Source organism: Oncorhynchus tshawytscha, linkage group LG10 (assembly GCF_018296145.1).
Source record: "Oncorhynchus tshawytscha isolate Ot180627B linkage group LG10, Otsh_v2.0, whole genome shotgun sequence".
Taxonomy (NCBI): Eukaryota; Metazoa; Chordata; class Actinopteri; order Salmoniformes; family Salmonidae; genus Oncorhynchus; species Oncorhynchus tshawytscha.
The window spans coordinates 64,049,937-64,313,320 of NC_056438.1; the positions used below are offsets into that span (position 1 = coordinate 64,049,937).

Sequence of the window (263,384 nt, forward strand, 5' to 3'; positions counted from 1 at the left end):
ATGCTGTAATAGAAATAAGGCTATGCTCTTAAAAAAAATCCTCCCTCATCTTAAACGGCACTGACCGCCACTGGTGTGACATTACATGCATTTGACTTAGTTACAGTCATGGGACATCATGGTGTGGTTACACAAACATGTTTCTCAGAGCCATATTCTGCACCTTATTTGAATCTCAATGACTCACCTTGACAGTTTCTGGATCTAGGTCTCCATTGCAGCTGTCAAAGTATTTCTTTAGATCCTGTGGTTGTAAGAGTCAAGTTAAATCACTGCACCCCAGCAAAAAGAAAATCAGACATCAAATCAAACAAGTGAATCACTGGGGAGAAAACTTTTATCTTGTGGGAGGGCACTTCTACTTTAAATTGGTTTTGGTAAATTGTCATAGCTAAAGCAACAAACTCCTCTTCATACAAAAACGGCATTCACATACATCTGGCAGCACTCACCTGATCACAAAATTCAAACACCAATGTTAACTTCTTGTCACTGTGCAGAACATCATGCAATCTAGGAAAAGCAAAATTAAATGTGAATTAAACTCTCTGCATAGCTAGATATTTAATATAATGCTAGAAATTACACTGTTGAAAAGTTATTTACTAGTCACTTAAATTCTGATTCGGGAAGATGTATGCCATACAATAGTTGGACATGGCTAATTTATGCATTTTCAGAATTTGACAAATTTCACATCAGACATACCTCACAATGTTTTTATGCTTCAGTTCTTTCAGGAGGCAAATTTCTCGCAGGGCAGAACTTGGGACCCCCTACAAGAAACCAGCAAGCAAATTGAGCCGTCAACAATATGCCATAACCTTAGCAAACTAACCAGTTGACTAGCTTTAGCATAGCTATACTTGTAGTCTCAATAATTCCTACCTCATCGTCGTCGTCCAATCTCACTCTTTTTAAAGCCACGATTTCATGCGTTTCTCTATTTTTTGCTTTGAAAACAGTTCCATATGTGCCTGCAGAAAGAAATCACAAATTTTACTAGATGGCTAGCTAGCTTGGCTGAATGGGTTATGTTAGCTTGCTTAGCTACATTGCTAGCTAACTTGCCCATGACTGGAATAATGACACGCTAGCTAGCTCAACTTTAATTAAATTAACGGACTAAAATTTCATTGTGGCTTAATCTTGCTGCTAGGTAGGAAAGACATTGTCAAATTAGCTAAATATTATCAAACGTGTGTAACATATCAATGTCAATGACTTGTCATTCAAAATCGCTAGCTGGCTAACGTTAGCGATCTAGCAATGCTAACAGAAAACAACATTATTAGATAACATTAGAGATTATCTGGGAAAGACACAGGCACACTTACCCTCTCCAATCTTCTCAAGTTTTTCATACTTCTGCATATTTTGTCAATAAAGCTAGCCTTTAGCTAGCTAATAGTAGTGGAATGCAGCCCCAGTGGAAATGTTGTTAACGAACGTTCGCTAGCTACAATGTTGCTGCTACACCGGCATCCAAAGCGGTCAAATTATGAACTGCAACATGCGGGTGAATCACCACCCATTCCCTCAGTGAAACAGCATTCATGTGGATAATGAACCTGAAATGACTGTCAATCTTAGAAATATTTACAAAAAATGTAACATCTCTAATGTTACCTTCTAACGAAATCCTCAGACATTGGTCCAATTAGACAGCCTGTAGGCGTACAATCTTGTTAAATATGTTAATAGTTTAGCTAGAACCACCATCTTCACACAGTATAATCTATTTTACACAATGATTATCGCACGCACGCACACACACACACGGGAAACATGTTTACATTGCCTAAGTAAGTGAAATAGATAATAAAGAAAAGTAAAATAAACAATCAAAAATTAACAGTAGACATTACACTCACAAGTTTCAAAGGAATAGGCACATTTAAAATGTCACATTATGAATATGTACATAGTTAAAATGATGTGCAAATAGTTAAAGTACAAAAAGGAAAATAAATAAACATAAATATGAGTTATATTTACAATGCTGTTTGTTCTCCACGGGTTGCCTTTTTCTTGTGGCAACAGGTCACACATCTTGCTGCTGTTATGGCACACTGTGCAATTTCACTCAATAGATATGGGAGTTTATCAAAATTTGATTTGTTTTGGTATTCCTTGTGGGTCTGTGTAATCAGAGGGAAATATGTGTATCTAATTTGGCAGGAGGTTAGGAAGGGCAGCTCAGTTTCTACCTCATTTTTTGGGTTGTGTACATATAGCTGGTTTTCATCAACACCACAGGCCTTTTTGGGGTGGAGGGTTTGTATTTTGTCCTGTAGTTCATTCAATGTAATTGGAGAATCCAGTGGGTTCTGGTAGTCTTTAATAGCTGATTCTAAGATTTGTAATTGATCATGTATATGTTTTTGCTGTTTGTTCTTTGTTATAGAGCCAAAAAGATTGGAGAAGTGGTTTATCCATCTCTATTTTGGATAGATAAGTCTTCATGTTGTTGTTTGTTTAGTGTGTTTACATTTTCCCAGAAGTCGTTAGATTCCTTCCATCTATAGCATTCCTTAATATTGTGCAGTACCTTTAGGCTGACACATCATGATTGAGTATTGCTCTGTTCAAATAGACTGTGATTTTGCTTTGATCTGATAAGGGTGTTAGGGGACTGACTGTGAACACTCTGAGAGACTCTGGGTTGAGGTCAGAGATAAAGTAATCTAAAGTACTACTGCCAAGGGATGAGCTGTACCTACCATAGGAGTCTCCTCGAAGACTACCATTTACTATGTACAGACCCAGCGTGTGACAGAGCTGCAGGAGTTGTGACATGCTTTTATTGGTTGTTTTGTCATGGTTGTGTCTAGGGGGGAATATTTGTGAGGGAATACTGTCACCTCCAAGTAGGTGTTTGTCCCGCTGTGTGTTGAGAGTGTCAGGTTCTTGTCCAGTTCTGGCATTTAAGTCGACACAGACTAGTACATGTCCCTGGGCCTGGAAATGGTTGATCTCCTCCTCTAGGATGGAGAAGCTGTCATTGTTAAAGTATGGGGATTATATTAGGGGGATATACAGTGCATTTGGAAAGTATTCAGAACCCTTCACTTTTTCCACAGTTTGTTACGTTACAGCTTCATAACAAAAAAAAGAATCCTCTCCAATCTACACACAATACCCCATAATGACAAAGTGAAAACAGATTTTTTTAAATGTTTGCAAATGTATAAAAAATAAATAAACATATTTACATAAGTATTCAGACCCTTTGCTATGAGACTTGAAATTGAGCTCAGGTGCACCCTGTTTCTATTGATCATCTTTGTGATGTTTCTACAACTTAATTGAAGTCCACATGTGGTAAATTCAATTGATTGGATTTGATTTGAAAAGGCACACATCTGTCTATAAAAGGTCGCACAGTTGACAGTGCATTTCAGAGCAAAAACCAAGCCATGAGGTTGAAGGAATTTTCCGTAGAGCTCCGAGACAAAATTGTGTCGAGGCACAGATCTTGGGAAGGGTACCAAAATATGTTTGCAGCATTGAAGGTCCCCAAGAACAGTGGCCTCCATCATTCTTAAATTGAAAAAGTTTGGAACCACCAAGACTCTTCCTAGAGCTGGTCGCCCAGCCTAACTGAGCAATGAGGGAGGGGTGTCTTGGTCAGTGAGGTGACCAGGAACCTGATGGTCACCCTAACAGAGCTCCAAAGTTCCTCTGTGGAGATGGGTGAACCATCTCTGTAGCACTCCACCAATCAGGCCTTTATGGTAGAGTGGCCAGACGGAAGCCACTCCTCAGTAAAAGGCACATGACAGGTCTCTTGGAGTTTGCCAAAAGGCACCTAAAGGACTCTGGCCATGAGAAACAAGATTCTCTGGTCAAATTAAACCACGATTGAACTCTTTGGCTTGACTGCAAAGCGTCACGCCTGGAGGAAACCTGGCACCATCCCTACGGTGAAGCATGGTGGTGGCAGCATCATGCTGTGGGGATGTTTTTCAGTGTAAGGGACTGGGAGACTAGTCAGGATTGCTGGGAAGATGAATGGGACGAAGTACAGAGAGATCCTTGATGAAAACCTCCTCCAGAGCACTCAGGCCCTCGGACTGGGATGAAGGTTCACCTACCAACAGGACAACGACACTAAGCACACAGCCAAGACAACACAGGAGTGGCTTCAGGACAAGTCTCTGAATGTCCTTGAAGGGCCCAGCGAGAGCCCAATCTAACATCTCTGGAGAAACCTGAAAATAGCTGTGCTATTGGGAGAATGGGAGAAACTCCCCAAATACAGGTGTGCCAAGCTTGTAGCATCATACCCAAGAAGACTCGAGGCTGTAATCGCTGCCAAAGGTGCTTCAACAAAGTACTGAGTAAAGGGTCTGAATCCTTATGTAAATGGTTTATAATACATTTTTAAAATCATCCTCCTCATCTTAAATGGCACAGACCACCACTGATCTACCGGTGGGTTAAAAGTCAGCCTTAGTTGGTTCTGTTTTTTCTCCTGCAGAAATTCCAGTTGAAAAACTAGGGATGGTTGGAAGAATTTGTCACACTTATTCCCTCTTGATTCCAGAAAATCTGTTTTCACTTTGTCATTATGGGGTATTGTGTGTGGACGAGGGAAAAAATATTTTATCCATTTTAGAAGTAGTCTATAAGGTAACAAAATGTGTAAAAGGTAAAGGGGTCTTGTGACGGCCCTCCCAGTCTGTCTGCCGTATTCTCTCTTTGTTCTTGTTTCCTTATGAGGGTCGTCAGCTACAGCTACATTATCTCTACGTTGTCTCCCTTTTGTTCCGGGCTTTGAGCCGGTTCGTGACAAGTGGGGGCTCATCCGGGATATTTGAACGTATTGATTTGGGAGACCGTGGAGGTACGTTTTTGGTTTGCATATTTTGTTTGAGGTAGATAGATCCAGTATTGGTTGCCTTTGTTGTTTGGTTTGTGTGCTGCGTTGGAGAGAGATAATGGTTAATTTCCAGGCCCTTCCTAGCCTGGAAACTTGTTCTACTTTCTGTTGGGACATCAGTCTGAGGAGACGAGTAATCGGCTGTGTACCTCGGTGGGAGATTTGGGTAGGGTAGTGGAACTTGCTACCCGGAGCTATAGCCTTTTCCCCCTGATAGGCTTAGCGACGTGTTTCAATTTTGGATATGTTGGGCATGGTTAAAAGTGTTTGCTATTTTTGTGTGGTGTCTGTGGACTGAGCAGTTGTCTCGGGGGCACATCCGTGGCTTGGTGGAATTTGCCAGCATGCTGGGAGTTCTATTTCCTTACCAGCGGGCTACAGTGCGCAAATACCCACGCAAATCTGCACGAAGACTAGGGTTGAGTTATTATAAGTTTTGGGGAAGCTCCGTATCTCATCTCTCTTCTGTGGTGCTCAGGGTGATTGTCATTTCGCTGGTTGTGGTCTGATGTGCTCAGCAGAGGGGTTGAGCAAGATTATTTACTTATGACTATGGTGTCTCATGTAGACAAGTTCATTCGCTTTCCATCAGAGGAACTGTTAGACTTATGTACTAAAGAACAGCTGTTGAAGATCGCTGAACACTACAATGTTGAATGATTGAAATTAGTGAAATTCTGTTACGTTGGGAAGTGACTATGAATCGTTGGGAGTTGTTGTAAAAATTAAGAAGGACCCTGATGTTCTTTTCGTTGGAGTTTGTAGCTGTTGTGGTCTTTTGTGCCAAGTTCCTGTCTGTTCCCTCCTGGTCTTGTGTTCTTCTTTCCTCTTAAACATTGCTTCCTATGCGCAAAGGTTGCTGAGGTCTGGGGAGGAGGTTGGCTGGGGCAGGTGGAGGTGTGAACACATAACCCCTCATCAATTTGGACGCAGAGGCTGTGCCGTTGTTCCGGGGCACTTGTTGGTCCCCGGTTTAATGGGGGGGGAATGTGACGACCTTCCCACTCTGTCTGCCGTATTCTCTCTTTGTTCTTGTTTCCTTATTAGGATGCGGGTGGGCGGAGTTGGGAGGGTCGTCAGCTACATGGGAAACACCTGAGCCCGGTGTGTCCCAGGATAAATAGACCTCTTCCACATTCATGGAAGAGACTCTCTCCATGCAGACACCTTTATAGATTTTGTTGTGTTTCTTGGTGGTTTTTTGGTTGTTTGCTTTAGCATCTTTCAACACCCTGCATTATCACATGCATACAAAACACTAACTTACACTACTGATTACACACACCATTGTATATTATACTTAGTTACTTATTTAATAAATATATATTTTGTTACTCCTTATCTCCACGTTGTCTCCCTTTTGTTCCGGGCTTTGAGCCGGTTCGTGACAGTCTGAATACTTTCCGAATGCACTGTAGGTAGCACACAAGGACATTTTTCTGTTTCTAGCCAGATGTATAATGTTCCTGTTTTGACTAATTTAATAGTGGGTTAGGTCTGCTCTGTACCAAATTAGCATTCTCTCGCTCTCTCTGAAAACAGATTAGTGGATGAATAGAATTTAATGATTAAAAGTATTGCAAAATGTACAGACACAGGACAGGGCCAAGTAACCCTGCTAAAACCACATTCACATCCTGTACAGTTAGTATTCTCTTCCTATAAACACATGATAAACACTTGCAATTTCAGCAGCCTTACTTGGGCCACAAAATATAATTCAATTGGTCCAACCATACATTTGGCTTTAAAAAAAAATGGAATTGGACCATTAAACTAAATCAACTTTACACCAACAAAACAAGTGATAATACCTATGCATCTTTTTCATTTCTTATGAAAAGGCTGTCCCTAGTTCATGATATAGGCCTACAGTTCTGTGCCATATCAAAGTAGTGTTCACTTCTCTCCCTCTGATCTCTGCCTGCGTATCAGGTCAGCATACAGCCCTCCTTTGCTCAGCAATTCCGTGTGAGTTCCAGCCTAGGAAGAGACAAGACAAAAACTATACAACCAAGCATTTGTAGTTAAATTGACATACATCATTACGTGTTGTGATGCTCTTTAAAAAACTTTACGATTATTACTTTAATGACAAGAAAACATGTCTGGAAAAAAACACCAATGGGACAGAGGACAATAGACATCCCTCTCTTCCTTCAGTGCTTTAGCCGCTCCCTCACCTCTACAATGCGTCCATTGCTCATGACACAGATGAGGTCTGCCCTCTGGATGGTGCTGAGTCTGTGGGCGATGATGAGCACAGTGCGTCCTGTGGTGGCCCGGTCCAGAGCCTCTTGCACCACCCGCTCTGACTCTGCGTCCAGTGCACTGGTGGCCTCGTCCAGGACCAGGATGCTGGGGTTCTTGATCAGGGCGCGGGCAATGGCAATACGCTGCTTCTGGCCCCCTGACATAGTCACTCCTCGCTCACCTGTGTGTCCACAGAGGTACAATATTCAGTAAAAGCACTTATTGTAATGCAATTAGTACTACTTATGTTAAAAAGTATTTAAGTACATTTGATTTGAATATGTGTGTCTGGGATTTATTAGAGTGGTATAGACTAGTAATAAATCAGAGGATGTTAGAACTGGGCCATTCACAAAAAAATATGTTTTTTTTCTCAAATATGTGCTGTCACTTACCAACCACAGTGTTGTATCCATCTGGAAAGCCTGTGATAAAGCGGTGGGCGTTGGCCTGCTTGGCAGCATTGATGACCTCAGCATCAGTGGCCTCCGGCTTTCCAAAGCGAATGTTCTCCATCACGGAGGAGCCAAACAGCACAGGCTCCTACACGCAGGGGTGGGTTCTGAATTGTTAATAACAAAGTAACATTGCTATCACTGTTATTATGGCAAAAATCACACAAGAAGGCTGTTTCTTACGGAGGACAATAACCAAATCTGAAGCAGTTCTGAAAGAAGATCCTAGAACATCCTTATGCACTAGAAAACAGAATGATTATTCTAGAACATTTACCTGATTGATAAATCCAATGACTTGTCCTCTGAGCCAGGATGGATCCAGTGTCCGGATATCCAGACCATCCAACATGATCACACCACTGCTGGGGTCATAGAAACGCTCTAACAAGGAGGCCACTGTGGACTTCCCTGCAGTGCAGGAGAACCATAACTGACACATCATTTTCATAAATATTTCATTATGTTTATGTAATCAGACTAATTGAGAACTTGTATCCATGGGAACGCATGGAACATTACCTCCTCCGGACTCTCCAACGATTGCGACAGTCTTACAGGGGGGGATGATGAGGTTGAAGTTCTTTAGGATCCGTTGGCCAGGTCTCGTTGGGTAACTGTGGAAAAACAAATACAAAAAATGTCACTTACTGATATATATCATTTGTATGGGTTTGTGTGTCTTTTTGTTAATTATGTCTTTCTGATGTGGTCATGCCTGAAAGTAATGTTCATGAAGTCCACCCGTCCTGTCAGAGATTTGTAAGGAATGCGGCCTCCTCCCGAAAGTGGAATGGTAGGCTCCAAAGACAGGTACTCAAAAACACGGGCCCCAGAGCTGAGGCCTCTGACCATCTGCAAAACATGGTAGGTTCTAATTTCTTATTGCCATATCAACTGATCACCTTGTGAAACCTGAAACTCTACATTGATAGCAATGCATTTCTGACTTCTTCTATACGTCAAGTCTTTACTCACTTGGCCAAACAGGATAGAGATGCTGGCCAAAGACCTAAGAAAAATAACCGAAGGAAAGGTCAAATCCAATTTGTTATTCACCTAACGTTCATTGAACACTTCCATTTGATAATGCAAGCATTTGGCACGTTACAGTGTGAGAGATTAGCTTAAGTGTAATCTTTGCTAACAACAAATATTTTACCTCTGCACCGTCTGTGAAGCCACCAGGAAAGACATGAGGTCACCTGGAGACATTTCATCACCTGCCATCAATGACCCACCAGCAAAGATGGTGCCTAAAACAATGCCTGCAAGAAAAGGAACCATGTAACAGATAAGCAATGGCATACTTAAATAAATAGCAAGTTCAATCCACTATTCATGATAAAAGGAACTCACAGTTCAGGACGATATTTGACATTCCTTGGAAAACAGCTATCCCTGAGCCTAGAGATTCATTCATCTCGCATGATTTGTCCACTTCCCAGGCATATAACCTGCAAAACACAGACAAATAGTTACATTCTTTCACACAATCCCTCTAATAAGGGGTGAAATTAGGAATGCTTTGAAAGACAATTGTGACTTTATTATAAGGCAGGTCTGATAATATTGTCTGATCTGGACTATAATAGACTGTCACTCACTGCATCTCTCGCTCCTCCATGGCGAAGGCTTTCACTGTCCTCACATTGCCAAGGGCCTCGTCTGCCACCCCTGTTGCTTTCGACACCTACACACCCACAACAATACACATGCTGTATATCAGTCTAGACACAGACAGACACCAATGCTCAGCACACACCATTCTCCATGCTGTAGTTCTGATAAACTCAGTAGAATGCTTTCTCAGTTGACACTTTTATCTATTTCTCTAATGTGTTTCAGATAGTGAATGAGTCAGAATGAGTGAAGATGTCACCTGTTCCTGAGCCAATCGGGACAGCCTGCGAAGGAATGAGCCAATCAGAGCTCCTGCCCCCACCAGACAGGGAAGTATCACCACTGTCATACCAGTGAGTTTAGGGGAGATGACATAGAGGGACACGAAACAGCCAACCGTCTGTGTTACACTCCGCAGGCCCTGTAGATATGAGTAATTGAGGCAATATCATTAGATTTCGATCTTGTGAACTGTCTCTAGATGGGAGCAACAGCTAATTAATAAATTATACTGAAAAGTTATGGCAATATGTAATAGGTTAGTGCATAGGGAACCACAATGGAAATAAGCTTTATTGTGTTTTTATCCTAGATAATTTTGAATGCATGTTGTCTTTGGCTGGAGCAGCCTACTACTTTTAATTATCCAATAAATTCATATGTACGCAGCCATACCTGAGAGACGACCAGTTTGAAGGAAGACTTGAACTCCTGAATATCAGCAGTCAAACGGTTCACCAGCATGCCAGTTTTGTTGGAATCAAAGAAGGCTACATCTTGCCTGAAACAAAAATGCCAAGTCTTATGTTAGCAAGAGTAAAAGTTGGACAGTGGATAGCAGGTCTAGCGACATCTAGTCAGTCACTCTTGGAACTGGTCTATTCTACCTCTTGTTGCTTTCAATATATATTACTGCAACTGGGTGTATACCTGAGTAAAGATTGGAAAAGAGTCTTTCTCATATCTGCTGCTACTCGCTCCCCTACCCTGGAAAGCAGGATGATGTAACCAGTCGTGAGCAGACCCTGAAGCCAGGAAAGAGATTTCATGACCATATTGTTTTTCTATGTATTCCACAGAAGTAGATTTTTCAATCTACATTTAAATTAAATCATTGACAATGACTTTTTTGACAAACAACTTACTTGGAGACCATACAATCCCAGCAACTTCAGAGCAGGTCCCCTCATCTCTCTCATGTAATTCCCAGTATGTTCTCTCATGTAGCGTGCCACTATGTTCACCAGATCGCCCAACATCAGGGGAATTTGAATATTCAAGATGGCAGCACCAAAAGCAAGCTGCAAAAAAAAACATGATTGGTCTGAAATATCTCAGCATTCCAATACAATTAAAACACCACTGGAGTTTAGCCAACATGTTACTGTCTAAACAGTAGATTGTCCAGTAGTGTTAAGTTATGTTGCTCACCACAACAGCACCAAGAAGGGCAAAAAGCTGGGGTTTGACAAACTCCCACAGGATATGCCAGTCGAACTCAGGCTCAGTTTCTTTGGCTTGAAGTTCTAGTAGAACATTGTTATTCACATCTGCCTGGCAATATGCTACACCACCAAGTACTCGAGCAGAGATGGTGAGAACCACTGGCCCCAAGATGAACTTCAGGGCCCCCCCTGGTGGTTTTGACATCCAGCAGGCATATTGGCGAACTGCTGCTTGAGCCAGACCCCAGATACGCCCAGCAGCATTACTTGGCTGTCCAGAGGAGTTGCCTGCATTGGCCAATTGTGTTGTGTATAGCCGTGATCTGAAACGAAAACAAAACAAACAAACAATATAACAAGCTGTACTGTTTGTAGTGTGATCTGTATTATACAAGTTTGAGAGACATGGACAACATGAGCTTAACAACTAATAATAACTATGTGGTGGGCTTTTCACTCAATGTATTGTTAAAATTGTGACAAAAAAAGTTACAAAAGGCATGACACTTCTGGACGGTCTATTCCATTAAAATCACTTTACTGAACAACACTACTTACAACTTTGGGACAGAGCTGAACTAATATTGTTTTCATAAGGAATCATATTAGCTAGTGCAAAGTCTAAGGTCTGTAACGATAGTAGCTGTCTGATCAGCTGACTACCGGCATTAGCCAACTAGAACGTTGTCCTACCGTGGCTGTCTCCATAAACCTTGTGTTCTATTCAAATGCGAGTAGAGGGGGCGCAACGGTGCAGTTGTGCTGACTCTATTACAAAGTAAGTGAAACATATTTAGACGTGTTCACGGAAATCTAACAAAATTCAAAGAATCTGAGCGCTTAACTCAGAAGGGTACAAGGAACAACATGTAGGCTGCCATGTTGACACTATCCCAGAATGCATCTCATTGGCACAGTAAATGGGATCATGTTTAATGTCAATAACAAAACACGCATTTTGATCGCTAAAAACAATGTTAAAAGGCTACAACATGAATCTTTATTCATTATCATTGGCAAGGATTATCTCTGTCATTGGGAAAAAGAAGAAGAAAAAAAGACACTCCTCTCGCGGAAGTGACGATCGTGAAAATTAAGTGACGTCAAATTGTGTTTTGTTGACATATGTTTGTGAAAGACAAAACAGTGGAAGCCCACGAATGATCTCTAGCTATTTAGCTGGCCAGCTACTGTTAGTTAGGTTGTTAGCAACCATTAATATCTATTAGTTAAATATATAATATTGGTTATTCCAATAGCTCGACAAATAACGTTGAAGTCCAGGCCATTTGAATTTAGAATTCTGCGAATGGACCGTGAAGGGAACAATAACGTTAATAGCAGTACATCAAGGCAAGGATAAACGAGTAACGTTAACTGACTGGCAAGCAAGAAAATAAGCTGATCGAGGTAAGAACAGTTAGCTACCTTGCTAGATAGTTAGCTACTTGGTAGTTTGTTGCTGCCTTTGTTGGTGTTAGGTAACGTTAACCATTCAACGTCACATTGTAATGCTACGTATCTAACTAACGTTAACTAGCATAATAGCTACAGTAGCAAGCTGTCCCCAGCTGTCTGATTTCGCTTTAGCGAATGTTAGCTAACTAACGTTAGTTATCTGTAAAATGACTGGTTGGTTGTTGACAACAAGTAACCAACATAACACAATATTTAGTCAATCTAACTAACGTTAGCTATGTAACGTTATGCCTATTTCTGTTAGCTAGCCAACGTTACCTGTCACACTGTCGTGAACACGACTGCTAGCTAAAGTTAGCACGTTAGATTCCAAGAAAGGCAAGAATGCATAGAAAACCAAATAGACCAGATATTTTAAATCTAACGTTACACTTACTTGGTTATCTAACTCTCCAGTTGAATGTTGTTGACAGCTCATCTTGCTGTGAATTGTCTCACACAGCTGATATCATCTATGTAGTGTGTGTTCACTGTGTCTGACACTCGTCGTTGATGAATGCTGCTCTTTCCAATCCACACCACAATAACACTGTGTGTGTTCCCAACTTGCCTACTGGAGGAGGAACAGTGGAGAATGTGAAGGACTATGGCGAACTTTGAAGCTTACCAGGAGTACCAGCGGATTGATGACTTTGAGGAGGACTCACCTCCCGGGGAGGAGGACCTATTAGTGCATGTGCCAGAGGGCCTGAGTGGTACTGTACTGGTTATATTATAACGTAATATATATTGTTCTATCAGGGATAGACATAAAGGCTATGTTATGGTATAATATGATTTGGTGTGATAATGTGATTCCTTGTAATGCATGACACAGTACTACTATTTCCTATAAGCCCAGGCTGTAGATTCACTGAAAGTTGTTGTTTTCTTCAAATCATACCTGATTACTACTGTTATTGCTGTTTTGTTGAACAAAAGTAATGGTTTCATGAAGTCTCAATGTTACTTTTATTCCCACCCCTAATTTGCAGACTCATGGCACCATATCAAGAATCTGGACAACTTCTTTACAAGAATATCCTTTTAAGACATGTGTGTGATAAACATGTTTCTCTGGCAATATACAGTACCAGTCAAAAGTTTGGACACCTACTCATTCAAGGGTTTTTCTTTGTTTCAAAAATGTTTTATGTTGTAGAATAATAGTGAAGAGATCAAAACTATGAAATGACACATGGAATACTGTAGTAAACAAAAAAGTGCTAAACAAATCCAAATATATTTTAGATTCTTCAAAGTAGCCACCCTTTACTTTGATGACAGCTTTGCACACTCTTGGTATTCTCTAAGCCTGCTTCACCTGGAATGCTTTTCCAACGGTCTTGAAGGAGTTCCCACATACTTGTTGGCTGCTTTTCCTTCACTCTGCAGTCCAACTCATCCCAAACCATCTTAGTTGGGTTGAGGTCAGGTGATTGTGGAGGCCAGGTCATCTGATGCAGTGTAACAGTTTAGCTTCCATCCCTCTCCTTGCACCTACCTGGGCTCGAACCAGGGACCCTCTGCACACATCGACAACAGCCACCCTCAAAGCATCATTACCCATCGCTCCACAAAAGCCGCGGCCCTTGCGAAGCAAGGGGAACAACTACTTCAAGGTCTCAGTGCGAGTGACGTCACCGATTGAAACGCTATTAGCGCACTCCCTGCTAACTAGCTAGCCATTTCACATCGGTTACAGCAGCACTCCATCAATCTCCTTCTTGGTCAAATAGCCCTTACACAGCGTGAATATGTATTGGGTCATTGTCCTGTTGAAAAACAAATGATAGTCCTACTATGTGTAAACCAGATGGGATGGTGTATCGCAGCAGAATGCTGTGGTAGCCATGCTGGTTACGTGTGCCTTGAATTCTAAATAAGTTACAGACAGTGTCACCTGCAAAGCACCATCACACCTCCTCGTCCATGCTTCACGGTGGTAACCACACATGTGGAGATCGTCCGTTCACCTACTCTGCATCTCACAAAGACATGGCGGTTGCAACCAAAATTCTCAAATTTGGACTCATCAGACCAAAGGACAGATTTCCAACGGTCTAATGTCCATTGCTTGTGTTTCTTGGCCCAAGCAAGTCTCTTCTTCTTATTGGTGTCCTTTAGTAGTGGTTTCTTCACAGCAATTCGACCATGAAGGCCTGATTCATGCAGTCTCCTCTGAACAGCTGATGTTGAGATGTGTCTGTTACTTGAACTTTGTCAAGCATTTATTTGGGCTGCAATTTCGGAGGCTGGTAACTCTAATGAAATGATCTTCCGCAGCAGAGGTAACTCTGGGTGTTCCTTTCCTGTGGCGGTCCTCATGAGAGCCAGTTTCACAGTGCTTGATGGTTTTTGCGACTGCACTTGAGAAACTTTCAAAGTTCTTGACATACCTTCGTGTCTTAAAGTAATGATGGACTGTCATGTCTCTTTGCTTATTTGAGCTGTTCTTGCCATAATATGGACTTGGTCTTTTACCAAATAGGGCTATCTTCTGTATACCACCCCTACCTTGTCACAATACAACTGATTGGCTCAAACCCATTAAGAAGGAAAGAAATTCCACAAACTAACTTTTAACAAGGCACAGCTGTTAATTGAAACACATTCCAGGTGACTACCTCATGAAGCTGGTTGAGAGAATGCCAAGAGTGCAAGCTGTCATCAAGTCAAAGGGTACTTTGAAGAATCTTAAATATAAAATATATTTAGAATTTTTTGGTTACTACATGATTCCATATATGTTAAGTCATAGTTTTGATGTCTTCACTATTATTCTACAATGTAGAATAGTCAAATTAAAGAAAAACCCTTGAATGAGTAGGTGTATCCAAAGTTTTGACTGGTATTGTGTATTGTAGCTTATTGTTATGTAAATAAGCATTACTTTCAGTATGATGTTTAAAATTGCAGCTTTATCATGTCTGTTATCATTATTATCACCTAACAATCTAATTTAGGAAGGAGCCATTTTAAACACCGCTTTGACATGAATATGATTCTGACAGTACGGTGTGGCTGTAAATAAATGCAACTCGTGATGCACAGTGACTTTAAATAAGAGACTTGCCTCAGGAGAACGACTTTCAATGATGTGTGGCCTTCCAGAACGTCCTCTGTACTTTAATGATATTGATGCCATACTGGTTCACTTTACGTTGCTTTGTTGTGGTTTTGTTTCTCTGTAATGGATGTATTAAGTCTACATAAAAAAACCTACATCACGGTTGTTATTTGATTAGCCATCAACGATTACTTCAAGAGTGGTTGATTTGTAGGCTATGACAACAACAAAAAACACTCGACTCTGTTTTCCTTAACTCAAATTTCCACATCTATCAGTTTCATCAGAAAAATGGCTTTGCTTGTATGATGTTATCAGAGTTCTTTGAACTTTTGTAAGTATATCCATTTATTTACCAACCTTATGTTAATCTAAGATTGTTTAAACTTTTAAGACAATATTCAAAGTTTATATTGGCTAATGTTTAACCCCAACATCTCAAACTCCTTATTGCAGTCAGTTCCTGTTTGTGGTCACTTTCACAACATTCCTCTTCAACTGTGTGGAGTATGATATACTGTTTGCCAACCGGGCAGTGAACCACACAGGACCTGGCCAGAACCCCCTGGACAGGAACAAGGTCTCTCTGCCTGATGCCATCCTACCAAGCCAGCAGTGCACTGAGAGGTAGGTCAATCAGCATTGGCTTAATAGATGGATTGGTAGCCTATATAGGCATGGATGGCTATAATAATATGTAGTTGAGGTAGAAATAGTTGTCCTTGTTGCCAGTTCAGGTTTATTGTTTTTGTTCATGATCCCTCAGAAACACATCTGAGTGCTTGACAGCATAGATAAATTGGGTGGTTTTCTTACCACTACAATGCCTCTCCCCCATGTGACCTACTTGTTATGTGTATTTACTGACATGTATGTGTAACTGATAGATGCCCACACACACTACTTGTTAATGTTTTTACATGTATGTCAATTGTAAAGTATTTTGTGTGTAATGTCTTATTCGTTATATGTCGGACCTCAGTAAGACTAGCTGTCACTAATGGGGATCCCAAAATCACTGCTAATGCCAGAATGTAAATCCTTCTTCATGACATTGGGTATTTTATTCTCTTGTGACTAGACAGAATTATACCAGGGTATATACGTCTCAGAGCCTGCAGAACTTCATCAGGCCTGAAAAGGGGATTTCCAGCTAAATGTAATGATGACCAGTAATTCTGAGGCTAATGTTTGCTTATTGGGTTGTGTCAGATGAGGTTTTACTGTAAGACATGCTCACATTCATAGAGATACACTGTGGAGCGCAGAGCTCTGGCCTACTTTCACATTGCCTGTGGGTTATACTTCCACTCAGAACATTATGATGAAGAAATCATTTTCTTGTTTATCAGAGATGCTAATTGCGATATGAGCTCTTTTGAGTGGTGAAGTCTTATCATTGTCATTTTCTATTATCTAATTGGAAGTTGACATTAATTGAATTAATTTGGAGTGCTATTGGCATGTAAGTCTAATTGTGTTCAATGGACTGAGGGAGGGCTGCTGTTTTAATTAAATTTGATCCAAAGATATTTTAGTTAGCCTTGTGTGCTGTGAACTAGGTGAACCCTTGTGTTGAAGAGCTTAGTTAGTTAGACCTACCGAGCAAAGGCTTTGGTAGTCATGACTTCTCTGTCAAAGACAAATCTGAAATATGAATTAAGTTCCCTGCAACTACATTTGAATGGTTTATTTCAAAATACTAAATCATCCGCATAGCCTCGGCCTGAAACTTGGAAACACGAGGCAAGTTGCAACACCGTCAGCCTGTAGTTGATGACAGGTTCTTGAAGCAGGTTATTTGTGTATCAGTGCACTGTGTTCAGAGTAATACCAGGGAAAACAATGTAATGGATAGCCCCTACATGGTAAGTCTCACACAGGGACAGCTCATTGAGTAGCTGAAAGGAGTCACTCTTGAGGTCTGGGCAGGCAGGCTGTGGACCCCATGACACACCCAAGCTCTGCTGCTAGACCCAGTCCCCTCCACCACAGCCACATTTCTTTCCAATATGGATAAACAAGCTTTCCTGTTTTCATATCATTAATCTGGTTCTGCACATAAACACAATCTTAGGCTGCCCCGAATCCCTTCTCTAAGAACCCTCCATGACTGAATGGGTGTTTAGACGGAAGATGATGACACACCACTGCTAGGAATTCTAATCGAGGAACAGCATGTCCCATCATTTAAAACCACAGACTTTGCCTGCTCTCCCATCCTCCCCCTAACTCCTCTCTATTTTGAATTGGTCTGGAAATGACACACAAATTCGAAAGTAGCCTAACTTTGTCACGTTGTTTGTTTTAGTTTTTTAAACTTCCAAATTAAACTCCTGAATGTATGTTTATGTTCATTGTTCATTCTCCTGAATATGTTTACCAGGGTGGTTACCTAGATCAGGGGTTCCCAAACTTCCAGCATTAGGGAACACCCCCCCGCCACTAATGATGCACTAATGAACAACATACATTACACTATAAGGTTGGTTCAGGTCACCTGTGAGGAGTCTTAAACTAACAGATTTATTAGGCTCCTTTACTCTCATTTGTAGATAGTTAGTTATGGTCATACATCAATGGTGCAAATAAATAATTTTGACCTTCTATGCATGGCCTGCATCATCATCCAAAGGGGTACAGTAGTAGGTGCCAGGTGCACCTGTTTGACTGTGTCAAGAACTGCAACGCTGCTGGGTTTTTCACGCTCAACAGTTTCCCTTGTGTATCAGGAATGGTCCATCACCCAAAGGACATCAAGCCAACTTGACACAACTGTGAGAAGCATTGGAGTCAACATGGGCCAGCATCCCTGTGGGACGCTTTCAACACCTTGTAGAGTCCACGCCTCGACGAATTGAGGCTGTTCTGAGGGCAAAAGAAGGGTGCAACTCAATATTAGGAAGGTGTTCCTAATGTTTTATACCCTCTATACACATGCATTTTTCATTCATTGAAATGAACCTTTAATGTCAAACAGAGATTAAAAATATGAATTATTTCATCCCTTTTTTTCCCCAGGATCCAGGAGAACAGTTGGATCATCTTCCTGCTCATCATGGCGACCATCTTCTGGGTCTACCGGATGATCAAGGTCTTCTGCAACATCCTCAGCTACTGGGAGATACGCCAGTTCTACATCAAAGCACTGAAGATCAGCATGGTAAGGCTTTTTTTATGTCCACTGGACATAAGGGGTTTCAGTGACCAGGAATAACACATTAAGGGATAATTTACCCTATTTTACGTTTGAGCCTAGAGTCTCATGAAACAGTGGTATGCTGATTTTTCAGACCATTTTAGCTTACTGTAGTTGTCAGTTTTCTTGGAATCCATTGGTTTCAAAAGATATAAAGAAAAATGTTTGTTATACCCACCCAGCTTACCTGCAAGTAGGTGTCCCTCATATCAGGGTACAAAGTCTGAACACCTTTGACCTCTCCCCTTTCCAGGACGAGCTGTGTAACTTCACATGGCAGGAGGTCCAGGACCGTCTGATCAGCCTGCAGCGGGAGCAGCAGATGTGTATCCACAAGAAGGAGCTAACTGAGCTGGACATCTACCACCGCATCCTGCGATTCAAGAACTACATGGTGGCCATGGTCAATAAGTCACTGTTACCTGTACAGCTTCAGCTCCCCCTTCTGGGAAACCTGGTGTTCCTCACCCAGGGCCTCAAGTACAACTTTGAGCTGATTCTCTTCTGGGGTCCGGGGTCGCTGTTCCAGAACAAATGGAACCTGCACCCCAAGTACAAGCGAGCAGGGAACCGTCTGGAGCTGGCCCAGCAGCTGAGCCGGGTCATTCTTCTACTAGGCGTGGCCAATCTGCTCCTCTGCCCCTTCATCCTGGTGTGGCAGGTGCTCTACGCCTTCTTCAGCTACACCGAGATCATCAGGAGGGAGCCAGGGAGTCTGGGAGCACGCCGCTGGTCTATGTTCGGCCGCCTCTACCTGCGCCACTTCAATGAGCTGGACCACGAGCTGCACGGCAGGCTAGGCCGCGGCTACAAGCCCATCTCCAAGTACATGAACTCGTTCACCTCGCCGCTCCTCACCGTGCTGGCCAAGAACGTGGCGTTCTTCTCTGGCTCGGTGCTGGCCGTGCTCATCGCACTGACCGTGTATGATGAGGATGTCTTGACCGTGCAGCACATCCTGACCGCCATCACCGTGCTGGGAGTGGTTATCACCATCACCAGGTAAGCCAGGGGACAGGGGGAATGGTGACCTGTCGGGATGATCTTGCAGTGATTTGAGGCTGTGTATCATTTGAAAAATGCGTTCCTTACCCCTTCCCATTGCAGAGTTGGTATGCAACACCTCCACCTTGATTCCACCATATTGTTGTCACCCCACCAGTTCTAACAGACAGTAATGAGCGAGGGAGCAGAAGGAAACGTCTTTGTTAGAGAATATTTCAGCCTATGTTAAACCCCCAGACATACCAGTCTGTCCATAATCCATATAATATGTTGTGTGAAATAGAGAGATGATGTCTGTGAATATGCCCTCCTCCTAGGTCCTTCATCCCAGACGAACACATGGTGTGGTGCCCGGAGCAGCTGCTGCAGTGTGTGCTTGCTCACATCCACTACATGCCAGACCACTGGAGGGGCAACGCCAACAAGAGCGAGACCCGGGACGAGGTGGCACAGCTGTTCCAGTACAAAGCGGTGGGTGAGAAGGGCCAGACAGTAAATAGAGACTGCTCATTGGCTGCAGCTTAGATAGAATGGAACTACTGAACTATTCAGAGTGTTCAAAACAGTAGGAACACCTTCCTAATATTAAGTTGCACCCCTTTTGCCCCCTTTTGCCCTCATCCTCAATTCGTCGAGGCATGGACTACAAGATGTCGAAAGCATTCCACAGGGATGCTGGCCCATGTTGACTCCAATGCTTCCCACTATTGTCAAGTTGGCTGGATGTCCTTTGGGTGATGGACCATTTTTGATTCACACGGGAAACTGTTGAGCGTGAAAAACCCAGCAGCATTAAAGTTCTTTACACAAACAGGTGCCTGGAACCTACTACCATACACTGTTCAAAAGCACTTAAATCTTTTGTCTTACCCATTCACCTTCTGAATGGCACTAATACACAATCCATGTCTCAATGCTTAAAAATCCTTCTTTAACCTGTCTCCTCCCCTTCATATACACTGATTGAAGTGGACTTAACAAGTGACATCTATAAGGAATCATAGCTTTCACCTGGATTCAGCTGGTCAGTGTATGACTTTATGACATACGATCTGAAATTGAAATGCTCTTGTAACTAGGGCTGTTGCGGTGGCCGTATTACCGCCACACTGGTAGTCATGAGACATGAAGGCAGTCAAATTCCTCATGACCGTTTAGTCACGGTAATTAGGCTTCTCCAAGCTCTGATTCTGCTGCTGGTCATTAGTAGCCTACCAAACTTGGTAACTGTCACTCTGACATCAATGCAAATGTAATCAAAAATCGAATCAAACACTTTGTGAGAGCTCATATTGTGCAATATTTCTATAGGCTATGCAATTGTGGAAGAAAACAGTGATGGCCGCTAATAAAAATAGGAGGATCCTATTAGCTTTCTATAAGCCTACTATATTTCTCAACTTTCCTAATATTAAGCTCATTGCTTCTCTTTAAAACTGGAATATAGCCTACCTGGCTGGCATGAAAATGAACCATGGGAAAAAGCATCCTCCATTCGCTATTTAAGTACGTAGATGACATGTCTTTTTCCCCGCTGCCCCCGTTTCGATACAGGTGCATGATAATGGTCTCTTCTAAATCAAAACAAATGTCACCTATATATTATTTGTATACACTACTGGTCAACCGTTTTAGAACACCCACTCATTCAAGGGTTTTTCTTTGCTTTTTACTATTTTCTATTTTGTAGAATAATTGTGAAGACATCAAAACTATGAAATAACACATGTAGTAATCAAAAAAAGTGTTAAACAAATCAAAATATATTTAATATTTGAGATTCCTTTAGCCACCCTTTGCCTTTGACAACTTTGCACACTTGGCATTCTCTCAACCAGCTTCACCTGGAATGCTTTTCCAACAGTCTTGAAGGTGTTCCCACATATGCTGAGCACTTGTTGGCTGCTTTTCCTTCACTCTGAAGTCCCACTCATCCCAAACCATTTCAATTTGGTTGAGGTCGGGTGATTGTGGAGGCCAGGTCATCTGATGCAGCACTCCATCATTCTTCTTCTTGGTAAAATAGCCTTTAGACAGCCTGGAGGTGTATTGGGTCATGGTCCCGTTGAAAAACAAATGATAGTCCCACTAAGCCCAAACCAGATGGGATGGTGTATCGCTGCAGAATGCTGTGGTAGCCGTGCTGGTTAACTGCCTTGAATGCTAAATAAATCAGACAGTGTCACCAGCAAAGCACCACCACACCGTAACACCTCCTCCTCCATGCTTTACAGTGAGAAATATACATGCAGAGATTGTCCACCTACTCTGTGTCTCTCAAAGACACGGCGGTTGGAACCAACATTCTCAAATTTGGCCCAAGCAAGTCTCTTTTTATTATTGGTGTCCTTAAGTAGTGGTTTCTTTGCAGCAATTTGACCATGAAGGCCTGATTCACACAGTCTCCTCTGAACAGTTTATGTTGAGATATCTGTTTTTATTTAACCTTTATTTAACTAGGCAAGTCCTGTCTTCTAAATGAACTAGTGTAGCCCATAGCCATTTGGCATAGCCACATCAGGACCTAACTTTTTATTATTATTTAAACTTTATTTAACCAGGAAGGGCTCATTGAGATTTAAAAATCTATTTTTCAAGAGCGTCCTGGCCAAGATAGGCAGCACCAAGTCATTACAAAAATTACAGACAAACAACATGAAAATCTACAAGTAATCTAGTAAAAACCATAGAATTCACAAGAGTATATCAAAATCAAAAACAGCAGTATTGAGGATAAGTTTCAATTGACACAATGTATGTTGAACAGTATAAAAAGCAGTTTGCAAGTTCTGGAAAGCTTTTGTAAGAGATGAGGCACAACAGTAAATAACAGTATCATCAGCATAAAAATGAAGTTGCGCATTTTGGACATTTTTGTCCAAATAATTTATATAAATAGTGAATAAGAGAGGACCAAGTACAGAGCCTTGGGGCACACCATTAAAGACCGACAATTTAACAGACATAAGCCCATCAAATTAAGTGCACTGAGTTTCATCAGACAGATAGTTAGCAAACCATGCAACTGCATGCTCTGAAAGACCTACACTCGACAATCTCTGCCTTAGTATAGCATGATCAATCATCAAAGCCTTAGAGAGATCAATAAAAAGTGAGACACAGTGCTGCTTTTTGTCAATGGCTTCAGTGATATCATTTAATACCTTCATGGCTGCTTTAATTGTGCTATGCTTCTTCCTGAAGCCCAATTGGTACATTGATAAAATAGAGTTAGTAAATAAAAACTCTTTTAGCTGTTCACTCACAAGGGTTTCAAATATTTTCACCAGGGGTGACAGCTTTGAGATTGGCCTATAATTATTTAAAAGAGTTGGATCTCCCCCTTTTAAAAGTGGTAGGACAAATGCTGATTTCCAGATTTTCGGAAGTTCATTACATTCCAGGGTTAGATTGAACAGTTATGTAAGTGGTTCAGCTATGAAATCAGCTGCCAGATTTCTCTTACGAATAAAATGTGGGTTTGTCTTCGGAACCTTAGTATTTCTAATAGAAACAACAGCACAATGGTCACTTAAACCATTACAAAAAACACCAACCGCAGAATATTTATGTGGAACATTTGTCAATATCAAGTCAATAAGGGTAGATTTATCTGGGCATTTAAGATTTGGGCGAGTGATTGAGTTAATCAACTGGGTAAGATTCATAGAATTACAAAACATTTTTAAATCATCAGACACCGGCTTTAACCAACACCAGTTGAGATCACCAATCAAGATCATTTCACTGCAAAGAAGTTTAGACGTAAGGTGCGTCAAACAAGAAAATGCATCACCGAGAGCAGAGGGGGGTCTATAACAGCCAATCACAGTTATAGAGAGCAGAGGGGGTCTATAACAGCCAATCACAGTTATAGAGAGCAGAGGGGGGTCTATAACAGCCCATCACGGTTATAGAGAGCAGAGGAGGGTCTATAACAGCCAATCACAGTTATAGAGAGCAGAGTGGGGTCTATAACAGCCAATCACAGTTATAGAGAGCAGAGGAGGGTCTATAACAGCCAATCACAGTTATAGAGAGCAGAGGAGGGTCTATAACAGCCAATCACAGTTATAGAGAGCAGAGGGGGGTCTATAACAGCCAATCACAGTTATAGAGAGACCCTTTGAAACCTCAATATTCAAAGCAAGAAAGTCCAACTGTTTACAAATAGTTTCAGACTTTGCCACACTTACATGGAATTTAGATGTTACATATATAGCCACACCCTCACCTTTCTTAACCCGATCAGTGCAATAAACATTGTAACCACTTATACAAATATCCTTATCAAAAACAGACTTGCTGAGCCAGGTTACAGAAAACACAATTACATCAGCATCAGTTGATTTAGCCCAAATCCTAACCCCATCAATTTTTGACAACAGGCTGCGTACATTTAAATGAAAAATACCAAAACCAGATCTTGATTTAAAATCAGAGGGGGTTTGGAGACATTGCATATCAGGGCCAGGGTTAGGTTGCACGTTACCTGATATCAACAAAAGAAGAATAACTAGGCACCTGTTTAATAACCTTGCACGGCTCTTTTTTAAGAGACCTAATCCAAGTGAATTCTACAAGGGAGTTTCCAGACAATACAAAACAGTCATTTAAAACCATTAGACTTTGGTAGTGACACAAATTCGTACTGTTCACATCATGCCACAAATACATAGGCACTTGGACGAGTGGACTGAGTGAAAAAGAGCGAGTTCCTGCAGACAAAATGTCTAATGGACAGGAGAGCACATTGTCAGATGTACTCACCCAGCGACAATGTTCGTTTTCTCCAGAGTTCAGTAAAGTCAGTGCACAAAGCAATACCACGAAAATTGTCATTTTCTCTGACAAATGTAAAAAATAGAGGCCAACAAAGGTAAGTGGAGAGAGGGACAGCGTGTATGTATGAGTCTGAATGTGAGTGTTTGCGCATGTGAGTAGATTGGGTGTTGAGGTCGATTGAGAGAACGGGTTGGGGATTGTTGAGCTGCCACTGACATCCAGGCGAAGAGCAAAAAGGATCAGCTTGGACGAGACACTCCGCGGATGAAGGAGGAACTCAGGCCAGCCAGAGATAGGGTTACTTTGGTTAACTTCAAGTAATGAAGTGCCAAGTTGAGGAGGACCTGTGATCTTTACACCAGCAAAAACAAAAACACACATGTAAGGGTTTGCTCAAGATTTGATCAATGCCTAAACAAGTGCTTTAATTGTATTAACTTATTCTTGTACACTCCAATTCATATGACCTCACCATAATATTGTATGTCACTTTCCACACAGGAACTAATTCATCTTATGCCACTTTAATCATTTGTTTGGGAGACACAATGGAAAGTATTCAGACTTGATCAAAGTGCTTAACTTTACTCGCAACTCTCTCATTAACAATCAGTGAATGACATAGGCTATGTAAAAAATTCAAGTTAAGGGTGCAGATCTCAAGTCTGAATAGCGCCAAATCCTCATTCAGTATTGTCTGTCTTTGTGTCTGTGTGTGTCTGTTTAGCTGTTTATCCTGGAGGAGCTGCTGAGCCCCATCGTCACGCCCTTCATTCTCATCTTCCTCCTGAGGAACAAGTCCCTGGACATCATCGACTTCTTCAGGAACTTCACTGTGGAGGTAGTTGGGGTCGGAGACATCTGCTCCTTCGCACAGATGGACATCCGTCGTCATGGAAACCCTCTGGTTAGTGCCTGTAATTTAGGGTATGGGAAAGGGACTTTGATATGGAAAGTATTGTCATTACTTTGTTGAAATGAAGATTCTCACTGCTGATTTTAGGTCAGTGATCACCAGGTCATCATTATTGCATCAGAAATTAATGTGAATGCGTCCTCTCCTGATATTAGTCACTTATGCATAGTTATTATTATTATAATTTTTTTGTTATTTACCCTCTTTTTCTCCATAATTCCGTTATATCCAATTGCCATCCAATTACTATCTTGTCTCATCACTGCAACTCCCCAACGGGATCAAGAGAGGCGAAGGTCGAGTTATGCTTCCTTCAAAACATGACCCGCCAAGCTGCACTTCTTAACACCCGCTCGCTTAACCCAGAAGCCAGCTACACCAATGTGTCAAAGGAAACACCTTTTAACTGACGACTGAAGTAAAACTGCAGGTTCCCGGCACGCAGTCACTCGAGTGCAATGAGCCAAGTAAAGCCCAACGGCCAAACCCTCCCCTAACCCGGACGACGCTGGGCCAGTTGTGCACCGTCCTATGGGAGTCCCGATCACGGCCGGTTGTGACACAACCTGGAATGGAACCCCAGGCTATAGTGATGCTACAACACTGCGATGCAAAGGCTTAGACCGCTGCACCACTCGGGAGGCCGCATAGTTAATTTTTTTCAATATTGCTTTGTTCCAGTGAGTAATTGTCACACGTTGTCTGTTTCAGTGGATGTCTGAGGGCCAGACGGAGGCGTCTGTGTACCAGCAGGCTGAGAACGGCAAGACTGAGCTGTCTCTGATGCACTTCACCATCAAGAACCCCCGTTGGCAGCCCCCCCAGGAGAGCTCAGTGTTCATCAGCCACCTGAAGGAGAAGGTGCACCAGGATGCCCAGGGAGGACCCCCCACCCAGCTGCTGCTCTCTGAGGCCCCGCTCTGCTCCTCACTGCTCTCCAACGGGTCCGGCAATGAAGTTAGTAACTACAGTAACTCCCCACTACACCCACATCCTCATCCAGCTAATTCATTGTCAGTCACAGTTAGTACACAGGTAGATGTTTGCCTCAACACTATAACGGCAACCAGACTCTGCTAGTCATTCAACTGTTTCATCCAACAATGATGTCAATGTATTGCAATTTGTCTAAGGTTTGTTATTGGATTACAGTATGTTGAGTTATATCTTGACAATTTGCTTGTATACTGCCCTCTGGGTTATGTTCTCCTGTCCAGCCTGACAACCTATTGGCAAGTGTCCTGGCCCACCCTGTGCTGACCGCGTCAGGCCTACCAGGCCGAGACCGCCGCTTCGTTCCTCCCAGCACGGCTGCCTCTGCCGCCGCCAGCGTCCTGGCCTCGCTATCCAGCTCCCACTCTCAGCTCCCCCACGCCAGCCGCTCCCGCTCGCATGTCCATCTGCCTTCCACCCACCCCGACAGCACCATGTACTGCAGTGACCGCACCATCATCGACAGGTAGGTAGACTGACACCATGCTCTGCAAACACACACTGCAAACACAACACTGTTGTCTAGGTTCATCCATAATGCAAAAGTGTTGATTGATTTGATACAGTACCTGCTTGTCGAAGGTGCATTATTGATTGAATATGAGGTTAGTTCATAGTCTGTGAATTAAGTGATGTACTTAGATGTTTTTTTTAGACTTGCTGATAATAGCTTGTTTTTATTTCCTCAGCATGTCAGGGAGTGATTCTCGAATGAAGAGCACTACATTGCTATCAGAGTTTGCCTCGGCTGAGATGAGTCTCCATGCTATTTACATGCATGAGGTAGGTAACCTCGAAGAGGTGGCCTCAGGGTCCTTCTTTTCATTTACCTTTCTACACGCACAGTGTGTGTGACGTGTGTTCCACTCTGTCCTTAGGTCCACCAACAGAGCTCACTCCCCCACCAGAGGACATTCGGCCAGTGGCAGAACCCAGTGCCAATGAGAGAGCTAAGCAGCAACGCTGGTACGAAACAGTCATTCATCTGTTTTTACTTACATAAGATCTTGGCTAACGTCAGATGGAGCGTGTTTGGTAGTTGATAGTTTTTAGCTTATGACATCCAGTTGTCCAACTGTCTATGCTCCGACCCTCTATCTACGCAATCAGGTTCTCAGACGCACAGCGTCCACACAGCAGTCAGCCTGTCTAATATGCCCAGCCCGCTGCGTCTGGGAGGCTGGACGGAGGAAGAGGAGGGGGATGCAGAGGAAGAGGAAATCCTCAACAGTGGGTCGACTCCTAAACAGGACTCTAGGAGTAGCTATTGAAGTGCCTTAAATAAATGGGTTTGTTCCATCACATCTCTATTTCCTACACACGGACACTCCTCCATAATCTATAGGCTAATATTGTCAGAAAATGATCTTTTATCTAGTACTACTCTTTTTGCTTTTCTTAAATGTGCAATATGTAGAAATAGCCCTGCCTTTTCCTGTTTTCTAAAATTCTAAAATGTTTGCCAGATTTCAGTTTGTGACATCAAGCAAATATAGAGAATTGTTGTACCATCTAAACCACTGTGAAATATCTTTATAGCCAAAAATATTTAATATCTTTATAGCCAAAAATATTTAATATCTTTATAGCCAAAAATATTTAATATCTTTATAGCCAAAAATATGAAATGGCTTTATAACCAAAAATATTTAATATCTTTATAACCAAAAATATTTTTCAGCTGTTTGAAGCTGATGTACAAATCTGAAAGTAAAAGAAGCAAAAATTAAACTTGTGGAGGGGAAACAGAAATATTGCACATATAATGGATATACTGCTTATCAGACTTGCTATCAATGACTAAAATGTCTGTCTGAAAACAGTCGGGTCATACACAATTACATTATGGCCCTTTAAAAAAAATATATCCCACAAGAGATGTGTGGCTGACTGTCTTTTCTCTTCTTTTGCAGTGTTTACACTTTCCTTTCTGGATGAACATTGTGGCCTTAGATGATCTTTTTGGAGTATAGGATAGATAGGACCTTTATGACGTCACACAGCACAGGCAGCTGGGGAACTCATTGGATAACCACTGTCTCCATGCCTCTCCTCCTATCACATCAGGAGGTTTTGTCGTCAGGGAAACCAACTGTATGTCTTCCGTCCCTCTCCATGTCATATTTTGTTATAGAATGTATTTACATCGCTCATAGAGGTGTGTGTGTGCGCTTTGGGACTCTGGGAAAGAGTGGCATGCACAGCTAGGACACTTGCAAGGCAGGTTTGAGCATGGTACGCAGCAAAACCTGTCACACTTTTTGTTGCATATTCATGTTTTTTTATATATATATATATATATATATATATATATAAGTTTGATTTGTGCATTTGGGAGGTTTACAATATGGGTCTGGGTTCACTTTCTCATGGTGGAAATGGTGTCTTTCCTGGTGCTGAAGAGACTATGGAGTGAAGGTGTATCATACTAGCTGCCTGACCATTTTCACTATATGAGGAAAGTTAAGTGCAAAATTCTACATTGGCATATTTGGCCCTTACTTATTGCTTGACATTTGTAAATACACTTTAGCGTCTTACCTCTATATGAATATTTAAGTTTTGTTGTTTTTAGTCCTTGGGGCAGTTTTAATCCTTGGGGAAGATGGAAAAGTACTGAAAACAGTGACATGAAGCAGGCTGCAACTATACTACTGCTACTACAGATAGGACCCCACTAGAAAATATGACAAAAGCCTACAGATGCGCTAGATTAATTAACCACAATTGTAAACAGGATAAAATCTCATTAAAAGCTGCTGTCTGATTTAAATGGGCCTAATATTATTCTCTTTCTTTAAAATCCTGGGTGACTCTAAGACAGGATTCAACATATAATAACTTGATTATTTTGTATCAAAGTATCTTCCATGTACAGTCTCCACTGGCAACAGGGGTGTTATACTTGACAAAGGTACATACATCAAGATTACATATTTGCAGAGGCAGTAACTACATTGTTGTGGGTAGGTATGAGAATAAGCTATGGAGGGTTGCATATTATGTACAGTAAATCAAGAAGTGTTGTTGTATACATTGATTTTGCATGTACTGCTCAACATTTTGTTTACAAAACACTTTCCCCTATGTACACACAATTGAACTTTATTATTATTTTGCAGTTACAGCAATCAGATCTTGAGGGTTAAACCTGTTGGTTTTCTGTTCTACCTGATAGTTAATTGCACTCACTTGGTGTTCACGGTCTAAATTAGTCCCTGATTAGAGGGTACAATGAAAAAATGCAGTGGAACTAACTTTGAAATCCAGAGTTGAGATTGAGGGTTATAGAGGATGATGTGAGCTGGCCAATCAGCGGTCTACTCACATTAATATTTTTAATGACCGGTATACACCCACACCATTCTGTTGTTGGGGTATGCCCACACCATTCTGTTGTTGGGGTATGCCCACACCATTCCAACACAGAATAGCATTCTTTTTATAAAAATAATGTTACATTCTTCATTCAAAAACTGTGGAAGGAAGACAACTATTTCACTCATATTGTAATTCATATATGTCATATTTCATAGAAATCTGGTAACTGGACAGTTACTTTAATATATTTCATTTAGTATTTATTGTTGAAAAATAATCTTTATAGTAAATACATTCATACCAAATATGATTGGGATCTAATGTTAATAACGGAATGTCTTAACAGAAATCTTGAAGGCACCCATGTAAATCTAACTTGTTTTCCTTAATGTATGTCTCATACAACATTGAACAAAACTGATTTAAAAAATATATATTTTTGTTGAATTGCCTTTGACAAAACATATTTGGATATGCAACTTTGAAATGAAACAATCCTTCATGTTGCTGGTTTCATCAGTACAGTGCAACTCAAAGGAGAGCAAACTTGTCTGCATGTAAATGCTGAATGTAACCCAGCCATCATCCCTAGAAATACGTGGCATGATGTATCATTGGTACTGTAGCCAGAACAGTTTATTGAAACATTACACTAAAGCTCCATTACTGCTACTGTATCCATGTCCCACTGATACAATAACCTAGTCCACACCTATATGTATATCTCTGTATCCTCCAACATTTTAGTCATTTAGCAGCTGTTCTTATCCAGAGCGACTTACAGTAGTGAGTGTATACATGTTTGTTTTGGTCCCCCGGTGGGAATCAAACCCACAACCCTGGCATTGCAAGCACCATGCTCTACCAACTGAACCAAACAGGACCACTATTGTAAGACTAGAGAGTATATGTGTTTGACGACTTTTTCCCTTCATTTAGTTTTTTTCATTTGTGTTTTGAAGTGGTGTGGATGTAGACATCAACCTAACTATGCTAAGCTAACGTTGACTCAAAAGTTTTGCACTGATTGAAAATAAAAATTATATTGATAGAGACCTGCATCAAACTATATTTTCGATCAAGCCGAGGTCTCAAAGGAACAGTGAGTGGAACTCCCTTCCTGAATGGCCTCTCTCACTATATATAATAACCATATGTAGGATTGTTATCATCCATACCGTGGGCCTATCACAGACCTGGTTGTTGTTACCTCTGGTCAGCAAAAGTTCACCAATTAGTGGGGAATGTCTGTCAATGTTTTAAGTAACATTATAGGCCTAGTCAATGCCACATATGGTATTGCTGTTGGTGTTCCATTTGTTTTACTGATGTAATGAGTTTTAGGGGAGACGTGGTAGTTCATGAGTCTTGCCAGTTTCCATAGCTAGATTGCACTGCCTCTCCCTATCTTTTTTTTATTTGATTATTTTGCTTTATTTTGAGCAGTGCCTTAGGGTTAGCTTTAGTTCATATTAGAAACCATTGAAACTGTCAGAGCTCATTTTACTTTGTATTTTAGCAGCACATAATGTACAGTATTTCTTTTGGCAGGATTGTCATGTTTTGGCACCAAGTATACAGTGGGACTTGTATTCTAATATTGTTGATGAGTCCTGAGTAACATGAACTACAACAGACTGATATTTGACATCAAAGTAGTCAAATCACTTTCACCTGATGACAGAATTAATCTGATCAAAGTGTTTCGTTCTGTACTGTCTGCCTCCCCAGTCCAAAAGAATCAGTTGGGGAGGGGAAATGTTCTATACCCTTTTCATTTATGTTGAATTATTATTGAATTCCATCCTTGAGGCTCCCCATTCAATATCATTGCTTCTTATCCACTACAAACCAGTCCCCCCCCCCAAAAAAACATGTTGACTGGTACAAGGTGCTACGTTTTCATATTCTTAGTGTTGAATAGATTTTGAGCCATCTATTCTTTGTTGCTTAGGTTTGTTCTTTTTGTTTGTTTTGTTTAATTTAAGAAACACTAGCTGAGAATGAACAATGCCAAAATAACTTGTTTTCAGCAAAGCTTTATCATACACATTGTATTTGTTTTCTGTAACTGAATAGGCAAAGGAATTCTTATTGTGTGTATTTAATCATTGAAGTGTGTCCCAAGATCTAATGTACTTGATTTGAAATAAAACATGTAATATACATTCTGTTCTATGCATTTCTAGAGTTTCCTTGGCAATGTTTGCATTGGAACAAACTTTTCAAATACTGTAGTATTCCTGAACTGCCATGAAACATTTAATAAATAATGCATTGCCCAGCCATTCTCTTTTAAAAAATGTATTTTGCAGTTTATTAGTGTGATAAACAAACTGGACATAACTAGTAATAATTAACATTCAACAATTGGCATATAAGAATATGTGTATCAACAATTTTTAATTAAAACTAATTGCAAACAATTCAGAAGGTAAGAAAACAAAGTTATTGGCAGCATTTTAGAAAAAGAGCTAAATAAAAGTTGTTCAACCACCATAACTTGAAGTTCTTATTAAGTTTCTTTAACAGATCGGAGGAGTCATGGAGGTGCGATGGAGACACTTCTAGGGAGAAGAACTCTGCTGCCCCCCCCTGGAACCTTTGCTGCCCACCTTTAACCCTCAATTACTGCTTCTTATCCGAATCTTCTGTTGCAATCATGAAAAATATGATTAAAATGTGTATAAATATAATTAGATAATTACAAGAAGTGCATGTTCACTTCATCAAGAAACATGAACTTCAAACAAATAATTAACATATTGCATTTTTTGTCACTCACTTCATTGTTGTGTCTTATAAACTTCCAGTGCTCAGTAGCATCCCACTGGGCACACACTGGTTGTTTCCATGTCATTTCAATGAAATTATGTTGAACCAACGTGGAATAGATATTGAATTTATGTCTGTGCCCAATGGGCCACTTGCATAGCATGATATCCTACACAGACACTTTAGACAGGTTGTGTGATTTGTTTTGTTTGGGTGTCGTCAGATACAGTTCAGGGAAATAAATATTCAAACTTTCAATTTTTTTTTTTTTTTTTATACTCTTTTTACTCTCTTTTTTCTTATACTTCTTTTACTTTTTATACTGCAAGTGGCAGTCTAACCAAAAGGGTTATCTTTAAGGATTTCTGAGTATTTTACAGTACAGTATTTTAAGCTACACTTGAAGCACCTGTATTTGGGGATATTCTCCCATTCTTCTCTGTAGCTCCTCTCAAGCTCTGTCTCAGGTTGGATGAGGAGCGTTTCTGCGCAGCTATTTTCAGGTCTCTCCAGAGATGTTCGATTGGGTTCAAGTCCGGGCTCTGGCTGGGAAACTCAAGGACATTCAGAGACTTGTCCTGAAGCCACTCCTGCGTTATCTTGGCTGTGTGCTTAAGGATCTCTATTCACTTTTCTCCATTCATCTTTGCCTTGATCCTGACTAGTCTCCCAGTCCCTGCTGCTGAAAAACATCCCCACAGCATGATTCTGCCACCAACATGCTTCACCGTAGGGATGGTGCCAGGTTTCCTCCTGACGTGACATTCAAGCCAAAGAGTTCAATCTTGGTTTCATCAGACCAGAGAATCTTGTTTCTCATTGTCTGAGAGTGCTTTAGGTGCCTTTTAGCAAACTCCAAGTGGGCTGTCATGTGCCTTTTCGTGAGGAGTGGCTTCTGTCTGGCCACTCTACGATAAACATCTGATTGGTGGAGTGCTGCAGAAATGGTTGTCCTTCTGGAAGGTTCTAACATCTCCACAGAGGAAATCTAGAGCTCTGTCAGAGTGACCATCGGGTACTTCGTCACCTCCCTGGCAAGGCCCTTCTCTGCGATTGCTCAGTTTGGTGGGGGGGCCAGCTCTAGGAAGAGTCTTGGTGGTTCCAAACTTCTTCCATTTATGAATGATGGAGGCCACTGTGTTCTTGGGGACCTTCAATGCTGCAGAAATGTTTTGGTACTCTTCCCCAGATCTCTGGCTCGAAACAATCCTGTCTACGGAAAATTCCTTCGACCTCATGGCTTGGATTTTGCTCTGACATGCACTGTCAACTGTGGGACCTTTCCAAATGATGTCCAATCAATTGAATTTACCACAGGTGGACTCCAATCAAGTTGTAGAAACATCTCAAGAATGATCAATGGAAACAGGATGCACCTGACTTCAATTTCGAGTTTCATAGCAAAGGGATTGAATACTTACCAAACCACAATACCCCATAATGACAAATGTAAAAAAAATATTTAAAAAAATGTTAGCAAATTTATAAAAATAAAAAACGGCAATGCCTTATTTACATAAAATAAGGCATTGCCGTTTTTTATTTTTTATAAATTTTCTAACTTTTTTTTATTTTTTACATTTGTCATTATGGGGTATTGTGTGTAGAAAAGGGCTGTAATGTAACAAAATGTGGAAAAGTCATGGGGTCTGAATACTTTCCGAAGGCACTGTATGTCTGCCATTCAGAAGGTGAATGGGCAAGGCAAAAGATTTAAGTGCCTTTGAACAGGTTATGGTAGTAGGTGCCAGGCACACCGGATTTAGTGTTTCAAGAACTGCAACACTTTCCCGAGTGTATCAAGAATGGTCCACCACCCAAAGGACATCCAGCCAACTTAACACAACTGAGAGAAGCATTGGAGTCAACACGCACCAGCGACTCCTGTGGCGGGCCGGGCACAGTGTACGCTAACCAAGGTTGCCAGGTGCACTGTGTTTCTTCCGACACATTGGTGCGGCTGGCTTCTGGGTTGGATGCCCGCTGTGTTAAGAAGCAGTGCGGCTTGGTTGGGTTGTGTATCGGAGTACGCATGACTTTGTAGTAGTAGTAATGGTAGTAGTAGTAGTAGTAATGGTGGTAGTAGTAGTAGTAGTGGTGGTGGTGGTGGTAGTAGTAGTAGTAATGGTAGTAGTAGTAGTAGTAGTAATGGTGGTAGTAGTAGTAGTGGTAGTAGTAGTAGTAGTTGTGGTAGTAGTAGTAGTAGTAGTAGTAATGGTAGTAGTAGTAGTAATGGTAGTAGTAGTAGTAGTGGTGGTAGTAGTAGTAGTAGTGGTGGTAGTGGTCGTAGTAGTAGTAGTAGTGGTAATGGTAGTAGTAGTTGTAGTAATGGTAGTAGTAGTAGTAGTGGTGGTGGTGGTAGTAGTAATGGTAGTAGTAGTAGTAGTAGTAGTAGTAGTAGTGGGGGTAGTAGTAGTAGTGGTGGTAGTGGTAGTGGTAGTAGTAGTAGTGGTAGTGGTAGTAGTTGTTGTTGTTTATTGATCCCAACATGGATAATTGATTTATCACCACAAGCATACACAATACACAATGTACAGAGACCCGGACAAGGGTCAATAACAATAGTCTTATTGACAACAATGAAGACAACCTGGTCTGTCTTGTGAACAAGCACAATTTATTCCAAGCATTTGATAATCCAAAGAATACAGGCAAACAATACCCCATTCAGGCAGAATATGTTCTATTAAAGCCCCCATACAGTCTTGTAATGTTATTTTTAAATCATCACTGTATGTCTAATAAATCACTGTGTGTTAATTTAATGAAAATAACTACAAAATATATGTTTAATCATTTATTTCCCTGAGCCTCCTTTGGCCCTTGAAATGCTCAGTCTGATCATGTGGGCATTATGAAAATGTGAAAATATTTACATACACACTGAATGGCTGATAGTATAGTCTAGAGCCCACCCCTTTACCCAGATGAACAGTTATTGGTCTATTATAATCAGATCACATTAAGAAATCATGATGTCTACAAAAAAGCTTTCTTAGTGTCCAACAAGCTTTCTCTGCCCTTAATCTTGTTCTGAACATCTCCAAATCAAAGGTCATGTGGTTTGGTAAGAAGAATGCCCCTCTCCCCACCGGTGTGATTACTACCACTGAGGGTTTAAGAGCTTGAGGTAGTCAAATCATACAAGTACTTGGGAGTATGGCTAGTATGGTACACTGTCCTTCTCTGAGCACATATCAAAGCAGCAGGCTAAGGTTAAATCTAGACTTGGTTTCCTCTGTCGTAATCGCTCCTCTTTCACCTCAGCTGCCAATCTAACCCTGATTCAGATGACCACCCTACCCATGTGTAGCCGATGTGAAATGGCTAGCTAATTAGCGCTAGTGGCGTTACAATCGGTGACGTCACTTGCTCTGAGACCTTGAAGTAGTGGTTCCCCTTGCTCTGCAAGGGCTGCGGCTTTTGTGGAGCGATGGGTAACGATGCTTCAAGGGTGACTGTTGATGTGTGCAGAGCGTCCCTGGTTCGCGCCCAGGTCGGGGCGAGGGGACGGGCGTAAAGTCTATACTGTTACACATGCTAGATTACAGAGACATAATTTATAGATCACAGGTAAGGGTGCTCTTGAGCGGCTAGATGTTCTTTACCATTCGGCCATCAGATTTGCCACCAATGATCCTTATAGGACACATCACTGCACTCTATACTCCTCTGTAAACTGGTCATCTCTGTATACCTGTCGCAAGACACACTGGTTGATGCTTATTTATAAAACCCTCTTAGGCCTCACTCCCCCCTTTCTGAGATATCTACTGCAGCCCTCATCCTCCACATACAACATGGTTCTGCCAGTCACATTCTGTTAAAGGTCCCTAAAGCACACAAGTCCCTGGGTTGCTCCTCTTTTCAGTTTGCTGAAGCTAGCGACTGGAACGAGCTGCAAAAAACACTCAAACTGGAGAGTTTTATTCCATCTCTTCATTTATAGACTCAATCATGGATACCCTTACTGACAGTTGTGGCATCTTTGTGGGATGTATAGTTGTATCTACCTTCTACCTGCCCATTGTGCTGTTGTCTGTGCCCAATAAAGTAGGCCTTTTGGTATGCCGTCATTGTAAATAAGAATTTGTTCTAACTGATTTGCCTACTTTCTAAATAAAGGTTATATAAAAAATGTCAGCCAAAAGTTCCATCCCACCTGAACAGCCTGAAATTCAGCTCTTACGAAAAAGGGCATTATCATCATTTTCACAATTTCACAGTGTTAGCTCAACCTCGTAGTGCGGAAATCTTTTTCTTTTTTTACTGCACTGCCCACTTCAGAAGATATCTTACTTATTAAGTCATAGATACAAATTAACTGCAATGAACTGTTTCTCAAATATATAAACATATATACTGAACCACCAAGCACCATTGTAAAATGATCTCCGTGTCGCATTGCACAAGCAACATGCCTCCATCCACTGGGGTGCATGGCTTACTAACCAGGACAATCGGTTGCAAGACCAATAACTATTAAATGTACAGTGTTATCGTGTAAGGTACACATTCTGTTTGTATTTTTAACTGGTCTGACCTTCCATTTACTTTCTCTCATATCTATCCCACCTCTCTCTATCAGGTTTGAATCATGAAAAGGCATGTTATGGCTACGATTATTTCTTATCATCTAATGTCGCCATTTTCAAGCATACAGCCCACACAACCCAACTGTTCTTCACTCCAATGTGGGCACAAGAAGGCATCTGGAAATTGGTGATGGAAAGTTTTAAGGTCAAGAGACCAACCTGTCATGTTGCTTTAATACTGATCAGACCAGTGTGGAAGTGTCCTTAATATTTGTATGCACTGCAGATTAACTTTGCATAATGTACCCCGCCGTCATGTATTGCACTGTTATATTCACGTAGCCTGTGAACCATTTAGTAAAACTATAGGCAGGATATGAATTAATGCAAATACTGCCATAGCCTTGCGAGAGAGAATATACTGTATATCTACATCTGAAACTGCTAACAAACTCTTTCTTTTTATCTCTCTGTATACCCCATGTTTCACAGATGTCAGATGATATTACATGTAACAGACAAAAACACCTAATAGGATAATAATTGAGAAACCTCTTTCTTACAAGCGTTTTCAATGATCTGGGGCCGGCAAGCCCAAGCAGGGCCTGAACCAGCACTGGCATCACTGATGATCAGGCAGAAGAGCTACAGCGCCGTGCCGGTCTTCAGCATCCAGAACACCCTCCTCACCATGCCCACCAACAGGCACAGGACGATGGACAGCACCAATCAACCAGAGCTAGGAGAGCCCACTGGCCTACCGAGTGTGAAGTGGGATCCTTCCGGCGCCGACAGAGATGGCCGCCTCGCTTCGCGTTCCTAGGAAACTATGCAGTTTTTGTTTTTTTTACGTGTTATTTCTTACACTAGTACCCCAGGTCATCTTAGGTTTCATTACATACAGCCGAGAAGAACTACTGAATATAAGATCAGCGTCAACTCACCATCAGTACGACCAAGAATATGTTTTTCGCGATGCGGATCCTGTGTTCTGCCTTACAACCAGTGTAACGGAGTGGATCACATGCAGCGACCAAAAAAAAAAACGACTCAGAAAAAGAGGGAAACGAAGCGGTCTTCTGGTCAGACTCCGGAGACGGGCACATCGTGCACTACTCCCTAGCATTCTTCTTGCCAATGTCCAGTCTCTTGACAACAAGGTTGATGAAATCCGAGCAAGGGTAGCATTCCAGAGGGACATCAGAGACTGTAACGTTCTCTGCTTCACGGAAACATGGCTAAGTGGAGAGACGCAATCCGAAGCGGTGCAGCCAGCGGGTTTCTCCGCCGACAGAAACAAACATCTTTCTGGTAAGAAGAGGGGCGGGGGCGTATGCCTTATGGCCAACGTGACATGGTGTGATGAAAGAAACATACAGGAACTCAAATCCTTCTGTTCACCTGATTTAGAATTCCTCACAATCAAATGTAGACCGCATTATCTACAAGAGAATTCTCTTCGATTATAATCACAGCCGTATATATCCCCCCCCAAGCAGACACATCGATGGCTCTGAACGAACTTTATTTAACTCTCTGCAAACTGGAAACGATTTATCCGGAGGCTGCATTCATTGTAGCTGGGGATTTTAACAAGGCTAATCTGAAAACAAGACTCCCTAAATTTTATCAGCATATCGATTGCGCAACCAGGGGTGGAAAGACCCTGGATCATTGTTACTCTAACTTCCGCGACGCATATAAGGCCCTGCCCCGCCCCCCTTTCGGAAAAGCTGACCACGACTCCATTTTGTTGATCCCTGCCTACAGACAGAAACTAAAACAAGAAGCTCCCACGCTGAGGTCTGTCCAACGCTGGTCTGACCAAGCTGACTCCACACTCCAAGACTGCTTCCATCATGTGGACTGGGAGATGTTTCGTATTGCGTCAGACAACAACATTGACGAATACGCTGATACGGTGTGCGAGTTCATTAGAACGTGTGTTGAAGATGTCGTTCCCATAGCAACGATTAAAACATTCCCTAACCAGAAACCGTGGATTGATGGCAGCATTCGTGTGAAACTGAAGGCACGAACCACTGCTTTTAATCAGGGCAAGGTGTCTGGTAACATGACTGAATACAAACAGTGCAGCTATTCCCTCCGCAAGGCTATCAAACAAGCTAAGCGCCAGTACAGAGACAAAGTAGAATCTCAATTCAACGGCTCAGACACAAGAGGCATGTGGCAGGGTCTACAGTCAATCACGGACTACAGGAAGAAACCCAGCCCAGTCACGGACCAGGATGTCTTGCTCCCAGGCAGACTAAATAACTTTTTTGCCCGCTTTGAGGACAATACAGTGCCACTGACACGGCCTGCAACGGAAACATGCGGTCTCTCCTTCACTGCAGCCGAAGTGAGTAAGACATTTAAACGTGTCAACCCTCGCAAGGCTGCAGGCCCAGACGGCATCCCCAGCCGCGCCCTCAGAGCATGCGCAGACCAGCTGGCCGGTGTGTTTACGGACATATTCAATCAATCCCTATACCAGTCTGCTGTTCCCACATGCTTCAAGACGGCCACCATTGTTCCTGTTCCCAAGAAAGCTAAGGTAACTGAGCTAAACGACTACCGCCCCATAGCACTCACATCCGTCATCATGAAGTGCTTTGAGAGACTAGTCAAGGACCATATCACCTCCACCCTACCTGACACCCTTGACCCACTCCAATTTGCTTACCGCCCAAATAGGTCCACAGACGATGCAATCTCAACCACACTGCACACTGCCCTAACCCATCTGGACAAGAGGAATACCAATGTGAGAATGCTGTTCATCGACTACAGCTCGGCATTCAACACCATAGTACCCTCCAAGCTCGTCATCAAGCTCGAGACCCTGGGTCTCGACCCCGCCCTGTGCAACTGGGTACTGGACTTCCTGACGGGCCGCCCCCAGGTGGTGAGGGTAGGCAACAACATCTCCTCCCCGCTGATCCTCAACACTGGGGCCCCACAAGGGTGCGTTCTGAGCCCTCTCCTGTACTCCCTGTTCACCCACGACTGCGTGGCCATGCACGCCTCCAACTCAATCATCAAGTTTGCGGACGACACAACAGTGGTAGGCTTGATTACCAACAACGACGAGACGGCCTACAGGGAGGAGGTGAGGGCCCTCGGAGTGTGGTGTCAGGAAAATAACCTCACACTCAACGTCAACAAAACTAAGGAGATGATTGTGGACTTCAGGAAACAGCAGAGGGAACACCCCCCCATTCACATCGATGGAACAGTAGTGGAGAGGGTAGCAAGTTTTAAGTTCCTCGGCATACACATCACAGACAAACTGAATTGGTCCACTCACACAGACAGCATCGTGAGGAAGGCGCAGCAGCGCCTCTTCAACCTTAGGAGGCTGAAGAAATTCGGCCTGTCACCAAAAGCACTCACAAACTTCTACAGATGCACAATCGAGAGCATCCTGGCGGGCGGTATCACCGCCTGGTATGGCAACTGCACCGCCCTCAACCGTAAGGCTCTCCAGAGGGTAGTGAGGTCTGCACAACGCATCACCGGGGGCAAACTACCTGCCCTCCAGGACACCTACACCACCCGATGCTACAGGAAGGCCATAAAGATCATCAAGGACATCAACCACCCGAGCCACTGCCTGTTCACCCCGCTGTCATCCAGAAGGCGAGGTCAGTACAGGTGCATCAAAGCTGGGACCGAGAGACTGAAAAACAGCTTCTATCTCAAGGCCATCAGACTGTTAAACAGCCACCACTAACATTGAGTGGCTACTGCCAACACACTGTCAATGACACTGACTCTACTCCAGCCACTTTAATCATGGGAATTGATGGGAAATGATGTAAATATATCACTAGCCACTTTAAACAATGCTACCTTATATAATGTTACTTACCCTACATTATTCATCTCATATGCATACGTTGATACTGTACTCTATATCATCGACTGCATCCTTATGTAATACATGTACCACTAGCCACTTTAACTATGCCACTTGGTTTACATACTTATCTCATATGTATATACTGTACTCGATATCATCTACTGTATCTTGCCTATGCTGCTCTGTACCATCACTCATTCATATATCCTTATGTACATATTCTTTATCCCCTTACACTGTGTATAAGACAGTAGTTTTTTTGGAATTGTTAGTTAGATTACTTGTTCGTTATTACTGCATTGTCGGAACTAGAAGCACAAGCATTTCGCTACACTCGCATTAACATCTGCTAACCATGTGTATGTGACAAATAAAAATTGATTTGATTTGATTTTGATTTGATTTGATTTGAAGTGAGGAACGGCTGGTGAAATGGAGAGAGAGGGAAGAGAGATTGAGAGGGGGCAGGGAGGAGAAAGAGAGGGGAGAAAGTGAGAGAGAAGAGAGAGGGGAGAGGGGGTAGTGAGAGAGAGTTTAACTGAATTCTAAATATGACTTGTGCAACTTTTGTGACTGTAGTTTTTCTTCAGAGGGCATGGTTGGCCTTGCTGCCCCTGTGCCTTACTGCAGAGCGTCTCCTGCAGGGAGAAGCTTAACCTTACAGTAACCTCAGACTGGTCCACATCCTCTGTATTCAACTGGGATCAGAGAAAAAAAACACAGTATTTATTGTCAATTCTTTCAATGGTCACCCCCAACCATTGAGTATATTTCTTTTTCATGAAAATGTGTACATGTTGTTACATATTAAACAGACAATTATTGCTTGACTTGAATGAAAGAAAACTATTTAACAAACCATGACATGTAAACGCTGTTGTGCCGTTCAGTACTGTGTAAATAAGAGGAGGGAAACTTTCATACTGTCAGAATACTCAGTCTCGACCTCCAGCTGGTTCAGAAACGACCGAAAGCCTGCTCTTCCACAGGAAGCAGCTGATTTGAAGCAGCTGTGATGAAGTCTTCATACCTAGTCTGGGTCTGACCTCTGACCAGCAGGCAGGCCACATTGAGCAAGAGGAGAGATCTCACCAAAGCCTTCATCTTCATGTCTGATTCCTACCTTGAGATCCACTTCTGTTTTATAGTCTGTCTTGTGTTTATAGGAAACCCCAGTAATAAGCAATTTTGGGAAACCACGTCCCTTTTGTCAAACCACTGCCTGCGGGGTAATCCCTGTTTACTGTCTGTGCCAGAAAGGTAAACGTACAAAGCAACGTGATGGCTCAGGCAGCATTCTCAACTTGTTTTCTTTTCCCAGCCTGGCCAATCAGAGATAGGCCAGGCTGGTTTACCAGACACATAAAGTCCTGGACTGAAAAGTATTTTGTATTAAGATTTTTTGTCCAGGACTAGGCTTCATCTGCATCTGGAAAGGGGGTCTTACATGTTTCAACAAAGCCAAAATTGTCTGCCAAATAGATCAATCAGAGCATTGACCCTTTATATATATATATACATATATAATAACCTGTAACTGAACCCACAAATGCTGATGCTCCAGATACTCAACTAGTCTAAAGAAGGACAGTTTTATTGCTTCTTTAACAATGTCTACACTGTATTTCTGATCAATTTGATGTTATTTTAATGGACTAAAAATGTGCTTTAATTTTAAAAACAAGGACATTTCTAAGTGACCCCAAACTTTTGAACAGTAGTGTATATATACAGTCATGGCCAAAGGTTTGAGAATGACACAAATGTTCATTTTCACAATGTCTGCTGCCTCAGTTTGTATGATGGCAATTTGCATATTCTCCAGAATGTTATGAAGAGTGATCAGATGAATTGCAATGAACTGCAAAGTCCCTCTTTGCCATGCAAATGAACTGAATTCCCCAAAAACATTTCCACTGCATTTCAGCCCTGCCACAAAAGGATCAGCTGACATCATGTCAGTGATTCTCTCGTTAACACAGGTGTGAGTGTTGATGAGGACAAGGCTGGAGATCACTCTGTCATGCTGATTGAGTTTGAATAACAGACTGGAAGCTTCAAAGGGAGGGTGGTGCTTGGAATCATTGTTCTTCCTCTGTCAACCATGGTTACCTGCAAGGAAACATGTGCCGTCATCATTGCTTTGCACAAAAAGGGCTTCAGGCAAGGATATTGCTGCCAGTAAGATTGCACCTAAATCAACCATTTATCGGATCATCAAGAACTTCAAGGAGAGCAGTTCAATTGTTGTGAAGAAGGCTTCAGGGCACCTAAGAAAGTCCAGCAAGCGCCAGTACCGTCTCTTAAAGTTGATTCAGCTGCGGGATCGGGGCACCAACAGTACAGAGCTTGCTTAGGAATGCCAGCATGCAGGTGTGAGTACATCTGCACGCACAGTGAGGCGAAGACTTTTGAAGGATGGCCTGGTGTCAAGAAGAGCAGCAAAGAAGCCACTTCTCTCCAGGAAGAGCATCAGGGACAGACTGATATTCTGCAAAAGGTACAGGGATTGGACTGCTGAGGACTGGGGTAAAGTCATTTTTTGGGACATCCGGAAAAAAGCTTGTCCGGAGAAGACAAGGTGAGCGCTACCATCAGTCCTGTGTCATGCCAACAGTAAAGCATCCTGAGACCATTCATGTGTGGGGTTGCTTCTCAGCCAAGGGAGTGGGCTCACTTACAATTTTGTCTAAGAACACAGCCATGAATAAAGAATGGTACCAACACATCCTCCGAGAGCAACTTCTCCCAACCATCCAGGAACAGTTTGGCCATGGAGTCTTTTCCTGCAATGTTTGACAAGGTTAAGGAACACATCTAGAGGAATTTTGGACCATTCCTCTATGCAGATCCTTTCAAGATCCTTCACATTCTTGGGTTTGCACTTATCAACTGCTCTCTTTAACTCAGCTCTCAGGTTTTCTATTGGATTGAGGTCCGGCGACTGAGATGGCCATGGCAGAACATTGATTTTGTTGTCGCAGATCCATTTCTGTGTGGATCTTGAGGTATGTTTTGGGTCATTATCTTGTTGGAAAGTTCATATACGGCCAAGTCCCAGCCTTCTGGCAGAGGATTGTCAGACAAAATTGCCTGATACTTGGTGGAATTCATTATGCCATCAATCTTAACCAGTGCCCCTGGACCTCTGGAATTAAAACAGCCCCAAAACATTACTGGCCCACTACCATATTTCACCATGAGCATGAGGTGCCTCTCCTTGTATGCATCTCTGTTTCGATGCTAATCATGCCAATGTTTCAATTTTGGTCTCATCTGACCAGAGCACCTTCTTCCAGTCATAATTTAAATTACGTTTTGCAAACTCCAAGCACTTGCGTCTATGTCTTGGGGTCAGAAAGGGCTTTCTTCTGGCAACCCTTCCAAAGAGCCTTTGGTTGTGGATGTGGTGTCTGAGGGTGCTTTTTGAAACCTGGTGACCCCAAGATACCACCAAGGCCTGCAATTATTTTACAGTGATTCTTGGGGGTTTTGTTGCTTCTCTCACAATCGTCCTCCCTATCCCGGGGGACAAAATGCATTTGCGTCCTCTACTTGTGAGGGTTTCAACTGTTCCATATCTTTGGATTCAAAAAAATAATTGCCCTGACAGTGCTCAGTGGTATATTCAATCATTTGTGGATCTTCTTGTTGCCATTAACAGATTTTTACGAAGGTCTATGATCATCTGTCTCTTTTGAACTACCAGTTTTTTTTCTTTTCTTCATGGTGTTGGAAGACGAAGGAATATTGCATGTTATTGCAACAGAGAAATTATCTTTTTTTTAAAGAACAATAAACAAAAAAAACATAGAGCTCTCAAAAACTTCCTAAACTGCCATGAAATTACATATTTTACACACAGTGTCTTTTGAAAACTTATTTTGCAGTTTATTAGTGCAGTAATCATGAACTGGAAATAATTTTCCCTAGTTAAAATTCAAAGATTGGCATGTAAGATTAGGTACATTATTACAAACAATGATAGCTACAAAATACAAAACAATTCCTAATGTAGACAAAAGAGTTACCAGAAGCATTTTTTTAAAGAAGCTCAAGGTTGCATGTTCACCCATTAACCACAACTTTGAGTGCTTTTGAAGTTTCTTTGATTGGTGAGATATCTTGCAGTTATCCAAAGGGTGTGTTGTGCTGTTCTATGCAGTGAGAGTTCCAACATGGTTTACTCCGCTAGCTCCAGCAATGGCGGAGCCAACCCCAGGACGAGAGCCACTCCCAGGACGACCTCTCCAACCCCCCTTGGAATCTTTTCTACCCATCTTAGAGCTCCTAGAGCCTCCGTTGTCCTTGCCTCTTCTTGTCCGAATCTTCTGCTGTAATCATTAAAAATATGAATTTAAACTTTTAAAACGGAAAAAGCAGAACCTTTTTGACCAGACTAATCGGAAAAAGTTATTATTTCAAGAGATGCATGTTTCCACATTCATGAAATTCATAAACTGCTAAGCATTTAATGCACTTTCACATTTTTTTTTATTGCAGATCAACTGTTCTGACACTGTTAGGCTACCTTTAGCATTGCGTCCTAACTAATATAGGTAGGGAGATGTTGAGAAATAACTTACAACTTCTGCCTCCATGTATTCACAAGAAATGTCAGACCGGTCAGTGTTGAGGGTGTTGCCAGTCTCCAGAATCGGATGTCTGACCTCCATGCTGCACATCATTCGTTTCTATAGAGGAAGGAGTCATTGACAATTAGCCATTTGCCAATCTCAGCTTATTATTGGTCATTTATTGCGTCCCATGACTATTATTTCACACAATACTGTAAAATCCAATTGTTCTTACCCCATTTTTCTTCAGAGGGCATGGTTGGCCTCGCTGCCCCTGTGCCTTACTGCAGAGCGTCTCCTGCAGGGGAAGCTCAACCTTACAGACACCTCAGACTGGTCCACATCCTCTGTATTCAACTGGGATCAGAGAGAAAACACAGTATTGTCAATTATTTCAATGGTCACCCCCCCATTGAATCTATTTCTTTTCCATGTAAAAGTATCGTTGTTGCATATTAAACAGACAAATATCGCTTAACTTGACTGGAATAAAACTATTTAACAAACCATGACACATAAACATTGTTGTGCCCCTCAGCACTGTGTAAATAAGAGGAGGGAAACGTTCATACTGTCAGTCTCACTGTCTCAATACTCACAGTCTCGACTTCCAGCTGGTTCAGAAGCGGATGGAAAGCCTGCTCTTTCACAGGAAGCAGCTGATTTGAAGCAGCTGTGATGATGTCTTCATACCTGGTCTCAGTCTGGGTCTGACCTCTGACCAGCAGGTTAGCCACAGCGAGCAAGAGGAGAGATCTCACCAGAGCCTTCATCTTCATGTCTGATTCCTGCTCTGAGAACCACCTCTGTTTTATAGTCTGTCTTGTTCTTATAGGAAAACCTAGGGTTGAGCAATCCAGGCTTTTGGGAAACCACTGCCTGCAGGTAGTCATGCTTCTTCCAGGACTAGGTTTGGACTAGTAAAACTCATTCAACTCATTCATTCATTCAGCCTCATTTACTACCTTTAAAAAAATAGCTGATACTGTATGTTTGACTTGCTTAAACAAATGTGGTTTCTAATGACAATTGAGATGTAAAAACTATGGCATAAGGGGACGACAAGCGGATAAGAGGCAATCAGTAATTTTGATTAGGACGGACGTAACGTTAGTCAATATAACTATTTGTTCAGCAACAGAATTCAGAACATGGGCCGTTCTTACAGTATTATCCCTGTACACCAAGTTAGAACCGTATAATAAATAAAGGGGGCATATAAGCAGATAACGAAAGCTCTTACAATATTAGATGATTACATTTCTCTAAAACAGGTTATAGGCTACCTTAGAACAGTCAGAACAGTAGGCGAAATTAAGATGGGTAAATAGACCAAATTATTAGGGTGAGACAAATGCACTACTAACATCTTACTACACAATATACACTTAGTATTGCTTTCTTAGCTACAGTATACATATCTTCCTGGCATATTACATCATTTACGAAGCTGAATACATTACATTGTTTTCCTCAAATTGTTGTGCTCGGCTCACTTGAACAGGAAGGTAATGCGGCGGTCCTCCAAGTTAACAGTTGTTTTGATCATCATGCTTCATTGACAGCATGGCCAATTTTGAATGTTTATCATTTTAAACTTGGAAAAGAGCCCGTTAATCCCAGATTTGTGTCCACACAGCCACTGTCACTGATTCCATCCAAACCACTCGTTGAATTATTTGTGATTTCCAACTTGTTGTGTAATGTTTATGTCTAACCGCCGATGAGCACCGATACGTTTTATTTATAATTTCTCTTCATTATTTCTATTCATATGACAAGGATTACAAAGGATTTGCCAGTAGATTGTAAACTTGATTCAAGATGATGACTGCTAGCTAAGATTTTGAAGGTATGATGTTGACATGAACAGTCCAGTCAAATCTGCTGTACATATGTGATTTTACATCATTTTATCTGTGAACAATGACCATGGGCCTTCTTGGATGGGCACGTCTATGGCAGCAACCGAAGAGCTAGCATTTTCAATGTCTCCTCTTACACTTGGCAGTGACGTGAAGTCCCCATGAGTGACAGAACACTGAGCCAATCATGGCGCAACGCTCCGTACTTTCTGCTGGTTTGCCACACCACCACAAAAAGCACTGAGCTAGGCTGAAACACCTGCATTTTGGAGATGCCTTACTCAAGAAAACAGAAAAGAGACCATGTTTGTATGCTGCTTTATTATGTCAATGAAATATATATTTTTTTACATTGTTGGCATACTGATATGTGACACGTATTAATGCCAAAATAACATGCAAAACAGGCAAATGTCTGGCTAAAAATGTGGGGCTCTGCCCCAACCTGCCCTGAATGACAGGTCACTGCTCTTAACTCAATCTGTGTCCTGGAAACCATCCCGACATGTTTCAGCAAAGCCTAAACTGTCGGCCTCACAGAACAACAGAGAAATTATATTTTTTAAAGAACAATAAACACAAAAACATAGAGCTCTCAAAAACTTCCTAAACTGCCATGAAATTACATATTTTACACACAGTGTCTTTTGAAAACTTATTTAGCAGTTTATTAGTGCAGTAAACATGAACTGGGAATAATTTTCCGTAGTTAAAATTCAAAGATTGGCATGTAAGATTAGGTACATTATTACAAACAATGATAGCTACAAAATACAAAACAATTCATAATGTAGACAAAAGAGTTACCAGAAGCATTTTTTTAAAGAAGCTCAAGGTTTCATGTTCACCCATTAACCACAACTTTGAGTGCTTTTGAAGTTTCTTTGATTGGTGAGATATCTTGTAGTTATCCAAAGGGTGTGTTGTGCTGTTCTATGCAGTGAGAGTTCCAACATGGTTTCCTCCGCTAGCTCCAGCAATGCCGGAGCCAACCCCAGGACGAGAGCGACTCCCAGGACGACCTCTCCAACCCCACATCTTAGAGCCCCTAGAGCCTCCGCTGTCCTTGCCTCTTCTTGTCCGAATCTTCTGCTGTAATCATTAAAAATATGAATTTAAACTTTTAAAAAGGAAAAAGCAGAACCTTTTTGACCAGACTAATCGGAAAAAGTTATTATTTCAAGAGATGCATATTTTCACATTCATGAAATTCATAAACTGCTAAGCATTTAATGCACTTTACCATCTGCATTTTTTTTATTGCAGATCAACTGTTCTGACACTGTTAGGCTACCTTTACCATTGCGTCCTAACTAATATAGGTAGGGAGATGTTGAGAAATAACTTACAACTTCTGCCTCCACATATTCACAAGAAATGTCAGACCGGTCAGTGTTGAGGGTATTGCCAGTCTCCAGAATCGGATGTCTGACCTCCATGCTGCACATCATTCGTTTCTATAGAGGAAGGAGTCATTGACAATTAGCCATTTTCCAATCTCAGCTTATTATTGGTCGTTTCTTGCGTCCCATGACTATTATTTCACGCAATACTGTAAAATCCAATTGTTCTTACCCCATTTTTCTTCAGAAGGCATGGTTGGCCTCGCTGCCCCTGTGCCTTACTGCAGAGCGTCTCCTGCAGGGGGAAGCTCAACCTTACAGACACCTCAGACTGGTCCACATCCTCTGTATTCAACTGGGATCAGAGAGAAAACACAGTATTGTCAATTATTTCAATGGTCACTCCCCCCTCCCCTGTAAATGTGTACATGTTGTTGCATATTAAACAGACAAATATCGCTTAACTTGACTGGAATAAAACTATTTAACAAACCATGACACATAAACATTGTTGTGCCCCTCAGAACTGTGTAAATAAGAGGAGGGAAACGTTCATACTGTCAGTCTCACTGTCTCAATACTCACAGTCTCGACTTCCAGCTGGTTCAGAAGCGGATGGAAAGCCTGCTCTTTCACAGGAAGCAGCTGATTTGAAGCAGCTGTGATGATATCTTCATACCTGGTCTCAGTCTGGGTCTGACCTCTGACCAGCAGGTTAGCCACAGCGAGCAAGAGGAGAGATCTCACCAGAGCCTTCATCTTCATGTCTGATTCCTACTCTGAGAACCACATCTGTTTTATAGTCTGTCTTGTTCTTATAGGAAAACCTAGGGTTGAGCAATCCAGGCTTTTGGGAAACCACTGCCTGCAGGTAGTCATGCTTCTTCCAGGACTAGGTTTGGACTAGTAAAACTCATTCAACTCATTCATTCATTCATTCAGCCTCATTTACTACCTTTAAAAAAATAGCTGATACTGTATGTTTGACTTGCTTAAACAAATGTGGTTTCTAATGACAATTGAGATGTAAAAACTATGGCATAAGGGGACGACAAGCGGATAAGAGGCAATCAGTAATTTTGATTAGGACGGACGTAACGTTAGTCAATATAACTATTTGTTCAGCAACAGAATTCAGAACATGGGCCGTTCTTACAGTATTATCCCTATACACCAAGTTAGAACCGTATAATAAATAAAGGGGGCATATAAGCAGATAATGAAAGCTCTTACAATATTAGATGATTACATTTCTCTAAAACAGGTTATAGGCTACCTTAGAACAGTCAGAACAGTAGGCGAAATTAAGATGGGTAAATAGACCAAATTATTAGGGTGAGACAAATGCGCTACTAACATCTTACTACACAACATACACTTAGTATTGCTTTCTTAGCTACAGTATACATATCTTCCTGGCATATTACATCATTTACGAAGCTGAATACATTACATTGTTTTCCTCAAATTGTTGTGCTCGGCTCACTTGAACAGGAAGGTAATGCGGCGGTCCTCCAAGTTAACAGTTGTTTTGATCATCATGCTTCATTGACAGCATGGCCAATTTTGAATGTTTATCATTTTAAACTTGGAAAAGAGCCCGTTAATCCCAGATTTGTGTCCACACAGCCACTGTCACTGATTCCATCCAAACCACTCGTTGAATTATTTATGATTTCCAACTTGTTGTGTAATGTTTATGTCTAACCGCCGATGAGCACCGATACGTTTTATTTATCATTTCTCTTCATTATTTCTATTCATATGACAAGGATTACAAAGGATTTGCCAGTAGATTGTCAACTTGATTCATGATGATGACTGCTAGCTAAGATTTTGAAGGTATGATGTTGACATGAACAGTCCAGTCAAATCTGCTGTACATATGTGATTTTACATCATTTTATCTGTGAACAATGACCATGGGCCTTCTTGGATGGGCACGTCTATGGCAGCAACCGAAGAGCTAGCATTTTCAATGTCTCCTCTTACACTTGGCAGTGACGTGAAGTCCCCATGAGTGACAGAACACTGAGCCAATCATGGCGCAACGCTCCGTACTTTCTGCTGGTTTGCCACACCACCACAAAAAGCACTGAGCTAGGCTGAAACACCTGCATTTTGGAGATGCCTTACTCAAGAAAACAGAAAAGAGACCATGTTTGTATGCTGCTTTATTATGTCAATGAAATATATATTTTTTTACATTGTTGGCATACTGATATGTGACACGTATTAATGCCAAAATAACATGCAAAACAGGCAAATGTCTGGCTAAAAATGTGGGGCTCTGCCCCAACCTGCCCTGAATGACAGGTCACTGCTCTTAACTCAATCTGTGTCCTGGAAACCATCCCGACATGTTTCAGCAAAGCCTAAACTGTCGGCCTCACAGAACAACAGAGAAATTATATTTTTTTAAAGAACAATAAACACAAAAACATAGAGCTCTCAAAAACTTCCTAAACTGCCATGAAATTACATATTTTACACACAGTGTCTTTTGAAAACCTATTTAGCAGTTTATTAGTGCAGTAAACATGAATTGGGAATAATTTTCCGTAGTTAAAATTCAAAGATTGGCATGTAAGATTAGGTACATTATTACAAACAATGATAGCTACAAAATACAAAACAATTCATAATGTAGACAAAAGAGTTACCAGAAGCATTTTTTTAAAGAAGCTCAAGGTTGCATGTTCACCCATTAACCACAACTTTGAGTGCTTTTGAAGTTTCTTTGATTGGTGAGATATCTTGCAGTTATCCAAAGGGTGTGTTGTGCTGTTCTATGCAGTGAGAGTTCCAACATGGTTTACTCCGCTAGCTCCAGCAATGGCGGAGCCAACCCCAGGACGAGAGCCACTCCCAGGACGACCTCTCCAACCCCCCTTGGAATCTTTTCTACCCATCTTAGAGCTCCTAGAGCCTCCGTTGTCCTTGCCTCTTCTTGTCCGAATCTTCTGCTGTAATCATTAAAAATATGAATTTAAACTTTTAAAACGGAAAAAGCAGAACCTTTTTGACCAGACTAATCGGAAAAAGTTATTATTTCAAGAGATGCATGTTTCCACATTCATGAAATTCATAAACTGCTAAGCATTTAATGCACTTTCACATTTTTTTTTTTATTGCAGATCAACTGTTCTGACACTGTTAGGCTACCTTTAGCATTGCGTCCTAACTAATATAGGTAGGGAGATGTTGAGAAATAACTTACAACTTCTGCCTCCATGTATTCACAAGAAATGTCAGACCGGTCAGTGTTGAGGGTGTTGCCAGTCTCCAGAATCGGATGTCTGACCTCCATGCTGCACATCATTCGTTTCTATAGAGGAAGGAGTCATTGACAATTAGCCATTTGCCAATCTCAGCTTATTATTGGTCATTTATTGCGTCCCATGACTATTATTTCACACAATACTGTAAAATCCAATTGTTCTTACCCCATTTTTCTTCAGAGGGCATGGTTGGCCTCGCTGCCCCTGTGCCTTACTGCAGAGCGTCTCCTGCAGGGGGAAGCTCAACCTTACAGACACCTCAGACTGGTCCACATCCTCTGTATTCAACTGGGATCAGAGAGAAAACACAGTATTGTCAATTATTTCAATGGTCACCCCCCATTGAATCTATTTCTTTTCCATGTAAAAGTATCGTTGTTGCATATTAAACAGACAAATATCGCTTAACTTGACTGGAATAAAACTATTTAACAAACCATGACACATAAACATTGTTGTGCCCCTCAGCACTGTGTAAATAAGAGGAGGGAAACGTTCATACTGTCAGTCTCACTGTCTCAATACTCACAGTCTCGACTTCCAGCTGGTTCAGAAGCGGATGGAAAGCCTGCTCTTTCACAGGAAGCAGCTGATTTGAAGCAGCTGTGATGATGTCTTCATACCTGGTCTCAGTCTGGGTCTGACCTCTGACCAGCAGGTTAGCCACAGCGAGCAAGAGGAGAGATCTCACCAGAGCCTTCATCTTCATGTCTGATTCCTGCTCTGAGAACCACCTCTGTTTTATAGTCTGTCTTGTTCTTATAGGAAAACCTAGGGTTGAGCAATCCAGGCTTTTGGGAAACCACTGCCTGCAGGTAGTCATGCTTCTTCCAGGACTAGGTTTGGACTAGTAAAACTCATTCAACTCATTCATTCATTCAGCCTCATTTACTACCTTTAAAAAAATAGCTGATACTGTATGTTTGACTTGCTTAAACAAATGTGGTTTCTAATGACAATTGAGATGTAAAAACTATGGCATAAGGGGACGACAAGCGGATAAGAGGCAATCAGTAATTTTGATTAGGACGGACGTAACGTTAGTCAATATAACTATTTGTTCAGCAACAGAATTCAGAACATGGGCCGTTCTTACAGTATTATCCCTGTACACCAAGTTAGAACCGTATAATAAATAAAGGGGGCATATAAGCAGATAACGAAAGCTCTTACAATATTAGATGATTACATTTCTCTAAAACAGGTTATAGGCTACCTTAGAACAGTCAGAACAGTAGGCGAAATTAAGATGGGTAAATAGACCAAATTATTAGGGTGAGACAAATGCACTACTAACATCTTACTACACAATATACACTTAGTATTGCTTTCTTAGCTACAGTATACATATCTTCCTGGCATATTACATCATTTACGAAGCTGAATACATTACATTGTTTTCCTCAAATTGTTGTGCTCGGCTCACTTGAACAGGAAGGTAATGCGGCGGTCCTCCAAGTTAACAGTTGTTTTGATCATCATGCTTCATTGACAGCATGGCCAATTTTGAATGTTTATCATTTTAAACTTGGAAAAGAGCCCGTTAATCCCAGATTTGTGTCCACACAGCCACTGTCACTGATTCCATCCAAACCACTCGTTGAATTATTTGTGATTTCCAACTTGTTGTGTAATGTTTATGTCTAACCGCCGATGAGCACCGATACGTTTTATTTATAATTTCTCTTCATTATTTCTATTCATATGACAAGGATTACAAAGGATTTGCCAGTAGATTGTCAACTTGATTCATGATGATGACTGCTAGCTAAGATTTTGAAGGTATGATGTTGACATGAACAGTCCAGTCAAATCTGCTGTACATATGTGATTTTACATCATTTTATCTGTGAACAATGACCATGGGCCTTCTTGGATGGGCACGTCTATGGCAGCAACCGAAGAGCTAGCATTTTCAATGTCTCCTCTTACACTTGGCAGTGACGTGAAGTCCCCATGAGTGACAGAACACTGAGCCAATCATGGCGCAACGCTCCGTACTTTCTGCTGGTTTGCCACACCACCACAAAAAGCACTGAGCTAGGCTGAAACACCTGCATTTTGGAGATGCCTTACTCAAGAAAACAGAAAAGAGACCATGTTTGTATGCTGCTTTATTATGTCAATGAAATATATATTTTTTTACATTGTTGGCATACTGATATGTGACACGTATTAATGCCAAAATAACATGCAAAACAGGCAAATGTCTGGCTAAAAATGTGGGGCTCTGCCCCAACCTGCCCTGAATGACAGGTCACTGCTCTTAACTCAATCTGTGTCCTGGAAACCATCCCGACATGTTTCAGCAAAGCCTAAACTGTCGGCCTCACAGAACAACAGAGAAATTATATTTTTTTAAAGAACAATAAACACAAAAACATAGAGCTCTCAAAAACTTCCTAAACTGCCATGAAATTACATATTTTACACACAGTGTCTTTTGAAAACTTATTTAGCAGTTTATTAGTGCAGTAAACATGAATTGGGAATAATTTTCCGTAGTTAAAATTCAAAGATTGGCATGTAAGATTAGGTACATTATTACAAACAATGATAGCTACAAAATACAAAACAATTCATAATGTAGACAAAAGAGTTACCAGAAGCATTTTTTTAAAGAAGCTCAAGGTTGCATGTTCACCCATTAACCACAACTTTGAGTGCTTTTGAAGTTTCTTTGATTGGTGAGATATCTTGCAGTTATCCAAAGGGTGTGTTGTGCTGTTCTATGCAGTGAGAGTTCCAACATGGTTTACTCCGCTAGCTCCAGCAATGGCGGAGCCAACCCCAGGACGAGAGCCACTCCCAGGACGACCTCTCCAACCCCCCTTGGAATCTTTTCTACCCATCTTAGAGCTCCTAGAGCCTCCGTTGTCCTTGCCTCTTCTTGTCCGAATCTTCTGCTGTAATCATTAAAAATATGAATTTAAACTTTTAAAACGGAAAAAGCAGAACCTTTTTGACCAGACTAATCGGAAAAAGTTATTATTTCAAGAGATGCATGTTTCACATTCATGAAATTCATAAACTGCTAAGCATTTAATGCACTTTCATCATTTTTTTATTGCAGATCAACTGTTCTGACACTGTTAGGCTACCTTTAGCATTGCGTCCTAACTAATATAGGTAGGGAGATGTTGAGAAATAACTTACAACTTCTGCCTCCATGTATTCACAAGAAATGTCAGACCGGTCAGTGTTGAGGGTGTTGCCAGTCTCCAGAATCGGATGTCTGACCTCCATGCTGCACATCATTCGTTTCTATAGAGGAAGGAGTCATTGACAATTAGCCATTTGCCAATCTCAGCTTATTATTGGTCATTTATTGCGTCCCATGACTATTATTTCACACAATACTGTAAAATCCAATTGTTCTTACCCCATTTTTCTTCAGAGGGCATGGTTGGCCTCGCTGCCCCTGTGCCTTACTGCAGAGCGTCTCCTGCAGGGGGAAGCTCAACCTTACAGACACCTCAGACTGGTCCACATCCTCTGTATTCAACTGGGATCAGAGAGAAAACACAGTATTGTCAATTATTTCAATGGTCACCCCCCCCCATTGAATCTATTTCTTTTCCATGTAAAAGTATCGTTGTTGCATATTAAACAGACAAATATCGCTTAACTTGACTGGAATAAAACTATTTAACAAACCATGACACATAAACATTGTTGTGCCCCTCAGCACTGTGTAAATAAGAGGAGGGAAACGTTCATACTGTCAGTCTCACTGTCTCAATACTCACAGTCTCGACTTCCAGCTGGTTCAGAAGCGGATGGAAAGCCTGCTCTTTCACAGGAAGCAGCTGATTTGAAGCAGCTGTGATGATGTCTTCATACCTGGTCTCAGTCTGGGTCTGACCTCTGACCAGCAGGTTAGCCACAGCGAGCAAGAGGAGAGATCTCACCAGAGCCTTCATCTTCATGTCTGATTCCTGCTCTGAGAACCACCTCTGTTTTATAGTCTGTCTTGTTCTTATAGGAAAACCTAGGGTTGAGCAATCCAGGCTTTTGGGAAACCACTGCCTGCAGGTAGTCATGCTTCTTCCAGGACTAGGTTTGGACTAGTAAAACTCATTCAACTCATTCATTCATTCAGCCTCATTTACTACCTTTAAAAAAATAGCTGATACTGTATGTTTGACTTGCTTAAACAAATGTGGTTTCTAATGACAATTGAGATGTAAAAACTATGGCATAAGGGGACGACAAGCGGATAAGAGGCAATCAGTAATTTTGATTAGGACGGACGTAACGTTAGTCAATATAACTATTTGTTCAGCAACAGAATTCAGAACATGGGCCGTTCTTACAGTATTATCCCTGTACACCAAGTTAGAACCGTATAATAAATAAAGGGGGCATATAAGCAGATAACGAAAGCTCTTACAATATTAGATGATTACATTTCTCTAAAACAGGTTATAGGCTACCTTAGAACAGTCAGAACAGTAGGCGAAATTAAGATGGGTAAATAGACCAAATTATTAGGGTGAGACAAATGCACTACTAACATCTTACTACACAATATACACTTAGTATTGCTTTCTTAGCTACAGTATACATATCTTCCTGGCATATTACATCATTTACGAAGCTGAATACATTACATTGTTTTCCTCAAATTGTTGTGCTCGGCTCACTTGAACAGGAAGGTAATGCGGCGGTCCTCCAAGTTAACAGTTGTTTTGATCATCATGCTTCATTGACAGCATGGCCAATTTTGAATGTTTATCATTTTAAACTTGGAAAAGAGCCCGTTAATCCCAGATTTGTGTCCACACAGCCACTGTCACTGATTCCATCCAAACCACTCGTTGAATTATTTGTGATTTCCAACTTGTTGTGTAATGTTTATGTCTAACCGCCGATGAGCACCGATACGTTTTATTTATAATTTCTCTTCATTATTTCTATTCATATGACAAGGATTACAAAGGATTTGCCAGTAGATTGTCAACTTGATTCATGATGATGACTGCTAGCTAAGATTTTGAAGGTATGATGTTGACATGAACAGTCCAGTCAAATCTGCTGTACATATGTGATTTTACATCATTTTATCTGTGAACAATGACCATGGGCCTTCTTGGATGGGCACGTCTATGGCAGCAACCGAAGAGCTAGCATTTTCAATGTCTCCTCTTACACTTGGCAGTGACGTGAAGTCCCCATGAGTGACAGAACACTGAGCCAATCATGGCGCAACGCTCCGTACTTTCTGCTGGTTTGCCACACCACCACAAAAAGCACTGAGCTAGGCTGAAACACCTGCATTTTGGAGATGCCTTACTCAAGAAAACAGAAAAGAGACCATGTTTGTATGCTGCTTTATTATGTCAATGAAATATATATTTTTTTACATTGTTGGCATACTGATATGTGACACGTATTAATGCCAAAATAACATGCAAAACAGGCAAATGTCTGGCTAAAAATGTGGGGCTCTGCCCCAACCTGCCCTGAATGACAGGTCACTGCTCTTAACTCAATCTGTGTCCTGAAACCATCCCGACATGTTTCAGCAAAGCCTAAACTGTCGGCCTCACAGAACAACAGAGAAATTATATTTTTTAAAGAACAATAAACACAAAAACATAGAGCTCTCAAAAACTTCCTAAACTGCCATGAAATTACATATTTTACACACAGTGTCTTTTGAAAACTTATTTAGCAGTTTATTAGTGCAGTAAACATGAATTGGGAATAATTTTCCGTAGTTAAAATTCAAAGATTGGCATGTAAGATTAGGTACATTATTACAAACAATGATAGCTACAAAATACAAAACAATTCATAATGTAGACAAAAGAGTTACCAGAAGCATTTTTTTAAAGAAGCTCAAGGTTGCATGTTCACCCATTAACCACAACTTTGAGTGCTTTTGAAGTTTCTTTGATTGGTGAGATATCTTGCAGTTATCCAAAGGGTGTGTTGTGCTGTTCTATGCAGTGAGAGTTCCAACATGGTTTACTCCGCTAGCTCCAGCAATGGCGGAGCCAACCCCAGGACGAGAGCCACTCCCAGGACGACCTCTCCAACCCCCCTTGGAATCTTTTCTACCCATCTTAGAGCTCCTAGAGCCTCCGTTGTCCTTGCCTCTTCTTGTCCGAATCTTCTGCTGTAATCATTAAAAATATGAATTTAAACTTTTAAAACGGAAAAAGCAGAACCTTTTTGACCAGACTAATCGGAAAAAGTTATTATTTCAAGAGATGCATGTTTCCACATTCATGAAATTCATAAACTGCTAAGCATTTAATGCACTTTCACATTTTTTTTTTTATTGCAGATCAACTGTTCTGACACTGTTAGGCTACCTTTAGCATTGCGTCCTAACTAATATAGGTAGGGAGATGTTGAGAAATAACTTACAACTTCTGCCTCCATGTATTCACAAGAAATGTCAGACCGGTCAGTGTTGAGGGTGTTGCCAGTCTCCAGAATCGGATGTCTGACCTCCATGCTGCACATCATTCGTTTCTATAGAGGAAGGAGTCATTGACAATTAGCCATTTGCCAATCTCAGCTTATTATTGGTCATTTATTGCGTCCCATGACTATTATTTCACACAATACTGTAAAATCCAATTGTTCTTACCCCATTTTTCTTCAGAGGGCATGGTTGGCCTCGCTGCCCCTGTGCCTTACTGCAGAGCGTCTCCTGCAGGGGGAAGCTCAACCTTACAGACACCTCAGACTGGTCCACATCCTCTGTATTCAACTGGGATCAGAGAGAAAACACAGTATTGTCAATTATTTCAATGGTCACCCCCCATTGAAAATGTAAAAGTATGTTGTTGCATATTAAACAGACAAATATCGCTTAACTTGACTGGAATAAAACTATTTAACAAACCATGACACATAAACATTGTTGTGCCCCTCAGCACTGTGTAAATAAGAGGAGGGAAACGTTCATACTGTCAGTCTCACTGTCTCAATACTCACAGTCTCGACTTCCAGCTGGTTCAGAAGCGGATGGAAAGCCTGCTCTTTCACAGGAAGCAGCTGATTTGAAGCAGCTGTGATGATGTCTTCATACCTGGTCTCAGTCTGGGTCTGACCTCTGACCAGCAGGTTAGCCACAGCGAGCAAGAGGAGAGATCTCACCAGAGCCTTCATCTTCATGTCTGATTCCTACTCTGAGAACCACATCTGTTTTATAGTCTGTCTTGTTCTTATAGGAAAACCTAGGGTTGAGCAATCCAGGCTTTTGGGAAACCACTGCCTGCAGGTAGTCATGCTTCTTCCAGGACTAGGTTTGGACTAGTAAAACTCATTCAACTCATTCATTCATTCAGCCTCATTTACTACCTTTAAAAAAATAGCTGATACTGTATGTTTGACTTGCTTAAACAAATGTGGTTTCTAATGACAATTGAGATGTAAAAACTATGGCATAAGGGGACGACAAGCGGATAAGAGGCAATCAGTAATTTTGATTAGGACGGACGTAACGTTAGTCAATATAACTATTTGTTCAGCAACAGAATTCAGAACATGGGCCGTTCTTACAGTATTATCCCTGTACACCAAGTTAGAACCGTATAATAAATAAAGGGGGCATATAAGCAGATAATGAAAGCTCTTACAATATTAGATGATTACATTTCTCTAAAACAGGTTATAGGCTACCTTAGAACAGTCAGAACAGTAGGCGAAATTAAGATGGGTAAATAGACCAAATTATTAGGGTGAGACAAATGCACTACTAACATCTTACTACACAATATACACTTAGTATTGCTTTCTTAGCTACAGTATACATATCTTCCTGGCATATTACATCATTTACGAAGCTGAATACATTACATTGTTTTCCTCAAATTGTTGTGCTCGGCTCACTTGAACAGGAAGGTAATGCGGCGGTCCTCCAAGTTAACAGTTGTTTTGATCATCATGCTTCATTGACAGCATGGCCAATTTTGAATGTTTATCATTTTAAACTTGGAAAAGAGCCCGTTAATCCCAGATTTGTGTCCACACAGCCACTGTCACTGATTCCATCCAAACCACTCGTTGAATTATTTGATTTCCAACTTGTTGTGTAATGTTTATGTCTAACCGCCGATGAGCACCGATACGTTTTATTTATAATTTCTCTTCATTATTTCTATTCATATGACAAGGATTACAAAGGATTTGCCAGTAGATTGTCAACTTGATTCATGATGATGACTGCTAGCTAAGATTTTGAAGGTATGATGTTGACATGAACAGTCCAGTCAAATCTGCTGTACATATGTGATTTTACATCATTTTATCTGTGAACAATGACCATGGGCCTTCTTGGATGGGCACGTCTATGGCAGCAACCGAAGAGCTAGCATTTTCAATGTCTCCTCTTACACTTGGCAGTGACGTGAAGTCCCCATGAGTGACAGAACACTGAGCCAATCATGGCGCAACGCTCCGTACTTTCTGCTGGTTTGCCACACCACCACAAAAGCACTGAGCTAGGCTGAAACACCTGCATTTTGGAGATGCCTTACTCAAGAAAACAGAAAAGAGACCATGTTTGTATGCTGCTTTATTATGTCAATGAAATATATATTTTTACATTGTTGGCATACTGATATGTGACACGTATTAATGCCAAAATAACATGCAAAACAGGCAAATGTCTGGCTAAAAATGTGGGGCTCTGCCCCAACCTGCCCTGAATGACAGGTCACTGCTCTTAACTCAATCTGTGTCCTGGAAACCATCCCGACATGTTTCAGCAAAGCCTAAACTGTCGGCCTCACAGAACAACAGAGAAATTATATTTTTTTAAAGAACAATAAACACAAAAACATAGAGCTCTCAAAAACTTCCTAAACTGCCATGAAATTACATATTTTACACACAGTGTCTTTTGAAAACTTATTTAGCAGTTTATTAGTGCAGTAAACATGAACTGGGAATAATTTTCCGTAGTTAAAATTCAAAGATTGGCATGTAAGATTAGGTACATTATTACAAACAATGATAGCTACAAAATACAAAACAATTCATAATGTAGACAAAAGAGTTACCAGAAGCATTTTTTTTAAAGAAGCTCAAGGTTTCATGTTCACCCATTAACCACAACTTTGAGTGCTTTTGAAGTTTCTTTGATTGGTGAGATATCTTGTAGTTATCCAAAGGGTGTGTTGTGCTGTTCTATGCAGTGAGAGTTCCAACATGGTTTCCTCCGCTAGCTCCAGCAATGCCGGAGCCAACCCCAGGACGAGAGCGACTCCCAGGACGACCTCTCCAACCCCACATCTTAGAGCCCCTAGAGCCTCCGCTGTCCTTGCCTCTTCTTGTCCGAATCTTCTGCTGTAATCATTAAAAATATGAATTTAAACTTTTAAAAAGGAAAAAGCAGAACCTTTTTGACCAGACTAATCGGAAAAAGTTATTATTTCAAGAGATGCATATTTTCACATTCATGAAATTCATAAACTGCTAAGCATTTAATGCACTTTACCATCTGCATTTTTTAAATTGCAGATCAACTGTTCTGACACTGTTAGGCTACCTTTAGCATTGCGTCCTAACTAATATAGGTAGGGAGATGTTGAGAAATAACTTACAACTTCTGCCTCCACGTATTCACAAGAAATGTCAGACCGGTCAGTGTTGAGGGTATTGCCAGTCTCCAGAATCGGATGTCTGACCTCCATGCTGCACATCATTCGTTTCTATAGAGGAAGGAGTCATTGACAATTAGCCATTTTCCAATCTCAGCTTATTATTGGTCGTTTCTTGCGTCCCATGACTATTATTTCACACAATACTGTAAAATCTAATTGTTCTTACCCCATTTTTCTTCAGAAGGCATGGTTGGCCTCGCTGCCCCTGTGCCTTACTGCAGAGCGTCTCCTGCAGGGGGAAGCTCAACCTTACAGACACCTCAGACTGGTCCACATCCTCTGTATTCAACTGGGATCAGAGAGAAAACACAGTATTGTCAATTATTTCAATGGTCACCCCCCCCCCTGTAAATGTGTACATGTTGTTGCATATTAAACAGACAAATATCGCTTAACTTGACTGGAATAAAACTATTTAACAAACCATGACACATAAACATTGTTGTGCCCCTCAGCACTGTGTAAATAAGAGGAGGGAAACGTTCATACTGTCAGTCTCACTGTCTCAATACTCACAGTCTCGACTTCCAGCTGGTTCAGAAGCGGATGGAAAGCCTGCTCTTTCACAGGAAGCAGCTGATTTGAAGCAGCTGTGATGATATCTTCATACCTGGTCTCAGTCTGGGTCTGACCTCTGACCAGCAGGTTAGCCACAGCGAGCAAGAGGAGAGATCTCACCAGAGCCTTCATCTTCATGTCTGATTCCTACTCTGAGAACCACATCTGTTTTATAGTCTGTCTTATTCTTATAGGAAAACCTAGGGTTGAGCAATCCAGGCTTTTGGGAAACCACTGCCTGCAGGTAGTCATGCTTCTTCCAGGACTAGGTTTGGACTAGTAAAACTCATTCAACTCATTCATTCATTCAGCCTCATTTACTACCTTTAAAAAAATAGCTGATACTGTATGTTTGACTTGCTTAAACAAATGTGGTTTCTAATGACAATTGAGATGTAAAAACTATGGCATAAGGGGACGACAAGCGGATAAGAGGCAATCAGTAATTTTGATTAGGACGGACGTAACGTTAGTCAATATAACTATTTGTTCAGTAACAGAATTCAGAACATGGGCCGTTCTTACAGTATTATCCCTGTACACCAAGTTAGAACCGTATAATAAATAAAGGGGGCATATAAGCAGATAATGAAAGCTCTTACAATATTAGATGATTACATTTCTCTAAAACAGGTTATAGGCTACCTTAGAACAGTCAGAACAGTAGGCGAAATTAAGATGGGTAAATAGACCAAAATATTAGGGTGAGACAAATGCGCTACTAACATCTTACTACACAACATACACTTAGTATTGCTTTCTTAGCTACAGTATACATATCTTCCTGGCATATTACATCATTTACGAAGCTGAATACATTACATTGTTTTCCTCAAATTGTTGTGCTCGGCTCACTTGAACAGGAAGGTAATGCGGCGGTCCTCCAAGTTAACAGTTGTTTTGATCATCATGCTTCATTGACAGCATGGCCAATTTTGAATGTTTATCATTTTAAACTTGGAAAAGAGCCCGTTAATCCCAGATTTGTGTCCACACAGCCACTGTCACTGATTCCATCCAAACCACTCGTTGAATTATTTGTGATTTCCAACTTGTTGTGTAATGTTTATGTCTAACCGCCGATGAGCACCGATACGTTTTATTTATAATTTCTCTTCATTATTTCTATTCATATGACAAGGATTACAAAGGATTTGCCAGTAGATTGTCAACTTGATTCATGATGATGACTGCTAGCTAAGATTTTGAAGGTATGATGTTGACATGAACAGTCCAGTCAAATCTGCTGTACATATGTGATTTTACATCATTTTATCTGTGAACAATGACCATGGGCCTTCTTGGATGGGCACGTCTATGGCAGCAACCGAAGAGCTAGCATTTTCAATGTCTCCTCTTACACTTGGCAGTGACGTGAAGTCCCCATGAGTGACAGAACACTGAGCCAATCATGGCGCAACGCTCCGTACCTTCTGCTGGTTTGCCACACCACCACAAAAAGCACTGAGCTAGGCTGAAACACCTGCATTTTGGAGATGCCTTACTCAAGAAAACAGAAAAGAGACCATGTTTGTATGCTGCTTTATTATGTCAATGAAATATATATTTTTTTACATTGTTGGCATACTGATATGTGACACGTATTAATGCCAAAATAACATGCAAAACAGGCAAATGTCTGGCTAAAAATGTGGGGCTCTGCCCCAACCTGCCCTGAATGACAGGTCACTGCTCTTAACTCAATCTGTGTCCTGGAAACCATCCCGACATGTTTCAGCAAAGCCTAAACTGTCGGCCTCACAGAACAACAGAGAAATTATATTTTTTAAAGAACAATAAACACAAAAACATAGAGCTCTCAAAAACTTCCTAAACTGCCATGAAATTACATATTTTACACACAGTGTCTTTTGAAAACTTATTTAGCAGTTTATTAGTGCAGTAAACATGAACTGGGAATAATTTTCCGTAGTTAAAATTCAAAGATTGGCATGTAAGATTAGGTACATTATTACAAACAATGATAGCTACAAAATACAAAACAATTCATAATGTAGACAAAAGAGTTACCAGAAGCATTTTTTTAAAAGAAGCTCAAGGTTTCATGTTCACCCATTAACCACAACTTTGAGTGCATTTGAAGTTTCTTTGATTGGTGAGATATCTTGTAGTTATCCAAAGGGTGTGTTGTGCTGTTCTATGCAGTGAGAGTTCCAACATGGTTTCCTCCGCTAGCTCCAGCAATGCCGGAGCCAACCCCAGGACGAGAGCGACTCCCAGGACGACCTCTCCAACCCCACATCTTAGAGCCCCTAGAGCCTCCGCTGTCCTTGCCTCTTCTTGTCCGAATCTTCTGCTGTAATCATTAAAAATATGAATTTAAACTTTTAAAAAGGAAAAAGCAGAACCTTTTTGACCAGACTAATCGGAAAAAGTTATTATTTCAAGAGATGCATATTTTCACATTCATGAAATTCATAAACTGCTAAGCATTTTATGCACTTTACCATCTGCATTTTTTTTATTGCAGATCAACTGTTCTGACACTGTTAGGCTACCTTTAGCATTGCGTCCTAACTAATATAGGTAGGGAGATGTTGAGAAATAACTTACAACTTCTGCCTCCACGTATTCACAAGAAATGTCAGACCGGTCAGTGTTGAGGGTATTGCCAGTCTCCAGAATCGGATGTCTGACCTCCATGCTGCACATCATTCGTTTCTATAGAGGAAGGAGTCATTGACAATTAGCCATTTTCCAATCTCAGCTTATTATTGGTCGTTTCTTGCGTCCCATGACTATTATTTCACACAATACTGTAAAATCCAATTGTTCTTACCCCATTTTTCTTCAGAAGGCATGGTTGGCCTCGCTGCCCCTGTGCCTTACTGCAGAGCGTCTCCTGCAGGGGGAAGCTCAACCTTACAGACACCTCAGACTGGTCCACATCCTCTGTATTCAACTGGGATCAGAGAGAAAACACAGTATTGTCAATTATTTCAATGGTCACCCCCCTGTAAATGTGTACATGTTGTTGCATATTAAACAGACAAATATCGCTTAACTTGACTGGAATAAAACTATTTAACAAACCATGACACAAACATTGTTGTGCCCCTCAGCACTGTGTAAATAAGAGGAGGGAAACGTTCATACTGTCAGTCTCACTGTCTCAATACTCACAGTCTCGACTTCCAGCTGGTTCAGAAGCGGATGGAAAGCCTGCTCTTTCACAGGAAGCAGCTGATTTGAAGCAGCTGTGATGATATCTTCATACCTGGTCTCAGTCTGGGTCTGACCTCTGACCAGCAGGTTAGCCACAGCGAGCAAGAGGAGAGATCTCACCAGAGCCTTCATCTTCATGTCTGATTCCTACTCTGAGAACCACATCTGTTTTATAGTCTGTCTTGTTCTTATAGGAAAACCTAGGGTTGAGCAATCCAGGCTTTTGGGAAACCACTGCCTGCAGGTAGTCATGCTTCTTCCAGGACTAGGTTTGGACTAGTAAAACTCATTCAACTCATTCATTCATTCAGCCTCATTTACTACCAAATCTGTGTCTACGAAAATGGCTCTACATGTTGTCTGCCAATTAGATCAGTCAGACCATTGGCCCCTTTGCAGTATATTGCTAAATTAGATACATATTTTAGTTTAAACAGCGTAATGAACAATTATTCTAATTCTAATCATGTTTGTTAAGATGATGTATGTTTTGTATTCTACTTTATACATGCTAAAACAGTCATTCATTATGGGCTAGACTATGATGATCTGTAATGTCTACTACACTTGTACAGTGCCTTCAGAAAGTATTCATACCATTTGACTTATTTCACATTTTGTTGTGTTACAGCCTAAATTCAAAATGGATTAAATTGATTTTTTTTCACACCCATCAACACAAATGACCCTATAATGACAAAGTGAAAACACGTTTTTTGACATTTTAGCAAATGTATTGAAAATGAAAGATCACATTTCATAAGGATTCACACCCCTGAGTCAATACATGTTAGAATCACTTTTCTGGGTAAGTCTTTAAGAGATTTGCCCACCTGGATTGTACAATATTTGTTCTGACCAACTGGCAAGTGGCTTCGCTGAAATGTTCAACCTCTCTCTGACTGAGTCTGTAACACCAACATGTTTCAAGCAAACCACTATAGTCCGTGTGCCCAAGAACACTAAGGTAACCTGCCTAAATGACTAGCCTATCGACCCGTAGCACTCACGTCTGCAGCCATGAAGTGCTTTGAAAGGCTGTTCATGGCTCACATTAACACCATTATCCCAGAAACCCTAGACTCACTCCAATTAGCATACCGCCCAAACAGATCCTCAGATGATGCAATCTCTATTGCACTCAACACTGCCCTTTCCCACCTGGACAAAAGCAACTACTATGTGAGAAAGCTATTCATTGACTACAGCTCAGCGTTCAACAATATAGTGCCCTCAAAGATCATCACTTAGCTAAGGACCCGGGGACTTAACACCTCCTTCTGCAACTGGATCCTGGACTTCCTGACGGGCCGCCCCCAGGTGGTGAGGGTGGTACTGTAGGTAACAACACATCTGCCACGTTGATCAACACATCTGCCACATCTGCCACCTCAGGGGTGCGTGCTCAGTCCCTTCATGTAAGACTCCAAGACCATCATCAAGTTTGCCGATAACACAACAGTGGTAGGCCTGATCACCGACAACGATGAGACAGCCTATAGGGAGGAGGTCAGAGACCTGGCCGTGTGGTGCCAGGACAACAACCTCTCCCTCAACGTGATCAAGACAATGAAGATGATTGTGGACTACAGGAAAAGGAGGACCGAGCACGTCCCCATTCTCATCGACGGGGCTGTAGTGGAGCAGGTTGAGAACTTCAAGTTCCTTGGTGTCCACATCACCAACAAACTATCATGGTCCAAACACACCAAGACAGTCGTGAAGAGGGCACGACAAAACCTATTCCCCCTCAGGAGATTGAAAAGATTTGCCATGGGTCCTCAGATCCTAAGAAGGTTCTACAGCTGCACCATCCTGACTGTTTGCATCACAGCCTGGTATGGAAACTGCTCGGACTCTGAACGCAAGGCACTACAGAGGGTAGTGCGTACGGCCCAGTACATCACTGGGGCCAAGTTTCCTGCCATCCAGGACCTCCACACCAGGCAGTGTCAGAGAAAGGCCCTAAACATTGTCAAAGACTCCAGCCACCCTAGTTATAGACTGTTCTCTCTGCTACCGCACGGCAAGCGGTACCGGAGCGCCAAGTCTAGGTCCAAAATGCTTAACAGCTTCTTCCCCCAAGCCTTAAAACTCCTGAACAGCTTATCAAATGGCTACCCAGACCCCTCTTTTATGCTGCTGCTACTCATTGTTTATTTTTATGCATAGTCACTTTAACTCTCCCTCCATGTACATATTACCTCAATTACCTCGACTAACCGGTGCCACCGTACATTGACTCTGTACCGGTCCCTCTGTATATTGCCTCAGCAATATACAGCAGATCATTGACATATGGAGGTTAGTGTTCTTTAGTGACGTATGCTTCTGAAGGTGCTGGCCAAGTAGCAGTAGGAAAGCTTAGCCAGGAAAAAAAGTGTTGTGAAACGTCTCATGACTCATGTTCCCCCGTCACTCAAAATGTGTGTTGCAACTCGCTTAGAACCTTTTATTTCCCAATCTGACTGCCACTATGTCAAGGCACTGTCAAATGTAAACACATATCAGAAAACTTTACAGCTACACAAAACGTTCCGTTTCTAGATCTAGTATATCTGTATGCTAGATGTTATTGATTTGCATCATTTTGAATTGAAGAGGTGAAGAACATTAGGCTACCGATCTACTGTATGTTTTCCTTGTGGGTTGGTAATGTGGGGCAATTTAATACTCAGTTTCAATGGCATGCATTTTAAATGGTTATATATCAGTATGTGGGCAGTTATTACAATGCAGTCTACTGTTCATAACAGTAGGCCTATACTATATGCATATGTTGATACCTTTACTTTGACTGTATAGATGAACAATTATATCCCAAGATCAAAAAGATTTTCAGATTTGCACATTATTGTCACCCATGATGTAACTGTATCAAGTCTGCTCTCAATTGTAGATTCACCGCAGTATACACAGTAGTAATAATAATAACAATTATATTTATTGGGAAATATACATATAGTGCTTTTCAAGGACTCAATGTCACTTAAACTAGTTCTTTATTGCATAGACTATATTTTGCTAGCTCACCGAGTAATACTGTCTCATTCTCGCCATCTCCTGGACATGCTGTGAAACCTCTTCTCTTGTTATCTTCCCAAAAACATGTGCATGTCTGAGTCACCAACATCATACACACTTGACTGTAGACGGCAGAGGTCACGTGAAAGACCGAAAGAGGGTTGGATCCTCTGCAGCAAAGGCTTTTCAACCGCTTTATCTATTTGGATATTTTTTTGTTTTTTCATGTTTGAATACAAAATACATTTACATTGCCAGACATTTAATTTTCACACACCTTCCTATTATGTTTCAATTTACATGAACACATATATAGAAGTGTCACTACAAATCAACTTGAATCGAGTTCAGTACTGCTGTAGTGTTGTTGTTGTAGTACTGTCTGGAGATGAGTCACACTAAAGTAGCTTCTCTATGTTTGTCTATAGCAGCTGCTGTAAGAATCTCTTCATTTACACAGATGTACATGTGCAGCACTGTAAAGGCACAAATGGCACCTCAGTTGCTGTAGGAGTAGTGACCGCTTGCTGTTAATGTCTTTTGGGTGTTTACTGAGGGGTGTGGAAAAGATTTACAACTCGCCTCTAGACCAGCTGGTTTTTTCAGCATGCTCTGATAATATTCTCACTCGCAACAACTCAAGATGGACTGTGAAAATTCACATGCACCTATAAAACACACACACACACACACACACACACACACACACACACACACACACACACACACACACACACACACACACACACACACACACACACACACACACACACACACACACACACACACACACGTAGACAGTAAAACACATACAACAACAAAAAAACACACATATGATGAATGTAATGCTCAGTTATAATAATGTAATTAAAATGTACCACAACACATATGTTGTTTATGGTTTTCGCATAACTACAGTAAATTGTATGTATGACATTGAGCACTAAGTTTGAATGTTACAATATGAAGCTATGCACAAAGCTGGAGACATTGGAACTTGACATGCCAATACCAAGTATGGAAATTCTCTTTTGACATTGTGTCCATCATGACATTGAAGTGTCGGTCTCATTGATCAAAAATAGTACAAACATAAATAGATAGCAAAACATGGCTACATGTATTACTGTACATGTGATAAACTGCCTGTAATTCTAAAAGCAGATACAGTACAACTATGTATTTAGTTTATGTGATCCTCTATCCAATTTGCCTATCCTCTATCAGGTACAGTATAAGCATGAAAAATTATACACCTTGCCTTGTCACAAACATAATATTATTAGTCTTTCCATTGTTTGTCAAAAGCATGACTGTCAGTCTACAATTAATTAATTAATTAGTCTCTAGGACTCCAATTATTTTAGCCCAGGACATACAGTAACTCAGTAAAGACATGAAGTCTGAATTCAAGTCGTCCGTGGCAATAGAGACTTAGTAATGTTAGGATTACCCTCCGCTAGAGTTTCAGAGTTTAAATAAGAGCCATCGGAGGCCTGCTGTTGTCAGTCACACAGTAAGCTAAGCAGAGCAGAGGGGGAAAGCCCAGTGAGAGGACTAGGACCATGATATGGCTTGAAAGCAAACAGTCAGGCAGGGGCTGCATCAGCTTTGCACTACCTCTACTTTATTCCTATAATAAACCATATTTCATTCAGATTGCAACTGAAGTAGACCATGCTTTGAACCAGAGCCATATAAGCTCATATGGTTCTGCTTTGAACTGTTTGCCCAGTGGTGTAGTGCACTTTCGTGGTACCCCCGCAAGGTTCCAGCAAAATTGTATAGCTAATCTTATGCTATTTTACACATTATTCCATGAGGCTCAGAGAAAATATTGCTGTTAGAGCTAATTTCCTGTATATAAAAAAAAGATAAGTCATTGCCCATAACATGATATGCTATCTGGGGAGTGGGGAGCCCCCCCCCCCTGATATTTAATAGCTTATTCATAGGTTGCACCTCTGTCACTAATTGAGTAGAATGCTCAGTCGGGCATAAGTCCAAAACGAACCTACTTCCATCCAATGTGATGCAGTTTGTTCTGTAGTCCCATAATAGGAGGGATGGTTTCTATATTGATTGTCTTTGAATTGCTCTGTTGATTGATTTGAATGAACTTTGGTAAACAGAGACATAAGAACACAAAGCTGTATGCTGTCCGTGATGGCAAATTCAGAGCAATGCCATGGTAAGAAATGTGACTGTTCCTGGTGCAAATACAATGTCCTATCCCATCCTATCTAGCCCTATGCCCTCTCTAAATCATGGCATTGAATGCGTTAGCAGGATTCTCTCTCTTCACAACTGGCTACGTGATTATTACAGCTCAATGGGTGTAACTTTTGTTGACAATTTCGCTACCTTTTGGAAACAAAACATGTTTATAAGGAGGATGGGATCCACCCAAATCATTTGCGTTCCTGGATCCTTTCACAGCATCATAAGGCTGCATTGAGACAATGATCAATGACCCAAGCCCAGCTCAGCTAATCCCTACCATTGTGTTGCTGAGTTTTTATAATGCTTCAGCAAATGTACATTATCCCAGGAGTGTTGGTAGACACAATGTAAGTAACCTAATGTATGTCCCTCTAACTGCCCTGAATACCTCTGCTGATCCTACAGCAATTGTATGCAGTAATCATGCGCCTATGAACCCGGGCTATACTGTTAGCACTGAGGCGGTGTGCCCTAGTAGGAAGTCCACTGTGTGCAGCTCAGCCTGCACTAACATAAATAGCATGAGCATGTCTACTGCTGCTAAGCTTTCCAGTAAAACTATGAAAACAATCAAATATCACAGAAAAGTTCTAAAAATAGCCCACTTTAACATATGTAGCTTAGGAAACAAGGTTCATCAAATGAATAACTTGCTACAGTAGTAACAGATGACATTCATATTCTGACAATCTCTGAAACTCATTTAGATAATACCTTTGATGAAACGGTGGTAGCAACACATGGTTATAACATCTACAGAAAAGACAGAAATGCCCATGCTGGAGGTGTTGCTGTTTATATTCAGAACCACATTCTTGTGAAGCTTAGAGAGGATCTCATGTTAAATACTGTGGAAGAAATATGGGTAAAGGTTCATCTGCCTCACTTAAAGCCCATTCGAGTGGGATGTTGCTATAGACCACCAAGTGCTAACAGTCAGTATCTGGATAACGTGTGAAATGCTTTATAATGTATATGATATCAACAGAGAGGTATATTTTCTGGGTGATTTAAATATTGACTGATTTTCATCAAGCTGCCCACTTAAAAAAAAGCTTCAAACTGTAACCAGTGCCTGCAACCTGGTTCAGGCTATCAGTCAACCTACCAGGGTAGTTACAAACAGCACAGGAATGAAATCATAACCATGTATTGATCACATCTTTACTAATGCTGCAGAAATGAGCTTGAAAGCTGTATCCAGATCCATTGGATGTAGTGATCACAATATAGTAGCCATATCGAGGAAAATCAATGTTCCAAAGGCTGGGCCTAATATAGTGTATAAGAGAAAGTGTGTGCCCTTTGGCCTGGAGGGAAGCAAAAGTCATTTTGCTACCTAAGAATAGGAAATCCCCCTTTACTGGCTCAAATCGCCTGTTACCAACCTTTAGTAAACCTTTGGGAAAAAATGTGTCCGACCAGATATTATGCTATTTTACTGTAAACAAATTGACAATAGACTTTCAGCATGCTTATAGGAAAGGACATTCAACAAGCACAGAACTTACACAAATGACCAATGATTGACTGAGAGAAATTGATGCTAAAAAGATTGTAGGGGCTATTTTGTTAGACTTTAGCAATGCTTTTGACGTTATGATTGTAGTCTGCTGTTGTGGCTAGGGCTGTGGCGGTCAAGAAATTTCGCCAGCTGTTATTGTCAAGTAAATAACTGCCGGTCTCATGGTAATTGACCGTTAATTAACATAAACACATTAATTTTAAGAAGTTATTTGGCTACTTTAGTTGTGACACTAACCTTATCAATACATATAGGCCTATGGGCTAGCCTACATGAGGTGTGCGACTATGATTTTCTTGCCTTACTGTACACAAACTTGGCATCATTCACAACTTAAGTGATAATATATAATTCACAAGTGATAGGATAATATTGTCCCCCATCACACTATTATTGATTTAATCTTGTCTTTATATATACCAAATAAATAACATAAAGCTGTCATCAAGGCAAAGGATGGCTATTTTGAAGAATCTCAAATATAAAATATATTTTGATTTGTTTAACACTTTTTGGGTTACTACATGATTCCATATGTGTTATTTCATAGTTTTGATGTCTTCACTATTATTCTACAATATAGAAAATAGTAAAAATGAATAAAAACCCTTGAATGAGCAGCTGTGTCCAAAACGTTGACTGGTACTGTATGTGTGAAATTAGTTTGGTTTAGAATGGACCATTATGATGCATCTGTCGGAATAGGGGGGAAAATACATGTAATCTATGCACTTAAATAGAGAATGGAGGACACTTTTCCCATGGTTCATTTTCATGCCAGCCACGTAGGCTATACTCCTGTTGTAAAGGAAATAAGTGTGCTTAATATTAGGAAAGTTGAGAAGAAAATATAATAGGCCTAGCCTATAGAAATCTAAAATTACAATTGGCTCATAACAGGGCAGCAGGGCTGGCCCTTAAATGTACACGGAGAGCTAACATTAATGATGTGCATGTCAATCTCTCATAGCTCAAAGTGAAGGAGAGGTTGACTTCATCACAACTCATTTTTGTAAGAAGTGTTGACAAACTACAAGCACACAGCTCAGACACAGATGCAAACCCCACAAAACATTCCACCAGAGGTCTCTTCACAATCCCCAAGTCCAAAACAGACTATGGGAGGTACACAGTACTACACAGAGCCATAACTACATGGGACTCTATTCCACATCAGGTAACTGTTGCAAGCTGTAGAATCAGATTTAAATAACTGATAAAAATATACCTTATGGAACAGCGTGGTCTGTGAAGAGATACAAATACAGGTACATAAAAACCAGCTTCATGAGGTAGTCACGTGGAATGCATTTAAATTAAAGGTGTGCCTTATTAAAAGTTAATTTGTGGAATTTCTTTACTTAATGCATTTGACCCAATCAGTTGTGATGTGACAAGGTGGGGAGGTATATAGAAGATAGACCTATTTAGTAAAAGACCAAGTCCATAATATGGCAAGAACAGCTCAAATAAGCAAAGAGAAACAACAGACCATTATTATTTTAAGTCAGTCAATACGGAACAATTCAAGAGCGTTGAAAGTTTCTTCAAGTGCTGTCGCAAAAACCATCAAGCACTATGATGAAACTGGCTCTCCTGAGGACCGCCACAGGAATGGAAGACCCAGAGTTACCTCTGCTGCAAAGGGTAAGTTCATCAGAGTTACCAGCCTCAGAAATATCTGCCCAAATAAATGCTTCACTGAGTTCAAGTAACAGACACATCTCAAAATCAACAGAGGAGACTGAGGAGACTGTGTGAATCAGGCCTTCATAGTCAAATTGCTGCAAAGAAACCACTACTAAAGGACACCAATTAGAAGAAGAGACTTGCCAAGAATCATGAGCAATGGACATTAGACCGGTGGAAATTTGTCCTTTGGACTGGAATTAACATTGGAGATTTTTGGTTCCAACCGCTGTGTCTTCGTGAGACACTGTGTGGGTGAACAGATGATCTCTGCATGTGTATTTCCCACCGTAAAGCATGGAGGATGGGGTGTTATGGTGTGGGGGTGCTTTGCTGGTGACACTGTCTGTGATTTATTTAGAATTCAAGGCACACTTAACCAGCATGGCTACCACAGCATTCTGCAGCGAAACGCCATCCCATCTGGTTTGGGCTTAGTGGGACTATCATTTGTTTTTCAACAGGACAATGACCCATCACACCTCCAGGTTGTGTAAGGGCTATTTGACCAAGAAGGAGAGTGATAGAGTGCTGAGCTGGCCTCCACAATCACCAGACCTCAACCCAATTGTGGTAGTTTGGGATGAATTGGACTGCGGAGTGAAGGAAAAGCAGCCAACAAGTGCTCAGCATATGTGGGAACTCCTTCAAGACTGTTGGAAAATAATTCCAGGTGAAGCTGATTGAGAGAATGCCAAGAGTGTGCAAAGCTGTCATCAAGGCAAAGGGTGGCTATTTGAAGAATCTCAAATATAAAATATATTTTGATTGGTTTAACACTTTCTTTGGTTACTACATGATTCCATATGTGTTATTTCATAGTTTTGATGTCTTCACTATTATTCTACAATGTAGAAACTAGTAAAAACAAATAAAAACCTTGAATGAGTAGGTGTTATAAAACTTTTTACCGGTATTGTAAATTGTGGTATTGTTGTATGGTGGGTTTTTTTGTGTTGTGGATAAGTAGTGGTATAGCGATGTTATGTGATTTACTGTTTAATTGTTTGCTTAATTGTAATGTAAGTGCCTTGATGTGCTTAGACCCCAGGAAGAGTTGCTGCTGCCTTGGCAGAAGCTAATCTGCATCCATAATAAAATACAAAAAAATACTAATACAAATGTTTGATGGCCCTCATATGCACAATTTTGAATCTGTTGTTATGGGGTAGGCTAGTCAAGGTAGATAAGCTATACCAGCCTGTCCAGCCCCCTGCTCCAGCACCCAGGCTATATCTACAGTAAATGACAAGTCTATTTTGGGAAGGAGGCTGCACCATAATAGGAACGTCAGCTACTTGGCATCATGAGGTACCAATGAAGAAAAAAGAAACACGCGTAGTCAAACACCCACTGCAGGAGACTGGGGGATGTTATACTGCCCTGGATACAAATCATCATTGTAGGAATATTGACCAAACATAAATTTGTTGAATCTCAACGGCAAAGATTGCATCATCTTTCGGACTGTAAAACTTTGTTAAAGTTTTCGTCCACATGTTTCAGTGCTTGTTTTAACAGAGAGTGTCTGAAGACTCAAGGTGAGAAAATTATTGCTGAAATTGAATTAACCCAGTTCCCAGTTGAAATAGTCTAAATGTAAATTCAATTTGCAATAACTGAACAACATAAATGGTAATTTAATCAGGCCTAATTAATGTAGGCCTATTTTTAAATGTCGAGTTTCTTATTTTTAGACAAATCATCTTTATTAGTGTGCTGTTCTATGTTTGTGGTGACAGTTTTACACGGTCTAAAACCTATGTTTTTATAACTTATATGTTGAATTGCAATGAGTAACTTATAGGTCAAAGAAGACCATATCTAAAATGTTTTTTTGCCGACTATCTACAGTATATCAAACCATCTACATAAAACATGTATGATCTATTTGTATAATTGTATTGGTACATTTATCAAGCAATATCGAATAACGAAGCTTTTCCTTCTCTTGCGGGTTCCCTACCAAACAGCTGAACTCTCTTTGCTACTACAAATGGCAATGGACAGAGACACGGCCTGACAGCTGAGGTTATTTTTGGGACAGGCAGCTCAGGGGAGGGAGGTGACAAAGATGGCAAATGTCACCCTTTCATATAGAATATTTTCTGTATTTAACCGGGTTAAAACAGCATTTATGGTAATCTGACGGTGCGCTGATCAGTTTGGGTAGGCTACCGGCCTAATAAACCACCTGCTCCCCTCTGGATACGCCTTTTTAGCAAGTGTGTGGGTGGGATTTGATCTTGATATGGGTCTGGTTGATGTCATATGCGACCGTGCTTCTCAAGTCTGGTCCTGCAGACTCAAATAATGAATTAATAAAGAATGTGCACCCCTGTGGGTTCCCAGGACCAGAATTGAAGAACAGTTACGCCTATGGTACCAACTAATCTAAATATTCCACTTCAGTAGGCTAGTATTGTTTTAAGTGTAACAAATAGGCAGAAACCTATGAAATATGCACTTCTCACCCAAAAACCTACTGTCGGCTATTATTTGGAAAGAATGAGGAGGATTGTTTTTCTATGCATCCCTCTGTCACTCTAGAATCTGCCTCCCTCTTGGTTAGCTCTGATGATTATTTATCATCAGTTGGACATTTTTTGCTAGAATATGATCCATTTTATGGTTGTTACTTGTAATCTTGTTAGCCTACTCTGTATCACGGTGTTTTAGTTGGAAATCTGTCCTGGGTAGGCAAATGTGCTGTACAAAACAATAAAACTGCAGATTGTTACATTTGAATGGGACAATTTTATGTTCGACCTTCATAGAGACATTATATACAATAAGTCAGTATTCTGTATTGTTTATGTAAATGTAAACAGATGAAGGCTGAGTGATTTGCTCTATAAATGTTTTAACTACTGAGATATCATTGTTATCTGTCCTCAATGCATATCTTACATTTTGGAAAATATGTTTTGTTGACTTCCATTGCAGACAGACATCACTAAAAATATCTAGGCCATAAGTGAGACATGTTAACACATTCCTCCAAGTTCCTGTGAAAACAATCTTAGTTTACAGCAAACATTTAACTCTACAATGGCCCACCCAAACACAGTGTGAACCTATGTGTGAACAAGGTTTTCCAAACTTTAGTCATTACTTGCTGATGTAGAGTTGTTACATTATTATGTCAGGCATGAGAAGGATGAGACACTAGAGGCTGTGTAGTGTCATGCAAGTTTGACATTCCAGTTCAAGAGGCAAGTGATTTAAATGATTGACAATAAGATTAGAAGGATATCTCATAGATTTGGTTGCCTTTCCTATGCACTTCTTGATATAGCCCAGTATTCTTGATTATTCTATTCTCTCAAAGGTGTGTTTCAATTCTAAATGACACTATTTCCTTGGTACACTAGGAACTAGTAATGGACCAGAACCTGTTTGGAGGGGCCCCCAGGTTTCTCACGCGGCCCAAGGCTTTCGCAGTGTGCGTGGGAAAGGATGCCACCTTGAGCTGCACCATCGTGGGCAATCCCACCCCACTGATTACCTGGGAAAAGGAGAAGCTACGTCTGACCTCTGGGGGCCGCTTCAAGATGGTGGATGATGGTGACGTCTACCGCCTCACCATCTACGATCTAACCCTGGAGGACAGCGGCCAGTACATGTGCCGGGCCAAAAACAATGTTGGGGAAGCATATGCATGTGTAACCCTTCACGTAGGCCTTCCACAGGAGATGGTGGAGAGGGCCCCCGTCTTCATGGTCAAGCCTACCTCCGCACGCGTAGGCCTGGGGGGCGATGTGGTCTTCCACTGCCGGGTTGCGGCTTACCCAGAGCCCAAATTTGACTGGGAGAAGGACGGGCGTTACCTGGCCGAGACGAACCGCATCAAGGTGACATCGGACAGTGACAGCAGCTCTCTGAGGATCCAGAGCGTGCGCAGTCTGGACAGCGGCACATACACTTGCCGTGCCCAGAATTCGGTAGGCCGCTCTAACTCCGCAGCCACCTTGCTTGTAGACACCCAGGACTCCCATCACCTGGGCAAGGACAAGAGCACCTCCCTCCTCTCCCACCTGCAGAAGCGTAAAGAAGGGATCTCTATCTACTGCACCACCGAGACCAGCAGCTCCACTTACAACTCCACCACCACCTCCTCGACCGCCACCACTATGGTCACAGACGGGCTGGGCCTTCTGGGTCTAGACCACAGCAGCGCAGCACTGGTCAGTCATCTGCCCAAAGGCGTCTTCACCCGCACCTGCACAGTGACTGAAGGCAAGCACGCCAAACTCAGCTGCTTCGTGACAGGGCACCCCAAGCCTCACATCATCTGGAGGAAGGATGGGGGGAACATTGGCGAGGGACGCAGACAGATCATGTATGAGGACCAGGCAGAGAACTTCATCCTCAAGATCCTGTACTGCAAACAGAGGGACAATGGTCTGTACACCTGTAATGCCTCCAATATGGCTGGACACACCTACAGCGCCGTGCTGGTGATAGTTAAAGGTAAGCAAAAAAATATAGAAAAATCACAAATGGTTGGTATTTCAAGAGCGATGTTTGATTGGAATATAAATTATGTAGAATAGTGCATTTACTCCATCAATTATTATTTTAATTTGAGAGTGCATCACATCTAAGTCTTCTAAAAATAAAATGTTTAGCATTAGTTTTTCCATATTCTGCCATTACCATACTCCCAAGTCTAGTTCATCACTCGGCTGTTGAGGATAAAGGGCGGGTAGTTTTCTTTAACGTTTCCATAACGAAGCAAAGGGATTCATGTGTATTTAAGGGACATGACAATGCTTGTCATGTGGGGAGATGACCTTAGATTAATTCTCTCTCATTGCTCTATATGAATTGCTGATAATCGACTAGTATATAACATATATAGCATTTGTTTAAATATAGCTCAAATGTCTCTGCAATGCAGGCCTGCATAACAGTGGAGTTTGTCATTCTTGTGATGTTGAGGTCCCCCTGTACACGGGCTTATGTATGTGAAAGCATTGATTTCAAAGAGTGTTTAAAGGCCCAATGCAGCCATTTTTACATTTTTTACATTGACATTTTAGTTATTTAGCAGACACTCTTATCCAGAGCAACTTACAGCAGTGAGTGGATACATTCCCCCCCATACTGAGCTCATTATCAAATAATTTCTGTGCGACAGTTAAGTACCATATTGTGATTGTTCTCAATTAAAATGTTCATAAAGAAACAAAAATAGCTTCTTAGCAAAGAGCAATTACTCCAGAAATAATTTTACTAGGACTGTCTGAGTGGTCTGAGTGGAGAGGTTAAAAAAAAAAAAAAGAGCTGTTATTCACCGCATGTTGATGTCTCCATGGCAACACTCCATTCCACCAAAACAGGCTGAAATTTCAGGCGGTCTTTACAAACAGCTTTTACACTAAAAGAACATTATCAACAATTGTACAATTAACAGTATTATTACAATTTCATTGTGTGGAAATATACTGTATGTAAAACACAGGAAAATCACATGGTCCTGCACTGGGCCTTTAAACATGATAGTGCAAGGAATCTGAAGAGGTTAACCGAGGGTGTGCTGTCCTTGAGATATCGGATAATGTCATACAGTCATGCTCTTACAGAAATTAGTCTCTATCCACACGAAAATAATTAACCAAAGTGAGCTAAAACGTTCACCTGAGCACAGTTTTACTTTGCCCCAACATAGACTTAAACTGTGCAACTAAGTGGTGGAATGCTGGCAGCGAAATGAAGGGGGAGTGTCATGTTTCATCTATTTTCTGCTAGTGATGAGTAGTTCACAGTTGCAATGATGGCCATTAGGTGCCAGAGCTAGGGTGATTTTCCATGAGCAACTCCTGATTTGCAAGAAGCCTGGAACATGGAGATTTATCAATGGCGGTTGTTAATCTCGGTCTCAATTTGACAGCGAGTGCAGTGCCCATGGCAGTGATTTTGGTTGTATCTGGTCATACTGTAATTGACACCAGATAATGGATTCTTGAGAGGCTTTGCAAGCGAGAGGGACTGTATCCCTCCACCCTTTATGTACCAGATTTTTTATCAACACCAGATCATTTGATGACCCTCTGGTGTACAATAAGAACCTCTAGGAAATGTCATAATTGAAACATACTCAGTAGTCACAGTCCCAGCCAAACATTCAAAACACACATTCAAATGTTATATGGAAAGATGATACCAGCACATGAACACTAAACTAAAATGTAAGTGAATATGGTTTAGCCTCTGTTCCTTCTCAACTGTTTTCAAAGAGCATAAGTCAATATTTAACCTTTTACTGCAGTGGGCTAAACAAGGGTCACACAGTATGTCTTGGTAGCCTTAAACAAATTTACTTTGAAACACAAGTCTACACCTCACACACATGGTTATGGTCTTAAAACAAAGAAGACACCTGTACCAGGTCAGATATGGAGTTGAAATGCATTCCATTTTGAGTTTGCATCCCAATATTAGACTTGATACTGTATATATCGTATAAGACTGATATATAACAAAACAGTTTGACATTGAAACACCTGATTTTCGGGTGGGTTTTTGAAACAATGTTAATTAATTAAGAAATAATGAAAAATATGAATAACATTCCACCCATGAGGCAACTATGTCATTTGACTGTGCTGCCTATTTTGAAATAATGAATAAATAGAGCTGATTATTCTGAGTGCTGATGTCTTGTTCTAAACTTGTCCAAATGGAAATGCAGTACATAATAATAGCCCTGTAAGTAGCCTTGTAAGCTCATTCCATAATAAAGTAAACAGACAGTTAAATCGTAGAGAACTAAAGCATTCTCGAAATGGAATGTTTCCTTTTGTTGCTGAAAATGGAACAGCACTTGTCTATGTAATCTGCTTTCTAAGGACTGTAAATTTGAGTTTTATTTGATGGAAATACTCTGGGATGTATTGGAGCTCATAGAAATCAGTCCTGTAGAATGTGTGTGTATCACATGAGGTGGACACATGACAAAATGCTGGCTTGGACTGGTCCAACCTTGGGTTGTTGATGGAGTACAGCTGAAATACATAAGTGATTGAAACTTTAGTACTGTACAAGTACTTTAAAGGTTGAATCAGTGAAATGACGTTGCCACAGGCAGCACCGGAGATATTGAGATGAGCGAGAGTCACACACAGTATCTGCCTATGTGCACAGATTCGCTTTGTGCTGTGTACAGTGTGGTAGCCAGGGCACCAAAACAGTAGAGAAGTTGAGTCTCGCGCTTCAATGCTCTTAGTTGTTGCTGTTTACTTTCTGCTGAGAACGTTTCAAAGTAAGATATATTCATTTAATTACAGGAGTCACTCACCTTTTTAAAAATGTTCTGCAATCTTCCAATGTCAGAGCCCAAGGCAGGGTATGGCATATTCAAATAAATACATCCATTGTATCTGCAAAACAGAAAGAGATTGACTTTATGAGCAATTGATTTACACATCCACCAATTTCCATAATTTCACTCACCTTCTGACAATTATTCTGTGTTCTTTCAATGATCCTCAGAGCCCAAGGTTCCGTTCAGGAGGAAGCTGCAGGATGTGGAGGTCCAGGAGAAGATGACGGCCACGCTGCTGTGTGAGGTGCCCATCTCCACAACCCAGGCCAGCTGGTTCATGGAGGAGACGCGACTGGAGGACTGCTCCAAGTACCGAATGGAGGAGGAGGGCACCATGCGGCGCCTCACCATCCACAACGTCACCACCAATGATGATGCCGTCTACATCTGCGAGATGAAGGAGGGGAGCCGCACCGTGGCCGAGCTCACTGTGCTGGGTACGAGAGCCATTTTCTTGTATCTATACAAATATTATGCAACATTATCAACATTGAGATTGTTCCTACATCATACTTTGATGGAAAATATATCAGACAGAAGGTTACAATGAAATGTTGTGCAGTTTCATCATGTAATAGGCATTACTGCCTATTACTGTCAAAATACTGTCAAAATATACTGTCAAAGTACTGTCAAAATATACTGTCAAAATGCAGTGTCAAAATATGTCAAAATATACAGTCAAAAAACTGTCAAAACATTTAATGATGCAAAGGGAGTCTCCAATTTCCTTTCTGACCTTTCAAGGGGGCAATAACCTTGGTATTCAGTTTACACAGAGTTAGTGCTGCAGCGTTGTAGACTACACTTGCCATTTGTTGACCCTTGTACTTGTCACTCACAGGCAACATCACTAAGAAGCTGCCCAGGAGGACTGTAGTGCCAGTGAGTGATACAGTGATCTTCTGCGTTGAGCTGGAGCACCCCTGTTCTGACGCCTACTGGACACGCAATGCAGAGCGTCTGAAGCCGGACACACGCATAATAATTGCGTGCACCCTCAGGCAGTACACTTTAACCATCAGCCACTGCCAAGCTGACGACTCAGGAGAGGTGGCCTTCATGGCTGGAGACTGCAAGACCTCCACAAGATTCTCTGTCACAGGTGAGCTACAAACATAGACCTACATGCATAGCACAGACTCTAAAGCCCTTTTCCTGTCACAACATCAAATTAGGAAATCCTACGTTTAAATTCCATTTTGATTAATCTGATCACAAAGGTTAACTATATTTATTTTATTTCACCTTTATTTAACCAGGTAGGCTAGTTGAGAACAAGTTCTCATTTACAACTGCGATAACCAAGATAAAGCAAAGCAGTTCGACACATACAACAACACAGAGTTACACATGGAATAAACAAACATACAGTCAATAATACAGTAGAAGATGAAAAAAGTCTATATACATTGTGTGCAAATGAGGTAGGATAAGGGAGGTAAGGCAATAAATAGGCCATGGTGGCGAAGTAATTACAATATAGCAATTAAACACTGGAATTGTAGATGTCCAGAAGATGAATGTGCAAGTAGAGATAATGGGGTGCAAAGGAGCAAGATAAATAAATAAATACAGTATGGGGATGAGGTAGATGGATGGAATAATTACAGATGGGCTATGTACATGTGCAGTGATCTGTGAGTTGCTCTGATCTGTGAGCTGCTCTCTCCACTGAAGCTGGAGATAAGAGTCTCCAGCTTCAGTGATTATTGCAGTTCATTCCAGTCATTAGCAGCAGAGAACTGGAAGGAGAGACGGTCAAAGGAGGAATTGGCTTTGGGGGTGACCAGTGAGATATACCTGCTAGCAAAGACTTGTAGATGACCTGGAGCCAGCGGGTTTGGCGATGACTAAGAAGCGAGGGCCAGCCAACGAGAGTGTACAGGTTGCAGTGGTGGGTAGTATATGGGGCTTTTATTTTTTATTTTTTTTATTTCACCTTTATTTAACCAGATAGGCTAGTTGAGAACAAGTTCTCATTTGCAACTGCGATCTGGCCAAGATAAAGCATAGCAGTGTGAACAGACAACACAGAGTTACACATGGAGTAAACAATTAACAAGTCAATAACACAGTAGAAAAAAAGGGGAGTCTATATACATTGTGTGCAAAAGGCATGAGGAGGTAGGCGAATAATTACAATTTTGCAGATTAACACTGGAGTGATAAATGATCAGATGGTCATGTACAGGTAGAGATATTGGTGTGCAAAAGAGCAGAAAAGTAAATAAATAAAAACAGTATGGGGATGAGGTAGGTAAAAATGGGTGGGCTATTTACCGATAGATTATGTACAGCTGCAGCGATCGGTTAGCTGCTCAGATAGCAGATGTTTGAAGTTGGTGAGGGAGATAAAAGTCTCAGTCAGTTTTACGAGGGTATGTTTGACAGCATGAGTGAAGGATGCTTTGCTGCTGAATAGGAAGCCGATTCTAGATTTAATTTTGGATTGGAGATGTTTAATGTGAGTCTGGAAGGAGAGTTTACAGTCTAACCAGACACATAGGTATTTGTAGTTGTCCACATATTCTAAGTCAGAACCGTTCAGAGTAGTGATGCTAGATGGGCGGGCAGGTGCGGGCAGCGAGCGGTTGAAGAGCATGCATTTAGTTTTACTTGCATTTAAGAGCAGTTGGAGGCCATGGAAGGAGAGTTGTATGGCATTGAAGCTCGTCTGGAGGCTAGTGTCCAAAGAAGGGCCAGAAGTATACAGAATGGTGTCGTCTGCGTATAGGTGGATCAGAGAATCACCAGCAGCAAGAGCGACATCATTGATGTATACAGAGAAGAGAGTCGGCCAAATAATTGAACCCTATGGCACCCCCATAGAGACTGCCAGAGGTCCGGACAACAGGCCCTCCGATTTGACACTCTGAACTCTATCAGAGGAGTAGTTGGTGAACCAGGCGAGGCAATCATTTGAGAAACCAAGGCTGTTGAGTCTGCCGATAAGAATGTGATGATTGACAGAGTCGAAATCCTTAGCCAGGTCGATGAGTACGGCTGCACAGTATTGTCTCTTATCGATGGCGGTTATGATATCGTTTAGGACCTTGAGCGTGGCTGAGGTGCAACCATGACCAGCTCGGAAACCAGACTGCACAGCGAAGAAGGTACGGTGGTATTCGAAATGGTAATCAGTTTGTTAACTTGGCTTTCGAAGACCTTAGAAAGGCAGGGTAGGATAGATATAGGTCTGCAGCAGTTTGGGTCTAGAGTGTCTCCCCCTTTGAAGAGGGGGAAGACCGTGGCTGCTTTCCAATCTTTGGGAATCTCAGACAATACGAAAGAGAGGTTGAACCGGCTAGTAATAGGGGTTGCAACAATTTTGGCAGATCATTTTAGAAAGAGAGGGTCCAGATTGTCTAGCCCATCTGATTTGTAGGGGTCTATATTTTGCAGCTCTTTCAGAACATCAGCTATCTGGATTTGTTCTATATATCTGCAGATACATCATATCACTGACTTTTCTCAGGATTTATCATACATACGTGAGCCATTTCAAACTGTACCTCCCTACCTCTCAGCTGCCAGAAAGCATCCTCCTGATCCCCCCATCGATGTGGTGGTGCGCAACAAGACAGACTCATCCATCACCCTCCACTGGTCCCCCCCAGACAGTGACCGCCCTGTGCCCATCAAGGGGTACATGGTAGAGAGGAGGAAGGTGGGTGCCCAGACCTGGCAGAGGTGCAATGGCATGGAGATCAGCCCATTTACTGAGATCACGATCCAGAACTTCACAGAGGAGGCCAGCTACCAGTTCCGCATTTCTGCAGTCAACAACTATGGCCAGAGCCAATACCTGGAGGTGCCCGGGACCTTCTACCTTGGTGAGACAGACAAACATCTTCTTACTCCTTAATACTTGGTTTTATTGAAGAAGAAACTAATGGCAGTCTAGGAATACTCCTGGAGATGTATGAGGTAGACAATAAGAATGTGGGTCTGCACCAAGGCTTTTAGGTAGAAGATGACTTGTACGTAAGAGTAAAATAACTAAGTACACTCTTAGAAAAAAGGTGCTATCGAGAGCCTAATAGGGTTCTTCGGCTGTCCCCATAAGAGACCCTTTGAATTACCCATTTTGGTTCCAGGTAGAACCATTTTGGTTCCAGGTAGAAGTTTTGAGGTTCCATGTAGAACCCTTTCCACAGAGGGTTCTACATAGAACCCAAAAGGTTTCTACCTGGAACCAAAAAGGGTTCTACCAGGACCCTAAAATGGTTCTCCTATTGGGACAGCAGAATAAACTTTTTGGAACTTTTCAACGGGTACTCACAATCAAACCGTAATAAGAAAAAATATATAAAAACACCAGCATGCTACTTTTGTAATACTGATGTGATTCAACCATTTCTTACAGAACCCAGTGCAGAGGTGAAAACAGGCCTGATGAACAGCACAGCCATCTCAGGTGAGGAGGCCTCACTCTCCGTGGATCTGTCTGCCGTGTGCTCTGGCTTCTGGTCTATCAACGGACGCCTCCTGCGTAGTGGTGGTGACTACCTCATCACCCGCCAAAAGACCATGCACACGCTGATGATCCGGACGGTCTTGATGGAGATGAACGGAGCCGTGGTCAAATTTGTGGGCGGTGGCTCTGAGAGCACTTGTATACTCAAAGTGAAGGGTAAGAACTGGAATAGGTAGCAATGCCAAGAATAAGAACTGTGGTTGAATATGCATATCTTCATTAGCATGATGCTTTGAGTTGCCTGTATAAATCAAATCAAATAAAACATGCTTTGTAAACAACAGGTGTAATAAAAGTAATAATAAATACACAATGAGTATAAAGGCTATACATACATAATCAAAAAAATGTATTACCTAGAACCGAAAAGGGTTCTTTGGCTGTCCCCATAGGAGAAGAACCCTTTGTTGAACCCTTTTTGGTACTACTGTAGGTAGAACCCTTTTGATTCCAGATAGAACCCTTTTGGGTTCCATGTAGAACCCTTTCCTCTCTTTCTTATTGATTTATTAACTAATTTACCCCATGGTGATGTCACCAGGCAGACCAAAACTCCATCCCACCAAAACAGGATGAAATTCTAGACTTTCTTTACAAGTAGCTTTTACACTAAAAGGGCGTTATACTCATTTTCACAATTTCACACTATTATGCCAACCTCATAGTGCTGTACAAGCAGTTAGGAACCTCATCTGGTAGCTGTTCTGTTGGTAGACAGTCACCATCCTTCCATTGGAAGTTCCCATACAACAACTACAATTCAATACTCTGTAATAAGCATAGCCCCAGTAGCTTATGTGAAACCTCTATTTACAGCTCCACCTATCCGGTTCACCAGTAAGTCTGCTCACACTGAGGTGGTGACCTGCAGCGCCCAGTCCTCCGCCCAGCTGACCACAGAGGTGTCTGATTACCATGCCCAGGTGTGTAGTGGTCCTTTTGTAGCTCAGTTGGTAGCGCATGGCGCTTGTCACACCGGGGTAGTGGGTTTGATTCCCAGGACCAGCCATGCATAAAATGTATGCATGACTGTAAATCACTTTGGATAAAAGTGTTTGCTAAATGGCATATATTTTCGAATGGCATATAATATATAAAGTCCAGATGACTGAATTAATTAATGAACCCTGTTAGTGTTAGGAGTAGTGTTATAAATACAAAAATACTTAAGACTTTCTCTTTTGAATTGTTCAGATTCAATTCACTGTGTAAATCACTGTGTAATGCTGTCTCTTAGGCGGATTGTGCATTTCAATGTTTCCTCCGACTCTGTAGGTGGTCTGGATGAAGAATGGACGGGAGCTGAAGATGGGCAAGAAGTATGAGTGCATAACCACTGACCACAAGAGGATCCTGATGGTGCACAATGTCACTGAAGAGGACACGGGAATCTATGAGTGTGTCCTAAACGAAGACAGAATGTCCCTGAAGCTTTCTCTAAAAGGTACAACAGGACAGCGGAAATATCAAGTATAAAGACTCAACTCCTGTAGTAATCTATCATGCTAGAAATAAGAAACCACTCCAATGTCTACAACATATTAATAACTTGTTGACACCTGGTGGAAAGTGGAAACCTGATCCCTCAGATTCCCATATAATTGTAATACAATAACAGAAATAGCTACATTTTGTACAGCTTCACTGAAAACCCGTTTTGTACTTTATCTTTATTTTTTACATATGACAGATGTTGTTACACTCGAAATCCAGTAGGTTAGTCTGACCCCGGATCTTAAACTGACACGGCGTATGAAGTGCAACCTCTAACCTACATTGCCTACAGAAAGCCCCTCTCACACCACGTGACACACAGGGACAGACTGGACTGTGACAGCTAACACCAGGTGGTAGTGAGTCGTCTAGCATGGGAAAGAGCTCTCTGTCATCATGTAATAAAGTCCAATGTGTCACTGGTACCGTCCCCAATCCTCCAACCACGCACAGGCAGACACCCACCTATCATATGATGGTGTATGAAATGTAGCTGTTTGGTTATAAAAGCATAATCAAATATTTGTAAAGCGAATAAATCATCATAGATGATTCTGTTAGTACATATTTTTTTGTCATATTCAATTCCACATGGGCCTTTGTTAACATTTAATTATAACCTTAAGGTATTAATAGATTTCCACCACAACTCTATAAACTAAAAAAGCAGACAAATCATGTTTTTGTTCTTGATGACAAATCCATCCATGTTTCTCTTCCAGATGAAGCAAAATTCCTGAACAAGCCCAGGGGTCCCATGGGGGTGGCACCTGCCCTCAGTGGGCACCTTGAGTTGAACTGTGAGGTATCGTCTGCCAGCGGGGTGGTGGTGTGGAGGAAGGATCAGACAGTGGTCATTGAGGACCAAAGAACTACCATTATCTCCAAAGGGACACAGAGGAGACTAGTCATCAAGAACGCCAAGAAGAGTGACGAGGGACACTACTCCTGCGAGACAGCGGAAGACAAAGTCACATTCCAGGTCAAGATAAAAGGTAAGAGAGAGAAGGAATGTCTGTAGAGCACACCGGACAAACAATATCATTGTATTCAGCTTGTAGAATACCTAGTCATATGTATTTTTTTAAATGTTTAAGCTAGAAAATCTAGTGTCCCCTCAGAATCCCAGACTGCCCATACAAATACTGTTCCTGTTTTGAGTGTTCAACCCCCCAGAAAAGGTTTCTGATTTTACTTAGCCATTCCATGACTGTTCCCTCAGAAGTTCAACTGGCTGCCTTCACCAACAAGGACTCTGTACAGAAGGAAGTGAGAGCTACTCTCTCCCAGAAAGCCACTCTGAGCTGTGAGGTTGCAGATACCAAGACAGAGGTGAAATGGTACAAGGACGGCAAACAGATCATTGCAAGTAAAACTGTCTCCATGGAGACAAAGGGCAAGAGTCGTCTGTTGGTAGTAGACAAAATGGAGAAAAAGGATGCTGGAGAGTACACCTGTGAAGCTAGAACAGAGAAGCTGGTCTTTAAAATACATGTGTCAGGTAAGCCAAATATTGAGTTACTGTCTATTGTCTACTTTTGAACGAGGTTGCTGGAGTGGTTGTCCATGTGCCAGTCTTGCAAATTTGAAGCGTTTTCCCCCTTAGTCCTTGGTGATGGTTTGAACAATGTACAACATTTGAATTTCTTCAGCTCTGCTCATTATGTTAGAAATGTATGGTTGTTTTGTTAGTTTCAATGTGTTCTAATTGAGACCTAAAAATGTTGGAGGTTATCAGATAAAATATTGTTTGGAGATATGGGCTTCAAAGCTGTTTCATTGGATGATTTTCTTTCATGGCTTCTGAGGACACCTCAATGATGCGATGTGTCTGCCTCTGCTATATTAGTGCTGTAGCTGGCTGACTATGGCTGTTATGTATGTCAATGCTACCCATGTCTGTCCAGTGTCGAAAAATTATTCCTGTTTTCATTATTTGACCCCTACTATGCCCCTCCATGATTGTTCCCTCAGAAGCCCAACAGGCTGCCTTCACCAACAAGGACTCTGTACAGAAGGAGGTGAAAGCTACTCTCTCCCGGAAAGCCACTCTGAGCTGTGATGTGTCAGATTCCAAGACTGAGGTGAAATGGTACAAGGATGGCAAACTGCTGACTTCCTGTAAGAGAGTCTCCATGGAGACAAAGGGCAAGACTCGTCAGCTGGTGATAGAGAAGGTGGAGAAGAAGGATGCTGGAGAGTACACCTGTGAGGTTGGAGCAGAAAAACTGGTCTATGAGATACAGGTGACAGGTAAGGAGGATATCGACTTGCTGTCTTGTCTCCTTTCTGCACGATTGCTTGAATGGTTGTCTGTCTGCTCTTCACATTAATGAGGAATTGGACCTTGCATGTTACAGGCACCAGCATTCCGCCACCCCACCTCCAAGCACTCTGAGCTCTTCAGCCTAATATCTATTGCTTCTAATATTGTTATGTAGCCCAGCTCATTGTCTTTTTTCAATTATATGTGACATTTGAATTGTCCATTTTCTTTATTCTTCCACATATTCCTTGTTAATATGTATTCACTCCTTTTTCGCCAGTCTCTAATCAACTATCTGCTTGCACCTGTTGCGCCTGTTACGCACAGCAGGTGTGTCTTCTTAAGTACGTCTTCCTAATTTGTTTGTACATTACTGATGATAAGGCCGAAACGTATGCTCCTTTTTCGTTTATTAACTTTGTGCTTTTTGTATTCTTTTGAGCGTAGATTAAATTAAGCATATTATTTTTGCACATCGGCCTCCTTGGGTTATTCCTTTTCATGGTTTTGAGTGCCAGTACCTTTTGAACTACATGTTTTTTTTCTCCTACACACCGGCTGCCTTCCATTGTAGCCTGACTGCAAACCCTCATACTAGCTTTCTGCTCTACACATTGGACATGTTTATCTTAGGAGAAAATAACTATTAAATATTTACCTCTCCCCTCGGATGCTTTGGCAAGTGTACTGTTGAATTACATTTAGCTTTTGTCTCAGTAAGAAACAAATGCCTAGTTTTTTGTCATACTGATAAAGCTGAGATCTTAGGTTTAGTTGATTCCATCAGACAAGGGGCTATGTTTGAGGCTTCAACGTTGTTTCCTTGCTTGATTTGGCTCTGGTTGTTTTGCTTTGTGGCTTATGGGGACGTCTCACTGGTCTCTGTCCCTTTTGTGGCTGTGTGTCTATTCCCATTCTAAATTTGAACTGCTAATGGTTGATCTACAGAGGCCCAGGCTGCCTTCTCCAATAAGGACTCTGTACAGAGAGAGGTGAGAGCTGCTCTCTCCCAGAAAGCCACTCTGAGCTGTGAGGTGTCTGATACCAAGACTGAGGTGAAATGGTACAAGGATGGCAAACTTCTGACTTCCAGTAAGACAGTCTCCATGGAGACAAAGGGCAAGACTCGTCAGCTGGTGATAGAGAAGGTGGAGAAGAAGGATGCTGGAGAGTACATCTGTGAGGTTGGAGCAGAGAAACTGGTCTTTAAGATACATGTGACAGGTATGGAGGATATATTGGATTTACTGTCTGTCTATTGTTTGCTCTGGGGCATATAGTGGGACGAATGGTTGTCTATATGCCTGTCCTACAAATATTTCTTTGATAAAACTTGTCTTTGACAAAGGTTGTTTCATTTGTCGAGTTGTCTTCCCAAGTTGACATCTCCTACAATCTGTGTTGCTGCTCTAGCTTATATTACATCTGAAAAGTCTGTTTCTGTGTTGCTGCTCTAGCTTATATTACATCTGAAAAGTCTGTTTCTGTGTTGCTGCTCTAGCTTATATTACATCTGAAAAGTCTGTTTCTGTGTTGCTGCTCTAGCTGTTTCTGTGTTGCTGCTCTATTATATTACATCTGAAAAGTCTGTTTCTGTGTTGCTGCTCTAGCTTATATTACATCTGAAAAGTCTGTTTCTGTGTTGCTGCTCTAGCTTATATTACATCTGAAAAGTCTGTTTCTGTGTTGCTGCTCTAGCTTATATTACATCTGAAAAGTCTGTTTCTGTGTTGCTGCTCTAGCTTATATTACATCTGAAAAGTCTGTTTCTGTGTTGCTGCTCTAGCTTATATTACATCTGAAAAGTCTGTTTCTGTGTTGCTGCTCTAGCTTATATTACATCTGAATAGTCTGTTTCTGTGTTTGTTGCGCAGTTTGTTTGTCTCCGTACCATGTTAGAATTGCTGACAGTTAACTCTCGGTGTCATTCTGGAGACAATTCTTCCCGTGTCTGTACAGGACAGTAAGTGGTGTGTTCTGTGTTTGGTGCTGATACTGTTTGACCCTAAATTAAGTATTTCTGCCATTGTGCCCCTCCATGACTGTTCCATCAGAAGCCCAACAGGCTGCCTTCACCAATAAGGACTCTATACAGAAGGAGGTGAAAGCTACTCTCTCCCAGAAAGCCACTCTGAGCTGTGAGGTATCAGATACCAAGACAGAGGTGAAATGGTACAAAAATGGCAAACTGCTTACTTCCAGTAAGACGGTCTCCATGGAGACAAAGGGCAAGACTCGTCAGCTGGTGATAGAGAAGGTGGAGAAGAAGGATGCTGGAGAGTACACCTGTGAGGTTGGAGCAGAGAAACTGGTCTATAAGATACAGGTGACAGGTATGCAGGAGTTGTTTTTTTAGTTAGGAGCCCTCTGTGATGTGATTTAGGGTTTGGTTGCTTGAATGGCTGTCCGTTTGTCTGTCCTATTAATTAAAATTGTATTCTCCTTATTTAAAGATAATCGTAAGAGATTTTCTTAAGTCCGAGAATGGGACATACACAGTTACATTTTTAGTTCTGTTTTTTAACTTACAGCTATTTAGTTATTTTCTAAGTGTAATTGGTAACGTTGCCTTAGCATTTGTGAGTTCTATCTTGCAAAAAAATAGGTTTAATTGGTTGTTTTGATTGCGCACAGCATTGTCCTTTGAACATTTTGTCTCGATTCACAGATGTTTCTCATGGGGATATCTGAGTGCTCTGTTTCCCAGTTTGTTGTGTCTGTCTCCACGCCACATTGGAATTTCAGATGGTTGACTTTGTCCAATAACTCCCGTATTTGTCCAGTCTAGAGATATGGTTCCTGTTTTCATGTGATATTGAGGTTTCTCATTTCCATCATATCCCTCAATTGTTCCTCCTTTAGAAATGAAGGCTGCTTTCTCCAATAAGGACTTTGTACAGCAGGAAGTGAAAGCTACTCTCTCGCAGAAAGCCACTCTGAGCTGTGAGCTGTTAGATACCAAGACAGATGTGAAATGGTACAAATATGGCAAGCTACTGACTTGCACTAAGACAGTCCACATGTTGTCAATGAGCAAAGCTTGTTAGCTTGTGATAGAAAATGTGTAGAAAAAGGATGCTGGAGAGTACAGCTGTGAGGCTGGAGCAGAGAAGTTGGTCTTTAAGATACAGCTGGCTCTATTATTGTTTCTCAGGAGGCTTTGGAGGCTGAACAGTTGTCAATGTACAGTGGGGAGAACAAGTATTTGATACACTGCCGATTTTGCAGGTTTTTCCTACTTACAAAGCATGTAGAGGTCTGTCATTTTTATCATAGGTACACTTCAACTGTGAGAGTCGGAATCTAAAACAAAAATCCAGAAAATCACATTGTATGATTTTTAAGTAATTCATTTGCATTTTATTGCATGATATAAGTATTTTATCACCTACCAACAAGTAGGAATTCCGGCTCTCACAGACCTGTTAGTTTTTCTTTAAGAAGCCCTCCTGTTCTCCACTCATTACCTGTATTAACTGCACCTGTTTGAACACGTTACATGTACAAAATACACCTGTCCACACACTCAATCAAACAGACTGCAACCTCTCCACAGTGGCCAAGACCAGAGAGCTGTGTAAGGACATCAGGGATAAAATTGTAGACCTGCACAGGGCTGGGATGGGCTACAGGACAATAGGCAAGCAGCTTTGTGAGAAGGCAACAACTGTTGGCGCAATTATTAGAAAATGGAAGAAGTTCAACATGACGGTCAATCACCCTCGGTCTGGGGCTCCATGCAAGATCTCACCTCGTGGGGCATCAATGATCATGAGGAAGATGAGTGATCAGCCCAGAACTACACGGCAGGACCTGGTCAATGACCTGAAGAGAGCTGGGACCACAGTCTCAAAGAAAACCATTAGTAACACACTACGCCGTCATGGATTAAAATCCTGCAGTGCACGCAAGGTCCCCCTGCTCAAGCCAGCGCATGTCCAGGCCCGTCTGAAGTTTGCCAATGACCATCTGGATGATCCAGAGGAGGAATGGGAGAAGGTCATGTGGTCTGATGAGACAAAAATAGAGCTTTTTGGTCTAAACTCCACTCGCAGTGTTTGGAGGAAGAAGAAGGATGAGTACAACCCCACGAACACCATCCCAACCGTGAAGCATGGAGGTGGAAACATCATTCTTTGGGGATGCTTTTCTGCAAAGGGGACAGGACGACTGCACCGTATTGAGGGGAGAAGGGATGGGGCCATGTATCGCGAGATCTTGGCCAACAACCTCCTTCCCTCAGTAAGAGCATTGAAGATGGGTCGTGGCTGGGTCTTCCAGCATGACAACGACCCGAAACACACAGCCAGGGCAACTAAGGAGTGGCTCCGTAAGAAGCATCTCAAGGGCCTGGAGTGGCCTAGCCAGTCTCCAGACCTGAACCCAATAGAAAATCTTTGGAGGGAGCTGAAAGTCTATATTGCCCAGCGACAGCCCCGAAACCTGAAGGATCTGGAGAAGGTCTGTATGGAGGAGTGGGCCAAAATCCCTGCTGCAGTGTGTGCAAACCTGGTCAAGAACTACAGGAAACGTATGATATCTGTAATTGCAAACAAAGGTTTCTGTATCAAATATTAAGTCCTGCTTTTCTGACGTATCAAATACTTATGTCATGTAATAAAATGCAAATGAATTACTTAAAAATCATACAATGTGATTTTCTGGATTTTTGTTTTAGATTCCGTCTCTCACAGTTGAAGTGTACCTATGATAAAAATTACAGACCTCTACATGCTTTGTAAGTAGGAAAACCTGCAAAATCGGCAGAGTATCAAATACTTGTTCTCCCCACTGTATATGTTCTCTACATTGTCTACAAATGTTTTCCATAATAGAAAGAGATGTTTAGTGTTGTCTTTTTTTATTGTTTTGCTAATGTCTGAATTGTCCGTTACCCTGTTTGTTGCATTGTCTTGTCTGAGTCTTACTACTTTATAAATGCAGATGGTTGATTTATCTAGCATTTGTATTGCTTATGTCCCCTAATGTCTGTTGTGTGTAAGATATGGTTTGGTTGTTGGGATTGTTTGACCTTGAATGTTATGTTTCTGGTACTATCATGCACCTCCATAATTGTTCCCTCAGAAACTCAAGCAGCTTTCACCAATAAGGACTCTGTACAGAAGGAGGTGAAAGCTACTCTCTCCCAGAAAGCCACTCTGAGCTGTGAGGTATCTGACACCAAGACTGAGGTGAAATGGTACAAGGATGGCAAACTGCTGACTTCCAGTAAGACAGTCTCCATGGAGACAAAGGGCAAGACTCGTCAGCTGGTGATAGAGAAGGTGGAGAAGAAGGATGCTGGACAGTACACCTGTGAGGTTGGAGCAGAGAAGCTGGTCTTTAAGCTACTGGTGACAGGTATGGGACGATTTCAAAGCTGGCTGTCCATTGATGTTTCTCTCAAGGTTTTGGAGGCTGGATGGTTGTCAATGTACTGTGTCTGTGTTCTACGTTGTCTACAATTTTCTTCTCCCAAGGAAAGACATGTTATACTGTTGTTTGTTTTGATGGTTTTGTTAGTGTGGAAGTCTGAATTGTATGTTCTTCTCTGTCTCATAATGCTTTAGAAATGCAGTTTTTTTTTACTTACTCTGACAATATCGCTTGATTTCCCTTTTGTATGTCATGTGCAAGATATCCAAAGGGTTTCTGATTTGGTGTTGTGATTGTTTGACCCTGAATGAAGGGTTTCTGGTTTTACCATACCCTTCAATGATCCCCATTCAGAGGCCCAGGCTGCTTTCTCCAATAAGGACTCTGTACAGAAGGAGGTGAAAGCTACTCTCTCCCAGAAAGCCACTCTGAGCTGTGATGTGTCAGATACCAAGACTGAGGTGAAATGGTACAAGGATGACAAACTGCTGACTTCCAGTAAGACAGTCTCCATGGAGACAAAGGGCAAGACTCGTCAGCTGGTGATAGAGAAGGTGGAGAAGAAGGATGCTGGAGAGTACACCTGTGAGGTTGGAGCAGAGAAACTGGTCTTTAAGATACAGGTGACAGGTATGGAGGATATGAAAGCTGGCTGTCCATTGATGTTTCTCTTAAGGCTTTGTAGGCTGAATGGTCCCAAACCAGATGATGTTTTGTATACTCAAGTCAATGGCCTCTGAATGTATTGCCCATTTTGTTTTGGTAGATGTCTATCTCTTGGTTGCATATTTGTGTCTAAAACTATATTTCAATAGCTGGTAATTGACTTACTAGTCTAGCCATTGTATTGATCAGCACCTCCCAGTCTCATGTCTGTCCAGTGTAGAGATGTGCTTCCTGTTTGTTTTGTGTTCAGCCCTGAATGAAGGGGTTCTAATTCCACTGTGGCATGTCATCATTTCTCCTTCAGAGATTCAATCAGCTTTCACCAACAAGGAGTCTGTAAAGAAGGAGGTGAAAGCTACTCTCTCCCAGAAAGCCACTCTGAGCTGTGATGTGTCAGATACCAAGACTGAGGTGAAATGGTACAAGGATGGCAAACTGCTGACTTCCAGTAAGACAGTCTCCATGGAGACAAAGGGTAAGACTCGTCAGCTGGTGATAGAGAAGGTGGAGAAGAAGGATGCTGGACAGTACACCTGTGAGGTTGGAGCAGAGAAGCTGGCCTTTAAGATACAGGTGACAGGTATGATGTCATTGACTCATTCAACCGTATTTGTTATACCCAGCACTATCATCACTATGCTAACATGTCATATTTTTTACTCTAGAATCCTCTGCCAAGTTTAAGAAGACTGCCGTAAAGGATATATGCAGTGTTCAAGCAAGTGAGAAGATTGTTTTGACCACTGAGCTGACTTCGGAGAGTGCCAGTGTTAAGTGGTTCAGAGATGGAGTAGAGTTGAAGGAAGGCACTAAATATGAGATGAAGAGAGAGGGACATTCTCGTACCCTGATTGTGAAGTCCACCGAAATCAAAGACAGTGGCACCTACTCTTGCCACACTGATGATGACAAGCTTGAGTTCAAAGTTCAAGTCAAACGTTAGTTAGCAATTCATTCATCAGAACAATTGATTGGCGTGTACAGTCAATACTGACATAAGAGCATGCATATAAAATGTAGTTAATTAAGTTCTATCCATGTTTCCTCTCAGATACACCGCTGAAGTTTGTGGTGCAGTTGCAGCCTGTAGCCACAGAGCTAGGTGTTACGCTGACCCTGACCTGTGAACTGAACCAAGCCTCAGGGGACGTACTCTGGCGCCACAACAGTCGTGAGGTCAAACCCGGTGGCAGGTTCTGTGTCAGCGCTGACAGTGCCAAGCGGGTCCTTACCATAACAGGAATGACCAAAGAGGATGAGGGAGAGTACATCTGCGAATGCAAAGATGATAAGACCTCAGCCAAGGTCTCCACCAATGGTAGCTGAGGCTTTACTTTCATTAGATTTAACACTTGGTCACTCATTACTGCAGCATATAGTTACAGACATAAACAACATAGTTAAAGACATATACATCATAGTTACAGACATATACAACACAGTTACAGACATATACAACACAGTTACAGACCTGTACAACATAGTTACAGACAGGTACAACATAGTTACAGACTTGTACCAGAAAGTTACAGACATGGACTACATAGTTAGAGACATATACAACACAATTACAGACATATACAACACAGTTACAGACCTGTACAACATAGTTACAGACATGTACAACATAGTTACAGACTTGTACCAGAAAGTTACAGACATGTACTACATAGGTACAGACATATAAAACATGGTTACAGACATAAACAACATAGTTAAAGGCATGTACTACATAGTTACAGACATATACAACACAGTTACAGACATATACAACATAGCTACATACATACACAACATAGGTACAGACATATACAACATGGTTACAGACATAAACAACATAGTTACAGGCATGTACAACATAGTTACAGACATATACAACATAGTTACAGACCTGACCTGTACAGCATAGTTACAAACAAATACAACATAGTTAAATACATATACAACACAGTTACATACATATACAACATAGTTACAGACATATACAACACAGTTACAGACATATACAACATAGCTACATACATACACAACATAGGTACAGACATATACAACATGGTTACAGACATAAACAACATAGTTACAGGCATGTACAACATAGTTACAGACATATACAACATAGTTACAGACCTGACCTGTACAGCATAGTTACAAACAAATACAACATAGTTAAATACATATACAACACAGTTACATACATATACAACATAGTTACAGACATATACAAAATAGTTACATGCCTGTACAACATAGTTACAGACATAGTCAACATTATTACAGACATATACAACATAGTTACACACATATACAACATAGATACAGACAAATACAACGTAGTTACAGACAAATACAGTACAGTTACAGACATATACAACATAGTTACATCCATATACAGAATAGTTACATGCCTGTACAACATAGTTACAGACATAGTCAACATAATTACAGACATATACAACATAGTTACAGACATATACAACATAGTTACATGCCTGTACAACATAGTTACAGACATAGTCAACATAATTACAGACATATACAACATAGTTACAGACCTGTAAAACATAGTTACAGACATATACAACATAGTTACAAACATATACAACATAGTTACAGACACATACAACATAGTTACATGCCTGTACAACATAGTTACAGACATAGTCAACATAATTACAGACATATACAACATAGTTACAGACATATACAACATAGTTACAGACGAATACAACATAGTTACAGGCATATACAACATAGTTACAGACACATACAACATAGTTACAGACATATACAACATAGTTACAAACATATACAACATAGTTACAGACACATACAACATAGTTACATGCCTGTACAACATAGTTACAGACATAGTCAACATAATTACAGACATATACAACATAGTTACAGACATATACAACATAGTTACAGACGAATACAACATAGTTACAGGCATATACAACATAGTTACAGACACATACAACATAGTTACAGACATATACAACATAGTTACAGACATATACAACATAGTTACAGACCTGTACAACATAGTTACAGACATATACAATGTAGTTACAGACATGTACAATATAGTTACAGACATATATAGCATAGTTATATATATATATATATATATAACATAGTTACAGACATGAGTATCATAGTTACGGACATATACAACATAGTTACAGACATAGTCAACATAATTACAGACATATACAACATAGTTACATGCCTGTACAACATAGTTACAGACATAGTCAACATAATTACAGACATATACAACATAGTTACAGATATATACAACATAGTTACAGACATATACAACATAGTTACAGACACATACAACATAGTTACAGACCTGTAAAACATAGTTACAGACAAATACAACATAGTTACAGACGTATACAACATAGTTCCAGACCTGTACAACATAGTTACAGACAAATACAACATAGTTACAGACATATACAACATAGTTCCAGACCTGTACAACATAGTTCCAGTCATATACAACATAGTTACAGACATTTATAACATAGTTACAGACATATGCAACATAGTTACAGACATATGCAACATAGTTACAGACATATGCAACATAGTTACAGACATATACAACATAGTTACAGACATATGCAACATAGTTACAGACATATACAACATAGTTACAGACATATACAACATAGTTACAGACATATGCAACATAGTTACAGACATGTACAACATAGTTACAGACGTATACAACATAGTTACAGACATATACAACATAGTTACAGACATATACAACATAGTTACAGACGTATACAACATAGTTACAGACATATACAACATAGTTACAGACCTGTACAACATAGTTACAGACATATGCAACATAGTTACAGACATATGCAACATAGTTACAGACATATACAACATAGTTACAGACATATACAACACAGTTACAGACCTGTACAACATAGTTACAGACAGGTACAACATAGTTACAGACTTGTACCAGAAAGTTACAGACATGGACTACATAGTTAGAGACATATACAACACAGTTACAGACATATACAACACAGTTACAGACCTGTACAACATAGTTACAGACATGTACAACATAGTTACAGACTTGTACCAGAAAGTTACAGACATGTACTACATAGGTACAGACATATAAAACATGGTTACAGACATAAACAACATAGTTACAGGCATGTACTACATAGTTACAGACATATACAACATAGTTACAGACCTGACCTGTACAGCATAGTTACAAACAAATACAACATAGTTAAATACATATACAACACAGTTACATACATATACAACATAGTTACAGACATATACAAAATAGTTACATAACTGTACAACATAGTTACAGACATAGTCAACATTATTACAGACATATACAACATAGTTACACACATATACAACATAGTTACAGACAAATACAACGTAGTTACAGACAAATACAGTACAGTTACAGACATATACAACATAGTTACATCCATATACAGAATAGTTACATGCCTGTACAACATAGTTACAGACATAGTCAACATAATTACAGACATATACAACATAGTTACAGACATATACAACATAGTTACATGCCTGTACAACATAGTTACAGACATAGTCAACATAATTACAAACATATACAACATAGTTACAGACACATAAAACATAGTTACATGCCTGTACAACATAGTTACAGACATAGTCAACATAATTACAGACATATACAACATAGTTACAGACATATACAACATAGTTACAGACGAATACAACATAGTTACAGGCATATACAACATAGTTACAGACACATACAACATAGTTACAGACATATACAACATAGTTACAGACATATGCAACATAGTTACAGACCTGTAAAACATAGTTACAGACATATACAACGTAGTTACAGACATGTACAATATAGTTACAGACATATATAGCATAGTTATATATATATATATAACATAGTTACAGACATGAGTATCATAGTTACGGACATATACAACATAGTTACAGACATAGTCAACATAATTACAGACATATACAACATAGTTACATGCCTGTACAACATAGTTACAGACATAGTCAACATAATTACAGACATATACAACATAGTTACAGATATATACAACATAGTTACAGACATATACAACATAGTTACAGACACATACAACATAGTTACAGACCTGTAAAACATAGTTCCAGTCATATACAACATAGTTACAGACATTTATAACATAGTTACAGACATATGCAACATAGTTACAGACATATGCAACATAGTTACAGACATATGCAACATAGTTACAGACATATACAACATAGTTACAGACATATGCAACATAGTTACAGACATATACAACATAGTTACAGACATATACAACATAGTTACAGACATATGCAACATAGTTACAGACATGTACAACATAGTTACAGACGTATACAACATAGTTACAGACATATACAACATAGTTACAGACGTATACAACATAGTTACAGACGTATACAACATAGTTACAGACATATACAACATAGTTACAGACATATACAACATAGTTACAGACCTGTACAACATAGTTACAGACATACGCAACATAGTTACAGACATATGCAACATAGTTACAGACATATACAACATAGTTACAGACGTATACAACATAGTTACAGACATATACAACATAGTTACAGACACATACAACATAGTTACAGACCTGTAAAACATAGTTACAGACAAATACAACATAGTTACAGACACATACAACATAGTTACAGACCTGTAAAACATAGTTACAGACAAATACAACATAGTTACAGACATATACAACATAGTTCCAGACCTGTACAACATAGTTACAGACATATGCAACATAGTTACAGACATATGCAACATAGTTACAGACATATACAACATAGTTACAGACGTATACAACATAGTTACAGACAAATACAACATAGTTACAGACATATACAACATAGTTCCAGACCTGTACAACATAGTTCCAGACATATACAACATAGTTACAGACATTTATAACATAGTTACAGACATATGCAACATAGTTACAGACATATGCAACATAGTTACAGACATATACAACATAGTTACAGACATATGCAACATAGTTACAGACATGTACAACATAGTTACAGACGTATACAACATAGTTACAGACATATACAACATAGTTACTGACATATACAACATAGTTACAGACGTATACAACATAGTTACAGACATATACAACATAGTTACAGACATATACAACATAGTTACAGACCTGTACAACATAGTTACAGACATATGCAACATAGTTACAGACATATGCAACATAGTTACAGACATATACAACATAGTTACAGACGTATACAACATAGTTACAGACATATACAACATAGTTACAGACACATACAACATAGTTACAGACCTGTAAAACATAGTTACAGACAAATACAACATAGTTACAGACATATACAACATAGTTCCAGACCTGTACAACATAGTTACAGACATATGCAACATAGTTACAGATATATGCAACATAGTTACAGACATATACAACATAGTTACAGACATATGCAACATAGTTACAGACCTGTAAAACATAGTTACAGACATATACAACATAGTTACAAACATATACAACATAGTTACAGACACATACAACATAGTTACATGCCTGTACAACATAGTTACAGACATATGCAACATAGTTACAGACATGTACAACATAGTTACAGACGTATACAACATAGTTACAGACATATACAACATAGTTACAGACATATACAACATAGTTACAGACGTATACAACATAGTTACAGACATATACAACATAGTTACAGACCTGTACAACATAGTTACAGACATATGCAACATAGTTACAGACATATGCAACATAGTTACAGACATATACAACATAGTTACAGACATATACAACACAGTTACAGACCTGTACAACATAGTTACAGACAGGTACAACATAGTTACAGACTTGTACCAGAAAGTTACAGACATGGACTACATAGTTAGAGACATATACAACACAGTTACAGACATATACAACACAGTTACAGACCTGTACAACATAGTTACAGACATGTACAACATAGTTACAGACTTGTACCAGAAAGTTACAGACATGTACTACATAGGTACAGACATATAAAACATGGTTACAGACATAAACAACATAGTTACAGGCATGTACTACATAGTTACAGACATATACAACATAGTTACAGACCTGACCTGTACAGCATAGTTACAAACAAATACAACATAGTTAAATACATATACAACACAGTTACATACATATACAACATAGTTACAGACATATACAAAATAGTTACATAACTGTACAACATAGTTACAGACATAGTCAACATTATTACAGACATATACAACATAGTTACACACATATACAACATAGTTACAGACAAATACAACGTAGTTACAGACAAATACAGTACAGTTACAGACATATACAACATAGTTACATCCATATACAGAATAGTTACATGCCTGTACAACATAGTTACAGACATAGTCAACATAATTACAGACATATACAACATAGTTACAGACATATACAACATAGTTACATGCCTGTACAACATAGTTACAGACATAGTCAACATAATTACAAACATATACAACATAGTTACAGACACATAAAACATAGTTACATGCCTGTACAACATAGTTACAGACATAGTCAACATAATTACAGACATATACAACATAGTTACAGACATATACAACATAGTTACAGACAATACAACATAGTTACAGGCATATACAACATAGTTACAGACACATACAACATAGTTACAGACATATACAACATAGTTACAGACATATGCAACATAGTTACAGACCTGTAAAACATAGTTACAGACATATACAACGTAGTTACAGACATGTACAATATAGTTACAGACATATATAGCATAGTTATATATATATATATAACATAGTTACAGACATGAGTATCATAGTTACGGACATATACAACATAGTTACAGACATAGTCAACATAATTACAGACATATACAACATAGTTACATGCCTGTACAACATAGTTACAGACATAGTCAACATAATTACAGACATATACAACATAGTTACAGATATATACAACATAGTTACAGACATATACAACATAGTTACAGACACATACAACATAGTTACAGACCTGTAAAACATAGTTCCAGTCATATACAACATAGTTACAGACATTTATAACATAGTTACAGACATATGCAACATAGTTACAGACATATGCAACATAGTTACAGACATATGCAACATAGTTACAGACATATACAACATAGTTACAGACATATGCAACATAGTTACAGACATATACAACATAGTTACAGACATATACAACATAGTTACAGACATATGCAACATAGTTACAGACATGTACAACATAGTTACAGACGTATACAACATAGTTACAGACATATACAACATAGTTACAGACGTATACAACATAGTTACAGACGTATACAACATAGTTACAGACATATACAACATAGTTACAGACATATACAACATAGTTACAGACCTGTACAACATAGTTACAGACATACGCAACATAGTTACAGACATATGCAACATAGTTACAGACATATACAACATAGTTACAGACGTATACAACATAGTTACAGACATATACAACATAGTTACAGACACATACAACATAGTTACAGACCTGTAAAACATAGTTACAGACAAATACAACATAGTTACAGACACATACAACATAGTTACAGACCTGTAAAACATAGTTACAGACAAATACAACATAGTTACAGACATATACAACATAGTTCCAGACCTGTACAACATAGTTACAGACATATGCAACATAGTTACAGACATATGCAACATAGTTACAGACATATACAACATAGTTACAGACGTATACAACACAGTTACAGACAAATACAACATAGTTACAGACATATACAACATAGTTCCAGACCTGTACAACATAGTTCCAGACATATACAACATAGTTACAGACATTTATAACATAGTTACAGACATATGCAACATAGTTACAGACATATGCAACATAGTTACAGACATATACAACATAGTTACAGACATATGCAACATAGTTACAGACATGTACAACATAGTTACAGACGATACAACATAGTTACAGACATATACAACATAGTTACTGACATATACAACATAGTTACAGACGTATACAACATAGTTACAGACATATACAACATAGTTACAGACATATACAACATAGTTACAGACCTGTACAACATAGTTACAGACATATGCAACATAGTTACAGACATATGCAACATAGTTACAGACATATACAACATAGTTACAGACGTATACAACATAGTTACAGACATATACAACATAGTTACAGACACATACAACATAGTTACAGACCTGTAAAACATAGTTACAGACAAATACAACATAGTTACAGACATATACAACATAGTTCCAGACCTGTACAACATAGTTACAGACATATGCAACATAGTTACAGATATATGCAACATAGTTACAGACATATACAACATAGTTACAGACATATGCAACATAGTTACAGACGTATACAACATAGTTACAGACACATACAACATAGTTACAGACACATACAACATAGTTACAGACCTGTACAACATAGTTACAGACATATGCAACATAGTTACAGACATATACAACATAGTTACAGACACATACAACATAGTTACAGACACATACAACATAGTTACAGACATATGCAACATAGTTACAGACATATGCAACATAGTTACAGACATATACAACATAGTTACAGACATATACAACATAGTTACAGACATATACAACATAGTTACAGACATATACAACATAGTTACAGACATATACAACATAGTTACAGACATATACAACGTAGTTACAGACATGTACAATATAGTTACAGACATATATAGCATCGTTAGAGATATATATATATAACATAGTTACAGACATGAGTATCATAGTTACAGACATATACAACATAGTTACAGACATATACAATATAGTGACAGTCATATACAACATAGTTACAGACATATACAATATAGTTACAGTCATATACAACATAGTTACAGACATATACAACATAGTTACCGACATATACAACATAGTTACAGACATATACAACATAGTTACAGACATATCGTCAAACATACTAGATATTAACCCATGTATTTCAATATTAACTCATTTTCTTTGTGCCTGAGTCTAATTAAGTGTCTCCAGATAATCTTTTCCATTATGAACTTTTCAGCCCCCAGACTGGTGAATCTGACTTCCAAGCTGAGCAGCATCGTTGCAGTGGAAGGGAAAGATGTCATCTTCAAGTGTAGTGTCACCCCAGCAGACGTCAAAGTAAAATGGTTCCGCAACAACGTGCCAATCACTGCTGGGCCCAAGTATAAGATTGAGCACAGGGCCACCAGCCACTCCCTCACCATCACGTCAGTCAGTCAGGAGGATGCTGGGGAGATCAGCATGGCAGCTGAGGGCAAAACCTGCAGCGCTACCCTCCAAGTGCAACGTAAGAACCAACCTCTATTCACTTTAACACTTACTGTATGACATAATATCTGAGCTAATTTCCAGTGGATATACTTCTGTTCTGTATTATCATCAGATTGTTTTGATTGACTGATACACAATTATAGCCATTGTTTACAAAAATGTATAAGCCTTTTAAGCATTTTAGCTTAGAAGGGCTACAGTTATCACGAAGGAGTTGTAATATCTGTGTTTTCTTTGTACCCTGACAGTGGAGCCGGTGATGTTCAAGAAAAAGCTGCAGAACGTGACAACGGTAGAGGATCAGAAGGGAGTGAAGCTGGAGGTGGAGCTTAGTAGACCCTCTAAAGAGGTCAGGTGGATGAAGAACAGCGTGGTGCTGCAGCCCGGAGGCAACATGGACATCAGGGTGGATGGGGCCAAGCAGACCCTGGTCTTCAAGAGTGTAACTACCGCTGACCGCGGCTACTACTCCTGTGAAACTCTTGATGACAAGACCCAGGCCAAACTCACGGTGGATGGTAAGTACATTTATATTTTAGTCATTTAGCAGACGTTCTTATCCTGAGTGACTTACAGTAGAAATGAGGGTTAAGTGCCTTGTTCAAAGGGACATCGACAGAATTTTCACCTAGTCAGCTCGGTGATTCGATCCAGCGACCTTTCGGTTACTGACCCAACACTCTTAAGCACTAGACTACCTACCGCCCAAGTAAGAGTATGTCCCATTTACAGATGCTGTAGTTTTATGATCATGTATAAATAGCGATCTAGTGATCTCAGTTGTGCAGTTTGTACATTTGATCTCCACACAGATGTTTATTTTGTTATATATATATTTTTGTACCTTTTTTAACTCGGCAAGTCAGTTAAGAAAAAAATCTTTTACAAAATTTACAATGACAGCCTACCCCGGACAAACCCTAACCCGGACGATGCTGGGCCAATTGTGCGCCGGTTGTGATACAGCCTGGAATTGAACCGGGGTCTGTAGTGACGCCTCTAGCACTGAGATGCAAGCCTTAGACCGCTGCGCCACTCTGTAGCCCCAGACTCTTTATATCTACAGCGATGATTCTTTATAACCTAAACATTTAGCATATTCCAACACACCTAAATATTCCCTCTATCTGTATTTCACAGTGCAGAAGATTGAGGTGGTGAAGGGCCTGCAGGCCGAGGTCAAGGCCAATGAGAAGGAGACAGTGACCCTGGAGGTGGAGCTCAGTCAAGCTGACGTGGAGGGTTCCTGGACCAGGAGCGGAGCCAAGCTCAAGGCAGGGTCCAATTGTCGCATCACGGCCCTTGGAAAGAAGCATGCCCTTACACTGTCCCAACTCAAGATGGAGGACGCAGGAACGATTGTCTTCCAAGCGGAAGGGGTCAAGTCTTCTGGCAAGCTCATTGTTGCAGGTACGTTATCTCAATTGTTGTCCAACATTAAGCTATTCATCAAGTTGAATGTAATTTGAAGTGGCACCTCTTATTTAAATACTGTACCTTTTTGCATTGGGGCTCATACAGAACCTGCTGCCATGATCTCTAGGCCCATGGAGGATGTCAAAGCTCCAGAGAAGGAGAAGGCAACACTTGAGTGTGAGGTGTCCAGAACCAATTCTGAGGTCAAGTGGTTCAAGGTGTGAAAACATATTCTAGTGGTAAATCATAGAACTCGAACATCCAGTCATGCAAAACGAGAAAATGTTCAATGTCAGCAATTTACTTTGCATAATTGTGTATACAAAGTGAAGTAATCATTTGTACTAAAATATCACTGTTCCCTAGGGTGATACGGAACTAAAACCAGGAAAGAACTTTGGCATCCACTCCCAGGGTCGCACACGTAGCCTCCTCATCCATAAATGTTCCAAAGAGGATGAGGGCACATACGTTTGTCGAACGTCTGACGACAATACATCAGCCAAACTCACTGTACATGGTATGAGTCCCTACACGTTATTCTTATGATACAACATGATACATGGTATATTATGCAATCCAATGATAATGATCGTATAATACAATACAATGATGATTGTATAGGCTTGTCAATGATAGATGTACTTACAGGTTGGTAAAATAGTCTCAATTTTAAATAATAGGCATCCTTCTTACCAGATATATAGCTATGAATAAATGGAAAAGAATGGCCCTATTCCATTCAGCATTAGATGTGTTGAAGGCTCTCTGATGTCTCTTTTAATGGTCTCTTGTGATTCTCCCCCAAAGCCCGAGACATTAAGATAGTGAAGAAGCTGGAGGATGTGGAGGTGATGGAGAAGGAGAGTGCGTCATTCATGTGTGAGATCTCTCACGATGAAGTGGCCTGCCAGTGGTTCAAAGGTGACACCAAACTCAAAGTCGGTGACAACATCAAGATGAGACAAGAGGGTGAGGAGGATACACACATTTAGAATTATTTCCAAGTATATGTTTAGATGTCCATTTTAGCAATAGACTCTCATATATTATATTTTAGTAAGAGACACTCATATATTTTAGTAATAGACACTCATACATTTTATTAATAGACACTCATACATTTTATTAATAGGAACCTATTCATTTTAGTAATAGACACTCATATATTTTAGTAATAGACACTCATACATTTTATTAATAGACACTCATATATTTTAGTAATAGACACTCATATATTTTAGTAATAGACACTCATATATTTTAGTAATAGACACTCATACATTTTATTAATAGACACTCATACATTTTATTAATAGACACTCATATATTTTAGAAATAGACACTCATACATTTTAGTGATAGACACTCATACATTTTAGTAAAAGACACTCATACATTTTAGTAATAGACACTCATACATTTTAGTAAAAGACACTCATACATTTTAGTAGTAGACACTCATGCATCAGCTTTTGAATTATTAGCCATCATTGATTAATTAGGTCTAATGTACTATTTCTGTGTTTTACCATTCTGTACTGTTCTTATAAGTTGCCCTCTTTCAATTAAAGGTAAAATCTATGTGCTGCTGATTAAATCGGTGACACCAGAAGACGTGGCGGAGATTAAATTCACAGCTGAAAAGGCCTCTTCAACGGCCAAACTGACAGTGAAAGGTAAAGAAACAAAGTCCATTTCCAGCATGCATTCCTCATAGAATGCTATATACGGCACAATATGCCATATGATAGAATACCTTTGTTAAATTAATGATGTTCAGGTCATCACAATATACACAACAAATCCACAGAATTCACTAACACTTATTAAACATACCAATGGTGAATTCAGTGCTCTAACCATAACTAAAATCTAGTTGGTCTGTCCTCTGTGTCCTCAGAGTTATTGTCCTGGGGTTTATTTTGGTTCAGCAGCCAGATGTCTGTGGGGATTGCATCTTTTATTCTGAAATGTTGGTGTTTTGTATCCCTGGCCAGAGGGCAAGATGACCCCTAAGAATATGTAGAGGTTGTGAGTTGTTTCCCTGGAAATCCATGGTGCAGTCTTTTCTTGATATACCGTTGTTTTACATCCTCTGGAAACCTGAACCACGGGACCCAGATCCTAGGGTGACCTGACCACCCTCGGGAGCTTGCTCTCATGTTGCTTATGGAGATCCCTCTGTACCAGGCCAGGAGTGAAAAGGTCATGCAGTGACTATCCGAGCCCCTCAAGACGTTGGAGTAGATGGAGGACAGCACAGGAGAAATCCCTGTTCCTTGGGATAGCCCGTGGAAATGAATTGCACAGGGAGATGTTTTCTTTGGCTTACTGACCCCTATTGAGGAGAAAGTCAATGACCCACTTAATTAGACTTAAGTCCACTTTGAGATCCTGTAGATTGGGACAAAGTTGGTACAAAAAATATATTTGAAGAAAATTTTATTTGAGGGAAAATGTATTTACGATGACTGTGATATTTGGTTGTCTCATCTAGCTATCTAAAGATAGCTGTAAGTAAACTGTAAGTAAATCTGGATAAGAGCGTGTGCTAAATGACTCAAATGTCAAATGTAAAAATATAAGTCTGTCCAAATGTGTGTAGGCTGCTGATGCATCAGGGCGATTATTATAACGTTTTACTCCAATGAAGGATTGGACATATTTCAGAGCTCCTTGAAGTTATTTCAAGATTTTTCCTATGATGAGATTCAGGGGACATGGCTCTTTTAGTGTTTCCATCTCAATTTAGGGAGTTTGCTGTTCTGTAAAAAAGGCAGTAAAAAAAGCCAGTGCTGTAAAGTACAGTTGCGGCCAAAGGTTTTGAGAATGACACAAATATTAATTTTCACAAAGTCTGCTGACTCAGTTTGTATGATGGCAATTTGCATGTACTCCAGAATGTTATGAAGAGTGATCAGATGAATTGCAATTAATTGCAAAGTCCCTCTTTGCCATGCAAATGAACTGAATCCCCAAAAAACATTTCCACTGCATTTCAGCCCTGCCACAAAAGGACCAGCTGACATCATGTCAGTGATTCTCTCGTTAACACAGGTGTGAGTGTTGATGAGGACAAGGCTGGAGATCACTCTGTCATGCTGATTAAGTTCGAATAACAGACTGGAAGCTTCAAAAAGAGGGTGGTGCTTGGAATCATTGTTCTTCCTCTGTCAACCATGGTTACCTGCAAGGAAACATGTGCCGTCATCATTGCCTTGCACAAAAAGGGCTTCACAGGCAAGGATATTGCTGCCAGTAAGATTGCACCTAAATCAACCATTTATTGGATCATCAAGAACTTCAAAGAGAGCGGTTCAATTGTTGTGAAGAAGGCTTCAGGGCACCTAAGAAAGTCCAGCAAGCGCCAGGACTGTCTCCTAAAGTTGATTCAGCTGCGGGATCGGGCCACCACCAGTACAGAGCTTGCTCAGGAATGGCAGCAGGCAGGTGTGAGTACATCTGCACGCACAGTGAGGCGAAGACTTTTGGAGGATGGCCTAGTGTCAAGAAGGGCAGCAAAGAAGCCACTTCTCTCCAGGAAAAACATCAGGGACAAACTGATATTCTGCAAAAGGTACAGGGATTGGACTGCTGAGGACTGGGGTAAAGTCATTTTCTCTGATAAATACTCTTTCCGATTGTTTGAGGCATCCGGAAAAAAGCTTATCCGGTGAAGACAAGGTGAGCGCTACCATCAGTCCTGTGTCATGCCAACAGTAAAGCATCCTGAGACCATTCATGTGTGGGGTTGCTTCTCAGCCAAGGGAGTGGGCTCACTAACAATTTTGCCTTAGAACACAGCCATGAATAAAGAATGGTACCAACACATCCTCCCAACCATCCAGGAACAGTTTGTTGACGAACAATGCCTTTTCCAGCATGATGGAACACCTTGCCATAAGGCAAAAGTGATAACTAAGTGGCTCGGGGAACAAAACATCGATATTTTGGGTCCATGGCCAGGAAAATCCACAGACCTTAATCCCATTGAGAACTTGTGGTCAATCCTCAAGAGGCGGGTGGACAAACAAAAACCCACAAATTCTGCCAAACTCCAAGCATTGATTATGCAAGAATGGGCAGCCATCAGTTAAGATGTGGCCCAGAAGTTAATTGACAGCATGCCAGGGTGGATTGCAGAGGTCTTGAAAAAGAAGGGTTAACACTGCAAAAATTGACTCTTTGCATCAACTTCATGTTATTGTCAATAAAAGCCTTTGATACTTATGAAATGCTTGTAATTATACTTCAGTATTCCATAGTAACATCTGACAAATTTTTCTAAAGACACTGAGGCAGCAGACTTTGTGAAAATTAATGTTTGTGTCATTCTCAAAACTTTTGCCCATGACTGTACTTACGTAAAACTACTTTAGTTTTTTGGGGTACCGGTACTTTACTTTTTAATTTATATTTTTGACTACTTTTACTTCACTACATTCTTAAATAATAATGAATAATGGTCTGGGGCTGTTTTTCATGGTTCGGGCTAGGCCCCTTAGTTCCATTGAAGGGCCATTTTACAATGACATTCTAGACAATTCTGTGCTTCCAACTTTGTGGCAACAGTTTGGGGAAGGCCCTTTCCTGATTCAGCATGAAAATGCCCCCGTGCACAAAGCGAGGTCCACACAGAAATGGTTTGTTGAGATTGGCGTGGAAGAACTTGACTGGCCTGCACAGAGCCCTGACCTTAACCCCATCGAAGACCTTTGGGATGAATTGGAATTGGTATGCAGACTGCGAGCCAGGCCTAATCACCCAACATCAGTGCCCGACCTCACTAATGCTCTTGTGGCTGAAAGGAAGTCCCCTCAGCAATGTTCCAACATCTAGTGGAAAGCCTTCCCAGAAGAGTGAAGGCTGATATAGCAGTAAAGGAGGGACCATCTCCATATTAATGCCCATGATTTTGGAATGAGATGTTTGGTTAGCAGGTGTCCACAAACGTTTTGTCTTGTAGTGTATGCTGGAAGCAACTGTACAGTAAATAGATCAGATATGCTTACGAAGGGTTTCTGCATAGGCTTATAGGCTTCTTTGGTATTGCCATGGCCCATCAAGTACTTTCTTTTCTTTGTAGACTGTATTATTTTAGTGCTGCTTACAGCTTTGATGTATGATAGAGTTCTTATATGCTACTGTGGAACTGCTTAGTATGGCTTCCTTGTATTGATACGGTTGTTATTGTTACTGTAGAGCTCCCTGTCCAGTTTGTGAAGAAGCTCAGGGATAAGTTAGCCATGCATACACACCATGGGTTCCTGGAATGTCAAATGTCTCGGGCAAGCGCCAAGGTCAAGTGGTACAAGAACAAGAAGGAGACCAAGCCCAGCAAGAAGCACGAGATTAGCAGCAAGAGTATATACCGCAAACTCACTATCAATGACGTGGGCTCGGATGACGAGGATAATTACACCTGCAACGCCATCGTCGACAAGACATCCTGTAAACTTGTTGTGGAAGGTAACGGGATGAAAATCAGGACATTGTCTATTGTAAACTTCTAGGAATTTTCTTTAAAGTGTATTTTTATAAAGGTTGATGTGACTTTAAAAAAATACACTTTCAATCTCTTTTAGCACGTATGATTACTTCAGGACACAGGATTACCCGTCAGTGAGTGAATTAATGGAAATAGCACTCTTATAATATCCCTGAAGAGTGTAATTAAGAGTGCTTCTGTCTCAAGTTAGACCTATACTCTCGGTATCTATGGTCCCTCTAGAGCAGGCCATCAGCATCGTACGGGAGCTAAGTGCAGTGGATGTGACCGAGCCCTTTGCTGCCTTCTTTGAGGTGGAGATAAACATCAACTCAGTCAAGCACCCCAAGTGGATCCTGAATGGTGTGGCCATGCAGGACATTGCTGACTTGGAGAAGGAGGGCTCCATGCACCGTCTCACCTTCAAGAAGACCAAGGCCTCCATGACAGGACCTGTCCAGTTCAGTGCTGGCAAGAGCAAGAGCAAGTCTGTGGCCCAGGTCACTGTCAAAGGTCAGAGGCTTCTCCTCACACAGAGCACCATATTCCCAGTGGGTATAACTGGCTGAAATGACGTTGTTACAACTAGATTACAATCAAAACTGGGTTAGGACCATGTTACATGACTTGCCTATGATCAGAGCTGTTTGCACGTCTTATTGTCTCGACTACAGAGCGCCCTCTTGAGGTTGTAGAGCCCATTAAGGATGTGACAACCAAAGAGAAGGGCTCAGCCACGCTGAGCTCCAAGTTCTCCACCGCACCCAAAGAGGTGAGCTGTTCCAAAGGCCAAACCCTCCTGGCGACATCAGACAAGTACAGCCTGAAACAGGACGCTGTGCGGGCTAAGCGGACCATACAGAAGCTGACTGAGGAAGACACTGGGGAGTACCGCTGTCAGTCGACTGCTGCCGAGACCAAAGCCACTCTCACTGTAGAGTGTATGTTTTGTATTGGTTTTTGGTGTTGATTTGACTTCAATGCTATTTGCTTTGCTGATGATTCCATCCTCTTAATTTAAACCAAATCCATGGTACAATGATGATGTGTGCTGTGGTTTATCGCAGTTCGGAAAGTGATCACCAAGCACCTGGCGGACACTGAGGTAGATGAGGACAGTGATGCAGTGTTCACCTGTGAGATCAACTACGCTGATGAGGAGGTGCATTGGCTGCTCAATGACAAAGTACCCTTCTCAAACGAAGTCAACACCATCACTCAGGTGGTCAAAATGCACACGCTCACACTCAAGAACCTTGCACCTGAGGAAAGGGGCACCATCACCTTCAAGGTCAGGGAGGTCAAGGAGGCTGTGACCCTAAAGGTCAAAGGTAAGGACTCGTGACCTAGTCTGATTCCAAGTCAAAATATTGTAGTGTAGAAGTGGGACTAAAGAATATGTTAAACGTCTTTGACTGGTGGATGTGGGGATGCTCTCCATTTGGATTCCTCCAGAAAAGCGTGCAGTGTTCCTCAAGTCTCTGGATGACGTGGTAGGAGAAGTGAAAGGTATGATCACCCTGATGTGTGAGGCATCCAAGCCCAGGGCCCCCCCCCCTCCTGGAGGAAAGATGGTACGGTCCTGACCGCTGGGCCTAAGTACGTCAAAGCCGGGGTCTGATCATCAAAGCCGTTACCAAGGAAGACGCATGTGATTACAGATGTGACCTGGGAACTGAGCTTTCCATGTCAAAGGTCACTGTGAGAGGTGTGTTTGACGAAGCAGCATAACTTGCAAACAAATGAGTATAGTGCGCTGAAGCCTCTACAGCAATTTTGTCATCAGGTCCTTGAAACAAAGATCCTCCCCCCACCCTTTACGTAGACCTGAGCACAGGTATCACCAAGCAGTTGAAGTCTGTGGAGGCGATGGAGGGAGAGACATGTAGCTTTCAGTGTATTCTATCATGGGAGAGCACTGACGAGTGTGCCTGGACCTTGAATGGCCAGACTGTGGCAAATGGAGGACGCTTCCAGGTCTCCAGTACAAGTTGCAAACACATGCTGGTTATCAAGGATGTGACACCAGCCGATACTGGTGAGTTGGTTTTCAACATCAAGAACCTGAAATCCAAGACTACCCTAGCTGTTGAAGGTCAGACATCTGTACCAGTTGAGGCTCTAACATCAATCTGCAGGGCTTTTAGCATTCATTGTTTTGAAACGTCGATCAACTGATCCCTGAGGTTATCATTTTAAATTGGATATGTAGACCATTGGGAGAAATTAATAAAATTAACCAATTTCTGAGCTTGTTTCTGGAAAGGGAATTGAGCCATCCTCAGAATTAAAACAAAGGTAATATAAATGTCCTTTATTTCAGGCAAAGCCCAATCTGTGTCACGGGAGCTGCAGAGCGTCAGCGTTGTCTCGGGAGAGGATGCTGTGTTTACCTGTGAGGTCACACAGACCAGCACCACCGTCCAGTGGGCCAAGGATGGGAAGGACATCAGGAAGAGTGAGAAGTATAACATCAGCAAAGAGGAGAGGGTCATGAAGTTGACTGTCCGCAGCGTCACTGTCCAGGACTCTGGAGAATATAGTTGTGAGGTCATCGGAGGAGCCACTACCAAGGCCAAGCTGGTGATCAAAGGTAAGTCTGACAAGTTCCTTTCACAGACACCTTCAGTTGTTTAACGGTTCTTGTTTACTGGATATTCAGGTATCATTGACCGTGAACTACCACTTTTCAACTATGACTCCTTTTTAATGCTAAATAACACTAAATAATAGCGCTGCCTCTCCTACCTCAATGCCTTCTGCTGTGCTCCTACCGGAATGTCCCTTTCCTCAGAGCCAGTCCACAAGTTCACCAAGGAGCTGAAGGACAGTGAGGCAGAAGAAAAGGGTTCAGTGACCCTACAGTGTGAGACGGCCCAGCCTGCCTCCAAGGCCACCTGGTCCAAGAGAGGCATAGAGCTGAAGGCCGGGGGACGCTGCGAGATGACCCAAAAGGAGACCGTTCTCACACTTACCATTAAACAGCTGGAGGAGAAAGACAGCGGAACTTACACCTGTGACGTGGGCACCGCCAAGATGACGGCTAAGGTGACAGTCAAAGGTAAGACCTTGGCCTATATATGTGTCTTTGTCTGAAATTATGGTGTTGCACATTAATATGTTCATAACTTTTTTATTTAGTAATTACACCAGCTGTAAATGAAATAGCTTTGCTGACGTGCTGACTGCTGTGCATTGCAGGGCACAGAGCTTTGAATTCATGTTGAGAATTTGGATTCTTTCCTGAAAATGTTTTGTGAGTGATGTGATTGACCTCTGCCAACGTTTAAAGGTCAGAACTTGAATATTACTTGAGGTCATATGAGTCATAGTTTGGTTGGGGTGTGTCAGAGCTGACATTGTGACATCTAGTAAGATTGACTCCCCTGCTTGTCTTCTTGAGCAGACATGCCGATTATTACAACATTCATACGATGCAACAGTATTGACTGAGCGTAATTCATGTCCCTTTGCTTTGCTTCATTTTTAAACATTTGGGAGATCATTCCTTCTTACTGTCTATTCCCATGCTGGTTGGTGGACAAGAAATACATTATGCTCAGAGCAGCATTTGACCTGGATGTGTTCCATCCAGGTCAGACAGTGCTCATAGTAGAGTCACCCCAGGACGTTGAGTGTTTTGAGGGGGACTCTGCCATGTTTAGGTGCCTTGTAAGCCCGCCTGACCTGACCCATCAGGTGCGGTGGTGTCTAGACCAAACCCCTGCAGCCCATCCCCCTCAAAGAGATCCAGGTACCTCAGGGGGTTTCCACTCCCTCACCATGAGGGAGCTGACCCCTATGGATTCAGGCGCAATCTCTGTGGTGGTTGGGGATAAGAGAGTGTACGCTTCGCTAATGATCAAAGGTAACTCCCATGGCCGGGTCCATGGTTCAAATTATATGTGAGCTAGAGGGGGCTGGGAACCCTCATAACAATCCACCTCTCCCCCATAATACTGTATCTATATCTATTATAGGTCTACAGCTCCAGTAGATAACAGAGATGGAAGTGCATCACTGCATTTGCCCTCTTTTTCAGTTTCTCTGAAAAGGAAATGATACTTGCTTGACTTTTAACGTTCATCTAGACTCGTCGTTGCAGTGTGCATTGTGAAATTCACAATTTATCAAATTTCATAAGTGACCACCGCTGGTGTCTTCGATCTCAGTCAACCATTCTGTATCGGCCTGCGTTGGTCTTGTTAAAACTTCTTTGGGATAGGGGGCAGTATTTTCACATCCAGGTGAAAAGCATGTCCAAAGTAAACTGTCTGCTACTCAGGCCCAGAAGCTAAGATATGCATATTATTAGTAGATCTGGATGGGAAACACTCTGAAGTTTCTAAAACTGTTTGAATCATGTCTGTGAGTATAACAGAACTTATTTGGTGGGTGAAACCCCGAGGACAAACCATTCAGATTTTTTTTTTTGAGGTCAGTCTCTTTTCAATGAGTTTTCATTGGGAATCCAGATTTCTAAGGGAGTTTCTTGCAGTTCCTATTGCTTCCACTGGATGTCAACAGTCTTTGGGAATTGGTTGAGGTTTTTCCTTTGAGAAATGAAGAAGTAGCACTGTTCAGAACGAGGGTAGAGAGAAGTGTACTCTTTGATACAGGCGCCTGACCTGAAAAGCACGCTCCACTTTTTTTTCCTCCGGTATTGAACACAGTTAATTCCGTCTTAAATTTGATCGATTATTTACGTTAAAAAATACCTAAAGTTGTATTAGGAAAGTCGTTTGAAATGTTTGGACAAAGCTTACAGGTAACTTATGAGACATTTTGTAGCCAATTTGTGCGAGTTAGAACCTGTGTTTTTCTGGATCAAACGCTCCAAATAAATTGACATTTTGGATATATATCGACTGAATTAATCGAACAAAAGGACCCTTTGTGATGTTTATGGGACATATTGGAGTGCCAACAGAAGAAGCTCGTCAAAGGTAAGGCATGAATTATATCTTTATTTCTGCATTTTGTGTCGCGCCTGGAGGGTTGAAATATGATTGTCTGTGTTTGTTTGCTGGGGTGCTGTCCTCAGATAATAGCATCATTTGCTTTTGCCATAAAGCCTTTTTGAAATCTGACACGTTGGCTGGATTTACAACAAGTGTAGCTTTAATTTGGTGTATTGCATGTGTGATTTCATGAAAGTTAAATTTTTATAGTATTTTATTTGAATTTGGCGCTCTGCACTAGCGTCCCACATATCCCAGAGAGGTTTTAATCATACTCTCGTCTTTGGGTCTCCAATCCTCATGGGAAGTGCATGATGTATTTGAATCCATGATGCAGGTAAAAGAATAAAGACCGAAAGATTTGATTCTTAAAGGATGCATACTTGATGAATAGAGGCATCCCTGATCCGTAGATTCTTAGTTGTCCAGTTTATTTGCTCACTCTACCTAGACAGTTAACAAATGTCTATGTAAAAAAAATATATACAGTACAATACCAGTCAAAAGTTTCGACACACCTACTCATTTAAAGTTTTTCTTTATTTGTACTATTTTCTATATTGTATAATAATAGTGAAGACATCAAAACTATAATATAACACATATGGAATCATGATGTAACCAAAAAAAAGTGTTGAACAAATCAAAATATATTTTATATTTGATATTCTTCAAAGTAGCTACCCTTTGCCTTGATGACAGATTTACAAACTCTTGGCATTATCTCAACCAGCTTCATGAGGTAGTCACCTGGAATGCATTTCAATTAACAGGTGTGCCTTGTTCATTTGTGGAATTTCTTTACTTCTTAATGCAATTGAGCCAGTCAGTTGTGATATGACAAGGAAGGGGTAGTATACAGAAGATAGACCTATTTGGTAAAAGACCAAGTCCATATTATGGCAAGAACAGCTTATTTTTTTACCATGTAGGCTCAGTTTTACTTCAAAGGTTTGGACAATGTTTCTATTGTGTCTTGGAAAATACTGCAGGGTCATGAACTAAGACATTATTCCTATCTTGAAACTATTCTGAATATTGTTCATGTACAGATGTGTGCCTCAATGCAAAGTTATGCTGCATAAGTGATACAAAAGCTCCACAAATGTATTTCTCTGTATGCTGCTGATCCTTTGTGCACTTTGGAAGGATTTCATTTTGTGGTGGTGACCAGTTGTGAACACCATGTTCATTCCATGTACTGGTTTGATAACTATCTTCAGTTAACAAGTCATCTGTTTCATTGAACAACCCAATCATTGGAATCATATTTAGGTTCCAAAGGACAGCAATAAAAGCATCGGAATCATTGTCCACTACCCATTCTTCTCCACAATATTGATTCTTATGCCCTTCAATTACAACTGAAGATTGCAAAGAAAATGATTTAGCCTACTTTTTAATGAAGTTGGGCATGTTCGTCTTTTTCCAGCCTTGCCTGCCAACTTTAAACAGAAGCTGAAGAACCAGCAGGCCACGGAAGGAGAGAATGCTACTCTCTGCTGTGTGTTAGCCAAACCTGGAGCCAAGGTTCAGTGGAAGAAAGGCACTGAGAATCTCAAAGCTGGAAACAAATATGAGATTAAGCAAAAAGATGCCTGCTGTGAGCTTCAGATAAAACATCTGAAGGTTGAAGACAGTGGAGAGTACTCCTGTGAGTGTGGAGATCAGAGGACCACAGCGACTATAAATGTCAATGGTATGGGTACATGTTCTTGGTCAATGGGAATGTTGGGGAGATCTTGTTTACAAGGAGTCAGTCAGTCTTAATTGATATGTGTAAGTTCATGTGTTGGAAGCAAAAATGTGTGTAGTTAGTGGACTGTATATACAGAATAATTTCATATTTAAATCAATTGTTTGTCAGCGTTACCTGTGACCTTCAAACACAAACTGGCGAGCCAGGAGGCTGAGGAAGGGGGCAGTGTTACCCTGCACTGTGAGCTCTCTAAACCTGGAGTCCATGTAGAATGGAGAAAGGGAACACAGGTGCTGAAGTCTGGAGAAAAGTACCAGATGAAGCAGAAAGAATCTGTGAGTGAACTCCTGATCAGCAAAGTAGTACCCGAGGACAGTGGAGACTACAGCTGTGTGTGTGGAGAACAGAAGACTACAGCCAGTCTCAAGATTAAGGGTAGGGGGCAGATTGGTGTCATTAAATAGCTACTTTATGTTCCGCTGAAGATGTTCTGTAATGTCTTTGTCACTGTCGTTATCAAAGTTTCAAGTGTGATTCAGCAGAATATTTTAAAGAAGTTGGTTTGGTATAACGGCTATGATTTGTGTTGAGTTGGCGTAGTTGTCAACTTGGCTTTGATGAATTTTGTACATTTAATGATTCATTGTCAGCAGGAAGTTCTGAATTGTCTGAAAATCTAGTGCTTAAGCTGAGAAATGTTCCCATTTTAGTATTACTCTCTCAATGTCTCATCTGTCTCTGTGTCTCATCTGTCTCTGTGTCTCATCTGTCTGTGTCTCATCTGTCTCTGTGTCTCATCTGTCTGTGTCTCATCTGTCTCTGTGTCTCATCTGTCTCTGTGTCTCATCTTTCTCTGTCTTATTTGTCTCTGTGTCTTAACTGTCTCTGTGTCTCATCTGTCTCTGTGTCTTATTTGTCTCTGTGTCTTAACTGTCTCTGTGTCTCATCTGTCTCTCTGTCTTATTTGTCTCTGTGTCTTAACTGTCTCTGTGTCTTATTTGTCTCTGTGTCTTAACTGTCTCTGTGTCTCATCTGTCTCTGTGTCTTATTTGTCTCTGTGTCTTAACTGTCTCTGTGTCTCATCTGTCTCTCTGTCTTATTTGTCTCTGTGTCTTAACTGTCTCTGTGTCTCATCTGTCTCTGTGTCTTATCTGTCTCTGTGTCTTAACTGTCTCTGTGTCTCATCTTTCTCTGTCTTATTTGTCTCTGCCTCACCTGTCTCTGTGTCTTGTCTGTCTATGTGTCTTATCTGTCTCTGTGTCTTAACTGTCACTGTCCAGCTTGATCTTTGTAGTCTGTCTGTCTTCATTGTGTTGATTATCATGTTGTTAGTCTTTGTGTGCTGGTGATCATTCTGTCTCTGTTTCTGTGTTTGGTTTCATTATTCAAGTATCTGCTTTCTGAACTGTGCCATTCTCATGATTTTAGAGGATGAACTCATGTCTGATTGCCTCATATCAGTGGTTATTGTGTTTCAGTGTATTTTATATGGTTTAATTTGAATCCACAGCCCAACCTGTTACATTCAAACACAAACTGGCGAGCCAGAAGGCTGAGGAAGGGGGCAGTGTTACCCTGCATTGTGAGCTCTCTAAACCTGGAGTCCATGTAGAATGGAGAAAGGGAACACAGGTGCTGAAGTCTGGAGAAAAGTACCAGATGAAGCAGAAAGAATCTGTGAGTGAGCTCCTGATCAGCAAAGTAGTACCTGAGGACAGTGGAGACTACAGCTGTGTGTGTGGAGAACAGAAGACTACAGCCAGTCTCAAGATTAAGGGTAGGGGGCAGATTGGTGTCATTAAATAGCTACTTTATGTTCCGCTGAAGATGTTCTGTAATGTCTTTGTCACTGTCGTTATCAAAGTTTCAAGTGTGATTCAGCAGAATATTTTAAAGAAGTTGGTTTGGTATAACGGCTCTGATTTGTATTGAGTTGGCGTAGTTGTCAACTTGGCTTTGATGAATTTTGTACATTTAATGATTCATTGTCAGCAGGAAGTTCTGAATTGTCTGAAAATCTAGTGCTTAAGCTGAGAAATGTTCCCATTTTAGTATTACTCTCTCAATGTCTCATCTGTCTCTGTGTCTCATCTGTCTCTGTGCCTCATCTGTCTGTGTCTTATCTGTCTCTGTGTCTCATTTGACTGTGTCTTATCTGTATCTGTCTTAACTGTCTCTGTGTCTCATCTTTCTCTGTCTTATTTGTTTCTGTGTCTCATCTGTCTCTGTCTTATCTTTCTCTGTCTTATTTGTCTCTGTGTCTTATTTGTCTCTGTGTCTCATCTGTCTCTGTGTCTCATCTTTCTCTGTCTTATTTGTCTCTGTGTCTCATCTGTCTGTGTCTTATCTGTCTCTGTGTCTTATCTGTCTCTGTGTCTAATCTGTCTCTGTGTCTCATCTGTCTCTGTGTCTTTATTGACTCTGTGTCTCATCTGTCTCTGTGTCTTATCTGTCTCTGTGTCTTAACTGTCTCTGTCCAGCTTGATCTTTGTAGTCTGTCTGTCTTCATTGTGTTGATTATCATGTTGTTAGTCTTTGTGTGCTGGTGATCATTCTGTCTCTGTTTCTGTGTTTGGTTTCATTATTCAAGTATCTGCTTTCTGAACTGTGCCATTCTCATGATTTTAGAGGATGAACTCATGTCTGATTGCCTCATATCAGTGGTTATTGTTTTTCAGTATATTTTATATGGTTTCATCTGAATCCCCAGCCCAACCTGTGACCTTCAAACACAAGCTGGAGAGCCAGAAGGCTGAGGAAGGGGGCAGTGTTACCCTGCACTGTGAGCTCTCTAAATCTGGAGTCCATGTAGAATGGAGGAAGGGAACACAAGTGCTGAAGTCTGGAGAAAAGTACCAGATGAAGCAGAAAGAATCTGTGAGTGAACTCCTGATCAGCAAAGTAGTACCCGAGGACAGTGGAGACTACAGCTGTGTGTGTGGAGAACAGAAGACTACAGCCAGTCTCAAGATTAAGGGTAGGGGGACGATCTATGTTATAACTATTTACAGTACTGTATAGTTGTTGTGTTCTTCCGACGTTCTGATCAATTGTAGGTAATATTTCAAATGGAATTTCAGTGCATTGTCAAGCAGATTACTTTTGGTTTTAAATATATCTGTATTCTGTAATTGTCAATTATGACGTCCATTTGTTGGTTAACTTCATCATGTTTTGTGAAATGCCATGTTATGTCTGTCTCTCTGTGTTTTGTCTTTGTGTCTAAGGATACTTTGCTTCAGTGTTACGTCAGTGTATCGTTGTTTATATCGCTTTGATTCAAGGAGTTATATTGTTGTTTATGTAAATGTTTTAGTACTGTTTAGTTCCATTTATTGCTTTGAGTGTGTTCCATTGACTATGTGAGGATGACTTTAGTTTTTGGTTGTTAACTGTCGTCATTCGTAACTAAACCATGAATGACTTTCAGCCCAACCTGTGACCTTCAAATATAAACTGCAGAGGCAGGAGGCTGAGGAAGGGGGCAGTGTTACCCTGCACTGTGAGCTCTCTAAACCTGGAGTCCATGTAGAATGGAGAAAGGGAACACAGGTGCTGAAGTCTGGAGAAAAGTACCAGATGAAGCAGAAAGAATCTGTGAGTGAGCTCCTGATCAGCAAAGTAGTACCCGAGGACAGTGGAGACTACAGCTGTGTGTGTGGAGAACAGAAGACTACAGCCAGTCTCAAGATTAAGGGTAGGAGAGAGATAATACATTTAGATGTGCCTTTGTCACTAAATATGTTTGGTAAAACTATATTTGGATGGTCCGGATTTTCTATCTGTAGATGTGCTACAGATGGTCATTCTATCAACAAACTATATGTTGATAAGAAACTGCTTTCCAAGGTTACAGTTAGGGTTAGGGTTATCAAAAGCCTCTGACGCAGGAGACCAAACTGGGTCACGGTAGGAAGGGGAGCGTATATGGAGAACAGTTTTTCTGTCTGCTTTAACTTGTCATCTGCGCAGTTTGTCCTGCTTCTTGGTCCTGTTGATGATGTCGGTGATGATGCTGATAGTATTCGTTGTCCTTTTACAGTCAGTGCATATGTCGCTGTACTTGAAGTTTCTTGTGGTTTGCTTGTGCCACTGTTTGTTGTGCTTAGAAAGGAAATTGAGCTGGCATCTTTGTCTCTGTATTCTGTTTGCAGTCAGTCCACATGTTCGGAAGGCTTTGTCTCATTGCTTCTGGTGTTCACAGTTATCATGTATTTATTTGAGACTTGTGTGGTATATCCTTTGTTGGCAGTTTGTATGATACGTCCCTCTGTTGGCTGTTTTTCTGTTATGGTCAGTCTTGTCATAAAAGGTTTGGTTATGAGGTTTTCTATTCTAAGTTGCATGTTTTACGGCAGCTCTGAAGTATTCAGCTCCTCCAGTAACTCCCAAACAGGAGGAGCCCCAGAAGGAGAAGGCCAAAAAGGAAGAAGGTAGGGAAGGACAAGGAGAGTAACAGTTTGGTTTACTGCTTGATTCTCTGTCTTTATGGTATGTCTATAGTGTCTATGTCTTGGCTGAATGTGGTGTGCAACATCCTAAATTGTCGGAAAATCAGAAAATGTTGGTGTAAATTTGTGGTTAAATTAGGACAGTACAAATATACAAAGGGTGGCTCACCATTAAAGCTTGTTAAGGAGGAAAAGTATGCCTTTGCAGCCTGAATGGGGGATGCTTTATGTATGAGCCGGTCCACGGGGAACACAAGTGTATTACCTAGGTCAGTGCTCTCCGGGATCCTTGGAACATCCCTACACCATTGAAGATGAAATTGAAAATGGTTAAGGTAAGGTTTAAGGTTAGGGTTAGGTAAGGGTTATGGTTATGGTTAAGGCTAGGGGTTAGGGTTTAGGGTTTAGGTTTAGGATAGGGATGTCCCGAGGATTCTGGTTAGCACTGACCATTCTCATTAGCCAGATGTAGTTTGTTGTTAATCTGTCAAGAAGTAACCCTTAACCAGGTTGCAACTATGTTTTGTATGTGTATGTAAACCTTGTCTGTGCACAATTGTCACCTTAGCTTTGAGCAGCCTGACGTTGTTTTGGATTCTCTGCTTCCCTTTGAGGGCATGCTTTTGTGAGCATACTCAGCTCAGAGTTGGATCTAAAGTGAAATGTTTAAACCCCCAGCTCCTCCAGTCACTCACAAACAACAGGAGACCCAGAAGCAGCAGGAGACCAAAGAGGCCCAGAAAGAGACAGTAGAAAGGAAGACAGTAGTCGAAGCCCATGGTAGGAAAAGAGAAGATATGTTCTCTGTTAAGCTCATTCTGGAAGTTGTAGAATATTGAGGTATTCTGATTTCTGCTATATCTGTGAAGCCTGCTGTTCCTGCCGGCCCTAAACCAGAGCCCCAGAAGGAGACCGTAGAAAAGAATACAGTAGATAACATTTCTGGTTACTTGTTGAAGTAAAGTTAAAGAATGTTTAGTTATTATGGTGTTTTGTCATAGTCTCGGAGCCAGCGACCCCTATTGCTCCTGCCACCCCCAAAACGGATCCCCAGAAGGAGACATTAGAGAAGAAGACCGTAGTAGAAGCCTCTGGTAGGAAAGATGAACTATCTGTTGTCTGTCACAGCAATTTAAAAAATCAATTGTATTCTGGTGTTGCTGTATGTAATTATGTTGTTTTATCTGGTCAATAGTTTCAGTCAGATAGGCCAACAAGCAGTAGTTCATCTGTTCCTTTGTGGCTTTAGCACTGTGTGACTCATTTTTGGGGTCTGTGTTTCAACTTGTGATCCTCTCAGTATTATCTTACTTGACACAAATATGTAATAATGTAGTAATGTAATACTATTATGTTTTTGCTTGGTTTTCCCTCAGTTTTAATGGCAGTGTGTGTCTGTTATAAAGATGTTTAGTTATATGACGTAATATGAATTCATGTTCATGCTGTCACGCGTGTTATTGAGTTTTCTGCTTTCTTGACAACTGATGAAGTTCAGTTATACACTGATTGTCCAAAACATTAAGGACACCTGCTCTTTCCATGACATAGACTGACCAGGTGAATCGAGGTGAAAGCTATGATCCCTTATTGATGTCACCTGTTAAATCCACTTCAATCAGTGTAGATGAAGGGAAGGAGACAGGTTGAAGAGATTTTTAAGCCTTGCGACAACTGAGCATGTTTTGTGTCTGTGTGCCATTCAGAGGGTGAATGGGCAAGACAACATATGGAAATGACTTAGAACGGGTTGTGGTAGTAGGTACCAGGAGCACCGGTTTGAGTGTTTCAACAACTACAACGCTGCCTGTTTTTTTAACTCTCAACAGTTTCTCTTGTGTATCAAGAATGGTCCACCACCTAAAAGACATCCAGTCAACTTGACACAACTGTGGGAAGCATTGGAGTCAACATGGGCCAGTATCCCTGTGGGACGCTTTCGATACCTTGTAGAGTCCACGCCTCGACGAATTGAGGTTGTTCTGAGGGCAAAAGGGGTCCAACTCAATATTAGGAAGGTGTTCCTAATGTTTTTTCTACTCAGTGTTTTCTGGTAGTCATCTTGATGTTTTGTCATAGTCTCTAAGCCTGTTGTAGAAAAGAAGATCGTAGAAGCCCCTGGTAGGAAAGATGAGCTATCTGTTGTCTTTTCAACTCATACCTGTGGGTAGTCGGTCACATCAATTCAAATACGGCTGCTCTTTGGCCTATCTGTTCAACTTCAAGCAAACATCATTCGTGGCTTTAGTATTTTGTGGCAAATTTTGGGGGTGATTATAGTCATTTTGGTGTTTTGTTATAGCCTTTAAGCCTGCTGCTCCTGCCACCCCCAAACCGGAGCTCCAGAAGGAGGAGACCGTAGAAAATAAGACTGTTGCAGACACTCAGGGTGGGTACTTTTTGTTTTGGGACTGCTGCTCTTTGGTCAGTTTGTTCAAGCGAACGTCATTTATGGCTTTAGCATTGTATGGCTAATTTTGGGGTTTCTGCTTCACCTTGTGATCCTGTTAGTGTGTCCTGTAAGCTTCTTCTGTTTAGTCTTAGCCTACATTGCAAGTGAAGGACAATGTATTGGCAGTCTGTGTCACTGTCTGTTTCTCTCTTTGAAGACTGTTGCATGACGTTGGGAATTCATGTTCATGCTTTTGGTTGAGCTTTCTGCTTACTAGACAGACAATGAAGTTAAATTATATACGGGTAGTTATTTCGGTGTTTTGCTACAGCCAAGAAGCCTGCTGCTCCTGCCGCCCTCAAACTGGAGCCACAGGAGGAGACAGTAGAAAATAAGTCAGTAGTAGAGAAGATCAACTATCTTTTGCCTGTTAAGCTCATACCTTTGGCAAGTCTGTCATATCAATTTAAATACTACTGCTCTTTATCCGTTCAATTGGACATAATTTGTGGCTTTCACATTGTGTGGCACATTTTTGGGTCTCTGCTTTATCTTGTGTGGTCCTTATTAGTCTGTGTCATGTATGATGGTTGCCCTTCACTCAAAGGGATGTAATGGCAGTTTGTCTGTTTAAATACTTTTTGTTGTATGACATTGGGAAGTTAAATCATATACCGGCTTTGATGTTTTGTCATAGCCGTGAAGCCTCCTGCCGCCCCCAAACTGGAACCCGGGAAGGAGACAGTAGAGATGAAGACAGTAGTAGGAGCCTCTGGTAGGAAAATATGAGCTGGCTGTTGTCTGTTGAGCTCCTACCTGTGCATTGTCTGTCACATCATACTGTGTTTCTCAATGTAGACTCAGAAAGCTTGGATCTTTGCTCTTGATTCAAGTTGTACTGTATGTGGTGAACAGTGTAGATATATTCTTTCTGAAGGCAAGTTGTGTCACATAGTCTTTCTGTAGCCCTTCAGCTAGCTTCCCTTATCTTGTGGCTTCGGCTGGTTTGTCAGGCTGTTCTCTTAAGAGGTGTTGAGGATCTTATCAAGTGTATTACTGTACCACAGTAGAGAAACCTCCAGTTCCTGCAGTCACCCTTAAACTAGAGCCTCAGAAGCAAGAGACCAAAGAGAGAGGAGATTCGTTTGTCATTCTTAAGTTCAGTACATTGGTCATTGTTTGTATGAAGGGATTAAAAAGAATTGACTTTGGACATGGTTTGCTTCCATCAGGTTTGCATGTGCATTTTTTGAAATGCAAAAGTTATTCATCTTGTACTTTAGGCTATCTGATATAGTTCCTGTCCTTTTCATCCTTTCCTCGACGAAGTACATTCTTTAATGACAATATATTCAGTAGATTTTGCTACAAGTATTGTTTTGTCTGCATACTTTGCCATGCTTCTAAATGGTAGTGGAAAGGAAGTAGGCTACAATGATGGTTGCCATTTGAATGGGTAAGATTTGAAGCTCCGTGGACATTGGGCTTTGTTTGCTTCCGTCTGGTTCGCTTAGGTGCACAATTTTAAAGTTGATGTTATAATGAAGATATATTCAACAGATTGTTCATGTTTGTACTGTAGTTGTGGAGACACCAGTTTCTCCAGTCCAGCCAAAACCAGAGACTGAAAAGGAGGAGAAGACAGTGGTAGAAGCCCATGGTGGGAAAAGAGGAGCTTTCTTTTGAAGTCTATTCTTGTATAATGCTGCCATGGAGCTTGCAGTTGTAATGTATTACAAGTCTCCTTGCCCTTAAATGGGGATCTACTATAGGTCTTAACTTGGTTGTCTTTTGTTGACCTTGCTGGAGTCTCCTTGATGTAGATTCCTTGTTGTAGTTGGATCATAATATTCCAGGTGTATTCTGCGTACAAAATATTGAATTTAGGCAGAGACCAGGATTGTTCATGCAGTCCTGTACATAACCTTGGTTATGTGTAAACCCAGAGTAGTTCAAATCTCACTTTCAATGTGGTGGTGGGTCACACACTCAAATATTTGTTTAAACTGCTGGCCTGGACGGATGGACACCAACCAGAGAAGAGTGCCTACATTAATGGTCATTGAAAGTGTTTACCACACGTAGAGACACCATCTCAGTGGGATCGTTTTCTAGATGCTAACACCATATGGATTTGCAATCTCTTTTTGAGGCATTGTGACAGTGGATGAAGATATTTTTAACCCTTTATTTCTTAGCTCTTCCAGCCACATTCAAACACGATCTTGAGAGCCAGGAGGTTGAGGAGGGGGGCAGTGTTACCCTGCACTGTGAGCTCTCTAAACCTGGGCTCCCTGTAGAATGGAAGAAGGGAACACAGGTTATAAAGTCTGGAGAAAAGTACCAGATGAAGCAGGAAGATTGCAGTGTGAAACTGCAAATCTGTGATTTGAAACCTGAAGACACAGGAAACTACCACTGCAGCACTGGAGACCTAGAGAGCTCAGCATACCTGAAAGTCAATGGTAGGATGATGACCTTTTCACTGCAGCCCAATTCTTCACTAGCACAGAAAATATCACCTTGATTTATGATAAATTGATCTGAAGCACCACATGTATTAACTGAAATGCAATAAATAGTTAGTAAAAATAGGTGATCCAACAAAACAGTTGGAATAATGCCTACCATTTATTATGTAAGTGTAGGCTTATAATTAATATTTTGCGATTTTGATTTGTCAGCTCTCCCAGTCATATTCACCAAAGATCTGCAGAGCCAGGAGGCTGAGGAAGGGGGCAGTGTTACCCTGCATTGTGAGCTCTCTAAACCTGGAGTCCCTGTAGAATGGACGAAGGGGGAGGTGGGTCTCTGCCCCTGTGCCAAGTATGAAATCGTCCAGGAAGGACACAGCGCCAGACTAGTCATCCACAGCTTAGACCCTGAAGACTCAGGCAGCTATACTTGTGACAGTGGCGACCGGAAAACCACAGCAAACCTTTCTGTGAAGGGTAGGCTGAAAGAAAACTCTTATGGTTTTAGCTGTGTATGCTGTCGGGAAAGAAAATCAAACTTTCCCACGTTTTATACATATTTTGTGGTTTGGAGACACAATTCTGCCCTCTAAAAGTTTCTCTATCTCACCTCTCCCAACCTACATCGTTCCTACCCCCCCTCTTGCTTTCCACAGCCCTGCCTGTTTACTTCAAAACCCGACTACAGAATCTAGAGTGGGACGCAGGTGAGATCGCCATCCTCCGCTGTGAGATCACAAATCCTGGGGCCAGCGTTGTTTGGAGCCGGGGCGACAGGGTCTTGGAGTCTAACAACAAGTATCAGCTGAAACAGGAAGGTGCCATAGTGAAGCTTATCATCTATAACCTACAAGGGGCTGACTCTGGGGAGTATATCTGTGACACGGGTTACCAGAAGACCTCATCCATGCTCACTGTACAGGGTAGGGGACAAGATGAACGTCTGCTACTGTCTTCTGACATTCTTTTCAACCACTCTCTCTCTCTGCACACCTCTTGAATCATGGCACCTCTCTTTTAATTCACTCTATCCCTACCACCGCTTTCCACCCTGAGTCTCACAAGACTAATATCACGCAAGGCTTTAGAGGACCAAAGGCCTAAAGAGCACAGAAGTAAAGCTTGTTGGGATCTTCATCCATTTCCTGATTCACCTACTGCTTCCTATGTCTTTCATATCCTTCACACACCTTCCTCTGCACTTCTACCTTCATAACCATTCCACCCGAGTGCTCTGCTGTTAAGGACAATGATCTGTCTCACACTTCCACTTCTTCTGTCTTGACAGGAGCAACCTTATGTCTTGACAGTTGTCTCTGTATTGTAATTGTATTGAGTGTGTATGGTTAGGTGCCTTTTTCTGTTGTAATCTAACCATGTACACCCATATAGACACTAGTGCTCCCTTAGAGTGAGATTCGCATCTAAGCAGTAACACATAACTGGCTTTTTAAAACAGAGCTGGAGGTGACCATAGTGAAGGTCTTGAACAGCTGCTCGGTGCGCGAGGGGGAGGACGTTCACTTTGAGTGCCATCTGTCCCACGAGGATGCCAAGGAGGTCCAGTGGAAGCTTGCGGATGTCCCTCTGCAGAACAATGAAATGAATCTGATCCGCAGCCAAGGCAAGGTGCACAGCCTCACCCTCAGGGGGGTCACCCAGGCCGACTCGGCCACAGTCGCTTTCACCGTGGGCCACCATACCTCCACCGCCAGCCTGACCGTCAGAGGTAAGGGGTGCATATGCATAGTCCAAGGTTAGGAGTATACAGTATATAGTCATATACTGTACATAGTCTGAGGTAAGAGATACATCTGCTGGTAATCAGCCCCAACCTTCTCCCATTGTACCCCTATACCAGGATTCATTCTGTCCATTCCAAATCCGTTTTATACCCCGAACGTCCAAGGTAAAGGGTACATATACTGTATAGTCTGAGGTAAGGGGTTATATAATATATGTATGATGCTAATCACTGACTTTTACTAGACCTAACCCTTTTCCATTGTACCGCAATACTTGGAGCCATTCTGTCCATTCTTTCATAGATTCTTCATGTCTTTTATCTTCTCTTATCAATAATAGATCTCTCAATTCATGTTCATCTTGTTGTGGAGATCGATTATTATAGCAGTGCATGCCATTGGTAGGCCACTTGTTAATTTCTCTCACATTACAACATAGCAAGAAACAAGAAATCCCCCCATTTTTGTCATTTGCTATTTGAAACCTGCAGTGGTTAATGTCTGTTCAGCAAATGCTTTTAAATGTTGTTGTTAAATGTTGAATGTTTCCTTTCAAGATATTGGATGTCCGTCCCGTCCGTGTCCACTCCCTAAACCAGGTAATGTCTCCATTAATTTTAACCTGGTCTGTATCTATCTTGCTGTGTCCCCCCAGGGGCCCCTGTGGTGTTCAAGAAGGAGCTGGAGAGCCAGGAAGCAGTTGAGGGGGGCAGTGTCTCCCTGACCTGTGAGATCAGTGTTGAGGGCAAGGTGACATGGAGAAGGGGCTCCGTGCTCCTCACCCAGGGGGAGAAGTATTCCATGGAGCACACAGGTTCTACCTATATCCTGATGGTTCACAAGCTGAAGGTCGAGGATGCTGGAGAGTACACCTGTGATACTGGGGATAAGCAGAGCACGGCCACCCTGAAAGTCAAAGGTAATGGAGCGTCTGTATTCACATCGGTCTCTCGTTTGCTGTGACTCTACATTATCGTCTGCTTTCATTCAGTGTGCCAACGGACTAAGAACTTCCATCTTAATGCCAAGGCAGCAGCAACTCTTCCTGGGGTCCAACAGAATTAAGGCAGTTATACAATTCTAAAAACATAACAATACATCCACAAAAGATTTCACAACACATTAAGTGTGTACCCTCAGGCCACTACTCTACTACCACATATCTACAACACAAAATCCATGTGTATGTACAGTGCATTCGGGAAAGTATTCAGACCCTTTGCCTTTTCCACATTTTGCTATGTTACAGCCTTATTCTAAAAACTATTACATTACATTTTTCCTCATCAATCTACACACAATAACACAGAATGACAAATCAAAACAGATTTTTAGAAAATGTTCAAATTTATAACAATAAATATCAGATTTACATACTAGTACTTTGTTGAAGCACCTTTGGCAACGATTACAGCCTTGAGTCTTCTTGGGTGTGACGCTACAAGCTTTGCACACCTATATTTGGGGAGTTTCTTCCATTCTTCTCTGCATATCCTCTCAAGCTCTGCGTCACTGCACAGGTATTTTCAGGTCTTTCCAGAGTTGCCCGGGTTCTGAATGGGCCACTCAAGGACATTCAGAGACTTGTTCCCGAAGCCACTCCTGTGTTGTCTTGGTTGTGTGCTTAGGTTCGTTGTCTTGTTAGAAGGTGAACCTTCACCCCAGTCTGAGGTCCTGAGTGCTCTGGAGCAGGTTTTCATCAAGGATCTCTGTGTACTTTGCTAAATTCATCTTTCCCTCGATCCTGACTAGTCTTCCAGTCCCTACTGCTGAAAAACATCTCCACAGCATGATGCTGCCACCACCATGCTTGACCGTGGGGATGGTGCCAGGTTTCCTCCAGACGTGATGCTTGGCATTCAGGCCAAAGAGTTCAATCTTGGTTTCATCAGACAAGAGAATCTTATTTCTCATGGTCAGAGTCGTTTAGGTGCCTTTTGGCAAACTCTGAGTGTGCTGTCATGTGCCTTTTACTGAGGAGTGGCTTCCGTCTGGGCACACTACCATAAAGGGCTGATAGGTGTAGTGCTGCAGAGATGGTTGTCCTTCTGGAAGGTTCTCCCATCTCCACGGAAGAATTCTGGAGCTCTGTCAGAGTGACCATCAGGGTCTTGGTCACCTCCCTGACCAAGGCCCTTGGGTTTTGCTCTGACATACACTGTAAACTGTGGGACCTTATATAGACAGGTGTGTGCCTTTCCAAATCATGTCCAATCAATTGAATTTATCACAGGTGTACAATCAAGTTGCAGAAACATCTCAAGGATGATCAATGTAAACAGGATGCACCTGAGCTCAATTTCTAGTCTCATAGCAAAGGGTCTGAATACTTATGTAAATATGGTATTTATGTTTTTATTTTTAATACATTTGCAAAAATGTATGAAAACCTGTTTTCACTTTGTCATTATGGGGTATTGTGTGCAGATTTATATAAAACAAATATAATAATTATCCAATTTAGAACAAGGCTGGAACATAACAAAATGTGGAAAAAGTCAAGGGGTCTGAATACTTTCCGACTGCACTGTCTAGTGCGTATGTTATCATGTGTGTGTATGCATGTGTCTGTGCCTGTGTGTGTCTCTTCACAGTCCCCGCTGTTCCATAAGGTGTATTTTGATCATTTAAAAAAAATCTAATTCTACTGCTTGCATCAGTTACTTGATGTGGTATAGAGTTCCATGTAGTCATAGCTCTATGTAGTCGTGGCTCTACAGCAACCAGTTTTAGAGGTATAATCTGTGAGTAAAGCATAGTTGTCGAGTTAACAATAAAATGTTTGTTGATCATGAAATGTAGGTTTCATTAATCAATGTGTGTTTTTATGTTTGAACCACAGTCTATTTGCCATGTTGGGGACTACTGCATGTTGGTTTTGTTTTCATAATCAGACCTATATTAAGCTATTGTGTCAGAGATCACTTCTTGCATATACATATGTCTACAGTACCTTCCTAGTCATTACGTAGGAAGTGAAAGTGTGTTTTGCATAATATTGTACTCTTTCGATGAGAAGGCCTAAACATTGAGTTGGCAGAAAGAGTTTCACTAATATCCATGGTGTCTCCCGGAGTGCAAGTGTCCATCCTCTATAGAACTCACTTTTAAATCGGGATACCAATGTTGGTGCTCTAATGTTGAGTGTTTCACCTGAATGAATCCCCTGGGAAACCTTGACCCCAGGATCCTTTAAATCTCTCACTCCCCCATCGTCACATTCATTCACCTCCAGAGTCTGTACGCATCACTCGGGAGCTGCACGACATCACAGTGACCACTGGGCAGGATGCTGTCTTTGCGTGTGAGTTGTCCCAGGAGGGCGTAACCAATGGAGAGTGGTGGCTAGGGGATAACCTCCTCCAAAACAACGACCTGAACCAGATGACCTTCCAGGGCCGGGTGCACCGGCTGACACTGCAGATGGTCACCACTGATGAGTCAGGGGACGTGGCATTTGTGGTGGGCGAAGAGAAGACCGTCGCATGCCTACTGGTGGAAGAGAAGCCCAAAGGTAATGGAGATGTTAACGGAGATGTTAAAGATGGCCATCTAGTCCTCACCCCTCTCCATCTATATCTTCCATCAAACAGCATTGGAACAACCTCTGTTCATCTGCTGTGCACCATCATCCATTCCATTCTAACCTTTCTGTAAACGTGTGTTGGCCATCCTCCTGGCTTTTCTTTTTATAGCATCTTTGTCTTTAAAGATACTATGAAATGAAGTTGACAACAAGATGGTTGTCAGTGACATAAACATGTCACTTTGCTAACTTCAGTATCAATTTGAATATCAATTGAGTGATTCACGCCTAATGGACATAGTCTTTATGGTTAGCATTGGCGGCATTGTAGACCTGTGGAAAAAGAGCCACTTTAAACACTGCCCATAGAAATACCATACAAGTTTGACATGCATGACATCTGACACTCAAAGTGCATTACACTGTATGTACTTAGCTTGGGATTTCCCATATCTACAGTCTTAATCCTAGAGAAGCCTCATGACACAGTGGCCTTGGAGGGTGAGACAGTCACACTGTCCTGCACCGTCTCCGACCCCACGGCCACTATCAACTGGAGCAGGAATGATGTTGACATCAAAGCAGGCCTCAAGTACGACCTGCGGAAGAATGCAGCTCTCATGCAGCTCCGTATCCACAACCTGGAGATGGAGGACTCTGGAACTTACTGCTGTGATACCGGGGATGCACAGTGCACCGTCACATTGACTGTGGAAGGTAAAGAATGATGCTGCCACTTGAAAAGTTTGGACCCTCTACACTGCATCTAATGGGTACTAGAAAATAGTCTCCTAAAATTTAAGGCTCAGGATGAGTTCCCCCACAATACTGTTCTTAACTTGCTTGCCTTCTACAAACTATCAGGCACCCAGTCTTCCGTCAACATACAACAGAGCCATCTTACGCCCCTGTCCACCATGCCACCATCGTCTACACATCTTCTATTGTCCTACACTGATGTCATGTCTCCTACTTCCACCAGGTGCCCCAGCATTCTTCCAGAAGGAGCTGAAGAACAAGGAAGCCAAGGAAGGCGATGATATCACTCTGCGCTGTGAGCTCTCCAAGGCGTGCACTCAAGTGGAGTGGAGGAAGGGAGGCATGGTCCTCCAGGCTGGTAAGAAGTATGAGATGAGGCAGGAGGGCTGCGTTCAGGAGCTCTGCATTCGTAACCTGGAGCCAGAGGACAATGGCTACTACACCTGCGATGCTGGAGACCAGCTCACCACGGCGTCGGTGGCAGTACAAGGTATCATGTCACAACTACACCATCTGTCCCTGAAAGGGTTCATTTCTGTATTGTTCATTTCTCTAGGATCAAGGAATGAATTCCTAACAGTTTATGATACACTTGTTGAAACCACAAAGGCTATTGTATGTTTTTCAGCAAGTTAAAGATGATCAGTTATAGGATGTAATTGTAAATTAAAAAGATGTAAGATTTATTTGTTTACATAGACAGTTTCCAGTCTTGATTGAAAACAGATGGTTAACATTTAGTTGAACAAAATGTGTATTGTATCATGGAACATAGGGAATAAATAACCCAATGAAGTGAACAAGGATTTTTGCCCTCTTAAAGTCAAAGTTTAAATGAGAAATGAGACCAGGTCAAGGTCGAAGTAATCTTTATTATCCCATAGGCTGGCATTGTGAGTGTTAGAGGTGAGTTGTGTGACTGTGAGTGGCAGTAGCTGAGTGTCTGACTGTATCTCCACTACTCTGCAGAGGCAGAAGTCCTCATAGTGTGTGGTCTAAAGAGCACCGATGTCTTTTTGGGCGAGTGGGCCACCTTCTCCTGCCAGCTGTCCCGCGGTGTGAGGCCCGGGGAGGTGCAGTGGTGGCTGGACGGGACCCTTCTCCAGGACAGCCCCTCCAGCGAGATAGGGCTGAGCCAGGGCCACGTCCACACCCTCACCCTAAAGGACCTGGCCCCGGATGCCTCGGGCACCGTCACGTTCAAAGCCTGCAGCCTGGTGTCCTACGCCAAGCTCTTAGTTAAAGGTATCAAGGAGGAGGAACTAGAGGGATTGAGAGGAGGAGGAGAGTGACTTCTAAAGTTCCAGCTGTGTTCTCCAGACCTTGCAGCATCAATGCTAATAATACTCAACATACATACAGTGGGGCAAAATAGTATTTAGTCAGCCACCAGTTGTGCAAGTTCTGCCACTTAAAAAGATGAGAGAGGCCTGTAATTTTCATCTTAGGTACACTTCAACTATGGCAGACAAACTGAGAAAAAAAATCCAGAAAATCACATTGTAGGATTTTTAATGAATTTATTTGCAAATTATGGTGGAAAATAAGTATTTGGTCAATAACAAAAGTTTATCTCAATACTTTGTTATATACCCTTTGTTGGCAATGACAGAGGTCAAACGTTTTCTGTAAGTCTTCACAAGGTTGTCACACACTGTTGCTGGTATTTTGGCCCATTCCTCCATGCAGATCTCCTCTAGAGCAGTGATGTTTTGGGGCTGTTGCTGGGCAACACAGACTTTCAACTCCCTCCAAAGATTTTCTATGGGGTTGAGACCTGGAGACTGGCTAGGCCACTCCAGGACCTTGAAATGCTTCTTACGAAGCCACTCCTTCGTTGCCCAGGCGGTGTGTTTGGGATCATTGTCATGCTGAAAGACCCAGCCACGTTTCATCTTCAATGCCCTTGCTGATGGAAGGAGGTTTTCACTCAAAATCTCACGATACATGGCCCCATTCATTCTTTCCTTTACACGGATCAGTCATCCTGGTCCCTTTGCAGAAAAACAGCCCCAAAGCATGATGTTTCCACCCCCATGCTTCACAGTAGGTATGGTGTTCTTTGGATGCAACTCAGCATTCTTTGTCCTCCAAACACGATGAGTTGAGTTTTTACCAAAAAGTTCTATTTTCGTTTCATCTGACCATATGACATTCTCCCAATCTTCTTCTGGATCATCCAAATGCTCTCTATCAAACTTCAGAAGGGCCTGGACATGTACTGGCTTAAGCAGGGGGACACGTCTGGCACTGCAGGATTGAGTCCCTGGCGGCATAGTATGTTACTGATGGTAGGCTTTGTTACTCTGGTCCCAGCTCTCTGCAGGTCATTCACTAGGTCCCCCCGTGTGGTTCTGGGATTTTTGCTCACCGTTCTTGTGATCATTTTGACCCCACGGGGTGAGATCTTGCGTGGAGCCCCAGATCAAGGGAGATTATCAGTGGTCTTGTATGTCTTCCATTTCCTAATAATTGCTCCCACAGTTGATTTCTTCAAACCAAGCTGCTTACCTATTGCAGATTCAGTCTTGCCAGCCTGGTGCAGGTCTACAATTTTGTTTCTGGTGTCCTTTGACAGCTCTTTTTTTTATCTCATTTTGTCTGTCATAGTTGAAGTGTACCTCTGATGATAATTACTACAGGCCTCTCTCATCTTTTTAATTGGGAGAACTTACACAATTGGTGGCTGACTAAATACTTTTTTAGACATAATAGATTAGACATAATATTCAATTATGGTATTTATCTCCAAGTGACCACCAGAGCATTTTCACCACATGGAGAGTAGACTACTATTTGCACACTTACTGTCCAAGGCTAATGTTAATCTTGACAGTATTATGCCAGTGTCCTCAAGAGTTCAAAGCTCCCTGATTCAGTAGTGGGAATGACTAGTTCAGTAGCTAAGGTCTTTTTGTGCCTCATCCATGCATGCTTCCATGCATGAGCATACATTTGAGTCATTTCACTAATAGTTAGAATGAGAGTTTTCATGATGCATGCTTTTGATAAGACCAAAACATACAAGATGGTGCAGCAGTAGAGGATTTTTCCACCAGTTTCTTAGTAATATGGAGCAAGAACAATGTTATCCAATGAGGATTCACACCCATAGTTCCATTGTGTATCTATATTTTTAGCTAATAATGGCAAATGGTACCTAACAGTTGTGGTTTACAGAATATCTAGTTGTAATAGATTAGGACTGGCGGACATATTTTGATGATTAAAGGTGGAATATGCAGAAATTGCACCGCCATTCCTGGTTGCAAAAATGTGAATAGTTCGCCTAATTTCAGTTTGTGTGTAGAGAATCATTGTACCATCCAAAACGCTTTGAAATACATTTTCAATAACCAAAAATAATATGTTTGAAGCTGGTTTACAAAACCGAAAGTAAAAAATGCAAAAACTAAACTTAAGAACGGTAAGAATAGAAATAGCGCACATACAACAGATATACCACTTCTTAGACTTGCTTTCAATGAGAATGACAGATCTATAACTCACATTTATACGTAAATTTGCTCGAGTCACCCAAAAATGAACATATTGCAGCTTCAAGTATCGTTCTAGGAATCATCCACTCTAATCTTATCCAACAATTATAGAAATAAATCATATCTGCCTACTGTAGTGTATTCACATTGAAATAGATTGCATATTATGTAATCTATTTTGTGGCAGTATGTGGGATGTATGATTGCTGATAGTAAGTGATGTGTGCACACAGGTAGTGATTAAGAAATCATGTGTGCACTGTGTATTTTATGAACTTAGTTTTGATGCAGTTCAATTGGTACAGTGGGACAGATTTTACCTGTAAACAAGCTTTGCTGTTGTTGTATGTCAACCTATATAATCATCAGTAGCTGGAAATTACAGTGTAGGGCAGTACTGCTCCACCCATCCACCCTGGCCTGCCACTTTCCCTTACTTACTCTCACTCTTCGCTTCACCTCCACCCTGCACTGCACCGCCCCTAGCCTGCAAGCACTGAAACTCTCTAACCCTTCCTACCTCTGCCCTGTCAGTCTGGCATATCTATCCACCCACTGGCATATCTCCCCTTTCTCATTGGTTGGTTAGTGGGCAGTAGTTGTGTCTAACTCCCCCTGCCTCTTGAGGAGATTGGGCTTTTCACTCCCCCTTCAGTTTGGAGTAACAAAAACATCTGTCACAGATAAGTAGACATTCACATACTGTATCTAAGTGCATATTTGGCCACGGAGTGCTGCATCCATAAGATATACTGTTAATCAAGGCAACTCTAAGGGCTTGCCACAGCAGCACACAATGCATACCAAAATACTAAGCCACCTCTGATACCACCAACAACTCAAAACATGTATCAAATTTCCCCCTTGGGGAACAATAAATTTAACTCAATTCAAAGTAATATACATCAAAATACTCCAAGGTGTACTGGGGTGTTTATAAAGCCCAGGTATTGTTCTTTGGCATGCCGAGAGAGTGCATGTCAGTCATGATGACCTTGTCATATGACCCCTGCCCCCACTCTCAGACCCCACAGTAGAGGTGGTGAGCGAGATGCAGGACCTGCGGGTTGCTGAGGGCAAGCCGGCTGAGTTCATCTGCCAGTACTCCCGGCCGGTCCAGGCCCAGTGGAAGAGAGATGGTCGGCCATTGCAGCCTGACGGCCAGAGGGTGGTAGTGGAGCAGGACTGGACCGTGGCTCGCTTGTACATTAGACACGTGTCCACTGAGGACAGGGGGAGATACTCCTGTGAGGCAGAGGGGACCTGTGTGGTTGCCTTACTGGAGGTGGAAGGTGAGCTTCTCTCCATTTGGAAAGAGCACCTTGCTATTCTACCCTTCCACTGAACTTGTAAAAATGTTCGTTGTTGTTTTCAATTATGAACAGCAGATAGCGATTTAAAGTAGGTATTTTTTATCCTTTAATTTATACCATCTTTCCCCCCACCCCTCTTTAGCAGGCAAGGCTAAATGATAAATGTACATGACTTCTAAACCATGAGACCTGATCAGGAAAAACTCTGATCAAATAGGGCCCTTGTTTCTCATGGTCAGGTCACATGCACAGGAAAAACTCATGGCCCTAATGTGAAAATGGGGCAAAAGCATTGTAAGAAAACAAAGCATTGTAAGACAAAGCATTTTAAGACTCACCAAAGACTGCATTGACGTCCCTGGCAGGTAATTTCATGCATTGTGTGTATGTGTGTGAGTGTCCAGCAGTTTTAGCAGGTTTTCATTGTGAGGTTCCGATTGAATAGCAGCAAGTGTCAAGCATAAAAAATCCACTTGACCTACAGGCCACCGTGAACCTGAAAACCCCACAAAATCTTGTCTTATGACACATTCTCCCCTCTCAGTCAAAGCTATTATTTTACAGTAAAATGCCCTCTCCCTGCTCCCCTCTCCACCCATACAGCCAAACCCATTGAAATCCTACAAGGCTTAGAGAACATGGACACCATTGACGGCGGGGAGGCCCTATTCGAGTGCTCTATCTCTCGTTGCGAGATCAAAGACTGCCACTGGCTGATTGGGGGAAAGCCGGTGAAGGAGTCGCCCACCACGGAGATCGTGTCCTTCGAAAATGGACGCCGCCACCTCTTGCTGCTCAAGGATCTGCATGTTGGAGACAGCTGCAAAGTTACTTTCCAAGCCGGCACCGCAACAACCTCCGCCATGCTCAACGTCAAAGGTGTGTCACCCCAATTAATGTCCAACTTTCAGTATGTTTGTTTGTCAATTAGTCACCCCAGTTAATATCCCCTTATGTTTGTTAGTTCCTGTTTTTTTGGAAGCGTAAGTCTTAGGCCTGGTCTACTGGTGGAAATAACATACTACAGATGAAAATTAGGAAAATCTGCCTGCAATTGCTATAGGAACCGATACTAGCATTCGTTTCTGTATATGTAACAGTATTGTGAGTCTTGAGTTTGTTAGGCATTATATGACATGGATTTTGTGTGAGTAGGCTGGCAGCTGGATGTGGTGAGTGGTCTGGAGGATAAGGTAGCTGTGGTGGGAGAGACTCTAGAGTTCAGCTGCATGCTGACTGAGCCTGTCCCTGAGGCGGAGGTAGCCTGGTACTCTAACGGAGCCGAGCTAAAGGCTGATGACACCTGGGGCATGAGGGCTGACGGCTGCTCCTACCACCTGGTGCTTAGACAGGCACCAGCCATGCCACCACAGGAGATCACCTTCGCTGCCAGGGACGCCATCTCCATGGCCAAGCTCACCATCATCAGTAAGTGTCTAAACAGCCATTTTGGAATCAATAATAGAAGCGTTCTCCAGGGAAGTGATTCTCAATTCTGTTAGATCCATTCATCTCACTTTCTCCTATTCTCTGGTGTTGTGGTCTACATTCAGAACCACATTCCTGTTCATGTTAAATACTGTTGAAGTTATATAGCTACAGGTTAATCTGCCTCACCTAAAGCCCATTCTGGTGGGAAGCTCCTATAGACCACCAAGTGCTAACATCAGTATCTGGATAACGTGTGAAATGCTTGATAATGTATGTGATATCAACAGAGGTAGATTTTCTGTGTAATTTAAATATTGACTGGCTTTCATCAAGCTACCCACTTAAGAAAACGTTTCAAACTGTAACCAGTGCCTGCAACCTGGTTCAGGTTATCAGTCAACCTACCAGGGTAGTTACAAATAGCACTGGGTTGAAATCATCAACATGTATTGTTGATATCTTTACTAATACTGCAGAAATGAGCTTGAAGGCAGTGTCCAAATCGATCAGATGTAGTGATCACAATTTAGTAGCCATGTCTAGGAAAACCAAAGTTCCAAATGCTGGGCCTAATATAGTATATAAGAGGTCATACAAGTTTTGTAGTGATTCTCATGTGGATTATGTAAAGAATATTTGCTGGTCTGTGGTTTGTAATAAAGAGTAACCAGACGCTGCACCTGACACTTATGACATTTCTTATTCCAGTTACTAATAAGCATGCACCCATTAAGAACATGACTGTAAAAACTGTTAAATCCCTGTTGATTGATGAGGAATTTAAGAATTGTATGGTAGAGAGTGATGAAGCAAAAGTTATGGCAAATAAGTCAGCAGAACTGAATGGCAAATGTACTGCAAATTAAGAAATCATGTGACGAAAACTGAATAAAAAGAAGAATAAACTATACTATAAAACAAAGATGAATGATAGTAAAAAGCTTTGGAGCAACTTAAAACCTCTTTGGGCTGAGATCCCGCTAACGGGATCGATATGACAACAGCCAGTGAAAGTGCAGCCAAATTCAAAACAACAGAAATCCCATAATTAAAATTCCTCAAACATACAAATATTTTACACCATTTTAAAGATACACTTCTTGTTAATCCCACCACAGTGTCCGATTCCAAAAATGCTTTACGATGAAAGCAAACCAAACGTTTATGTTAGGTGAGTGCTTAGTCACAGAAAAACAGCAATTTTTCCAGCCAAAGAGAGGAGTCACAAAAAGCAGAAATAGAGATAAATTAATCACTAACCTTTGATGATATTCATCAGATGACACTCATAGGACTTCATGGTACACAATACATGTATGTTTTGTTCGATAAAGTTAATATTTATATAAAAAACCTCAGTATACATTGGCGCGTTATGTTTAGTAGTTCCAAAACATCCGGTGATTTTGCAGAGAGCCACATCAATTTACAGAAATACTCATAATAAACATTGATAAAAGATACAACTATTATGGAATTATAGATACACTTCTCTGCAACCGCTGTGTCAGATTTCAAAAAGCATTACCGAAAAAGCACACCATGCAATAATCTGAGTACAGTGATCAGAAACCAAAACAACCCAAACAGATATCCACCATGTTGTGTAGTCAACAGAAGTCAGAAATAGCATTATAAATATTAACTTACCGTTGATGATCTTCATCAGAATGCACTCCCAGGAATCCCAGTTCCACAACAAATGTTTGTTTTGTTCGATAATATCCATAATTTATGTCCAAATACCTCCTTTTCATGGCGCGCGATCACTAGGAGCAGACAAAGTCAAAAAGTTCTGTTACAGTCCGTAGAAACATGTCAAACGATGTATAGAATCAATCTTTAGGATGTTTTTAACATAAATCTTCAATAATGTGTTGTGACGTTGTATTAGAAAATGTGACGACTGTTGCTCATCGAATGATTACAAGTTTCTAATTACGTGATTAACTGAATCAAGCAATTATTAACTCATTAACCTGGGGCACCATGGGAAAACTAGCTTTTATTGAGTTTCTATTTCCCAAATTAACTCAAAGAATATCAGAATATCGATTTTACAACCGTCGCTAATTAACCAGTTTCCTCTACTAATCTCGTTCTGAACGTCGTATAGCCCATGAATCTGCATGGACCCCGGTCCCACCAATGAATTCGTACCACACCAATCTTCGTTGAATATTTATTTACTAAAAAGCTAAAATGATGATAAAAGATACACATAGACAAAACACATTATAGGCTATTGATTAGAACTTAGTATAACGGGCCAACACACTATGGAGAGTGTTACCCACAATGGGAATTTCAAAAGGGGGAAAAAAGAAAGTACACGAGAAATATACATTTGGGTGAATTTGTCAGCTATGCTATTCTAACCCTAGCCTTGCCCCAAACTGCCGCTCTTATGGGTCAGAATATAATGATGTAATTACGTGGGGATGATCGCCGAGAATTCTCTGCGTGGACCGTTCCGCTGTTCGATGACGCACTTCTCCTGCGCAGCTCCCTGCTCGTCCTCTCGATGTCAATGTCTTTTTTGGCTTAGGAGTCTGTTCCCTCACCCTTTTCTCTGGAAGGGGTCTTCTGAGGACAGACAGCTCTGTAGCTCAGAGCTCACAGCATAGGAATGAAACCCTTTAGATACCACGATTCGATGGGAGATGGAGGCTAGGTGGTTCGACTTGAATTCACCCGCTTAGACAATCCTTAGTTCTGGGTTCGTTGACTTTTTTAGACCTTGTTGCAGCTGGGGTCACGTAGTCCTGCTGTAAATTCTATACTCACAGGTTTTATACCCTTGGGTCAGAAGTGGGCGTAGCCGCCTTTAGGGCGATTTTCTGGGCATACCAAGTTCATGAGGCAAGGTCCAGATTTTACTCAAATCCAATTTTAGACAACTAACTTAACATTTCATCTCCCCCAAAACATTCCCTTTGATTTGGACATTTTCCACACAACATACAATGTATAAACATCAAACGTATACTAGGAAAACTCTTCATGTTGCAATGTTTTTGTAATAACGTCATCTATTAACCTTTAATAACAAAACAAAAATGACATACATTTTCATATTCCATCTATCGTCAAGACCACCATTGTGGCTGACGAAAACCATTGTTCCAAATAGTTAATGTTTAATGTTCTGAGGCTGGTTCTCCATAGTAACAGGACAAAGGAATTTGTCTGTGGCCTGAGATTTACCAGGGGCGTGAGGGTCCATAAAACCCCCCACATCTTCAGACCCCTAGATCTCTCCTCCTCTGTTGGGGTTGAGAGATAATCTGTAGGGTTGTGGTCTCCTGTAACCTGACCTGATCACGACAGTCATGATAACTCAAGATAACTCTCACATGAACTCTCGTGGCCAGCTCGTGACTCTCTGGCAGACCTCTGACTCATTCCCCTCTCATTCGCCCCCACTTAACAGTAGAAGCATCAAACAAGGTTCTAAAGACTGTTGACATCTAATGGAAGCCGTAGGAAGTGCAATTTGGCCCCATAGACACTGTGCATTCGATAGGGAAGGAGTTGAAAAACTACAAACCTCAGATTTCCCACTTCCTAGTTGGGTTTTGTCTCAGGTTTTTGCCTGCCATATGAGTTCTGTTATACTCACAGACATCATTCAAACAGTTTTAGAAACTCCAGAGTGTTTCCTATCCAAAACTGCTAATAATTTGCATATATTAGCAACTGGGCCTGAGTAGCAGACAGTTTACTCTTGGCACCTTTTTCATCCAAGCTACTCAATACTGCCCCCAGCCATAACAAGTTAAATTATATTTTTGGCAAAAAAGCAAACTCAGCTCCATCATTCATCGAATCAGATGGCTCATTCATCACAAAACCCACTGATATTGCCAACTACATTAATTATTCTTTTCATTGGCAAGATTACCAAACTAAGGCATGACATGCCAGCAATAAACACTGACACTACACATCCATGTATTCTGTCCTAATTATGAAAGACAAGCATTGTAATTTAGAATTCGGTAAAGTGAGTGTGGAAGATGTGAAAAAATTATTGACAATGACAAGCTACCGGGGTCTGGATGAAAAATAACGGACAATATTGCCACTCCTATTTGCCATATCTTCAATTCAAGCCTACTAGAAAGTGTGTGCCCTCAGGCCTGGTGGAAAACAAAAGTCATTCTGCTGCCTAAGAATAGTAATGCCCTCTTTACTGGCTGAAATAGCCGACCAATCAGCCTGTTATCAACCCTTAGTAAACTTATGTAAAAAAATATATTTGACCAGATTACAATGCTGTTTTACAGTAAACAAATTTACAACAGACTTTAAGCACGCTTATAGGGAAGGACAGTCAACAAGCACAGCACTTACACAAATGACTGATTGGCTGAGAGAAATTGATGATAAAATATTGTGGGGGCTGTTAGATTTCAGTGCGGCTTTTGGCATTATTGATCACAGTCTACTGCTGGAAAAACATATGTGTTATGGCTTTACATGCCCTGTTATCTTGTGGATCAAGAGTTGTCTAACAGAGAACAGAGGGTTTTCTTTAACATAATCCAGGTAAAATTTGGAATTCTTCAGGGAAACTGTCTAGGCCCCTTACTATTTTTCTATCTTGATGAACGACAAGCCAGTGTGTCTATGTAGAGTTGAAGTCGGAAGTTTACATACACTTAAGTTGGAGTCATTTAAAACTCGTTCTTCAACCACTCCACAAATTTCTTGTTAACAAACTATAGTTTTGGCAAGTCAGTTAGGACACCTATTTTGTGCATGACACAATTAATTTTTCCAACAACTGTTTACAGACGGATTATTTCACTTATAATTCATACACTAAGTTGACTGCGCCTTTAAACAACTTGGGAAATTCCAGAAAAAGATGTCATGGCTTTAGAACAGTGGTTCTTAACCTGGGTTCGATCGAACCCCAGGGGTTCAGTGAGTCAGTCTCAGGGTTCGGCGGAGGTCAAGACACACATCCGACTCATATGATTAGTGATGACACGCCCCGCTTGGCCATCATTGGCTGCAGGTGATCACGCTACATCGCTTGGCCTATCTGTGCTGCAGGGAATTTGGTGCGCTCAGTAGTCGACTTGTGACTGTCGTGATGGTACGTCTTGTGGTTTCTTTCTTAATATTTTAATCCCTTCATACTTACTATTTCGAGCATTAAAAGAAAGTGGTCGGACGAATATGTATAATATGGATTCACATGTATAACGGAACGTGATGGGAGTCAGCGTCCTAACTGCATGATTTGCAATGCCAAGTTGAGCAATTCTAGTCTAGCACCAGCAAAACTAAGAGAACACTTCCTTAAGCTGCATGGAGATGGAAAATACAAGAACACAACGCTCGCTGAATTCGAGGTGAAGAGAGCCAGATTTGATGAAAAGGCTACTCTGCCTGTTCTCGGCTTTGTACCCATCAACAAACGGATCCTCACAGCATCATACGAAGTTGCTTACCTGATCGCAAAGCAGGGCAAACCATACACCATTGGTGAAACACTCATAAAACCAGCTGTGTTGAAGATGGCGAATATCATGCTGGGAAAAGAGGCTGAAGTTAAGTTATCCCAAATTCCTCTTTCAAATGACACCAACAGAGACAGAATAGAGGACATGAGCAAAGACATCTTGGCTCAAGTAGTTGCAGATCTGATTTCAAGCCCGGCAAAATTCAGCCTTCAACTCGACGAGACCACAGACGTTTCCAATCTAAGCCAGCTTGCTTTATTCGTGCTCTATGTGAATGACGCCGTGATAAAGGAAGATTTTTTTATTTTGTAAGCCTCAACAACTAAGGCAGCCGATGTGAAGAAACTTGTGGATGACTTCTTTAAAGACAACAAACTTTCGTGGGATATGGTTTCTGCAGTTTGTTCGGACGGAGCTCCAGTCATGCTGGGAAGAAAGTCTGGTTTTGGTAAAAATTGTAGTGGAATGTGTGAACTATGTGCGAACTAGTGCTCTGAGGCACTGCATCTTCAGTGAGCTGTGTAAAGAAATGGGCTCTGAATTCGAGGTACTTCTGTACCATTCTAACATTCGGTGGTTATCCCGGGGACAAGTGCTGAATCGTGTTTTTGCCGTGCGTGTGGAATTAGCACTGTTTTTGCAAGAGCACCAACATTGTCATGCAGCAGATTGCTTCAAAAATTCTGAGTTCATTCTCATTTTAGTGTACATGGCTGATATCTTCGCAGCTCTGAATCATCTCAATCAAAAGATGCAGGGTGGTGGAGTCAACATCATCGAAGCGGAGAACAACCTGAAGGCTTTTCAAAAAAAGCTACCGTTATGGAAACGACGAACAGAGAACGATAACTTCGCAAACTTTCCCCTGCTGGATGACTGTGTAAGTAAGATCGAAGATGTATCTGGAATCTGAGACATTTCTGTACCCGCAAAACTGAAGCAAGCAATTGCCACACATTTAGATGAGCTTGCAAAGTCTCTCGACGGAGACTTCCCTACAAGAGAGTCATATCCAGCATGGGTGAGACAGCCGTTCACGTTTAGTGTTGAGACAACAGATGAATTTAATGATGAATACCTCGATGAAATCATTGAAATTCAGCAGAGTCAGGTTCAACAGCAACTCTTCAGAACAACAATGCTTTCAATGTTTTGGTGTCAACAAATGGTAACGTACCCTGTTATTGCTAAGAAAGCTACGGAGATTTTCATACCGTTTGTTACAACATATCTTTGCGAGCAATCCTTTTCGAGGATGCTGGACATAAAAACGAAGAAAAGGAACAGACTTTGTTGTGAAAATGACATGAGAGTGGCACTTGCCAAGGTGAAGTCGCGCATTTCTGAACTTATCATATTTCTGAAATATCATATTTTATTTTTCCAATTAAGAAGGGTTCGGTGAATGCGCATATGAAACTGGTGGGGTTCAATACCTCCAACAAGGTTAAGAACCACTGATCTAGAAGCTTCTGAAAGGCTAAATGACATCATTTGTGTGTACCTGTGGATGTATTTCAAGGCCAACCTTCAAACTCTGACCACTGTTCAGTCGTGTTGTCCGGTACAAAGAGGGACTTAGGGAAATTACAATGCAAGCTGTAGAATCCCAATTATTATTTTTTATACACCTTATGGAACAGCGGGGACTGTGAAGAGACACACAGGTACAGAGACACACATACACATACAAACAATAGCACTCTACAAGCGCACATTGAAATAACGTTGTATGGTGTTATTATACATTTTGTATTGTAGATATGTAGCGGTGTGCTAATGCTATATGATCTTTTGTTTGTGTAATATAAGTGCCTTGGCAGCAGCTAATGGGGATCCCTAATAATTACAAATACAAATTCCTCTCTCTTCAAACCCACCATTGACCCACTCTCCTTTTATAGCTGTTCCCGACCCCCCGGAGGACCCAGAGCTGGTCAGTAAGAGTAAGCAGGCGGTGACCCTGTCTTGGTTCACACCCCTCAGCGACGGAGGCAGCCCTATTTTGGGCTACAGGGTGGAGATGAGGCTGGCGGACAGTGTCCTCTGGCTGCCGTGCCATGCAGAGCCTGTGTGTAACACAGAGTTCTCTGTGGATAACCTCATCCCAGGGAGCGGCTACAGGTTCAGGGTGGCAGCCATCAACAGAGCTGGGACAGGAGAACCTGTCCAGCTGCCTCAGAGTGTTCAGCTGGGTGAGTTGGCTATTTGATGAGTTCACACCTGAGCCAAACATAGATATCTCTATATGGCTCTGTCTCAAGCCCAGCATGTTGAACAACCTAATTATAACCTAGTCCTAGATCATGTATGTGTTAGTTACACCATTTAAAACCTAGGAGAGTCTAATACATTTCCCATTGGCATGAATTGTATCTGTAGTGTCCCATCTATTGGAAAAAATATAACTCAATCAACAACCAATCAATCAATCAACGAACAGTCAATCAATCATTTTGGTCCATAGAGGCTCCAGTGACAGTGACCCAACAGTTGGCCTGTCCAGACCTGCAGGAGGGTAAGATGGCCCGTGTGGCGTGTGACCTCTCTGCTGAGGGCAGCTCGGTCACCTGGCTCAAAGACAACAAGGAGCTGGAGTATGGGGTCAAATACCAGGTCACCACAGAGGGCAAGACACAAGTGCTGCTGATCAAAGACTTTGTGTCTGCTGACCAGGGTGTGTACACCTGTGTGGCCTCAGACGAGGCAGAAAGCTCCCTTAATCTCAACCTACCAAAAGGTACACATGCCCAAACAAACCAGAATATTATACCATGTAATTTTAATTTTGCTTTTTTTATTCATTTATTATGAAACTCTTGTAAGCCATTCTCCTCAAGCCAAACTGGAAGCTTGGTGGAGATGTGTTTGTTATTTGAGGGTAAATTAAGGTAAGTTCATCTGCTAGTTCTAGCAATCAATCAAATGTATTTATAAAGCCCTTCTTATATCAGCTGATGTCACAAAGTGCTGTACAGAAAACCCCAACCAGCAAGCAATGCAGGTGAAAAAGCACGGTGACTAGGTAAAACTCCCTAGAAAGGCCAGAACCTAGGAAGAGAGGAACCAGGCTATGAGGGGTGGCCAGTCCTCTTCTGGCTGTGCCGGATGTAGATTATAATTATTATCAGCTAGTAATGGTGTGAGGTGAGCTCCTTCTTTCAAAGTATACATGAACACACTACTCCTATCAGAAAATAATTTAATCCCATGGGTAATTGCCACTACATGATCAACATAGTTCTTATAAATGTAGTGTGTGTTGGGGCTGCTATATTGTAGAGATGTCCATTTGCTGCACATAACATTCCATTGTGTCCTGGTTGTAGGTGGAGATGGGGTTCAGTTGGAGGAGGGGGCCCAGCCCAGCCTGCCTCCTGAGGCTGCCTCCGAGGGTGACGTCCATGCACTGTGGGAGGACCTGGCCAAGAAACGTCGCATGAGCCGAGAGCCCACCCTTGACTCCATCTCTGAGCTGCCTGATGAGGAGGACAAGGAGCCCAAGACACCCAAGGGACCAGTCAAGGAGAAGAAAGCCCCGGAGAAGGAGAAGGTGGGGGTGAAAGCCCTAGAGAATGAGAAAGTGGATGTGAAAGCCCCGGAGAAACAAAAGGTGAAAGAAAAGGAAAAGGTTGTAGAGCATGTCATCATCCCTAAGAAGAAGGTGTTGGAGCCAAACTTGTACACCAGCTCTGAGGACGAATCCAGGCCTCCAACACTGGTTTCCTACCTGAAGAAGAGCAGCAAGTCCTCCCTCTCTGTGTGTGACCAGACAGATTCCATCTCCACTGAGAAGTTCTACGCACAGTTCAAGTTGAAAGAGGCGACCACAGTCCAACAGACTTCAGTCCAACAGACCTCATCTTCAGTACAGCAGATCACAGCACAGACCACGGACATCACGGAGGTCGTTGATGAGGAGGACGGAGAAATGGGGCTGCTGGATGCTGCTGTAAAGATCCAGGCTGCCTTCAAGGGGTACAAAGCCCGCAAGGACATGCGTCCAGTCTTCAAGGACGTCTTCAAGGACCAGACCAAGGAACCCAATGGCACCATCCACCTGGAGTGTGTGGCGGAGGGCAAGCCAGAGAAGGTGCGCTGGCTGAAGGATGGCGAGCACCTGGCGGACGGCAAGCACCACCACATTGACATCTACAACGATGGCACCTGCTCTCTGGTCATCACCGCCATAACCACCAAGGACACGGGTGTCTACACCTGTGAGGTCACCAACAAGTTCGGGGTGACCACCCACAGTGGCAAGGTGACGGTGGGCTCGGCGCGGGAGGCATCTGGAAGGAGGCCCCTGACCATGGGCTACAGTGCCGACAGCGAGGCGGAGAGCTCGTCGGCAGAAAGCGAGATGGACGAGTCTCTGAGGCAGGCTAGCAAACGTCTTCGCCGCCTCCTCCGCACACGCCTGCCGGCCACATCGGAGGAGGAGTCGTTCGTCAGCTGTGATGATGAGGCTGAGCTGCAGGCCCCCGACCCCAAATCGTACCGCGAGGACGAGCGATACATCTACATCCGCTTTGACAAGCGGTCTGAGGCCCAGGTGGCGTCTCAGCGCTTCAAGGAGATGTTCACGGCCCAGGGGGTCCCTGTGGAGACCACCATCCAGGAGGCTGGACCTCTCAAAGTGGAGCTGCGCATCATGAAGATGGGATACACTCAAGATGGCTCTGCAACACCCACACAGGAGAAGCAGCTGCCTGTGTTCATGACAGGAGCCCCCGGTATGAAAACCAGAGAGTATATTTCTCTGTATGCCTTGCTGCAATTAAGTTTGATGCTGAGATTATACCATATAATTAAATGGGTATTTAATGTATCTCTATCGGTTATACTAAGTCATTTTGTCTACCATTCTATTTAGTAATCAGAATTAACCAGTTAAATCACAAAAAGACTAATGCCTTTGACATTGAAGTAATGTCATTTATTTTGCTTGAATAATATAAATACATGTTTCAATGTGTTTAAATTCCAAACATTAACAGGAGCCTTTGCTTGTTAGCTAAGACGTTACGTGTGTACTTGCTAAATAAATTGTCAAATTGTTCTCATCCAGGCTTTCATCTTGCTTTTCATGGTGTATTGTGTGTTCCATGTGGTTATACTACATTACCTTTTCTGTCTTCGTGTGTGACCTAATGTTCATTTTCTCTTGCCCAAACAGTTTGTCTTTCAGTCATATCAGTGTGTGTCTTCATTGGTATGTTTGTTTTGATGTAGTGGCATGTGTCCTCAGTTATGTCCCAAACATTTGTTTGTTTGTCTTTGCTGTAATTTAATGGTTGCTTCAATTTCTTTTTATCCACTTCTTTCCAGTATTGACACTATATATCCATACTATCGTTCTATTCACACTTACCCTCCATTTCTCCTCATGCTGTTCTGCCCTGCCGTAGTCCTCAGTTTTAAATATGTTTGTCTTTGCTCTCCTTGACCTACTCTGTTCTAGTATTGATACAATCCTTTCCATCCAATAATCCTCATGTTGCACTGCCTGCCTTTACACCCGTTTATATCTGTGCTTGTTTTGTACTGTAAAAGCTAATTATAAAAAAAAGTAGATATAGATAATCCTGGTCAGTAATAATTACACATGGAATACCAGTGAAATGAATCCCCTGCATAATGAATAAAAGCTCCTAATTTATTGTGTGCCTAACTGATTGTCCCGGTCTCTCCCCCAGCGGCCCCAGTCTTCCTGACTGAACTCCAGAGCCAGGACGTGCCAGACGGTTACCCGGTCAGCTTTGACTGCGTGGTGATTGGGAAGCCTCCACCCAGTGTGCGTTGGTTCAAGGATGGTAAGCTGCTGGAGGAGAACGACCACTACATGATCAACGAGGACCAGGAGGGCTGCCACCAGCTCATCATCACCACCGTGCTGCCCTCTGACATGGGCGTCTACCGCTGTATGGCTGAGAACACCAGTGGCATCGCTGCCACCAAGGCTGAGCTCAGGGTCGACAGTGAGTACAGAACATATAATATTGATTGGTAGGTTGGTTATTTTGTTTGTTATTTTGTTAGTTATGTTGTTATTGTCGTTGGTTCTTTTGGTTATTTCGTTGTTTATTTAGTTGATTATTTGGGTATTTAGTTGGTTGGTTGACTGTATGCATAGGATATCCTCATCCATGTTATTTTGAGAGTAATTGTGTAATGCATCTCTCTTTCCTCAGTGTCTTGCAGCTCAGACTACGATACTGCAGCTGATGCCACTGAGACCGGCTCCTATATCAGTGCCAAGGGCTACATGTCTAGGTGAATGAGACAACTCAGAGTTTACAAGCCCTTTGACTTTGAATACAACCTTCTTTACAATGGAATCCTGATTCCTAATGGTACCTAAAATGTTTCTCTGGTCATGTTACTACTTTACTGACAGCTTTACTTTCTTCCTATCCTCTCCCCTCAGGGAAACGGAAGCCTTTGAGTCTGTGGTAGAGGATGAGCAGATGCCACAAGTACTGGATGAGCTCCATGATGTGCACGTCAGCCCAGGCTCACCCATCGCTAAGATGCAGCTGAAAGTCAAAGGTCGGTTTGTGGGTTACTCTCCACCTCCTCTGCATTAATCAAACCCTGCTAGACTAAGTTGTCTCTGCTCAGTTCCTTCAGAGGTCGATAACTTAAATAGAGAAGAATTAACTAGAGTCATGTGTACCTAGATCTGGTAAAAAAGCCAAGTAAACACTAAAATCTAATTTTATTTGTCACATGCACCAAAATGCTTACTTACAAGCCCTTAATCAACAACGCAGTTCAAGAAATAGAGTTAAGAAAATATTTACTAAAAAAACGAAGTAAAAAATACAATAAAATCTAAAAGTAACTCAAGGATATTAGATAATGAGGCTAAATACAGGGGGTACCGGTACCGAGTCAATGTGCGGGGGTACAGGTTAGTCAAGGTAATTTGTAAATAGGTAATTTGTAAATAGACTATGCATAGATAATAAACAGTAAGTAGCAGCAGTGTAAAAACTACTGCCCCCAGGGCAGGTAAGTCGGAGGCAATTTATTTTTTCTGCCCCCAGGGTCAATAACTAAGTGAGTTGCTTACTCTTTGTTGATATTTCCCAGGGTTCCCTAGTCCAAGGGTGTACTGGTTCAAGGACGGCCACCCGCTGCGTTCCTCAGACAGGATCCTGCTGCTGGACAAGCGAGATACCCACAGCCTGGAAGTCCTGGAGGTGAAGAGGGAGGACACAGGAGAGTACTCTGCCTACATCAGCAACGCTGCTGGAACAGCATACTCCTCTGCTAGGCTGCTGGTTCTGGGTAGGTCTACTCATGACTGAAAGATTTATATTGAGAGGGATTCCTGTCTTCTACTTAGGATGATGTATTTAGTCTGCATTATGATATGTGTGTTATTGTATACTCAACATAACATTCTTGTTTTTACTAATGAATTTATTGGTTACTCTCTCAACAGGTCCAGGAGAGCTCACGCCTGTAGAGAAGCACGGTATTTAATTATGATTTTATAATATTCATTGATTAATTAATTTATTCATTCATTACTGCTTGCACTGTTGCCTATAGCATGTCACATTGTTCTGAATTTTGAGCTACGTAATGATGATGCTTTTCTATACCCATGTTTTACTTCCTAGATCCCAAGGTGCCTCTGGTGCCGCCCCGCTTCCTGGAGAGGTTCAGCAACAGGAAGGTGAAACAGGGAGCCAGCGTCACCATGTCTGTCAGAGTGGAAGGTATCTATCAACAACACTGAACTCATATATAATGATGGTATATTTAAGCAATAAGGCACGTGGAGGAGTTGTACAGTATATGGCCAATATACCACGGCTAAGGGCTGTTCTTATGCACATCACAACGCGGAGTGCCTGGATACAGCCCTTAGCCGTGGTATATTTTGGGCATATACCACAAATCCCCAAGGTGCCTTATTACTATTATAAACTGATTTGAGCAGTAAATGTTTTGTCATACCCGTGGTATAACACTGCTGTCAGCCGATTCTCATTTAGGGCTCAAACCACCCGGTTTATAAAACGTGTTATAAACTTGGTCATTTGTGTCATGCCTAAGAACTGCCTTTAGTTGTGATATATTGGCCATATACCACACACCCTCGGTCCTTATTTATTAATTATAATATATGTGTACGTTTTTGTTTTGTAGTGTGACGCTAAGCTAGAGAAACAACAACTTCAACCTGTAGTAACAGTAACAGTACAGTATATCTCTCAACCTTGGCTGAGAGTTGACCAAGTCAGAGGAGCAGACCCAGAATCAGTAACGTGTCCTATGAGTGATACACTTCCATAAAATATATTGTCATTTATCATACAGACACGCATGCGAGTCCACAGGCTACTGTTTGATAAGACTATTCATCATACACCATGTGAATTCCCAAGTCCCACTATCTATATGTCTGCTCTCCAAGGTTCTCCCACCCCAATGGTGACGTGGTTGAAAGAGGAATCTGCTGAGGACGTGTTGTGGATCAAGCCAGACACTAAGGGCTACAAGGTGGCCAGCTCAGGGCGCCAACACAGTCTCATCCTGATGGATGTGGGCTCTAAGCATGCAGGCACATACACCTGCATCGCCACCAACAGGGCCGGACAGTCCATTTGCACTGCCCAATTTGAAGTGGAGGATGGTGAGAAACTGAACGATATACTGTACTTGGTTTGTTATTTGGTTCCCCATTAGCTGTTACAATAGCAACATTTCTTGAGTCCACAATACATATTAGAGAAACAGCAAAACATACTGACACATGCTTTTCTAATCATACATAATATAAATGAATGTAGTATATGCGTGGCAGACAGCAAGCTCTAATGTGAAACATTCCTAATGTATGATCTGCTTTCTGTTGTAGCACCACGACCAAAGGAAGAGACCACAATCCCTCTGGGGATTACTATCAGCCCTCCAGACGACGATGTTGGTAGAGGAAAAATGCAGTATCTAGGTGAAGTTGGAACAGAAGAGTTCCTTATGAAGCTCACCTCCCAGATCACGGAAATGGTATCTGCCAAGATCAGCCAAGGTGAGTGAAAATGTGTCATGGGCTGTTCCATCAAAGGTCCAAAATAGGGCACAGTTAGAACATTTTCTTATTTGATTTAAAGAAATGTTCTTCCACTCTGTTGATTTAAGATCAAGTAAATACACTTTGTGATTTGATGCAAATTTATTTCGATTTTACATGTAACTTATAATGACTTCTGGAATAGGTTAAAGTAATGTAATAATAATATCTGGTAAATGGGGATATAATGGTCAAATACATCCTGATGTATTTTACAGTCTGTGCTTTTATTGCAGGCTAAAACATTTGAATCTGCTTGTCTATGCTAATACAGAAAAGGTTATTATAGTGTTTTAATAGCATAATAAAATATATATGTATATGTCTCTAATATTGCCATTGATCAAGTCTAAATTCAAATTGTATATATACATGACCTTTGTAATGCTGTCATAAACACTATAAGCTATCTGTCATAACACTTCATCACAGTTTATGTAATGTTATGACAAGTTACTCTCATCCCACATGCAGTACATCAGGCAAAGGGCCAACTAACACACCAGTGTTTGTGGGATACAGCTACACCGCTGCGACTGTGGATATGTCAGTTACTAATAGAGCTTCATGTAGGCTTTAAGAATGAACGGCTCAAAGAAAATGTCATGCACATTGCCTCTTGCTGCTCGCCATTTTCTTTATGTTCATATAATTAAGTATGCTTTGATCTCTTTCTTCTCACTCACTAATACTTGTTCTGCTTGTGTTTTGAGCAATGTGTGGATTCCTACACCTTGTCCTCCCCTACGACCGACAGATATGGATTGTCATTGCTTCATTTCATCATCCTTCAGCCCTCCATCCATTAATTCACTTACATGCACTCATCCAATCGTTAATTTGTTATTCAGACAGCACACAGAACCATCAAGTGCTCCAGTGGATGAAATCATGGCCCAAAGCCTCCAGTATGTATCCACAGTACATAAAGATCTCAGCTACTCTCACTAAAAACCAGACATCCTTTACACAAGTTAGTGAGTCTCCTCTTATGTTATATGTCCTCCTCTCTGCATCTGTCTCTAGCTGTCTGACTTGGATTGGATTGACTGAATTTAAAAGAGGAGTACTACTTGACATGAAACTACTTGTCAGAAAATGACATCCCTCTGTTCGTGTTGCACGACAGTAAGAATATCTTGGCTATCACCGGCGATGATGACTTGTGGAGATGACATTAACATACAGTATTTCACCGTTCAAGACACATTTAAACATTTTGAAACAAAATGGTCAAAATTCCATTGTATAGTGGGGGACAAAACTGTCATTAAATCAGTTCCATTATTCTGCTGCCATTTCAGTATAACAAAGAATATATATACCTGGTCAAACATTTCTCCCGTTATGTTTTTGTGCTCCATGATATTTATTTGATGCATTAGTAGAAGTTGTGTCTTGGCAAAGCAGTGATTACCTGAGCACATGATTCAAATGGCTTTGAAGTGATACTCCGGATAGCATATAGCTGGAATACATGCCTGCACTCAGACATGTATGGACACAACTTAAGACACCACGTCTTATTTGTACAGTATCTTTCTTATGCATGCATCTAGTGTTCTAACTAGTTTGTAATAGTGAAAACTATTTAATCAAATAACTTGTGCAGTAGCAGCAAAACTGTTGATGGCACTAATGTGTAGTTTAGCTAACCTTCTGAGGAATCTTGATAATTAATTGTGCTATGCCAGTGATAATATTCATTTTACGGGTCAACAAGCCAAAGCTACACATTCCAGGTGGTCTGTGGATGTTTCAGTGGCCAATTTCACCTTTCTGTGAATGTGTGTACAGTATTATTAGGCCTATGTGCAGGTAACTGCCAAAATAAAGGAAACACTTGTGTAAATGAAGGATACTATTGACACTTAATGTAGGTGTTTCCTTTATTTTGGCAGTTACCTGTATATACTGTGATATGTTGAGGTGTGTGTGTGTGTGTGTGTGTGTGTGTGTGTGTGTGTGTGTGTGTGTATTGTATGCTCTCCTGGCTGTCTCCCTCTGAACCCCTCCCCCTTGCTGACCCAGCCTCACTACGTGTCCCGGGAGGCGATAGTGATGACGAGACCAAGACACCCTCCGCCTCACCACACCACGGTCGCTCTCGCCCCGGCTCCATTCTCGCTGACTCCTCCTCTGAGTCTGACGACCCTGATGCCAGGGGAGAGGTATGGAACTATATAAAAGGATCTGTCATTCTTGTTCTTTGTTTGGAACACCTCAGTATCACATCACTCATACTGGGTCCTCTCTAATGACTCTGAATTTTTTTCTCTTACACTTTTGACTGGATTTGCAGACTACTTACTTGACTTATTCCTTTCAGCTCCTAATGCAGAAAAGGGCATCAACTGGCCTGCATCACCAGCAAACCCAGTTCTGGGCAAATCTCTTATAAATACAATTATTATTTTTCATCCAAGTCACTCTAACCGTTAGCTGTCTTATCGGCTGCTATCTGAATAGACAATCGGGCAATTTATTTATTTATTTGTATTATTATTATGTTTTCTTCTTGGGCCTCTATAACTATATGTATTGTTTTTATTTTTGTTGTTGTTGTGTGATTTGGATTAATCCCCTCTACCACACGGAACCACACTAATCTACTGACGGAACGCAAGAGGTGGCTAATAACAGACCTCCATCCTATGCTAGCTTGCTACCGATGGCCCGGCTAGCTGTCTAAATCGCCGTGACCCCCAACCAACCTCTCCACTCACCGGACCCTTTTGATCACTCGACTAAGCATGCCTCTCCTTAATGTCAATATGCCTTGTCCATTGCTGTTCTGGTTAGTGTTTATTGGCTTATTTCACTGTAGAGCCTCTAGTCCTGCTCACTATATCTTATCCAACCTATTAGTTCCACCACCCACACATGCAATGACATCTCCTGGTTTCAAATATGTTTCTAGAGACAATATCTCTCTCTTCATCACTCAATACCTAGGTTTACCTCCACTGTATTCACATCCTACCATACCTTTGTCTGTACATTATACCTTGATGCTATTTTATCGCCCCCATAAACCTCCTTTTACTCTCTGTTCCAGACGTTCTAGACGACCAATTCTTATTGCTTTTAGCCGCACCCTTATTCTACTCCTCCTATGTTCCTCTGGCGATGTAGAGGTGAATCCAGGCCCTGCAGTGCCTAGCTCCACTCCTATTCCCCAGGCGTCTCTTTTGACGACTTCTGTAACCGTAATAGCCTTGGTTTCATGCATGTTAACATTAGAAGCCTCCTCCCTAAGTTTGTTCTATTCACTGCTTTAGCACACTCTGCCAACCCGGATGTTCTAGCTGTGTCTGAATCCTGGCTTAGGAAGACCCTCAAAAATTCTGAAATTTTAATTCCACACTACAACATTTTCAGACAAGATAGAACTGCCAAAGGGGGCGGTGTTGCAATCTACTGCAAAGATAGCCTGCAGAGTTCTGTCCTCCTATCCAGGTCTGTACCCAAACAATTTGAACTTCTACTTTTAAAAATCCACCTCTCTAAAAACAAGTCTCACACCGTTTCCGCCTGCTATAGACCACCCTCTGCCCCCAGCTGTGCTCTGGACACCATATGTGAACTGATTGCCCCCCATCTATCTTCAGAGCTCGTGCTGCTAGGTGACCTAAACTGGAACATGCTTAACACCCCAGCCATCCTACAATCTAAACTTGATGCCCTCACTCTCACACAAATTATCAATGAACCTACCAGGTACCTCCCCAAAGCCTTAAACACGGGCACCCTCATAGATATCATCCTAACCAACTTGCCCTCTAAATACACCTCTGCTGTCTTCAACCAAGATCTCAGCGATCACTGCCTCATTGCCTGCATCCGTAATGGGTCAGCGGTCAAACAACCTCCACTCATCACTGTAAAACGCTCCCTGAAACACTTCAGCGAGCAGGCCTTTCTAATCAACCTGGCCGGGGTATCCTGGAAGGATATTGATCTCATCCCGTCAGTAGAGGATGCCTGGATATTTTTTTTAAATGCCTTCCTAACAATCTTAAATAAACATGCCCCATTCAATAAATTTAGAACCAGGAACAGATATAGCCCTTGGTTCTCCCCAGACCTGACTGCCCTTAACCAACACAAAAACATCATATGGCGTTCTGCATTAGCATCGAACAGCCCACGTGATATGCAGCTGTTCAGGGAAGCTAGAAACCATTATACACAGGCAGTTAGAAAAGCCAAGGCTAGCTTTTTCAAGCAGAAATTTGATTCCTGCAACACTAACTCAAAAAAGTTCTGGGACACTGTAAAGTCCATGGAGAATAAGAACACCTCCTCCCAGCTGCCCACTGCACTGAAGATAGGAAGCACTGTCACCACTGATAAATCCACCATAATTGAGAATTTCAATAAGCATTTTTCTACGGCTGGCCATGCTTTCCACCTTGCTACTCCTACCCCGGTCAACAGCACTGCACCCCCAACAGCAACTCGCCCAAGCCTTCCCCATTTCTCCTTCTCCCAAATCCGTTCAGCTGATGTTCTGAAAGAGCTGCAAAATCTGGACCCCTACAAATCAGCCGGGCTAGACAATCTGGACCCTTTCTTTCTAAAATTATCTGCCAAAATTGTTGCCACCCCTATTACTAGCCTGTTCAACCTCTCTTTCGTGTCGTCTGAGATTCCCAAAGATTGGAAAGCAGCTGCGGTCATCCCCCTCTTCAAAGGGGGGGACACTCTTGACCCAAACTGCTACAGACCTATATCTATCCTACCATGCCTTTCTAAGGTCTTCGAAAGCCAAGTCAACAAACAGATTACCGACCATTTCGAATCTCACCATACCTTCTCTGCTATGCAATCTGGTTTCAGAGCTGGTCATGGGTGCACCTCAGCCACACTCAAGGTCCTAAACGATATCTTAACCGCCATCGATAAGAAACATTACTGTGCAGCCGTAATCATTGATCTGGCCAAGGCTTTCGACTCTGTCAATCACCACATCCTCATCGGCAGACTCGACAGCCTTGGTTTCTCAAATGATTGCCTCGCCTGGTTCACCAACTACTTCTCTGATAGAGTTCAGTGTGTCAAATCAGAGGGTCTGCTGTCCGGACCTCTGGCAGTCTCTATGGGGGTGCCACAGGGTTCAATTCTTGGACCGACTCTCTTCTCTGTATACATCAATGAGGTCGCTCTTGCTGCTGGTGAGTCTCTGATCCACCTCTACGCAGACGACACCATTCTGTATACTTCTGGCCCTTGGTTAGACTGTAAACTCTCCTTCCAGACCCATATCAAACATCTCCAATCCAAAGTTAAATCTAGAATTGGCTTCCTATTTCGCAACAAAGCATCCTTCACTCATGCTGCCAAACATACCCTTGTAAAACTGACCATCCTACCAATCCTCGACTTTGGCGATGTCATTTACAAAATAGCCTCCAATACCCTACTCAACAAATTGGATGCGGTCTATCACAGTGCAATCCGTTTTGTCACCAAAGCCCCATATACTACCCACCATTGCGACCTGTACGCTCTCGTTGGCTGGCCCTCGCTTCATACTCGTCACCAAACCCACTGGCTCCATGTCATCTACAAGACCCTGCTAGGTAAAGTCCCCCCTTATCTCAGCTCGCTGGTCACCATAGCATCTCCCACCTGTAGCACACGCTCCAGCAGGTATATCTCTCTAGTCACCCCCAAAACCAATTCTTTCTTTGGCCGCCTCTCCTTCCAGTTCTCTGCTGCCAATGACTGGAACAAACTACAAAAATCTCTGAAACTGGAAACACTTATCTCCCTCACTAGCTTTAAGCACCAACTGTCAGAGCAGCTCACAGATTACTGCACCTGTACATAGCCCACCTATAATTTAGCCCAAACAACTACCTCTTTCCCTACTGTATTTAATTAATTTATTTATTTTGCTCCTTTGCACCCCATTATTTTTATTTCTACTTTGCACATTCTTCCATTGCAAAACTACCATTCCAGTGTTTTACTTGCTATATTGTATTTACTTTGCCACCATGGCCTTTTTTGCCTTTACCTCCCTTCTCACCTCATTTGCTCCCATCGTATATAGACTTGTTTATACTGTATTATTGACTGTATGTTTGTTTTACTCCATGTGTAACTCTGTGTCGTTGTATCTGTCGAACTGCTTTGCTTTATCTTGGCCAGGTCGCAATTGTAAATGAGAACTTGTTCTCAACTTGCCTACCTGGTTAAATAAAGGTGAAATAAAATAAAATAAATAAAAATAAACTCTGCAAATGTAAGCTCTTATAGACAAGACTTTGTCTGATGTTCGACTCCTTCTACAGATGTTTGACATCTATGTGGCTACGGCTGACTACAACCCCACCATCCCCAACAAAGATACCATTTCCCTGAAGGAGGGCCAGTATGTTGAGGTTCTGGACTCGGCACATCCACTCAAATGGCTGGTCCGGACCAAACCCACAAAAACCACCCCATCCCGACAAGGCTGGGTCTCACCTGCCTACCTGGATAAAAAACTCAAGGTGTGTTTGAAGATTCAAGTAATTGCTTTAGCACCAATACATGTACATCGAACTCTACTCTCTTGATCCTATTTTAGTTAAATGTTATTGGGTTATTAATGTTACATTAAACCTTTGTGTTCTAGCTGTCTGATGTTGCTGGTGACATCACAGAGGGAGGTGGAGAAGAGGTCTCAGAAGGAGAGTACAAGAAGAGACTACTGTGAGTCGAGAGCTTCTAGAACATCTCACACTCTCTTCTATTAGGGCCAAAACTTAAACTGAGATCAGACTGCCATGCAACTCAATCAAGATGATTTGTGTGAAATCAATGCAGTTGCAGGTGCTTCTACACCTGCATTGCTTGCTGTTTGGGGTTTTAGGCTGGGTTCCTGTACAGCACTTTGTAACATCAGCTGATATAAGAAGGGCTTTACAAATACATTTGATTTGATTCGAGAATGAATGTAAAAAAACAACAAGAAGATAGTTAGGATTCGGCTCTGCATGCACAAGCAAGAAACACCACCACACTCAACGACACCCCATAGTAACCACAATGCTCTGTCATCCTCAGCCAACTGATTCAAGACATGATCAACAGCGAGGCAGAGTTTGTCAAAGAGATGGACTTCTTCACCTCCCACCACATCAAGCAAGTAGAGAGCCCTGACACCCCATCTGACATCACCAGCCAGAAGGAGGCCATATTCAGGAACATCAAGGAGATCAAGGCCTTCCATAGCCAGTAAGTACCACTGACTGTTTTTTTGGCCCGTCTTCAAACAAACTTCAACTTTTAAGGATTAATGAAGCTTTCATAAACCCTTTATAAGGCTTGTATGTATGCTTCAGAAATGACCTAACTGGTTCTATTGCATTGATGTTTTGTCATTATATAATACCATACCATTACAAAACATTAGGAACACCTGCTCTTTCCCATAACATAGACTGACCAGGTGAATCCACCTGAAAGCTATGATCCCTTATTGATGTCACTTGTTAAATACACTTCAATCAGTGTAGATGAAGGGGTTATTTTGAGACAATTGAGACATTTGAGACATAAGCATTGAGACAATTGAGACATGGATTGTGTATGTGTGCCATTCAGAAGGTGAATGGGCAAGGCAAAATATTTGAGCGCCTTTGAACAGGGTATGGTAGTAGGTGCCAGGCACACTGGTTTAAGTGTATCAAGAACTGCAATGCTGCTGGGTTTTTCACACTCAACAGTTTCCCGTGTGTCTCAAAAATGATCCACCACCCAAAGGACATTCAGCCAACTTGACACAACTGTGGGAAGCATTGAGTCAACATGGGCCAGCATCCCTGTGGAACGCTTTTGACACCTTGTAGAGTCCATGCATCAACGAATTGAGGCTGTTCTGAGGGCAAAAGGGGGTACAACTGAATATTAGGAAGGTGTTTGTAATGTTTTGTACACTCTGTATATACCACTTATAAACTGGGTAGTTTGGGTTCTGGATGCTGATTGGATGTCTTAGGTTCTAAATAAACACAGTAAAAAAACTCAGACTCTTATTAAAGCTCAAACCAAGTTTATTCACCCACTGGGTCATACAGCTGCATAAGACAAATCACATCCACACAAGCACTAGTATTTAATCCTTTCTCCTATGCTGAGCCCCTCCTTACACATCTGAACAGCCAATACACCTCTGTTACTATGCAGAAGATTAGTGATGTATGTTCTTCCCCACTTCTTCTAACCTGACCTCTGCCCAAATTCCTCACTCCTCCCCAACTCTCTGTCATGAGACTGTCTCTTCTCCTCCCATAGGATCCCTAATGTCTGACAATAACATATCCTGGTAGAATGTAAACATTCTACATCCCCCTCTCTCCTCCAGTCACATGAAAAATGATATTTAATGTTTTCAAGTCTAAAAGTCAGAACCCAACAGATGAAACAGCATTCCAGCTGTGAGTATATCAGACAATATACCACAGGTATTACATAAAATTACACTAAACAAAAATATAAACGCAACATGTAAAGTGTTGGTTCCATGTTTCATGAGCTGAAATAAAAGATCCCCAAAAATGTTCACACACACAAAAACATTATTTCTCTCAAACTTTGTGCACACATTTGTTTACATCCCTGTTAGTGAGAATTTCTCATTTGCCAAGATAATCCATCCACCTGACAGGTGTGGCATATTAATAGGCTGATTAAGCATACTGTAATGTCATGTAATATTTCTAATTGTATATAACTGCCTTCATTTTGCTGGACCCCAGGAAGTGTAGCTGCTGCATTGGCAGCAGCTAATGGGGATCCTTAATAAATACAATTTACACAAGTGCACCATTGTGCTGGGCACAATAAAAGGCCACACAACACAATGCCACAGATGTTTTGAGGTGGTGTGCAATTGGCATGCTGACTGCAGGAATGTCCACCAGAGCTATTTCCAGAGATTTGAATATTAATTTCTCTACCATAAGCCGTCGCCAACGTCATTTTAGAGAATTTGGCAGTATGTCCAACATGCCTCACAACTGCAAATCACATGTATAGCATTGTGTGGGTGAGCGGTTTGCTGATTCAACATTGTGAACAGAGTGCCCCATGGTGATGGTGAGGTTATGGTATGGGCAGGCATAAGCTACGGACCACAAGCACAATTGCATTTTATCAATGACAATTTGAATGCACATCAATACCATGACGAGATCCTGAGGCCCATTTTCGTACCATTCATCCACCGCCATCACTTTATGTTTCAGCATAATAAGGCATGGCCTCATGTCACAAGGATTTGTACACATTTCCTGGAAGTTGAAAATGTCCCAGTTCTACCATGGCATGCATACTCACCAGACATGTCACCTATTGAGCATGTTTGGGATGCTCGGGATTTGACGTGTGTGACAGCGTGTTCCAGTTCCCGCCAAAATCCAGCAAGTTCGCAGAGCCATTGAAGAGGAGTGAGACAACATTCCACAGGCCACAATCAACAGCCTGATAAACTCTATACGAAGGAGATGTGTGGCGTGCATGAGAAAAATGGTGGTCACACCAGATACTGACTGGTTTTCTGATCCACCGCCCCTACCTTTTTTTTAAGGTACCAGTGACCAACAAACAAATATCTGTAGTCCCAGTTATGTATAAATACATAGATTAGGGCCTATTTCAATTGATTCATTTCCTTATGTGAACTGTAATTCAGTAAAATCTTTGAAATTGTTGCATATTGCATTTATATTTTTGTTCAGTATATATTTTACTGTTCTATTTATCTTGATAACCGGTTTGTAAAAGCAATAAGTCACCTCTGTTGTTTGCGTCATGCCTAAGGTTTGCGTAAGAACAACCCATAGCCATGATATATTGGCCATTATAAACTGGGTGGTTTGAGCCCTGAGTGCTGATTGGCTGACAGCCATGGTATATCAGACGGTATACCATGGGTATGATAAAACCTTTATTTTTATTACTCTAATTACGTTGGTAACCAGTTTATAATAGCAATAAGGCACCTCTGGGGTTTGAGGTACTTTGCCAATATACCACAGCTAAGGGCTGTGTCCAGGCACTCTGTTTTGCATTGTGAGAATGAACAGTCCTTAGCCTTGGTATATTGGCCATATACCACACCCCCTCGGGCCTTATTGCTTAATAAACATATCACACCACCTCTGGGTTTATTGCTTAAATATACTGGTAACATTTCTACTGGTTACATTTCTCACAAAGCAGCTGAATGAATTGACCCCATAATGTGTCATGTGCAGGTCCATGCTCCCTAAGTTGAGCCACTGCGACACTGATGACGACGTGGCCATGCGCTTCCTGAGGAGTGGCGAGGGCTTTGAGAAGTACCTCCAGTACCTCGTAGGCCAGCAAAAGGCAGAGGCCGCTATCAGTGACAAGACCGTACACCGCTTCTTCAAGGTAAGTGAACCCTTCACAAATACTGTTAGCACAAGTGGTCATTAATGTGTAAGTCTTGTCATCTTAGTGACTATGTAAGGCTAGTAATGGCCATGTTTCTAAACCCTGTTGTCTTTGTCACAGGAATACACAGACAAAGAACAGGCCAGTGCCGACCCTGCTGAAGGTCCTGTACTGAGCATCAACGCCTACCTACAGAAACCTCTGGACAGAATCCAGAAGTACAAGGCCTTGCTCAAGGTGAGAGTTTAACACTGTAAATTGGGTATTCTTTGTTCTTGTTCACACATTAGGAATTAATGCACCAGAGCCTAAATTGTCATACGTTTTTATGTTATATAATCTTGTTTAAATATTAGTGTAATTATTATTATCTTAAATCGTTGTGCCCATTTCTGTGACTGTAGGAGCTGATCAGGAACAAGGCCAGGAACGGTCAGAACTGCTGCCTGCTGGAGGAGGCCTATGCCATGGTTTCATCACTGCCTCAGCGTTCAGAGAACACACACCACGTCTCCATGATAGAGAACTACCCTGCCACTCTGGATGTATTGGGGGAGCCCATCAGACAGGTGAATAACCAAAATCCATTTGCTTCCATTTGGTGGCTAGTGAATACGACCATATTCTTGAGGATTTTCAACTAATGTTGTTTCCGTAGCCTATGTGACGGTGTTGTGTTTTGTGACAGGGTCCCTTCATGGTGTGGGAGGGTGCACCTGGGGTAAGGTCCTCCTCCAGAGGTCACCATCGACATGCGTTCCTCTTCAAAAACTATGTCATCATCTGCAAATCCAAGAGAGACACCAACACAGACACCCAGGGCTACGTCTTTAAGAACATGATGAAGGTAAGACTCTCTTCATTGCTCTTTCTAAAAACTCCACATGTAACTCAGCATGTCTATCCACTGAAACAAGTCACCAAAGAATTAGTCAACTCTAAACACCAGACAATTCCAATCTGTTGTTCAGGGTTGGCATAGAATAGATAGATTGCTGCTGGAGAGAATATATCATCAATGTCACACTTCCTATGACATAAAAATCATTTCCTAACAGATAAATAAATAAAGTGAATCATAGTCTTGAGGATAACTACTGTTTCTCTGTCTGTCTCCCTCCCTAGCTGAACAACATAGATGTGAATGAGACAGTGGAGGGTGATGACCGGGCCTTTGAGATCTGGCACGAGCGTGAGGACTCTGTCAGGAAGTACACGCTTCAGGCTCGCACCGTCATCATCAAGAACTCCTGGCTGCGAGACCTCAGGGAACTGCAGCAGCGCTACACCATGCCTGCCTGGAGTGAGTCTGACACACATATATTCACTCAGATCCACCAGACAAACAGAGACAAGTTTGACATAGCATATTGTGATCTAACCTTTACTATCAAACAAGTACTTTTTACATACTATGAAATTGCATACTATAATTTAATCTGTAATTGCATAAAATGTGTCATCTCTCCACTCAGGATTGATTGATGTGTAAATACATCCCTCTATCTGTCCAGGTATGCCTGACTTTGATGAGCTTCTGGCTGACTGCACAGCGGAGCTGAGACAGACGGTGAAACTGGCCTGCAAGGTTACTGGAGTACCCAAACCTGTGGTCACCTGGTACAAGGGTATGAGACACACCATCGAGAGCGCTGTGCGAAACGCAATAGCTGTGCGAAACGCAATAGCTGTGCATACAGTGCATGTTTGTTTTTATCTACATAGCCCATACCCTGTTAATGTTTTTGAGGTAGAAACACCTCCTATTTTAAAACTGTTTCCTCCTCTGATGACAGACGGGCGGGCAGTGGAGGCCGACCCTCACCACATCATCATCGAGGATCCTGACGGTTCCTGCACCCTGATCCTGGACAACATGACGGCTGATGACTCTGGACAGTACATGTGCTTCGCCACTAGCACAGCAGGCAACGCCAGCACCCTGGGAAAGATCACTGTCCAAGGTCAGTCTCTATTACAGAGGGGAAATGACACCAACATTAGGCTTGAACTGTGAAAGTGAACAGTGCACACCCAGACCCTACTCATATGAATCATTGACATACAATGAGTGTCCAAAACATTAGGAACACCTGCTCTTTCCATGACATAGACTGACCAGTTGAATCCAGGTGAAAGCTATGATCCCTTATTGATGTCACTTGTTAAATCCACTTCAATCAAATCAGTGTAGATGAGGGGGAGGAGACAGGATAAAGAATGATTTTTAAGCCTTGAGACATGGATTGTTTGCCATTCAGATGGTGATTTAGGCTCCTTTGAACGGCTTATGGTAGTAGGTGCCAGGCACACCGGTTTGAGTGTGTCAAGAACTGCAATGCTGCTGGGTTTTTCATGCTCAGCAGTTTTCCGTGTGTATCAAGAATGGTCCACAACCCAAAGGACATCCAGTCAACTTGACACGACTGTGAGAGGCATTGGAGTCAACATGGGCCAGTATCCCTGTGGAATGCTTTCAATACCTTGTAGGGTCCACACCCCGATAAATCGAGGCTGTTCTGAGGGCAAAAGGGGTCCAACTCAATATTAGGATGGAGTTCCTAATGTTTTGTACACTCAGTGTACATGTCAAAAGTAAAAGTGATTGATACTTTGCTTTGGGAAAAATCTACAATTCCAAGAATCTAAATTGTCTGGGAGGAATGTTGATCTTATAAAAAAATAAGCCTGTTTTCAAGAGTAACAATTGTGTGTTTTAGTGCCTCCTCGTTTCGTGAACAAGATGAGGAATGCTGTCTTAATCGTTGGTGAGGATGCTCAGTTTTCCTGCACCATCCAGAGCGCCCCCAGCCCCAAGATCAGGTACACTACACCACACCTGTCTCCTAGGCTTTTTAAACTGACAATTTTTTAGTGACAGTGGACTGTGCCATTTGCTTCTTCCTACTGTGCTCATTATGCTGCCCATTCTTAATAATTAATATACTGTATAAGCTAATAAATAAGTATGTGTAAGGTAATTCATATTATCTCAAAATGTCATTTCATGCGTGTCCCTGAACAGATGGTTCAAGGAGGGCAGGCTGCTGACTGACCAGGAGAAGTATCAGACCTACACTGAGTCCCGTAGTGGAGTCCTGGTGCTGGTCATTAAAGGCCCTACGGAGAGAGACCTGGGACACTACGAGTGTGAGGTAGGCCTTTAATTCACCACCCCTCAGCTAAAAAAAAATAGGGCCGGTTTCCCAGCCAAATAAAGCCTAGTACAAGACTGAAATGTACTTTCAATATAGATTCTTAATCCAGGACTGGCCTAATATGGGTCCAGGAAACCATTCCATACAGTTGTAAAACACTGGACTGCAAAGCACCTCGCGTGAATAGCTGCTGCTGTATCACGTGTGAATGATCAATACAAAAGAAAAATGAGAGATACAGTAGTAGTAACATGTAACAGTAGTTACATTATTTGGATGCTCGACATCCTTCAAAGAGTATTGTTTTCATGAGACATTACATTGATAAGATGAAGCCATTGTTTCAGTAAGCCTAATGTATTCTCCTCCCTGCCCATCCCAGTTGTCTAACCGACTGGGCAGTGCTAAATGTGCAGTTGATCTGTGCCTTCCTTCTGCTGTGGCTAGAAGAGGAGAGCAGGCGATCACCATCGAAGGTAGGAATATTCCCATTCATGCACATACCGTTGTGCATTAGTTTCATAATTGACCTCTTTTACCAGGTTTTCAAAGGAAAAGATGAACCATCAGTTCATCAACAATTTAGATGATGTACTCTTTTTGTCTTGACATTAGCTATCAATTTATCTGACTAACTCCATAAGCCCTGTCCTGCTTTCCTTCTAGTCACTGAGCAGGAGACTAAAACACCAAAGAAAACCATCATCATGTAAGTGTGACCAGGTTATGATACAGACTATAAGAAGCATGCATTCTTGTGTGTGTCCTCCTTAGGCCTCTGCATGCATGGCCAGGCAGTATTTCAATCCTGAGTGTAAGAGGGGCTCACTCAACGCCAAATATAACTTCCAAGGAGCCGGCATTTGGAATGGTTCCATAAGGGAATGGTTGTTAATATGTTTTTTTGTCTGCACATTTTCCTTAACTCATGTACCATTGCATGACATGTTTGTATGAGTAGACAGGACTCCACTTTGTGTGTGTGTGCGCGCGTGTCCGTGTGCATGTACACGCTAATTAACACCTTTTGTATGTAGTCTTATTGTGAAAACAGCATGCCCTCATGTTGTTCTCTCTCTTTCTGCTGTCTCTCTCATACCTTCTGTTCTGTTCCTGGCATACAATACACTCTTAGAAAAAATGGTTCTAACTGGAACCAAAAATGATCCTTCTTTGGGTTCTCCTATGAGGACAGCCAAAGAACCCATTTAGGTCTGTCCCTCTTTCACACCCTCTGTGCTGTGTCCCCTTACAGAGAGGAGACCATAACTACGGTGGTGAAGAACACCCGTATGAAGCGTCGCGGCATGTCTCCATCTGGGTTCAACCTCTCCGAAACCAACACCCCAGATCTCCCCACCACCCCCACCGGCACGGCCAGGCAGAGGAGGCAGGTTTCGGCCAGCAGGAAGACCACCATCCCCACCCTGTACGTCACGGAGCCCGAGGGGGGTGCTGGGGCCCGGGCCGCAGAGAACAGGTGGGTGGAGGTAGAGGAAATCATTGAGTACAAGGTGAACAAGTCGCCCAGGCTATCCAGGAGAAGAGGGGTCTCCCCAGCTGGGTCGGAGCGAGCGAACACCCCCTCCTTCACCCGGCCACGGAGGTCCCCGAACCCCAACACCAACAATTCCAACAACAAGCTGGTAGAGCTGCAGAACTGCTCCGAGCTGGAGGGGGCTCATCCTATAGCCTGGGATGATGATGAGGATGAGAACATGGCTGGGTCCGAGGTTGCCCCTGGACTCAGTGGAGAGGCCTGCGAGGTCTCCGCTGTTCTAATCCCTAACGACCATGAACATGATGAGGCCTGGCTAGAGGAGCAGAAAGAGGCCTTTGTCACAGAACCGGATGATGATGATGATAACATGGAACCTCCCAGGAAGCTGGAGCCTAAGACCCTGACCCAGGCTGGTCGCGTTCTCACCCTGGAGGACTTGGAGGACTATGTTCCCAGGGAGGGGGAGAGCTACAGCTCCTCCAACACCAGGTCCTCCCCTGCCGAGAGACCCTGTGAGGTCTCTGTGCTTCAGAGGGAGATTGGGGGCTCTGTCGTGGGCCAGCCAGTGCTGCTCAATGTGGGGAGGCCTGTGGTGGTGCCCAGGGGGAGGCGCAGCCCTGGCTTCTTCAGCCGATTTAGAGAGTACCTCTCAGGCAGCATGTTCTCCCTGGCTGCCCCCCACCACCACCACCCCAGCGGAGACCAGTCTAGAAGGGAGAGAGAGATTCCCATCCAGGTCAGCCAAGCCAAGCAAGAGGTCAAGCCTGCATACTGCTCTGAGGTGCAGAGAGTGGAGGGAGGGCAGCAGAGATACAAAACCAAAGTCTACACGTCAGTGGGCAAGCCAGTCACTCTTCAGATTAGCCAGAACCCATATCAAAACCAATAACCTAGTGTGTGAAAATCAGTTGCTTGATCAGAACCAAGCTGATTTTTGTTAATTGGTGATACGTACAATAGCCGTTTTAGTCTTAAATGGGAACATTACTACTTAAGTGTTAAAAAGCATATTCTAACCTTGCATTTTCTTGCAAATGGGAGGATCATTCCATTTTGAAGCAACCCATCTGAAAGTCAAATGCAGACACAGGAAGTCAGTTGTTTTGGTCAGACAAAGTCGTTTTTAAGGGACAAAACATCAAAAGGGGGTTGGATATGTTGTTTAGGCTAAATGATTTCCAAACGCCATTGTATACTCTCCAGGCTTCAATGTATTGTTGCCTTGCTTGCCACATATTTGATTATTTGATGTACAGAGAAATATAGAATAATTGCAAGTCTTGCAACATGGACTGACACCGTTTGAAAGTTTTAAAAATCCATCTGCTTTACCCTCAGGTGACAGCTGTTTTGAATGTCAACATCTTGATGTTAAACTTCTGTTCTGTAGGAGAACATCAGTACAGTACTATATTTCTCTCTGTGTGTTGTCTCTGAAGTTTAATGAACAAGGAATATCCACCTTGACTTGTAGCATATCAGTTTGTAAATAGGCTAACTAACTCCTGTGAAAGGAAAAAAATGTGTCTCGACAGTAACTTACCAAACCAATGATTTCAGCAACGAAATTGCTAGAAGTACAAAAGAAGTCTAAAAGAGCATTGATTACAGACGTTGCTGGATTGTGTGAAACATTGACGATGTTCTTTCAAATGCAGCCACGGTCTGCTTGAGAATACAAGAAAGCCAGATTAAAGACTGATACATGGATCATTGAGTTGTACTTCAGATTGGGCTGTCCTGTCCTATGGAGAAGTCTAGAATTTTCTAAGCGTTTCTAGATGGGCAGTTACATGTTGTGCAGTGCTGATGCTTTTACATGAACTGTATATCACTCACTTGTGGTGTGGACTGTGGAATGATGTAGGTCTATGATTGTGTTATACAGGTCTCGTATAAAGGGTCTCTGTTTACTTTAGGTCATATACATCCAAAACATAGACCTACATAGGATATTTCATTTTGAACTGGGTCATTTGTTTTATAGAAAGGCACTTCATTATCAGTTTATTGAGAGCATTAAAGAGTAGATTGAACTCAGATAATTAAGTATTTGTGATTACTTTAAGGTCAAATGTAATGAATTATATTTAGAAAAGTGGCAGCATGTTATGTATTAGCTTTTTGAAAGCTGATTTGCGTGTTTATCTGATTGACATAATTGAATTAACACAATGAGTCCCACTGTAACGCCGGTGCGTTTTGGACTTCTGGGTAGAACCATTGGATTTGTCTTTTTTCTGCATCCGTAGATGCCAACCATTAGTCTGTGTAATTAACGGGGGCTGAGCTAGAGCTGTGTTTGTGAGACAAGGGCGGATCCCAATGGGGCCCTGGACTGGGTCTTTTTACAAAAACCTATGTAGTCTGAATGATTTGAGCTACAAACTATTCAAAGATATTTATGAAAAGGTGAGACTCTCACGAACACATGCATGTAACTATGACGCTCAACACCTACACAAGAGTCATTAGAAGGTAAGGGGTTGTTCTACATAGAAGATCATAGGAAATCCCAGGACATAGTGTCTATAATAAGCTCACATAGTGGCTGTCACAAAATCTAAACAGTTGTCATTTACCAGTGAGCATACAATTTCTGTACTTACAGCATTCATATCAATTAATTTGATCAGGATTTTGCTTTGGCAGATTAAAAACTTTTTTATTGACATTTGTCAATTAAACTCATGAATGCAACTGTTTTATGTCAAATAGTTTTGTGTTCTACTTGTAGCCCTGGTTGTCCTGAAAAGAACACTCCCTTGTGAGGCTAAATATCAGGGCTAGAGATGCCCTTATAATAAATTAAAGTCAGATACATTAAAAGAAGATTTTTGCTGGGGTCGCGGGACTGATAGGGTTAATATTAATCTTGTCACAATCAGTTCAGGTGGGAGTTACATAGTTAGTAGTGAGCCATTGTACACTGGATTTATTCACTTTGTTGCAATATATTGTTTTAAAAAGTTAATTACCACTTTCCAAAGTAAGAGTGATGTTTTGTTTTTATGTTATTTTAAACGTCTTGTAAAAGCATTGAATGTTTAACTTTGTAAGAAATTCAACATAAATCACATAGGTTTTGACTGCCTGCACATGTTTAGTTAAGAGAATGAATAGTTAATGGATTTTTGGGAGGGTACTCCCAAGTGTTTAATACACCAAAACAATTAAATTGCAACTGATGAACTGATCAGCCTGTTGTTTTATTCACTCTTGGTGAATGTGTGGGTTGGTTGGTAATTCAATCACCGAATGTAAATGCTTGTGCTTTGTCTTCCTCTCATCTATCCTCTTCAATTACATTGAATCTTTCACATATAAAAGTCTAGGCCTAAGAAATACTAGTCAGAATTGAGAGTCAACAATGGTAGCTCGAACCATTGATTATATATTTCAGGTAAGGTGCTTGGACTTCAACCATACTGGTCAGCAAATCACTGACCGTTTTCAGTCAAGTTAACAGGATCACTATGCTTAAAAAAATAAAAAGATATCCAGGCAAAACATTTTTATTAATTTACTTGACTACACTTGTAAAATACATCAAATGTTACTAGAAATACATATTATTAAACAAGGACTCGATGAAGGCTGGGTAAATTGTCAATATTTGGCCAAAGATGACACATTCAAAGCAGTGGTATAACATTTGCACCATTAAAAAGCTGTTCAGAGTGAAAAAGTTAAATAAATATATTTCAATAAGTAATTTGTGCAAAGGAAGGAATGTTTTGTTCAAAGGGAGATCAAATACAGAGGACAAGAAGCTATGGAGTTTAAGAGTCATGGGCCAGAGTATGTCATATTAGTTACCAATGAACTGAATTTGGGTTCTGAATGGAAAACATGTTAAACGACAAACTTAAACTAAATAAGTGCAGCCTTTTTAGAAGGCTGCCTTGAACAAAGAGGTTTTGTGGAATTCAATGTAACCAGTTTCAAGTAAAGCAAATGCTCTGTGTGCTTGGTTCTAAGCTTTTCTATATTCTCCTGAGGACAGAGCCAATAGTTGCTCCATTTATTTCATATTCAATCTCTTTAATTCTCACAAACATTTCCTTTCCAAAAAAAGGCCAACTGAATATCATTATAATATAGGTGAGATTGTAAAATAATAAACATACAATACAAATGTTTTACACCATTACAATACAACTGTCAAAACAACAACATGTATTAGGGGTTAGACTACATCACCGTGAGTTGTGGGCTCCAGAAGTGTAACTTTGTTATACAGAGGTTAACATCATGATTGTAAATCCTAAATGGCAATCCTTTGTTTTATGAGTGAATGAATATTGTACTTTATCATAATTGTATCAGTATGGTAAAACAGGGAAACTTCAAACATATCTTTTCACACACAAGATGACTAGGATCATTAGCAAACAGCAGCGAGGCTACAGTAAGTTCCTGAGATCAGCTGTAATACGTATGGTGCTTCCGTGTGACTATCTTAGAGCCAGAGTTAGCCTGTGCTTAGCTAGTGCCCAAGCACCTGGCCTTGTGATTGTTTGTTAGCTGCCCTATGTTGAGGACTGAGTCAAGACCGGGAGGGGGACAAGTCAAGACCAGAAAAATGCGAGTGTGGAACTGATAGCATTTTAGGAACATGAAATCTTATTAAAAATGTGTTCATATACACACCCCCCAAAAAATCTGACAAGCAACCACTATGGTCATTTTCACGTTTTTTGGGGAATTACGTATACTAAGGCATTTGTGAAAATTCCATAGCAATATAGAGTGGGAAAGCAGCCGTGTGTTTAGACAATTAAGACACTGCAGTAAATAAAACCATAAATTAAACAGAATAAAAACATCTGTCTTGTCCAGGATCGGAGTCTACACAGACCGGTGCGCTATAGCCAATCAGAGCCACAGTAGGCCTTTAAACAAATGAGCCATTTGCCAGAATGAATTTTTGAACACGGTTGTTCAAGTTCTTGCTAGCTAACCAAATGATACCTGCATCTCTAGCTGTGTATAGCCACCAAAAAACGATGAGGGGGAAAAGTCAGTCAGTCAACAGCTAGTTAGTGTAGCTATCTAGCTAACGTTAGGCTCAGGTTTTTTAGCTTGCTACATATTGTGTTTTACAAAAAGTGCACTCTCATTAATGAGTGTGCTGGTATTATGGTTGCTGTCCTTTCAGAATCACAAACATGTGACACACCGAAAGCCTATAGGTTCACCACTGTACTAACCTGTCACACACTGAAGACCTATAGGTTCACCACTGTACTAACCTGCAACACACTGAAGGTCTATAGGTTCACCACTGAGAAAACATGTTTACTAGATATAAAAGCTGTTAAGGTATTTATGTTTCAAGAAAGGAGTGTATATATTTGGCCTGGAGAAGCAGTTGTATGCTCTGACTGAATGGAAGCTGGTAATTAGGAGTTTTTTTACTCTGCTGATCTCGGCTGGTCCCAGACTGAGACAAGACCGAGACACTCAATGTGGTCTCGAAGTACTACAACACTGCCATTAGTGGGAATGAGTCTTGTTATTATGGCCTTTGTTGTTGAAGAGCAGAGAGAACATAGTTAATGCTTTGGGGGTATAATACTACTAAATGGGCAGAAGAGAAGAAAAAAATGGCAGAAACTCCTGTATGCAGTAAACATAGAAGAAAAACATATTAGGGACCATCTCAGTCACAGGTTAACCATTAATGGAGTGTTTTTCTTTGTGGACAAAAATAAATAAAACTGTGCCAAATGAGTAAATAAAGCTAAATAGTCCACTTCTACTTACAGTTTTTATCATCTTAATACCTACCTATATCCTCCCAATATGTAAAAACATAGGCTAGATCTTAGTGCACACTCAAAAGTCTAGGTGCAAGGGATGTTGTCTGGAGTTCCTTCCCACACCAGTATCTGACAAAAAGTTCAGGATTGGAATAGAGGGGCTGACATTTTGTAAGGAGTGGCCAGGATGGCTGGGATGGATGTCATGCTTCTCGTCGCTTAAGAGGACAAGTTGGTTTTCTGGACTTTTTTGATTTCCTTAAGAAAGAAAGTAGGTTTGAGGATGACATTTTGGAGATGGTGAAAATCAACACTGACAAAGATCGATTAAGGATTTAGCAATACACATTATGTGACTAATTGGTTTTCAACAAGTTAAATGGTGCGTATGGTCCAGTCCATCATACCTAGCTATGTCATGTCGATACCAACTGACCTCAATAAGAGTGTCTTTCAACTTCCCATAGGCATCGTCAAGACTGTCATTGACAATGACAACGTCAAATATGCCAGGATCTTTGCCTGAAAGATAGGGGAAACAGTTTTAGACCATTTTTAAACATTTCATTTATAAACATACAACTCTGTTTTAGCCCAAAGTCTCTCCAGAATCAGACTCACTTATCACCATGTCCACCTGGGCAGCATGCAATCGTTTCTGGAGGCTGTCCTCTGACTCTGTCTCTCGGTCTCTTAAACGTTTCTCCTACAATTACAAGTGACAGAAGAAGATTAATTAAGTCATGGGGGTTTATCTTCAGATCACAATCCCAGACTGAGTTATGATAGGTTTATAACCACATTACATGTTTATAAACAACATTCAGTATGGTATATCAAGTCTCTCAAAGTAAAATGAGACAAAAATGGCCCTGGTAAACAGTTTTATAATGCTGCCCGTCTCTCACCAGGATGCTCATGGACGGGGGTTGGATGAAGATGTAGATGGGGTTGAGGTCTGTCGTCTTGACCGCCCTAACGCCCTGCATGTCGATGTCCAGGACGCAGATCAGGTTCTTGTCCTTGACGTCCTGCACGGAGGCCCTGCTTGTCCCGTACATGTTCCCAGAAAACACTGCGCTCTCAATGAACTCCCCTTTGTCGATGCTGGCCTGCATATACTCCCTTGTAACATAATGGTAATCTGTAACACAACAACAGTTGCATGTTAAAAGGTTGCTTGTTGAAACCAATAGGACACAGCGGACAGCATAGGTGGTTGAAGCGAATTAAAGAGATGCAGCGGGAGGAATTGGAGCAAGATCATCCATCCTGGGAGTTTATAAACCCTACCTACCTTTACCATTCTCTTCACCAGGACGAGGGCTCCTTGTTGTGTCTGACGGATGAGAGCACACAATTAGATATCTTATTTCTGTAACTGACAATTCGCTGACATTATACAAAGTTAACATGGGACTGGAGCAGAGCACACTTACGTGAGACGCTGAAGCCAAAGATGCCCTCGTACTCCTTGAGCAGCTTCTTGAGCAGCGTGCTCTTCCCAGCCCCCGACGGGCCACTCAGCACCACTGGCCTGGGTCCTGCCATAGCTGGGGGAGAGAGAAAGAGACAGAGGGTTAGAGGAGATGAAAACACACACACACACACCACAGGGTGTGGTGGTTAACCAAACGGAAAGATCAATTTACACAAATGGTTGGAACTGGTGTCATGAGGAGAAACAGACAGATTAAAAACATACCTAGGCCTATCCTTTACTCACATGAAACTGGTACAATCTCAAGTAGCCTATATTGAAAAAGATCAGACAGGTGGTGTAGTATAGGCTGGTACTACCACACTGATCTCATGAGCTTACATAAATGGTTTACCTGTAGTACAAGGCTAGGTGTAATATGAGTCCAGGTGTAATATGAGGCCGGGTGTAATATGAGGCCGGGTGTAATATGAGGCCGGGTGTAATATGAGGCCAGGTGTAATATGAGGCCAGGTGTAAAGAATACACTATAGGGATGAATACGAAATGGACCTAATGAACCAAGCATCCCATAAAACATGGAACAAACAGATTAATTGCCTTTTGAAAAAAAAAACATTTCAGAAGGTGATTTTGTAGTAAACATCCTAAGCAATCAGAACAGGTTCCAACAAGACTAGCAGGACCAACACACTAGAGCAGTTATTAAGTCCCATTAGGCCGTTACCACGGCACCATCTACTAATTGGAGTGCCTCAAATTACCCTGCTGCTTCTGATTGCAAGGCATAAGTGCTTTCAGTACACTGTCTGCAATTACTTTTTTTTTTTACCATAAAATACATTTGAAAAGACTAAAACCAGTATGATCCTAGGCTAAATGTTTAATTGTTTCATATGATGTAGCCTAGGCTATTTTTGAATGTGTTGTCCAATTTAGACATACCCAGCAAATATTCCACTAATAGGTCTAGGCCTAAACTGAGTACAATCTGAAAGAGGAACAGCCACATACCGTGGAGTTATTTGATTTTCAATTTAGCTTGTGTACTAAAAACCATCAGCCGAGTCAACACAGCCGGGTCAACTACAGAGATAATGACAGTGATAATAGCAATGACACACTATTTTGGAATTAGTCAAACAAATCAGCTTTACAATCATTTTTTTTCTGACCTATCCTGTTCCAGAATTATCTTTATCTTTAGTTGTTAGCCATATAGGCTAGATCATATTATTAGGCTAAAGTCCCTCTTCCGCCTTACCTTCAGTCACTTTCAGTAGACGTGCGAGTGAGGGAGAGCAGCAGGATGTGGGAGGACTGGATTGGCAAGTGAATGAGCAGCACTATTATATACTGGAGCCGGGTGTGTCAGTCTATGTGGTGTCTGTGTGGGCACAGACTCAGCACTGTACAAACATAGGAAAGTAAATCGCTGCTCCCTCCAATCACCGCTCAGTAAGTTACACAGTAGCCTAAACCCTGCCCAGCAGCTCGTGACATAGCCTAGATATTGATATTGTCTCTTCAATCCACAAAATAGCATTGCACCTTAAACGACCATGTCATTTATATATTGCTAGCCTACACTGTTTTAGGCTACTAAAAGTAATGTATCAGTGGGTTTGGTTAGATGTCCAAAAATAAGAAAATCCATGCGAATGACGTGTCATACTTTACTTAAGTGGTGCCACCTCCTCATAAATCTACAGATGCTAATTTAAAGGAACTAGAGTTGTCTGCAAAAAAAAGGAGTTAGTTATAATAGCCATGTAGTCTATGATCCCATATAAGCTCATTTCCATTTTAGAAAATGGATTCTCTCTTGTAATAGGCTAATCAGACCTGAGCTCACCCCCTGCAAAAAAGATAGGAAAAACCTCAGTGCGTGTAGCCTGACAGCTGCAGGTGACAGAAGCATTCATTCTCTGCCGCCTCTTGAATGTTTAAACCACAAACAAATTCACAGCTCCTTTCCAAGTCAGAATCAGTCATGGGTTTGACGCTGGGATGCAGAGGGTCAGACTGTTGTCACAAAAACATGTGGACAGAAAAACAGACTATAAGAGTGGTTTAGGCTACATCCAGTCAAATAAGAAACCACTTCTCGCAAGGTTCAGATCTAACTTTCTCTTCCTTACAGTCAGAATACCAGAAAGAAATGGTACAATTCAAGAGAAGGTGACAAGTTAGCCTGTACAGCAAATATTCAAAACAATTGGGTCTACAATGACACCATACATAGGGAAATCTTATAGGCTTGGCCTAACATCTAAAGGCACCACTTTTCAAACGTGACAGAAAAATTGGCTATAGGCTACATCTACACAGGCAGCCCAATTCTGAAATTGTTTCCACTACTTGGCCTTTTGCCCAATCACATCAGATCTTTTCCCATCAGATATTTTTTGGGATCTGATAGGTCAAAGGACAAATTAGTGAAAAAAAATATCAGAATTGGGCTGCCTGTGTAAACAAAGCACGTGTTACAGAAAACGAGGTGCATGTGAGCCAACTGCAGGCACAGGATAAGGCTAATTGAAATGGTTACAGGAAACATTGTTCTGCATGCCATTACAGATGTTGCATTCAGTTTACTTTAGGTCAACCCTTATATATGCTTTCCACAGCATGTGATCGATCTTTGCCAGACAGTGACCAACCTTTCATCATGTGAATTCAGTTGGCTCCTAATTTCATTAGGCTGTTACTGATTAGTATGTTTTCTAATCAGCTGCAGCCTGCGATAACAAAGTGCTCAGTCAGGTAAGATACACTACATGTCCAAAAGTATGTGGACACCTGTTTGTTGAACATGTCATTCCAAAATCATGGGCATTAATATGGAGTTGCTATAACAGCCTCCGGTCTTCTGGGAAGGCTTTCCACTAGATGTTGGAATATTGCTGCAGGGATTTCAGCCACAACAGCATTAGTGAGGTTGAGCACTGACGTTGGGCTATTAGGCCTGGCTCGCAGTCAGCATTCCAATTCATCCCAAAAAGTTTTTGATGGGGTTGAGATCAGGGCTCTGTGCAGGCCAGTCAAGTTCTTCCACACCGATCTTGACAAACCATTTCTGTATGGACTTTGCTTTGTGCATGGGAGTATTGTCATGCTGAAAGAGGAAAGGGCCTTCACCAAACTGTTGCCGCAAAGTTGGAAGCACAGCACTCTCCAGTCCCGTTCTGTGAGCTTCTGTGGCATATCACTTCGCAGCTGAGCAATTGTTGCTCCTAGATATTTCCACTTCCCAATAACAGCACTTACAGTTGACCAGGCAGCTCTAGCAGGGCATACGTTTGACAAACTGACTTGTTGGAAACGTGGCATCCTATGACAGTGTCACGTTGAAAGTCACTGAGCTCTTCAGTAAGGTCATTCTACTGCCAATGTTTGTCTATGGAGATGGCATGGCTTTGTGCTCGATTTTATAGAACCTATCAGCAACCATGCTCTGAATGCATGTGTGGGTATGGATGTGGGTAAACAGACAATCAAGCTACTACGGCCCCCCCATGATGAGTTCAGATTTTTTGTGGCTGCCACCCCATCAAAGTTGCCTATCCCCGATCTAAAGCATATTGCATGAGAAGGTTCTTACCTAAAAAGGTCTTCCATCCCTATTCTATGCGGTTCAAATTAGGCCAGAAAATGTTTTCCCATTCAACAGTAAGAAGGCAAAAGCTGGCAAACCAGATCCAATCTGTACTAACAATCAGTTTTCCTTTTCTCCCCATATTGTCCCCTATAATAACTCATAGCTTTCTAGAAACATCCAAGTTGATAAGATATCAGGCCATAATAGAGCAATGTACTTGATAACTAATTTAGGCACCACTTACTGCTATAGCCTAAATCTAGCAGGTTAGCTGTGTGGGAGAGGATAGATGATGATTATGTAAACAAGACATTTCAACTTCAACACAAATGGACAGTGAATTAGACAGCTCGGTCTTTCCTACTAGGTGGTGCCTATTGGAGCTCATACTTTTTGGGGAAAAGCATATCTTTTTTTGTATTCTATCAGAAAAAAGGACATGTTTGACTTTCAGAAAAACATGTTGGTCAAGCTCAGGCACTTTAAAAAATGCTGGGGTGTATTTTCCAACCTGTTAGCTGCATAATCCTAAATGGTGGAATTTAACAGGTTGGGAATGTGGAGCCTAAATTAGCCATAGCTCTGTGAGTGAGCAAGATTGAGCTAGTATAATGGTGAACATTTGAGCACGATTTTAAAAACAGATAAAACAGTGTTTATATTTATTTAGCTTTGCACCATTGTTTTCCCACCAAATAAATTATGACACTTCCTGAATGAATGTGGTGTCATTTTAGGAAGGTCTTGTTTCTTAAACGGAGATTAACAACAAATTAACAGGGTGGAAAGTGATATCAGAAAATCTTAAATAAAATCATAAATACAATAATTATTAAAAAACGTTATTGATGAGACAATTTAACTAGGACTATAAAAGAACTAAAATATTTATTATTTTATAGTTTATATTTCTCGTGGAAATTGATGAATAACACCCGGCGACATGGCAAAAACGCCTACATCCACTGAACAAGTGTTCAAAAATCATAACATTTCCTCTCAAGAGACATATTTTTGAGGTAAAAGACACCCGACCTTATATTTAAAGTATTTTGGAATCCACATGTTACAGTAAATAAGAAGTGATATTTCCTGGGGACAGAATAATGCCTTGACACGGATTGACCAATGCGTATGGCCTGGCCTGTGACAGACTGGCTCGCTTCAGTGATGATAAAGAAAAACAGCAGGCTATTGAGAAATAGTTCATAGACTAGCGGTCAAAATAATATATGATCATCCTACCTGAGAAGAGCCTGGATAAATACCTTGTATACATCTACAATGACTGCGGTTCAATATCTCAATAATGTCTCCAAGGCGTCATTTCCGTACTTATTGTGTGGTCTTTCTCCCTTTTCTGTCTACATTCCGCGTGAAGGCCATTATATAGATGGTGTTTCGACGTCATCTTCACGAGCCAAATAAACGAGAGTACATCGTTCAAATACCAGTGTGTATACACGTCCTCAACAGAGTACATTCAAAAAGGAAACGCTGTCGTATTTTTGTGAGCGTTTAAACTCCGCACGCGATACATAGACCTTTTGAAAATCTACATCCAACCCAGAAATAATATAATTACTTCATATAAGCATTTTACAGGGGTTGCAGATTCAGTATTACGAACTGCGCGTAATGAACGCCCCCAGCTAAAACGAGCTATTTGCGTGCAGATGATCGGCGCACAAACACGCGAGACAGAATAGTTAGCAACGGTGTGGTTTTCGTTCTTGGTTTTTCACTTGTTTAGCTAGCTAACTCAGTTTATTCGAAACACGGAAAAGGTTACTATACATGCTTCTAACCATCGCTTACTATATCATCGTAAGCGGACGTGGGAGAGAAAAGCCAGAAGGAAACTCCCCGGATGGACAACGAGAGGGCCTAACGTGTAAACAAAGCTTTCATCGTCTTTATTCAACGCTAAAATAATGTTTGGTGCTTCAAGATCTGGGGGTGTAAGGGGGGGGCAAGACCAATTCAACTGGGATGACGTGAAAGGCGATAAACACAGGGAAAACTACCTCGGTAAGTGGAGAAAAATGGGCATCAACCCATCGTCGCCAATGACCTTTGTCTACTGTAATTAACGATTCGCTTCTTTGCGAAGACAGCAGGGCGACTATCCAACTAATAATTCGGTCAAATGTTTCTAGTTAGTAACTAGCTAACTACTTTCTAGATGAAACTAGATACAGTATGTAACTACTTAGCAAGTTATAATAATCGACAATGTAGTTAGCTAACGGTAGTTTCCGCAATAAAGCAATGGGTTGTTAGCCTGTACTCATTTATTCTCGAGTGCCACGTTCTTACCTTTTTCCGAAGTGTAGTCAGTCCCTCATTAATGTTGCATTGCTTGTCAACAACTCAGGTTGACTGCCTGGAATATACTTATTTTTTAACCCAGCTAGCTATGTTGGAATGGTGAATTTTGAGATGGAAACAAGCGCAAACAATTGACTGTGCTGCCAAGGAGAGCGGCCACGCACACTCGACTGCGGCTGGTCAGGGAATGCAATTATGCTAGTCTGCGCATATACATGGCTTGCTGTATTATATACATGATGTTATCCAAATTAATACACTGGTCACGAACGATAACTATTTCTCAAAGATTGTACACTGTGCAGCCAGGAGGAGAGGGGTGTGTATTCAACATTGATTGTAGAATAATAGTTATGGCAATCACTTCTTTATGTAACTTTATTGCCTAAGCCATGTCTCTGATTTGGACATGCGTGCATTTGGAGTATATTTATATCCCTGCTATTGTTTCAACCCCAGGGAACTCTCTTATGGCACCAGTGGGGCGATGGCAGAAAGGCAAAGATCTGACGTGGTATACCAAAGACAAAAAAGGTGGTGTCAAGCCTATGTCAAGAGAAGAGGAGCTTGCTGCTGTGAAGACAGCAGAGCAAGAGGCACTGCTGGCTGCCCTGTAAGTGGAACATCACACAGAAACGACTACCTTACAGAAATATTAGAGTAAAATGTCAAACTAATGTCTTATTCATCATTTTCAGAGGCCACAAGAATATAAAGAGACAACCATCTGGCCTGACCAAAGAGGTACTTTTTTTGACTCATTTGTATTATGTGCTTTTTGTTTACACAAGTTCTAGTATGTTTTGGATTATAATCATGTCTTAATTTGATAGTATCACAACTGCATTAGACCAGGGAAGATGACATTTAGTTTTATTTAAATCTCATTTATTTAGATTTTTTTATTTTTAGCATTTGTCACCATGATTTAACGTAACTAGCCTAGTCATATTTTATCATACATCTTAAGGATGAATACGGGATTGCTTTTGTAATGCCGATTCCAATGTGTCCAACAGGACCTTGCAGATGTGTGCAGGAGGGAGGATGCGGAAGCTGAGGACAGAGATGTGGACAGAGTTTCTGGCCTTGGAAGCTCCGGGTAACTGACTGAACTGTTTGCAAAAGTGGTTGTTGCACAAATTCTGTTTTTAAAGCTGGGTTGATACTGTAGGAGACTTCTCACCAACAAGATTTTTAAAAATATACTTAATTTAGTAGACCCTCTTATCCAGTGCGACTTATAGGCGCAATTAGGTTCAAGTGCATTGCTTGGGGATTCGAACCAGCAACCTTTTGATTACTGGCCGATGCTCTTTAACTGTGAGATTTTTTTTTCTCCCACGTCTTCTAACCATTCTCTCAGGTCGCTCTTCACTCGTTTAGACTTTTTTTTTAGCAGCATATATGGGTCCATGACCGAGTATCCCCTTGATATTCAAGTGGAAGAAACAGTGGAAACATTAAGGATTGGAGTGTACTAGTTGAGTAACTAGGAGTATGTTTTCTGTCACCAGTGCAACGTCACGGAAAATGGTGTTCTCCCAACAGGAGAAGGAAGCTGCCAAAATAGGCTTGTCAGTCTTCACAGTAAGTTTGTTTACGCTCTTTGAGTAAAACATCCTCACGCAAAGGTGAGCCATCTAAAATAATACACAACTCGGTGTAGGTGTGTTAATCTATTTGTGTTAGCTACATATTTTTCAAACATGATTGATACCGCTTGGGAATTGATTCTGTAATAGTCATGTTACATGATTATGATCATAATGGAGAGCATTGTTTTCACAGCACCATAAAACAGAAGGGAAGTCTGGAAACCAGGAAGCCTCTGCCAGAAAAACATCTGCGAACACAGAGAAACAGGATGTGGATCAAAGGTAGTGTGTTATTGATCAGTGTGTTGACAATCAAATATCTGAGGTAAATTTCTTCAGATTACTGTCTCAAAAAAACCCTCAAAAGACTTGCCTGTTATACTTTCCCATCATTGACACGATAGCAGCAAAAAGAAGGAAAAGAAGCGCAAAAAGAAGAAAAGGCAGAGAAGAGACTCTTCATCCTCCGATTCAGAAGATGACAAAAGGTTAGCGTGTTGTTTCTCCCTTTTACACCTGTAGGTCACTTGTATGTCATGTTCACTTTGCCTTCCCCTTTTTAAATGATCAAATCACAAGAAAACAGAACACCAATGTCCAATAATGTTACAAGTGGCGCAGCGACCTAAGGCACTGTATCTCGGTGGAAAACCAGGCTGTATCACATCCGGCTGTGATTGGGACTCCCATAGGGCGGCGCACAATTGGCCCAGCATCGTCCGGGGTAGGCCGTCATTGTAAATAAGAATTTGTTCATAACTGATTTGCCTAGTTAAATAAAGGTACAATTTTAAAACGGCTTATTTGCTTTAGCACTAGAGGGTGCTAAATCACCGTTGGCGAGGTGGAGAGCTGGTCTTTGGTTCCATCTCAAAAGATGGGTTTTTGCCAACCTGCAAATGTTCTGTCAACAATTAGACTTTGTATGCTTGGTAGAAACATAGAACAGGTTGTACCCTTACTAGGGACGTGTCAGTTAATGTGTCCAGCTGCTGTATTCTGTGGTAATACAAGACTGATTAAAACAAAAACAAAAAAGCAGGCTTGGGATGTTTAGCAACAGGAACAGATAGTCTTAGTTAAAATAAGGTGTAGGGTTGATTTTTGAACTGTGTGAATGCATCATCCAGCCCATGTCATGCTTATCTTGTTTGGGGGGTGGCCTTATTTACTATTCTCCTATGGAACCCAGATAGTTATCCTTTTATAGATGAGGAAATGGTTTGTATCATAACATTCAGTGTATTCCTAATGTATCTTCCTCAGCTTACTTTGACCCCTGCCTATTAGTCTCAATCATTGATTGTGTGTTTCTTTACTCCTCAGGCGCAGAAAGGACCACCGTCATCATAATCCATCATGCCTCAGTCAGACTGGAGCCAGACCCCATGACAGCCATTCAAAGGGGGGACCAAAGGGTGAACGCCACCCACTCTCCTCTCAACGACGCCAGCAGAGGCATGACACACACTCCTCCCACAGGGAGTCCCCCGTCCACCGCCCCCGTGCCAGCCACAAGGCAGCCCATGCTGCTCTGACACAAAGCCACAGGCGGCGCCATGACACAGACTCTGACGATTAATACCCCCCCACTCAATCAGACACATTGACGGAGAGGAGTGCTCTAGCCCACAGCAGAGCAGCTTGACTGATCTATGGACTGTCCTCATGTACTTCTGGACTGGACTCAAGGGCTGTGGTTGAGAACAGTAGGTCAATCTGTTTGGCTACTCCTCAAACCACTAGCAGGCTTGTGGCCTTATTTGAACTGACTAGTTTTTATTTGTGTTGAATTTTGAATTGTTAAATTTGTTTCTATTGGTATTTTATTTTTCTGAAACAGCTCAAATGTATTTTATGATCTGTGTCTAGCTACCAAAATTGAAGGACACTATTCCTGCAATTGAATCAGGGACTACCGAAAGCAAGTTAAGTGCATGTGTTCTTGGTGCTGATAATAAGTTAGTCAATACAAACTATTGCTGTCCAAGACATTAAATCCGGCGTGACACTTGCCCATTAAAACATGTATTTAAATGTGTGCCAACACCTAAATGTTACCGAGTCTCCTCTTTGGTTTGTCAGTCTTGTCATCAGTTGAGAATATTCACTTCTCTCCATCCCACTGTGCCTCATACTACTCAGCATTTTTGCTCCTTTTCCTCTATCAAGCAATAACTCCTTTGCCCCATCACTCTTTTCTGTTCTAGGTTCAGTTGCCTGCCTCCCTGGCTGGGGTAAGATACAATGCACTCCAGTGGTCATAATGGAGTGTAGTGTTTGTATTTGCCTTAAATCAGGTCTGAAAGGGGGCATTCTACTGGCTGGCACCTGATGGTGAACTAAAAAGAGCAAGACATTCACAAAGGAGAGTGCAAAGAAGAAAAAGTGGTCTTTTATATGGCAGAGTACCATTAGGACTGCCACGCACAAACCAAGCTGATGGACAAAGTTACGCTGTAAGGGACTTGAGACTCCTGCCCCCTCCTTCCACGACCACCATACTTCTGCCATGTTTTATAGGCTTGGCTGCATTAACCAGCAGTCTAATCAACCTGAAAGAACATCCTAAATTGCTCCCCAATTATTGTCACCGCCCATCCCTGGCGCAGACCAAATGTAACAGACAGGCCCAGCTGTAGCCATTTGTAACTTATTCAACACCTGCTTTGGGTGGTTAGTTGGCTGCCATCACCTTGGACCAACCCACTCTCTTAGTCCAAGTCATGGGTGGAGAGTAGTTGGGTGTGATTGCAGATTTGGGACAAGAGAAGGGAGGAGGCTGTCTGACCAAAGCACAGGCTAAGTCCATTTTTAGATTAGGATTAGGTGTCATTTTGAATTCATAATGGGGAAAGAGGCTTGATTAACTCCTACTCATGGGGCAGTGTGGGTTTCTAACCTGGAAGTTATTAACAATAAATGTGTAAATGGTAAAATGTACAATATTTGAATGAGGGCAGATTCAAGATATGTTGCCTTTCTTGCTGTTGATCAATAATGTTCAGCCGTGTGAGTCCAAGGAGGAGATAGAGGTTAACGGTGCAATGTCAGTATGATCAAATCCAATAACTTAAAAGAGAATTACATGAAAAATAACAGAACATGTAAACAGTCTCTAATCACTTTAATTACAGTGCTTTTCTCCAAAAATTTAAAGCTGAAATAACTTTACATTAAAAAAAAAAAGTTTAGACAAAGTTCTGCTAAAGAGATTAACGTTTCAACAAAAGGTTCAGGCAATCAGTTTTAATCCAATGCCTTGCTTTAAAAGAAAGACTAAGAAATGTCCATAGCACTGGTGGAATAACACCCAGAACCTTTTGATAAGAAGCACAAAAGGTTTAATGGAACAGCATGTTTCTTTGACATGAGGACAAAAGTATCCCCCAGAACTTAGCCAAGGACAACATGAGCTACAAAGGACAAAAAAATACTAGTGCCCACTAAGTAAAAAACATGGAGTTCATACATTTCATATTGCCACTGACATTGATGCATGCCTTGTTCCATAACTATTAATATACTTTAATCATTCCCAATAAAAAGGGATGAAAACAAGGTCTTCAGGTCATGATGGAGGACATCAGAATTTAGAATACAACTGCTTTTGTCATATCAGAGCATCATACAGCATATACCTTGAGTGCAGAGGTAAACAACCGGGTGTCTGCGATGGGGGTTCAATGTTATGAGTATCGCTAGCAACAGACTAAACACATTTTGAATGACATACCTACAGTAGAAAAGAGGAAAATATCTTATTTCTCATGTCAACTTTATTTCTCCACTCCTAATATTGAACAAATTACACTCACTGGAGTATCTGACATTGGCTTTGAAAAATAGGCTACCAGTGTGGTAAGTGCTACTGGCTGCTGGTAAGTGTTCTTGACTTGGACATACATTTTTGCCAACCCATGGATAGCAAGCTAAACAGTTGCGCTTAGCGAAAGTGTTTGCAGTTACCTTTCTAGCTAATAGGCTATGTTAGAGTTTACACTTCCTCTTCCAATTATAAATGTGGGGAGGTCAAACTAATGAAAAAACATTTACCAAATCTATTCATCTCAAAATGTTTTGATTACTTCGCCTTGACATTCACCTGATAAGACATGAGGAAAAAAATGTTTTGGCTAACATAATGGGAGTCCCTGGTTCAGTGGTTTGCCTGGGAGGGGGTCCCTGGGAAAGATAAGGTTGAAGACCCCTGAGTTACAAGGTTGTTGTGGCGCTAAGTCATTGTGATGGTGATGTTGAGGACCTCAAGGTATCCCAACCCTTGAGCACCTGCAGCTGACAAGAGTAATGACAATGCTTATGTAGACAAAAATGTTTAACAATCAATTAGCTAGTCCCGCTGACAATCAATGTGTTCGAGATATTAGATTCTGCACAGAACATGGATTATAGCAAATGGATAGGCAGGAATTCTGCTTCTCTAGGCATTGTGAAAATCTGTTGATTTGCACAGAATCTGTGTATCTTAAACATGCATTTGTCCAACATACAGACCACAGCATGCACTTTTTTTGCTATTAAATTCAGGCTCACTGTGACAAAGGCAGTACAAAGGATTACTAACCTGAGCCACTTTCATACATCATAATGCTGACCAGACAGTACCTCTGTCCATCACAAAGCAGATGAATGATGAGATTCATGGAGGAACATAGTTACTCTGCATGGCAGCCACTTCTCAATGAAAGCCAACATGATCTGACACACAACAAAAGCTGGTAAGTGTCGACAAGAGTTTGACTTTGAAGCCCACTAACCTCTGTTTTAGGCTTCATCTCAATAATACGCTCTTCAGTGTTTTGCTAAATGGTATTTTGGGGGAGCAGGATATTGTAGCCGTCAGAGATGTTAAACCATAATTGTTGCAAGTAGTACATCTGTATGTATGCTTAATTCAGGAGAAACACTCCTTTCAGTAAAAATTACCAGCACTTATGTAAAAAAAGTCAATAAACATAGGGTCCCACCAATTATTTTTTGCCTCCCTTTTCTATTTACTAGACATGCATGTCTGCCCAAGGGTCAAGAGGAGGAAATAACCAAGGTAGATTTTTAAGTCTGCAATAAGCTGCCTCTTAAACCCCTCACCATCCAAAACAAGACTATTTACATTAAATAAGAAACCCAGACAGCTTTCCATGATTGGGTTATTATCCTCCCTTGCCCATATGGTGTATTGTTGTAACGAGAGATGAGAAATGAGGGCAGCTTTCCAGTAGGTACTTTTGACAAAAGTAACTTAATTTTCAACATCAGAAGAGTACAAAGCAAAGATAGAGAAGATACAGTGTTACACTTTTCACACTACTGAGCCGAGCCAAACTGAGCCGAGCAGAGCTGTACTGCGCCAGCAGGGCTGTACTGCGCCAGCCTGGTAACTCTTCTACCACACAGTTGCTAGAACCATGTAGGAAAGGACGTGAAAGAAAATCATCTGAGCCACCGTAGGGTTTGAGTCAGCACAATAGAGTGAAAAGGGTATATGTGAGTTGAGGAGGACAGTGGATTATGATGATTAGGCCTATTTCTGGTTTTTTAATTGATTAGACAACCAATCCAGTCCTTCATAGAGACCGTCTCCGCTGGTGGCACAGGTGGCCTGGATGTACCAGTTTCTATGGCGGAGGGAGTGCAGTCCCAACTTGTCTGTGAGTTCGGCCGCATTCATAGCATTTGGGAGGTCCTGAAAAGAGAAGTTCTCCCATAATGAGACAAAAGCCAAGCCAGGGAAGGACATTCAAAGTATATAACAGGTGTATTGTCCTTTATTTTATTAATACAACAAAAACAAGTCGGAGGCTTTTTGCTTTCACACAATGGACAGGTGGAAAATGTAGGAGTACCTGTTTGTTAGCGAATACTAATAAGACTGCCTCTCGTAGTTCATCCTCTGCCAACATTCTCATCAGTTCTTCGCGGGCTTCGTTCACTCGCTCTCTGTCATTGCTGTCCACAACGAAGATGAGACCTGAAACACACCAAAATAAAAACATTTTGAGTCAACATCTTGGTCCTCCTTTGACAGGAGTAAAATAACTTGCTGTCAGCACATCTTACCCTGTGTGTTCTGGAAATAGTGACGCCACAACGGTCTAATTTTGTCTTGACCACCGACATCCCACACTGTAAAACTTATGTTCTTGTACTCGACTGTCTCAACATTAAAACCTGAATTGAAGAAAGAAGACATTAATAACCCGCACAATCTATTTGATGCAAGTGAACATGTCCAGGGGGAAATTGTGTTGTTCCTAATTCTATATTTTTAAATAGTCTCAACATTACACAAAATATGATATTCATACAAACTGGGCTGACAACACTTGGGCCTACATGCCACCACCAGTGCTACTACTTACCTATAGTTGGAATGGTAGTTACAATTTCTCCAAGTTTGAGTTTGTACAGGATTGTTGTTTTACCAGCAGCATCGAGACCCACCATCAGGATCCTCATCTCTTTCTTGCCAAATGCTTTAAAGAGGCTTGCAAATAAATTCCCCATAGTGAAAGACGGATTCAACTTTGGCAGTAGGAATACTAGAAGAGAACAAGAGGAACCCAGTTTTGTAACCGTCAGTGTGTAGTTGTGCGCTGCCAAATACAGGTTTACCCATCTTATAAACTGAGTTGTTTAATATACCTAGCATATCAACTTTCTGCCAACTATGTTAGTTGATTAGCTAGCAATATAACTAAAAACAAGAAGCTAGTTAACTAACCATATAGTGCGCGTCAATGCTTAGGTAGCTGCTAGCTAACGTTACACAAATCATTTCATAAACTAATCAGTTGAATAAATGAAGATAACAACCATCGCGTTGAAAACTGTCTTGCAGTGAAAGACAAATGGCTATTACGTTAGCTATATCGAAAAGACCACTATAAGTTAGCTCTCTAATAGATAACTGACTGTTTTGCTAGCTTTAGCAAGCGGCGCCAAGCTAGCCTAACCAGCCATCTGGCAAGTTTTTTAGAGACCTTTTTAACTAGCTAGACCCCAGGAAATGAGACCCCTTTACGTTATATAGCTAAGCAGCTAAATACAATGTATGTGACGATTATCATATTCAAACAACATCAAGCGTAAAAATGACAGTTTTCTGCTTACAGTTGTTTTCAATTCTTTCCTCTTTAAGGCGTTTCCTTCCTCAAGATGTCGGGTTATTATTTGGCCACGTCAGAGCTTCCAGAACGACTTCCGTGAAACAGAGCGCTTGGTATGTCGCGCCCTATGGGCTGGAGGCGAATGACACTCATTTTCAAAATTTTGTGCTGCTAAAACATGAGTTTGCTTATTGCAGGTGCGTGAGAATAATTATTCGATTGTATGAAAATAAAAAACCCACACACTGCTTTTTCTTAAATAATTTTAGTTTGAGGAATGCCAAAAGCATGGCCAGAAAGGTAAACTTATAGGGAAAGACAACATTTCAAGGGTTGTGATATATTGTATTGAATATGATCTCCAATCATTTTTTGGAGTTTTACCATTTGATGTGCCATTCTATAAATATTTAGATTTTTTGGATAAAGTTCAAGGTGGGCACCATTTTGAAAACAGAATTCAGTCAACTTGATCTACTCTCTTCCTGTACAGCATAGTGAAAGCTACTGAAGAGTGCTCTACTGGCAAACAGTGTTTTCATTATCTTTTTAATCAAATTGTATTAGTCACAAGCACTGAATACAACTGGTGTAGACTTTACCATGAAATGCTTGCTTACGAACCTTTCCCAATGATGCAGTTTTAAAAAAGTATGACAAATAAAATACCAACACAAGAAATCAAATCAAATAAACAAAAATTGAACTATATATAGGGAGTACCAGTGCCAGATCAATGTGCAGATGTACAAGGTATTTGAGGTAGATATGTACATGAAGGCAGGGTAAAGTGACTAGGCATCAGAATATCTAATATATAATATATAAAATAAAGAACAGAGTAGCAGCATCAAATGATGAGTGCAAAAGTGTGTGAGTGTGTATGTGTCGGTATGCGTGTGTGTTGTGTGTGTGTGCGTATGTGCGTATGTAGTGTATGTGAATGTGTGTGGGTTTTATGTAGGAGTGTCAATGTAGTGTGTGTGAGTGTGTCTATTGTGAGTATACTGAGCCTTCCTCTGACACCGCCTGATATAGAGGTCCTGGATGGCAGGGAGGTCAGCCCCATTGATGTACTGGTCAGTCCACACCACACTCTGTATCGCTTTGCAGTCAAGGGTGATGCATTTACCATACCATGCGCTGATGCAGCCAGTCAAGATGCTCTCAATGGTGCAGCTGTTGAATTTTTTGAGGATCCAAATATTTTCCTGAGGGGGAAGAAGCACTGCCGTGTCCTCTTCATGACTGTGCAGATGTGTGTGGACCATGATAAGTCCTTAGTGATGTGGACACCAAGGACCTTGAAGAGCTCGACCCATCAAGAAGTCTAGGATCCAGTTGCAGAGGGAGGGGTTCAGTCCCTGGGTCCCTACCTTGGTGATGAGTTTGCAGGGAACTATGGTGTTGAGCTGTAGTCTATGAATAGTATTCTCACATAATTATTTCCCTTCTTGTCCAGGTGGGAGATTGTCCAGGTGGGAGATAATTTACTATGACATAATTCATTATTTCTGCCATAGACTTCAGGAGACTACAGGTCTTCAAAGGACTTCACTAAAGGCCAGATGCAGGGCCCACAAGATCCAGACCAAAGCTAAAAAGACCCAGCTCCTCTTTCTCCACACCTAGCACAATGGAAGCATTTCGCTACACTCGCATTAACATCTGCTAACCATGTGTGTGTGACAAATAAAATTTGATTTGATTTGATTTTGATTTGGAAGACCATCAGTTTGTGGAAAAAAATCAAGAGTGCATGTGGTAAACTGCCTTGTTTTATTCAAACTCACTAAGGACCAACATTTCCATTATAGGCCATTTCAAACCCTCCTTTATTCCTTGACAGCTTAGCAACAGGGCAGATTGAGTTACAACACTGAAATGTTTGATAAGGTATGAACAAGATTCTGTATCTCTAACCAGGACCTGTGACACTGTTTGAAAAACATTACGGTCATAGCAAACCCATGAACATGAATCCAATCCAATGTTTTCATCATCAGACTTATGGACATTGGTTGTCCTAGTTCTACTCTAGTGTAGAAATAATAATATAAGTCAAGGGGTGGTGGTGCTGCTGTCACTACAAAACATCCTTGTTTCTTTCTGTACACATCCTGTCTTGTCTCCCAGGTGTTAGATTGAGTAAAGTAATGAACCGCCCTTGCCCCTTGATTTTGCCGCCACTGTACAATGTACAATGGCACATAGGCCTATTCATGTGGGCAAATCTGCAGTGCCAATCGGGGGCACTTGAGGGGTGTCTATGAGACACTTGGCTTTTCATCATATCTGTCTTCTCACGGTCTCAGGGTGAAACCAGGGTAGCTCAGCTGTTGCCATTATGGGGGTGGAGTGCAGAGGCTAGCCAGCCAGCCAGCCAACCCGGCCCAGAATCACCCCTTTCTCTGGCATGGCAAGACCTTGTCCACTGAATAGCTTATCACAAAACAATGTCCTCTGTGTGACTGTGAGACAGGTGTCCATACATTGAAAATAGATGCTAATGTGAGCAAGCAACAAAAAAAAAAGCAATGAGAACATAATGCCGCTGCCACCGGGTTGGTTGCAAGAATAGATGTATGACTTTATGTTCCATTACTTGACTATTCTATTCATAACCAAATGTTCAAGTGTGAGATGGTTCCATTTCAAAAGAGAGCAAATTGTGAATGTTCTTTTATATTCTGATATACAGTATGTGTGTGTTGTCTGTTGGTATATAATGTTTTAAAGTTTATATGTTCACCTGCCCAGAGACTGCAGATAAGTAAATTAGCTGTTAGCTAAATCTGGGGCAATGCATCACTTCTAATTTCTGAGACTTAGCCTTTGTACATTATCCTTTAACAAATAAACATAATAAATCAATTAAACACAATTCAGGCTAAATGTTTCCAATGGATAGAATGGGGATGTTCTCTAGGCCTACTAAAGATAATTAATTCACACTATTGTGATTGCAATTTGTTGTGCATGTCACATAGGCCTATATTTATCTGACTGGAATTCCAATACATTTCGTCCCCAAAAATATTCCAAATTCTTCCTCTGATTCACAGAAGCCTAGTAATCAAATATTTATGTGCAACAAGTTGAATTTTAACCAGGGTCAACCATGTCTGCCCCTTCTCCAGTGGAGAGGGCAGTGCCTGGGACTCAGGGACAGAGTAGCAGGGGATAGAGTGGGTCTGTGGTTGGTGGAGGACCACACAGCGAAGCCTGCATAATGCCGTCTCACTACTGGAACCTTCATTTGTGGTTTTGGCCTGCCAAATGCCCGAGGAAGAAAAGCTTTCAGCATAGGTTTGTTTCACAGGCAGACAGTGTTGTATTCACTTGTAAAGGAGTGCTGTGTTTTCTCTGCAAGATGGTTATTTTTTATTTTGGATGGTTGGGGTTTCACTGTTTTAATGTTGCAGTCCTGTGCCAGATCAATCTAATATTTTTATCATTTGGCCGTTCATTTTCTTTCCTTGTACATCTCTGTTGTACTTTTGAGACTAAGATAAGAGTACCATGATTTATGCCTTATATACTGGATTTGGCTGCATGATTTCAACAGGATAAATTGTAAACTGCAGTAGTTACAATCCACATTTTTTAAGATCAGGTTTTCAGCCTAAAGCATTTAGAAAAAACAAAAATGATGATTTCAATTGTAATAGTCACAAGTTTTTGTAATTAAAGCCTATCTGTTTTTGACAGATGACATTAACACATTTGTCAATGGCACTGGAAACATTCAAATATCACAACAAGCAAAAAACATTATTAGCTATAAGCAGTAGGTATCATACTGGTATAAACCTAACACTGGGGAATCCCTTTCTCAATAGTGACCTAACGCCCTCTATGTGTCAAACAGAGACTGCATACATAAGAGGTTGACAGCAAAAAGTGACTGGGATTTCCCCACTAATAGGGTACTTACTTACAGTTGACTACTTAGTTCAAAAAATGGAAACCACTGTGTTTTTGTTTGTTAAAAAAGTAGGTAAGATTACTGGGCTATCAGCTCTTTTCATTACTATTGTGGGACACTTTTATCAGTTTCAGAAAAGTATGATTCAAGTCAATTATTTCCTCTTTTCCTCACTGCTTAAAACAGCTCCACCCAACTGGGTCTGTGCACTACATGTATCAGTGATTCCAATGTTGGCATTACTTTTAGTTTTTGTCATAGCTATGATCATTAAAGTTAAATATTCAGCTTTAATTAGTTACAATTAGTTGGGTTGTTATATCCAAACATGCTGTAAGACCAAAAAAGAACGACTATATTTAAAGACATGAAAAGCAAGATTCCTCTTTACAAATACATCAATGCTGTTTGTGAAAAATCCCACCAATTCAAGTTCATACACAATAGGGGGTAGGCAAGGTTGCTTTGTGGAATGTCACACAGTTTGCCAATGATTTTCCTCAAAACTATGGATCGTTTATGGGGTTCTATTTAACCAAACCAGGCTGAATAAGGAATACTGTTACAATCCTTCAATTTCACAATGAAGGATTGTGCGTTGACGCTCCCTCTCAACCCATGCATCAATACAGTGTGATTGTAACACCCTCAGTACCTTAAAAGCAGTCAGTGCATTAGCCTCAGCCTGCTACTGTGTGGTCTTCCACAGAACTAGCACGCAGGAACGTGATTAGACAGATGGAAGGCAAGGGAACGAACAGAGGCCTCAACAACAATGCATGCTCTGTGACTCCTATCCTCCTAGCCTGTAGAGTTTGGGTGATTTCCTACTTCCCAACCCATGCCCGAGGGACACATTAGTAAATGCAGTTTAACAAGACCAAATTAAGCACATCCAGCAACAAAGCACTGTTTGACTTGGAGAGGACTTGCTTGCTTACAACTGGAACCAATGAAAGTCCGTCGGTCACCCCGCACCCACATAGTGCCTTCAGAAAGTATTCATACCCCTTGACTTATTTCACATTTTGTTGTGTTACAGCCTGAATTCAAAATCAATTAAAATAAATTCTCACCCATCTACACACAATGCCCCATAATGACAAAGTGAAAACATAATTTTAGAAATGTTTTGCAAATGTTTTGAAAATGAAATACATAAATATCTAATTTACATAAGTATTCACACCCCTGAGTCGGGACTTTGTAGAAGCACCTTTGGCATCGATTACAGCTGTGAGTTTTTATGGGGAATCTCTAAGATCTTTCCACACCTGGATTGTGCAACATTTGCCCATTATTCAAGTTCTTCAAGCTCTGTCAAATTGGTTGTTGATCATTTCTAGACAACCATTTTCAGCTCTTGCCATAGATTTTCAAGTAGATTTAAGTCAAAACTGTAACTCGGCCACTCAAACATTCACTGTCATCTTGGCAAGCAACTCCAGTATAGTTTTTCTTGTGTTTTAAGGTTATTGTCTTGCTGAAAGATGAATTCATCTTCCAGTGTCTGGTGGAAAGCAGACTGAACCAGGTTTTCCTCTAGGATTTTGCCTGCACTTAGCTCCATTCCTTTTCTTTCTTATCCTGGAAAAACTCCCTCGTCCTTGATGATTACAAGCATACCCACAACATGATGCAGTACTGTGTTGTGTTGGATTTGCCCCACACTTTGTATTCAGGACAAAAAGTGAATTTCTTTGCCACATTGTTAGTAGTATTACTTTAGTGCCTTGTTGCAAACAGGATGCACGTTTTGGAATATTTTTATTCTGTACAGGCTTCCTTCTTTTCACTCTGTCATTTAGGTTAGTATTTTCGAGTAAATACAATGTTGTTGATCCATCCTCAGTTTTCTCCTGTCCCAGCCGTTTAACTCTGTAACTGTTTGAAAGACACCATTGGCCTCATGGTGAAATCCCTGAACTGTTTCCTTCTTCTCCGGCAACTGAGTTAGGAAGGACGCCTATATCTTTGTAGTGACTGGGTGTATTGATACACTATCCAAAGTGTAATTAATAACTTCACCATGCTTAAAGGGATATTCAATGTCTGCTTTTTTATTGTACCAATAGGTGCCCTTCTTTACTAGGCATTGGAAAACCTCCCTGGTCTTTGTGGTTGAATCTTTGTTTGAAATTCTCTGCTCGACTGAGGGACCTTACAATTATCTGTATGTGTGGGGTACAGAGATGATGTAGTCATTCAAAAATCATCTTAAAAACTATTATTGCATACAGAGTGAGTCCATGCAACTTATTATGTGACTTGTTAAGCAAATGTTTACTCCTGAACTTATTTTAGGCTTACCATAACAAAGGAGTTAAATACTTATTGACTCAAGACATTTCAGCTTTTCATTTTGAAAAACAAAGTTCCACTTAGGCCAGTGACAAAATATTTTTTGTAAAATTCAGGCTGTAACACAACAACATTTGGAAAAAGTCAAGGGGTGTGAATACTTTGTGAAGACACTGTATATCCCCAGTCAGTTAGTCTACAGACACACTGAGAAAGACAGAGCACAGAGCACAGGTGCAGGTGATGATGTTTGACAGGTTAGGTTAGGGGGAAACACCTGTGTGGCATCCTGTCAAATATAAATATTTTATTTTGGTAGTATTTTATTTTATCCTGTCAATAAGCCAAGATTCCACAAGGACGGATGTGAGAGCAGAGCAATCACTTTTTCCCTGCAGGTTTTGAAATAACAAGCGCCATATGATGCTTGAAATACTCTTTGTAAGGCTAAAATATGTGAATAGGGGATTCAGTATGTTACAATACAGGCACAGTATTTTTTAGGTGTCGCATTCTGCATGGGTCTCATTCTCAATTTATTTCTCAATACATTACACAATTTATTTATCTAAATTGATTTCTTAACCTAATATTATTTCCCAAACAATTGCTCAATCAAAACGTGTGTCAATGTTTATAAATTTTACTCACTGCATCATGAATAGAAATACAACATTTATACCACAAATAGAGCTAAAATATTACCTTTTTTACAGTAAAAGCTATTAATATTCCTTTTCACTGTTTCTGGACGAAATGTTCTTCATATCATACCTGAAATATATACCGTATAAAAATCATGCTCATTTGCAACAAACCCTGACCTGGTTTTAGTAGGCGAGATTCTGCGGACATCCTCCCATAGAGTGGTATTATCCATATGTTGGTGTTCTTCCTCTTCTCTAACTGTCTAAAGAGTGACTGTTCACATGTGTGGACAGACTGTTACAACTGAGATAATACAGGGTCTATATCTTCCACCCGCCCTTCTGAAAAAACACAAACACAAGCACATGCACACGCAAGCTCGCACTCACTCACACGCACGCACGCACGCACGCACGCACGCACGCACGCACACACGCACACACACACACACACACACACACACACACACACACACACACACACACACACACACACACACACACACACACACACACACACACACACACACACACACACACAGTTTCCTTATGCTCGTCAATAGCTTCTCCATATCAACCTTTGTTGAAAGGAGACTGGGCCCCAGCAAGAACAGTAAGGCCTACAGGAGTATCTGTGTTAAACACCCGCTATAGGCTACATATGACCATGGGAAATGTTGAAGTAGCATCTTCAGCTTAGGTCATCAACCCTGGATGTGTTATTCATGTAGCTGAATCATTCATGCCCAAATCAAAGCAAATTCATGGGTAACCAGGCAGGGAGTCTGCAGGGCTAGTCAGCACTGTCTGAATGGGGGAAGGAGGCCAGCGGGCTGATCAGAACAGGCTTTCCTCACTGTAGGAAGTTGGTAATGATCTCAGTAGGGGGCAGACGTGCTCCCCTCTGAGATGATGCCTGGAGAGGATAAAACACGCTCAGTAAGGGACTTGGGAACAGTGGACTCTTGGGTGTGTGTTGTTGCTGTGTGTGTGTGTGTGTTTTGCTGTGTGTGCGTGTGTTGTGTGTGTGTTGCTGTTTGTCGGTTACTGTGTGTGTGTGTGTTTTGCTGTGTGTGCGTGTATGTGCGTGTGTGTGTGTGTGTGTGTGTGTGTGTGTGTTAGAGCCCTACTGATGTATCGGTTCACTAATATTATCGTCTGATTAACGCTATATCGGTATCGGTAACCAATAACCGATATTCAATCAATTGGATGAAAAAAGGGAATCTCATGCTGATCTCAACATTTGCTGCAATTCCCATGATGTGTCATTCACTTCACAATGTAATAAAACAACAATTGAAACATTTCTTGGAGAATTGCTGTTTTGGATGGCAATCGGTACGTGTTGTCCCCCCAAAGAATTGCTATGGGACCCCAAAAAAACATATCGGTCGGGCTCTAGTGTGTGTGTGTGTGTGTGTGTGTGTGTCACAGTGGGGTATTTTATCATCCTTGTAGCAGATTAGTAGCCCTTACAGAGTTTTAGACAGTCTGTGTATGGATGGAGCCCATGTACATGTACCCCCCCCGTGAGGACTACACAGGGGTTCCAGGGTGGGGGTTAGGTTTGGGGCAAATAATAATAATCTGAATAATGATGACTATAGAAACACATTATGGAGCAGATTGGTCCAAAGGGACCACTAATGGACTGCCCTGTGAGCAGTACAAAGGGGCGAAAGAAGGCCAAGTCATGCTGGAACACAGACAGACAGGCATGGATGCCTTCCTCTGCGCCTGATGTGCTCGAATATTGGCCCTGGCCTATTCCCCAAAGGGAATGGGGTGTGTGGGGCTGGAAACAAATCGAACATTATTACCACGACCCACATGGTTGCCGTGAGAGGATCCATGCTGGCTTTACCCCATTGGCAACAACCGCCACTGGGCACCCTACCCCACGCCTCTCACAGTAGGGGGCGCTATAGAGCGAGGTGGTGCTGGGCAAAGGATAACTGTGCACCATGGTGTCGGCTGCCAATCACCTTTGTGTTGCGATTGTCAGCGGCCTGAAAAGGTCGTTAAGGGGATTTACATAACATTTTGTATGCCTTGGGTGCATAAGGAAATGTGTGGTACCCCGTTGAGGATTCATCTTCAATGAGATTTTGATGGCGGATTGTGCCAAGAAGAAGACTAAATGAAGTAGACCAATCACTATAAATTAAATATCGTCAGCGAAAATAATTAGGACTTTAGTTGTTTTGCATAAGATTATCCCAATTACAATAAGGAGCTAAGCAGACCACAAGGCACAATAAAACAATAGCCCCTATACTAAATCATTCTGAAAGAAATCCAATCCAATCCTGAAGACAGAAATCCATTCTCCATTTGCCCTAGCTTCTGCAAAAATATGAGGAGGCGCTTTCCTATAGCAGATACAAACAAAATCTGTTGTAGAATGTTTTTTATTTGATTTATTTTACCTTTATTTAACCAGGTAGGCAAGTTGAGAACAAGTTCTCATTTACAATTGCGACCTGGCCAAGATAAAGCAAAGCAGTTCGACAGATACAACGACACAGAGTTACACATGGAGTAAAACAAACATACAGTCAATAATACAGTATAAACAAGTCTATATACAATGTGAGCAAATGAGGTGAGAAGGGAGGTAAAGGCAAAAAAGGCCATGGTGGCAAAGTAAATACAATATAGCAAGTAAAACACTGGAATGGTAGTTTTGCAATGGAAGAATGTGCAAAGTAGAAATAAAAATAATGGGGTGCAAAGGAGCAAAATAAATAAATAAATAAATAAAATACAGTTGGGAAAGAGGTAGTTGTTTGGGCTAAATTATAGGTGGGCTATGTACAGGTGCAGTAATCTGTGAGCTGCTCTGACAGTTGGTGCTTAAAGCTAGTGAGGGAGATAAGTGTTTCCAGTTTCAGAGATTTTTGTAGTTTGTTCCAGTCATTGGCAGCAGAGAACTGGAAGGAGAGGCGGCCAAAGAAAGAATTGGTTTTGGGGGTGACTAGAGAGATATACCTGCTGGAGCGTGTGCTACAGGTGGGAGATGCTATGGTGACCAGCGAGCTGAGATAAGGGGGGACTTTACCTAGCAGGGTCTTGTAGATGACATGGAGCCAGTGGGTTTGGCGACGAGTATGAAGCGAGGGCCAGCCAACGAGAGCGTACAGGTCGCAATGGTGGGTAGTATATGGGGCTTTGGTGACAAAACGGATTGCACTGTGATAGACTGCATCCAATTTGTTGAGTAGGGTATTGGAGGCTATTTTGTAAATGACATCGTCAAAGTCGAGGATTGGTAGGATGGTCAGTTTTACAAGGGTATGTTTGGCAGCATGAGTGAAGGATGCTTTGTTGCGAAATAGGAAGCCAATTCTAGATTTAACTTTGGATTGGAGATGTTTGATATGGGTCTGGAAGGAGAGTTTACAGTCTAACCAGACACCTAAGTATTTGTAGTTGTCCACGTATTCTAAGTCAGAGCCGTCCAGAGTAGTGATGTTGGACAGGCGGGTAGGTGCAGGTAGCGATTGGTTGAAGAGCATGCATTTAGTTTTACTTGTATTTAAGAGCAATTGGAGGCCACGGAAGGAGAGTTGTATGGCATTGAAGCTTGCCTGGACGGTTGTTAACACAGTGTCCAAAGAAGGGCCGGAAGTATACAGAATGGTATCGTCTGCGTAGAGGTGGATCAGAGACTCACCAGCAGCAAGAGCGACCTCATTGATGTATACAGAGAAGAGAGTCGGTCCAAGAATTGAACCCTGTGGCACCCCATAGAGACTGCCAGAGGTCCAGACAGCAGACCCTCCGATTTGACACACTGAACTCTATCAGAGAAGTAGTTGGTGAACCAGGCGAGGCAATCATTTGAGAAACCAAGGCTGTCGAGTCTGCCGATGAGGATGTGGTAATTGACAGAGTCGAAAGCCTTGGCCAGATCAATGAATACGGCTGCACAGTAATGTTTCTTATCGATGGCGGTTAAGATATCGTTTAGGACCTTGAGCGTGGCTGAGGTGCACCCATGACCAGCTCTGAAACCAGATTGCATAGCAGAGAAGGTATGGTGAGATTCGAAATGGTCGGTAATCTGTTTGTTGACTTGGCATGTATCTACTAACTGGTAGCATTAACTTGTGGGAGCTAATTTGGCCAACATTAATTCCACATTGGTGCTGAGTGGTATGATAAGTGGTGACTGTGTGGGTCATTGGAGCCATGAGGAATATCTATTAGGGATATGTGTGACGGACGATTGAGACAAGCGCTTCAAAGATGCACTTCCTCAGGGAAAAGGGGGGCCACGTATTGTCAACCATGCATGGGCATTGTGGGTCATAATGGAAGATGAGTGTGTGTTGGCGAGTGGTGGATGTTACCAAAGAATGTCTATTTAGTTGACTGGATTGGAGTGGAGGTTATCAAGGACTGTTTTGATAAACTTTCATTATTCATGTGGATTAGGCTTTCCGTCTCTGTCTGACCTCCATTGCAGTGTGCAAAAATGTACTGTTTTTCTGAGTTGAGAACATCAGGTAATGACGTGACCAATTATTCAGAAACCTGACGATACTATCAACAGTAGTTGAGGTTAATCAAAGAGAGGGGGAAAAAATAATTTGTTTTTCCTCAGTGGTGTCCGTTTGAAGTTTCTCCCTGTTCCTCTGCCATGAACTGTACCTGAATGATGACTAAAGAAAGAATAAAGGATGCCCCACCCTGTACCTTTAGTTTGCCATGATTAAATCAAAGACTCTGTAGAGGAGGCATCAAAGGTAAGATGTTAACCTGTTCCACCTTGGGCTAGATAATTGGTTGGAATGTAGTAGCGTGTCAGAGCACAGACTGAGGAGAGCAGAGAGACCCAGCACCAATTGAAAACCTGTGGCATCCTAGGTACCTATACCTACTACTTTTAATTTGGCATCACCGAGCCTTGAAATTGTGACAGCGTCGATGCCAAATGATTTGGAACCCACCCTCATTCAATTTCTCTAACACTGGAAGCATCTGACTGACAAGGTGAATGTTAGTGGCCCTGTGGGTCTGGAGAGAGAGACCTAGACTCTGACAAAGCCAACAGTCTCATAACATATCTCTCCAAGGTGGTCTGGGGCTGGACTGACTGGGGTACAGGTCTGTGTTGCTACTGACAACTCTTGAGTGTATGCATGTCCATCAGTGATATAATAAAGCCATAGGCTATGGGTTATTCCAAATTGTGTTATGTGATTATTATTCCTCTATACAAAGTAACCTTAGTACACCTGCTATGTCATCTTGGTAATTGGGCAGAATACCGTCATGGAATTAGTGACATTTCTGAAATTATCCAAATAATTGTGGTAATGCAGAATTAACACCCATAATTATCTGACAGAAGTTGAAACAGTGGTTCTTCCCATGATGTCATCCAGCCAGTGTACTTTGTCACCCAGCCAGTGTACTTTGTGGAATCAACAGAACAATAATGTTTTGTTTGTTATAATTTTTTCAGATGCATTTTCCCGCTTGTGTGTGTGTTGTTCCAGATGCACACCTGCCTACCTCCAGGCTAAAATATACCACAGTGGGCAGCCTCTCATTGCTGGCTGGAGCCACAGCTCCCCCTGTAGTAATGCATTAGAGGGCTTGTCATTTTACTTTATTGTAGCCCTCTGACAACCCATTAGACACAGCAGGGTCAGAGGTGTCAACCTGCTCTGACTGACAGACGGAGGGAGGATGGAGGGAAGGGGGATGGACAGATTATGGCACAGACGAATTGGGCTGCTCCCAGAGTCAATTACCAAGTCCTACCCTGGGGCACCTCAGCACACAACCGGGAGAGCTGGACATACTTTAGTTTGATGTATCACGTTTTATTCCACCTTTTGGAACACGGGAAAAATGGGAAACAGGGTTATACATACAGTGATATATATCTTTAGAAAATAGGGCAGTGTAACATGGCCTTACATCCCTGTTGGATTTTCAGTAACCTTTATAATTGCTTCTCAAAAGAAGGATAACAAATAGAAAAGGAACTGAAGTTGAATGCAAACATATTCGTAATTGTATTTGTGTATTTTTTCAATTTATTTGAGAGTGAAAGGGAACAACTGATTAACATATTATTTAATGTACGACATGGGTGTTTGTGTATAGGAGTTTGAGTTGGAGGGGTTGAAGCTTCCTTGTTGCACTGTCCGGTCCACCAAACTGCAGACAATTTAGATGGAACTGCATTGGATGGATATAATGGCAGTCTAAAGTCTAAAATCCTTGTTAAGTCCCTCCATCTTTCAAACTCAACTGGATCACACCAAGAATATCTTATTATTTGATCCTGTCTTGATCCTCTAATCCTTCAACCATTTCCATCTTCTCCTTTTCTCATTTCAAACAAGCAGCTGTTTTTTGATTGTCCAGCATTAGAACATCGAGAATTTGTCCCCTCTTCCACGAAAAGAAAAGTAACTATATTGACGAGAAAAAAGAGGTACAGCTTGACAGAGCCAAGAATGCAACTGGATCTGTTTCAGTGTGATAATGAGGTGTTTTCTGTGCTCGGAGCTTGTATTGACATGGAGACTAATTATTTCCATGTAGTACAACACTGAGGGAATAATGTGGAGGGATGGGAAAGACAATAAGCAGTGATTACACTTGTAGACAAGCCAAGATGCTCAACTGCTGCTATGTCGCTTGAAACAAGACAGGAAGTCTGTCAATAGCAGACTGACCCATACACTTTTTGTTTGTTGACCATTTCTATTATTTTCTAGACAGAAAATATGCAACGGATGAATAGTTAATTTAGCAGTGATGCCATGATGTCCGAACCGGCAACGGTGGAATATATTGTGAAGAGACGAGAGAAATAGAAAAGCTCAAATCTTTTGGATTATACGCACCTCCCTCCATTTTTTATTTTTTTTCCAATAACAGAAATAATGCAATCTATGTTCCTTAGTGGGAACTAGCTTTCGTTTGAAAGGTGGAGGACGGCAGTGCAGAGGGGGTTCGGGGGGGGTCGCCCCAATAAAAATAGCACTCAAATGCAATTACAGTGCTGTGAAGAATGGTCTTGTCAGTAATTTGCTGCTTAAAACCAAGGAGATTGCAGGTCTGGGGCCGCTTGGAATTCTGAGCCTGCAGTGCAGTGTGGGAAAAGCAGTGGGAAGGCAGGCAGCGCCCTTTGTGAGGTAATTACTGGAACTAGCAGCGGCCAGCGCCAGTCCCTGCTAATGATAACCCCTCTACCGCTGCTAGTCACCTTGTCATTGATACACCCTATCGGACACACACACACACACACACACACACACACACACACACACACACACACACACACACACACACACACACACACACACACACACACATACACACACACACACACACACACACACACACACACACACACACACACACACACACACACACACACACACACACACACACACACTGTTAGATATTACTGGTTAGATATTGCTGAACTGTTGGAACTACAAGCACAAGCATTTTGCTACATACGCAATAACATACGTGACAAATAACATTTGATTTGATTTGACAAAGTGTTGCGGTGGTATTGAGTCGATTAATATGGTTGCTTTTGTTTAGTGGACAGAAAATGTCTCTCATAGTTATGTTTTACGCAATGTTTTTTCTTTACCGATTGTCTGGGGTTATCTGTTCAGTTACTACAGATGCAAGAAATTGTAACTTCTCTGCCATGAAACGCAGTGCATGGTCCTTGTTCAAGGAATGACTGAATACATGAATGAACACATGTTGTCCCACATTGATAAGATCAACTGAGAAGAAATCCATGGATGTCATACATGTTAAACAGCTTGAGAGGTGAAAAGGTGACAGAGTGATCATGTCAGCTCCCACCTATCTGCCCCCCCACCTTGGTCTAGCTGACCTCTCGTCAACCTTTGCCCCCGGCCCCGCCCCCCAGACTGCCTTTACAGTAGCACACCCACCTCACAGAGCGAGCTCATTAACATTCTCCCTGCTATTATCCTCCACGTTTGACTAAAGGTGGCAAAATTCCTTTGTTCGCTTTAACAATACAAACAAGCACTTCAAAAGAAAGAGGAGCGCTGTGCAGGTGCTACAGCTTTCCTGGTAGTGGCTCTCATCTGTAGAATGCCAGGGGATAACCCCATTCTAGCCGTTCAGGGCAGGTGACACACTTCTCACGTTTCCCCTTCATGGGTGTAGAAGATGAAATAGTGCAATGATTGGCAAAACTAAAGCTATAAGATATTTCACAGCAACAAAACAGAGGCATTCGTGTCCAGTGTGAAGTTACCATATGTTATAAATCTTAATAGATGAAGATACTTCAATTATATATTAAATGTGTTTGCTTCTTAAATGGTTTGTAGGATTGTATGTTCTTATTACGTTGTATGTTTGAATGTTGTAATTTAATTTAATTAGTTAATAAATTGTGTTCATGCAAGGCTCCCTTGGAAAAGAGGCTTTGGTCTGAATGGAACCCCTTGCTGAAATAAAGGTTCAATAAATATAAACAAATCCATATTTCACCCCAGGACCTAGTCTGGATTCAATGATGGAGTGTGATGTGATTGTTTATTTTAAATGACTGTTAACTATCAGCAATCAGGTTTGTGTTAGAAACAACACGTCTATGTTTAACGTAAAATATATCACGTTTACCTTGATTGGAACGAGATTTATATTGCTTGCAAGTGACAATATTTTGCACTTCTGTAAGACTAACTGTAGGCCTCCATAATAGTCACACCTCAATCTAGCATTATTGACATAGTTTACCTAAAAAAAGGTGTAGAAGGAGTCTATAATCGTGCCGTTGTGTCTCTCATTGCACTGTTCAGAGCTGGTGTATGGAAGCTTGCTGAATGTGTGGCAATATGGTACTGGGACTGAAACACACATGTACATTAAACGGTTTTCTTCACAGTGCGGGCATAAGGAAATGCCCGCACACTGACGTAGCTTGCTCTGTGCATCCATTACCAACTCTTTGGGATGTATGATATACAAATAGTGCTTTGAATGCCACGTTCTTTCCCAAATTGCTGTTCAATGTCAGACATTCCACCCAGTGCTGTAAAATACCATCAGCGAGGGTTCAAATCTAATTTAGTTACTTAGAAGTGTTGATTTGATGAAATCTTGGATGATCAAATCAACATTTCTTTGACAATCTTTTGAAGTCTAAGTGCAATAGGATACTCGATATGTCATGTGTAATACGGTAGTCAAACACCATAGACATCTATCACCATCACCAGGCCAACCACAACAACAATAACAACATCTCAATGTGATCTGTATGCAAATATGACATTAGGGAATCCATACTACATGGACATCAAAAGGTTTTAGACCGTGGGAGTGTTTTGCACCATGTCACTTGTAAAGAATGGGCTTTGCATCACACCACCAGAGCACACCACCACTATGTATCATGCCCCAGTCTTCCTACCCCTACAGAACACCACAGCTTTATTGAAATGCATGGAATGGAGATGGGACTCTCTCTATTGTGAAACCCTGGATTCTCTCGCCTTCCCAATTCAATAACAGCAAAAACAGGACATAAAAAGAGGCGGAGGGCACTGATTGCAATTAGGGCCATTGTCTCCCATTTATATGGTTATTGGGTGGTGCCACTTGAGGGTCTAGTTGTGTCGATTATCTCACAGTCAGGATGCCAGCTTCCATAGCTGGAGCCGCCGTAGCCTCCTCTGGCAACTATCTGGTACATCTCACCTGGGTGACAAGGCAGTTAGGTGGCTCTGGTGGAAGAGGAGGGAGGGAAGGGCCCATTTCCCCCCTCGGTGTTGCTGCAGGGGCTGAGTTTCTGGACATCCTGTGATCTTTCTGTTGTTTGGTTGTTTCATGTTTTATACTGGGTTTTCTAGTCCCTTTCAGTCTGTGTGAAAAGTGGAAGAATCAAAGTGTGTGGAATGAGTGAGCTATACTGGTCTGGGCTGTCACTAATCCGCTCTAGCTGCAAGCCTGCTCTCGTCTTGAGGGGGCACATATGAGTGAATGTTACTAGATAAACATCAACACTTTCTTTAATCTTTATCACAAGAGAAAAAGTGTTTGCATGGCACAACTGCCGTCATTCCTTCATTAATTTATTGCTGGACCCCCAGGCCTATGAAGAACTTTAACAGTAAATGACAGCCTGCGATAACATTTGAGTTAGGTGAAAGACATGAATCCACATGAATAAGAACAGACTGACATGGGTATCATAGTGGCCTGGCTATATTGTAGCCATTCCTCTCAGAGTGGGGGTTGTGTATCAATGTATTCTCTGATAATGAGGTTAGATAGCACTGAGCCCTGGCCTCTGGTGGTGATATTGTTGTGGGTCTGAAAGAGTATCAGGTGGCTGGTTCGGGAATGAGGGGCAGAGCTGGAGCACTGGTGGGCTCTATTCATCAGATCACCCCCTCTAATCTATCTACCCCCAGATCAGCGCTCTCTCCTCACAAAGCTCCACCCACTCTCCCTCACTACCACTCTCCCTCACTACCCCTCTCCCTCACTACCCCTCTCTCTACCCCCCACATTATACTTTAAATAATTTGTTTTGTGTCATTTATAGTCTCCCCATCAGCAGGAGATGGAGGATACAATGACCTTAAGGCATATGAAAGGGCATCAAGGGACTAGGTCCATTCAGTGTCAATTGTACTTTTGCCTGCATGTTGAGATAGTTATTGTGAAGTACCCACTGAAACTGGCTGCATTTGTCTGTCCAGCCAGTCTATGCATTGATGCAGTGAGGCATCTTATCTATATTATCCCCTTTACAAGTGAATTATTATTTTTATTTTTTTTTACCTTTATTTAACCAGGCAAGTCAGTTAAGAACAAATTCTTATTTTCAATGACGGCCTAGGAACAGTGGGTTAACTGCCTGTTCAGGGGCAGAACAACAGATTTGTACCTTGTCAGCTCTAACCACTAGGCTAACATGTAGTTTGTCCATTGGCATGCCAATAGGCAGTGCTGTGCAAAACCGTCAAGGGGTGGTTGGAGTGTGTGGGTAGACATGTCATGATGTCATCTCTATGGTCCGCCCTAATAGGCCTCAGGAAATGTTCTCCCTGTGACCTGATAAGGCACAGCAGAGGAGGAACAGAGACGTTGAGCCCAACGTTAACATAAGTATGTAAACTACAGACATGGGTTCAAATGCATGTGTATTTCAGTATCTGGTATTACAAATACTTTTTCTGTGTATTTGAGTATTTTCAAACGCACAGCCCAAAACAAGTACATTTATTTGCATATTTGAGTGGTTATTGTAAAAATTTAAAAAAAGGTCTGCCAAATTGTTTTTGACAGCATTTTCAAATAATATTTTTAAATACCTGGTTTAAATGCATGGGAGTGTATTTGAGTCTTGTGTATTTTTGTATTTCAAATACTTCCAAGTGTATTTTCAAATCTATTAAAATATTAAGCTACTTGTCTTTCCAAATAAAATATATCTGAATACTTACTTTGAGTGTATGTGACAGTAATTGGGATATTTTAAATAGTATTTCAAACCAGTTCTCGTAAACTACTAGGGTACTAAATTAGAAACAGGAGATGAAGGTTAACCATAATGAAGGTTAACCCCATTTGCCATTTTCTATGGCCATGTCTCTCTCTCTCTTTCTCTCTCTCTCTCTCTCTCTTGCTCTTTCTCTCTCTCTCTCTCTCTCTCTTGCTCTCTCTCTCTCTCTCTCTCTCTGTCCCTGTCTCTGTCTCCAGTCAATTAGAACTGGCATCTCCTAAAATTAATCAATCTTCTCCTCTCTCCTCACTTTGGAATTTTTATTGTATCTCCATGCTCAATGCAGAAATATAGGGAATTAAGAAACTGTATTCTGGAGACCTGCCTAGTTGTTTTTGTAATGCCAGTGGCATCTATCCTCCACATGGTAACATGATTTTAGAGCGAGAAAGAAAAGTGTGACCTCACTTGGAGAAGGAATGGAGTATACGGGACATATTTTATTTATATATTATCCTCTCTGTTTTTAGAATTTAGAGCATAATTTCACCTCTACACATGCTTTAGTTAACATAATTTATCAGTCGATGCTAAAACAAGACAGGTTGTTATATTCTTGTAATCTATTTACCTTTATCTATATTAAAGAAACATATGGATGGGTATATGGTTAGAACGACTTCATGATCTCTAGAACTAAACATGTTTGTGGTTGGTGAGAGGATGGGGACATGGAAGGATGTTTGTAGGTTGTACTATAGGCCTATATAGAAAAAATGCATTTAGCAGTGGAGGCTGCTGAGGGGAGGACGGCTCATAATAATTGCTGGAACGGAGCGAATGGAATGGCATCAAACCATGTGTTTGATGTATTCGATACCATTCCAATCCTTCCATTCCAGCCATTACCATGACCCGTCCTCTCCAATTAAGGTGCTGCCAACCTCCTGTGATTCAAAGTGACGCCATGTTTGTAGTTTTTTATGTTGTTTTATTATGTCATTCTAAAGTTAACATCTATCAATCTATTACAGACAGTATCCTGTGTACAGTCAGTGATAAAACAGACATTGAGGTAAAACTGTTACAGTGCTAAAAGTAACAACACTGTCTCGGAAACTAAAATATATACTTTTACTTACTAATATATACAGTTACGGTAAAATAAATAATCATTACAAAAACATCAGACTTTACAAATACATAATTGCAAATAACAAATTTGTACAAAACTTTGGATTTAAAGACCATAACACATTTTTTTGAACGTCAGCAAATTGTCTACACAGACAGACAAACAAACAGACAAACAAAACATGAACTGAAATATAAATGCAGAAAAGCACAGATTGTATCGAAAATGGTTGCTCAGTAGTTTATCATAGTCAAAAAGTAATCTCATGTGAAACATGATTGTGTCATTCTGGGGCTTTCATTTATACAGCATAGTGGCAGTCATTGTATGAGGAATGCATTTTACGTCTATGGATGTCTATGGAAGATGAACATGGTAAGAGATACACATGCCTGACAGGAAAATACATAGTTTACTATTTAATCAACCATCAACCTTTCCTATTTCCCAAGAGCTTCTGGAACCAACAAAATTATTGCTGAAGTTCTTCGCTCCTTATGGAATTCATAACTCTTGATTCGAGGTTCAGTAGTCGCATTTTTGTTCTGCAAAGGTATGAATATTATGTTATATTTGATCTCACATATAACATAGGTGTACTGATATGCAGTAAGTTATATAGGTTTCGTATTTGTTCAAGCAATCAGTAGCTCATCTAAGCTGAAGCTCTACATAACTTTTAGTCCACAGTTGGACCAGTGAATACATGATTCCCCAACCGAAACACAGACTAACAAACAATACTTATCAAAATATGTCTATTTGGTTAACATTCATGTACATGTCTATCCAGTCTATATGCAAAATGAATTAGTAGAAAACTTCACATTTTTGTTCAACCTACATCTAAACGCTGTCTTTCATAGAAAGAAGAATAACTAACATACAGTACATACATACATACACTATATATACAAAAGTATGTGGAACACCCCTTCAAATTAGTGGATTTGGCTATTGCAGCCACACCTGTTGCCGACAGGTGTATAAAATCGAGCACACAGCCATGCAATCTGCATAGACAAACATTGCCAGTAGAATGGTCTTACTGAAGAGCTCAGTGACTTTAAATGTGGCACCGTCATAGGATGCAACCTTTCCAACAATTCAGTTCATCACATTTCTGCCCTGCTAGAGTTGCCCCAGTCAACTGTAAAAGCTGTTATTGTGAAATGGGAATGTCTAGGAACAACAACAGTTCAGCCAAGAAGTGGGAGGCCACAAGCTCACAGAACGGGACGGCCGAGTGATGAAGCCGAGTGCTGAAGCGCGTAACGGGTAACAATCACCTCTCCTCGGTTACAACACTCACTACCGAGTTCCAAACTGCCTCTGGAAGCAACGTTAGCACAAGAACTGTTCACCAGGGAGCTTAGTGAAATGGGTTTCCATGGGCGAGCAGCCGCACACAAGCCTAAGATCACCATATGCAAAAACAAGCGTCGGCTGGAGTGGTGTAAAGCTCTGTGCCATTGGACTCTGGAGCAGTGAAAACGCGTTCTTTGAAGGAATGAATCCCACTTCACCATCTGGCAGTCCGACGGTCGAATCTGGGTTTGGCGGATGCTAGGAGAACGCTACCTGCCCAAATGCATAGTGCCAATTGTAAAGCTTGGTGGAGGAGGAATAATGGTCTGGGGCTGTTTTTCATGGTTTTGGCTACGCCACTTAGTTCCAGTGAAAGGAAATCTTAATGCTACAGCATACAATGGCATTCTAGACGATTCTGTGCTTCCAACTTTGTGGCAACAGTTTAGAGAAGGCCATTCCCTGCATGTTCCAGCATGACAATAAACCCCCGTACAATGCATTTGTATGGGCTAATAGCAGTAAGGTCAAAAATGCATTTGAATCAAATATATATTTTTATTGTAATTTTTACCCCCTTTTTTCTCCCCGATTTTGTGATTAGGATCTTGTCTCATCTCTGCAACGGGCTTGGGAGAGGTGAAGGTCGAGTCCTCTGAAACATGACCCACCAAGCCACACTTCTTAACACCCGCTTGCTTAACCCGGAAGCCAGCTGCACTAATGTGTCAGAGGAAACACCATTCAACAGATGACCACTGTCAGCCTGCAGGTGCCTGGCCTGCCACAAGGAGTCGCTAGAGCACGATAGGTTGTAGCAAGTAAAGCCCCCCGGCCAAACCCTCCCCTAAACTGGACAATGCTGGGCATATTATTATATTATTATTATTATTATATTATTATTATATTATATATATTATATTATTATATTATGCACCGTCCTATTGGACTCCTGGTCACAGCTGGATTGAACCCCAGGCTGTAGTGACGCCACAACATTGTGATACAGTGCCTTAGACCACTGTGCCACTCGGGAGGCCCCTATATAAATATTTATATATATATATACTTCAATGGGTCTTACACTTCAAAATCAAATAGCTAAATTATCCTTGGTATGACCTTAAAACAATTCCATATAGTTTAGTAGAACCCCCTTCCCCTGGCTTAGACAGGGCTTAGACTGTTTAAAACAATCCTCCTTTTGATATTTTTGGGGGACTATCTGTTGTTCCATGTAGTGAATCTGTTATTCAACGCATTTGTATGAGCTAATAGCAGTAAGGTCAAAAATACATTTTCATCAAATATTTTTTAAATATATTTTTGGGATACTTCAAGGGGTCTTAAAATTCAAAATCAAATAGCTAAATGATCCTTGGTACGACCTTCTTAAAACAATTACATATATCCCCCGACTTAGACAGGGCTTGGACTCTAAAGGGTTAATGCCCATGAACTTGTAATGAGATGTTTGATGAGCAGGCGTCCACATACTATTGGTCATGTAGTGTACATACATGCATACATACATACATACATACATACATACATACATACATACATACATACATACATACATACATACATACATACATACATACATACATAAATACATACATACATGTATAATTAGCAGCATACAAAGGGGAAGTCTTGATAGTTTCAGTGATGCTGCAGTTTGTAAGGTTGGAGGAGAAAGAAAACAGATGTAGGATCTTAATTTGAACCAGTTTGTGAATTATTACGTGGATTATAATTAATGGACATTTTTGTAGTGGTTGATACATTTTTTGTATGGGAAAATCTAATTTCAAAGTGGAAATTATAAACTTCCGAAGCCTTTTTAAACCTTAAATACACTACACGTTTGAAATGTCCTGTATTGCAGGAAGGTTCTCCTGAAACAGGGTGATCAAATTAAGAACCTACATCTATAAGCCAGGAATCAGAATCTGATACACAGATTTTGGTCATCGTTTTACAGAAACTACAGCTGGGTTACCACTTGACATCAGATTGCTGTTCATAACATACTGTACAAAGTACGAAGTATACTCTGAGAAGCATTTCAGATTACAGTTAGTAATAGCTTACAGATAGGAAACAGTAAGATTGCATACATGCATTCATGGGCATAATGAAAACAGAATTACACTAGTGGGCCAGTCTCTTTCACATACTTTCATTTTCAAACACTAAATAGCATGGGTCTGTCTGTACCGGGACACGTGGTGATACACATACTGTGTTCTGCTGAACGGTTACTAACACTGATAAAAACGAGTAGAACAAGCTTTATTCTCTTCAATTAGACACAAGTGCTGAACTTTCAAACTCACTTTAGACTCTCTGACCACCTCATCCTCCTCCAGCTGAAAGTAATTTGTCTTTGGGCTAAACTTTGTTTTTTATCATCTATCGTTCTATGGCCAACTCTTGGAAACTTTCTTCAAAGAGCTTGCAGTTGTAGCAGGGTTCCCAATGAGACATTGATAGAAGATTGTATAGGGATAAACATAAATTATTTTCAAACCTGTTTGATTTGGTTGATTTGTGCTCATGTGCTTTTTGTGATCAGAGTAATCCTACTTCATACCACAGACTAAAAAAGACAGGATTTGAGAATACATGAACACAGAAATGTAAAAACTACATTCACTTAGGTGCAAGTGCATTCTAATCCCAACATTAGTAACATGTTAACACTATATGTATCATAAAACAGTTGAAAAGTTAGTTACCACTTACATACTGCAAATATCGAGTAGAATGTGTGCTTTTGAGTGCACCATGGTCATACAAAGTTGTGAACATAGCTCAGAAATGCTGTTCTTTTTTTGTAGATATATAAAACTCATAAGCAGAGCAGAGTGCCACTTAATATTTAGAAAAATAGATTGTATGGTGTCCTAAAGGTTTAGACAGTGCTGTTCTGCTATACATGAAGGAGTCTACATAGAGAATACAGACTTTTCACCAACATGGTGCTTGTCAACAGTACAGTTTATGTAGCCATATACAACCTACAGTTTTCTTTTGTTGTGTCAGGAAGGAAACCAAGGCCTTGAAACACCTTTCTGGAAGTCACTGAAAGTCACTCCTTGGCTACTCATAGTTCACTCTGTAATGGTCTCCTCTTTTGCCTCTATCGATGAAATGGTGGTCATCAACATATCGATGAGATGGTGGTCATCAACATCAACATAACCATGTTGATTTTCTGAATAGAGCCTCCATGAGTCCACCTCTGTATTCTAGAACTACCTCAGTATTCTAAGAGCGGCTGACACCACAGCATCACATGACAGGCCGCCATCTTGGTTGCCTATTAGGTGAGTGTACTGTAGCTGAATCCACAGACAAGTCAACTAATGCTTGATCAAAGTCCAATCAAAGCCTCTCAAGTTCTCTGAGCCTGGCTCGTACAGTAGCTTCCTCTTTTATACGTTGAAGTATTTAAAAAAAAATACATTTGGTGAGGTGCAGAAAGAGCGGTCCCAAAGGCCCTATCTATTTGCAGGTGTGAACATCATAGACTCGAACACACTCTTGGCAGCTGACGTAGCAGCACCAGTGGAAGATGCAGTGGCACTTCTCCTTCCGTTCCTCCGTCCGGGTGTTGTGTCCCCGGCCGCAGCAAAGCAGGTCGCAGCCGTCGATGCCGTGTGATGTCAGGTTACAGGCACGGTCGCGCGTCCCAAAAGAGCCTGTCTCTGGGTTGGGCTCGCAGAAGTTGGGCGAGCTCTCGTAGTAGACCAGGTCTCGCTCCGTGGGCGGTTTGAAGAAGGTGAACTTGGGTCTCAAAGTCTCCACCCAGCCGCGGGACTCCTTGTGCTTCTCCACCACCATCTCTGATGCGCTGTCGTACTTGTCCTTCATGTAGTCTCCGATAACTCTGAAGTCAGGCTGGGACCACCAGCACGTCTTCACCTCACAGCTGCCTGACAAGCCATGGCACTTACACTTCAGGAACATGTTGTCGTTCAGAGACTGAGGGAGAGACAGACGGGACAACAGGGGGGGTGCAATTAGTTTAACGAATGTCAAAGTGACACCATATTAAGTCTTAATAACACTTGGTGATCTTTATGAATGTTTAATCCATAAGGCTGATATTATCAGTGATTCAGAGAGAAGACGTCTCACCGTTCGTCCCGCCTCGTTGTTTTGGCGGTTCATGGCGGAGCGCGCATCGGGCCGGTTCTCACGGGCGTCTGCAAACTCCCGGGACACCATGCTTCCGAAATCCACATCCTCGCTGCATCCGCCCCACTTCCAGCCCTCGCCAGGTGTGCCCTTGTGGCGTGTGTCACAGCCACAGATGGTGGCTGAGCCCTCGGCGCAGGACCGCGTCACTGCGAACGCCACCCCCGCTGAGGCAATGGCATGAACGAATGCTGACTCCCGGGTGGCTGTAAAGAGAAGGAGAGGGAGAGGTAGATGTCAGATTGACATATTTATCAATTATACAGATGTGAACAACCACATACGTTTTTAAAGTACCAATGCAGACGTTTTTATTTTAATATCAGATCATTTCTGGGTAACAATTAAGTACCTTACTGTGATAAATCTAATTGCTTCTTAGCAAAGAGACATTTCTCAAGCATGAATGAGGATAGTTGATATGGTTACAGGTTTATACATCTAAAACCATGGCACTGCAGAGAATAATCGATTGCTGTTACCAATAACTTTGTTGGAATGTACCCATAAATGTATCTCAACAAGCACATAGGAATGCAGGTCAGTGTTTGCAGAATGATGATGTTGACACCTGCTACTGTTCTGTCCTGTATAATCCTGTATAATACTGTAAATGTCACATCAACCCTTCTAAAGAAAACATGTCATAGACATCTTGAATGAATGACTATGTTGACTATGTTGACTGTGTGTGTATGTGCGTGTGTGTACATGCGTGTGTGTACCTGCGTGTGTGTACGTGCGTGCGTGTGCATGTTTGTGTGTGGGAGGAAGGAAGAGATGGAGGGAGAGAGCAAGGGATAGAGGGAAGGAGGCCTCTGTCTATATGGCATAGTTTACTGATGACTAATCAAGATCAGGAACTTCCAGAGAGATGAGAGGAAGAGACAGGCCTGACAGGGCTATAATTAACAGACTCAATTAAGCTTTTGAAAGGTTAGGAAATGGCCTCACTATAAGACTCTAGGCTGAGACATAACAGGGAGAGATAAAGAGAGAAGAGACAGGGAGACAAGAAAGAAAGAGAGAGAGAGAGAGAGAGAGAGAGAGAGAAAGAAAGAAAGAGATAAATAGATAGAGAGAGAGAGGGTTTCAGGGATGTGTCTAACATGTCCATTTTTCACAGAGGTCTTGTTGACGTTCCACTGTCCCTGCTTTTTACAGGATCCCTTATGACAGGGAGGATTCGTTGGATATATGTACTTAGGTCTTGTATGGTCTTGCACAATGACAACAACAGAGAGAGACAGATAGGGTGAGATGGTATGAGAGTGGAGAGAGAGAGATAGAGTGCAATAGGGAGGAGAGAAATAGGAAGACGGGGTAGGGAAAAAGAGAGAAAGAGTGAGAGAGTTGGACAAGGAGAGGAAAAGAGAGGGAGAAAGAGGGAGGGAGTCGGGAGAGAGAGAGCTCCTCCCAGGCTGCAGGTTTCAACCAGTTTGAGGAAAAAGGGGCATTAAAAGCAATGATAGAGCAGAGGTTTACTGGCATCCATCACACCCTCCCTTAGCAGGACTGTACCAAGTACTATTAGCCGGACTGTACTCCCTTAGCAGGACTGTACTCCCTTAGCAGGACTGTACCAAGCACTATTAGCCGGACTGTTCTCCCTTAGCAGGACTGTAACAAGCACTATTAGCAGGATTTTACTCCCTTAGCAGGACTGTACCAAGCACTATTGGCAGGACTGTACTCCCTTAGCAGGACTGTACCAAGCACTATTAGCAGGACTGTACCAAGCACTATTGGCAGGACTGTAATCCCTTAGCAGGACTGTATTCCCTTAGCAGGACTGTACTCCCTTAGCAGGACTGTACCAAGCACTATTAGCAGGATTTTACTCCCTTAGCAGGACTGTACCAAGCACTATTGGCAGGACTGTACTCCCTTAGCAGGACTGTACTAAGCACTATTAGCAGGACTGTACCAAGCACTATTGGCAGGACTGTAATCCCTTAGCAGGACTGTATTCCCTTAGCAGGACTGTACTCCCTTAGCAGGACTGTACCAAGCACTATTAGCAGGACTGTGCCAAGCACTATTAGCAGGACTGTACTCCCTTAGCAGGACTGTACTCCCTTAGCAGGACTGTACTACCTTAGCAGGACTGTACTCCCTTAGCAGGAATGTAGTAATCCCTTAGCATGACTGTACTCCCTTAGCAGGACTGTAGTAATCCCTTAGCAGGACTGTACTCCCTTAGCATGACTGTACTCCCTTAGAAGGACTGTACTCCTTTAGCAGGACTGTAGTAATTCCTTAGAAGGACTGTACTCCCTTAGCATGACTGTACTCCCTTAGAAGGACTGTACTCCTTTAGCAGGACTGTAGTAATTCCTTAGCAGGACTGTACTCCCTTAGAAGGACTGTACTCCCTTAGAAGGACTGTACTCCTTTAGCAGGACTGTAATCCCTTAGCAGGACTGTACCAAGCACTATTAGCAGGACTGTACTCCCTTAGCAGGACTGTACCAAGCACTATTAGCAGGATTTTACTCCCTTAGCAGGACTGTACCAAGCACTATTAGCAGGACTGTACCAAGCACTATTAGCAGGACTGTAATCCCTTAGCAGGACTGTATTCCCTTAGCAGGACTGTACTCCCTTAGCAGGACTGTACCAAGCACTATTAGCAGGACTGTACCAAGCACTATTAGCAGGACTGTACTCCCTTAGCAGGACTGTACTCCCTTAGCAGGACTGTACTACCTTAGCAGGACTGTACTCCCTTAGCAGGAATGTAGTAATCCCTTAGCATGACTGTACTCCTTAGCAGGACTGTAGTAATCCCTTAGCAGGACTGTACTCCCTTAGCATGACTGTACTCCCTTAGAAGGACTGTACTTCTTTAGCAGGACTGTAGTAATTCCTTAGAAGGACTGTACTCCCTTAGCATGACTGTACTCCCTTAGAAGGACTGTACTCCTTTAGCAGGACTGTAGTAATTCCTTAGCAGGACTGTACTCCCTTAGAAGGACTGTACTCCCTTAGAAGGACTGTACTCCTTTAGCAGGACTGTAATCCCTTAGCAGGACTGTACCAAGCACTATTAGCAGGACTGTAATCCCTTAGCAGGACTGTATTCCCTTGGCAGGACTGTACTCCCTTAGCAGGACTGTACCAAGCACTATTAACAGGACTGTACCAAGCACTATTAGCAGGACTGTACATCATTAGCAGGACTGTACTCCCTTAGAAGGACTGTACTCCCTTAGCAGGACTGTAATCTCTTAGCAGGACTGTAATCCCTTAGCAGGACTGTAATCCCTTAGCAGGACTGTAGTAATCCCTTAGCATGACTGTACTCCCTTAGCAGGACTGTAGTAATCCCTTAGCAGGACTGTACTCCCTTAGCAGGACTGCATAATCCCTTAGAAGGACTGTAGTAATTCCTTAGAAGGACTGTACTCCCTTAGCATGACTATACTCCCTTAGAAGGACTGTACTCCCTTAGAAGGACTGTACTCCTTTAGCAGGACTGTAATCCCTTAGCAGGACTGTTGTACTCCCTTAGCAGGACTGTACCAAGCACTATTAGCAGGACTGTACTCCCTTAGCAGGACTGTACCAAGCACTATTAGCAGGATTTTACTCCCTTAGCAGGACTGTAGTAATCCCTTAGAAGGACTGTACTCCCTTAGAAGGACTGTACTCCCTTAGCAGGACTGTAATCCCTTAGAAGGACTGTACTCCCTTAGCAAGACTGTACTCCCTTAGCAGGACTGTACCAAGCACTATTAGCCGGGCTGTTCTCCCTTAGCAGGACTGTACTCCCTTAGCAGGACTGTAGTACTCCCTTAGCAGGACTGTACTCCCTTAGCAGGACTGTACTCCCTTAGCAGGACTGTACCAAGCACTATTAGCCGGACTGTACTCCCTTAGCAGGACTGTACTCCCTTAGCAGGACTGTACTCCCTTAGCAGGACTGTACCAAGCACTATTAGCCGGACTGTTCTCCCTTAGCAGGACTGTACTCCCTTAGCAGGACTGTACCAAGCACTATTAGCCGGACTGTACTCCCTTAGCAGGACTGTACCAAGCACTATTAGCAGGACTGTACTCCTTTAGCAGGACTGTAATCCCTTAGCATGACTGTACCAAGCACTAGTAGATGGACTGTACTCCCTTAACAGGACTGTACCAAGCACTATTAGCAGGACTGTACTCCCTTAGCAGGACTGTACCAAGCACTATTAGGAGAACTATACTCCCTTAGCAGGACTGTCCAAGCATTATTAGCAGGACTGTACTCTCTTAGCAGGACTGTACTCCTTTAGCAGGACGGTACTCCTTTAGCAGGACTGTACTCCCTTAGCAGGACTGTACTCCGTTAGCAGGACTGTACCAAGTTGAACCCCATCAGAAAATGCCTTCCTTCCTTTGAAACATACAGAATTTGACTAATGTCAGCTCATTTAATTTTGACCCTGAAGCAGTCACTAGGTGGTGGTTGGTAGCCGGAGGTGTGAATGGTCTAAAGCTTGAGAGGACGCCACTTCTACTTCAATTTAAAACCACTGAGTCTTCCACTTTTATTATCAGGAAGCCAATAAACCGTGGGTCAAACCCTTGCGGCTAACTGACAAGGATTCCGCAGAGCAAATAAAGGGGAAGGGAGAAATGGAGGGATGATGGAAAATAAGATTATCTGGGGACAAGATGAGAAAAACATTGGTGGTGGTTTCCACTAGTTACCACAGACACAAAGTCATAATTGGCTATATGGTAAATATTCATGAAAACAAAAACAAGGTTAGCAGTGTGGTTAAGGTTAGCTTTAAAATCACATTTTAAGAAGATCCATTTCAGAAATAGGTGGGGTTTATGACTGTGATAACTAGTGATGACTGTGGGTGGTGGCTGGGACAGACCAGGGTTTACCTGGGAAAAGAATGTGTCGGGGGGGTGCCTAGTCTAAGTGGACTGATTGTTTGTGACATTGCCCCCCCCCCCACCCTACTTTGCCGGACCCTGGCATGGCAAGTGGTCCCTACGACCTGCTGGGGGGCTGAATCCCCTATTGTGTTGCCACTGTCACACTGCGTTAGCCCCACAATGGCCCCAGATATTTTATATGAAATCTGCCCTTGCCAGTGATTAGTGGGGACCAAGTTAAGTCATAGCAACAGAGAACTATGCGTTGTCCAGACCCCGCATGTCGGCAGACTGGGAAATCCCTATTCAAATGGTTTAATAAAACAATCTAAAGGGCGTGTGAATGGGGAAAAGCGCTTTCTCTCCCGGCTTAATCTCATGGTTGCGGAGATATTGTGCTTCGAGCAGCGCCCAGTGGGGAGCGGAGCTAAGGTCCCCCATCAACTCCATTTACCACACCCCTTCTTTCTTTCTTAGCCAGAGTTAATGATATACCGGTGCACTAACCTCACCTCCCCCAGCATGGAGAAACATGCACTTTATGAAAAGCAGGGTCCTCTTAGCACATCCTAAATTATAACACTTTCTCATCCTGAGGTCAGGGGTCGTAACCTGAATTCAGTGAATGGCCTTTTCCCTGTTTGATTTAGTTTAGGCATGAAGTACCAAGGAGAAACACATACAGTGCATATAGAATATACCTAGATTATAGAAGCAGATGCACTGCCTTTATGTATATCTTCCATGTATTTTCCATCTAAGACATTTATCAGGGTTATTGTGGGTATATCAGTCCCTAAAGCAAGTACAAACATCCTGATTTCCCAAGCCTTGTGGCTATGGTTGTCCAGTTGCACATTATTCTCAATAGTATTGCAGTACAATAAAGTCAAACTGCGAAGCTGTGAGACCACATGAACAAAACTACTGTAGCTGAACTATAATTCACTATCGGGACAATGCCACAGACTATTGATCAAACTCATTGTAAGCACACGTGTCCCTATCATATCCACTTTTACATAATGGAGACCTATTGTGTCAGAGACACATCCTTTTCACCCATTTAATCCACTGGGGTGACTAACAGTGCATGTTTATACCTGTGAAACAGAGCTTTTGTGTCTGGGTTCGTGTGACTGTCTGTCCAGTCCACTCTCGTTGGCATTCCCTGTTCTAAGCATTTCTATGACTCACACTAGGCTAGGGTTTGGCTGCAGCCCTGCTGCAATGTCCTATACTCCTCCTACTCTGCCAAGTGTGCCGAGCGAGCTCCCCAAAGCACACCCTGTCCGAGTCCGACACACACACACACATTTGTTTTACTATCCTTGTGGAGACCAAACAATTGATACCCATTCAAAATCCTATTTTCCATAACCGTAACCCTTAACTTAGCCTAACCTTTACCCCAAACCCCTAACCCAAATCCTAACTCCTAACCCTAACACCTAACCCTAATTATAACCCTAATCCTAAATGTAACCGTAACGCTAAACCTAACTCTAAAAAACCCCGCTAAACCTAGCCTTTTTCCTTGTGGGGACTGGCAAAATGTCCCCACTTGTCAAAATGTTCCTTGATTTACTATCCTTGTGAGGACTTTTCACACACTGAGAACACCTGCACAGTCTGCCTTCCCTTTCATCACAGGCAGATTCCAGCGGTGCATGTTTTGACACTGGTTAATGTAAATTAATGAGTGCTGACGCAGACATAGCCTGGAGGTATGCTAGGCACTGTGAGGGGGGCAGGGCAGGAGAGAGAGAGAGACGGAGACAGAGAGCGAGACACAGAGATAGAGACAGAGAGAGAGAGAGAGAGCGCGAGAGTGAGCGAGAGTGAGCGAGAGAGAGAGAGTGACAGAGACAGAGAAAGAGTGAGCAAGAGAGAGAGAGAGAGAGAGAGAGCGAGAGCGAGAGCGAGAGAAATAGAGAGAGACAGGGACAGAGACAGAGACAGAGAGAGAGAGAGAGAAATAGCAAGCGAGAGACAGAGAGAGAGCATAAGAGATAGACAGAGAGAAAGAGAGCGAGAGACAGAGAGAGAGAGCACGAGAGTGAGCGAGAAAGAGAGACAGAGAGAGCGAAAGAGAGAGCGAGAAGGTGAGAGAGAGACAGAGAGAGAGAGAGACAGAGAGACAGAGAGAGAGAGAGAGAGATATCAGGAGGATCACTGGCTGCCCATATTCTCTGTCATGCTTATCGGATATGGACGGTTCCACATGTATTCAAGTAAACAAATCATGGAAAAACCTTGTAGATGCAAAATCTTTGTAGATGTAAATACTACGTAGAAATCTTGCATAACACAACATCTGCATGATACTGTTTGTTTGATGTGTACTGAATAAAGAGAGAGATAGTGTGAGTGAGAGGGCATGATCAGTACAACAGGTTGTTGCCAGAACCTGCAACAAAATGTTTCAAAATCCAAACATGTTTTCCACTTAACGTTTCAAGGCATTCTATAACCTGTGTGCATATTTAAATAACTTTATCTTCTGTCAAGTCCATTATATATCGCAAATATTTGCCTTCATTCATCCTTTTCCTACCTAGTGATGGTGTATACAGTAGGTTAGGTATCTGAAGGAACAAACTTGAGCCCTGATCTTTACTCATCTTTGCTTGTTAGATGTTCAGGGAGACGTCTGCCAATGAGCTGGTTAGGACAAGGTATTGGCAATGGTAGGCTAACTACTGTAACAGATAGGTGCAAAGCTTTTGAGGCCTACTGTTCCTTTCAGCTTTTCTCCCACTAAAAAGGCCTGAGGAGGAAACAAACACACATCCATCTGCACGGCTGACAAACAGAACAGACACTGGCCGTGCCGGGGGACAATGGCCCAGAATCCAAAGACAACTACAAGCATCAATCAAAGCAAATGAAATGAGAAACTTCTCCCCTATCAAAAGGCCCTGAGCCCCCGCCAGTCACTCTCCCCGGACCCTGACAAAGACACTTAATCCAACCACTTTGACCTCTCACGTTATTAAGGGCTTCACTGACCTTAATCCAATCAAAATGATTTACTAAAGCCCCCCCCCCCAGCCCAAAACCCAAGGAGTAGCCTGGCCCGGCCGCCTGCCTCCCCGCCTCCCCTTTCCACACAGTGGCCCTGCAATTTAGACAAGGAGGGAGAGAAGCCATGGGGAGATGTGGAGGTATTTACACCACAATGGGGCCAGGGACTGTGAACCCCTATCATTACCCACCTACTTGAGCTCAAGCCTTCTCTATCAATGGAACAACTGGCTCAAGAGTTTATTAAAAGCAATTGCCCCAACTAACCCCACCTCCCACTATAGTAAACATCAGTCTTTTCCAGACCCAGTTGACAGGTTTAGACCCCCTCCCTCTTTTTCCTCCTCCCCCCTCTCTTTTCCATCACCCCTCCATGCTCCTCTCACCTCATCTCTCTATCCCTGACTACTGGCAACAATCCTGGGGTCACGGTGCAAACATGTGCAGACAGAAAAAAACACTAACTTCATGATATCACAGCTGAATGATACAGCTACAAAAATGTTTTTGTAAAATATGGGTTATTCATTGGTTAACTTAATTTAATGTAAGTTATCTGTCTTTATCCTTATTTTACACTCCTCACATTGAAGGGGGGCTTAAAGGGGATTCCCTTCTAGAGAAAATCCCAACAAAAGACAACGTTCTCCACCCAAAGTGTATACACACATCATTTCATCGGTTTACACTGCTCATAGCTGAAGGAGTCTCTCAAGTCTATTTGAACAAGGATTTTAAGTGCATATGATACATACATACACACACACACACACACACACACACACACACACACACACACACACACACGCACGCGCACGCACACACACACACGCACACGCACACGCACACACGCACACACAACAACTAACAACATAATGCTCTTAAACTCTCTGAATATCAACACAGGTGGCAGCCTTGAGTAAAGTGAGTGATAGAGGTTCAGTTGAGACAGGGTTAGCTATCGTTTGTCATTTGACATGCCAAGCATAACCAACATTGACAGACAAGGAAATTATTATAGTACACTAGTATTCTTCCAAGAACATGGGAACAGGTAGCTATGGGGAAAACACTCACTTCAGGTATTCAAGTCATGCAGTTCATGCAATTTGGTTGCCACCTGTGCTGTACAGCACGAAGAAAGTTATTTCCAATGTAGCCAAGTCCCTCAACAATTCAACTGGTTTTAGACATGATTCTCACAGTTAAGTGTTATTAAATATAGATTGTAGGCATGTCACCCACAGCCTTCCTGTTCTGGAGATGAGTAGCCCACTCAGTAGGAAAAATACCATTGGGCAAGGCTGCACTGTTCTATTACAGTGCCTTTTCCTCTCAAGATATGTTCTTACATTTGTCCAGCCCTGGTCCAAAGATGGCTAGCTTGCACTGTTTTATGAGTGTAACCTGTGTTGTCTTTTAGGGGTATTACGGTATGTTACCTTTGTCAAGCACTGGTCCAAAGATGGCTAGCTTGCACTGTTTTATGAGTGTAACCTGTGTTGTATTTTAGGGGTATTATGGTATGTTACCTTTGTCAAGCACTGGTCCAAAGATGGCTAGCTTGCACTGTTTTATGAGTGTAACCTGTGTTGTCTTTTAGGGGTATTACGGTATGTTACATTTGTCCAGCCCTGGTCCAAAGATGGCTAGCTTGCACTGTTTTATGAGTGTAACCTGTGTTGTATTTTAGGGGTATTATGGTATGTTACCTTTGTCAAGCACTGGTCCAAAGATGGCTAGCTTGCACTGTTTTATGAGTGTAACCTGTGTTGTATTTTAGGGGTATTATGGTATGTTACCTTTGTCAAGCACTGGTCCAAAGATGGCTAGCTTGCACTGTTTTATGAGTGTAACCTGTGTTGTCTTTTAGGGGTATTACGGTATGTTACCTTTGTCAAGCACTGGTCCAAAGATGGCCTTGTCGTTGATGGTGGTACAGTTCCAGCGGCGGCCCCTGAATTGGTGCTGGCACTCCTGAATGCCGATCTTCACCCCCTCGGCCACACTAGGCATGATCTCCACGTAATTTCGGCAGAATCGCAGCTGTTTGGGCACCAGGCCAGGGATGGAGCCACACAGGATGGGCTGGGAGCCCAGGGACGAGTACTGGTGGCCCACCGCTAGGGACCTGCATGGGGGAGACAGGAGGCGGGTTAGTGCCATGATATACTGAGTGTGTGTTTCTCTCTCTATCTCTGTTTGCGCGTGTATGCAGTGTGTATGTGCAGTGTGTGTGCGTGTGCGTTTGCACGTGCGTGTGTATCCAGCATGGTCTCATAGACTAGATGTAACATACAAAATGTAAACCCATGGATGGGTGGGCATATAATGCGAAAATCTAGCACCTAGTTCGAATCTCATCATGGACAACTTTAGCATTTTAGCTAATTAGCAACTTTTCAACTACTTACTACTTTTTTAGCGATTTTGCATCTACTTAGCATGTTAGCTAACCATAGCCTTAACCCTTTTAGCTAACCCTTCTCCTAACCCTAACCTTAACACTTTTAGCTAATCCTTCCCATAACCCTAACTTTAACTCGTTAACCTAATTCCTAAGCTTAACCCTAACCTTACTCTAACCCCTAGCCAAGCTAACGTTAGCCAGCTAGCCACCTACCTAGAATTTGTTACATATAATACGTTTGGCAAATTTGTAACATATTGTATGTTTTGCAAATTCGTAACATATAATACAAATTGTATTTCATAACATATCATACGAGATGGTTGATAGACATCCACAAATTAATACATACCATATGAAACTAAACATATAATACTAAATGGAGTGTTACAGAATAATATGAAATGCTCTGAGACCAGGTTGGTGTATCAGATGCTACCATTAAGCATCCATGCCTTATCCCTGCATCTATCCCCTCTGTAACCACCTGGCCTTTGTGTGGATTTAAAACAGTCTCAATCCTATACTCCAGAGGTAACAAAGCAGGGCCATGGGGAAAGATGAAAGTCCCCTGTGAACCCCAAGTGGTTCATAGACCTCTAGGTTGAGAACTTTGAAACGACACCTTGTTATTACAGAGAACCACAACCTTTTTTTATTTACCCTTGGCTTAGGGTAATGAGAGTGCAAATGTACACTGGGACTTCAGAGGTATGTATTAATTATATATCCATCCATCCTCATCGTCCCCTCCCTTTGAGGATGGGGATTCTGGGTTGCAACAAGTGCAAACTTGATTGTTCCCTGATTATATCTTTCTCGCTGTGTTTTTGTGTGTGTCTCAATTGAGGTATTTACATCGCTCATAACCATCGAACCGTGACAACTAGTCCCCTGCTGTGTCATCTCGTGTTATGTCATCCTAGTACTTTTGTAGAAGACTTTTCAACAGCATGCTGTAATTGTTTGATCTAAAGAAGGTAGTAAAGGCACCAGTCAATCTGGCTCCAGTCAGTTTGCATTTCCACTGTTTTGTAGTGGCCATGAAATTAGATTAATTTATGGCCGCTATATTCTAACAGCAGCATATGAACTTTATTGTCCCCAAGGCGGGCATTGTTTAGGACACAGTTCCATTATCCATACCACAATATGGCTGTTTAGTTGATATCCTACTGTACTCATGTATTATTACAGTATATTAAGAAGATATACTCAGACCACTCTCATGACACTTCCACATGAAGCTTGTTACATACAGTATGTGTCCTTCACTCCTCACTCACAGTTTCTCTGCTCTGCTCTGCTCCTCTCATCCCATCACTCTGTTTTGATCTAGCCACCATGTTCCATTTATATCCATTCATCCTCTTCCACTGTACTAGAGTGGGTGAGTTGGGGTTAATTCCATTTAAATTACTATCCATACTTGTCAGCTCAGGTAGATACAGCTCATAGATGTGCTGGGTTTGGACAAACCTCATTCTATGAATGGGATTGTTATATTAATCAATTCACCATGAATATAAACATATTATGTAACGACCATAACATAACATTTGATTTAATCGCTGACTTCCTATTGTCATTGGCAAGGTAACTACCGCATAGTAGCAACAAGTGCCTTCTTGGCACACCATTCAACAGCTCCTTCTGCAGTAACATCAGTCCACACTAAGGCTGCTATTGATGACAGTAATCTGGTGATCCAAGTCTGAGTGATCTGGCCATAATGACAGAGGCTGACAGTGCAGTGTTTGTTTGCATAGCGACCTGCTCCAACCACCAACAGTAGAACAAGGGAATTTTACACTTATCCAAAATAACATGAGGTGGACAAAAAGAAGATCAAGTAGATAGAAGAGATCTACTTGATCCACCCACTGTTTTGCTTCTCCAACAGTAGCCTTAGAGTGAGAGCAGGTGTATGCAGGCAGGTCTTGTGCAGCTCAATTAGCTCACTAACTGTTGACCTGTGCAACGATGTTTAAGAAGTAATCACTCTGTGATCACAAGAACAAGATAACCACACAGAGACAAAGTTCCACCCCCGGGCACATCTAAATTACACCCTAATTTAAAAAATAATAATAAATGCCACATTATCCTACACTGAGAGGTCCTGGTCATCCCTGAGAAACACACTGACCTCGTGTACCATACGTATGCATCGCAAATCAACAGTCACAAAGATAATATATTGCTTGCTCTAAACAAATGAAGCTCAACTGAATACATCTAGTCCCATGTGTCTACTTTCACCTCTTGTCTTTAGCCTACATACCTCAATGGGTTACCTAATAGGTGTAGCCATTTAGTACTTTCCAAAGTATATCCCTGAGCAAATGGTGGAGCAATGTGTCATGCTCACTTTAAAGGGTTTCTCATATTATTTTCTTTGACTCTTAGACATGACTAGACCTCTGGTTAATCATATATGAGAAATACAAAAAGAAAGACAGGGAGAAACAGGCTTTAAAAGTGTCTGTGAGGAAATCACATCCTCATGGCCTGCATTTTGTCTGCGATAAATATGAATGAAAGCAAGAGCATCAGTAAACAAGGAAACTGCTATTACAAAATGACCTCTCTTTGGCCCCTTGTCAATCTGCATCCTGAGGTGCTGAGCAGAGCATAGCATAGCACACCTCTTACAACAGAAACCTGAGTCCACATCACAACGTACCTCAGACACTTGCCCCTAATACACATAGAGTAGAAATGTGAAGACTGAACCATGCCAAGTGGAACCAGCAACACAAGTACAACTCCCTCTGCAAGTGTGAGCAGATAGGATCTTGTCTGGGGGAAGACAGAAGGGGGAAGAAGGGAAAACAAATGGCACAGCTTTTAATTTGACCTGTAGACGTTCTGTTCTGCCAGGAAGAACTCATGAATGTTTCTGTGGGTGGTGAGTGAGGTCAGCAGGTGTAAGAAAACAAACAAAGGCAGGATTCCAAACTGTTTGACTAGCTAGCTACACTGATACTCTGCTACTGTATGTGGTTTTATTTCACCGTTGTGCTGCACTTATTGTTGTATTGCTTTATGCAGTTCCCCACACCTGTTGATTGTGGTTATATACACTACCGGTCAAAAGTTTTAGAACACCTACTCATTCAAGGGTTTTTCTTAATTTTTACTATTTTCTACATTGTAGAATAATAGTTAAGACATCAACACCACAAACACATATGTAATCATCTAGTTACCAAACAAGTGTTGAACAAATCAAAATATATTTTATATTTGAGATTCTTCAAATACAGACCCTTTGCCTTGATGACAGATTTGCACACTCTTGGCATTCTCTCAACCAGCTTCACCTGGAATGCTTTTCCAACAGTCTTGAAGGAGTTCCCACATATGCTGAGCATCTCAATTTGGTTGAGGTCAGGGGATTATGGAAGCCAGGTCACCTGATGCAGCACTCCATCACCCTCCTTCTTGGTAAAATAGCCCTTACACAGCCTGGCGGTGTGTTGGATTATTGTCCTGTTGAAAAACAAATAATAGTCCCACTAAGCCCAAACCAGATGGGATGACGTATCGCTGCAGAATGCTGTGGTAGCCATGCTGGTTACGTGTGCCTTGAATTCTAAATAAATTACTGACACTGTCACCAGCAAAGCACCCCCACACCATCACACCTCCTCCTCCATGCTTCACGGTGTGAACCACACATGTGGAGATCATCTGTTCATCTACTCTGTGCCTCACAGTCATAAAGACACGGCGGTTAGAATCAAAAATCAACAATTTGGACTCAGACCAAAGGACTGATTTCCACTGGTCTAATGTCCATTTCTTGTGTTTTTTTTGGCCAAAGCATGTCTCTTCTTATTATTGGTGTCTTTTAGCAGTGGTTTCTTTGCAGCAATTCGACCATGAAGGCCTGATTCATGCAGTCTCCTCTGAACAGCTGATGTTGAGATGTGTCTGTTACTTGAACTCGGTGAAGCATTTATTTTGGCTGCAATTTCTGAAGCTGGTAACTCTAATGAACTTATCCTCTGCAGCAGAGGTAACTCTGGGTCTTCATTTCCTGACTGACCTTCATGTCATAAATCAATGATGGACTGTCATTTCTCTTTGCTTATCTCAAATATAAAATATATTCTGATTTGTTGAATTTTTGGGGGTTACGACATGATTCCACATGTGCTATTTCATAGTTTTGATGTCTTCACTATTATTCTACAATGTAGATAATAGTAAAATAAAGAAAAACCCTTGAGTAGGTGTTCTGAAAATATTGACCGGTAAGTGTACATTTTTAGGTGTGACCTGTTGATTCTCATTTATGCGAAACTCATGTTTGACCATGTATGAGCTGGCTAAACCTAGTAGTGTATGGGAGTGTACGCTGTACAACATATGATCTGATCAATACAAGCCAGACAGACAGACAGACAGACACAGAGATAGACAGAACCTGCCTGGACACATAGTCATACGTCTCAAGATGTCCCATACAGGCTGAGTGATTCAGGTCACCTCTATGCCTGTAAGGAAGCAGGAGGAGAAGAAGCGGCAACGCTTCAACAGAATATGATTCATGGATTTGTTACAGAGGTAGACTATAAAGGACATGGTGTTATTGAGTGCTAAAAAATACATATTTTACATGCTGTACAACTTCATTTCAGTTTGTGGTCTAAGGTTGAATGCAAATTGTTTGTATTTATTAGTGAATGGTTCCTTCTTGTAATTCATAGATCTAAAGTGAACATATTACAAAAGGTATTTTTGTTACCTCATAGGTAAATAATGCATCATGTGTCTGATATTGCATTCCTTACCACTTGCCACTGAGCAGAAAAAAAAAATTCTGTTGGTGATACACAAACTCAAACAAAATCAAGACCATTGAGGATTCATATAAACCAGACCTGTATCATCTCTATAAACAGTAGCTGCATGTTATAATCAGAAATACACACACAAGACAAAATAATAGATATCATGTTTGATTCTAGTCTCAGTCAGTATAGATCTGTCTTCCTCTCACTGAAGTGTATCCAGCCTAGGTTAAATACATATTTCAGCAAGCCCAAGCAGGGTACCGTAGAATTACCACTTTACTCTTGCAGGCCCTGGGGCTTTGGAGCCGACTTTGACATCAAGAGAGCATGTTTGGGAAAAGGAATGTGCGGCAAGCTTTCACCTCCAGGTATTTATCTTTTAAGGTAGTGTGGGGTGGGTATGTGGCGGGTGCAGTCAGGCTGAGCCATGACAGGTCAGGGAGTTAGACAGACATGAACCTACCTTGGTTGAGATCCACATCCTCCACCAATCCTCCATTATGATCCGCCTGCCACTGTACAGTATACACTCTTAGAAAAAAGGGTTCCAAAAGGGTTCTTTGGCTGTCCCCATAGGAGGTAGAAGCCTTTTGGTTCCAAGTAGAACCCTCAGTGGAAAGGATTCTACATTGAACCAAAAAGGGTTCATCAAAGGGTTCTCCTATGGTGACAGCCAAAGAACCCTTTTAGGTTCTAGATAACACCTTTTTTTCTAAGAGTGTAGTTAAAGGTGAAATACCTCTGGTGGCCATTCCAATTCCAAGCGGCATTCAGGCACCAGCTTCCACCAACATACCTCCACAAAGCTACTTTTCATCATAATATTATCTGTCATTTATTGGATGGTTGACAGGTTATTTGCTAAAGTAAAGTCAAGTTTGGTGAGAGGATCTAAAAAAATTCCTATTGTTCAACAGCATGGTGTTCAAATTGGATTGAATTATAGTACCATGAAACACGTTTCTATTTTAGCTTCTTATCTTACTCTTTAGGGAGGTATCTAGTTTCCATGAAGCCAGAATCAATCAAAACTCAATATTACGTAAAGTATGCAGAGTTCAATGGTGACTTCCCTTCAGCTCCTTATAGCCTGGTGCTGCAGCTCCAGCTGAGCTTTGTTTGAATTGGTAGGGGTGATACAATAAACCCAGAGAGACCTCAATGGCGTCTTTGGACACGCTCGCCTCTGTTTTGCTTCCGTCGTTGCACTCTTGCCCAGGCTGAATCAGTGCTCTGACCCACCCGTCAATAGCAAATCATAAACACACAAGTTGATGACAGAGGCTGGTTACTGTGACCAAATGGAAGCCTGCCTTCCATCCTCTTTGTCAGTCATCATGACTGGATCTGGTGTTTTGATACAATATTGGCCCCACAAAAAAGAAACAAAAAAGACAGCTCCTTTATGATCCAACAAGAGAGGGTGAATGATTGTGTACTGTGGGCTGTACCTCAAGAACATACTGTTTTGCATTGACATAAGTTATAACTGTCACTTTGATTCTGGAACCCATCTGGTGGAACTTGGGGACCAACCCTCTGTCAGCATTGTAGTAGACCAGTGTTTCCCAAACCTCTCATTGAGTATCCCTAGCCACTCCCACTTAATTGAGCTACGGTATTCTACTAGGCCACCTTGATTCAACATATCAAGGGCTTGATGATTAGCACTAGTTGAATCGGGTACTAGTACTGGTATAGATCAAATAGGGGAATGGCTAGGGGGGTACTGAAAGAGAGGTTTGGGAACCACAGAAGTAGACCATAGCCTTTAGGTTTCTCCCCTCAGACTGAACCTATCCCGATCCTGGCCAGTCTCTCAGCCCTGGGTCTCAGAGCAGGAGTGCTGATTTAGGACTAGAGCCCACCACTGTTTATGCTGGATATCTGTCCAGCTGAGCGTGTAAGTAGATTAATAGGAGACTTATTAGCTGAATTAAGTGCAGGGACACAGCATCTTTAATATTTCATGGGAAACATTGATTTGAGGAAGGATGCCATTGTGTGATTGGTGAAATGTAAATCTGTAGTGAATTTCTTGGGGATGAGGATCTCTGCTCTAGGACTGTATCTATACTGTAGCATCCCATATCCTCCGGCTATAATGCCTCTGGGCTGCAGCATCTGACAAATGTCTCCCCTCTCAAGGGAAGAGGAGTTGTTCAACAAGAGGGTTCCACTAGCCTTTCTACAAAATCCATCCTAAAGATGAATAAATGGAATTCACATTCCTCCAATTTTCTATCCTTTTTCAACCCACTGTCACTAATTCATTCCTCTCCAATTGCACTCTTCCATCATTGTTTCTTTCTCAGTTTGATCAGCTGACTCAACCAGTTCACTCAGTGTTGTTGGCTCAAATCCCACTCTTTTCTTGCATCTATTTTTGCTGTTGTTTTTTCAACAGAGATCAATTAATGATCAATTAAAGCTCCTCTAATGACCTAAGGCAGTCCTACTTACATTATAAATGTCACATTCAATCAAGATACTTTTATAGCATGCAATAAGCCTAAACAATAACTCAGAAAACAGTAAATATTTTGTGATGAGATGATACCAGACATCTCTTACCTTTAAAATAAGACATTCGGTCAATTATGGATTATTTTCAATCAAAATGCAATTCCAGTTGAAAACCTTACATCCTCATTTCCATTGGTTTGTGAATGGACCATTGGGTTTAATTCCTTTCTCAACTGACCCCCAACTCAAGGCCTAAAGCCATCCCTCATTCTCCTTAGGCCTTTAACACTTGCGAAAAATAATTTGACTGTTTGGGAAATGATCAACACCAGTCCTCTAAGAAGACTAATAAATAACACGAATAAATAACAATTGCGTATGGGTACCACCAAACAACATATGTTAGGCTGTAGTTTATGAAGCATCATTGAAAGCTCATTTCAATGATGCCAGGATAATCAGTATCTGAGGCTATACAAATAATTGTGGTATAGGGGGTCACACCACTCCATTGGATGACATAACTGATGGCCAATTTCAATTAAATACTGAGCTTTGGGAAATAATCAATAATCTCAATCGTGAAATTCGCGTATTCAATAAAATCTATATTATACATATCGAATAAAACATTGAGATTATTAGGTCATTTAAATGTTGCGTTTAAACTTTGATTAAAATAATAACGCGAAAGAAAGTAAGCTGAACGTGTTTTGTTGAATGATGATTCCACATTATTTTTTATTATTATTATTGTTGTTGAATATTAGTATCATGAAACTAATAACCTTTCCGTTTCGCACCGCCCCTCTCATAAACGCATGTAATATTCAACAATAATAATAATATGAATAAATAATAATAATAATTTTAAATTATCATTCAACAAAACACGTTCGGCTTACTTTCCTTCGCGTTATTATTTTAATCCGTGTCTATCATCAGCGATCTCTTATCAAGTAGAATGCAGCATGACCTCTTTTTAGGGTAGTCAAAGCAAACTGAAACTAGTTTACACAAAAACCTCTTTGAATTCTATTTTGTATAACCAGTCTGGGTAAGTAGGCTATTCTTGTTTCCGCACTGCATGCGTTTTTAAATCAATAGCTTCAGTGACTCACGTGCTGTTTTTTTCTTCATACAATTTCACTTGATTAGCTCTATAACCCATCTTCACGATTATGTCTCTGCTGGTTAACGTCGATATCCACTGTCCGTTGACAGGGTCAATTAGACGGGTATGATAGCCTAGGATACAACTTAATTGCCGGGGCGCCCAGCATCGGAAACCACATGCTGATATTATTCTTTCAAACAAACTAACTGAAAGCAACAATAAACGAAAGAGTATATTGATGAAACAATAGGTCGTTATCATTTTTCAGAACATGTTGCAGTTAAAAGTAGAGTGAAGATAAAACTTACCACCAGATAGGATAACTTGGTATGGCATGCGTAAACCCACAAAGAAACAGGAAACATCCAAGGTATATCATCCTTAAAAAAGTTTCGCAAAACATCTTCACCACATACACGCGCGTTCATACGCGCGCACTCCGTTTTTCAATTAGAAAAAAACAAAAAAACAATCTGTGCTGCTGACCAATATTTCTCACCTTGTCCTAAAAAATAATGATAGGCTAGAGAAACAATATTTTGCGACTAGTCATGGCAGAAGGGAGCCAAATATAAAAAGTTAAAAGCAGCTTGCTTTTAGGACCCAATCAGCAGGTATTGCCAAAGGGGAAATTCTGGTCATGCGAACGTGCTATCCCTGAGTCAGTCAGGCTGAAAGCAAACACAAGAATGAGCTAATTTTAAGAAGATAGTGTTTTAGTGCTCATTGAGACATGGTCGCATTGGCATGCTGTGTGTGATATATAATGTTGTTTAAAGGAGAAGAGGGAGGGTCCGCGGTCTTTTAAATAGACATCGAACCCCCGTGGATTAGGTAGCTATAACAACCTGTCCGGATTTCACTCCCTGGTTTGAAGCTGCTAAAATGCAGAAATAGATATGTGTGAATTGCTTGAGCCCCGCTATTCAGTTTTCTAATCCTTCATTTGTCCCCTGTATGCCATCATGGATACATCTACATTCCCCTGAAAAGTTATTTTGTAAGTGATGAGCTGAGTAGTAAATACATGGAGCTTTAACTTGCAGATGTAGTTATACGTTGGGCTACTTTAGAAGTACTGACATATTTGCATGATCCTGATAATGGTCCTTATTATATTATACCCATTCAGATAGCCTAGCTATATTCACTTTCACACATTGCCTTAATTATTGATGCCATTTGTCTAATTTATATGACAAAATTATAGGCATACAAGAGTGAAATTCATGTCGAATGTCCAAATAGCATCATAAAACATCTGCAAACGAGTAAAATATAATCTGGAATCAAATATTGTTCACTTTACACAGATTACAATACGATTTTTTTTAAAGAAGAACTTTTGGCGAGATAAACCACACTTTTTTCAATGAACTGTCCATGGTGCTTATGGGTTATCTATAGGCTGCTCCACTCCACGTCATGTCATTGCAACGCGAGCATCCCATAGGGTTGCCCGTCCCGCGCTGTGCCGAGTTTAAATGGCAGGGTGTTGTATTTCCTCTCTCTCAGAGTCAAGTGGCTGTTGATAGGTGATCTAATAGGAAGTGGACTAGTCCTCACTTTCCATTGATATGCACTCGCTGATGCATATCTTCGTTTTAACTATATTCTTGCGGTGATTGTTTAATACCGTTTACCTATAGTCGCAAGGACTGTGAATTTACACTGAAATAAGCTTTGAATTGACAAGAAAGGGAAACCAAGATAGTAGGCTACAACTGGATAGGATGCCAAGCAAATGGATTAAACTCAAGTCCAATGTCACGCATTTAAATGCAATATTTCCTGCAGCGGTTATAATCCCAATAAACACTTTGACATTTTTAAAACTCCAATAAGAAAGTAAATGTTTTTTTTCTGAATCAATGAAATACTTTATTCTTGTTCATAAATATTGTTTCTTATGGATGTGTTGCTTTATAAAAATATATGTATGCTACTATAATGTGATACCCAATCACATTCATCAATTAGGTGATTCATGAATTAATTCACTCCACCCCTCGCTCACTCATAAAAGTATTTCGTTATGATTTCAAAAGCCCCTTAGACCTAACCATCGTAAGTATGAGTCATAGCTACATGAAATTCTGTGTGAAACATTTGATGGTATCGCCATCTTGTGGACATTGAGCGTCCCGTGAACCAAGTTACTTTTTAGAAGGCGCATGATGGGCACACATACACCCAACAAAAAGACGGGGGACCAACTAGATCAACAACTTGTGTAAGGAAGAGAAGGTCACTGTAGGAGGACCTCCAGACATACACTGCTTTGAATGGGCTGCATAAACATTCGTCTTATTGATTATTGCTCTTGAATGCATAATAAACTCTCTTTATCCACTACAGTTGTCCACTTGATTGACAGAATGCTTTGCTGTTCATGGGGTCCCAATGTCTTCACAGGAAGGTGATTCCTCCCTTTACTACTGTGGATCAAGACAAAATAATGAATGTTGAAAAGTGTTGCTGTTCATGGTGAGTTATATTTAACTATGAAGACTGGATTAAACGCTAGATTTCAGACATAATACTTTGGTTTAACCTTTGGAAATGTAGTGTGGAGTCAAGGGGTTCAGCAGCAAAAGCTTGAGAGAGCTACAGGTGCAGAGAGAACTGGGTGCCAGACCTGCCTAGTATAGAAGGGGAAATCTGGAAACAGGCAGAAGCAAGGGGGTACTGACCATATGTCAATGGGTACTGGTAGGGGAGGAGGTGTGAACGATGCCTCTTTTCCAACTGCCGTCAGCATTGGCAAGCGGGCAAAGTCAGGGGTGGTGAGGAAAACACATGATGTCTGCTCAATTTACAGTAATAGTATGGCATGGCATGTGAATGTCTGTGCAATGTAACTGCCCTGTCAGGAGGTGACGGTCACACCATTTCTCATTGCATGACGTCTGTGTGATACGATTTGACCATTATTCATCTTTACGAATCAGCTTGCATACAGGTCCAGCTAAATGTCAGCATTACATTTGCTGTGATTCAGTGACAGTCCCAATGTGGGGAATTCATTATGTGAGTGACTGTGTAGTGCTAGTTAGTGTTGACTTCTTCACTGACGTGATTGATGTCATGGTTGAAGTGTTGAACCCCCCAGGTCCTAGCTGCCTGTCAGCTTTACTAAAGAAAGATGATTGTTTACTGAATTTAAATAACTGGTCAAATAATGTTTCAGATTACCGGTAGTTCTTGATATAGTTAGCTACTATTTAGTTGATATGTACTTACTGTACATGAAAAAATATACATAAACAGTATCTGTGCAATGTGATTTAAAGTGTGATTCTGTCTTCTCTTCCGAGGGTTTCAGGCAGCAGCAGTGGCAGCCCATTCAGTTTTTCCTCAGAGAGAAACAGATGGACATTGTGTCACTTGGCCATTATAGCACCTCTATGTGGCCATGTTGACCTCACTGCCATGATGATGTCATCCAGCATGCTGTCAAGGCCAAGCCAAATCCAGAGCAGTGGGTGACCCTGGCCAGCCAGTATGTATCCCTGGTTGCACATGGCTCATTCAGCCTCTCATTGACAGAAGACAGCAGTGCACACTATAACGGCATGACATGACAAATCAAATCAATCCAAATGTGAATTACTAATGTGATTATTTAGCTGAGGTAAGAAAATAAATGACTCCACTGTGTTATTCAGACATGGAGAGTTAGACGAGCGTTAGTTGATTCCATAGACATACATTTCATAGGAGGTTGGTGGCACTTTAATTGAGGAGGAGCGGAATGAGTGGAATGGTATGAAATATATAAAACATGGTTTCCATGTGTTTGATGCCATTCCATTTGCTCCGAGCCATCCTCCTCTCAGCAGCCTCCACTGATATACTGTACATCATTGGTTCAGTCTAACAACAACATGATTATTTGCATTCCTTCAGAGTGCCTACACTGTCGACATGTTTGTGGACATATTTAAAAGAGATCTTAAAACACACATTTATAGCTTTGCTTTTCCTTAGCGTGCTTTTAGGCATTCAGTTTTTATTATTATTTAATTTTTTATCCTCTTCTGTTTGTTGTGTCGTAAATATTGAAGTTTTTATTTTCATTGTTTTTATTCGTTTTTTCCCTGTGAAGCACATTGTGTTGCATTCCTTGTCTGAGATTAGCTGTATAAATAAAGCTTGATTTGATTTGATACAGTCATTCAGTTATGAATTTACAGAAGAGTGACGATGTACAACGTTAAACTCATTGCAGTGAGGTCATTTCTCTCTATTTTCCTGATTTTCCTTTCTCTACTCTGCAGTTTTGACAGTCTAATAATGTTGATGTTTTAGTCTAAATTGACTCATAGACTTAAATATCTGCGTTACTTGCTGTCCAGGGAAAATAACCCAACTGGTGGGTGGGCGATTTGTGTTTTCGTAGTATTGCGTTTGAATAAGACAAAGTGTGCAACTATATGTCAACCACTAGATGTCCGTGTTGTCTAAGGAAATTATGGTTTAATTTTTTATTTTGCAATTGTTCTGTTGTTTCCTTGTCTCCTTTGATTATACTGTAGAGACTATGCTTTGATTACTGTCAACCAGTATCATTGTTGACAGCTGATAATGACATAAAACAAACAGAGCTGACAATCAATAGTGGCTTATTAAGTATTTGCTAATTTCCTGCAACAGTAGGCCATGTTCTCTAACAAGCATATATGACAAACCAAAGGTCAAGCTACAAGTCTAGGCAAACTGCATGTTAATCACCACCCCAAAAATATTGGTTTCATGCAGTTTAAAAAAACATGTTTATGTAAAATCAGCATTCAAACATAAACATTGACAACTGCAGTTGACCAAGATGCGGTACTGTGCACATATTCCCATCTGACCTGTATCGGGCACGGTCAAATGTTTCTTGTCTGGAACACAATCCCACTGTGTCCTGACTGTGAGTGAGTTAAAATCCAGTCAACAGGAACACATAGCAGCAGGCCAGGCCAGACGGACACAACCTATTGATTAAACACAGCCAGCCATTCCTCCAGCACCGCTGCTGCTGCTCTGTTTACATTACAAAGTTCTCAAGGAAAAGGGAGGAGGGAGCTAGGCTACCGGTGTCTTGATAAGTCTCTGTCTAAGTCAGGACCCACCCCAGGAGGAGCTCAATTCACCTGGAAACTACCATCACTTTCCCCTTTCCTACCACAGCTCCTGAGATCTGCCTCTGTTCAAATACAATACAATATAATAGAACTTTCAAGACATAGGAAACAGGGCTAGTGCCATCACTGTTCCTTATCGGCAGGAAGGGCACTGGTGTTGACAACACTATGTCTACCTCTCCCTCCCTGGGTGCAATGTGCCATATTGGTAAAACACATAATTGAAGGTGACCTCCAATCTGGACACAACCTCTTTGGACAGTCTCTTGGACTTCATGCTACATCAGGAAGGAAGGACAAGGATGTGGCCACTGTACTGCCAGTTTCGGTAAGGACACACATTGACAGGCAGGCGTGTTGTGTGTCAGGATGAGCAGCGATCAGGATGGTAGGAAGGGAGGAAAGCTGTTGGTAGGCTGTAAAGTCTCACTCCGCCCATCGCTGTGTTCTTTATCTGCAGGTGTCGCCTTAGCCCTGGCCTTTGATCACTGGGCTCTTCCTCCAAGCCACCTGGACAGTTGTGTCAGAGCTGAGGTCACAGATAAAACAGTGGAGCGCCTGAACAGGAGGTTTTGACATTTGACATCCCTGTCAACTCAGGATAGAGTGGCATTCATCAACTGCAGCTTGGCAGGACGGACACATGGAGCAGAGATACAGGGATCTTTCCTTCACAGCTTCTGCCTCTCTCCTTTACTCCCTCTCCCCTCTCTCCCTCTCGCTCTCCCCCTCACTCTCTCCATGCCTTCCTATCCCCCTTCCTACAGACGGTGACACTTTCTCTAGGTCATCCCCAGTTGTCATCACTGGCTAAGAGAGATGGGAAAGGCTAGGGTTAGTGTAAGGGTTAAGGTGAAGGGTTTGGTTAAGGTTAGGGTAAAGTAAGGGTCAGTTTTAGATTTTGATTCGTCGTTTTCCAGATCAGCAGTGGCCTGATATAGTCTTCCAAGAGAGACGCACCAATGACTACAGCTGTTCCTTTAGCGGACTCTTACTTTAGTTATTAAAAAATAAAACACCATAACCCATTCCAAACTAATACAGATGTAGGATCTTAATTTGATCACCCTGTTGCAGGAGAACTTTACTGCAAAGCAGGACATTTAAAACATGTTATGTCTTTGAGGCTTGAAAAGGCTTCTGAAAGTGTGTTTTTCCACTTTGAAATTTCAGACTTGATTTTCCCTTATGAAAAATTATGAAACACAATAATTCACATCTCCTTTTGCCTGCAGAATTATTTTCCTGCTGTAGCAAAGTGGCTTAAATTAGGATCCTACATCTGTACACATTAACTCTATAAAAAAAATCAATGAATTACTGTTTAACATCCTGTAAGGTTCAAAGCGTTTTCTTTTTCATGTAAAAAAAAAAGATCTTGGGTGCCCAAGAGAGTAAAGGCAAATAGTGGCTCCTGGAGCTTTGTCACTCTGTACACATGGTTTACCCGGGGTGTTCTCGGTTTGCTTGGCAACCACCGGACTGATCATATCTTGTGGCTCTTGTGCATAACTGAATAGTATCCAAGTCTGCTGAGAGTCAATTCAAATTGCATATGTTGTGGGTTTATACGCACAAAGAGTTCACTTGCTTGAAACGGAAGGTAGTCAATTGAGTGAATCGTTAAGCCAAAGACAAACATTGAGAGATAATGTTTCATTAATAAATAGATCTTTGAAATCTTTCCCAGATTGACTTGTCAAATATACCTTGTTGTTGGGCTGCTTAAGCTAACCCACCTACAATGTGTTTCTTTATTGTCTACGATACTGTACCGAGGTTTGCTGGCAAATATTGACTTTGTTGAACTAAGATCAAACTTTGCTATGAGGAAATGTTTCATCTTGTCAGGGCCGGCTCCAGGCATAAGCGACATAAGCGGTCGCTTAGGGGCCCCGGCCACTAGGAGGCCCCCTACCATAAATTAAATGAAAAATACATTTTCAGGAACGCAGTCGGGGTCTCAACTCACTGTTGAGAGTTAGAATAGTAGAATACACATGGTGAAATTTAGGAATGTGGTTGTGGTTCAGCAGTTTCTGTATTTTATGTCAGTCACTGACAGTCACTCAATTAGCCATGTGAGCTAAACATTTTAAGATTGGTAAGTTATTCTAGCCAGCTACCGACGCAGGACATGTGCCGAAGGGCCTCACCTGCAGGGGGCCTCTATTGATTTTGTTTGTCACTCACTCAGATATCATTCACATGCATAAGGCATAAGTCTTGGTAAAATGTGCAGAATTGCAGGAAATTACCTTTAATACTGAAGAAAAAAAATCTCTGCCTCATGGCAAAACTTTTTTGGGGAAAATAGCTAAACTTCTCTCTACACATTTTGCCCCTTACTTTAAAATTGCAACATTTTCTCTACTCCCCATGGCAAAATGTGTACAACTGCAGGAAATGTATTTTAACCCTTTGACACGTACCAACAAACAGGTGTGATAATTCGACAGTGGTCCCTGCACCATAAGCTCAAACCGATGTGATTAGAACACTTATTTTGAACGTCCAGTTTTGGTCGATGCAACAGTCAGCGTTTGAGCTGGCCACACGTTTTTTTCGCAGAAACATTTTGCACAAACACAGTCCTTGCAAAGTTATGTCCTGAATGTGGATGCAATGTTCAGACATTCACAGAAGTAGCAACAGCATAACACAATTATCCAAACCAGAAAATGTAGGCTAAGTTAGTCCAAGTACTAACTGAGAAAAGATTGATATAACACAAGCAGTCATATTTAGCTAACTCTCGGCTGACAGAAACCACAATATGAAATAGCTAATAGCAATTATTATTTACAATTCATCACATCACGGATAAACTCACTATTGATATAAATAATTGAGTAAAACACTTTCTAAAAATGGAAAGTAATCCAACAATGGGTTGTTTCTGTGTGCCACCATGTTGGTTTTTTCACATCAACCAAAGTTGAGAAGAGACAAGATGAGTTTGGTCTGTTTGCAGTATGTATGTTGAAGGGGGTGTATCGCCTACGACCATTCACTTCCCTTGATTCAGGACATCACTTTGCAAGGACTGTGTTTGTGCAAAATATTTCTGTGAAAAAACATTGTGGCCAGCTCAAACGCTGACTGTTGCATCGACCAAAACTGGACGTTCAAAATAAGTGTTCTAATCACATCGGTTTGAGCTTATGGTGCAGGGACCACTGTCGAATTATCACACCCGTTTGATGGTATATGTCAAACAGTTAAAATACATTTCCTGCAATGGGCCTCTGTACGCCTATGTAGATATTCCATAAAAAAATCAGCCGTTTCCAGCTACAATAGTCATTTACAACATTAACAAAGTCTACACTGTATTTCTGATCAATTTTATGTTATTTTAACAGACAAAAATGTGCTTTCCTTTCAAAAGCAAGGACATTTCTAAGTGACACCAAACTTTTGAATGGTAGTGTATATGCATACATACAGTGCATTTTCCCACATTTTGTTACGTTACAACTTTATTATAAAATGGCTGAAATATTTGTTTCCCTCATCAATCTAAACACACTACACCATAATAACAAAGCAAAAATAAATGTTTAAATATATTTTTTTAATTGATAAAAAATGACTCACAAAACTATTCAGACCCTTTCCTATGAGACTGGAAATTGATCCTGTTTCCATTGATCATCCTTGAGATGTTTCTACAACTTGATTGGAGTCCACCTGTGGTAAATTCAATTGATTGGACATGATTTGGAAAGGCACACACCTGTCTATATAAGGTCCCATAGTTGACAATGCATGTCAAAGCAAAAACCAAGCGATGAGGTCGAAGAAATTGTCTGTAGAGCTCCGAGACAGAATTGTGTTGAGGTGCAGATCTGGGGAAGGGTACCAAAACATTTCTGCAGTATTGAAGGTCCCCAAGAACACAGTGACTGCCGTCATTCTGGAACCACCAAGACTCTTCCTAGAGCTGGCTGTCCGGCCAAACTGAGCAATCAGGGGAGAAGGGTCTTGGTCAGGGATATGAACCTGATGGTCCCTCTGACAGAGCTCCAAAGTTCCTCTGTGGAGATAGGAGAACCTTCCAGAAGGACAACCATCTCTGCAGCACTACACCAATCAGGCCTTTATGGTAAGTAAAAGGCACATGACAACAAAAAGGCACATGACAGCCCGCTTGGAGTTTGCCAAAAGGCATTTAAAGGTCTCTCAGACCATGATAAACAAGATTATCTTGTCTGTTGAAACCAAGATTGAACTCATTGGCCTGAATGCCAAGTGTCACGTCTTGAGGAAATCTGGCACCATCCCTACGGTGAAGCATGGTGGTGGCAGCATCATGCTGTGGGGATGTTTTTTAGCGGCAGGGACTGGGAGACTAGTCAGGATCGAGGGAAATATGAACGGATTAAAGTACAGAGAGATCCTTGATGAAAACCTGCTCCAGAGTGCTAAGGACCCCAGGCTGGGGCAAAGGTTCACCTTCCAACACGACAACAACCCTAAGCACACAGCAAAGACAATGCAGGAGTGGCTTTGGGAGAGCCCGGACTTGAACCCGATCGAACATCTCTGGAGAGACCTGAAAATATCTGTGCAGCAACGGGAGAAAAAACCCAAATACCGGTGTGCGAAACTTGTAGCGTCATACTGAAGAAGACTCGAGGCTGTAATCAATGCAAAAGGTGCTTCAACAATGTTCTGGAACCACCTAGACTCTTCCTCGAGTTAGCTGTCCGGCCAAACTGAGCAATCAGGGGAGAAGGATCTTACTTGGTCAGGGATGTGAACCTGATGGTCCCTCTGACAGAGCTCCAAAGTTCCTCTTTGGAGATGGGAGAACCTTCCAGAAGGTCTGAATACTTATGTAAATGTGAAATGTCCGTTATTTTATTTCTAAGAACCTGTTTTTGCTTTGTCATTATGGGGTAATGTGTGTAGATTGATGAGGGGAAGAAACAATTTCATCCTTTTTAGAATTAGGTTGTAATGTGATAAAATGTGGAAAAAGTCAAGGGGTCTGAATACTTTCTGAATGCTCTGTACATACTGTATGCTGCAGTAGAAACAACAACACGTCATACAGAATATAAAGCACTTACTTTGATAAGACTGCACACAGGTCCAAACAAGAAATGACAAGTTGAAACATAGCCTATAGATAATTAGCAGGCAGCGTGTGTTGGTTTGAAGGCAGCGTGGGTTAACTTTCCTGTTGTGTAACAATCACGTTTTGGAACAGTGAGTGCATTCTGACATCACATGCATTAAAAAACTCATGCTGGGGCATGATTTATTTGGAACAAGCATGAAAACGTTTATTAAACTCCGCTGTCAAAAGGGGAGCTACTAAAAGGTTCTGCCCACGAAGTGGTGGTCCCCCCAACCAAATCTCACTTAGGGCCCCCAAAAGGCTAGGGCCAACCCTGGATCTGGTAATGTACATGTAGATATTGCTATTATTTTTTAATTTAAAACTAGGCAAGTCAGTTAAGAACAAATTATTTTATTTTGCCCTGCTTCCAAAGGAAAATGCATGCACTTTCAGTTTCAAGGTCGTTTGCTGTCCAAAATGTTATTTACCCGTGTTTTATATATATTTCCACACTAAGAGGTTGAAATAATACTGTGAAAATCATGATATGCCTATTTTGTGTAAGACCTGTTTGAAAAGACCACCTGGAATTTCAACCTGTTATGGTGGGATGGAGTTTTGAACTGCCTGATGACATCACCAGGTGGTAAATTAGTTAATAGACCAATAAGAAAGAGAGTTTGTAACGGCTGTTGGAAGGAGAGGACCAAGGTGCAGCGTGGTATGTGTCCATATTTATTTAATGAACACTGAAATCACAAAAATAACAAAGCGAACGACCGAAACAGTTCTGGCTGGTGCAGACACACAACAGAAAACACCTACCCACAACTCAAGGGCGAAACCAGGCTGCCTAAGTATGGTTCTCAATCAGAGACAACGATTGACAGCTGCCTCTGATTTCGAACCATACCAGGCCAAACACATAGAAATACAAACATAGAACAAAACATAGAATGCCCACCCCAACTCACGCCCTGACTAACCTAAAATAGAGACATAAAAAAAGGAACTAAGGTCAGGACGGGACAGAGTTACAATTCTCTCTACCAATAACAGCTAGTTTTCAGTTTTCCCCTTCCCACTCAGACCACTCCCAGACAGTCCTAATACAATTATTGCTTGACAAATGTCTCTTTGCTAAGAAGCTATTTTTGTTTCTTTTTGACCATTTTAGTTGAAAACAATCACAGTAGTGATTTGATACTGTGATAAAAACTGCTGCATTAGACACAGGTTGAGTTTTGTCCTGGAGGCAGAACTGAGCAATTTCACCTTAGACAGGCCAGCTGTAAAGTCAAAATGGCCTATATTGTAAAAATTTATGAAAATAAAATATGCTTTTTGGTCTTAATTTAAGATTGGGATTATGTATTAGGGTTAGCAGTGTGGTTAAGGTTAGGGTTACGGTTAGGGTTAGGTTTAAAATCAGATTTCATGACCACTCTGCAGAGCTGCCTCCAGAACAAGATTCATGACGAAAAACGCTAACCTGATCATTCAACAACATTGCACTCCATTAGTGAAGTCTCCATGGCAAGGTGTCTTTTAAGCAGAGATTTTCGAGAATGGACATGCCACTATGTGCACATACAATTTGGCTCAAGTATGTCATAATATTTCACAAAAAAATGTGCATGCCACAAACGAAGTATTGGAATTAAGTTCCACGAAGGTATTCTATGGGACTGGAGAGCTCCACTTTATTCTGCCATATCACCTACTGTATTATCTTAAATCTCTATCTCTATATATTATTTACACAGTGCTGTGAAATGTGTTGTTTACAAGGTCAGCCATAGTAGTACAGCACCCCTGGAGCAAATTAGGGTTAAGTGCCTTGCTCAAGGGCACATCGACACATGACACATTTTTCACCTTGTTGGCTCGGGTTATTGGCCCAACGCTCTAACCGCTAGGCTTCCTGCCGCCATTATGTACAGATGATACTGTCCCATTTTGAGAAATATCAACAAAGATCTCAGCATACTCAGTGAGCTAAATTAATTACAGTATTTGTTAAGTTAAGATTTTCTTTTTGAACTTCAATTCATTATGTTATACATGTCAGAAAATTGTACTGTGAATTAGCACACCATTAGGGAGTTGAGAGGATGAGGTAAAGTTGCATTGTGAGAGACCCTGCCTGTTGATGTCTCTCATTTACAATGGAACTAAATGCCTGGCTGATCTAATACAAATCAATCCCCCCTATATTGATTACTGTATTTGTTATGATATTCAATCAAGTCTGCAGATATGTGGTTAAATAACTTGTAATGAACAGTGTTTATAAGGGTATCTCCTCTATCCCCCTAGTTACCGCACTTATCCTCACTTTGCAGTGTTGGGTGAGTTATGTCATTTAGAATGTACCCAGGGACACAATCAAAACAACCCATGAATTGACAGATTGCCGTTTCAAAAACAACATTTACTTATCCGGTTCCGAAGGAGGAGTGACTGGGTAGCTGGTCCTGAGAACTGTACAGTGTACATGATGCGACCTGACCAACCCGACGCCTGAAACAGCAGAGCAGCGAGCGCAGATGCACCGTCAGCCTCCAAACCCAAGCCACAAATTATGTCTGGGGCATGGAAAAGATCCTGTGGGCCAGCCGGGCAGAGTAGGGTTGGTGAGAGCAAGAGAGGAGGTTGGTAGTGGTAGTAGCAGAGTCGGATTGGACGGATACGATTTGCATTCCTTCTCCAGGGATGTGATATCAGGACAAGGTCATAGCAAGGCTAATATGCAAGAGACTGGAAGTACTGTAATAGTACTATTACCCTATGTTAGAACTTCTGTGGCGTCTCCTGTGCTCACTGTTTCAGTCAGGGAGATGATACTGTGGGTATCTTCTTCTCATCCCTTCAGTTTTAAGTTACTTAACAAATAAAAAAATATATAAACTGTCTTGATAGAGGCAGTGATTGAAAAAGTACCCAATTGTCATACTTGAGTAAAACTAAAGACACCTTAATAGAAAATAACTCAAGTAAAAGTGAAAGTCTCCCAGTAAAATACTACTTGAGTAAAAATCCAAAAGTATTTGGTTTTAAATATAGTTAAGTATCCAAACTAAATGTAATTACTCAAATATACTTAAGTACAAAAGGAAAAGTATGAATAATACAAAAATCATTATATTAAGCAAACAAGATGGCACAATTTTTATTTTATTTTTTTATTTACTGCTAGCCAGGGGCACACTCCAACATTCAGACATAATTTACAAATGAAGCATTTTACATTTGACAAATGAAGTGTGTTTAGTGAGTCCGCCAGATCGGAGACAGTAGGGTTGACCAGGGATGTTCTCCTGATAAGTGAGTGTATTGGACAATTTTCCTGTCCTGCTAAGCATTCAAAATGTAACGAGTACTTTTGGGTGTCAGGGAAAATATATGGAGTAAAAAGTACATTATTTTGTTTAGGAATGTAGTGAAGTTTAAGTAAACGTTATCAAAAATATAAACAGTAAAGTACAGAAAAGCTACTTAAGTAGTACTTTAAAGTATTTTTACTTAAGTACTTTACATCACTGTGTAGGTGCATGGTAACATAACATTCTGCACAGTTTGTTGTCCATAGTCTATCTGGCTGCAGACATACATTGGCCATTGGGTTTAGCTTTAGCCTGTGCTGAAGGAAATACCTAGAACTCCATCATCACCCTACAGCACATTCCAGCTAATTTGAATAGTCTACTCTGTGATCAGAAGTGCTCCTAACCACAATTCCCAGAAGAAACTGATTGTAATTGCAAATTTTTTTTACTTTAGGCTAACTTCAATCATGTCTGAGTATTATAGTCACACTAGAACTTTTTCAAAAGAAAAGGCAAGGCTACACCCGCATTTAGTTACGGATACCGTTCACGTGATATTTTATATCTCGACACACAAAATAAACAAATCATGAACAAACAAAAAGATAATAACTTGACACATTGGAAAGAATTAATCAAAAAACTGAACAAGCTAGAATGCTATTTGGCCCTAAACAGAGAGTGGCAGAATACCTGACCACTGTAACTGACCCAAACTTAAGGAAAGCTTTGACTATGTACAGACTCAGTGAGCATAGCCTTGGTATTGAGAAAGGAAACCGTAGGCAGACCTGGCTCTCAAGAGAAGACAGGCTATGTGTACACTGCCCACAAAATGAGGTGGAAACTGAGCTGCACTTCCTAACCTCCTGCCAAATGTATGACCATATTAGAGACACATTTTCCCTCATATTTCACAGATCCACAAAGAATTCGAAAACAAACCCGATTTTGATAAACTCCCATATCTACTGGGTGAAATCCCACAGTGTGTCATCACAGCAGCAAGATTTGTGACCTGTTGCCACAATAAAAGGGCAACCAGTGAAGAACAAACACCATTGTAAATACAACCCATATTTATGTTTATTTATTTTCCCTTTTGTACGATAACCATTTGCACATCGTTACAACAATGTATATGTACATAATATGACATGTGTAATGTCTTTATTCTTTTGGAACTTCTGTGAGTGTAATGTTTACTGTTCATTTTTATTGTTTATTTCACTTTTGTATATTATCTACTTCACTTGCTTTGGTAATGTTACAGTTTTTCTCAATTGCTAAAACACTAAAACCCATTGGCTGAACAAAGTTCTCAGTTGCCTGGACTCATTTAGCTAATTATGCAGTCTGTTGTCAATACCTTAAACCATTTCACATGGTGAAACACAATTTGCAGATCTCACTTAGACTTTTCAGCAAAACGCTAAACACATTCTCATTCTCAAAACACATTTTGCACTCTAATGCACATGTCATCCATACTGGTAAACACAAGTGGCAACAATCAAATACAAATAGAGAAAACATGTCATTGATTGAACACAACCACTCAAAACTGATTTAACCTGTTTCAAATGATGCGACACAACCAATATAAGCCAGTTCAGAGAGCAAACAGGTTGTTTAAGGTGGAAAGGAGAAAGTCTGAGAATGGATAGAAGAAACAATGTGAGAGGACAAGGATGAGTGCGTATGCGAGGTGGGCGACAAGGAGGAAGAGGAGGGCAAGAAAGAGGAAGGGGAAGACAAAGAGTGGAAATATCTGATGAAATTCGAGCAACAGTTATAGACCATGTTCTTGTCCATGGACTGACAATGAGAGAAGCAGGACTTCGAGTTCAACCCAATTTGAGACGATTTTCTGTGTCCACCATAGTAAGGACATTCAGAGAAGAGAACCGGTACAGTATACTACTGTATTTTTGTAATTGCAAATTTACTGTACTACACTATATGCAGCTGTTTCAATAGACATTTGTAAAGTTAATCACTGTATGTATTGTACTGCATGACTATGTTTTGTAACTGCACAACTACTTTTTGTAGAATTGCAAGGCTGCCATATGCAGGTGGAAGGACAGCTATATTCACTCAGGAGCAAGAGGCCGTTATAGTTGGCATGGTCCTTCAAGATAATGCAATACGACTCAGAGAAATCCAGGAACGAGTGATACAAGACAACACACACTTCCAGGGAATCGACAGTGTGAGCATTTCCACCATTGACTGTGTCCTCCATCGTAACAGGATGCGAATGAAACAAGTATACAGAGTACCTTTTGAGCGCAACTCACCAAGGGTGAAAGAACTGCGAGCTCAGTATGTGCAAGTAAGTGTACATTCAGAAACATTTACTGTAATCCAGATTGTCTACAGTACTAACACATACTATGTGAATGACATTACTCTTCAGTACATACAATGTATGTGAATCAGAAGCCTAATTGTACTCTACAGTATCGCACTCTCTCTGTACGACTTACAAAATCCTACATACAGTACATTGTATTTCTACACAGACAATATTTGACTTGGAATCCTTGGACAGACCCCATGAGTTCATCTTTGTCGATGAAGCAGGCTTCAATCTAACAAAGAGGAGAAGGAGAGGCCGAAACATTATTGGACAGCGGGCCATTGTTGAAGTCCCTGGTCAACGAGGTGGCAATGTCACAATCTGTGCTGCTATCAGCAACCATGGTGTTCTACATCACCATGTTACACTCGGGCCATATAACATCCAGCACCTTCTAAGATTTATTGCCATTCTAAGAGATATTTGATTTGAGCAGCAGGTTCAAGAGCAGCAGGGTCAAGAGCTAAATGAGAATCCCATTCCCACCTATGTGATAGTGTGGGACAATGTCAGTTTCCACCGAGCTGCTCAGGTAAGGGAATGGTTTAACATCAATGGGCAGTTTATGAACTTGTACCTCCCTCCATACTCGCCTTTCCTGAATCCGATTGAGGAGTTTTTCTCCTCTTGGAGATGGAAAGTGTATGATAGACAACCCTACACCAGAGTAAATCTGCTGCAAGCCATGGTTTTAGCCTGTGGTGATATAGGTGAGGAATCATGTCAGGGCTGGATACGGCACACAAGAGACTTCTTCCCCCGTTGCCTCAGGAGGGACAATATTGCTTGTGATGTCGACGAAGTGCTCTGGCCTGACCCAGCCCAAAGACAAGAAGAAGCACATTGATCGCATGTTTACTCCTTTGGTTTGTGTCCCTTTTAGTATTGTATACTGTAGTACAGTGCATTGTAGGCTGTATACTGTACAATGGACAAATTGTATGGCCCTGAACATTGTGCTTTCTATTTATTAACAGTACTGACTGCTCAATAGATTTTGACTGGTTGCAGGTTCATATCAACAAAGAACAAGAATTACAGTATCACAGAGACAAAGGACAAGTTTGTGAGATGCAGGGTACAGTACTGTAAAAATAGGGGTACAAGGAGGAGGAAGAACAAAAAACAAAATTGCAAAGAGCAAAGTAGAGTAGTAATTTCTGATCAATTTTGAGCTACTATGACAGAACATGTTTTCGTTCATTACAGTTTTTTCCAACTGCTTACACACTTTTTCAAAACGGTCTCCTTTTTTTCAAATCTATACACACAATTCCCAAAACGGCACACACAAAATGCAAAATGCCTCACATCTCCTTCAAAATGTAACACTGCATTCAAAATTACATAAACACATGTCAGAATGAAGCATTTGCATCAAATGACAAACACTGCTTTCATAAAAGGACATTTTTGGATATACCATGTAAACACTGTTGTTCTAAATCTAAAGCACTTTGGTCTTTCATAGGCTTATATCTACATTTCAATACAATGTTCTACAGTGAAAGTAATCTGCTGAGAGGGGTAACAAGTACACTGTAAACACCAATGCAATGTAGAAACAGAAAATATTTATTAGGCCAAACATTACTGTTGTATACAGTAGCATACAACAAAACCATAAACATATGTAAACCAAAAGCATATTCTTTAGAATACAGTAAAGAACACAATTGTGTGTGGGGTCCCGGGGGGCAGTCCAGGAATTGGTAGGGGGGGCAGTCACCAGTGCTAAGCTACGCTTCATCTCTTCTCCGGCCTGGGTCTGGCCACAATACTTTGTCCACATCACAAGATACTTCCCTCGATATATGGCAAGAGAAAACGTATCTCCTAGCATGGCGTATCCAACCTTGGACAGAGGCAACCTCTATGTCCCACATGCGTCCTCCATTGCCTGGAGAAGCGGCATGCGGGCATAGGGTTGGCAATCATACACTTTCCAGCGCCAGGCTGAGAAGAATTCCTCTATGGGATTTAGAAAAGGTGAATATGGGGGTAGGTACAAAACTACAAATTGTGGATGGGTGGCAAACCAGTTTTGGACCAGAACAGCCTGGTGAAAACTAACATTGTCCCATAAAACCACAAATCTTGCAGGCTCCTGATCTGGATCAGGGACAAGCATTGTGTAAATTGCATCCAGAAAAGTGAGCATATGACCGGTGTTGTACGGACCCAGTGTGGCATTGTGATGGAGGATGTGCCTCTCTCATGGTCAAACCGTGGTTGATCACATGATAAACAAGTGTTGCCCTAATCTCATCAGAGATGGCTCTCCTTCCTTTTCTTATTTGTCCTCCTCCTCTTCTTCCTCTTCCTCTCCCTCCTACTCCTCTTTCTCTCTGTCCATTGTTGGCATCCATTGTTCAAAACAGGTAATCTGACCTTTGACATATTTATAGGCCTATACTACAGTAAATCAGTGATTGGTTAGTGATCAGTTAAGCTATTAGTGTTTGCACATGTGAGGAGTGTGTGTGTGTGTGTGTGTGACCTGGTGAATAAGTGTAGCATTTTGATTGGTTGTGTTTGGAAAAGGAAAGCAAGTCACTTCCTGTTAGATTTTTGTGTTTTAGGTAGAGAATTGTGTGTAGTGTTTTGAAAAAAAGTGTTTTATGCAATTGACAACTGAGTCAAAGGCTGAGAAATAGCTTATGGTTTTGGATATTTGGTGTGTAGTTTTGCACTTTGAGTGAGAGGTTTCAAAAATCGTGTGACATGAAAAGATTTTGTGTGTAAGCAGTTGGAAAAAACTGTAAAAGACAATGATGGAAAAATATGAATATTTTTTTAGATAAATGTACTTCTCCCTGAGAATTGTATGTTTTGAACAATGTGTTTTCTATTTTTCGGTGTATTGTTTACTGACTGCTTGAGAGTGTATATCATTTTGATCACTATGTTTATGATTTGAGAGCAGTGTTTGATTTTGAACACAGGTAACACTGTTTTGCGAGAGGAGTCAGAGGTTATGTAAATAGTGCTTGAAGATGAGGTTTTGTGTTTAATGTTTTCAGGAAATGGAGTGTTTTAGCAATTGAGAAAAACTGTAACATGTTTCCCATGCTAATGAAGCCCCTTTATAGAGAGAGAGAGAGAGAGAGAGAGAGAGAGAGAGAGAGAGAGAGAGAATAAAGTCAGGAGAGAAAAAGAAGAGAGGAGTAAGGTAGGGTAGGGTAGGGTAGGGTAGGGTAGGGTAGGGTGGGGTAGGGTAGGGTAGGGTAGGGTAGGGTAGTGTAGTGTAGTGTGTAGGGTAGGGTAGGGTAAGGTAAGGTAGGGTAGGGTAGGGTAATGTAAGGTAGTGTAGGGTAGGGTGCTAAAAACAAGTTTGAGGGAAAGCTCCTGACAGACCTCAATGATTAGGCTAGGTTACAAAACTAATTTCAACTACCACCTACGTGTGACTGGCATGTGACTGGCCTCTAGTCCAGCCCTCACGTTCTCTTTATGACCAATCAAATCAAATCAAATTGTATTAGTCACATAAGCCGAATACAACCTTACAGTCAAATGCTAACTTAAGAGCCCCTAACCAACAATGCAGTTAAAAAAATATGGATAAGAATAAGAAATAAAAGTAACAAGTTATTAAGAGCAGCAGTAAAATAACAATAGCGAGGCTATATACAGGGATGTACGGCTACAACACCACTCTCTCTCTCTTTCTCTCTCTCTCTCTTTACACACACACACACACACACACACACACACACACACACACACACACACACACACACACACACACACACACACACACACACACACACACACACACACACACACACACACACACACACACACACACACACCGGAGAAGTACTGTTTTCCTGGTTTCTCAGCCTGGTGTAATGAGAATTGACGGAGAGCGTTTAAGTTAAGCAGGGTGTGGGAATCAATTGCCCCAGTCACCAGACATGCAGGACCAGTGGATATTGCCTACCAGGATTAGTGTCCATTCTTGTCATGAAGCTGACAAACCCTCCAGCTTATCTCCTTTAAACCAGGTGTTATTAAGAAGCAGGCCAGGAATCTCTCTCTTAATCAAGCCTAGATTAACTGACAACAGTGTCAGAACTGAACTGACTGACAAGTATAACTGTAACCCTGTAAAAGGCCTTTCTCTGAAATGGGATACAAGTGGACATCTGTATTGAGATTCTTTCAATATTCAGGAATAATTGTGTTATTCATTGTAAAAAGCCCACAGTACTTTACCATGTATCAAATCAAATCAAATGTCATTTATCACATAAGCCCTTAACCAACAACGCAATTAAAAAAATAGAGTTAAGACGGGTGGCCATTTCATTAATTGTTCAGCAGTCTTATGGCTTGGGGGTAGAAGCTGTTAGATACCGCTTGCCGTGCGGTAGCAGAGAGAAAAGTCTATGACTTAGGTGACTGGAGTCTTTGACAATTTTTTGTGCCTTCCTCTGACACCACCTTGTAAATAGGTCCTGGATGGAAGGAAGCTTAGCCCCAGTGATATACTGGGCAGGTTAAATGGTTATGGGAAGGGTTAGCTAACATGCTAAGTAGTTACACAGTAGCTAAAAAGTAGTAAGTTGCTAATTAGCTAAGTTTTACATGATGAGATTCGAACACACAACCTTTGAGTTCCTAGACATTCTAGTTTTACGCCCACCCATCCACCCCGACCATATACCCTATTTTTGATTTAGCCTTAGATAACCTTCTGTCTTATGTAACCATACCTAACGTAACATATCATACTAATTTGAGTGTCCCGGATTTACGTTTACTATGTCAGTCTATGAGACCAGGCTGCTTTGAGAGCGAAAACCTGTTTAAAAAAATAAAATCAGAAACCTGTACATTTCTAACTCAGATGACATCCTAATTTATCTGTTTCAGTAGTAGGCCTAGTATTAACCTACTTGTACAGTACAGCTTGGGTTGGCCTGACTGTGAAAGACCAATATGGGATTCATCATTTTAGGTATGTCACTGTTTCTCATAGAATTTTTCACACAGGGCGCCTTTAATCCTTGGCCGGGTGGGGCCGTTGGGGATTTTGTTTTGCTAAATTAGAGTATAACCACTTCTCCAGGCACCACTACACCACTGCCTTGAGCCTCACAGTAATCTATGCCATTACTCAGGTGAACACAACACAAATGATCTCTATGACATTGGCAACCCTTCAGTAACAGTAACTAACTACACAATGATTTATGAAGCACATCGACATACAGTAGGCCTCTATATCACATGGTTGATGTGGAATGTTCTTCAGCATGATGCTGATCTTTGGTAATTCCTTTTCTCAGTCCTTCTTATCCACTATTTGTGAGCTCGCAGAACTGGCCTTTCGGTAAACAGAAACTTGGCAGAAGGTTGGCTGTTCCTGGCACTTGTGTTGATGTTGCTATGATCTTTGTGATGAATGGGGATTTATTGTTTAATTTTGGGGATGAATAGACTTCATCCCTGGATCTGGCGTTAGTTCTCCCCAGGTGTAGGGTATGTTAAGTAAGCTGGATCCTTCCCAAGTCCAGATCCATATCTATTTTTTACTCCTTGATCCATAAATTAACTAAATGAACACAGAAATTATCTCAATGTGTCTGAAAATCATGAAATGGATTGATTATATGTTTAATTTATGGCCATCAAAGTCTCTCTTATGGAACCGAATACTGTAGATCAGAAAAGTAGTATCAGAACAAGCATAGACAATCTTTTCCTGACCATGCTTGCCAAAATCCTATTGATTTATGGATTTGAGTATAAATTTGTGCTTACTAATTAAAAGGTTACATCTTCAGCTCTTGCGAAATATTAGCCTAAAGAAATATGCTTTGCACATGCAGTTATTAACTATAAATTAACCTATGTCCTTACTTAGTTCAAATAAACACATAAAAGGATATCCCACAAAGGATAGGCACATACACTGATCTTTAACTTAGTTGAACCAAAAATTGTTTAACCAAAAACTATTGATAATGGTTAGACTGTCTGGGATATATGATGTTTTCACTGTACATACCCAGGCCAGCTGCAGGCTTCTTCTGCAGGTAATCAATATAGTGTTTGTCTCCGTGTAGACAATATACAAACATACACAATTATTCTTGTCCATATGTCTTCTTGACAGATTTTCTCAGCGCCAGAACGTTTTTGTATGAGCATAGTGCCAATTTAGTCACTGCTACACAGGATAATGTATCGTAGAAATACAAGAGATTATTTAGTCACTGCTACACAGGATAATGTATCGTAGAAATACAAGAGATTATTTAGTCACTGCTACACAGGATAATGTATCGTAGAAATACAAGAGATTATTTAGTCACTGCTACACAGGATAATGTATCGTAGAAATACAAGAGATTATTTAGTCACTGCTACACAGGATAATGTATTGTAGAAATACAAGAGATTATTTAGTCACTGCTACACAGGATAATGTATTGTAGAAATACAAGAGATTATTTAGTCACTGCTACACAGGATACTGTATTGTAGAAATACAATATATTATTTAGTCACTGCTACACAGGATACTGTATTGTAGAAATACAAGAGATTATTTAGTCACTGCTACACAGGATAATGTATTGTAGAAATACAAGAGATTATTTAGTCACTGCTACACAGGATACGTTATTGTAGAAATACAAGAGGTTATTTAGTCACTGCTACACAGGATACTGTATTGTAGAAATACAAGAGGTTATTTAGTCACTGCTACACAGGATACTGTATTGTAGAAATACAATATATTATTTAGTCACTGCTACACAGGATACTGTATTGTAGAAATACAATATATTATTTAGTCACTGCTACACAGGATACTGTATTGTAGAAATACAATATATTATTTAGTCACTGCTACACAGGATACTGTATTGTAGAAATACAAGAGATTATTTAGTGAAGAATAAGTAATGCACAAACTTTCCCAAGCCAAGTAATTTAGAAGTGTAGGTTACATGCAACTACTGCACAACCCCTACTAACCCCTAAAGGCTAACATTCCAGAAATGAATTGTCATGTCATTGACCAATTGGCAGTACACAAAGGGAACATACTGTAGCAGGCTGACACCTCTGCTCAGCTGATCTCAGTTAGCCTGGTGCACAACTACTGCTGGATACTTACCAACAAAGAAAGACAGCTCATAAATGTCAATCAGCTGTTGTTGACTTCACTAGCCTAAAGTACCAGTCAAAAGCTTGGACACTACTCATTCAATGTTTTTTCTTTATTTTTACTATTTTCTACATTGTAGAATAATAGTGAAGACATCAAAACTATAAAATAACACATGGAATCATGTAGTAACCATAAAAGTGTTAAACAAATCAAAATATATTTTAGATTTCGGATTCAGCAAAGTAGCCACCCTTTGCCTTGATGACAGCTTTGCACACTCTTGGCATTCTCTCAACCGGCTTCACCTGGAATGCTTTTCCAACAGTCTTGAAGGAGTTCCCATCTATTCTGAGCATTTGTTGGCTGCTTTTCCTTCACTCTGCGGTCCAACTCATCCCAAACCACCTCAATTGGGTTGAGATCGGGTGATTGTGGAGGCCAGGTCATCTGATGCAGCACTCCATCACTCTCCATCTTGGTCAAATAGCCCTCACACAGCAGCATGGTGGTGTGTTGGGTCATTGTCCTGTTGAAAAACAAATGATAGTCCCAATAAGAGCAAATTAGATGGGAATGCGTATTGCTGCAGAATGCTGTGGTAGCCATGCTGGTTAAGTGTGTCTTGAATTCTAAATAAATCCCAGACAGTGTCACCAGCAAAGCACCCCCACACCATCACACCTCCTCCTCCATGCTTCACGGTGGGAACCACACATGCAGAGATCAACCGTTCATCTACTCTGCGTCTCACAAAGACATGGCAGTTGGAACCAAAAATCTCAAATTTAGAGTCATCAGACCTAAGGACAGATTTCCACCGGTCTAATGTCCATTGCTTGTGTTTCTTGACCCAAGAAGGTCTCTTCTTCTTATTGGTGTCTTTTGCAGGAATTCGACCATGAAGGCCTGATTCACGCACAGTTGATGTTGAGATGTGTTTGTTTATCAGGTGTGAAGGTAAGACCCAGATGCAGACCATGTCGAATAATCAATAGTTTAATATTCCAACAGGGGCAGGCAATAGACAGGTAAAGGCAGGCAGGGGTCAGTAAACCAGAGGTCGGGAAATGGTACCGGGCGGCAGGCAGGCTCAGGGTCAGGGTAAGGCAGAGGTCGGTAATCCAGAGGGGGGAAAAGGTGCAGGTCGGCAGGCAGGCTCAGAGTCAGGGGCAGGCAGAGTGGTTGGCAGGCAGGCTCGGAGTAAGGACAAGCAAGGGTCAAAACCAGGAGGGCGAGAAAAGAGAGACTTGAAAAAGCAGGAGCTGAGGAAATAAGAGACAAAGGGCTGTGAGACATGGGTTTGACTCTGGACACATGAAAGGTGGGATTTATAAGAAGGGTACGGGGCAACAGAAGATGAACAGCAGAGGGGCTAATGATCTTGGAGATGGGGAATGGGCCGATAAACTGGGGGGAGAGTTTGCGGGGTTCCATCTGGAGGGGCAGATCCCAGGTGGACAGCCTTATCTTCTTCCCGAGATGATACCGGGGAGCTGGGGTCTGATGGCGATCCGCTTGTCATCGATACCTGGAGGTGGTCTTGAGGAGGGGCTGATACCCCAGGGAACACTCAAACGGTGATAGGCTCGTGGCAGAGCAGGGAAGGGTGTTGAGGATGTATTCCACCCACACCAGCTGCTGGCTCCAGGTGGTGGGGTTGGCGGAGATCAGGCAGTGCAGGGTGGTCTCGAGGTCCTGTTTGGCTCGCTCCGACTGGCTGTTAGACTGGGATTGGAACCCGGAGGACAGGCTGGCCGGCGACCCAATGAGGGTGCAGAACGACTTCCAGAACCGGGCCGAGAACTCAGGACCGCGGTCGGAGACCAAGTCCATTGGCAGACCATGGATCCGGAAGACGTGATGCACCATGAGCTGGGTCGTCTCCTTGGCAGAGGGTAACTTGGGGAGAGGAATGAAGTGGGCGGCTTTGGAAAAGCGATCCACCATGGTCAGGATGGCGGTACTGCCATCAAAGGGGGGGGGGGGGCTGTGACAAAGTCTAGGGAGATTTGAGACCAAGGGCAATGAGGGATGGACAGAGGTTGGAGGAGGCCAGCCTGAGCTTGACGATGGGTCTTGTTCTGTGCACAGACCGTGAAGCCGCCGACAAAGACGACGACGTCCGGACCCATACTAGGCCACAAAAGCGTTGTCGCAGAAAGGCCATGGTCCGCCGGGAGCCCGGGTGGCAGGCAAGCCTGGAGGAATGGGCCCACTCCCCAGGGTTCGGCTGGGACCGCTGCGCCTCCGAACCTGTTTCCCAATACCCCAGCTGAGTGACGTTGCCAAGCACGAGGTGGGAAGGATGGTCTTGGGCTCCTGGGTGGTAGCCAATAAATCCATTAGCTAGGGAGTCCCCAATGTAGTCATCCATAGCGTTGTTTTCACGTCCCGACCGAGAGTACAGGCGCTCCCAGGGGCGGCGTGGTGCTAGGGAGAATGTCAATCCCTCAGTCATAGGAGCGGTGCGGCAGAAGGGAAGTGGCCCGGGACTTTCTGAACTCCTCCCGGAGATCCTGGTACTCCGCGGGAATGGAGGAGAGATCCGTAACCACCTCCGAGGACCAGGAAGATTTTAGACAATGGCTGTGGCAGATGATGGCACCCGTAGACCAGTTGATGAGTGGGTTGTATCGCTGGAGCCAGGAGAATCCCAAAACCACAGGGATCTGGGGAGGACTTGATGAGCAGGTCTCGCTATGATTCCCTGACACCCGTAGGTTGATGAGAGTGGTGTTATGGGTGACCCGACCTGTAGAGTCCCCGTCCAACACTCTAACATCCACGGGAATGGAGAGGGGCTGAGTGGGGATGTTCAGCTCGGAAGCCAGTGTGGCATCCAAAAAGCTCTCATTGGCCCCAGAGTCAATGAGGACCCAGAGAGATTTGGACTGGTTTCCCCACAGCAGAATGCCATGACAAGGAGTGCAAGTAAGGGAAGCAGAAAAGTTCCCTATATGGCCCATCAGAGTACTCGCTCCTACCGGTGAGCCTGGTCTTTTACTGGGCAAGAGGACGCAAAATGATCAAAAGTCCCGCAATACAGACAGCTCATTGTGCTGATCCAGTGTTGCCATTTCGCTGGCGGAAGCCCAGCCATGCCTAGTTGCATAGGCTCGGAAACAGTGCCTCGGCCTTCCTCGGTGACTCTTGAGGAAGGTCGGGAAATCTAAGGTGCTCTCGGTCACAGGACCGTCGGAGACTTCCGGAATGACTCGGAGGTGAGGTGGAATCCCTGGACTTGTGAGTGAAATCGAATTTCCTCTCCATCCCTCGTTCCCGCTATGGCCCATCGATGAGGATGGTCAAAGTGATAAGGAAGTCAAAATCTGTGGAACTCCCGAGTCGCAAGCTCGTCCTTAACCTTTCCTCCGAGACGCTGTGGAGGAACATATCACAGTGCTTCCGGGTTACACTCACTCTCCGCTGCCAACGTACAGAAATCCACGGCATAGTCGGCCACAGTGCGGGCGTCTTTCCGGGGGGATTTGAGAACGGGATACCAAAGAACTTCCTCACCTCTCCCACGAACACCTCCAGGCTCGCGCAAATGGCTGGCTGCTGTTCCCATACGGCGGTAGCCCAGGAGAGAGCCCTTCCAGACATCAGTGTGATGAGGTAGCCTATTTTGGATCGATCCAAGGGGAAGGAGGAGGGCTGAAGCTTGAAAATGAGGGCACACTGAGCTAAAAATGCCTGACAGGTGCTCGCCTCTCCATCTGCTAACCGCAGAGTTGCTGAGGGGCGGTGGGGTTACCACCATGGCAGGCTGCCCCCCAGACGACACGCGGAATTGCTCCAGCAGCATGTCCAATGCCAGGTCATGGTGCTCTGCCAACGTTTGGACCCCCTCTATCAGCCAATGAAGAATTCCTTGTGCCTACCAATTGAGGATCCTTGGGAGGAGATGGTGTTGCACAGCTGGTCCGTTTCTGTTTGGTCAGTCATGGCCAGTTCATACTATCAGGTATGAAGGTAAGACCAAGATGCAGACCACGTAGAATAAACAAACATTTAATATTCCAACAGGGGCAGGCAATAGACAGGCAGGGGTCAGTAAACGAGGTGGGGCAACGGTACTGGGCGGCAGACAGGCTCAGTGTCAGGGGCAGGCAGAGTGGTCAGGCAGGCGCATTAAGAAGGAAAGAAATTCCACAAATTAACTTTGAACAGGGCACACCTGTTAATTGAAATGCATTCAAGGTGACTACCTCATGAAGGTTGAGAGAATGACAAGAGTGTGCAAAGCTGTCAACAAGGCAAAGGGTGGCTACTTTGAAGAATCTGAAATATATTTGATGTGTGTTATTTCA

The 263,384-nt window shown here is 41.6% G+C and overlaps 10 protein-coding genes across 15 annotated transcripts in view; 3 read left to right on the top strand and 7 right to left on the bottom strand.

The window, feature by feature from the left end:
* The window catches only part of LOC112260632 (cyclin-dependent-like kinase 5), an 8,984-nt gene extending 7,418 nt beyond the window's left edge, over positions 1-1,566 (bottom strand). Inside the window, exons 1-5 of the mRNA XM_024435899.2 lie at positions 1,338-1,566; positions 889-977; positions 709-776; positions 453-513; positions 188-244 (exon numbers count right to left, since the gene is read on the bottom strand). Of these exons, the coding sequence (XP_024291667.1) occupies positions 188-244; positions 453-513; positions 709-776; positions 889-977; positions 1,338-1,374 (312 nt within the window). The 5' untranslated portion in view covers positions 1,375-1,566. The remainder of the gene's footprint in view (positions 1-187; positions 245-452; positions 514-708; positions 777-888; positions 978-1,337) is intronic.
* A 4,862-nt stretch (positions 1,567-6,428) lies between these two features.
* abcb8 (ATP-binding cassette, sub-family B (MDR/TAP), member 8) lies at positions 6,429-12,649 on the bottom strand. Of its 3 annotated transcripts, none has more exons than XM_024435902.2 (16): positions 12,517-12,649; positions 10,648-10,984; positions 10,362-10,517; positions 10,147-10,241; positions 9,892-9,997; positions 9,476-9,637; positions 9,201-9,286; positions 8,953-9,050; positions 8,756-8,861; positions 8,572-8,605; positions 8,312-8,448; positions 8,116-8,210; positions 7,871-8,004; positions 7,534-7,681; positions 7,069-7,319; positions 6,429-6,868 (listed from the first exon to the last, which is right to left on the bottom strand). In XM_024435902.2, the coding sequence occupies exons 2-16, from the start codon at positions 10,864-10,866 to the stop codon at positions 6,785-6,787; spliced, it is 1,911 nt and encodes a 636-aa protein (XP_024291670.1). In that variant the 5' UTR covers positions 10,867-10,984; positions 12,517-12,649; the 3' UTR covers positions 6,429-6,784. The 3 variants fall into 3 exon arrangements, 2 of the variants coding, with proteins under 2 accessions (XP_024291670.1, XP_024291669.1); XM_024435901.2 differs by lacking the exon at positions 12,517-12,649 and adding an exon at positions 11,355-11,575; XR_006084348.1 differs by lacking the exons at positions 6,429-6,868; positions 12,517-12,649 and adding an exon at positions 11,355-11,576 and having other exon boundaries at positions 7,178-7,319; positions 7,534-7,700.
* Positions 11,777-31,576, top strand: LOC112260633 (autophagy-related protein 9A). Its single transcript, XM_024435900.2, has 15 exons — positions 11,777-12,071; positions 12,700-12,835; positions 13,115-13,158; positions 15,459-15,523; positions 15,646-15,816; positions 18,211-18,352; positions 18,642-19,390; positions 19,711-19,864; positions 24,906-25,085; positions 25,806-26,051; positions 26,312-26,553; positions 26,777-26,870; positions 26,966-27,053; positions 27,198-27,376; positions 28,001-31,576. Exons 2-14 carry the CDS (start codon positions 12,727-12,729, stop codon positions 27,356-27,358), a joined length of 2,445 nt encoding a protein of 814 aa, XP_024291668.1. The 5' UTR covers positions 11,777-12,071; positions 12,700-12,726; the 3' UTR covers positions 27,359-27,376; positions 28,001-31,576.
* Positions 31,577-44,450: 12,874 nt separating this feature from the next.
* LOC112260635 lies at positions 44,451-45,979 on the bottom strand. The gene is given in 5 exon segments (XM_024435904.2): positions 44,451-44,917; positions 45,170-45,277; positions 45,396-45,463; positions 45,466-45,517; positions 45,760-45,979. Coding segments are annotated over 5 exon segments (585 nt in total). The 5' UTR covers positions 45,940-45,979; the 3' UTR covers positions 44,451-44,740.
* A 1,687-nt stretch (positions 45,980-47,666) lies between these two features.
* On the bottom strand, positions 47,667-49,165 carry LOC121838844. The gene is made up of 4 exons (XM_042328844.1): positions 48,954-49,165; positions 48,601-48,723; positions 48,375-48,482; positions 47,667-48,117 (listed from the first exon to the last, which is right to left on the bottom strand). The coding sequence occupies exons 1-4, from the start codon at positions 49,131-49,133 to the stop codon at positions 47,959-47,961; spliced, it is 570 nt and encodes a 189-aa protein (XP_042184778.1). The 5' UTR covers positions 49,134-49,165; the 3' UTR covers positions 47,667-47,958.
* Positions 49,166-74,831: 25,666 nt separating this feature from the next.
* Positions 74,832-173,656, top strand: LOC112259617 (obscurin-like). The gene is made up of 78 exons (XM_042328845.1): positions 74,832-75,021; positions 76,855-77,953; positions 80,978-81,247; positions 81,655-81,915; positions 84,341-84,646; positions 85,180-85,446; positions 86,107-86,213; positions 86,566-86,734; positions 87,507-87,779; positions 88,007-88,285; positions 88,759-89,037; positions 89,999-90,274; positions 91,105-91,383; positions 94,136-94,411; positions 94,781-95,056; positions 95,397-95,672; positions 95,758-96,030; positions 96,144-96,410; positions 105,406-105,675; positions 105,908-106,177; positions 106,800-107,069; positions 107,181-107,293; positions 107,442-107,595; positions 107,886-108,047; positions 108,650-108,754; positions 114,890-115,159; positions 115,361-115,627; positions 118,960-119,226; positions 119,395-119,661; positions 120,737-121,003; positions 121,937-122,203; positions 122,657-122,923; positions 123,585-123,659; positions 124,356-124,457; positions 124,679-124,771; positions 125,980-126,066; positions 126,767-126,844; positions 128,268-128,534; positions 128,754-129,020; positions 129,200-129,466; positions 130,003-130,272; positions 130,944-131,207; positions 133,524-133,802; positions 134,274-134,531; positions 134,797-135,063; positions 135,543-135,818; positions 139,099-139,365; positions 139,990-140,265; positions 140,542-140,814; positions 148,199-148,489; positions 148,762-149,034; positions 149,624-151,030; positions 151,474-151,509; positions 151,994-152,275; positions 152,489-152,570; positions 152,725-152,846; positions 153,393-153,590; positions 153,748-153,780; positions 153,929-154,027; positions 154,729-154,947; positions 155,173-155,343; positions 156,237-156,293; positions 157,417-157,556; positions 161,688-161,888; positions 162,014-162,090; positions 162,445-162,615; positions 165,639-165,798; positions 165,922-166,038; positions 166,206-166,370; positions 166,490-166,648; positions 166,927-167,104; positions 167,316-167,429; positions 167,598-167,765; positions 168,522-168,624; positions 168,827-168,956; positions 169,342-169,435; positions 169,626-169,668; positions 170,215-173,656. Exons 2-78 carry the CDS (start codon positions 76,864-76,866, stop codon positions 171,347-171,349), a joined length of 18,531 nt encoding a protein of 6,176 aa, XP_042184779.1. The 5' UTR covers positions 74,832-75,021; positions 76,855-76,863; the 3' UTR covers positions 171,350-173,656.
* A 303-nt stretch (positions 173,657-173,959) lies between these two features.
* Positions 173,960-182,750, bottom strand: guk1a (guanylate kinase 1a). 3 transcript variants are annotated; one of them, XM_024435909.2, is made up of 7 exons: positions 182,603-182,750; positions 177,665-177,778; positions 177,523-177,564; positions 177,134-177,369; positions 176,847-176,931; positions 176,662-176,747; positions 173,960-176,483 (listed from the first exon to the last, which is right to left on the bottom strand). In XM_024435909.2, exons 1-7 carry the CDS (start codon positions 182,748-182,750, stop codon positions 176,445-176,447), a joined length of 750 nt encoding a protein of 249 aa, XP_024291677.2. In that variant the 3' UTR covers positions 173,960-176,444. The 3 variants fall into 3 exon arrangements, with proteins under 3 accessions (XP_024291677.2, XP_024291676.2, XP_024291678.1); XM_024435908.2 differs by having other exon boundaries at positions 176,633-176,747; XM_024435910.2 differs by having other exon boundaries at positions 182,513-182,669.
* A 362-nt stretch (positions 182,751-183,112) lies between these two features.
* Positions 183,113-187,256, top strand: lg10h1orf35 (linkage group 10 C1orf35 homolog). Of its 2 annotated transcripts, none has more exons than XM_024435906.2 (8): positions 183,113-183,298; positions 184,058-184,211; positions 184,297-184,342; positions 184,618-184,700; positions 185,116-185,188; positions 185,390-185,478; positions 185,601-185,684; positions 186,523-187,256. In XM_024435906.2, the coding sequence occupies exons 1-8, from the start codon at positions 183,202-183,204 to the stop codon at positions 186,776-186,778; spliced, it is 882 nt and encodes a 293-aa protein (XP_024291674.2). In that variant the 5' UTR covers positions 183,113-183,201; the 3' UTR covers positions 186,779-187,256. The 2 variants fall into 2 exon arrangements, with proteins under 2 accessions (XP_024291674.2, XP_024291675.2); XM_024435907.2 differs by having other exon boundaries at positions 185,604-185,684.
* A 1,050-nt stretch (positions 187,257-188,306) lies between these two features.
* arf1 (ADP-ribosylation factor 1) lies at positions 188,307-192,433 on the bottom strand. Its single transcript, XM_024435911.2, has 5 exons — positions 192,328-192,433; positions 191,577-191,756; positions 191,275-191,385; positions 191,061-191,185; positions 188,307-190,900 (listed from the first exon to the last, which is right to left on the bottom strand). The coding sequence occupies exons 2-5, from the start codon at positions 191,719-191,721 to the stop codon at positions 190,739-190,741; spliced, it is 543 nt and encodes a 180-aa protein (XP_024291679.1). The 5' UTR covers positions 191,722-191,756; positions 192,328-192,433; the 3' UTR covers positions 188,307-190,738.
* A 22,984-nt stretch (positions 192,434-215,417) lies between these two features.
* On the bottom strand, positions 215,418-236,616 carry wnt3a (wingless-type MMTV integration site family, member 3A). The gene is made up of 4 exons (XM_024436465.1): positions 236,351-236,616; positions 227,137-227,375; positions 217,283-217,548; positions 215,418-217,126 (listed from the first exon to the last, which is right to left on the bottom strand). Exons 1-4 carry the CDS (start codon positions 236,443-236,445, stop codon positions 216,647-216,649), a joined length of 1,080 nt encoding a protein of 359 aa, XP_024292233.1. The 5' UTR covers positions 236,446-236,616; the 3' UTR covers positions 215,418-216,646.
* Between the last annotated feature and the right edge of the window lie 26,768 nt (positions 236,617-263,384).

What these genes read in the sequence shown, in the direction of transcription:
- abcb8 (XM_024435901.2), bottom strand. Translation starts at nt 11,452, where the DNA reads ATGTTTCACTTACTTTGTAATAGAGTCAGCACAACTGCACCGTTGCGC. An exon ending in TCAAACTGGTCGTCTCTCAG is followed by an intron (nt 9,638 to 9,891) that starts GTATGGCTGCGT and finishes TCATATCTACAG; the next exon opens with GGCCTGCGGAGTGTAACACA. An exon ending in ATGGAGGAGCGAGAGATGCA is followed by an intron (nt 9,051 to 9,200) that starts GTGAGTGACAGT and finishes TGTGTTTTGCAG; the next exon opens with GTTATATGCCTGGGAAGTGG.
- LOC112260633 (XM_024435900.2), top strand. Translation starts at nt 12,727, where the DNA reads ATGGCGAACTTTGAAGCTTACCAGGAGTACCAGCGGATTGATGACTTT. An exon ending in TGTGCCAGAGGGCCTGAGTG is followed by an intron (nt 12,836 to 13,114) that starts GTACTGTACTGG and finishes CCTAATTTGCAG; the next exon opens with ACTCATGGCACCATATCAAG. An exon ending in GACCGCACCATCATCGACAG is followed by an intron (nt 26,554 to 26,776) that starts GTAGGTAGACTG and finishes TTATTTCCTCAG; the next exon opens with CATGTCAGGGAGTGATTCTC.
- LOC121838844 (XM_042328844.1), bottom strand. Translation starts at nt 49,133, where the DNA reads ATGAAGATGAAGGCTCTGGTGAGATCTCTCCTCTTGCTCGCTGTGGCT. An exon ending in ACCAGCTGGAAGTCGAGACT is followed by an intron (nt 48,724 to 48,953) that starts GTGAGTATTGAG and finishes CTCTGATCCCAG; the next exon opens with TTGAATACAGAGGATGTGGA. An exon ending in AATATGTGGAGGCAGAAGTT is followed by an intron (nt 48,118 to 48,374) that starts GTAAGTTATTTC and finishes TAATGATTACAG; the next exon opens with CAGAAGATTCGGACAAGAAG.
- LOC112259617 (XM_042328845.1), top strand. Translation starts at nt 76,864, where the DNA reads ATGGACCAGAACCTGTTTGGAGGGGCCCCCAGGTTTCTCACGCGGCCC. An exon ending in TGTCTGATTACCATGCCCAG is followed by an intron (nt 86,214 to 86,565) that starts GTGTGTAGTGGT and finishes CCGACTCTGTAG; the next exon opens with GTGGTCTGGATGAAGAATGG. An exon ending in TGGGACACTACGAGTGTGAG is followed by an intron (nt 168,957 to 169,341) that starts GTAGGCCTTTAA and finishes TGCCCATCCCAG; the next exon opens with TTGTCTAACCGACTGGGCAG.
- guk1a (XM_024435908.2), bottom strand. Translation starts at nt 182,750, where the DNA reads ATGTACTCTGTTGAGGACGTGTATACACACTGGTATTTGAACGATGTA. An exon ending in CCCCGTCCATGAGCATCCTG is followed by an intron (nt 176,932 to 177,133) that starts GTGAGAGACGGG and finishes TTGTAATTGTAG; the next exon opens with GAGAAACGTTTAAGAGACCG. An exon ending in CCAGGTGGACATGGTGATAA is followed by an intron (nt 176,748 to 176,846) that starts GTGAGTCTGATT and finishes CCTATCTTTCAG; the next exon opens with GCAAAGATCCTGGCATATTT.
- lg10h1orf35 (XM_024435906.2), top strand. Translation starts at nt 183,202, where the DNA reads ATGTTTGGTGCTTCAAGATCTGGGGGTGTAAGGGGGGGGCAAGACCAA. An exon ending in TCTGGCCTTGGAAGCTCCGG is followed by an intron (nt 184,701 to 185,115) that starts GTAACTGACTGA and finishes TTCTGTCACCAG; the next exon opens with TGCAACGTCACGGAAAATGG. An exon ending in AAACAGGATGTGGATCAAAG is followed by an intron (nt 185,479 to 185,600) that starts GTAGTGTGTTAT and finishes TTGACACGATAG; the next exon opens with CAGCAAAAAGAAGGAAAAGA.
- arf1 (XM_024435911.2), bottom strand. Translation starts at nt 191,721, where the DNA reads ATGGGGAATTTATTTGCAAGCCTCTTTAAAGCATTTGGCAAGAAAGAG. An exon ending in AACTACCATTCCAACTATAG is followed by an intron (nt 191,386 to 191,576) that starts GTAAGTAGTAGC and finishes TCTTCAATTCAG; the next exon opens with GTTTTAATGTTGAGACAGTC. An exon ending in TAGTATTCGCTAACAAACAG is followed by an intron (nt 190,901 to 191,060) that starts GTACTCCTACAT and finishes TTCTCTTTTCAG; the next exon opens with GACCTCCCAAATGCTATGAA.
- wnt3a (XM_024436465.1), bottom strand. Translation starts at nt 236,445, where the DNA reads ATGTTTTGCGAAACTTTTTTAAGGATGATATACCTTGGATGTTTCCTG. An exon ending in CCAAGTTATCCTATCTGGTG is followed by an intron (nt 227,376 to 236,350) that starts GTAAGTTTTATC and finishes TCCCCCATGCAG; the next exon opens with GTCCCTAGCGGTGGGCCACC. An exon ending in TGGACCAGTGCTTGACAAAG is followed by an intron (nt 217,549 to 227,136) that starts GTAACATACCGT and finishes TTCTCTTTACAG; the next exon opens with CCACCCGGGAGTCAGCATTC.